At 44.6% G+C, this 286,967-nt stretch overlaps 7 protein-coding genes and 1 long non-coding RNA gene across 13 annotated transcripts in view; 1 reads left to right on the plus strand and 7 right to left on the minus strand.

Annotated features, from left to right (window-relative positions):
• Window positions 1-12,686: 12,686 nt before the first annotated feature.
• NUP93 (nucleoporin 93) lies at window positions 12,687-122,712 on the minus strand. Of its 3 annotated transcripts, XM_045988647.1 has the most exons (22): window positions 122,590-122,712; window positions 103,124-103,316; window positions 89,349-89,466; window positions 50,920-50,982; window positions 45,844-45,972; window positions 34,914-34,988; window positions 32,802-32,891; window positions 31,115-31,254; window positions 27,092-27,224; window positions 25,500-25,657; window positions 24,112-24,277; window positions 23,749-23,842; window positions 22,821-23,012; window positions 22,122-22,248; window positions 21,936-22,008; window positions 21,606-21,650; window positions 19,893-20,009; window positions 18,998-19,116; window positions 18,042-18,159; window positions 17,515-17,598; window positions 15,937-16,065; window positions 12,687-12,952 (listed from the first exon to the last, which is right to left on the minus strand). In XM_045988647.1, exons 2-22 carry the CDS (start codon window positions 103,300-103,302, stop codon window positions 12,842-12,844), a joined length of 2,460 nt encoding a protein of 819 aa, XP_045844603.1. In that variant the 5' UTR covers window positions 103,303-103,316; window positions 122,590-122,712; the 3' UTR covers window positions 12,687-12,841. The 3 variants fall into 3 exon arrangements, with proteins under 3 accessions (XP_045844603.1, XP_045844604.1, XP_045844605.1); XM_045988648.1 differs by lacking the exons at window positions 89,349-89,466; window positions 103,124-103,316; window positions 122,590-122,712 and adding an exon at window positions 65,524-65,890; XM_045988649.1 differs by lacking the exons at window positions 89,349-89,466; window positions 103,124-103,316; window positions 122,590-122,712 and adding an exon at window positions 63,913-63,995.
• Window positions 122,713-150,050: 27,338 nt separating this feature from the next.
• LOC123931204 (metallothionein-1) lies at window positions 150,051-151,663 on the minus strand. Its single transcript, XM_045988082.1, has 3 exons — window positions 151,529-151,663; window positions 150,957-151,022; window positions 150,051-150,277 (listed from the first exon to the last, which is right to left on the minus strand). Exons 1-3 carry the CDS (start codon window positions 151,554-151,556, stop codon window positions 150,186-150,188), a joined length of 186 nt encoding a protein of 61 aa, XP_045844038.1. The 5' UTR covers window positions 151,557-151,663; the 3' UTR covers window positions 150,051-150,185.
• Window positions 151,664-155,975: 4,312 nt separating this feature from the next.
• LOC123931202 (metallothionein-1-like) lies at window positions 155,976-157,603 on the minus strand. The gene is made up of 3 exons (XM_045988080.1): window positions 157,473-157,603; window positions 156,871-156,936; window positions 155,976-156,206 (listed from the first exon to the last, which is right to left on the minus strand). The coding sequence occupies exons 1-3, from the start codon at window positions 157,498-157,500 to the stop codon at window positions 156,115-156,117; spliced, it is 186 nt and encodes a 61-aa protein (XP_045844036.1). The 5' UTR covers window positions 157,501-157,603; the 3' UTR covers window positions 155,976-156,114.
• Window positions 157,604-162,114: 4,511 nt separating this feature from the next.
• On the minus strand, window positions 162,115-162,902 carry LOC123931203 (metallothionein-1E-like). Its single transcript, XM_045988081.1, has 3 exons — window positions 162,761-162,902; window positions 162,546-162,611; window positions 162,115-162,368 (listed from the first exon to the last, which is right to left on the minus strand). Exons 1-3 carry the CDS (start codon window positions 162,786-162,788, stop codon window positions 162,277-162,279), a joined length of 186 nt encoding a protein of 61 aa, XP_045844037.1. The 5' UTR covers window positions 162,789-162,902; the 3' UTR covers window positions 162,115-162,276.
• Window positions 162,903-180,539: 17,637 nt separating this feature from the next.
• LOC123931205 lies at window positions 180,540-186,049 on the minus strand. Of its 2 annotated transcripts, none has more exons than XR_006816233.1 (3): window positions 185,836-186,049; window positions 184,769-184,947; window positions 180,540-181,424 (listed from the first exon to the last, which is right to left on the minus strand). It is a non-coding gene; the product is annotated as an uncharacterized LOC123931205 (long non-coding RNA). The 2 variants fall into 2 exon arrangements; XR_006816232.1 differs by lacking the exon at window positions 180,540-181,424 and adding an exon at window positions 182,211-182,722.
• Window positions 186,050-192,393: 6,344 nt separating this feature from the next.
• MT4 (metallothionein 4) lies at window positions 192,394-212,849 on the minus strand. The gene is made up of 9 exons (XM_045988004.1): window positions 212,810-212,849; window positions 209,889-210,060; window positions 209,228-209,316; window positions 208,483-208,585; window positions 200,653-200,776; window positions 198,654-198,852; window positions 194,630-194,687; window positions 193,143-193,208; window positions 192,394-192,575 (listed from the first exon to the last, which is right to left on the minus strand). The coding sequence occupies exons 7-9, from the start codon at window positions 194,658-194,660 to the stop codon at window positions 192,484-192,486; spliced, it is 189 nt and encodes a 62-aa protein (XP_045843960.1). The 5' UTR covers window positions 194,661-194,687; window positions 198,654-198,852; window positions 200,653-200,776; window positions 208,483-208,585; window positions 209,228-209,316; window positions 209,889-210,060; window positions 212,810-212,849; the 3' UTR covers window positions 192,394-192,483.
• A 1,563-nt stretch (window positions 212,850-214,412) lies between these two features.
• BBS2 (Bardet-Biedl syndrome 2) lies at window positions 214,413-257,006 on the plus strand. 3 transcript variants are annotated; one of them, XM_045988001.1, is made up of 17 exons: window positions 214,413-214,423; window positions 227,844-228,127; window positions 233,121-233,348; window positions 236,459-236,584; window positions 236,852-236,914; window positions 237,730-237,807; window positions 240,638-240,742; window positions 240,826-240,912; window positions 244,172-244,307; window positions 244,554-244,693; window positions 245,567-245,970; window positions 246,375-246,504; window positions 248,025-248,156; window positions 248,669-248,806; window positions 249,487-249,599; window positions 255,631-255,779; window positions 256,564-257,006. In XM_045988001.1, exons 2-17 carry the CDS (start codon window positions 228,011-228,013, stop codon window positions 256,668-256,670), a joined length of 2,253 nt encoding a protein of 750 aa, XP_045843957.1. In that variant the 5' UTR covers window positions 214,413-214,423; window positions 227,844-228,010; the 3' UTR covers window positions 256,671-257,006. The 3 variants fall into 3 exon arrangements, with proteins under 3 accessions (XP_045843957.1, XP_045843956.1, XP_045843958.1); XM_045988002.1 differs by lacking the exon at window positions 214,413-214,423 and having other exon boundaries at window positions 227,677-228,127; window positions 245,567-245,711; window positions 245,799-245,970; XM_045988000.1 differs by lacking the exon at window positions 214,413-214,423 and having other exon boundaries at window positions 227,673-228,127.
• Window positions 257,007-260,737: 3,731 nt separating this feature from the next.
• The window catches only part of OGFOD1 (2-oxoglutarate and iron dependent oxygenase domain containing 1), a 27,266-nt gene continuing 1,036 nt past the window's right edge, over window positions 260,738-286,967 (minus strand). The window contains exons 2-13 of the mRNA XM_045988003.1: window positions 285,712-285,857; window positions 281,418-281,464; window positions 277,560-277,660; window positions 273,459-273,575; window positions 272,839-272,930; window positions 272,504-272,632; window positions 272,110-272,223; window positions 269,958-270,037; window positions 269,354-269,667; window positions 264,429-264,551; window positions 263,897-263,955; window positions 260,738-263,389 (exon numbers count right to left, since the gene is read on the minus strand). Coding sequence (XP_045843959.1) covers window positions 263,228-263,389; window positions 263,897-263,955; window positions 264,429-264,551; window positions 269,354-269,667; window positions 269,958-270,037; window positions 272,110-272,223; window positions 272,504-272,632; window positions 272,839-272,930; window positions 273,459-273,575; window positions 277,560-277,660; window positions 281,418-281,464; window positions 285,712-285,857 — 1,484 coding nt within the window. The 3' untranslated portion in view covers window positions 260,738-263,227. The remainder of the gene's footprint in view (window positions 263,390-263,896; window positions 263,956-264,428; window positions 264,552-269,353; window positions 269,668-269,957; window positions 270,038-272,109; window positions 272,224-272,503; window positions 272,633-272,838; window positions 272,931-273,458; window positions 273,576-277,559; window positions 277,661-281,417; window positions 281,465-285,711; window positions 285,858-286,967) is intronic.

The raw sequence follows: 286,967 nt of genomic DNA on the forward strand, positions 1-286,967 counted from the left end.
GAAAAGGAACTAAGGGCTCAGTGGTCAGGAAACTCCCTAGAGTGAAAACCCCAGACACAGGGGCTGAAATGGTCAGGACCGGGGTTTCTACTATCACCTCTGGATCTCAGGGCCTCCTGTCTTCAAGGCCACAGAGCCACTTAAGCATTTATTGGGCTCCTCCTGTGTATCAGCACTGGAATTCATAGCCTTGCCTGGCACAGGCCAAATAGGTGATCATGGCATCTGCCCGGGAGGGGGAGGGGATTCTGGTGTCTGGGATCAGTGCAAGGGAAGGCGTGGCCAGGTCTGAAGCACACAATGCCATGGGGATCAGGGTTGGAGGGAAGAAAGGGGGGAAATATAAGGTGTTTCTTCATTCACACACATTTATTGAGTGCCTACTGCATACCATGCCCTGTGCTATGTGAGGGAGGCACCACGGAGAACAAGACAAAGACCCTGCCCTCCTGGAGCTCACATTCTAGTGGGGAGACAGACAGTAAATAAACAAACACTACTTATAATACATTTAGTGATAAGTGCTATTAAGAAAACTAAGCTTTAAAAAAAAAAAAGGAGGGACGTTTAGGCCTCTCTGAGAAATTTGAGCTGAGCTCCAACAATAAGAAGGAGTCACCCATACATGATAGGTATAAGTTTGGGGCTTCCAGGTGGAGGAGAGAGCATATGTAAAGGCCCTGGGATCAGAGTGCAGTTGGAGCTTCAAGACAGCAAAGAGGTCGTCGGTATGGTGGAGCAGAAGGACCCAGGAGATGGGGTGTGAGACGTGAAAGGGGGAACATAGGGCCTTGGAAATTAGGGTCAGAAGTTTTTTACTCTACCATGGGATGGTCAGATTTCTAATTGTCAAAGATCACTTTGGCTGTTGTATGGAGGATGGACTGAGGGCGGCAAGGCTGCTGGTCAGGGGCCACCGCAGGTGCCCCGCGGTGGTGGCCAGGCCAGGGGAGCAGCTGTGGGTGGTGGGGTGGTGCGCGGTGTTGGGAGATGAGGTACAGCACATGGATTCACGAAGGGCAGGCATCTGACAGAAGAAGGGGCCGTGTGGGGGAAATGGCAGCATCATTCCTGAGCAGGGAAAAGGCCAGGGGAAGGAGCCTGGCTTTTGTCCCAGAGTATTGGACGCCATCTATTTCTGGAAAGCTGCTGGGAGCAGCAACTGTGGTGTGAGCCGTGCAAGGTGGAAAGAGCAGGGCCGGGGAGGGCCAGGAGGGGCTATAGCAGCAGCCCAGCGAGGAGCCCCGGGCTCACCCCTGACTGCTCTCGGACATCCCACGGGAACCCCTAAAGAACACAGACTCTCTTGCCTCACCTTGGAGATCCTAGGGGTCTGGGGCAGAGGAGGGGGTGAGGGGCTGGTCTTCGGATTTTTGGAAGGCTCCCCAGATGATCCTGAGGGGCAGGCTGACGGAGACGCAGGGAACCAAAGGGACCAATCTTTCACACACAGACCACCCCCCCACCCCCGCCACCCAGCCCACCACACGTCCCCCCACACCCGCGTCTGTGGCTGCCTGGTCCCACGAGGCTCGCCCGGAGAGGATGGGTATGATGCAACCCTGGTGTCGTGAAATAGCCGGGTAAGAGGATGCGCTGCTCGTCGGCCTGATTCACAACACCAGCTGCAGCACCACACCAGCAGTCCGCCGGCTTCCTGCTCTGGATGCAGCTCCGTGGCTCAGGACGGCGGCCAGCGCTGCGCAGACAGCCTCCCCCGCAGGTGGCCAGTGCAGGACCCTGGCTGGAGCTGCGAACAAGGGAGGGAGGCCGGGTCCCTGCCCGCGGGGGGCTCACAGACTGGATGGGCGGGGAAGGGGAGAGCAAACACACACCCTGTCCGGTGCAGGGGTGGGGCGGGGGGCAGAACAACTATGGAGGTGCTGGGCCCTGGGAAGGCCCTGGGAAGCCAGAGGCCAGACTGCAACCCCTCCAGCAGCCAGACCCGAGAAACAAAGATTTCTCCCAAGCCTATGGACCAAGTAAGCGTGCCTGTGGCAGGCCTGGTTCTTGTACCAGACAATGTTCTAGCAGTTGGATGCTCGAGTACCATGAAACTGGTGGCAGCTAAAGCAACAAAGATATTTGATATGATATTTCCATTGTTAAAGGAGGGACTCCTTGTTCTTTTCCTTCGTGGTCAGACATGCTTTTTTTTTTTTTTAAACCGGTTGAGTCAACATTTGTTCTACAAGTAATTGTAGAAATTAATAATGTATGAGACACAGTCCGACTAGTTTGGAGGATGCACAGAAGGACAAGGCATGATCACCATCCTCAAGAGGCATATAGTTCATCAGAAGAGGCAAAGCCAACAGTAACAATAAACCAAGGCATGAGGGCATAAATCCTGGATTCAGAGGAGGGACGATTGCCTCTGGCTGGGGCAATGGAGTGGGATATACGTAATAGCATAGTTAGAACAAAGGTCAAAAGAAATAAGCAATCATTTAAGGAGGGAGGGTGTTATATGTCAGTTTGGAGCTTCCTGGCAGGCAAGGCAAAAAGCTCAATTATGATCAGTAGTCAAGTAAAGAGTGAGACTTCATTTTTCCTCCTCTTCCCTTTCTCATAAAGAAAAGGAATCTCCAGCAACAATTTACCCCTCCATCCAGGTTCAGCTGAGGAGATCACCAATGCAGGGCTGGCCCAATGTCAGTCCAGTCATACCAACACAAACGGAAGCCATTGTTCTAACAAAAATTCAGTCCTGTAGTAACAGATACAACCACATGTCCTTCTATCCCGATGGCTCTGCCAACATGCTCTCCAGGAGACCAAGAAGCCAAACCCATTGTCTCTCCTGCCCCCAGCCTCTCACTTTTATAAGACCAGTGCTCCAACCCCTGAGCTCTAGAGACTAACCTTTCATTTTTAAATACATCTTTGGCTTTCCTAGGTTTACTGTAACCCTTTTTGTTTTTCTTAAAAGCAATATGAGAATCACAGTTATTCTGCTGGATTCTGATTCCACGGTGTATTTCTAATCAGAATACTCTTCCATGGGTCTTTTCAAGGAGCCCAGGAGCTCCCACAGCCAGGATCAAGGGCCCTAGAATCACAGAGCTGCCTTTCAGTGCTCAGCTCCTCCATCCTGCCCCCCAAGCTGGGCCCAGCCCTAGACACATGGAGGTAGTAGGGAGGATGTGAGCCAAAGACACCCGGCCCTGGCTCTGCACCACCTACCTTGTGACCTCAGCCCTGTATGCCTTAGTTTCATCGTCAAATGGATAATTCCTCTCAGTCAGTGGGCTTTGTGATGATCAGGAGAGGGAGTAAAAGACATTTTAGAGGACATTAATGGAGCTCTGCAATGTAAATAATAATGTATATAATTTTATCCCAGCTCTTCAGCTACCAGGAAAGAAAAGCGGGAGAAAAGCAAGCCACTCCCCGCCTGTTTATGACAGCGCTTTCTGGTAAGGGCAGCTGCTAAAGCTTATTAAACAACAACAAAACTGGGGTGCAGGAGAAGTGATAGGAAGAGTTGCTCAGGATTAGGATGTAGAACCCCAAAGAGAGTTGGCTTTGGTCTCTTGCAGTCATCAGAGCTCAGGCTTTAACAAAAGTGGCACGTAAAGGCAGGACACATTGAGAATCCTAGAAGCTCAGAGTGGGACAGGCTCCTCCCTCCATCATTGCCTCTTCACCCAGTACTTCAAATAAGCTGCTGACCACCTTCATGTCTCAAGGCAGAATCCCGAAGGATCTCCTGACATGGTTACCCTGCCCCGCAGGGGTTGGGTGCAGGATGACAGTTGCCACTGAGGCTGCATTTGTGCCAATGAGGGGAGAGGGGTTCGATCCCAGGGCAATCTCCCCTCCAGATTGGGTCCTCTGGCTGGGTGGGGGTCCCGCAGGGTGTGGAGCCCCAGAGCAGGGAGTTTGAGGGACTAGGAACGGAAGTTGGGTCCTGACCCCTAGGGAGATGTTAGCAGAACCATGGAGCATGTGCACTAGAGAGGCCCGGGGCAAGCCCCGTCAAGGCATGTGCCTGCCAACAGCGGACGCAGGAAGGCTGGGGGCAGTTGGACGCTCAGAGGGATTCAGTCACAGTTGTCAGAAGGTCGTTCGCTTGTGCTTTCCTGTGAAATGTGTGCCCTCCCCCCGCCCCAAATCTGCTCTTCAACGGATGTTAATTTTCTCTGGTTAACTACCTAACATGAAAGACTGTGCTAGGCAGCTGCCCTTGACCTTGTCCATGATGGGCATGCTGGCCCAATGGGCTCGAGTGCAAAGCTTATTGTCCCTAACCAGTCAACAGAGTTTTTATCTTCCTATTTAGTACACCTCAGACATTCTAGGATTTACTGAAAACCTGTGTTGAGAAGTGGGGGAGGGGCTTCCATACTTAGAGAGGCCTAGAGTTTGACCTACTCTCTGCTTTCAGCCAGAACAAGGGTTCTTGACCCAGGAAAAATAATCTGGGGAGCTTTTAAAGAAAACTTTGATCACCGCGTAGGCCTCTCCCCAGGCCAACTAAGGCAGAAGCTCAGGGCGCAGGGCCTTGGAGCAGGGCCTCGGATATCAGTAGTTTTAAGAGCTCCCTGGGTGATTTTAACGCATAGCCAGGGCTGAGAATGGCAGAGCCAGAACTAGAAGCTCGAGGAAAGGTGCGTTGACCGAGGCCGTGTACAGCACAAAGTGTGGCTCTTCTTCATAAAGGTACTGCTGATTCAGAGTTTCTTAAAAACTATCTTCTGCATTGTAAAAGGTTTTTAAAGAGCTTTTTCTCCTGGGTAGACATGGGATTACAAAAGCAAGCCACCAGGCTTTTGTGCTGAATTCATTGCCCAAGGCCAGCAAGCAGTCTTTAAATGACTGATTTGTATATACAAGTGTGTGCTCCCAAATCAGACCACCCCCCCATCTCTCTGCCTTGGGACCACACCTCCCCCAGGGGCCCCCCATTCCCACATACTCACCTCTTGATCAAGGTGCTTGGCCAGGAAGGGCTGAAGAGGAGGCCTAGGGCCCCTGGCAGGTCTCCACTGGGCTCCAGGGCCCCTCAACTCACCTGAGTCCTGCTGTTGTGCCTGCTTCAAGAGGGTGGGAGAGATTAACAGCTGCATGACCCGGCTGGTGGGTGCTGGGCTAGGAAGGGAGCCAGCGGCATTCACTGTGTCCTGGGGTAGCATGACGGCCACACCCACACCCTCCCCCCATGTCTGCAGGTCTGAATCCTGGTCACTTGCAGATAGCTCCCGCATCCCCCAGCCACAGGATATCCTGCCTGGGATCTTCTTTAGCTGGCTTTGTCTTGCAGCATTTCTTAAAGCTGCCTATTTCATTATGGTGGGCCTGTGGGTGTGTGCACACGCACCTGCTTATTATCTCTTTCTCCAACCACACTGTGAGCTTAAGCAGGGACTGAGCCTGTCTCAAAAATCGCTCCACAGCTCTTAGCCCCAAGGCCTCTCTGGTGGGGGTTGAATGGCTGAGGGAAGCTACAGGAAAATGATCTTTGCTGTGGGTCTCACTCCAGTAAAATGCAGCCTCCTTGAGGGCAGGGACCTGGATTCATTTCACCACTGTGTGCCTGGGGCACAGGATAGACGCTCCGACATTCTCCACTTAGCAGTCACTGAATCAACAGGAATCATAAGCTGAACTTGACCTGTCAATGTCTGTCACCTAATAGCAAAGTTTTAGCCTACCAATTTTGACCTTTTTTGGGGGGGAGTGGGGAGGCCATCCCTGGAGTGGGGGTAATTGATCTACCCCACACCCATGTGAAGAACCTGTTGGGAAGGGCAGAAGCCATGGCAGAGGATATACCTAGAGCCCCAGAGACCTGTCTAAAGGAGGCTGGGAGCAGGGTGGCCAACATTAACTTTTCTGGAGGGTCCACGCTGTGACCGGCAGTAGGGAGGTGAGTTCTAAGAACTCTATCCCGGCCTTCTACCTGAGCAAACTGGTTTAGAGCTGTCAGACAACTTGCCCTTGGTCATTCTATCACCCAGAGGTGAAGAAGGGGCTTGGGGCTGCTTTCCCATCTTCCTTGCCCTGCTCTTTCCCTGCCTGCTCTGGTGCTGAGCTCCTTCCCTTTCCCGACGGAGCTGTCTTGGAGTTCTGGAAATCCTTCTTGGGCAGTTTGTGCTATTGATAGCTGCTGGCCACCAGAGGGCCACATCCCAAACATCTGTATTTGAGGAATGGAAATGCCCTCTATGGTTTGGTTTAATTTTCCTGAAAAGACAAGCCAGTTTATCTGTCAGGCGGATCAGCACGATGGCACACCCACAGACCCACAAAGGGTCCTCATTTGGGTGGCATTTTACAAGATTCCACAGTAGAGCCTCTAACTCTGAGACCCAGACAGACAACAGGGCCACTATCTGCCCCAGGGCCCTCTCTCCATCTGCCTCCACTACCCTCGACAGTTTCCCTTGCTCACTTCCTGCTCTGGGAGGTGCTGCAGGGAGAGGCCATTAAACCCAACAAGGGGGTGTGTGGCACTTGTATGAGGCCCAAATTCCCAGGTGACTCATCAGGAAATGGCTTGCCATAAGCTCCGAGGACCAGAACAAGCTGAGGGACCCCCATGCAAATGGAGTGGGCTGAAACTGTCCTGGGAAACCCCTTCAGGCCACCAAGCCACTGGAGCAGAATCACTCCAGAGCTTCTCACCAGGACAAGGTCACCCCCTCCTGTAGAGAGATGAACAACTCCTACCTCCTCGGTCATTTGCATAATCCCCAGAATCCCAAACCCGGACCTTGAAAACACACCTCCAGGTCAGAAACACAGGCAGATACTGTCCAAGAGAGCAAGAAACACCTGTCCTGGGTGGCTCAGTGGGTTAAAGCCTCTGCCTTTGGCTCGGGTCGTGATCCCAGTGTCCTGGGATCGAGTCCTACATCGGGATCTCGGCTCGGCAGGGAGCCTGCTTCTCCATCTCCCCTCTCTCTGCCTACTTGTGATCTCTGTCTGTCAAATAAATAGATACAGTCTAAAAAAGAAAGAAAGAAAAGAAAGAAGGAAGGAAAAGAAAGCAAAGAAAGAGAGAAAGAAAGAAACACCTGTCCTGTGACCAGGCCCAAGTCTCTCCCACCATCTGACCAAAACATAGCCTCCAATCCTGCCTCCCCTTCCCCCAAGGCCAATAACTGGCTCTCAACCCCCCTTTCAAATGCTTTCCACTGAGAGTCCCAAATAAACAGTCACAGACTTTAAGCAGTTCCCAGTCCCAGAACACATGCCACATGCTGGGATGATCACCAAAGGCTCTTATCATCACCCCACCACACCTCCAGCCAGACTCTGACCTTCCTCAGACCCCTGACCAGGGGACTGAACTCGGAGACCAGCAGGGGAGAGCCAGACTTCGGAGTTGGGATGGGAGTGCTGGACTTACACAGACCCTTGGGATCTTCGCAGACCCAGGGACCTGGGTAGGCCATAGCTTTCCTTGCAAGGAGTGGAGAAGGGGTCTGGCTCAGTCACCCCCAAAGGCTGGAAAGAGGCACTTCTGCTGCCTTGTGAGGAGCCCCAGGCTGTGCCTCAGCTAAGAACATTCCCAGGAAAGGAGGCCCAAGAAAGGCTTCTACTCTACTGAAGGACTCAACAAAGGGAGAACATGGCATTTTGGGAGAACATCCCAGAAATTTACTGGCTATAGACAGGGGTGGTGCTGAAAGAACCATCCTAAATAGAGCACTTACTTTATGCAGCACTTCCTTTACAGAGAGGAACATGCAGAACACACACTCTCTCCCACCTCTTCCTTCTCCCCACAAACACCACACAGCCAGCGACAATGTCAGAAAAGCAAAGACAAAAGGAAATAGCGGAGTAAAGAATTCTCCCCACTGCGTTTCTAATGAAAGTTACTGACCGAGAGAGAAAAGGCTGTACTCTGCCTCCTTCTTCTCCATTTATAAAATACACATTTGAAATTCCTGATGGAAAAATACCCAGTAGATGATAGCAGCGGGGGTCAATGGGGGCCCACAGTCATCCCACGCAGCCAGCCTGCCTGGCTCTTCAAAACTGAATTCCGGTTACTGCTCTCTCTCAAGTGACTCCATATCTCACTGTCATTTCCACGGCCCACAGAAGCATAAACAGTGCAACAAATCAGTGTAATCCAATTTAGCTGGAGATCTCCTGGAGCCTCCGCCAAACCTGGACGCCTCCAGGCAGCAAAAGCCAGCAGAGGCTAGCCTGGATAGGACAGCCAAGTAAAATTGGGACATCCTTGTAACTAAGAACCTATTGTTTATGGGAAATTTAAATTTAACTGGGTGTCCTGTATTTTTGCTAACTCTGGCCCAGATGAAGGAGACTTCCTTAGCTGTCGACCCTGCAGCTTTGGATGCCACCCAAGAGCCTGTCTAGCCCAGGTAGGCTGGGGCCTCTGCAGGGGCCATGTTATGTCTGTTTCGCTGCTAGAAGTCCTATCTGGGTTCACTGGCTCCCTGCTTCCTGCTCAAAGAGAAGCCACTGTCTGAGGCAGTCTTTTAACCTCCCATCCCCCCAAAACAGATTCTCAAATATCCCAAGGGTAAAGGCAGCAAGGAGGAGAGTATGCCAATGCAATGCTCGGTTTTGGCCAGCCCTTCCTACTCCCTTTTTCCTTTCAATCTGGCCTTTATTGGTAACAGTAAATCAGATTTCTACCCCCTTCCTCTCAACATCTCCCTGCATACTGTGCGGCTCTGCACCTTTCCTTCTTTGAAACATCGGCTCTGTGTCGTCTGACCACAAGACATTCCTTTCCACCTTCTTTCAGATTGCATGCCTATAAAGGCCCCTAACTGGAAAAAGGGAGTCTGAATCCAGGCACGTGGATGTGGGGAGGGAGCTGGCACAGGAGGCCAAAGCCAAGAATCTGCTGAGCAATCCATTGTGGGCTATATACCCAGAAGGCACACAGAAGTAATTTCAAAAATCAAGGCTAGGACAAAAAATTCTTCTCTAGGGCGCCTGGGTGGCTCAGTGGGTTAAAGCCTCTGCCTTGGGATCAAGAGTCTTGGGATCGAGGCCCACATGGGGCTCTCTGCTCAGCGGGGAACCTGCTTCCCTTCCTCTCTCTCTCTCTGCCTACTTGTGATCTCTGTCTGTCAAATAAATAAATAAAAAATCTTTAAAAGAAAAAATTCTTCTCTCTTCCTGGGTTAGCAACTTCAAATCACCTGCATTTCCACTTAGGTGATGGTGACAAAGAGAGGAATGGGGGGAAAAGCCCAAATTCTTAGACTGGTGAACAATTTTGGGAGGGGAACATGATTACCCTGGCTATCCCCAGTGATGGAGCCCAGCACATGGACACCTGGGCCTTGTTCAGCCAGGTCCTGGATCCTAGCCAGCCACACCAGCCATCTACAAGGCAAGAAGTGCAGATCATTTGAGTTTCATTTTCAGAACATTTTAGTTATTGGTTTTAACCAGTTAGAAACAATTGAACCAGTTACAAACAAGTAGCAGGAAGACAGAGGTCTTTCCCTTCTCTTCCTGCCCTGTGAGGGATACTAGTTTACTGAGAAAAGGTCAGAAGATGGGCTGGACACAGGTAACTTCTGAATTCAGCCTAGAATGAAGAAAAGGGGGACATTCAGGAACCCCCCCCCCCCAAAGCCTCATTTTTCTTGAGGGCTACACAATTGCTATTTAATGAGTTGCTGTCTTCTTCCTGACATTTCCAAAATGCAGGTGCAAGAGCCTTATTTTATGGATATACAGTGAGTGTTTGAATGATAGCATAACATGCACATTTTCTCCCAGTCTTCTGGACACGGGGCCCAAACTCTATGGTGGACTAATGCTGAATGAGAGTCTAGTCAGTGGGGCCTGCCAGCACTTTGGCAGGCCTGAGGCAACCCACCAGCCTGGGGTTTGATTCAGGCATCTGGCATGCTGGAGTCACTGCCTGAGCGGCGTGAGGAAATTTGGCAGCATTGCGAGCTACCTAATGAGCTAGACAAAAGTTCTGATGCCTAATGGAGAAACAAGGACTGTGGAGAGCCAGTCTATGGTAGAAGGATGTTGGCAGATCTGCCCATAATTGCTAGATTTAGTGTTAAGGATTTGGCTATAAGAGTTTGCTCAGAGCAGGCAGGGGGGATAATCCAGAGTGAACGGTCCTCAATTTGGGGGGGGGGGGTAAATCTGCAAACACTAGTACTGTGGGGGGAAAGTCTACAATACTGTACATAAAGTAACCCAAACCCTATTTAAATGCTGTATCAAGAGTCACCACAAATGGCTGTCCTGCCATGAAGTCTCTAAGGAGGCTTGTCAGTTCCAGGGGGCGAGGGCAGGGCCTGCACTTCCTGCTCAAGGATGAGGCCATCCAGCTCAGAAGTGCTAAAACCAAAGGACCCCCTCTGAGAGAGCTCGCCAGTTCTTGTTTTCCCTTTGAAGTTAGGCAGCCAGAGCTGTTTACTTAAAAATAAATAGATAAATAAATAAAAGGAGCAGAATCCTTGAAATCCAATCTCAAGGCCTCTGAAAAGGACCCTGATTGAGTCAGTCCTTGCCTTTGAGTGTCTCAGTGAGTTGATTATGAGCCACCGTGAGGTAGACACTAACCCTGTCAGTCTCCAAGTGCCCTTGATTTTGTTAGAAAGATTGGAATCTCATCCCTGGAAAAGACTGGAATCTCTGTGTCTTTCTGCATAAGCGATCCTAAGATCATGGACCACCGTCAAGGGAAAGGATTTAGTTCACCCTGAACGGGTGAGCGGAAAAGGACTTTTACCTAATGACCTGTCACAGGATCATGATTTCTGGGCACAAGCTGTAACCATGAATACGTGGGAACCTGTTATGTTGTGGCCTTGCAAACTCAGCCTTGGTCTCCTGCATCTCTACACCAAACACGCCACGCGGAACCACAGAACCAGCCTGTAGGACAAGCACTGAGATTTGCTTTGGGAGTCTGGCCCTTCTGGTATGAACCCAGTTATCTTATTTCTCCTACTGATGGCTCTCTCTGGGCAAGTACTCGGTGCCAACCAGGGACAGCTTTCCTCTCAATTCCACACAGCTCCCCCAGCAGGGCAGTTCAAGGTCTCATCCACAGGTGGAAGGGCGGAGGACCCAAACCCCTATGCAAGGGCTCACTGGTTGTTCCCGGGTCTGGAGCTAGCAGAAGGGCATGATTCAAGGAAGGGCAAATTCACAATGAATTCTCATGGTGGGCGTGACGAACAAGTGGTGAGCCGGGGAGCAAATACGTATTTGAAGGACTTGAGCCTCCTCACGTTGGTGGCACTGTTACAGGTCTGTCTGTGAGGAAGACCTAATACTTGAAAGCAGAACATGAGGTCACACTTTATGCAAAGTCCAGAGTACTCTTGTTGTAAAGCACTGTTGAAGCAAATTGTAGAGACTTGTTTAAAAGATAACTGAGCACCTATCAACAGGGTACAACTTGCTACATCAAGTCCCCTGCGGGGCTCATCTTCTGAGACTTTCTTAGTGAAGCTCAACTGGAGGCAAGTGCTCCAGGGGGAGCAGGTGGGACAGGAGGAAGGCAGACGAAGCCCCTGCCGACCCTCAGGCCACGTCCTTGATGGATCATGGATTTCAAATGATGAAGAGCAGATGGTCCCATTATTATTCTGGGAAAGATTAACGCTTTCCCAAAAGGCAAGCTAACAATTACTTTAACCACTACAGGATGGTGAGGGTATCCATGCCCTGTGAAGAAAGAAAAACTCTCCAGGAGGAAAAGCACCTTTGGAGACTGGGATCTTAATACCATCCTGGGAGTGCTGGCCTCAGGAACAGTCGGTAAAGCCAGCTTGGTTGACCGCTGCCTGATTTCCTGCAGCTCGCCTGGCCCATACAGGAACAGTCATCCTTCTCTTCTCTCTAGTTCAGTACGGGTTCAGGACTGGTGGCGGGAGAAATAGACCCCATGATGGGGGACAACCTCTGCTCAGGGACCAGGCACCCTCAGTGTTGACGCCCAACAGTGGCTGGATTCCGTATATCTGCACTCGGAAAGCGACCTATGAGCTCACCTGGCCGGTGGGCCTCCTGAGTGAGAAAGTGGGAAGGATGGGCTGTCCAAGTAGAGAAACGGACCACCAGAGAAAGGAAAAGCGAGCTCTATGAGAAGTCTTCTGGAAGAGGGGAGTGCACAGGCCCACGCAGGCACCTCAGCAGGGCAGCTGTGGAGGGAGAAGCTCCGAGGCCTGCCCTCCTCATGCTCCAGCTGAAATACCTGTTTAGGTATTTCATGCTCCTCTTTAAAAAAGTGGTTTTCCTATGTCTGTTTCCATCTCCAGTGGGATTTCTACAGAACAGCAAACTAATTAATCCTGGAATCAGAGCAGATGATTTGGAGGATGGTCTTAGCACCCCCTGGACCCCAAGGCACACCCGAGAGAAGATGGGGGCATGGAGCTTGTTCACACGGATCCTAACTCACCCAAGGCTGATGGTGGCTTTCACAAATGAAAACGTTAAAAAATGAACCGTGACCCTGCCATATGGAATACTGTGTCTAAACAAAAGCAACTCCCAAAGGCTTCATTTCCTTGCTCATTTTGGGTGAATTTTTAATCATTTAAGGTCAACTTTAACCAAATCACAGATGCCTATATAAGCCTACCATTCTCTGGTCCAAGCACTAGTGAAGACATTTCCACCCACACAAATAAAAAGTTTAAAAAAATGTCAAAGTCAAAACAAAACAAAACAAAACAATGAAAATAAAAGAATGTGAAAAGAAATACAAATCAAAGAAATTTATTGGTGCTGACAAAAATACATAATACAAAACAAAACAAAACACAACAGAAACAAAACCAGAAACTCCACCCCAGTGGGCCCATGCGCCTGAAGTACTGACAGCGTGCAGTCCCAGAAGCCCCTCAAAGCATGGCACTTAATTCATGAGGACCTCCATCTGCACCAGCCTTGCATTGGTGTCCCCAGACGTCCGGTAGGGTATCATCCCAGCAAAGGTGATCAGGGCTCGGGCTTGGCTTCGGAGTTGCTGAGAGAAAGGGAAAAGAAGAGAAGAGTACTGATGAACTTCCAAGTCGGGGCACTACCTGGGGAGCGACCACCATGGTCTTCCATGTTCTACCCCTCGGTGTCAGGGCCAGATTTCAGGTGGGTGGGTGACAGTCTTACCCTCAACTCTCCTACGGCCCGCATAGTGTAGAGGAAGCAAAGGTCGTCCGCTGGGGCCCCAGTTCCCAAGCCCTTCTACTAAGTAAAAAACAGACGTGGTTGCTAGGCAAGCTGCCTCACCTGCCACGTGTGACTGGCTTTGGACACAGCCCTGAGCTTCACACGGCCCGCTTTACTGCTCTGCGTCTCTCGCTCTCTCCTGGCTGGCTTCTGTCTACCTGCCTCCGATCTAAGGTTTTCAGGCCCCCACAAATGTGCCCAGTCCCATTCCAGCTCTCTTTCTCTCCTGCTTCTTCCCTTTTCCTTCCTTTCACTCCTCTCATTTCTTCCCTCCTGACATAAGTGCTGGGCCCTTATGCTGGGCGATAATATTCATGAAATTCTTAGATGTTCCAGGAGGGAAAAAGATTTTAATTCAGGTGATTCCAGTAACAAAAAAAAAAAAAGGGATAACTTTCACTCCGATTTGCAGGTGATAAAACACTATCTCTGGAATAAAGAAACTTAGAAGAACAGCTTCAGGCTGCCTCATGTTGAGACATGTTGGGTGCTTACAGCAGCAAGAAAGGAGACCATATCTGGAGTAGAAAGGGAGAATCTACAAACACCTTTTAGACCAGTAACATGACTTTTAAGGAAAATCCAAGGGTCACTTACTAGGCTTCCTAAGGATCATTCAAGAAGAAAACTGAAAGCCAAGGGATTTTTGCCAAGGGATACGTGAAACGACAACAAGTATATGTCTTAATTAATATCCAAACTAAAAGAAATGTTTACTTTATGATGAAGAGTACCCATCAGATTTTCTTTAAAAGTGTATAAAAGGGGGTGCCTGGGTGGCTCAGTGAGTTAAAGCCTCTGCCTTCGGCTCAGGTCATGATTTCAGGGTCCTAGAACTGAGCCGTGCATCGGGCTCTCTGCTCAGCAGGGAGCCTGTTTCCTCCTCTCTGCCTACTTGTGATCTCTGTTAAATAAATAAATGAAATCTTAAAAATAAATAAATAAGTAACAGTGTATAAAAGTGTATGGGCTTTCATGCCTGATTTGGAGCTACTTTACATAAACTTTACGGGTGTTCAGCAAAGGGGCTCATCCCCTTACCAGGCCGCGCTGCACTGTAGGCCAGGAAGCCACTCCTTGGGCAGCTTTTACACAAAAGTCTCTTGTTGACCCTACTCATCCCTATCCTTTATAAAAAAGGAGTAATGGGTGAGAGGAAGACAGAATGGCTTTATTCATGATACTTAAAAACTAAGTGCCTAAAAAAGAGAGATTAAGACACACAGAATGTGAGTTCAGCTGGTCTTGAAACAACTCCTTTCAAATGTGGGACAAGGGCCTGTCAGGCCATGGCTCTACTCTGCAGCAAAGCCCTCCTCTGGCCTGTGGGCAGCACACAGAGCACCAGAAACGTCCAACACTTCAACACTCGCCTGCCAAGGTCCAGGCACAGTGAGCCCACTTATTTCATGAGGACCTCCTGACATTGACTGTCAATGTGCTTCAGGCTCCTGCCTCCCCAAGGGTGGATGGCAGATAGCGGCTGCCTCGGGGCACACATGGATGGGCCTACCACCAGTGGACCACTCCAAGCACCGCTCTCCACACTGCTGAAGGTGCAAAGTTCCACCCTCACTCACTAGACGGCAGTACAGTGACGACAGTGCCTGTGAAGTCCAGCTGAGAGCCCAGACACCCTTGGAGGTAGAAGACTAGATGGGGAAGTCAAGGGAAAGGGACTCCTAATTGGGTCAAACAACTTCTTCTTTTCATCAAATCAACCGGACAACATATACCATGTGAGTCCCAGGCCTCTACCCGGACTTGGCTTGACCCACAGGCAGTGGAAAGGGACACTTCCAGACATGGCTCCTTTACCTCCCCCTGAGGGGACCACAAAAGCAAACTGCTTCCTGACTCTGGGCCTCAGTTCCCTCAACTGTAAAATGGGGATTAGCAATCACTGCCATTGAGACCTCTCTGGGGTCACTGTGAGGCTTAGATGAGAACAGAAACAAGGGTTTGCATCAAATTCCTGTGTTGGCCAAAATACTTACAGTTCTGGGGAAAGTGCTAAGACTCATAAAATAACCTTCCCATTTTTAAAATGCGTAGGACATTCCTATGGAATCACTACAAACTGGTATTATGTTTGACTTTTTAAAAGGTGTTATTTGCATGGAGCACTTGGGTGGCTCAGTTGGTTGATTTCAGCTCAGGTCATAATCTCAGGGTCATGAGATCGAGCCCTACATTGGGCTCTACACTGAGCATGGAATCTGCCTAAGAGTCTCTCTCTTGGGGTGCGTGGGTGGCTCAGTGGGTTAAAGCCTCTGCCTTTGGCTCGAGTCATGATCCCGGGATCCCAGGACCGAGCCCCGCGTCCAGCTCTCTGCTCAGCGGGGAGCTTGCTTGCTTCCCGCCCGGCTCTCTCTCTGCCTGCCTCTCTGCCTACTTGTGATTTCTGTCTGTCAAATAAACAAATAAAATCTAAAAAAAAAAAAAAAGAAAAAAAAAAGATTCTCTCTCTCCCTCTGCCCCAGGTCACCCCCCTCAACCATGGCTTACATGTGTGCTCTTAAAAAAAAAAAAAAAAGAATGATATTGGCAGACACCCCCACCCCCTCTCAAAAAAAAAAAAAAAAAAAAAAAGGCAGCTTAAGAGCAGCAATCCCATTAATGTTCAATTTCTTCTGAGAGACTCCTGACACAGGGTTTACCCAGCTGCTAAGCGTAAGGAAAAAGAGCATCTGGGGTCAGGAGCAAGGGTCTCATGAGCTGCCATGGACGGCAGACCAGAAAGGTGGTTCTCAGCGATGGTTCTGGTCCATGCTGGGATCTTACAGAATCACGGTCCTCGATGACTCGCTGGGGCCTGGATGCCGAGGATGGACTTGTCCCCTTGAGCCTCTTAAATTGTGTGAATAAGATGTTCATGGTGGCAAGAAGTACTTCTGAGAGGTTGTGCCTGATCTGCACAGAGAAAAACACATGAAGTAAAGGAAAAAGAAACAAGCCCTGGGGACAAGAACAAGTGCGTGTGTTGGGGGAGAGGGACACACTCCAGGCAGGCCTGGGCACACCACTTCCCATAGCTGCCAGGTAGAGAATTACCGAGTCACCAAAAAGTAGTCAATGGCACTGAAATGCCAAGTGTGAGAGCAAAACTCAGGCAAGGCTGCTCTGGTGAGGTGGGTCACTCTTCTGCTCCTTTATGCCATCGCTCCTAAGTGAGGGCAGGAGCCAAATGCATGCTGACATTATCTGACACCATGTACGCTTGGACTGGCCAGAAGAGTGATGAGCAAAAGCAGTCTGGATTTCAGTGTCAGTAGGTAGGGAGGCACACATTAGCTCTCCAGTCCCCACCATTCCCCACTGTCTTACACCTGCCAGACCGTTCCCAGCGCAGGTGCACTGCCCTAGCAGAGTCCTTGGGAGTGCCTACAAAGGCAGTGCCTAGGAGGTGCACCGCTTCAGTCCCCAGTGCAGTGAACGATCCATCCTGGGGGAAGGCAAGTTACAAAAGGGCAAGGGTCTGGGGCGGAATTGACAGCAGGTATGAAGGGCAGGTGGGCAAGGGGTAAGACCTTTTAAACTGGGAGCACCACAGCTGGTAACATGGGCAGAAGCTGGCCTCCCTTTTTCTTCTAAAACAGAAACATGTTTTCACAAAAGGTATTTGCTTAGGGAGTAACAGCTTTAAATGGAAACACTATTCATGACACCCCAGAACCAGGCAGTTGGCCCTGAGTGTCCATGGTTCTACAGAAGAGTTTTACCCCAGCTGCATGGAGAGGCCAGTCTGGATCAGAGAAACCACAATTTCTGGGGGTAGGGTCTGGGTATGAAGATTTTTTTTTAAGCTCTCCTGGTAATCCAGTGTGCAGCTCAACTGAGTATCCTTGAGCTAGATGGTGGCAACATGCTAGAAACCCTTCAGAGAGACAGTGGCTCTGGGTGTCATGGGCTCATGATAACTGAGTCCATGGTCACTGCTCTGCTTCTCAAAACAAAACAGTTCAGAGAAGGGAAGAAAGGAAGTACATCATGGAGCGTGTGTCAGACACTCAAGGGAACTATTTAAAGAAGGTCAGAGTTCAGCACCAAGACATCCTCTAGAAAAAGTCAGTAATACGGAATTAAAACAAACCTCACAGGATCAACCAGAAATCTGTTCCCCCGAGAATGTCTAATCACTAAAGCGACTGTGTTTTCTGAGTCAGGAATTTGAACAGTAATCTGATGGTGACAGGTGAACTCACAGAAAAACCAACCCAGGATATCTGAAATTGGACTCGCCTTTGAAAAGTCAGTCTAGGTGGTTACAAGGACTCTTACCATTATCAGCTACATTAAAACAAAAGCTTTCAGCAGAAATGGAGGAAAAAAATTCCATAATGCAGGAAGAAAAGGACTCACTTCATCACTGAAATTTCTGAAGGCAGCCACTCTCTCTTCCACACTTTCCTGATTCAGGGGCACCAGCTTCAAACGATCAATTATCTGTTTAAAACAAAACCCACCAGCCCCATATGATACAACCATCACAGTCATTTCATCTCCTTAAACACGTCAGCAGCTAACATGTTATAAAGGGCTTCTTAATAGAAAATGCTGCTTCTCCACCACACAAAGGCTTTGATTCTAATTTGCTAACTTAATTCCTAATCTCATTTTCTGAGGCAATTACAAAATTCAGAGATTTCAAGTTACTTTGAGAAGCCTCCGTTTTCAGACTAATGGGGAAAGGAATAAGGGAGAAAAGAGGAAGAAAAAAGAGCAACACAAAAATTCCCTTTCAATTCCTAGGATCATGCTTGTCTTCTTTGCTTAACAGGCAAAGAATGTGGTACCATTTCCTTTGTTTTAAATGAATCCCATGAAGTGTTTTGAATTTCCAAGGGCATACATTAACCTGTACTTCAAACATCCCTCTTGAAACTTACATCAAAGGCTCTGTCGATATGACCACTGTGATACTCATCAAAAAAGGTGATCAAGTCCAACAGAAGATAGAATGTGGAGTCCACAAATTTATTTGCACTGATTCCCTGAGCCCTATACCTGAAAGACAAAAAAGAAGGAAGGGGGGACGGGGTAATTATGAATTTCTGCGCAACTTTTAACTTTAGAACAGCATTTGAAAGATGTCAAAATCTCTTGAAATCTCTAGATGAGGTGAATTAAGGAGTGGAAAGCAGTATTTCTTTTCAAATGGTCAAGAAGTTGACGGTGGATTTGCAAAGAATCCATCTATAAATATTCTGCATGAAGCACACTTCTCTAGCCTCGGCCCCCACCTCAAGCATCCAAATCTCCAGGAAGGGTGAGAGGTTCTGATGGGCCAAAAGCCTAGCAGCTACCACTGGGGGCTGTTTACTAAATGCATTGTTTGATAAGGAGTGTTCTTCTGTGCTCTCCCAGAAAAGCATCTCCAACCCAATTTTCTCTGGGTCACTTTATCAGGAGTATCTGTAGAGGGCACAAAAAGTAATGACTGTTGCCTCAGCCTGGGAGTTCCATCAGTTAAAGTCCGATAACCCAGTTATCTCACCAAGGAAGGTACATTCTTAAACACTGGCCACCTCTAAGAATTCCCTAACGAGCCATCACTAGCTTTGTCCCAGAATGTCTTGGAGAGGGCTGCTAACAAGCTATAGAGGAGTACAATCCCTAGAATTAAACCCCATGTGCAGGATTAGAAAGTTGAGATGTGCTTTCATACCTGCTTTCCGGCAAAACTCTGAAAGTCTGATAGTGGGGAAACAGGAACTCTCAACAGTCCTGGAGGGGTGGGGAGTCACTGGGAGACGACTTGATGTGACTAGTAGAACTGAGGGTGCATTTGGTGGGCACTGGCGCTGGGCCCCCTCAGAGCCTCGGAGCCAGCTCTCAGCCTTACCGTTCCGCGATGGAGAGCGCCATGTTCTTCAGCCTCTCCTTGTTGGACTGTGGTGCGCTGATCTGGGGCACGACGGGGCTGAGTAGCTTGTTCATCAGCTCCAGCACCTTGTCAGCATTCTGTTCAATTGTTTTAAAATTAAAGAAGCAATCAGTTAAATAATCAGTAAAAGACAAAAGGAAAAACAAAATAACCCGAAGAAGGAACTTTCTGATATGATGGATAAAAACGGTTCTGTATCTTGTTCTGGATGATGGTTACAGATATATACCCACGGAAAATTCGCCAAGCTGTACACTTAATGTTTGTACATTTTTCTACATCTTAATTAGAACCCAATCAAAACATCTTTAAATTTAAGAAAATGAATTATAAACCTTCTTTTGGCCTACTTTTCTCAGTTTATAAAAAAAAAGAACATAATCTTTTTTAGGCCACACAATGATCGGCAGTCACCATATGTTCTTAATGTCGAAATACTTATTCTGGTTCTCTCAAAACGCCTCAGCTGTCATTTCCTTCCTTAACACACAGTGCTCACCAGCATGTCTGTGGCTACCAGAAGGGTAAGCAGGAAGGCATTTTCACCCAAAGTTTCACCATCGAAATGTGATGGACGTTTATTCTGCTGCCAAATGAGACTAGAGCTCATAGCCTGCAGGATATCCTTGCAATATGTTACTCCTGTTTGGCCAGAAATACCTTATGGGCAGAAATAATTCTGTAAAATGGGAATTTCACCCTGACGGGATCACTAGCTGCCTAAGCACTAGAAGACAATGCCTCAGCAGGACAGTGGTATGGTACAGCGGTGCGTCGTCAAAACGTTTGTGCATTTAATGCCAAAAGGCTGACAAATCTATTAAGTAAGGAGAAGGAAAAGGGCACATTTTACCTTGGCAAGGTCATAGAGCTTTGCTGCTTCTTCAAAAAGTCCTTTATTTTCTGCCACGGAAGCAACTTTGTTGATAATGGGCTTTGTGTCGCTAGTAAACTTATCTATGACTCCAGGCTGACAAGACAAATTATGGAGGGGGAGGAGGAGAGAGACAGGAGCACAGAGCTGTTATTTTAAACACAGAGAAGCAGTTGGGATCTGAAAACTACTTTTACTGAAAATGCTCGCCCTGGGTAACACATATATGTCATCAGCTAGACTCTGGCTTTCTTGAAGATGTAAGGTCCTATTAAACACATGAAAGGGACCAAGGAAAGGACACATGGAGCAGGAGACTCACAGGCAGCACAGAGGAGCCAGCAATAAGACATCTGTGCTTGTTAATTGTCCAAAATGATCCAGAGGGTAGGTGAAATAGCCAATGATCTTACATTTGCTGAGGAGTAGGCACTAAGTGGAAAAATCAGGAGGCTCACATAAAATATCGGAAAGATTTTGGATTTCCTTTCTAAGACAGATGGCAAAAGAAACTCAGCGCTGAAAAAATATATGGCAAGGGGTGTCAGGATATTTTTTAAAATGATCACCATCCACAATCACCAGCAGCCAATGGTCAAGAGCATGTAAGAGGCCTTAGGAAGCACAGAAGAGCTAGGGTGGCCTGCTCCTTCTACCCTGGAGGCAGCAAAGAAGAAGAGTGAAGAGCACGGGCTCTGGGGTCAAATTCCAGTTTCCCTTCCTACCCGCTGTGTGATCCCAAGAAAATGAGCCTCTTTTGCCTCCATTTCCTCACCTGAAAAACACCTCGTTGGATTATCATCATGGTGGCTAAATCAGAAAACACCTGTACAGCGTTCAGTACAGCGCCTGGCAAATGTCACTGCTCAAGAAGCATGGCCACTGTCACCGGCACGATCACTGGCCTTTCTTCTGAGCTGGAGAGTGTGAGCCCTGTGAGCTCATCCTGAGATTGCTGGGTCCAAGCCACCCATTTTTACCAGTGAGGAAAGTGAGTCTCTGAGAAAGGCCGGAGTCTCCCCAGGGCCACAGGGAGAATGCCCAAGGCAGATGAGGACTGGTTTCTGACACCGAGGCCTCTGCCCCTTCCGCTGGGCCTCCCCAAGCGTGTGACGGCACGCAGGGAATCACTAAGGCTCACAGGCACAGCTGTATCTCTGGGGTCCGTGTGAAGTTCTGAGCCCTCACAAATCACCTTCTGAGAGAGGTCAAGCACATTGCTAACTTTGCTATCTGGGGACAGGAGGTGCACTAAACAATTTCTTTCCTTGCATATTTTCGGAGCCAACAACGGCAGAAATGTGGTCTTCTCAGCTCAAAAAATGGCAGGTATGAACAGATGAGTCCTTGGGACTTAAAAAAGCCATCTAATCAGAGCACCTGGCTGGCTCAGTCAGAAGAGTGTGTGATTCTTGATCTCTGGGTTGTGAGTTCAAGCCCTTCAATGGGTGTAGAGATTACTAACGATCAAAAAGCTACCTCATCATCAATTTATGTATTTTACAGATAAATATAAATGTGTGTTAAAATCAAGGGCATTATTTGTGGCCTGTGATTTTCATCCTTTGTTTTTTAAACTAAGTAATTTCATTCAGATTTGCATCTTGAGTCCTGAAGTCTAACTACATTCTTTTGACAATTATACAACCCTAACTGCCAACTAACATATCACTACAGGTGCATTTAACCCACCTTTCTACTTCCATCATTCTCTAGTTTCCCAAGGATCATATCGAACTGTGGAGACAAAAATTTTACTCAATTTACTGGAAAAGAATATACGCATAAGCCCCAATTCTCTGGAGATGTAGGAGGGGGAAGAAAAGAGGGGAGGTAGGAAGAGTTTTACATAAACCAGGACGCAGTGAGATTGAATCAGCATTTTCATTATCAGAAACCAAGAAACCCAAGAGAATGGAAACCCCCCGGACCACATCCAGCACAGCCATGCTGTGGGACCACATAGTGGCATGCGCATGTGCACTGCAAATTGTGGGTGGGAGAGAAGAGGGACTTACGTACCTCTCGACTTTCTATCACAAGCTCACTCACGCAGCGCAAAAACATGTTTTCTCCTTGACTATCTTTCTCGTCCCTGGAAGGGAACAAAAGCAACATGGTTTCTGGCATGGCCTTGAGGCTTCTGATAGTCCTCAGGATGCCAGAAACCAAAACCAGCTCAAGTAAATGGTCAAAATGGAGTTTCACCTGAGGAAGTAGAAGTACTGGAGTGCCTCCCTCGGGTCTGTCGACTCAAACTTGCGGGTGTAGAGCATAAGTAGCCGCACAAAGTTCAGCCGCCGGACGCAGGGAGGGTCGCCAGGCTCGTGGCTGACTGCACCATGGGGGACAGACAAGGTCACACCCACACTGCCCCGCTGACCCAGCAGCCAGGGGCTATGGGAATCCAAACCCCCAGCAGCATCTAGTCCTGTAGCCTGGCCAACACTTGCCAATAAGCTTCAGTACCCTACCCTCCATTTCCTTCCACAGTGTGGGAAATGGCATCCTGTAGTAAATTGCTAGAACACTGGTCTCTGGTTATGGCGTGTGCTCTGGGGCAGTTGTGCTGCCCCACTAAGAAATCTGTAGGCATTCATCCACATTTTTCTCCTGCCTCTCTTCTGACTCTCCCCTCCCACCCAGGCAGTCATGCACAGAAGGGGGCTGCTGGGGTGTCCAGTTAGGGCCATAACGGGAACATGACTCCCGACTCTAGGGACTGCGTCTTCCACTCCATTGAATAGGGAGCTGAGTGGCCACAGGACTGGCACTCCGTACAGTGCTGTCTACAATGCTCTAGAAGGATTCGGACCGTTGGCCCAGATCCCTGCCGGCTGCAGTTACGTGTCTGCTGCCGCCCGATGGGGGGCATGTTAGGGTGACGCCAGGCCGACAAATACTCACGGAGCTGAGCACTCTGTCCCGAGGATTTTAAAAGCAGCTTCAGCTCGAAGAGCACCAGTGCCACATGGACAGCATGGCAGCGTAGCCGCTCCATGCGGAAGAGAAAAGCAATGGCAGCTTCGAACTGCGCCGTCAGGAAGAGGACTTGGAAGTAGAGGAAGGGCTGCTGGTTCACCGTGAAGTGGGACTCGCCTGCGGGCCAGGAGACAAAGCGGGCTCAGGAGTCAGACAATCAGCAACCCTGACCCCAGGCAGAAGCCCTTGCTGGTGGGATGAAGGGGCCCTGGCAGACACAGTGGACTGCCATGGGAACCACCTGGCTCCACAACCTTCTCCAGCCCTCACAACACAACTGTCAAGTAGGGTCATGCTGTAAAACCCGGACCACCTGCACTAGGCAGGAGAGCAAGAGAGTACAGGCCCTTAAGATGCTACATAAAAGAGGTTGTTGCTCCCCTTAACCCTGGTAAGAGTCACTCAACAAAGAGAGGAAGGAAGATTTCAAAGAGGCTTCAGTTCACTCAGATTCATGGGTGTATGAATTCAACAAATGCTGACCACAGGTCGGGAACTTTTCTTCCCAGAATTCTTACACACTGAGGAGGGGGAGCTACTTCCCCCTCATCTGTGCTCAGATACAGACATTACGAGACCACAAGGAAGTAACAGCCAAGTCCTCGCTGTGTCTGTCCCCGAGCAAAGGTCGACCGGGGCAGTTCAAAGAACTAGGGAGAAGAGCTTACGGTATATGACTGTATTAGTCACATCCACTGCTAAAGCTCACATGGCCTCTACCTGAATTTAAAAATCACTGTTTTGTTGTGTTAGGCTTTGAAGATCCAGAGTTCAGAGATGAAGGACCTTCCCAGAGGAAAGCTAAGTTGTGACCTTAGGGTGACCAGACAGAGAAGAAGACAGGATATCTTACCATAGTCTTCCAACAACTGTTTCTGGAACTGTGAAAGCGTGAGTCTGTCTTGTGGGGAGCTGGTGCCGTCGTCATCGAAACACACTTGGTTCAACTAAACCCCCAAGAGAAAAACACTCATTGGTACAAATTACTTCCTGAGCCAGGCGTGCAGAGCTGTGGCTGCTCGGCAGCTCAAGGCTGTGCTAATGGCCGTGGTGACTGACGGGGAATCAGACAACAGAAAATGGGGTCAGGAAACAGGAAATCTACTAGCCCCGGCAACCAGCTGGCATCACACATTAAGCAGGTACGAGCTGCGTGCAGAACGCGAGCAGAGGGAAGGGGTGAATGCCCTGCTCAGGCAAGGAAAACAGCGCCTGCCTTCAGCCACAGGTAGTCCTCGGTCTTGTCGGCTACTTCACTCTGGTTGTCGGTGATGTCACATCTGCCAATGATGCAGTACACAGCCCGCTTGTAGGGGTCCGTGTTGTTCCTGAGGGCCCTGCGGTAATGCAGTCGAAGCTTGTTCTCCGTGGCTGGGGACAACCTAAAGGAACAAAGGAACACACAGATCCACATATGCACTAAAGACCCTCAAGGGCATCTGAAAGCACCCCAGGTCCCAACCACGTAACAGAGCTAGGAAGGCTTCCTTCACAGACACTGTCCCCAACTGTAGCCCCTGGGTACCACACTACTTTGAGCCGCCGTGCCGCTTCCAGCACCTGCATCTCCTTGCCTACCTACCGTCTTCCTCCAGTCAAGACCTTCAGGGAAAGGTCAGAAATGCTGAGGAATTAATACTCCAGCCCACTCTGCAGCAGTCCTCAAGCCATGACCGACAAGAGTGAGCCCTTCCCTTACCTGTCTTAGCTCCCCTTTGGCCTCCTCACTCCCTTGTACATGTCAGATCACCTCCCAAATAAACTAGTTACACTCAAATCCTTGTCTCAGGGTCTTCTTCTAGGGAAACCCTAAGCCGTGAACCCTGTACTAGACTCTCTACTATAAGCAAGACAGGAGCTTATGGTTTAAGATGATCTCTGGACATGGCATTATTGACCCTACCTAAAAAACTACTTGAAAAGTATCTCTAGTACTCCACAGGAGAGTGGAGTGGTCATGGAGTGGAGTGGAGTGGGTGGTCATGGAGTGACCACCATTTTCTCCTTCAGATACATGTACGTATATTTAAAATTGGGATTTGAATGAGTAATAACTGAAGTCTAATTACATTAATAAAATCCAGAGAAAAATGAATCCCCAGCAGTTCCTTAATGGAAGAGAACTAAAGACAAACAGAAATAGCCCCCTCGCTGTGTCAGTGATTACATTTCAAAATTACTAACTTCTCATTCTAGCCTTCGAGCTACAAAGTATGTGGCAACATTTTCATAGTGGGCCAACTGGAAAAGCACCAAATGTTAAATGAAGTGGAATACAACAGTTTCATTTTATAAAGCATGCTTGAAATGCCTGGGATCTACAGAGTAAGTCAAATCACGCTCCCAACCACAGTCCCTCCCACTGGTACAGAGAAATCCCCAACACACACACGTAAGTCTAGACAGCAGTATCAGAACGGTGCTCTTTTAATGTTCTCAACTGCTATTCCCAAGACAGCTCCACCTGCTTTCTAAACTTCATTTTTTTTTTTTCTAAGCAGGAGCTTATTCTGAGCCATGCACGGGTCAAAGGGCAACGCCAGTGGAGGCCGCCCTGCTGACTCCACGTGGCTTCTTCTGGATGCACCATCTCATTCACCATACCTTCTGTCCTTGCTGTTCATGTACTCCTGGAACCAGGTTTTAAACTCTCCCAGCTGGTGCTGGGCTCGGTTAACCACCTGTGAAGCGGCAAACAGGTCCCCACAGCGCATGCAGTAATAAATTAATGCCCACACAGGATGGCCTTCCACCTCTCCATCCTAGAAGAGGAAAGATGCTCAAATAAACAGGCAAATGAAGCTAGCTGGTGGCTTTCTGATGCACTCACCTCTCCTCACATTAAAGTCATTTCAGTTTCAAAACAACCTTGCTAGGTGTGGACCATTAACAGCATCCTCCCTTCCTGTTTTACAAACAAGGAAACTGAGGCAAAGGGATATGAAGCAACCTGTCTAAGGTAAGCTGGTAAATGCAGTGTGGCTGTAGAGCTTTTCCTCAAGAGCATTACGTGCCCCAGGTGACTGACAGCCAGCCTGTGGGTTCAGCATAGAATTCTAGTAGCCAGTATCTGGGTGACATGTTCTGTGACAATTCACAGACACTCATCCTTGCAACCCCTGCAGAGCAAGGGCTAAAGATGTTTACTGAGCAATAAGAAACCATCAATATTGCACTTGAGTTTACAAAATGTTGACTACTGAGACCAGTCAGATGGGTACTGGCACTCTCATTCATTCCTCAGTTCATCCACTGATTGAGTATTTTGGTTTTGGACACGGTATTAGGGAGCTGAGAAGGCGGCCCCACTCCCAGTCTCCCTGAACTTGAGCTTATCTATCCTCAAACTGGTTTTGTCATCATCTTGGCAGCCTGTGATTACTTTTCTCTCTTCACTTCTCCCCAACTCCTCCAGACAGGTGCGTCTCAGATTTCCTTTCTCGGTCCTTCAACCGTCCCCCCCACTGGACTCTTTCTAAAACCGGATCCAACTGTGTCACTTCTAAACCCCTTTGAGCTCTTTACACTGGTACTCCAGGCCTACACCTGCTGGCCAGATGTTTGCCAAGCCCTGCCACACGACTGATATGCGAGATACTCTTTCCTGCCTCCACGTATGTATTCATGCTGTTCCTCTGCTTGAAATATCCTTTTCCAAGACCTCTGGCAGATAAACCCCTATTCTTTGAGGGTAGTGCAAACCCCACCTCCTTTACAAAGATAGCCTCCTCTGTATCCCACCACCCTTGGCATAAAGCTCCGGTTTAGTGCCTTGCACATGGTATAAAAAGCTGTAATTCCCCCAACTGGACTAAAGGGCTGAACAGTCATATTCTAGGAACTATATCTAACTCTAATCTTTCAGATGTCTGAGCCAGCAATCTCAACAGTCATCCCTGACTCTGCCGGTCACACCCACATCCAAGTCTTCAACAAGTCCTACGGGGCCGCCTTTCCAAATACGTCAAGAATCCAGTGATAGCCTCCCCACCGTGTCTTCCCCCATTCTGAGCTAAGCAGCCACCCCCAGCCCAATACTAGCCTCCCAAGGCTCCGGAGCCTTCCTCCAGCCCCATACTCTGGTCTCTTTGCCATACAGCAGTTTATAGATGTTAACTTCATTTTAACTGCAAATGCCTATCTGAGAGAGACTGCTGCAGGCGTATAACTCATCACACAGAGAAAGATGCCAGTACCTGAAGTCCGGGCAAGGGAGCCGGAAGTTTGATGTTCAAGAAACTTCGAACCAATTGGTAAGTCCCAGGCACCCCGCCTAGCTGGGCCTGATGCAAGTTTCCAAAGACAGTCACAAGGGTATAATTCTTATAACTGGAAAAATTAAAAGAAAAAAAAAAAACGAGAGAGGTTGAAAACACATATACATATCGGTGTACCCACTACATCCATGCCATTAGACTGTGCACTGCACAGGCAGGGCCTGGACTTCCAACCTCACACAGAAGAGGAAACCGTGCATGTGAAGCAAACTGTATCATCTGTTCAGTGGGGAACAAGCCATTGTAAAGATTTCTCATCACTGTGGATACTCAGAAGAATCCCTAGAGGAACATAACTGTGGGCTTCCAATGCATTAAGGCCCAATATGCAGATTCCTTCCGCTCACAGCTGAATGCTTTGGTGGATTCTTTTTAAATTTTTTATTTTGAAAAATTTCAAACCTACAAAAAATTAAAAGAACAGCCCAATGAATGCTCATATACCCTTTACCTAGATTCAGCACTGTGAACATCTGTGTACACATTTTTTCTCTAAGTAGATTATGTACAAATACTCACATACATACACACACACACACACACCCACTTTTTTTCTGAACCATTTGAAATCCATAAAAACAAAACAAAACAAACCCTTCTGCAAAAATACAGAAATAGGGGCTACCTCATCTGTAAACACTGCACCATGTATCTCCAAAGAATGAGAACATTTCCCTACCCAAGCTCAACACCATTATGACACCAAGAAGTCGAACAGTAATACAACATTATTATCTAAAATATAACCCACACTCAAATTTCCCAGTAACGTCCTTCATAGTGTGTGTCTCTCTCTCACATGCAGGATTCAAGCGAGGAAATGCATGGCACTTAGGTGTCCTGCTACTTCTAGTTCCTTTAATCTAGGGCACCCCTACAACCTCTTTTCACAACATTGACCTTTTAAAAAGAATCCAGGTCAGCTGTCTGGTGGCATGTCCTACAAGCTGGACGATTTCCTCATGATTTGATTCAGATTCAACTTTTTTGCCAAGAATCCCACACAGCAGATGCTGGTACTGCCCACGGAGCCCCACCACGGGGCAGGTAATATTTGGTTTGATCACTTGGTTAAAATTGTCATTCACCAGATTTCACTGTTGTAAAGGTACCTTTCTCTTTGAAAGTGGTAAGTACCCTGTGGGTAATACTTAGGAGTCATGTGGATAGTCTGTTTACCAACAATCTTCTACCCAATACTTTGTTTCCATTGCTGCCCTTGCTGAACCAATTATCACACTGATGGCTGCCAATGATTTTCTATCATTCCCTCTTCACTTATTTGCTAGCATACATTTTTAAACCCTGCAGATCCCTAAAATCTGTACCGTCTTTAAAGTGCTTCCACACTAAGATGAAATGGTTCTAGTTACAGATATCCAAATGTGGGGTTAATATAATAAAGAACTTTCTAAATATATTTCTTATCCAAAGCAAAACTGACTGACTCAAAGTCAGGTGCTCCATATGCACAAAGATATTCAATACCGGATTAAGTAAAATAACAGAATGAGAGTATGTGAGAGAGACGCAGAGAGAGAAACATCTAAATGTCAATTACTCCCCCAAAAAAAGACTCAATGGAATTTGACAGTTACCAAAAATTATACTGACAAAGAATTAAAAAAGCAAACTACATAAAACCACGTATTGTACACATTTGGCTCGTAAGTATAAAAAGAAAAAAAACCAAAATATTCATATATCAAAAATGGGGGAAAAGGAAATTGAAAAGGTATAAGAGCCTGTGGATGTGGCATAGGGGGCCTCTCCCCTTTCCGCAGGCCTTTTGGCATTTCCCTCAATTTCTATAATAAGCATGTAGCATTCTTATAATGAAAAATAGACAAAATTCAATTTAACAAATGTAGTGAGCGCCCCCATCACTGGAAGTATTTAAAAGCAGAGGCTGGAAAAGAGATTAGAGAACCAAATCCTGGGCAGCTGGGACAAACAGATACCCACTACAGTCTCTTCTGACTTAAATTAAGACAACCCATGTGCTGATAAAGGCCTGAGTTAAAGAAGCAGTCTGAATTCCTTTAGGGCTTGAGAAAAATATAGCCTCCTGTTTCAAATTTGGAATGCAGCAGGGAACAGATCAACCAACCCTGTTTTTTCTCAGTATTTTCAGCCTTATATGTAAAAATCATTTGGGACTGGGTCTACTTTGCCATGCTGTCAGTAGATCTGCAAAGGCGAAAAATTTTTTTAAAAAAGTGAGTATAACTGGGGCACCTGGGTGGCTCAGTCGATTAAGTGTCTGACTCTTGATTTTGGCTCAGGTCATGATCTCAGGATCAGGCCCCACATCAGGCTCCACACACAGTGTGGGCCTGCTTAGGACTCTCTCTCTTTCCCCCTCTGTACCACCCCCCAAAACTCACTCTCTTTCCAAAATAAAAAAAGAATATGATTATCTTGAAATAGTCCTTTTATCAAAAGAGAACAATGAATTCTTAAGAAACATGCCTCGAGGGAGTGATGCCACTAGAATGAAAGGACCATAAGGTTACAATAATTGTGGACAGGAAACTTGCAAGCAGCTCCAGTGCTGCCAAAGGAATTAAGGGGAAAAAACAATTTCAAAAAACAAAATTAAATAAGTGAAGTGAAAAGAGTAATAAATGAAATGGGATGACTCACCAGATACAAAACCAAGGAATGCTTGATAGCACTGGTAAAGTCAAGCACGAATGTTAAGGAGTAGATTTATAAAGAAAAAGTGGTCATGAGCAGTCATACCCATTAAAAAAAAAACAAAAACCAACCAACCAACCCTAAAGATTCTTATATATTCTAAGAAATTTCGACTCTTTTGCTACATGTAGCAATACTATAATACACATTAAGATCTTTAGGACTGCAGACAAACAACCAAAACTTACATTACAAAAATTTAGCAAAAGCCTAACAGAATACTTTATAAACTCTTTGTGCCAACGCAAAAAAGAATAAAAACGAAACAAAACAAAAACATCTGGAGGTCTGGACTTTTCTTAACAACGGAATGGAAGCTAGTGAGTTTATGTTTGATGGTGTTCATCTCAGGTAGCAATTGTATAATTACTACAGCATTCGGTATGAAAACGTATTCTCTGTGGTACCAATTCTGAATTAACTCAGCTCATTGACAAGGAAATCTAGGACTTCCTAACCAAGGATTGTTTTGTTGCTAAAGGGCACTGGCAGCTACACAGGCTCACTGGAAAGAGCTGCCATTTAGCAAGTGTATTCAACCCTGCTTTCTCTTTTCCAACGAGCAGAGAGGGGCCCAGAAGTCTGCCTCTGAAATAAAGAGGGTCTGTTGCACACCCATGACAACCCCTGCCAGCAAATTCAGAGCTGGAAGGACTGTCCGCAGGGAGGAAGGAGTGGCACAGGCCCTACCAGTGAAGGGGACAATAGTTAGAGTACAAGAGCACAGGCTCAACCCCCTTGGTGGCCAACTCCAGTTAGTGAAGAGGTGGCAAAGCGACCCAGGCACAAATCACAGCCATTAGCAGCTGGGAAGGATCCAGAAGCATAGGGATTAACAGAATAGAGCCAGAAGGAAAATAAAGGTTCAAGGACTGTTCCTAAGGCTTGAAGGTGGTTATATTTCCAGGTGTAAAACTTAAAATGCTCAGAGAAAACAAAAGAGCCTAAGGAGTAATGACTGAACAGCATTAGGGAATAGGATCCTGACCTAAGGCTGTGGTCTAATAAATCCTGATGTCTCCATACTGAGGGCCAGAGAGTGGAGAAAGAGAAAATGAAAAGTCTAACAGCGCTCCCACTGGCCATGATTTTATACTGCTGCAGACCCAGTGCGGGTAAAGGAGCGCTTCTGAAAGCAGGACTGGCTCTCGCTATGGATCCCTCAGCCCAAGACTGCGGAAGGCCTGAGAATGCGCTGACTTGTGGGGACTGTGAAGCCAGCTGCGCCCACGGCCGCCTTACCTCTGCTCGAGGTATGCCAAGGCCTGCCTCACGAACTCCATGCGCACCTCCACGCTGCTGCGGCTCTTCAGGGCATCGCTTGCCGGCACCAACAACACATCTGTCATTTGTTTCACCATGGTCCACAGGTCAGAGATGTTCTGCACGTAAAGGAGACTGCATGTGACAATGCTGCAGGGCCGGAGAAGCAGTCTGGCTCTTCACGGCTCTGAGCTCAGAGGCAGAGAAGGCAAGGCAGGGGAGAGATTACCAGCTTCTGTCTGAGGCCCGCAGGCTTTAGCTCGCATGCAAGACACACCTCAGCCCTGCCGCTGCCAGCCACTGACGCACGCCCCCCTGTCCCCAGCCGGCTTTCAGAGCACTGACTGTGCCAGGTCTGCCATAACCACCCACAGGATGAAGACTGCACAACAGGAAAAGCAACACTGAATCCCAGGGGGTCATCCCTCTAGAGGGTGAATACATGTATGATTGTCCAAAGCCCTAGAAGGTTCAACTCAAGCAGCTGCATTTCAGTCCTTACAAGGTCATTTGAGTTTCTTAAGGCTTAAAATACAGAGTTTAACCTAAATAATACAGGTTTTTGTCTCCCAGAGACTCTCCAGGGGCCACTGGTCTGACCCCACTTCGTGTCTCAGCCTCCCATCCTCCATCCCACCCACTCCCTTCAAGAGACGCCTCCGTGCCAGCCTCCCAGGACAGGAACGCCATTCTCTCCGTGTTATCACCACACAGATGGGACTCCCTCTCCCCAGAATCCTCCTGGCTGTGAATCTCTCCTTAAAAATGGATTCCCTAAACGCTCTGCAATATTCTGAAGTTAAGAATCCTGGAAGACAGCACTGACTGGAGAAAAGCAGGTGTACACTTTTTCCAAAGGAGGAGAGAGAATCCTGTTCTGTCTTCCACAGAAACTAAAACTGTAGAAAATCCACCCAAATGTGACTCTTTCTGGGTGGTAAGATGGTAGATGGATTCTTAACTTTTTTCTTTGGATTTACTTGCACTGCTTTATATTTTACTATCTAAAAAAAAAACAAAACAGAGGCATCTTAAGGACCATAATCCTCCTCCTCCTCCTCCCCATCTGTGTATGAGTATTTGCTTCTATTATATCCTTCCCTCCTTTTCCCATTCCTCCTGGCCACCTATCCATCCACCCATCCATCCACTTTCTTCCCCTCGGGGGAGAAAACTGGCTACAGATAAGAACTGGGGGACAGGAATAAGCAATAAAGATGGGGAGTCAGGGCGGAAGGGAACCAGCGGCCTACAACCACATACTTAAAGACCACGTCTGAGTAACGTTGAAGGGGCTCCCTGATGTGAAAACCACATCAACTTTACAGTTTGGCTCATGCAGAGTGGGCTGGTAGTTTGAGGAGGAAAACCGGTGAGGGAAGAGTTGAGTCCTGACAGGACTTCAAAGCAATACAGCTCAGGGAGACCTCCTGTGACCATTAATTGATCCCAGCTGGGCCTTCTAAAGATGGATTAAAAATACATGTACGTGGCATCGTCATCAAAATCCACCCAAAGTTATTTAAAATAAAACTCTGAAGGACAGTTAACATTTTATTCCACGGAGCAGGATGTTTCTTGAGCACAGCTCTGCACAGTCAGCGAGCTGCTAATCCCATCTGAACAGCAGACTCGCATTTCTCCCTGGGTTAGCTCCCGGCACTACCTTATCATCCAGCTCTGCCACCGAAGCACAGAGTTCCACCAGGTTAGGCTGCAGGTGTCCATTTACAATCTTCTCGTTATAGATATAAATCTGAAATGAAAAGCAAAATAAGTGGCACAATTTCTATTTTCTCCTCTCCTTCTTAAAACCCCTTGAGGCCATTCTCAAGCTGGCTTCTGCCCAACGGTCAGGAGCAGCTTTGGCCAACCTTTCCTTCCTCAGTATGGCTGAGCCACCCATTCTGCCTGAAGGGTGAGGCCTCTGGCCAGCTTCCCAGATATGCCTTTGGAATTCATGCGGCAGCACCAACACATCAAAGAGAGCTGCTACCCTGGCCTTCCTAAGAGCTGAAGAGTGGAAGGAGGGTGGTCTTGGTAGAAGAGGACCCCAGGCAATGCCGGGCCTCTCTGCCCCAGCAAGTACTGGCCAAAGGGGAAGATGAGATCATGGGAAGATTTCCACTGCTGCTGCCTAAGAACCCGAGGCAGAGTCTGGTAATCCTTCTGGCAAAAGGGCTGAAAGGCCACAAGCCAGGGCTGGTGGACTGAGAGAGTAGTGTCAGGCTACAGTCCTCCACATGGGTTAGAAGAGCGGCTGCTGCATGTCCGGGGTACCAATTTCTCCAGGAAAGAATCCCTGCTCCTTAGGAACATTTTCTTTAAGAAAAAGTAACTACGTGATGTTTAAGATATGGGAAAACCATTATTTGATTTTTATTTTTAAAAAAACTACAATAGTGATGGTAAAAACTTGTGGGTTCTATACTCTTTGCATCTGAAGTCCTTTTCCTACCAAGGACTGAACAAGGTAGTGAGATTAGACGAATCAGGACCTCACTGAACCTTATTTCCCTCTACTTTATCTGGGGGATGGTATCACGTAGCCTCCAGGGGCATTACAATGATGAAATAAAATGGTTTTAAAATTACAAAGTGGTGGTTATTCACTCAATGTGCATTTATCAGGAGCCTTCCCTTTGCAAAGTACTTTGTTCAACACAGAGATTCTCTCTCCACTGAAGGGGACAACCCTATAAAGAGATATATGACATGGTGTCCTAAATCTAGAAAATGTTCGTTTCATGGAGTCTTAATTTCAAAGATACAGAAGAGACACAGTTTCTCTACTCATAAGCTTATTATTTCATTAGACCTTAGACATTAGAACTCTGGTGGTAGCTGTGGCAATGGGAGGAGTCATCCATATAACAAAGGTGAAATTTAAAGGATGGATGGGGCGCCTGGGTGGCTCAGTTGGTTAAGTGTCTGCCTTTAGCTCAGGTCATGATCACAGGCTCCTGGGATCAAGTCCCTCATCGGGCTCCCTCAACCTGCTTCTCCCTCTACCTCTCTCTCTCTCATGAATAAATAAATAAAATCTTAAAAAAAAAAAAAAAAGGATGGAGATGCAGCAGAGAGAAATCTAAATCTGTTTTCCCTTCAATCTTGATACTATTTTGTGCAGAAGAACAGCAAATGATAATGAAACACACTGGCAGCCAGCACTGTTTTACTCAAAAGGTCAAATCCAGATTTGTCCTGTCTCCTCAGGGCAGTTTCAGTCCAACAGCCCCTGTGCTCACCACTGAGCATCTCAGTCCATCTCCATGCTACTGCATAACCATGATATGCAGCCAGAACCACAACCCCCAAAATACATGAGTTTCTCCAGGACCATATCTGAGAGTGGTAAGTGCACCATGCTTACCAAAGCAGAAAAGCATTTAGAAAATTTCTATCAACAAGGGGTGAAGAAAGATTTCTCATAATACCATCAGCTTACCGGGTAACTTAGTTAATAGAGAACTCCATTCGCTAAGCAGTGCAATTACTTGAGGCTTTACTGTACATGGGCTACTGCCAAATGCAAAATGCGATGGGTTGGTCAGCGTAGAGGGCAGATTTCCATTTCCCTAAGTCAAATGTGAGGCATTTTGTTACCCAATTTGATGGAATTCTCCAGTGACCCAGGTAGTAAAATATTAACCAGTCCTCTGAATGAAAACCCAGTTTATTTTCAAGGTCTGACTTTCACATAAGTCTTGGTTCTCTTTTACTCCCCAGAGTGCTCACATAAAATTTTCCTGGGTCTGATCTCTGAGCGCATGCTCACCTGCCGGGCGTAGGCCATCTCAATGCTATCCAGAGAGCTTCGACCAGGGGGTCCCACATCACTGATGTAACTTGGCTGTAGGTAAATAAACATGCAGCGTTGTGATTAAGAACAGCATTTAATCATGTAAAGAAAAAAAAATCTTAAACTTGTCTTTAACAAAGCTATGAGAAGTCTCTTTCATACTAAGACTTCTTCAAAATGAGGAATTGAGGGGGTTTCAATAGGACAAAACTCTCACCCCATGAATACACAAGAAGAGAGCAGGCATGAGACCCAACTCAAAAAAAATGGGAGGCTAGATAGATAGGCTGTAAGGGTATCTCAATGAATGTTCCTGGAAATGCACCTCTTTCCAACTATCGGATCAGTCTCAAGCCCCATTTCCACCCCATCCTCTCCCTCCATGTCTTCACACCACTGAAGCCGTTATTATCTGTGGACCTCCTGTTTCCATCAGTCATTATCAGATAGCTGAGGGACTAAAGTGTAAAGGGTTACAATTCAGATATTTCCGATCCAAAGCCCACCCTAAGAGAACAGCTGCTGATTAACTTTATATATCTGAAGACACAAAGCTGGTCTAAGTTGGGCAGTCATTGAATCATTCAGCAAACGTTTGCTAAGCGCCCGCCACATGCAGAGCTGTGTGCAAGTCCATCCCCACAGGGATGACAATAGGGCTGCCCATGGAGCCTGGCCCCAAAGAGCTTCCCATCTATGGGGAGAGTTAGACACAAACATATGGAAAAGTTTATTAGACTTTTTTAAAAGAAAGACTAAAGTTAATCTTTAGTTAAGCTTGGTTTCCTACTGTAAACAAGTATGGGTCAAAATTAGGTATATCCTATTAGGTATATTCTTAAATTTCTACATTAGTTTATACTGTACTATAGCAAATTCTTTTAAGTTTCTTTCATTGAAAGAAAATTCAATGCTGTATTCTCTAAAACAAAACGAAACAAAAAAAAAGGAGTTTAAAGCAAGCAGGTTTTCTGGGAAACCAACAGAAGACAGCAGCAAAACTTCCTGGCAGTAGGGTGCAGAGGAAAGGGGGAAGAGGCAGAAGGGTGAAGTTCTGAAGAGTGGGTGCTGAGCTGTCAGGACCCCTGGGTTCCGGGAGGGTCACTTTACTCCCTGATTTTGGGGTCTGGAGCAGAGCGCATTCTCTTGGAGCCTCAGCTTCCCCTCAGTCGAATGAAGCAGGTGTCCCAGACAACCTCAGAAGGTCCTCCTTGGCCCTGATTTTCGGCAGTCACTGCTATTAAAAGCCTGAAACAGTTTACTGACCTTGGCAGATGCTGCTATTGACTGACCCAATGATCATTTCAAAATCCCACCTTTCACCTCCACTCCCTGCCACCTTTCCATCCAGCATATGGAGTTTAAGACACCTAATGGTGTGTTGGTCAATGTTTTACAACCGGCTTGGGGAAGGGGCCTGATGTGTAGTGTCTGCTGGTTTCGGTGATGTAGATTCCCACCATGGCAGATGTCAAGCTATCCCAAGGAGTATCAGCTAGACTGCCAACTTTCTGGAAGTCTACCTCTACACACTATTGAATATACCCTTCCCCAGCTTCTGCTGCAGGTGGGACCGGCAGTGAGCCCTGGTTGTGGCCTATGAGATAAAGCACAAGTCTGGAGTACATTTTGAGGACATCTTCTGCTCTTCCTGATGAAGGGAAAATGAAGAGCCTGGCATGGCCTTTCAGTCCCCCTCGGCACTCCCCAGTGTGACGGGACGCACAGAGCTGCGGCAGCCATCCTGTGAGCTAAAGCACGTGAGGTGCCGCGGAGGGTGGTGTGCACAGACAGCCAGGCGCTGGGCCCGACAGCCGCACACGACTGAATGAAGGCCCACACTCTCTCCACACCCACAGACTTCTTGTTAGGCAAGAAAAAAGAAACCCTTATTCAAGCCGCCAAAACTGGTCTTCTGTTACTCACAGCGGAAAGCATTCCTGTCCGAAATACGGAATTAGTAAGCACCAGGTGACAATAACGGCCACACTTACCGAGTACTACTGTGCACCAAGCACTGTCTGAATTCCCACAACCCTTATAATGCACTTTTATTATGTCAACTTTACAGATGAAGACACCAAAGCAGAAAGCAGCTTGCCCACGGTCACTCCAACAGGAGGCAAGGGAGCCATGGTCAGAGCACAGTCTGGTTCCTCCGGGTCAGTCAGAGCGCCCCAGGGCAACTTTCCAAGGACAGTCATCAAAGACCGAGAGGGCCGTGGATAGCAATCCTGGCTCCACTACTCACTACCATGTGATCTTGGTTGCACACAGTGCTTCTTTGGAGCCTTGGTTTCTTTAGCTGTAAGACAGGAGCGGTATGGTAACCACCTCGGGTTTGTGACCAAGATGAGGCAAGGAGAAAAACAGTACTCACCTCACAGCACGGTTGTGAGGAATAAGTAGAAAGAACTCAGCACAGGGCCAAAAGTTGGCCCCAAAACACTATTGCCTCCTTTTAAACAAAAACATAAACAACTATAATGAACATAGGAATAAACCCTACTGGACAGATGTGGACACTACAGAAACTAACCTAAAATATTTTACTTTGTGCTGGCTGAAAATTCTCATCTCATTTTTCTAAAATAAACACATATTCCTTGTATGAACAGAACCCTCCAGCAGCTCATCCTCTCCTTCTGGACTAATTCTGAGTGTTCCCAGTAACACAGAGTCAAGGACTGTTCCATTAGCCAGAGAGCCACCCTTCTGGAACAGAACCAACCATATGAAAGTTGATAATCCCAAAGTCTTTTTAAAAAACAGAGCACTAAATCTATTAACTCCAGTAGCCTAATTGACTAGGAGGAAAAAAAGGGGAACACAACACTAAAACACTTCTGCAAGGACATAGTTGTTTCGCTACATATACGTAAACAGCCTTGAGAAATATGTTCCAGTACTAAAACCTAACTTTTAAAATTATCCATTTAAAAAGTAGTTGGTTTTCAGCCTTCAAATTTCCATTTAAATTAATTTTGCCTAATGCTCTTGTTTTCAAAATACCTTTCCTTCATCTGCCCTTGGCCATGTCTCCATCACACGGCACATAAAGTCAATTATCCCAGCCACAGGATGCATACACACACATTCCTGAGCCCAGGAACCAGCAAACATTCACTGGAATTTCAAGCCCAGGAGCTTTCTGAAAGCTGGGAAAGCAGCTGCCAGTATGTCATGTGGGAGTAACATTCCAAACCCCTTGGACACTTGGGTCTCTCGGCACTGGGGCCTGATGGCACCACAATAGGAACAACCGGAGCAGGGAATCAGAGACCAGAAAGGCAGGGAAGATGGGAGGGAAAGGCCACAGAGGGCAGCAAGGGGCTCACCCAGGAGCCTGGAGATGCGGTAAGTGAAGAAAACAGCAGGGAGCACAGACATGAGAAGAGTCTTCTCAGAGTAGACGGTAACCCCAAAACAGTAAGAGAGCATCCCAGATCAAGTAGGAAGTGGCTGGAGGATGGCAGCAGGGAATCATAAGCTTTGTTAACCACTTTTGTATAAAGAATATCCAGGTGTAAATAAAACTCTTTTCCGAAGAAGGGCAAAAAAAAATATATGCAAATACTATAAAAGTACCAAAGTTTTTAATTCCCAAGTATAATGTTTGGTTTTATATAAGCAAAATGGAACCAAAGTGATGAATTCACTATAGCTGGCTATAGAATCTGTACACAGAAGTCCAGTACTACTAGAAAAAAAACACCAACTGGGGACCCGAAGACCCAGGTTCTAAATGCATCCCAACTGTGTGAGCTTTGGTAACTGATGTAGGAAAGATGATGTTAGGGTTCGAAGCCAATGGCCAAGAAAGAATTCTTGAGGTGTCTTTTGTGCAAAATGGGGGTTTATTAAAGCATCGGACGTGGGCAGAAAGAGCTGCTGTGGGGGTCCTGAGGGGTGGTAATAATATACCTAAAAGTTGGGGGGGGGGCGGTTAAGGAAAAAGGGAGGTTTCAAAAGAACTTTCATATCCTGAAGAGGACCTACAAGATATGGAGGCCTTCCCATTGCCAAGTTAAGGCTGTTTCTCTGCTCTAGCAAGGCATTAACATTAAGATAGCTGGGAGATTCCTGAAAGAATGTCACACATGTCCCACTCAGGAGTGGGGGGTGGGGGAGGTTGCAGGGCGTCCTCTGTTCCCTCATCAGTAATGACCTCTATCATTCTTCATGGACAAAGTGGGAAGGATTCTTGGGCCATTTATACAATGAAATCTATAGAGCCACTAAAAAATGGCAGACACCCACATGTACTAACTTAGAAAAGCCTTCAAAATAAGTTCCAAAAATTCAAAACATAATGCTAAGTTGTAGGATCTAAAAGATAAAATTGTGTCATTTATGAAATGAACTGACATGGATCGGCTAGAGCTGTATGTGTAACAGTGCACACGAATGCGGGAGAGGGAGCGGGCAGGACAGCCGGGACGCACCACTGTGTGAGGTCATGCTTGGGTGCCCGGAGGAGGAGAGCGGCAGTTTCCGAAACTGCATCTATATCCTTCTGCCATCGGAATACTGTGCAGGAAGGTGCTCATGTCTGATACATCATAACGGGAAAACGAAGGGCCTGTATGGGCTTTTTAAACTTTTTTTTGAAAGAATAGCAGAGCACTTTCTATACTTGAAATCCTACTCACATTCCAATATGTGAAACGTATTGTACCCCCAGGAAATGATCAGGGAACCATAAAATACAGTTTGGAATCATCTAGTCTAGAGTTTCCCAACTCAAACTCTATTGGTCTCTATTTGACCGCATTCCGCTGAATCTAACACATCATCTATTACAAGACATGTTATTTATGTACCACCAGGAAAGGGAAAATGTTGTCAACTAAATTATGACACTGGGTTTAAGACACACCCTGATTTCAAAGACCTTAAAATGCAGAAAAGTTCTGTGATTGGGAATTGATGAGATTTTGTATTATGTCAGTTATCAAAATGAGAAATTATATTCACTCACTGTTGGTATATCACAGTATGAAATGTTACCTTCACTATCTGCAATTAAGCTACAACTTAGCTTTTCAATGGAGCCTGTTGCTTGCTAGGCTGTCATTCTCCAGACAATATGTTAAGAAACCATTTACTGGGGTGCCTGGGTGGCTTGGTCGTTTAAGTGTTTAATTTTTGGTTTCAGTGCAGGTCATGATTTCCCGAACAGAGCCCAGCATTGGGCTCTCTGCTCAGCAGGGAGTCTGCTTCCCCTCATGCTCTCTCTCTAATAAATATATAAATCTTTGGGGGAAAAAAACCCATCTACTGACTACGTCTAATACCAATGCAGGCACTAGACTGTACTGAAGTCACATAAAAACTGACTTTTAAATACTGTTTTAAAAGTTGGCTAAGATATATATCAAGGATTCCCAATTCTGCTAAAACCCCATGTGCTATCATGCGAGCGGCACAGCACTGGGGGTGTTCCTCCCACTAACCACATGCAAGGACGGCACAGGGGTTCCAGAAGTCTCTTTCTTGCTTCAAAGCACATGGTTTTTATTCAGACCACAACTTGAAAAGTTATTAACAATCTTTCAACTCCTCTCCTCCTGTAGAAATTACACCTCTTTCTTCAATCATATCCTAAGGAAAGCAATTTCCCAAACTGAATTTGTGCTATAGAAGCATCATTTCCCTTCTGAAAACTTGTTAGAAACAGGTATCATTGACGTTTTGTTGCTCTTCTCAGAAGGCCTGGAGGTAAAAGGTTTCAGGAACTCACCATATCCTAGTTCACTCTTGCTTTTAAAAAAAGTCTCAAATGGTGCCTGGGTGGTACAGTTTGTTAAGCCTCTGACTCATGATTTTGGCTCAGGTCGTGATCTCAGGGTCATGAGATCAAGCCCCACATGGGGTTCTGGGCTCAGCATGGAGTCTGCTTAAGACTCCCTCTGCCCCCCGCCCCCCACTGCCACGCTCTTGCTCTCTCTAAAATAAATCAATCTTAAAAAAAAAAAAAAAAGTGTCAGCTTCTCTTTATATTAAATTATCCAAATGTGAATATTTTCCTTCAAATGTAAGGTCAGTTCAAAATGATCAAAAGTCTCCTTCCTAAGTAATGACGCTGGGTGCCAACAACCTTACTTCTGACAATAGAGTGAGTGCCCAGAGAAGAATGGTTTAGATGGCAAGTATACTTCTTCAGTTATTTCTTCTACTTGTACACAAAAATTCCTTTCATTCCTAGAGATTCTTTGTAAATCAAGGGAAAGCCCTAAAAAGGGACAGGTCCCTATTGAAAAGATTAAAATAAATTTCACATGTAGCTTACCAAATACTAGCAGTCACCATAAATACTGCTCGCATGTGCAGCGTGCGCACTCTCTGCCGTCACCCGGCGAGCCCCTTCACCCACGTTCTGCATTCCTTATGACACTTCTTCCGGAGTGGCCATTTATAGGAAAGACACCAGACCCAGGAATTCCCAAGCCTATCTCTGGCCTTCACACTTTGTGATCTCCTATAAATAGGGTAGAGGAAAATGCCTGCCTAAGTAGAAATAATGTCACCTTTCCATTATTCTGAAGATTATAAGGAAAAAGCCTGTATAAATGGCTAAATTGTAAAAGGGCAAAAAAATACCAGGTGTGGCAAGGATATGGAACAAATGAATTCTCACCTACTGCTGGTGGGAGGGTACATGGATATAACCATTTTGGAAAATTGTTTGGCAGATTCTACCACTTGATGAGCACACACATATCCTCTGACCCAGCAATTCCCCTCTGAGCTATACCCAACAGAGATGCAAACATATGTTCACCAAAAGACACATACAAGAACGTTCACAATAGCACTATTCATAAAAGCAAAGAACTGGAAACTATCCAAATGTCCATCAATCCAAGGACGGATACGCAGATTGTAGTGATACTGCTCAGCCATGAGAATGAATGGCCCGCAGCTACATGCAATGATATGCAGAATGTTCAGCAAAAGCAGCCAGAAACTAGAGTACATACTGCAGGATTTCATTTACATGAAGTTCAAAAACAGCCCACATTAATCTACGATGTTAGAAGTCAGGACCAGGGTTCCCTTGGTGGTGATGGTTGAGAGGTAGTAAAAGGAAGGGCACACAAGGAGGGTTGTCCGGGTGCTGGTAATAATCTGTTTCTTCATCTGGGTGTGTTCCATTCGTGATACTTCACTGAGCTGCATACTTGTAGTGTATACACTTCTCTTTATATACGTTATGCTTCAGGAAAAAAGTTCAAAGCAACAGCAACAAACAGCATAGGTCCAGAAAATGGTACTTCCCTAGAGGACCTGAAAGGAGAACAATCTGCATCCCTGCCAGCTTTTACAGCAAAGCTATCCATTCTGCTAGGTGTCACAAAAGAGAAGAGCAAAATATCGATAACTCTCTTCCAAGGGGACTCGAGGTCAAGGAAGGAAAAGTCTACTAAATAGACTAATCTATTTTTAAGAGAAGAGCAATCAAAAAAGAACATCTCATTAGCAGCTTATAATTACTTCCAAATCCCAATACAGACCACAACCTATTAACACCATTTTAAAAAATTAAGTTTATAAAACCATGAGCTGTTCTACTTATCTTTCCAGACACACAAGAAATTGGGAAAGAAACATTAGGCTGGCCAAGGGTTTTACACAGTTCTTCTTTCCCAAAGATCTGATCTTAGTCTTGGAGTCTAAGAAATGTGCCACCGTGTCCTTAATGAGTAATTTCCTAAGACAAATGTCTTTAGTGTTTATCTGGGGGCTAATTTAATAGGAAAAAACTGGTATTAAAATCAGGAGCACATGTGTGGATACGGGATGTATGAAGTTACCCTGCTGGCATGACAATGCCAAACTTTCCACATTTGATCCAGACTTCAGTGGAACAATGGTACAGAAGCCAACAGTCCTGGGTTTCACCCGTTTATTATGTGTCTCTCTGAGCCTCAGTTGTCCTAGCTCTTGTGAGAAAAGAATGGTAGCTAAAAATTCCAGGAAAAACGCTTACCAGGAAACATTGGTAATATCACTTGAAATGTCTTAAACTATAATTTTTATAACATTGTAATTTTTGATCTGTACCTCTAAATCATCTGAAATGACTTGTTTTTATAACAATAGTAAGGGATGACCATTATGGGTCAGGTGTTTACATTATCACTAATCTTCCCAATAATCCCGTTTCACCAGTAAAGATACTGAAGGTCTGCATGGTTAAGTCCCTTGAACAAGGTCTCAGAACTAGTGAGTGGTGAAGCAAGGATCTGACCCCAGGTATGTTTACTCCTCAACACCAGAGTCATAACTGTGTGGCAAGTCATAGCTTCCCCTGGTATAAAGGCAGACATGACAGATCAAGCAAGATGCTCTTTCCTGCCAATCCCACGATGCAGCCTCAAAGTCCCTCTCAGTCAGGGTCTCCAGGATACATGAAGTGAAAAAAGCAAGATACAGAACATAGAGAAAGCTAACTTTTGTATAAGAAGGAGGGGGGAAGATAAGAATGCACAGTCTGTGTTCATATGAAGAAACACTGGAAATACACATAAGTAAATAGTAATAGTGATTACATCTGGGGGAAGCAAACCGGGGAGGGAAACAGCTTTTGGGGGACGGGGTATTTTAATTCTTGAATCACATAAATATAATGCCTTTTTAAAAATCATATTTTAGGGGCACCTGGGTGGCTCAGTGGGTTAAGCCTCTGTCTTCAGCTCAGGTCATGATCTCAGGGTCCTGGGATCGAGCCCTGCATCAGGCTCTCTGCTTGGTGGGGAGTCTGCTTCCCCCTCTCTCTCTGCCTGCTGCTTTGCCTACTTGTGATCTCTCTGTCTCTGTCAAATAAATAAATAAAATCTTAAAAAAAAAAAATCAGATTTTAGAGAGGAGAAAACCCTCAACACTACCACCAATCAATAAACACTGGCAATTAAAACAAACCCTATTTAACATACCCACTCTAAAATCAGTTTCAACATATCTCTAATACTTCAGAGCCCAATGATTTGTTCAGCAAATATTGCTTTAGCATCTGTTCCAGGCATTCATCTAGGCACTGCAGGGATGAGTAAAAATAAGACAAACAAAATCCTTACCTTCATAGAGCTTACCTTCCACTATGAGAAACAGGCATTAAGCAGTATAAAGACATGAAACATACACAATGGTACGTGGAAGGAAATGCTGAAAAGAAAAATACAGCAAAGAAAAAGGGATACAGGATTCGTGGAAGAGAGAGGCTAGGTTAGATTTCAGATCTCAAGGCCTTGAAGGCCTCACTGAGATGGCACTGGGTAAATATTTGAAGGAAGTGAGGGAGGTAGCCACACAGCTATTTGGGGGAAGAACATTCTCGGCAGAATCCAATAGGAAGCACAGAGGACCTGAGAGAGGAGCAAGCCTGACGGCTCTGTTCAAGGAATCTGTTAAGGAGCGAGCATGGCTGGAGCAGAGAGAGCAATGGGAAGAGTGGGATGAGGTGAGTTCGGAGAGAAAACACCACCAGGTCACATGGGGACAGAGAGGTCATGGTGAAGACTTTGGCTTTCACTCCAAGGGAGGTAGGTGTCACTGGAGGATCCTAAGCAGAGGAGCGACCTGATCTAACCTGTGTTTTAACACGGTCATTCTGGCTGTGCTGAGAAAAGACTGCACAGGGCAAAAGCAGGGAGACTAGTGCAGCTGAGCATCTCTAAGATGCCCCCATCCTCCGCCAATCCCCACCTGCTCGGATTCAAGCTCTTGTATAATCTTCTCCCCAAGAGTACAGGCTGCATTTAGTGACTTATTTTGAACAAACAGGAGGGGTTAAGATACTACTTTCATGATTAAGTCATAGAAAGACTGGTTTCTATCTAGGGAGCACTTTGCTCTCCCTCAGATACCCCATTCTTGCTCCGGGGGAAGCAAGTTATTATGTTGTAAGCAGCACAACAGAGAGACCCATGTGACAAGAACCTGATATCCCAGCCAAGGGCCAGAGAAAACCTGAGGCTTGCCGAGAGCCACACTGAGGAAGCTTAGGAGTGGATCCTCCCGGAGTTGAATCTTGAAATGAGTATAGCTTCAGCTAACACTCTTAAGAAACCCTGCGCCAGAAATACCCAGCTAAGCTAAGTGCTTGTTTGCAGCCACTAAGGTTTGGAGTAATTTGTTAGACAGCCATCAAGTAAGTAAAACCAGCAGTTAGAGGCTAGCCAATAAGCTGAGAGAGGTGATGGTAGTTTGGACCACAGTGTTAATGCTGGAGATATAAGAAGTGGGTGGAGTCTGGGTATGTTTTTGAGAGTCAGATTAATTGGACTTGCCAACATGTGAGATAGCCTAGGTGGGGAAAGGAGAGGACTAAAATGAGTCTGAGGTTTTTGATCCAAGTAAGTAAAAAACCGGAACTGCCCTTTATAAAGATCATAAACTCTGTGAAAAGAGAAGGCTGACATGGGAAGGAGGTGGCATGAAGTTGGAATCATGACCCAATTACAGACATGGAGAGCTTGAGATGGCTAGGATGCATCCAAGGAGAGCCAAGGACACTAGACAAATGAGTTTGGGGTGTAGGCCGGCAAGATAGATCTGAATCTTCAGCACAGAAATGGCATTTAAAGCTACAAACCCAGATGAGATCAACTGGGCAGTGACAGAATGAGAAAGCCCAGGTCAAGGATTGCGCCCCAGGATACTCGAACATCTCGAGGTTAAGGAACCTGAGGAAAACTCAGCAAAGGAAGCTGAGCAGAAACAGCCAGACAGGCTGGAGGAAATCCTGGCAAATGTGGGCATCCTGGGGGCCAGGGGAAGAAAGTGTCTCCAGGGGGAGATGGTGATCATCTGTGCCAAGACTGCCAGTAGTCAAGTTTATAGCTAAGCATTCCCTGACCTCACATTTTTACTAGTAGTGGCTTATCTTTTGGACTCAACTTACCTCACTTTCTTGAGTAAAGTCCAGAGCATCTTCTCCTGATGCCAGCAGAGTGTGGAGAATTCGCTGTTTTACTTGCTCCCACTCGACCAGCATGGACTCTCGATGGTACTCCTCAGCCATGCCAAAGGTCTGTCAGAGAGGAACAGAGGCAGATGACCCAAACGGGAAAACAACATAACCTCAGTTACTATTTCCTTCAAAGTTCAAGAGAAACTCAAAGCCCCTCCGATGATCATCTTTCTGTAAGCAGAGCAAAAGCAACCAACTTTTAAAATTATTCTTAGAGTATAATGCATTAAAAAAAATTGTTTTAGTAGTGGTAAACGCTTATAAGATTTACTTCTTAAACCACTTTTGAGTGTACCGTTCAGTGCTATTAGTACGTTCAGACTATGGGGCAGCTATCACGACCATACAATTCCATAGCTCTTTTCATCTTGTAAAATTGGAATCCTGTCCCTAGAAAACAACAGACTCTCCACCCTCTCCTTCCCCCAGGCCCCAGGAACCACCACTCTACTTTCTGTCTCTCTGTTTTCAACTATTTCCAGGAAATTCATAGAAGTACAATCAAATGGTGTTTATCTTTTGGGATTGGCTTGTTCCATGTAGTATAAGTCCTCAAGGTTCTTCCGTGTTGTAGCACATGCAGAATTTCCTTCCTTTTCAAGGCTGAAAAACATTCCATTTTGTGTGTGTACCACATCTGGCTGATCCATCCACCTATCATGGACATTGGAGTTGGTTCCACTTGTTGGCTGTTTGAGTAATGTTGCTATAAACATGGATGTACAAATTTCTCTCCAAACTCCTGCTTTCAGTTCTTCAGGGTATATACTCAGAAGTGGAACTGCTGGATCACATGGTAATTCTGTGTCTAATTTTTTGATGGGTTGAATAGTGTTGCCGTAAAGGATGTACCGTTCTACATTTCCACCAACAGTGCACAAAGGCTCCAGCTTCTTCACAGTTCTTCTCGGTTTTTCTTGGGGGGGGGGGGGGTTGCCATCCTAATAGATGTGAGTTGATTTCTCATGGTTTTGATTTATTTACATTCCCCTAATGATTAGTGCTTTTTATGCACTCATTAAGATAAATACCTCTTTAAACCTCTGAAATTAGGCTACATTTTACAAGTGATAGCACATCAGTTTAAAGTGAAGTATTTTTTCTTAGATTATAACAATCAGTGGTTTTTAGTAAACATCTAAGAAGAGACAAAAACAAAAGATTCTCTCAATGTCTTTATTTCTTAAGAGACAGTAATATCTTCATAGACGGAAGTAAACCAGTAAAAGAGAAGTGGCACCTTCTACGATTAGGTCTCCTACCACTCTACCCAAAGTGATCACGGAAAATCTGGCAAACCTCGAGCCTGTCTAATGCCAATACTGCAGATTGCTGCCAAAACAAAGGTGCTCAGAAAGAAAAGGAAAAAGAGGAAGAAAAGAAAGGAGGAGGAAGGGAGGGAAGGAGAAGATAAGACAAAACAAAGCAAAACCTTCTTGAAGGAATGAAAGCAACTTATAGATACACTAACTCATGACTGTTCTTACCCTGTTATTCTTTAACTGGCAGACCAGGTTTCCCAACAGCTTCAGCCCACTTTCCAAAAAGCCATTTCATTTACAATCAGACTGGCATCTAATTAGGCAGCATCAGGGGAATGAGTATTAGTAATGCCTACTTTATTTTTGGCAACGCAGATAATTTATAATGATAATATCCATATACATGAGCCCCGGGAAACTGTCAGAAAAATCACATACACTCTTCCTATAAATGGAATGTTTGAGTATGGACAGTTACTTATTAAAATCTGAAAAAGACAGATAGCAAACACACAAAAACGGTTAGGAAGAAGGCTAGGGTCCCCTGCAAGTCTGACTGTGGTCCATCTATCAACGGATCCCTTCTCTAGTATGTATTTTGAAGAGACAAGGAGAAATGACAATCACAAACTTTAAAAACAGTCAGTCTTCTACCTGGTTTGCATCTCGCTGGAGTCAGGCTGAATGGAGTGTTCCAGTCAGTTAGACAGGGGTGAAAAAAATACCCCGGGGGAAAAAATCATTTTCTTTTGTTACACTAGTGAACTTCAATATGAGAGCTATGCATTTTGCATAGTGAGAAGTACACCAGAACAGAAAGGCAGTGTCATGCATAGGAGAAGGGGTGGTTTCCCTTAAAGATATCCAGAAATGGTGCACAAGTGAACCACAATTTCTTCTCAACTCTTCCTATGTAGTGGTCAAACCAAAAACCTCTTCAGCTGGGAAAATGAAGGGCGATGTGGCACGAGGACAAGGGTGGGCAGAACTAGGGAGGTGGGGGGAAGGCTGGCAGACCACTTTCTGAGTGTGCAACAGGAGGGGAGGCACGGCCCAAGCTGTGGTACTAACCCAGGACAGCAGAGTGTCACATGAGTTTTTCTTAAGGTAAATCCTCTGGCTGGTAAAGAATGGCATAACAGCAAAAGTGACTGAAGGCCATGTACGATCCAGACACGCTGTTGATGAGGACAGTGGGCACAGACTTCCAGTGTCATTTAAGGGTTAGACTGACAAGAGTGGGAATTAACCAACACCTGTTAATCAGGCTGCCCACCTATGTGCCAAGAACTGTTGTTTCAAGAACACAGTAAGTACTCTGAAAACTGGCAGCTTTCTGGGCTCAAATCCTCAGATATATCTGAGCAGTGTGCCAGGCTACTCATTTAGAAACAGCCCACAACCTGAATGAACAGCACTGTGGTTCTATTCGTCATTAGTGTGATAAGGAGCTTCAAATAAAAATAAATGGCCCAACATTAAAATTCTCTTCCTTTGACCACACAACCCCTAGCTTATCTTAATTACATTCGAGCTAATGAACATCTAATTTGTGGGCTAATCAGAGATGATCAGCCACCCATCTGCCCTATTCCAGCCTATTCCCTTCAGACCCACAAGCGAACCACCAGATTAGGTGCAAAGAAGAATGCCAACTAGGAGAGCTAATGAATGAGATTGAACAGAGCTACTCACTGACAACTAAGAGGAGCAAAGTTCTGAGGCAAGGTGAAAGGTAGGGAACAGCAGGGACAAGAAGGAGATGAATCCAAGGGAAGAGAAAGGGACAACCTGGAAGGGTGCATGGATGTGTAAAAATTAAAAGGAAGGAAAGACAAACCACAGAAAATGACAAAGCAGTAGAGAAATTATAAATTACATGGGACTCTTTCAAGTTATGTGTGGACATCTACCTCTCTGCACACAGTAAAGAAAGGAAGGCAGGAAGAGAACTGGGCAACTGAATTAAAAACAGGTAGGGAACACTCAAACCCCATTTTCATAAAGGGAATAGGGAAATATGCTTTGACTTCACACCCACTTATTGAGCTGTTGCTGGCTTTTAGAAACTCTACATATGTTCTGATAATGTTGTTCTGTTTTTGCTGGGATGCACCAAATGGAAAAAGATAGGACACATTTGTGGTTTTGTAGCTTGTTTTCTTGGCATTTCAGCAGGACATTGGCAAGTTATTCAAACATGAAATTACCATCAAAATGCAAGGAAGCTGCTCACCTTTTGTTTGAAAATAATTCTTGCTCAGTGGTAGTCTCCTAGTGTCCAGACAGGTGAAGGGTCTCCCCCCCAGGCCAGCTCCCAACACCGGAAAATCTCCCTCACAAACACATATGCACACATTTTGCACTGTGGTGTGTCACTTAGATGTTTTGGCTGGCTGCACATTTAGTCTCAGTATGGTACAGTGTTCAGAGACTGCCAATTCCAGAAACACATTCCGCAGGGTAAATGGATTAATAAGGCTCAGTGGCATTCGACAATCCTAATTTAATTTCACTGGTCCTTTACAGCAGGAGAATCGATGTTGGTGAGTAACTCATTCAAAGTGTGAACAAAAAAGCCTTAAAAAAATTTTTTTTTCAAATCTGAATCAAGTGAGTTTCTCTATTTCTAGGAATAAATACTATTGTCAAAAATGTACTTAATAAAATTTTAGGGATTTTTTTTTTTTACTCTGATAATTAAATGTACCAATCATTTAAATTAATGCCTTTGGAACCTCTTCTTATAAATTAGAGCTGGCAAGCCCCCAGCTGCCTTATCTCTCTCACATCAGCCTTCCTGAGACAGTTCCCCACCGGCACAGAACATTTTAATAAAGCACACTGACAAACAGTTTATTATTTTATTATTTTAAACTACATATGTAATATATAAATATATTTCACTTGATATAAGAATTATAAAGTAAACAACGGGACAGAGGTTTCCCCTTCACCCCTATTCACTTCTGCAAAGACAGCCACTGCAGACAGACTAGAGTGAACCCTCCCCAGCCTCCTTCCTGGGGAGAGCTGCATTTTTCAGAACCAACTTCACAAGACTGCTAACCTTCCTCCCCCACTCCCCAAAGGACTCCAGTGGCCTGAAAAAAAAAAAAGAAAATCTTACTCCATAATGGGATCTTTTGGAAAAGTTTTATCTTCTAATTCTTGTCAGAAATAAATGGAGATAACGCATGTTAACAAACAATCTTTGAGTATCTTGAGGAATGCCTGATGCAAAAATATTGCTGCATATATAATGGCTGCTCTGGCTGACTTCTTTATCATCCTTTGGAGAGCCAAGCTGGTTTCCTTCTTCTTTTTTTTTTTTTAAGAGCTTGGGAAAATTTTTAACATAAAAGGTAACAGAGAAAGTCTAATTGTATGAAAAAAGGAAAAATTAAGGATAATTATCAATGATCATAATTGCTTTTCTGAACCTCTGATTCAACAGAAATCAAAATATCGTTTTATATACCGAAACGATGAAAGGAAAGAATTGTCTGGCCTTCCATTTTAAGATTAATTTGATAATTAATTGGCGATTCTGTTTCAGATGCTTTTCAGTCACTAAATATAAGCAGAGTTATAAGCATGATTATCTTCCTCAAAAACAGTTCCCATAGACCTCCCCCTGGTGAATTTAACTAAGTAGCAGATCTGGGCCTAGACATAGGCTCCTGCTTCCAGAACACTGCTGCCCTCGCAATGGTGTCCATCCTCATTTGGGTTCCTTTCTTACCCTCTTCCGGGACTCCTCAATGGCAGACAGCAGGGCATTATCCTTCTCATTCTTCAGGAAGCCCTAGGAAAGGGGGAGATATGACATAACTTAGGTTAAAAATCAACCTTCAAATAATCAAAAGTACACTGGAGGGGAAAAAAAGTCATCAGGATATCTGCTATCCTGCCCACCTTCACCCTGACAGAAATTTCTTAACCCAGAAACATCAAAATAGATGGTTTTTCCAGGTGTCTCCTAATTTTTCTTTCATTTTTAGAGCACATGATGATTATTAGAGGCTAAAGTCCCCATGAAGCAGTAGCTCAAGTCTCACATCCTATAAACATATAAAATGTGAACTAACAAAGACTGCCCTTCAGTATTTCTGAATGGCCCAGATTATAGACAGAGCTTTGACTATACAACAGTCATAGTTCTTCTAACTACCTTTAGTTTATATTTCTCTGTTGCTTTTTCAATTCATTCTTCAGTTTCTTCCTAACATTACAGAAGCAGCACCATCCACTTGTCTGGGTATTTTCCACTTACTGGTCAATGGCTGGGATACTCCCCAAAACTAACCAACCAACCAACCAACCAACCACACATTTCTGAGGGAGTTTTGCCATGTGCACTCCCTATTTCAGGCCTGAGGACACTCACTGCTTGTTTAATACAGATGGGATGAACAGAAGACTAAGACTGGTTTGATATGCACAGAATAAATGCCCACAAAATGCGACTGCAGAGTAATACAATGACAGATTTAGTTCCAAATCATGGTGCCTCCGTTTACTGATGGCATGAATTTTAGCCAAGTCACTCAAACTCACTCAACTTTAGTTCACCTGTATATAAAATGAATATTAAATGAGATATGCAATCAAGCACTTGACTCAAGGTTCAATAAACTTATTAGAACCAATCAGATTTAGGGGCGTCTGGGTGGCTCAGTCTGTTAAGCATCCGACTCTTGATCTCAGCTCAGGTGTTGATCTCAGGATCATAAGTTCAAGCCCCATGCCCAGCATGAAGCCTATTTTAAAAAAATAATAATAATCAATTAGGTTTAGATCTGTTGGTGACATCAAAGAGGGAAATGCCCAGGAACATGAACTCTCTAGGGGAATATAATACAAAGTAGAATTCAGATAAAGTTTTAAAGACACGCTAAATTTTAAAATCATCATCTGACAGTTTTAAAAACTTCCTGTCATGGTTAGTTAATTTCTAATCACCTAATACATATTAACAACTACAACATTTTAATATTATGTTATTCAAGCAGTCCCAGATATGAAGTTGCCAATTTTCTAAAACAACACAAAACAAACATGGGGGGCACTACAACTGGGAATATAAATTTAAATAAACTATTACTCTTCATAGAGTCCCCTGATTTCTTATGTACTGACCCACGATTCTCCCACACCTGCTGTCACACCCCAACCTGGTGAGCACTGGGCTGAACAAAGACAATGGCCAGCAGCCAAGGAAACAGTTCCCTCATAGGCTCCTTCAGGGCCGTCCCTGAGGCAGCTCTCGGACAGCTCTGAGGGCACAACATTAGGACTGCTCCAAATACCCACAGTGCTATTTGGTGGTGGGGGGGGGTGGAGAGAGGCATTAGTCACTCACCTACTAATGCAATAGCCTCAATAAACCAGAGCACATAAAGTTAGGACCCCATGTGGTCCACACAGGAGGAGGCAGCTTGTCACCACATCCTTGCTTCTGGCCATCTCTTGGGAACCAGACAAAAGATGGGGAGGATTTTAAAAGACCCCATTTATACTCTTTCACAGCAAATCAATCAAGTCAACAAACCTTCATTATAATTTTATTTTCACAAGGCATCTTTAATGGCTAAAGCTAAAGGTTTTAGTATCACAGTTCGCAAACAAAACTATGGAATTATCACTGAATGCTGCTCCCAAACAAATGGTAGGCACAGATTATGTTTTGTGGCACCTTTTCCTGGCTGCTTCTATGGGAGGTGGATTGTCTCTGCAAGCCACCTTTGGGGTAATGGTGGGGGGTGATAACCACTGCCCAACAAGGCCTAGTCTTATTTTTTTCTTTCTAGTTGGGGGGCGCTGTGCCAAGTGGCCCATGCCCTTTCTGGGCTTCCCCTGCTCTTCCCAATGATCAGCTTGTCCCATTCCTTTGAGGTACCCATAGCTACATGTAACCAAGAGTGTGCGCACGCACACAAGCATGCGTGCGCACACACACATACAATTAAAACACAAATGCAAAGCAATAACCAGACACATCTGTTTAAAAGCAACATAAGAAACACAATTCCAAATTTTCTAAGAAGTGAAATGTCAATTAGTGGTGAAAGAGAGAAAAAAAAGATACTGCTTTAGGGGCAGATGATTCTTCTTGAAAATATTCATTATAAACCCACATTTCAAAAATCTCATTAATAAGTAAATCAAACACCTGTGCATGAGAATCAGTCTTTAGACAGCATCTACCTATGAACAAAGACCATGAGCCATTATGTACCTCAGCAACTGGGCTCTCTTGGTAGCACAAGCTGGGCCCACAAGACATACAGAGTTTGGATTTCAATTTTTTTAATTGTATTTATTTATTTGACAGACAGAGATCACAAGTAGGCAGGGAGGTAGGCAGAGAGAGGGGGAAGCAGGCTCCCCACTCAGCAGAGAGCCCAATGAGGGGCTCGATCCCAGGACCCTGGGATCACGACCCGAGCAGAAGGCAGAGGCTTTAACCCACTGAGCCACCCAGGCGCCCCTGGATTTCAATTTTTCACCCTTTATTCCTCTCTAAAATAGGCCACATATCACATTTTATTTAAAAACAACAACAACAACAACAACACATTAGTGGCCTACCTTTTGAAAAGAATCTTTAATAGAACATATACAGCTGGAATAGTGCCGGAGTCTGGGTGCCATCTAGTGGCAGTTACTCTCTTTTAAAGAATACACACCTCGAGGGAAAGTAACAAATTAAAGAACTAAATAGGCAGAAAAATACCTGCCGACACCCAAGTTTCCCATGACTTCCATCTTCCATGTGTGTTTCCTTTCCTTCCCACTGCTTCTGGGAGGTGCCTCTCACACCCCACATCCCAGAGATACATTTTTAATAGCTCATCAGAAAATGGGTTTTCCGTAGGACTGAGGGAGTGAAGGGGAACCTGGGAGGTGCCTTTCTCAATGAAGATCCTGGTCACAGACAAGACCCAACACCCCACCTCTCACTAGGAGATGCCAGCTGTCTAACTGTGACCCTCAGAGCACCGCATCACTAACATCTCCTCTTCTTGCCAACAAGCACTTTTTAATTGTTCATAGTCTCCCACCCAACCCGTCTACTGCTGGCCCACTCAATAAAGAACATTCCATAAACATCTGCAGGCCTGCTAAGTAAGATAACTACTCCTGACTTCCCCATCTGTATACTTCTCCTCACTGCCAGAGTCCTGGAAACAGATCCTCTTCTAACTAGCTCCTTGAATGGGTTTTGGTTTCAAGCTTTCTGGAACATATAATAGCTCTCATTCAGGAAGCAATTAAGGGCCAGATACTGCTCTAAGCAATTCAAAGACGTTACTGCTAATCTTTTAAGAATATGAAAGAACAGACATGATCACTCCACTCTCCCCTCACCTACCCTCTCTTCATTTTACAGGTGAGAAACAGAATCTCAGCATTTAACTCACTGGACCACAGTTTCCCAACCAGGAAAAGGAAGATGCAGAATTCAAACAGTTCTGACCCTCAAGAGACCCAATGTTTCTAAGATAATAAGGGAACACTACACTTCCCAATGAAGAAAATAAGGAAAAACTTCCTTTTCTCTCTAAAAAGAGAGAGTCTGGAAGGAAGCAAAATACTTTAAATTTGTTTTCTTCATTATCAGTTCCCCTTTACAAATGATGAATCTGAAGGCTCATAGAACACTAAACTCTTAGACCAGTACTAGTAAGGGCTAACCCTTTCACTGTTACAGGGATCACTCTGCGCTAGATGTGCAATACACATATCTGCTTCGAGTCCTTGCTTTTAGCTCAGTACTAAACTGTTTCTCAGTGCTACTTAACTGGATCATACATTAAAGTATGCCCTTAGTTAATATAGGTTTCAACATTGAAAGGGCCATTCGAGATGGTTTCTAGAGCTTTTACCAACTCTACAATGCTGTAGGGCCACACTAACATCATCTAGTTTGTAGAATCCAAATTTTCTGAGCTCTTTTCTACCTTTCTGCATTCTACTATACTGTCTCTATCACAGCAAATCAAGGCAGAATAAACAGATATTTTATGACTGCATATTTATTCCTTTCTTCCTCCTGCTTCATATAGTTAGGGAAGGAATGAAACAATAAATATCGAGTTCTTGCCATTCCTTTAGAATGGTGTTTTTCAAAATGTGGGTCAGAACTCGTAATTGGGTCATGAAATCGATCAGCATTTTTTTTTAATGAAATGACATGCAACAGAGATATGTGGTATAGGTAAACACTGTTTTGTGAAACTTTTCTTCCAATTATGTACACGTATTTGCATGTATGAAGTGGGTCATGGTATAAAATATACCTCTTACTATAGGTCACAGACAAAAAGCAGAAATCACTGTTCTAGATGTCAATTCTTTGGTGTCCCAAAATAATATTACTATTTATTGCTGTGGAACAAATAAACACCATACATCTGCCCAAGCAGTATCTCCAGCCATGTGTTCCATCTTTTTTTTTTTTAAAGTAGGCTCCTCGCCCAGCATGGAGCCCAATGCAGGGCTCGAACACAGGACACTGAGACCAAGACCAGAGCTGAGATCAAAAGTCAGATGCTTAACCAACAGAGCCACCCAGGCATACCCCATGTGTCCCACCTTTAACAGAAGAAGTGGGCTGCCCTATAATGTACAAAGGTTTCTCTCACTATCTGAAAGTAGAACATTCCTTTGAAACCTTTCATAAGCCAGAAAGACATAAAGCAAAGAAGCAATCGCCATGAATACATAAGAAAAAATTTTTGAGTGTTCCCAGACCCCCCAAATAACCTCTCTTTAGCTTTTCTGACACCTTAGAGTACATCTTATTAACAGGTGCACAAAATAAAACAAGATAAAGCACAGATGCTCACAGGTAGAGTTCAGAGCTATGGCGGCTACGGCTGAGATGCTGAGTGTGGCCATCAGCAGAGGAGCTTGGGTGGTGCCACTCTCCCTGCTGCTGCTCTCCCTGCTACTCCTCTCCCTGCTGCTGCTCTCCCTGCTACTTCTCTGGGCATGTGCTGTCTCTATGCTACAAAACAAAAGCAGAAGGCTTTTTTGCTTTTCATCTTTTTCGTAAAAACAGAAGTCCGCTTTGGATTTCTTTTGGTTAGCAAAAACAGGTACTAATGTAGGTCTTCTGTAAAAGCAAAGTGGCATAACACAAGCTTTTGTAAAGTACAGGGGAGGGGATACGTGTACTAACCAAGAACAACCCAGAACATAACCACAGGTAACCCAATTCTCCTATCAAACGTGGTTATATCTCAGGGACCTGACAGCCACATTGGCTTTTAAATGGCTCACGCTGGGAAACAAAGGCATGAAACGGCCTTTTTTTAGTCCCCAGGCAGGCTGGGTTTCAGAATACAAGCGGCAGCTAACTCCTACTGCAGAAGAAGGAAGTAGGCACAAGGATGTTTGTTTTTGTCAAATGGCCAAATTCTCTTGGCTTATTTGCTTTCCAAAAGTGAAAACTGTAAGAAATAAGGGTCTCTGTGCGAAAAATTTCTGTATCCACTTCAGCTAGGAAAGTAAGATGGCAAAACAAGAGCTTACAGTGACTCTCTCACAGTTCTTTGCTTCCCACCCACAACAAATAAGTGATCTGCTGGACAGTTAGTTACATAAACAGTTTGAAGATTTTGAACAGATTTCCTGACCATTAAAAAATGAAACAAAAAAGATAAAATAATTAGTCTAGCTTGGCCCCACAAAGCAAAAGCCATATTTTATATGGTCCTCAAAACACAAAGACCATTCCGCATCTCCTCTCCTTCAACAGATCAACTGGGAATCTACTCTGACAGAATTTAAAGTGAAGCACCCACAGCGGGCCAGACTTTCTGTGAGAAGGTATCTGACATAAGACAAAAACACACAGTGAGTGCTTTAAAAGTTTTGTATCTTCTCTCATTTAATACATAATGATATACAAACTAATAGGAAATCTGTAACCAACATTCTAAATCAAACTAACAAAAGTTAGCAGTGACAATAGAAAATGGTCATTGTAGATGCAAAAAACATTGCCAAGACACAAGCAACAGCTAGGAACGCAAGGAAAAAGTAAAAGAAAACCAAGCAGACCAAAAAATAAACTTAAAAACCAGAATAATCAAGAGGGTCTGCTCCAACGTGAAAAGAAGACTTCCAATAGGCACTGCAAGTGGCCGTTAGAACTTGAGATATTTTAGGGTCTGATTTCTAGAAACACGGGAGTGTGAGATATATCCACTACGTGCTTCAGCTCATTTTAAGGAAAAATACCTCCTACTCTCTTAACCTTGCCTGAATGTTCCTTCTTCCCAATTTCTGAACAAACGACCTCTTCTGAAACCTTCTCTTGGGTGAAATGTTTAGAAAGATAAAGCTGCTACTTCAGGAGAAAGTGAGGAAGGACAAAGCGAGATGCTGTGTTCAGACGGGCACAACAGAAGCCCTGCCAGTACTCAGAGGAGCCGCGGGGCTTATCAGATGGTGCACACACGCTTTTCATTAGCTCCCCTTTGTGGCGCCTACAGAGAACGCCTCAAGGAATTTTCAGGTGCAGAGAGATGTTCATTACTGATAAAGCCTAAAAGATGAACAGAGAAATTTTAAAATTTAAACATTTTCAAGATTTGGGGGACTTTCATATGGTTTTATAGCATGTTTGGTTATTTTATCAGAGCAGTATTTAATGTAATACAGTAAGAATGCACAGAATGTCAGCCTAAAACACCCAAGAGATAGTGAATCTCCTTTTGCAAGGAATACAGACGGAACAACAAATCCAGGCTTTATTCTGCAACTCAGGTATTTAGAGTAAATCCCAAGGCATGTTTTCTACAAAAAAAAGTTTACTACTTTAAACTGTTTCTTCACAGACTGCATTAAATTTTAAAAAGTAGATACATAGGTATCTTAAAAAAAAACAAAACAAAAAACCCTGGAGAAAGTGGTGCTAAGCCAGCAGCTCACACTACCAACTGTAACATATTTTTAATGCTGTTATATGATTTCTCATTGTGCATTTATGCAAAAGCCTAGCCGCTCTCCTGCAGCAGGTGGCAGCAGACCCTGCAAGAGTGGCTGTGGAGTGCCACCATTTGCCAGCTCAGCAGATCCAGAGGCCTGCAGGCAGCTCTGGAGCCACAGGTGGCAAATCTTGTCACTATAACATGGCGCTGCATGGGCAGCAGGCCATCTGTCACTGTCAGGCTGCAGGGTCCCATTTTGTACATGGTTTCTACTACTGGGCTAAACAAAGGGTCACACAATTAGGTGATGGATTGGGGTCCAATAAGGCAAAATAAATCACTTGCTCCCATAATTCACATTGGTTTAAAGGATGGTCTACAAATTTGCACAGGTTAAAGCTAACCCCGTGTTGGTCCAAGGAGATTCTAAACCTAAGAACACACAGCTCTGAGAAAGTGCCTCCCTCTGGACCCACCCAGCGCTTTCCGGGCAGCACTGACTTAAGCATGCTGGCACATCTCATCTCTTCAAGGGCATGTCAATCCAGGAGTGATGAAATTCTATCTAACCTGTATCTTCTGCAAAAGCCACAGGTCTCTGAGAGAGCCATGCATACAACCCCACCTAACTTCCTTTTGTGGACCCCTTCCTATTATCCTCCCCAACCCACAAAAAGAGGAGGAGGAGGAGGAAGGGAGAAATAACTATCACGTAACAAAACCCTAAGTTCCAAGACTTTCAGTATTGGGTAAAGAAAGAATGTAAGAGGCAGGATGCATCATGACCCAGAAGGGGAAGTCTTTGGGGACGTGGACGTGCCATTCCTGTGTGCGGCAGTGAGGGGTGCAGAGGGCACAGCACACCTCCCTTGTCAACAAAGATGACTCTTCCTAGTTCTCCGTCAAGCCATAAAGCTGGTGTCCTGCCCCAGCGAAGTAAGGCTGAGGTTAAGAGCTGCACCCTTGTGAGATCAGTTACATATTTTGTGCTACTGCTACAAAAACAGTTGTGCCCTGTTAGGGAGTCCAGGGTATTCCCGTTATGTGTTCCCTATCTCTGGCCTTCTAGGAAAGGAAAGCAATCTGTTCGGCTCAGTCACTGGGAGACTAAGTGCCGAGGGTAAGAGCATAATATAAATGACTAAAAGAACAAATGACGGCCATTTAGGCACTAGTGAGGGAAAAAAACATCTTCAGCAGAACTCTCCCTTCTTCCCAAATCCAGCAAAGCCCTGCAGTGACCTTTTGGAGTTGCATAAATAACTTTCCCCTGCTGGTCCCAAGAGGTCTGGGGAGAGGATGTGGCTTGCTCCGTGCTGAGTCTCACCACTTCATGAAAAACAAGCCCCAGCCTGTGTGCTTGGGAGAGGGCCCGTGATGCAGCAGGACGCGCCATGCTGCGGTGGCTGGGCCTCTGGCGGCCATCCTTTCTCTCCGCTCCTAGAAGTGGGGCAGGGAGGAACAGGAACACTAGAAGCCAAGGCAGAGAGGGACAGAGGGCAGCCAGCCAACTGTTCTCAGACTGCTGAGGTGGCCCCATGGGAGAAAGCAAGGACAGCAACTCTGAACACTTTATCTCCCTGCCCTACCCCCTGCCCCGGTAAAAAACTGGTACACTTGCTATGGCTAGCCTTTGGGGACACAAGAACAGGAGGAATCTAAAGAGAAAACTTCAATTTAGTTTTGCAATTGGGATATAATAGTGCGGCAAAGTATGTCTGGCTTTAAAAACCAGCACAAGAACCCTCTCCTCACCCAATGGTACGAACAGGTCTAAAAAATATTAATGCTATAGTCGTTTAAAATGACGGTAAGAGAAGGAGGACATACATTAAGGGACAATAAAAATGTTTTAATATGTCTGATTTCCATCTTGGAGATGGATCAGTCCATAGTCAAAGAACTTTGGGTACTAAAACCGCACTGCAGTATAAAACGGGAATGCATCAATAATGGCCTCTTATCATGGCCCACATCCCCTGCTACTGTCCCCTAAACCCACCCTAAAAGAACTCATTAAAACAACCCTGTATTTTATCAGAAAACACAGATCCCCTGCTTTCCCATCTAGTGTCTTTTCCCTTTGGAAATAAGATTTGGGGGCTATGAGAACAGACAGCAGGGGGTGTGTCTCCGAGCTGGTCAGGTGGGAAGCAGGAGGTTTTTGCCAGGCTGGTTTCTACAGAGCTCGGAATTAAGTTCTACTTAGCAAGCACAAGGAGCGCTGTTAGTCAAGACAGTGTGTGGGAACCACGTGTCCTATGAATTCCCTGCCGGCACACGGTGTCAGTCACTCACACTGCAGTTGAAAATCACAGCTCCTCCTGCTCTGCAGCACTGCTTACGCTGACGGGACTGGAGCACTGATCATCATGGCTGTCAGAGAAAAGGGAGCTTTGGTTGTGCTGCAGCTTCTTCTTATTCAGAAATTCTTTTCCAAACATTTGTCTAGAGTCCACTAAAACAAGCAAGAGACTCATTTATAACTTCTGGTTGTCTTACACAGAATTTGTCATGGTACGCCTCTGCTCTGCTAACAGTACTTGGGATTCCACTCTCTCTCTCAAACCTTAAGTTTGGAAACATTTTGACTTTACCCTGTCAGAGCTGAGGGAATACCACAGGATACACCACTCACCGTTAATCATCATGGCTACAGAAAGTAGAAAACAGCGCCTAGCTGGAGTGGCAAAAGCAAACTACAGGGGGAGAGAGCAAGACCATTTTATGAATACAAAGAGCCTGAAACTGACAGGGAGTTAAAACCTTTCAGCCAGTCCTTCCATACTAGGAAAAGGGCAACCCTGCACTTGGGACTCCTCATACCTACAGCTGAAGGAGTGATCAGCTAGGAGGGCGTGTCAAAATGCCCAGCTCCATTCCAGCTCAGGGCAGATGGATGTGATGTCCGTGCCCACCTCAGGAGATGAGTACTTCCTTCTTGGAACTGAGCCAACATGATGGACGACTGAAAAGCTCAATTTGCAGAATGTGTTTTATTTTTAAATGTTTGTTTATAAATGATAAATCTGTAAATGCATTATCGACTACAACATAGGCCCAGGAAGACTCCAGGCACAGCTCAATTAAGTCATTTCTGGCAAGACTGAGAAGGAAGATCTCTGTGAGTTAGGCTGCTCAAGTAAAGACAGGCTTTGCTGAAAGATCAATCCATTAGGCCCATCAGTCACCAGCGAGACCACAAAGAGGAAGACATGGAGTCAGATGCAGACAGAGGCACAGCACAGCACAGATAAGGGAGTCAGGAGGCCTGAATTTGGGCCAAAATCAACTGCTTTGCAGATGTATGACCTTGAGAAAGTTGTTTAACTACAGAAAAGCCTTGCTTTATCTAACTGTAAGATGAGCTAATTACCCTTCATCAACTTTGAGGCCAGCTCTGAAAATTCCAACTCCAGGAGAGAAGGAACAGCTAAGAAATTAGCACTGTCACTACCACTATGACTACAGGTCACTTCCAAATTAATCCATACCTGAACCACAAAAGAAATACAATAAACTTTGTTTCTGAAGGCGACAACATTTATTTTACATATCAAATAACCTAAGCCCACGTAGAGCTAGAATGAAAACCAGAATCAAAGACAAGTAACATCTTTTCATTAAGTTAGACTAGTTTCATCTTGCCATAAAGGAGACTCATACTGTCCTCTATTTTCTAAAAATCCACCTTATATTGGAAGGAGTTACGTTTCTAAATTAAGAAAAAAGAAGAAGAAAACACAGAGCAAGGGATTTCAGAAATAAGGATATAAAATAGCTATTTAAAATTTATTTTGTCCATATCTCACCAATTTCCTGTAAGTTACAACTGAAAGCTATTTAGATATAAATGCTAATTAAGTCTTTACTTCAGGAAAATCTCAAAATTTCTCTTCTAACAGAATAAAAAGCAACTGCAAACTGCCAAAGCAGTGCTACTAGAGGGGTCTCCAAACTTGACTGAAGAAAGATGACCGGTGCGGTGCACCTCTTATCACAGCGTTCCTGGGGACGCCATTTTACTCCCTGCTCACTGCCATCTTAGTGCCACAGAATGCTTCTAGCGGGCTGGCCGACATGCTTGCTTATCTACATTATGGCACTGCCAGAGCATTCAAGGGTTTGATATGAATACATTTTTTTTTTTTTTTTTGTAGCAAAAAGAGCCACCCCCTTACTCTTTACTACCAGCCAGGCTAAAATTCCATGAGAAAACTGAAGAATTTGCAGATTGTAGAGATTTGGGAATCTCCTACAAGTACCAAAAAGGAGTGCCTCTTCCCAGCAGCCAAACTTGAGTAGACCATGGTAGAGGCAAAGAAACTGGAAAGCAACTGGGTCTCTGCTATCTCTCCAGAGTACCGCATACACGGCTTCCATAAAGCCAGAGAAAGAAAACGAGACCAGAATCTTCAAGTTTTGCTTTAAAATTTTCAAAGGGAGGCTTTGTGACACCCTTCATGCCATCCAACCAAACATTTTATGCAAGCAAAGCTGCAGTTAAAATGGAGTTCTAATCTGTTGCCCTGAAACTCTTCCATTTCAAAGAGCAAGCCTTGTAAAAACCAAGAGGAAAAGAATCCCTTTGCATTCTACCATATACCCAAACAATGAATATAGTGAATGTCCTTCCCGGGGTTAAAATAATTATATTGAGATCTAGGTTTTTATGCTACAACCCTAAGATTTAAGATTTATGGAATCTTTGTAGGATTCTGGACAGGGCTTAGGATAATCGATCCTTCCTATTTCAGTGAAAAGACTGATATGAAAATCTTCCTCTCCCTTAGTTTCAAAAACATCTATTAATTAAAGAAAACCAGCATTCAGTAAGTAGAATGAATAACAGCTAGTGCAACAAGACCTGAAAGAACAGCTGGCTTTATAAATTTGATATCAAGTAAAAAGGATTCTCAGACACTCAGTTTTGTGAGATTCAACTCCTGAAACGGCTAGTAAAGGATTTTGAGCAAATTCTTCATGGTACAGTTTACTGTAAAATACACTTACTACAAATTCTTCAGGGATACGTGCCGTTAAAAAAATAAACACAAAAATCAAAGTTAAAATCCACTTATTTCCTCTCAGTAACAGCATAAAGGAACAAAGGAATAAGCCAAGTCAAATCCAATTAATTCTAAGAATCAAGATTTATAAGCTTACAATCACAAACAAGAGTTTTCCACAAGTCGCTTTGAAGTCACAACTATTAATTAACAGAAGGCACTAAGAATTATCCCCATTAATGAGAGTGAAAGTCTCAATCTATTGATCGTTTAGGAAAAAATCTTGTTTTGTTACAACATTTTTTCTTATATATTTCAGTCAGCCACTAAAAATCATTAACACGGAAGGGTTTTCTTCTAAAAACAAAAAAACAACACAAAATCTAAACTAAAATCTAGCAATTTTCTTCAGGACTGGAAAATAAACTGTTTGTAAAAGACAGTGGAAAAAAGCCTGAACTCTTAAATATATCATATTTGGATTTTTTCTTCTCCCAAGTATCATTTTCACCTTCTGACTGGTGATAAACTCATACCTCTCATTAACTTAAATTACCAGAGAAGAATTAATCAAAAGCATGTGTTAAAAATCACTCATAGACCCTCTATTTTAAACATGCACATATCACACTTGGTTTCTGACACACACATAAAAACATACATCCAAGAACCTATCTTACACCTTTAATATCTGCAGCATTCATTCTAAAGTCTATTCTGCCCATTCAACCAAAGACAAATTTTTAACCTCTCCCCGCTATAGGAGTATATGAGAATACTTACTGTAGACAAAAGGATTCCATTTTCTTTCTGGGAATATTCTCCACCCTCCTAGAGAACTCTTCTATGCAATGTGCAAATTCATTTTCTGAGTTTTACAGTCACAAAGCTCTTGTGCCACAGAACCGAATGTAAATGAAATGGCCCTGCAGCTGCCTTCAGAGCGCAGCTCACCTCAACCATGATACAGCTAATTGTTAAAAATGGTGGCTGAGACATTTTCCATACATTAAATTAAGGAGCTCTGATGAAGATGCTGGCATCCACCCACTTCAGACAAAGGAAAATAATTTGCAACTGTACCAAGGCACAGATAATTGAGTCATCTCCCATACAGGGTCAGTGTTAGAGGTTTCCTCCATCTTTACAAAATGCAAACCACAGCTCATTGTCTCATCTCAGAAATCAATTCCTTGCAATGCTGCACTAGGTCAGAGTTTTAAAGGAATCTTAGTCGTGGGTAAATCCAGACCTCCAATGCCAAGATGAGAAAAATTCTCAGTACCTCTCCCTTCCCTGAGCAGCTCTCCTCCATTCCCTATTTGACAGCTCCTCAAGTCTTCCTATTGTTAAGAGTACAGAAAGTCCCCCACCTCTGAAGGGAGCTTAATCTCTCAACTAGGTGAGCAATTTCCAAGTCCCTAATTCGGAAAAAAGTCCAGACCCTACAGGTCCCATGATACAAATACATTCCTTGGGATAAAAAACTATACATCACTGCCTTCTCCTGTTGTTTGTAAGGGAAGACAAAAAGCAAGCTGCTTTTTCACTGAATCAAAAACATTTTCATCTCTGATATTAATCAAGGTATTAAAAGTGTTATAGGCAACATTTATAATTTCATTACCCTCCAGATGCTTACACGACTTAGGAAGTTTCCATCTCATGTACAGAAATCACATTCTCTATACCAAAAATGTGAAATATACTTAAAGGACTTATACTCTTTTGAGGATAAATTTAAGAAAGAAAAAGTAACTATCTTAACTGAAATTGCCTACATTTGATAATACTTAAAAAGTCCACATCTTGGGTGTTACTATTTAATTCTTCTCATTTAAAGCCTTATGCTAAAGCATTTCCTGTGAGATAATCCTAAATACCTCCAGTAGTACTTTTCCCCTTCAATAAAATATAAATGACTGAAATAAGGCATCCTACACACACACACACACACACACACACACCTAAAAATTCCAAAGGATCTGATTTTAGAAAAGAAATTCTATTTTAATGCTTTATCTCATATGAGAATTCTGCACTTTACATGCATCTTTCAAAAAAAATCCTAAAGAAAGTCCATACTACTTACTAAAGATGAAGTCTGCAAAAATCCAAAATAACCAACTATTTAAATCTTGAAGCAAATACCTCTCTGCCCCACCCAACATATTTTTTTTTTAAAGAAAAATATTAGAATGACAAGGCACAAATCTGAACAATTCTCAGGAGAATCAAGTACTTTTTCTATCAAATAAGTTAAATCCTCTGAATTTACCTTGAAATTTTAAACAAGCCAAGCCCTTGTCTTTCAAAGGTACTGCAACAACATGCTGTCACTCTATTTACTAGGGTGCATTTATCTTAATTTCTTTACAAAACAGACAATCCTACCTGCAGCTCTCAAATTTTAGGAGTTACAGACCGGTCGATGCTGTTGGTCACGGTATCTCTTCCATACCTTCTCTGTGGGATGAGCTCTGATGGAACCAGTGCTCAAGTTTTTCCCATTCCAGATAGCCAGAATTGAGGGGGTAGGGGGGCGAGAAAGAGGAAGGGAGAGAGGAGAGGGAGAGGGGAGAGAGAGAAAGAAGAAAAAGGAAAAGAGAACACTCTGCAAATGTTGATATGACCGAAGCTTTAAAGAGTCCAATTAGACAATGAGATGGCAGGGTCCCCTTAAAAAGGGTACACTGCAGCCCCTGGGGCACAGCATAATCATTCGTGCTGCTCTACACAAATTCAGAGAAGTCAGCCTTCAGTTTGAAAGCACAAACTGATGGGAGTAACAGTTTATAGGTTACAGAAGGGTATTTTATTGTTAACGGACTGTACCAAGTTAAGATTTAAGAGGGGGAGAGACAACATGAGCCAAAGAATGCTATGATACTTTTTTTTTCCGACCCAAGCCACTGCAATTACTCTGATGTGAATTTTTGATGACTTCCGACATCTTGCATGGTTAATAATCGCTTCAGCTGTCATGTTTGGTTAATGTGGAAAATGCATTTGCTGCATTGTGATGCAGTGCTGTGGCCACAGATTGTAACACCAGTTGTGAAGCTGGTCCCTTAACTGAGCAGCAGGAATTTGCACATGCCATGATGCTAAAATAAATGGTAGTTAAAAGATTTTATACAGCAGCAGACAGATTCTGCCATTTTAGACTACAGAATGTGTAGATCCAACATACACAAGCATCTCAGATCGCTGTGCCCTCGTCAATTGTACCGTCCTTCAAACAGAACAGTAAATTCACCATCTTAAATGTTTGGCCTCTCAGTAGTTAAAAGATTTCAATACTGTTTAAATAACTATTCAGATTAATTATAGCTTTGAACAGAACTGAGGCTATTTGCATTTCAGGAATATACAGCCAATGAAACTGTCAGTGACACAGGAAAATGCAGACCTTTTATTAACATATGCTCGGCTCAACTGTCACTTCTTTGTATAACATTTAGGGAAAAATATATGATGTGTAAGTAATGAATATTCCCATTCTACCGTAATGGTTTTTAAAAGAGCTCCTCAAACAGGGATTTTTTTTCCCTCCATGTTTTAATGTACAACCTGAAAATTAAAGACTACATTAAAATATCAACATACGCTTTTCATTGTCACTAAAAGAAACTCAATGCAGCAAACAACTGTGCAATTGCAGGAAAGCTTATGAACAAGCAAAGATCAGACCACACGAAGAACCAGGCTTCCAACGATTAAACTCAGGCCAGTCAGGTAGTGACCGTCATTATGGTGCAGATTGAAAAAAAAATTGCAAGAAAGATGCTTCCATCTTCAAAATCAAAACCCACAAACCCTATAACTGCAATCTGTTGGTTGCAAAACCAACACCTATACTGTAGAACCAGAATGGCACATGATATTTGGCAATTTTGTAATATTTTTTATACAAATATTAACTTGGCTACTTAGTATCTAGAATTTTGGCTACTTAAACTTCTTATCCATCTATAATCATCATTTTGGTATTTAAAGAAGCAGAACCAAGTTTTGTTGCTTTAAAAGAAAATTAAAATAATTAACTTATATTTCTTACATCAGAACTTTAGCCAATTAAATGCTCAGAGTTGAAATGCTGCAGACATTTCTGCCTTTATTGAAAAAAACAAAACAAAACAAAAAAGAATGAACATAGGAAAACACGGGTCTCTGAACAGTGCATAACAATGAAAGAACTTCTGCTACTAACATAAAAATCAACTCATGATTTCCTTTGTTTTATTCATTGCGATAGCACCAAATGCATAATTTGGAGTTGCATGTGTTAACAAGCGCTGTAAAGCGGAAGAGCACTCTAGTTTTGTTTCTTCCCTAACTTAAAATTAATTAACCAACAGTGCTATTAGGTGCCATAGCAGATGTCACAGTAGTTGTAGCTAACATTCAATAATTCGAGCCTTTTTTTTTTGGTTCCAGACCCAACACAAGGTACCACTAGCAGCTCAGAAACTGCACAAGGAAGGAGGGAGGGAATGTGTGTTGGGGGTAGCTTTGAAATTAACCAGGCTCAGCTTATGCTCCAATTACTGAACAAAAGACAATCCTGGGGGACCGCTCTCTGAACCAGTGCAAGAAGCAAACTCTTTTGTTTCTGATCAAATAAATACTGCACTGGAGCAGAGTCGGTATGCAATAGGAGTCTCAGCCTGGGGATGGAAGGGGCAAGGGAAAAAAAAAGAACCCCCAAACACCTGTGTGGTTAAGTCAAACCATTTTAGTGATGGTTAAAACCTAATCCCGAGGGAGACATCTGAAGTTCACTACAGGCAAGTAAGAAAACCCCTTTCATTATTAAAATTAAAACAAAACAAAACAAAACAAAAAGAACCCCACCTCACTGAGTCCTGAGTCCCTATTAAGACAGTTTTCTCGGATAGTATGGCCAATGAATAAATTAAGACGATATTTCTTTACGCTAGGATCAATTGTAAATCAGCTCAGACTGTCTTCCTCCAATCTATGAGTATGCCAAGGAAACCCGATGAGTTGCAGGATATTTTGACTACAAAGGACCCTAGAGCACAGGGTATAAAGAAGTGTTAACTAGCCTGCGTCAGACTCCAGGTGCCTGAATATGTTATGTGGAGGTCATAAACAAAAATACCGAATAGAAGCCATCTTACAAAGAAGGTACTTCTCCACTAGTTTTATCGCTGGCTGAACATAAAATGATCAATTCCTAGATGTTTATTCAGTAGTCCATTATTTTTGTTTTGGCTTTATATAAACCTAAGCATCAAAAACTAGATGACAAAAGGGTAGGTTATTAAATGGAAATACTAAATAAAAATAATGTCCAGTCCTTTTTATCAAAGGAATTGACACCACATTTCAAAATCTGTGCACTGCACCATTCTTAACTACAACAGCTAGTTGTACATCAGATACACACTATATAAAAAAAAATTCAGACACCCAAAAGTGTAAAGACAGATGGAGCTTACTACCCGAAGTGGATTAAGGTCTGTGTGTATTTGAAAGATACCCGAATTTCAGGTGCGGGCCTGAATTCCCAAACAGTATTCCATGCAAAATCCAGCAAAGTATAGTTCCTTCGAATTCCCGGTAATGAGAATCTTCAATAGAAAAGCTTCAACTTTGTTTTTTCTATTTCCATTTCTCTACAGAATCAATTCTCTACTGATTACAATCAGTCCATTAAGGAACTTCTCAGCAAAGTACATGTACAGGAGAAAGATTTTTCCTAAAAAAGTAGGACACTTTATCCAACTTAAGGTATCCAGATTCCAAAGACTCTCTGACCTTCAAGCAAACTGGTTTAAAAGATTTCTAAATACGAAAAAAAGGGGGGGGGGGCTAGTTCCAATTTCCTTAGGCCCACACTTGAAACACACCAAGGATGAGACATTTTTGAAGGTGTGGCATCAGTACTCCTTTTTTCCTACCTGTTATCGTTACTAAATAAGATTCTAGAACAGAAAAGGGAAGCCACTGAAATTCTGTGGTTTAAGCAGAATTATAATTATAATCGCCAGGTGAAATTATCATGTTCAAGTGAACAACTATAAAGCTCTCATGTATCCTGACTATGCAGGGCTTTATCCAGAAAACAAAATCTGACAGATCCCTGGTGAGCTCTGTTCTACCTTCTGCCAGGTTTTGTGGGGCTGCTGGGAAGATAAAGTAGTATCACTGGTGGGTAAGTGCTTTTAAGAGTTAAGAATGAGAGGCCACGTGAGGTGGGGCAATTACTCTGTCCTACCCCTCAGCCTTCTGAGGCATAGATGGATCCTGATTCCCTTCCCCGCCATCACCAACCTTCTCCGGGCTCCTTTCTCCTCACTGAGACCTTATTCCCTTGCCCCACACCATACAATTCCCCTCCCATAAATTCAGTTTTACTGCCACAATTCTTACCTCTAGAGCATGGCTCTGGAAAATTCTGTCTGGAGCTATTTCCTGAACAGCACTTCTTATCCTATCTCTAAATGTTTCAGGGGCACTTCCACGGAGATGTCTTGCCAGAACATCAAAAACTGACATGAAATCTCAACTCTCAATCCAGTTAATCTTCCTAACTTCTGTGCCTCGACCAATAGCACCAACCCTTCTCCTCCTTACAAACTTCAAGTTATTTCTGAACATCCTTCTTAAGCCCATCAGGCACCAAGTGTGGCAGATGTTTTATTCCAAGCATCTCTCACACATCTTTTCCCCTGTGTTTTCTCACCAACCAACCTGGTTCTGATGTCATCACCATGGCTGGATTATTACAACTGTCCCTGAACAACACCTCAGCAGGTATCCCTTCTACTGGCCAAGCCAACTTCCCCGTGTTTCCACAGCTCCCTCCCTTTCTTCTTGACATTTACCTGCTCCAAAACTTTCGACAGCATGTACTGCCTACACTGCACTGCTTGGCAGTCACTCCTTCCACATCTGATACCCTCCCTGACAGATTTCATTTCTTAGCACATAACTTCTGTTCTCACCTCCCTGACTTCGGTCAGGCTATTATACTTGTATCTTCTTACACTTCATGCAAGCTAAGCCCATGTAATCTTTCAAAGGCCCATTCAAATCCTGTCTGTTCTAGGTGGTCTTCCCCAACTACCCCAGAATTCCCTCATCATTACCCATTCCTCTCTTTCCTCCTCTGAAGTCCCATGTTGAGAACCTCATATCATTCCCACTCAATTCTGCCCATGATTTTACACTCTCTTGGACAGTTTGATCCTATTATAACAATATTAGTTAATCTTGACTCTCCAGGTAGAAGACAATGAACTTAGAATAAACATAAATCCATAATTATCACCAGTGCCTACCACAGTGTTGTCCTTACTGGCCGCTCAACAAAGCCATTTCATTGATTTTTATCAGTGTTCACTAGACCGACCCAGGTAGACAAAGACGAGGACTTCAAGGGAGCTAAATATTACTTCTGCTTGTTGTTTGTTCTTTCAAATCTCTTTATCTCCCTGAGATCACTGCAGCCTTAGGTAGTAAGACAGATGCTGAGGTGGTTCTTGGCCAATGTGCAGAAGCACCAAACTCTTCTCTGTGACTAAGCATCATTACCAACAGTATTCAATTCCCAAAGTCGGCTTCCTTCTCAGTTGCATCCAGTGCCAAGGAAGTTCGGGGAAGATGAGATGGTCCTGGCCCAAAGTCAGTGGTGTGGCATTCACAGCTGATCTGTCCTGACAAATCAGCTGTGAATGAAAAAGCAATCTGCTAATTTTATCAATGACATTTCACCTTGAGTATTGTTTTAAGTGAGGACAGCTAGATTTAGGCAGTCAATTTAAAAAAATCAGCTGATTTCTGCATGTCATTATTTAGCAGTAAAACAAACTGAAGTTCCTTCTCTGTTGCTCATGTGCAAACTTGCCTCCCCCAGGGTCGAAAAAAGGAAACAAAACAGGGAAAAGAAAGCTCCCTCTGCACTGAGGAGCTGATGAGCTTCTGCTTCCCCAGGGCAGTGTTCTGCCTCTGGTATGCCTATAAACCGAAAAGGGTGGGAGCAGGGTTTAGAAATAGGCCAAAACTTAAAGCACCAGCGTGAAAGTAATTTCAGAAATAAGATTTTCATTTTAAACACTTTCTTGGGAAGCAGCTCCCCAGTATGCAGTTACTAATGGGAATAGGATAAAATAGGAGGAGAAAGCATCTCTCCTCAAATATGCCTCTAGGACAATTCACAGCAGTTCCAGATTTCAGAAAACTCAAAATGAAAGCTCTGTCCGTCTGTGTCTGTCTCTCTCATTCTCTCCCTCTCTCTCTCTCTCTCTCTCTCTCACACACACACACACAAACACACACACTCACAGTACCTACCAGGCCTCGTATTTAGATAGAGAACAGTGATTTGGCAAGAACTTATAGACCATATGAAGTTCTACCTCAATTAAAAAAAAAATATGAAATAATAAAGTACACGAAGACTCAGAGTCACAGCCATGAAATTTCAGGGGTAATTCATTTCTCCTGTAGCACAGATTAAGAAAATAAGGGACAGAGAAACTCAGATTCTGACCAAGGTTACACAGTGACTTGGTCTAGGTCCTGGGTTCAGGTTCTAGGTTTCATGCTACAAAACTCTTTGCACAGCACTATGGGACACTATACTAAGCAAAGCTGCTCAAGTATGTATTTGAGCCTCAGATTCCATGGAATCTTAAGTTATCACATGGGGATAATGGTGGAACAAAAGAAGGGCTTCTAGCTTACTAGTTCTTATTACCAATACACTTTACACAACAGATGTATTTCTTACCAGGTTGATTGTAAATAGAATTCTGTTAAACAAATTCTATTTTAAATTCAGTAGGGAAGCTGTTATTTGAAGGAATACTAAAGCTAAGTATCACCCCAAGACTTCTTGTACAAATGCAGGCATTCAGAGTTTGGATTTGCTTACTGAAACAAGGTTCATCATATTATTACTATAATTTTAGAAAATAAACACTAATTTCATGCAATTTTTTTCTGCACACGTTTTTTCTGTTATTAATTGGAAAACACTAATAAGATGGGAAAGTGGTTAAAAAAAAAAAGGATTCCTCAATAGAAAAAGGATTACTAAAATTATTCAATCCTCACCAACTTAAACAGGAAAAAACTGTATTTATTCTGTCACCTGGTCAGATTTTCAAATTCACTGCCATACAAAAGAGAGTTCTTGAAATTTTTCTATGAAGGAAAATTATAGGCAGGATTCTATTTTCTCATTAATCCTTATTATAAAGCTAAATTTGGCATTCCTCAGAGCAAGAAATAAATTTTGGCATTAAGACCTAATAAAATTATACTCAAAGATGCAAGCCTTAAGAAAATTATAAAAGAAAATACCAGAATACAAATTGTATGAGAATAGCAACAAAATGAATGTGAAACAGAAAACATGGCGATGCCCCACAGGATGCCGGCATCAATGCAAGAGGGGCCGGGAGAGGTGAGAGGAGGCCTTGCCTTCTACCCCCTACTGCTTCCGGTCAGGAGAGACAACCAAGGCAAGCCAGACAGGTGGCCCTGTCTACACCCCGGGAACTTATGTTGCCTTATAAGACATACGGTCAGCTTTTCATCTCTGTACTTCTCACCTCTACAATAGGAACGCAAGGATTTGCAATTCTAAAACAGTTTTATGAAAATTAGCCTGATTTTAAAATCTGCTTTTCCCACACCACTCTTCTCTCCACCAGCCTTCCAGCAGGGACACGTAGAAATCATTTTAAAAAACAATGGTCCAGTTTTAATTAATGTGCTTCTTACCATTAAGTCCTCCAGCAAACTACTCCAATAACTAAAACATTTCCAGTTCTACTGCTTTGCCATCTCACATCCTTAAGTTGATACTGGGACATTCCAAGTAGCCAAACCCCCTCAAGTAAACTTAAAACCACTGAAAATCTATTAAAGATGACAACCCTATTATACTCACTTAGAGGGCTTAACAAAGCATCATGCACAGGGTTAAGTACTCAACATATGTTTACTGAATAACCTATAAATTGTTGAGGGCTATTATTCAGGAGCTCTAGAAATGTCTACACACATGCAGACTGTGAGGAGCCTTCTGATTATGGTGCTTCTTGGCAAATTTACACCTAGAAGTAATCAGACGTGTTCCTGTGAAGCTGGCTACTTATATGTATTCGAACTTAATCTAATTAAGTTGATTTAAGCCTTACTAATGAAATGAGGATGACGAAATATGAGTAAAATGCCTCCTTAAGGCTACTTACCTACGATTTCTAAAAGGAAGAGGTGATGAACTCTACTGGAAAGCATGCTGATGTTGGAGTGAGAAGTGGGTTCTGGGTAGTCCTACACAAGTCACTCATTTCATATCTCAGTTTCCCCACCTGTAAAATGGGGAACTGCCACCAGACCTACCTGAAGTAAGAACACTATGTGTATCTTCTGCTGCCTGTACAACGGAATTACTCTTTAAAACAAAGAGAAGCCATTTCAAATGATTTCTAAGACACAGGCTTTGCACATTTTAATACATTTTTCAAATATGCAGACTGATTTAGACATTTCCAAGGAAATAGTTATTCTGCCTCTCTGCTTTCTCTCATGGCATCTGTTGTTACTAGCAGTGAAGGAAAAGTAAAATCTAATGTCATTAACAGTAGACCCAAGATCCCCAGCACTCACTCAATGAAGGAGGAGGACATACAGAGAAGCAAATGAAAAGGTAAACAAAATGAGGATGAGAGGAGCTGAAAAGAAAGGCAGAGAAAATCAGGTTAATGAATAAAAACAAGTCCATCTTTCATCTCTCCTGGCTCCTACTGAAGGCAGACGGTGTATTTAATCTGCTGAGAGACCAGATTTAAGGCCTCCCTTTGGCATAGTCCATCCATGAATTATTAACATTTGCAGAAGCAATAGCACATCCGCTCACAGAGATCAGAGAGGATAATGATGATTAACCAAGATGGGATTATTAATCCCTTCACTTCCCTTTCCTGTCTCCCTTTCTCCTTTATTCCCCTCTGGGCTCTGACTGCTTTTTAGGCAGTGTATTTTGAGCTACCGCCTCAGTATGGGAGTCGATACCTCCACAGTGGAAGAGTAATCGATGACCAATTATAAGTCATAAGTTTTTAATATATACAAGTTTTCCAGATATATGTTATTGACCACTATGTCCTGGATGAAGCAAAGATACCAACGAGGATGGTTATAAATTCTTGATGGACTCAAATGCTCAAAAGATAAACACACTGCTTTGCAGGCTCAAAGCTCAGGGTTGGTACACAGGTGGGTGAAGTTTACAAGTTGGCAGAGATGGTTAGAAAAGCACAATTTGGGGCGCCTGGGTGGCTCAGTGGGTTAAGCCGCTGCCTTCGGCTCAGGTCATGATCTCAGGGTCCTGGGATCGAGTCCCGCATCGGCCTCTCTGCTCAGCAGGGAGCCTGCTTCCCTCTCTCTCTCTCTCTGCCTGCCTCTCTATCTACTTGTGATCTCTCTCTGTCAAATAAATTTAAAAAATCTAAAAAAAAAAAAAAAAAAAAAGAAAAGCACAATTTACCTATACTAAACTTCTGTCATCAATTAATACAGATGATCTCAAACTGGAGGGCTTGTTAAACAGATTCTGGGCCTCACCTCCAGAGATTTGGATTAAGCAGATCTGGGGCGAGGCCTGAGAATCTGCATTTCTAGTAAGTTTTTTGGTGATGCTGATGCTGCTAGTCTGGGCTCCACACTTCAGAACAACCACCAAAGAGCTTCTTTCTGTTTGTCAAAGGTATTCGGGGCATGAGAGGAATGGAGAAGGAAATTAAAACCAACGTGAGGCAGAAAACTAATACAAAAACAGAGATGAGATTTGCAGCTCCTTTCTCTTCCTATCTCTCAGGGAAAAACCTAGATGCCTGAAGGGTTCTGCAATATGTCTGCTGCTCCAAAATAAACCCCGTTCCATAACACTCCTCCTCCCCCACCAAAAAATGAGCTAGTAGGATGAATAGTTAACAAATGGCGAAGAACACATATGAAACTGGGAGCTAGATTAATTTATAACTTAATTCCTAAAACATGAGAAACAAAATCAAATATTCCCCTTTCTTTGGTCATTTTCTTCCCCATCACTCCCTCTTCTTAGGATTTGGCTTTAATGTATAATCAATCTTCAAAAAGAATGAATAAGTCGTAACATCCTCACCCAAAACCTTAGTTTGGTATGTACAGAAAATTCCTACACACCTTCAATCTCAAGCTGAGTCAGGCACCAAAAAAATGAAAGCAGAATATTACAAGAAGCTATTAGGAAAGGGCCCAAAATAAGGAAAGGGCACCCGTAAGAAGAGCAAAACATAAGCAGGTTAAGTAGATGGATAAAACTAAATACCACTTCTTTGGGGTTTGCAAAAGCAACTGAAAACACAAGTAATGAGAGCACATAAGGAAGAGGCAGCCTCTAAGGCCAGGTTCGCCCAGAACCCATCTTTCCACCTGGCCCAGCTCAACCACACACCTAACCTGGGTTCACCCCACACTGCAAGACAGTTGCGGTGTTGCACGCTGTGAGGCTGCAGGAACCATTCTAAAAGCCATGATTTCACAGCTAAGAGATGCTCAGAAAAAAGAAGGTACATTCAACCAATAGCAATGGCTGCCCCTGATAGGACAACCAGTTTAAAGTGGTGGGAGGAAGGAGAGAGGGAGGGATGCAAAGGACAGAAGGAAAGCAAGAACGAGAATGAAAGGAAGACAGGAGAAAAGATAAAAAAGAACAGACAAAAGGAATGGAAGAGAAGACAGCCTAAAGGAAGGAAGGAAACTGGGAGGGAGAGAGAAGAACTGGCAAAAACAAAAATGAACAGAAAACCTCCGGCCCTAAATGCTCTAAACCCTGATAGTCTAGTCTACCTAAAGTTCCAAATATGACATAGGCTCTGGCTTGCCACTTTCCATTTGCTTGCCATCAATGACCTACTCAGACAGCACAGACCAGGCTGACTGGCTCTATCCAGAGCACCAAGTCTCTAGAGACCGAGCCCCTTTACATGAAAGGACATCTGGAAACTATACAGGGGCAGCAACCAACATCGCTAACAATTTTGTTCCGAAGTGTACCTCGGATGGGAAAAGTGAGGTCCGCCACCATTCGGTCTATGGTATTACTCTTCTAAGTAGCATTTTCTTCCATACAACTGATTCCTTAACCAGCAAAGCTTTCACATGGGAGGGAATAAATGGAAAATGTCACTTCAAAGGAACAGGTAAGAGGTCTAAGAGGAAAGACAGGATCAAACATCACGAGATGACCAGTGGGAAAAGAACTAATTTGGTGTCTTTGCAAAAAAATTAAATAAATAAATAAATAAATAAATAAATAAAAATCTGGAATTTACCCAACCAGTCACCCCCTGATGCTTTCCTCACCAAGGCATGATAATAAGGATACAGGGCAAGGAATTAACAGTATCCGAGTTCAAGTTCCACTTTTTAATAGTAAGTAATCTCTCCATCTTGGTTTCAGTATGGCCCCCTTCTAAATAAAGATGATGCCAACGCCCATTTAACCCAATCCACCTCGAGGAGTAAGACAGCGATGGGCAAAACCTGCTGCATGTATCACACAAACGGAAGAAGTATTATGGTGTGCCACTCAACATTCACATATTTCTGGCCTGTTACTTTCCCCTATATCTTCCAAATTAGGACAAAGTCCTAGATAACCATTCTTTCAAATGGCTGGAGGGGAGCAGTGAAAGGACATAATAATTATTCATAAAACCAGCATGTCTCAGATCCCTTTTCACACATTAGGAAACTTTTCCATTACAGAATAAAGGAAAAGACTATACATTGTTTTATAATAATTAACCAACTCTGAACTACAAGGGTCATTTTAATAGCTGATCTCTAACACATGCTTCATGGACTAGTTCCTCACCTCCCTGTTAAATCAATTTTCCTTGTCATTTCAAACAGATGTTCCATAGCCTCAAGTACCTAGTCCAAACAATTTAACACTTCCACAAGGGTGGCTGTTCTGACAACTTCGAGAGGCAATATGGCAGTCAAGACAGCGTACTCGGGGCCACTTCCCAAGTTCTCTGAATTGAGCATGTCTTACTTTGTCATTAGGGGGGGAAAGTGATTTTCTCTCCCAAAGCCCTTCAGTTCCCACTCACATTCTCAAAATTCCAAATTTAATGTTTCCTTGCCATCTAACTCCCTCAGCCCTCACCCTCTCTTCCAGTCAAGAGCGTCCAAGTTGTAAAAGAAGAGGGGAAAAGTCATTTGCAGACAGTGATTACTTCTCCTCCAACCACTCTGAGCCCAGCTCTCTCTGTAAGCAGAATACTTTGCTGGCCCCCAATTCTAACTCCATGCTAGGAGAGCGGCAGCAGGCACATGCTGAGGGCCACTGACATGGAAGTGCCTAACTGCGAGCTACTCTGGAACACCACCACGCCTTTTCAGTTCCCTGCTTGGTCTTCTCTCCAAGACTCTGTTACGTTAGTCTGCTTTTCTTTACAAGCACCAGTCAGTCCAAACAACACCAATCTGCATGACTCCCGGTCACCTCACTTTCATATTGTCTCCTAGAAGTGAATGAGTAATTTTGCTGCAGAGAAATTCCTTCCTCTATTCTGGAGAACACACAAAGTCGAGGGCCTTGTCTGTGTCTATAAAAACCAAACACACATAATACCCTTAGACAGCCAAATCATATTATAAGATGCAAGATTTCAACATCCCGGCACACTGCCAGAGCTTAATGGCCAGTCAGACGCTAAGTAAGGAAATGGGTCTGCATTAAACCTACAAATAAGTCAACAATCAATAGTTCAGTATTACAGTAAAAAACCTGATGTGCCCTTTAAATTGCTTCTAGCATCATTCTTCTAACTCAGGCTCAGCTTCAGAAGCAAAACAAAACAAAGATGATCAAACAAGAAGCTGAACACAACCTATTTTCACAAGCACAAAGACTTGGCATTTCGAAACTAAAAGCTGCTCGGAGATTTCACAGAAACCCTTTACAGTTTACCTGTAGGGCAGCAAACCTGCGAAATAATAGGCTGAGCTTTAGACTGTAAGTTAAACTGACAGCTCAGCAAGCACAAAACTATGGCAAAGAAGCAAGCACCTGGAGATAAACGGATAAAGGACGTTTAGCCTTCCAGTAAAACTCATCTCCCCCACCCTTCCCCAAACCAGTAGGGCTTCTCATAAAGGTTTAGAAAGAGTGTTCCAGCTCCTCCCCACAGTCAACATTATTTTGCTACTAAGTGTACGTAAATAAGAGCACTGCCCACCGCATCCATTCACTGTGGGCCTTCTACTCTGATTTCCTCTAAATGAGCAATCAGTGAACAATATTTCTATTAAAACGCTTCCACTACTTTCCTCTTCCAATGCTATCTTGAAAATTCACTTCTTTACTAAACAGTCTTGATGCACAATGAAATTTAAAACCCAGGGGACTAAGGGCAGACTACTGAACTCAAATCAAACCAACAGAAGGGAGTTCAAATCTGGCATATCGAGCCTCTGTAGGCCTTAGGTTTCCCATCAGTAAAATACGGTTAACAACAGTATTTACTTCAGTTGGTTACTGGAAATCCAGAAGTGTTTTAGTTCAATGTCTTCGCACAGTAAATGTTCAGTAAACCTTAGCTCTGCCTCCTCTTTTGATTTCGCTGGGAGAAAACAGAAGACAGGAATTCAAACTGTAGTGTCTCGACTCACTGCACCAGCAGGGACACTTTAAACAAGAAAGGAAGGGAGGTAGGGAAGGAAAGGGGAAAGAGGAAAGGGGAGAGGGAGGAGGAGAAGGAAGAAAACACAACTATTTAAACTAGTGTATTCAAAGTGTGGTTGAAGGAGTACCAGACCCGAAATAGTTCGTGACCAGTCTGCAGCAGGTAAGTACAAAAAGGGAGAATAAGCATTTACAAACTTTTAGAGTAAGCTGATGGAGTAATTCTGTCTATTGAATTTAATTTGAAAAACTAAGGCTTGTATTTTGCATGACTTTTATTTTTTTTCCTAGTTAATCCATTTTTACTGCATTTTCCTGGAAGTATATCTCTCAGCCTGAGATGAACTAGGGGAAAAAAACCCAAAACTTGTTTGGAAGGCACTGATTCAGTAAGGACCTTCTCAGTGAAAAACATCCATCCCCGTACTCATTCAACATGAAGACCTCTGGGGCAGTCTGGGACCACATCACAGAACCAAGTGCTACTGTGAATGCCCATAAATCTTCAATCTTTAAGGATCCACAAGGCAGGGCACGTGGGTGGCTCAGTCAGTTAAGCTTCCTACTTTTTTTTTTTTTTTTAGATTATTTTTTGAGAGGGAGAGAGAGAACACGATCAAAGGGAGTGGCAGGCAGAGGGAGAGGGAGAAGCAGGCTCCCCGCTGAGCAGGGAGCCCTGCGTAGGGGCTGATCCCAGGACTCTGGGATCATGATCTGAGCTGAATGCAACTGAGTCACCCAGGCACCCCAAGCTTCCAATTCTTGATCTCAGCTCAAGTCTGGATCCTAGGGTCCTGAGTTCAAGCCCCATGTTGGGTTCCACATTGGGCATGGAGCCTACTTTAAAAAAAAAAAAATCCACCAGGCCCTGTGCTACCCTTATGAGACAGATATGCACCGTGGATAAGAAGGAACCTAGTAAGAGAGAACGTACTCCCAGATAGTATCACACTCTGAACAAATCAAGCATATTGTAACATTCCATGGCCATTTCTACCTGTCCTGAAGATAGTGACAGCATCTTAAAATAGACAATTTTGGTGCACCTGGGTGGCTCAGTGGGTTAAGCCTCTGCCTTCGGCTCAGGTCAAGATCTCAGAGTCCTGGGATCAAGCCCTGCATCGGGCTCTCTGCTCAGCGGGGAACCTGCTTCCCCCTCTCTCTCTGCCTGCCTCTTTGCCTGCTTGTGATCTCTTTCTCTGTGTCAAATAAATAAATAAAATCTTTTAAATAAATAAATAAATAGACAACTTTTTCTTTTTGAAAGAAAACAGAATAGAGAAAACTCTTCGTCATATCCTACTGCTCATGCCATTCAAAGAAATAAAGCAAATCAGGTAGTGATAACAAAAATCAGCCAGTAAATCCATACTCCCACTTATATTCTGCTGACCTAATACTCCCTTTTGTTTTATAAATGAAAAGAATGGCCCTGTCAGTCCTGGTTGTAAATATGTTCTAAAAGACAAGGCTTCTTTCCATACAAGTTTTCAGAAGCTGTGTCCGCCCAGTCCTGCTCAGCAGACCCACTGCAGTGCTTCAAGAGCAGTGGCTCTCTGAAAGGCAGGGGCAGGATTCAGCTGTGGCATCTCGGCCTCTCAGCTACTCCGCGGTGAGAAACGAGGCCTCATCCTTCTGTCCTCCGAGATAATTAAAGTGGTGCACGCACCGCTGCTGATCGCTAGTGTTGAGAACTCCTCAGGGCTGTCAGAATTGAGGGCCTGAGCCCCAGCTCGGCTGCCAGCAACCTGAGCTGGAGGGACTCACTCAACCTCTCCATATCTGAAGTGTACAACAGAAGCCAGGCATCTGGGAAGCCAGGCATCTGGGGAAAAGCCTAAAAAGAAAGCAATATATATACACTGAGCTCTGCAGCAAAAGAAATTCTAACACAGGTCTTGTCAGTAGAGGATACTGCCCATCCTTTCTCCCAGCTTCTGTTTCTGGTCCCCAGCAAACAAATAAAAAGCAAAACCAGGAGTTTCCCCTGTCTGAGCCTCTTCTCACTTCCTTCACAGAATGTGGTTTCTTAGTGGAGACAGCGGGATCCTGGTTCCCCAAAGTTTTGCATCCAAGGGGCCACACTGTGCCACCCCAACAATGCAAGGAGCCACATCAGGCTACAAGCCTGGAAAGCTTTAAGATCAAACATTCCGAAACAGAAATAAGAGATCACAGGGTGCTGCAGCAAGCAGATCTAAGTGGTGCACAGGGTCAAGAGCTGCCATCTGAGAACGACAGCCTGGTCTACAGTAATGCATTCGATATTCGACAAGGTTTTAACCCCCATTTAAATCACATCCGCTCCCGTATCAAACAGTTCAACAGATAAAAAGACATGCCCATTTCTGGTTCCTGAAGCAAGCAACTTAAAGACACCAGACTGCAGATGACACTATGTGCCCCCCACCTCCAGAGTGCTGGGGCTTCAACAGATATCGGCAGGTTAAGAGACAGCTCATGAAGGAGAGAGGGCACGACTCAACCTGGTTCAAAGGCACCGGGGCCAGGCCCGTATGTGAAGTGCTTTAGTAAATTGTCAGATAAATATTTTAGCCAATGGTTTCTTCCAAAACACTCTTACGGAACCGTTCCAACTTCTTTCTTCTTTAGCTGGTAATTGATATTCCTTTGCTCACTACAGGATATAAGAAACCTCTGAGAAGACAAAAAAGCCTGTCATTTCCTGCTTGCTCAGAATGCATTCAGCATCCATTTACTTGCTTGTTCTGAAAGCCCCGCATTCAGGAGTAAGTGTGAATGGGTAAGTAAAAAGGCTGAAATCTTATATCCTTGGCTCACATAAATGCAGTTTTTCACATTTTCCACAGACGATGCCTTTAACACCCATTTTTATTCCAAAGTCACCATTTTTAATTCCATTCACAGGATACTTTAATGTAATTGCATACTTTCCACCAGACCACAAAGCCTACCTTTTCCCTTATCACAGACAGGCAGAAAAATTAAATCATTTCAGTACTTACCCCAGCAATCAGTATCAGACTACCTAATTATAAACACAAAACAGGATGGTACATTAACCTGCCTCTGGGAAGACACTATTTTTTCTTTTTTACATGTTTACTGGTTTTCACCAGCTCTGAGATTTACACCGGGTCAGGGTTTAATGAGAGCAAATATATTCGCTAAAGAAGCAGGGGTGGTATGGACACTGCAGTACTCACACAAGAGACAAAGCCTGGTACCGTGAAGGCCCTGAACAAGAAGACAGGGCACAGTGAGATGTACGTCATTTTCATCTGCCATTTGGCCACTACAACTGAATGCTGGCCTAAAATGTATGTCACATTTGTTCCAGGGAAGTGTTTCTAACTAGCAGGCTCAGGATCCAGTGAGAATTGGGTTCATTATCTAGTGAACCCATGAGCATTAACTATAGGTTGTTTAATTTAAGTCCAGGATAAGCTACAAAAGGACAAGATTCAATTATCCATTAAAGTCTTCTAAAAACTCCAAAGAAAGGTTACCATGAACTTCCTGCTGACTCTCTTAGGAGCAAGAGGAATATAAGCAAAGAAGTCAATAAACACAAATGCTGAACTAAAAACTGTTAGATGCTCTTATATTTTTATACAGGAAAACATTAAAAGAGCAACATTTTATTCCTTCAGAGTCCCATCAATTCAAAATTTCTAATCATCCCATTTGGGCTAGATCACCACTGCAGAAAAGCCTGCTCAGGCATATTAAGAACAGAAACAACATGGGAGCTAGGTATGTTAAAACATAAACTACTTAAAACACTTCTGAGGACTGTTATACAAATGCAAACAGATGTTAACTCTAACTGAATGAACCTCATCTCTTCCTCAGATTTAGGAAAGCAGCTCTGGTAAGACCCCTCCCTGGTATCCATGCTTAGAAGTTTCTAGAAACAAATGAAAATGACTACTTAAATATAATCCCGGAGTTCAGGTACTGTTCATCCATTCAGACTGCACTTTCCTGCAGCAAATCTGAGCAAAGGAAAGCTTACTGCACTTCTCCCTCAATATTAATATATTGCCAGTAAAATTCCTGACGAGCTGCTATTAGCACACTAATCATTCTAGGCAAGGCTGACCCTCTTTCCAACAAACCGCCACAGGATTTCTGGAACCAATTCCCCACTAACAACTTGCCAGTACTACAAACACACAATTAACAATCAACACAACCACTTTTCTGCTTAGCTGTTACATATAGCTGCATTTAAGCAGCAGTCTCTTAATTCTGAAGATATAAAATTAAAAGATAATCCATGAACATAACAATTTAGGTGATAAGGGATTTCACAAGCGGTGATTCATTTTCATACTCACACCAAAGCTATTCAGTTCTTTCTGATTACTTAAAAAATAAGCTAAGAGTGGTCTGAGCATACTCTACATTTCCAAGGCCAAGGACAGAAAAAGGAAGGAAATAATGAATATTTTATTATGGATATAGTGTGGTAAGCAAAACAAATTTCTAACAGAGTGAATTATTACTGCATCATTATCTTGTATGTGATAAATCAGTTTCCCTGACTCCAATTCTTTTTATAGTTATTTTATTTACTATTTAAGATATCTTTTGCTCTCTACTGCAGAACAGGACAGGTTTCCATCTGGAAATTTACAGATAATGGAGACCTTCAGTATAGGATCTTTCTTTCTTCCTTTTTTTTGGTGGAAGGGGCTGAAGAAATAAGAATCACTTATCTAAGATTTGAATGGGCTGCCAAGTTAATTCTAACAACATAAGCTAAACTTGTTTACTTTGTGAGGAAACAATTGGAAAGTTTTGTTTTTTTCCTAAGCAGTAAAACTGACACACTGTATTTGGAGGCTGGGGGAGAGAGATCTCAGAAGACCATGAAAGAGGCTGTGTGTAAGGGAAGCCTCACAGGGTTAGACTGAAATGACGGGTCAGACATTTCAGAGGCGCTACTCCAGGCTAAGGAAGGTGATAACCAAAGTCCTAACGTATAAAAGAAAAAGAGTTAGGCAAACCTGCTGGCTGAAGTGTACATATGCGTGCGCGCGCGCGCGCGCGCGCCACACACACACACACGGATAGCTTCTCCTTCTGCAGGAAAGTATCCCAATTTAGTCCCACCAAACATACTCCAAACATGAGGTATTTAATACTTCAGAAAAGTGGTTTCTATTTTTAAAATATCCCTACAGAAATCTCTTAAACACATTACAGACTGTTAGCTGTTTAGAAACAGTAACTGCTATTTAGCTGAATCAGATATGGGTCTTCCCACAGCCGGGAAAGAGAATGTTAAGGGTGAGATCAGATACTTGGTTGAGGTCTGCAAGTCACTAGAACAACTAGCAGTAGATGCCTTAGCCCGATACTCTATACAGCTGTGAAAGAGCGAGATTTGATGATGTTTCATTAATTACAGTTAATTTAGTCTTAAGATTTCTGGCACTGTAACTGTAGCGGGTTGACATGTGTCCCCCACCCAAAAACATACGTTGAAGTCCTAATTCCTAGTACCTGTACATATGACCTTATTTAAGAAATACGATCTTTGCAAATGTGACTAAGGTAAGGATCTCAAGATGAGATCATTCTGGATTTAGGGTGGGTCCTACACCCAACACTACAGTCTTTCTAAGAGCAAGGAGAGGGAGACTAAATACACAGGAGAAAAACCTTGTAGAGATGGAGGCAGAGATTGGACACCTTGATTTTGAAGTTCTATACTCCAGAACTGTGAGAGGATTAATTTCTAATGGTTAGGCCACTGAGTTTGTGGAAACTTGCTGTGGCATCCCTAGGAATCTAATACAGGAAGTTTAGCAATATTATTATTATAATTTGGTTCACTGTCATTCAGAAGTAATATAGCCTAATGCAGAGAAAACTGCAGCTCCTATTTTTATGGCCAACTCAGGCAATTTCTGCACAGCCTTCTTGAAATATACATGTAATCTAGTGAAAAAGCCCACAATATAGTTGAACTGTGTAAATCTGCCATTTATTACTACGTGATACACATCATCTCTGGTTCATTAGGTCTGTTTAGATCATAGTAAAGATGTGCAATTTGCCCTTGGTACTTTTTTCCCAAAGACATAAGTGAACAAGTGGACCTCTGTGAGAAGACTTGTGCTTGCAAGCACCACAAAGACACTTAGAGCAGTACAGTCATTTCCGTGCCATGCCCTCTTAAGTCACTCTTCACCTCTATTACACAAATATAAAGGCCTTCTTCACGACCATTTCCAAAAAATAAAATCAATAAACATTTAAAAAATTTCTCCTAGCATCAGCCAATCATATATTTAAATAAATCTTTTTTAATAAGTTACCTTTGCTGGCTGCAGCAATCTTTCAAAAATGCATTCTCAATGCATGCCAACATCATCGATTATGACAAACAACAAAACAGTTAACAGTAGAAAGCCTGTATTAATTTCAAGCTTTCCATCAGAAACAGAAGGGAATGTAATCAACTTCAGTGTCTGCCAGACAGAAAAGGATTACACATGTATCTATATATGTATCTATACATGGGGAAATGCCTTTTCAAGCTTCTAAGTAACGTAAACAATGGATGGTACAAAGTCTTGGACAGTATCTGCCAAAGAATGCTTCAGCATTTCCTTCTATGAATTTATAAATTGACATCATAAACTCACTCTGATACTTGGCACATGGGATTAGGATGCATTCTCATCTCGAAAACACTGGTTGGGGGGGTGCCTAGGTGGCTCAGTGGGTTAAAGCCTCTGCCTTCGGCTCAGGTCATGATCTCAGGGTCCTGGGATTGAGCCCCACATCAGGCTCTCTGCTCAGCAGGGAGCTTGCTTTCCTTCCTCTCTCTCTGCCTGCCTCTCTGTCTACTTGTAATCTGTGTCTGTCAAATAAATAAATAAAATCTTTAAAAAAAAAAAAACAACAAAACACTGGTTGGAAAAATTTATACACAAAAATCCATTAGATTTATGGTATATGAATCCTGTATCTCAATAAAGCTGTTAAAATAAATGAGGGAAAAAAAGTCCATGAAAAAATATATATGGCTGTTCTAAAAACAAACAACTGAAAATGACTAAGTTAACTCTTCTTGGATAATCAACACATGATGAGAACTAAAAGGAAGACTGTTCCATGCTCAGGCCGAAAGCTGACTTGGCTCTTACATCTGACTACTAAACAAGAAATCAGGCAAGGATATGCTGATGTGTATGGGGGGCCTAAACACAGGTTAGATGAGCTCCACAATACAAGCTAAAACTTCCAATTCCTGGGGCGCCTGGGTGGCTCAGTCATGAAGCATCTGCCTTCAGCTCAGGTCATGATCCCAGAGTCCTGGGACTGAGCCCCACATCAGGCTCCTGCTCTGCAGGAAGCCTGCTTCTCTTTCTCCCACTCCCCCTGCTTGTGTCCCCTCTTTTGTGCTCTCTCACTCTCAAATAAATAAAATCATTTAAAAAAAAAACCAAAACAAAAGAACTTCCAATTCCTATCAATAACTAGAACCATCTCAGATTAAGCCAAAGCCTCAGCCCTTTCAAACTTAAATTTTCTCCTTTAAGCCTTTGTAGCCAAGAAGATGAAATCAAGAGAACAATTATTTTGAAAGTAGTAAGTTCTTTTTTTTTTTCTTTGAGAGAGCACATGCACAACCTGGGGGGAAAGGGCAGAGGGAGAGAATCTTCTTTTTTTGTTTGTTTCCTTAAAGATAGCTAGCTACTAGCTATCAATCTATTTTAGAGACCATGAGAGAGAGGGAGCGTGAGCTGGGGGAAGAGCAGAGGCAGAGGGACAAGCAGACTTTGCACTGAGCCTGGGGACAACATGGGGCTTGATCGCAGGACCCTGAGATCATCACCTGAGCTGAAAACAAAAGTCGGACTCGAAACCAAAACTGACTAAGCCACCCAAACACCCCGACAGAGAGAATCTTAAGTAGGCTCCAAGCCCAGCACAGAGTCCAACCAGGGGCTTGATCTCACAACTGAGATCATGACCTGAGCCAAAATCAAGAGTCAGACGCTTAACCGACCAAGCCACCCAGGTACCCCAAAACTAGTAAGTCTTAAATCTTTACTTAAGGACTAGACGACCAATTCCCAATTAATCAAAAGTTACCGTGGACTGACTATTTCGCATTTTTGAAGCTACTCTGGAAAAGCTCAAGAGGTAAAATTTTGCAATGAATGCATCCTTCCTCTCAATGTTCAAAGATTTTCCAGTGGCACAGGATCAAAACTCATAGCCATGTTCATTCCAAATTAAGAAACTTTCTTTGATGTGACCCAGCATCCACTGCTGGGAAACTATCTAATCAGGGTGCTGAAGGAGAGTGTTTATGTACTAAACAGAAGGTCAGAAGAGAAGATTGTCATGATTTGACACATTTGTAATCCTGTCATTAATATCTCAAAGTAGAAAATTGGAGTACTGCCTCAGAGGGACTTCAAAAGTATATCACTAAATGTGCTGAGTATTCCAAATACGTATGACAAATATGCCAAAGAACATTTAAAAGCAGTTGGTTTTAAAAATAAACAACTTTTTGGGGGGTGCTGGGATGGCTCAGTCAGTTCTACCTCCGACTCTTGGTTTCAGCTCAGATCATGATCTCAAGGGTTGTGGGATGGAGCCTGACTGGGGGCTCTGGGGCTTGGCGGGGATTCCACTTGAGATTCTCCCCCCATCCCTCCCCTCACACACACATGTTCAGGCATGCTCTCTCCCTCAAACAAATAAATGAAATCTTTTTTAAAAAATAAAAATAACTTCTTTGGTATTTTAAACATTAAAAACACAAGCCTTTCAGCTAGTGCCAATTCTTTCACACTGTTAGGGATATTCCCTAAAATGTATGATTATTCAAATTTATTTTCTAGCTCTATTCCTTTTGCCCACCTCATCCTTATTAAAAGTATTAGTTTAGGGGCGCCTGGGTGGCTCAGTGGGTTAAAGCCTCTGCCTTCGGCTCAGGTCATGATCCCAGGGTCCTGGGATCAAGCCCCGTATCGGGCTCTCTGCTCTGCAGGGAGCCTGCTTCTTCCTCTCTCTCTGCCTGCCTCTCTGCCTAGTTGTGATTTCTCTCTGTCAAATAAATAAAATATTTTTTTAAAAAAAGTATTAGTTTATAGCAGTAAATAGAAGGTACAAAAAGGGACAGCTCAAAATAAGCAAAACAAAAACAAAAAAATTTTAAGATTATATGGAACTGAACAGGCATTCACAAGATGACAAGCTAATATGATTTAGTACACACAATTTTAAAAAACTAGAGACTATGGGAACATATTGATAACAGGAAAATTAATATATACAGTTAACTCTCAACAGAAACACAGGGTTTTCGGTTACTGAATTGGAATAAATAGAGTAGAACTGTGGCCACTAGGGGCATCTGGGTGGCTCAGTGGGTTAAGCCTCTGCCTTCCACTCAGATCATGATCTCAGGATCCTGGGATCCAGCCCCTGCAAGGGCTCTCTGCTCAGCAGGGAGCCTGCTTCCCCCCCGACCCCCACCCCACACTCTCTGCCTGCCTCTCTGCCTACCTGTGATCTCTCTCTCTCTGTCACATAAATAAATAAATAGAAATCTTAAAAAAAAAAAAAAAAAGAAAAGAAAAGAAAAGAAAAAAGAACTGTGGATACTAGGTAGATAAAAATAGTTCTTGGAAAGGATAGTGGGGTAGAGAGTTAATTCAAACTGAGCCTGTATAATAACATAATTAGTACCCATAACTAATAACACAATTAGTACAATGATTTGCCTTTGTAGAACCTACTTCCTTTCATCTCAAAGGTAAATCAATGATTAAAATGGTAGCTCACAGTCCCTTCACTCTAACATGAATGCAGCATCCCAATTCCTCAAAACTAAATGAATCTCGAGTTTTTTTCCTTAACAATGTATGTGTGTGGGCCCACACGCATACACAAAGCAGTTTCTGATTAGATTAAAATAGCAATCAATTATGCCAGTGGCATGTTAGGTTAAATGAGACTGGAGTGCTCTATTAGACCATTTCCTGGTGCTACTAATGCAGCCAAACACTTCCTAGAAATCGATGAGTAGTTTTCAGTAAATAGTACTCTAAGTTTTCCCCAGCTCTTTGCCAACCAATACAAGCAAGATGTAGAAAAGAAATGTGGAAGACGAAGAGTAAAATTATTTGAGATCCAGCAAAGAAAGCAAGAGAAACTTATAACTAATGTCTCTGTTCCTGGATTAAGCCCAAGGAAGGAAGAAAAATCTGTTCTCATAATTACAATAATCTAAAAAGTGCAGGTTGGAATTGCTTTCCTAAATTCAGCCTCTCAGAGCACTCTTAAAGTAACCTATGTTCCCCATTATACCTCCAAAGCAGAGTTTCCCATTCTGTTAATATCCCAGGAAGAGAATTAACAAAGAAATCTAGAATTCCTAAATGAGCTGGTCAACAAATGAGCTGGTCAACCACGCCTTCAGCCTGGTTTGCATACCCAGAGTTCCACCTACACCAGTCCTGCAAGCCCTTACCTGAATGTCTGTGTCCTTCACAGGCTCAAGAGGCTCAAAGGTGGTGGCCGCACTCAGACTCTCCAGCCGCTGAGAGATGTGGGATATGTCAAGTCCCCGAGACCCAAGGAGAACTGACCTATGTAAGGATATGGGACAAGGAGGAAAAAGCAGGATTAGGATATTGAATATGCTTCATAAAATACTAGAGACTATTTTTTATTCAAAACTTCCTACGTACTGCTCACTTTTATATTTTTTTTAATACCTGTTCATAAAGATCTATCACATAGCCAAAGACACACAATATTGCATCTGGTAATAATAGTTCTGGTCCTGCCTGATTTAGAATAAAATTTGCCTAGAATAAAATGATAGTATACTAACAAAATGATAGGCTAGACAACTCCACATATTTCACAGTAAAGAAAATCATGAGGTAGATGCTATTCTCAATCCCCATTTTACAGAAGGGGGAACTAAGGTGCAGAGAGGTTAAGTGACTTCTCCAAAGTCATGGAGGCAGAAAATGGCAGAGCCAGGTCATCAGGCTCCAGAGCACAAACTCTTAACCACTGTCCTATATTCATAGCCCCTGTAAAGACAGATAAGTGAACCACAATATCTGAGAAGCTTCAAGAGTAACCCAGTCCTAATTTTATTCACTAGTTGAAGAAACTAAAAGTCTGGGACCATCAATGATTTGCAAAGGGCAGCTGAACCAGAATCCAAGGTTGGTTCTCCATGGCTTCTCTTTAAAAGCCAAACATCATATCTAGTACACCTTCAAGTTCCCGATCTGCTGCCCAGTCCAATAGTACAGGAGCCAGTCACCGAATAAATGCTTTGAAGAGAGATGGGAAAAAAACAACTAGCTTTATTTCTACTCACTTAGGGGAATGTAACAATAGAAGAGTTTTTTAAAAAGTCAGTCTCACGAATATCTCGAACACTCTCTGGAAGAAAGAAATTTAGGGGAATTAGATGCTTAGACTATTGTTTTTAGATGACAATTTAGTATCCCAAAACCCCACTGACAAAGTTTACGTTCCTTCTGAGAAACTCAGAAGCTACACCACTGGGCAGCACAAGTAACCCAAAACCTAAGGCTATGACACCTCAGACTTCTACTTCTGCACTAACAGACTTTTTAGAGAAGAAGAAAGGACTTTGTGTTTAGTTCTATTCTATAAGGTACTACAGAAATAGATGATGTGCACCCAGAGGGCTCCCCACTGTAGATTTTTGTCTGTTCCATGTAGACAAGTCAACTAGAATGCCATCCCTGAGGCTTCTCCTCCAGGCTACCCTGTCAGATAAATAATCTTGCCTCTCTCTTCTAACAATCCTTAAAGCTAACCTTCTAATTCAGGAGTTCCCAGCCCTGGTTGCACATTAGAATCACCTAGTCAACTTTGCTCCCAGTGATTCTGAGTAGTGCTGAGTGAAGCCTGGAGCATGGGTATCAGTGTAATGCCCTCCCTCCTTTTTTAATAATAGCTTTACTGAGAAATAATTCACATACCATACAATTCACCCATTTAAAGTGTACAACTCAGTAGGTTTTAGTATATTCACAGAGTTGTACAACTTTCACCTTTTAGAACATTTTTTACACCATTTAGAACATTTTACAACTTTTAGAACATTTTCATCAACCCCCAAACCAATCCCCTACCCACCAGTAGTCATTTCCCATGTCCATTCCCAAACTACCCCAACCTCTGACAACTATTAATCCATTTTGTTTCTATAGATTTGCCTACTCTGGACTTTTCATATAAACAGAATCATACAACATGTGCTGTTTTGTGACTATCCTCTTTCACTTAGCATAATGCTTGTCAAGATTCATCCATGCTTTAGTATGTATTAGTACTTCATTTCTTTTTATAATTGAACAGCATTCCATTATATGGATATGTCACATTTTATATTTATGAATGTATCCATTCATCAGCTGATAGGACATTTGGGTTGTTTCCACTTTGGGGCTATTATGAAAAATGCTGCCATGATAATTCATGTAGCATTTTTGTGTGAATACTGCTTTCATTTTTCTTGGATATATACCTAAAAGTAGAATTGCTAGATCATATAGTAACTCTGTTTAACCTTCTGAAGAACTGCCAGATGGTTTTCCAAAGCAGCTACACCATTTTATATTTTCATGAGCAATGTACAGGGACTCCAAATGTTTTCTACACCCTTGCCAATACTTGTTATTACCTTTTTGATCATAGTCACTTTAGCGGGCCCTCCTTATTAAACCCTTATAGAAAAACAATTCTAAATACAAAATTAAATAGTAAACCTCCTTGTACCCATTACCCAGCTTCAACAATTAACATGTCATAGTCAACCCTGTTTCACCTATATCCCTACCTCTTTTCCTCTTTCCACCACCCAGATTTTGAAGTAGATTCCAGAGAATCCCCCAATTATTTAATAATTTAAATTTTGTGTTTTTTTTTTCTGAATGGGATACAAATAAGATCTCTACTTGTGAATGACATGCCTCCTAAATCTTTTTTAATCTATAGGGTGCTCCTTCATCTCGTTTTTTTTTTTTTTTCCCCTTACAATTTATCAGGGACTCTGGATATTTGTCCTGTAGAGCAGTACTACTTAAACTTGAACTGTACATGTGAATCACCTGAGAAGCATATTAAAATGCAGATTCTGATTCAGTAAGTCTGGGATGGGGCCTGAGATTCTCCATTTCTAAAAAGCTCACAGTTGATGCTTCTCCTATTGATCCATGACCTACACTAAAAGTAGGAAGGATACAGTTTCCCACATAACAGGTTTTATTGACTGCAACCTCGAGATGTCATCTGACATGTTCCTCCAGCCTCTGTATTTCCTATCAATTGAAAGTAAGCTCTAAAGGTTTGATCTGATTCAGGTGTCATTATATTTGGTTAGATTACTTGAAACTAAAGATTACTTGAGACAGAAGTCTGCAATGTCTGGGGGCGCCTGGGTGGCTCAGGGGGTTAAGCCTCTGCCTTCGGCTCGGGTCATGATCTCAGGGTCCTGGGATTGAGCCCCGCATCGGGCTCTCTGCTCTGCAGGGAGCCTGCTTCCTCCTCTCTCTCTGCCTACTTGTGATCTCTATCTGTCGAATAAATAAATAAAATCTTAAAAAAAAAAAAAGAAGTCTGTAATGTCTGGTTATTTCTTTGGAATGTTAGCAGATACTGATGATCACTGCTTAGAGTCACTAATTCCTTAGAGGTTGCAAAATGGTGGTGCTCTTTTTTTTTCTTCTTAAGATTTATTTATTTGAGAGAGAGTGAGAGCGCGTGTGCACGCACACACTGGGGGAGGGGTGAGAATTTCCAGCAGACTCCCTACTGAGTGCAAAGCCTGACCTCACAACTCAGAGATCATGAACTGAGCTGAAACCAAGTGTTAGATGCTTAACCAACTGAGCCACCCAGGTATCCCAGGTATTCGATTTTTATTAGCTAGAATATTTCCTTTCAGAAAAACTCTTCGTCCATTATGTGGTTATTCTGAATAATGAGATGGTTCTCCAGCATCCTCAAAGTGACTAAGTTTCCTTTTGGTATCCTTATGAACTCATGAATTTAAAGTCATAAACATATGAACTGAAACATATTGAACACTTACTGATGTGTTTCAATCCACTGCAGTTACTATGCTTATCATCCTCAAATTATCTCCTCCATCAGTAGGAACCTTTTGAGGATGGCTTTGAATTCTTTTGACGTAACTCAAGTAGACCTTAGTAATTCCCTATCTGGTATGACAAGATGTTTCATGTTCATCTCATACAGACCTGGAGTCAACCAACACTTCAAAGAGCCCCTGCTGTTTTATTAAAAGATGGATTTTAGAGCAGAAGACATGAACAGACACTTCTCCAAGAAGACATACAAATGACTATCAGACACATGAAAAAATGTTCATCATCATTAGCCATCAGGGAGATTCAAATCAAAACCACATTGAGATACCACCTTACACCAGTTAGAATGGCCAAAATTAGCAAGACAGGAAACAACGTGTGTTGGAGAGGATGTGGGGAAAGGGGAACCCTCTTACACTGTTGGTGGAAATGCAAGTTGGTGCAGCCACTGGGGAAAACAATGTGGAGATTCCTTAAGAAATTAAAAATAGAGCTACCCTATGACCCTGCAATTGCACTACTGGGTATTTACCCCAAAGATACAGATGTAGTGAAAAGAAGAGCCATCTGTACCCCAATGTACATAGCAGCAATGGCTATGGTCACCAAACTGTGGAAAGAACCAAGATACCCTTCAACAGACGAATGGATAAGGATGATGTGGTCCATATACACTATGGAGTATTATGCCTCTATCAGAAAGGATGAATACCCAACTTTTGTAGCAACATGGATGGGACCGGAAGAGATTATGCTGAGTGAAATAAGTCAAGCAGAGAGTCAATTATCATATGGTTTCACTTATTTGTGGAGCATAAGAAATAACATGGAGGACATGGGGAGATGGAGAAGAGAAGGGAGTTGGGGGAAATTGGAGGGGAAGACAAACCATGAGAGACTATGGACTCCGAAAAACAATCTGAGGGTTTTGAAGGGGTCGGGGGTGGGAGGTTGGGTGAGCCTGATGGTGGCTATTATGAGGGCACGTACTGCATGGAGCACTGGGTGTGGTGCATAAACAATGAATTCTGGTACACTGAAAAGAAATTATAAAAATAAAAAATTTTTTAAAAAGATGGATTTTAGAGGCAACTATGTGGGTACTAGGACTGCTCAGTGCTACACTGTTTCTAGGCTTTCTCCTAAGTAGAGCTAGAAATGAAGTATTTACTTTTGCTTCAATTTTCTTAAGATAAATTACCTGGTGAGTTTATACTAATAATTCCAATTCAAAATGTAAAACGTAAGTTTTGGGTTAACCTCACAGATTTTCTTTCTGCATCTCCTTTCTCCCACACCACAAAGTCCTAGTTTCAGTATCTATAACTACTTATTTGCTTTATCCTACACTATACACACAACAGTCTCAAAACAGCAGTAACAACACCTCCAACATGATCACTTATGACAGATTAAGATACCACTTGGAACTGTTCCTCTCTGTGTGGTTATGTCACCAACTGGATTAAACACTTACTTTCATTTTTTTAGGAATTCCTTTTTTGAAATTAGAGTTTGTTTTATAATAATGTAAAATATTTACACAATTCCAAAGTTAAAAAAAAGTCCCTGTCTTCTCCACCTTATTTAAGGTTACTTAACCTTTTGTTTACCTTCTGTATAAATCATGTCTTCTTAAGAAAGGAGGGAAGAAAAGCAAGGAGGAAGACCAGTCTGAATGACTTCTCAGGAAAGGTACTAGGATGGGGAAAAGTCCACAGTACCAGCACAGGGGAGGGGCAGATTGGCAGAGTTTATGTGAAAGAAGAAAAAAGAACCAAACAAACAAACAAAAAAACTGGAAAAAAAATTTCTTTTTCTGAAAGCAGGAAGAATATAGAATGGAAACTAATGGACAAAAGGTAGAACCTCTTTGTATATACAGTACCTTGTTTTATATATTTGGCCATAGACTCATGTGAATATTTTGCATCAGTTAAAAGATTAACTTTAAAACTCAAAATTCTTTTCTTTAAAAAATATTTCATTTATTTATTTGACAGAGAGATCACAAGCAGGCAGAAACAGGCAGAGAAGGGGGAGGAAGCAGGCTCTCTGCTGAGCAGAGAGCCCTACATAGGGCTCGATCCCAGAACCCTAGGATTATGACCTGAGCCGAAGGCAGAGACTTAACCCACTAAGCCACCCAGGTGCCCCAAAACGCAAAATTCTTAACACCCAACAAAGATTTACATTTCATGAACCTCTGAATCTGAATTCAAATGAACAATCTTGAAAATAATTATTAAAGCAATTGCATTGTGAGCAGTGACTAAATTATTTTATATTAACAAATTTAAAATTTTTAGTTGTAATTACAGTGCTGTGATTTTATTATTCGAGTCATAACTTAGATATATTTGAAGGGCGCCTGGGGGGCTCAGTCATTAAGCATCTGCCTTCAGCTCAGGTCATGATCCCAGGGTCCTGGGATCGAACCTCGCATCAGGCTCCCTGCTCAGCGGTAAGCCTGCTTCTCCCTCTCCCACTCCCCCTGCTTGTGTTCCCTCTCTCGCTGTGTCTCTCTCTGTCCAAAAAAAAAAAAAAAAAAAAGAAAAAGAAAAAAAAAGAGAGAGAGAGATTTGAGTCTAAAATCTGTTTCTAAATCTGAGTGGGATTACAGATGGAACAAACAGGGTCATGATTTAGTAATTATTAAAAGTGGGTGATGGGTATGTAGAGTTTCAGTAAACTTTTGTCTCTCTTTGTCTGTTTGTTAAACACTTTAAGTAATGGAATTATTTAAGAAAAGAAAAAGTCCTATAAATCCACTTACTAGAAATAACTGTGAAATTAACAGGACTTGTAGGGAAAACAAAGCTACTAGGTTAGAGTATGCAAACCCAGACTGTGGGAAACCATGTAAGGACGAATGAGTTCAGTCCTTCATTACGAAACAGCTCCAAGGGAAAAGATAAGTGAGTACTTACTGAACAAAAGAAATTTAAGAGATTTATCAAAGGATCACAATAAATACATAGGGCATATTTGGATTCTGAGTCCAACAAATTGGTAAACATTTAACATATGAGATATTTGAACGGACTAAAAATTTGATATTAAAGTATTATATTTACTTATATTTTAGATACAGAATTATAGTTATGTTTAAAAATAAAGGAATACATTTTTAAAGATTCACTTGAAGTATCTGTGGATGAAATAGTGTATTGGCTGGGATTTGCTTAAAAAATCATTAGATGGGGGATAGAAAGAAAAACTGTCCCTGATTGGTAATTGTTGAAACTGAGTGTTAATATTCAAAATCTAGCCATCCCATGGAACATGAGATACAGGCACTAAAAACTCATGAATTCAAGAGAAGTAAAACAATATTCTGAAGAAAAACTAAGCCACAAATTGGCTTGTTTTTGGAAAGATACCTCTATAGAATTGAGGTACCCTGACTGCTTCATAAGCATTTATTTCACTTTTTAAAAACCTCTTCAAAAAAAAAAAAAATACATATATATATATGTTTATATATATATATATGTTTATATATATATATATATATTTTTTTTTTCTTTTAAGATTTTACTTATTTGTCAGAGAGAGAGAGAGAGCACAAGCAGGGGGAATGGCAGGCAGAGGAAGAAGTAGACACCCCGCTGAGCACAGAGCCTGACGTGGAAACTTACCCCAGGACCCTGAGATCATGTCTGAGCCAAAGGCAGATGCTTAACCGACTAAGCCACCCAGGCGCCCCTCAAAATATATTCTTGGTAATTTAAAAAAAAAAAAAAAAGCCTTTTTATTTTCTGTATCTGATGCTTTGACAACTGGGGCCTTGCTGACATTGGAAGGGCTGCCCCTCCCAAGGTTAGCTAATTCTGAGAGGCCAGTGAGTACAAATTTCAAATGCAAACTAATGAGTCCAGAGACCATACCCCAACTACCTCCTTTCCTGGGCCAATTTTCACCCCATGGCTAGGTACCAGACAATCAGAGACAACTATACCCCAGAGCCCACTGAAGTTACTCAAACTAGCCAATCCTAAGTTTACTGACCCTGCCTTGCCTTACTTTCCCACAGAAACCGTAATACAGGCTTTGGCACACATTTTCTCCTTGCTCTCACCGCATCCTGACTGTCCCCAGTGCTGACCCATGATGTGCCCTGCCTCATTTCTACACAACTGTGGGTAGAAACTCTCTCTTCATGACAGTCTTTTTCTTGTCTGCACGTCTTACTGTACCTGGTTAAAGCAAGTCCCAGGTACTTTTAAAACACCTTCCTTTTTTCTCAGTAGATCTGTATATACATTTTTATCACCTACTTTTTTGAAACAGCTTTATTGAGATACAATTCACATACTATACAATTGCCCATTTAACTGACTTATTTAGTGGTTTTCAGTAGATTCAGAGTTGTGCAACCATTGTTAAAACTGACTTTTATAACACTTTCCTCACCCCACAAAGAAACCCCCAACTCAGCAGCAGCTGCTCCCCACGACCCTCAATCCACCCACCCCCTAGGAAACCACTAATCTACTTTCCATCTCAATCAATTTGTCTATTTAAGATATTGCACATAAATGGAGCTCGACAATAAGTTATCTTTTGTGACCAGCTTCTTTCATTTCTCATGTTTTCAAAGTTCATCCATGTTGCATGTATTAACAACTCATTCTTTTTACTGCCAAGTAGTACTCCATTTTACGGATATGCCACATTTTACTTATCAATTGATCAACTGACAGACATTTGGGTTGTTTTCACTTTTTGACTTACCAATAATGCTGCTATGAACAAATTTTTATATGGACAATGGTATTCATCTCTCTTGGGTATTCCCTAGGAGGGGAACTGCTGAGTCATATGGTCACACTGTTTAGCCTTTTGAGGAACAGCTGGGCTGTTTCCCAAAGTGGCTGCAAGACTTTACATCCCACCGAAAGTATATAACAACCTCAATTTTTTCCACATCCTCAACACTACTAGGGTCTGGTCTGTCTTTGAACTACAGCCACCCTAGTGTGTACGTGAAGTGGTATGTCAAGGTGGTTTTGCTTCACGTTTCCCTGATGGCCGGTGATGTTGAGCTTCTTATAATTTGCTTGCTGATTGTGCGTACATCATCTTCAGAGAAATAGTCCCTTATCAGATAAGTAATTTGCAAATATTTTCTCCCATTGTATGGGCTACTTTCTCACTTCCCTTTTTTTTTCCCACTTTCCTTTTTTAAAAGATTTTATTTATTTATTTGAGAGAGAGGCAGTGAAAGAGAGCATGGGCAAGGAGAAGGTCAGAGGGAGAAGCAGATTCCCCGTGAAGCTGGGAGCCCGATGCGGGACTCGATCCCAGGACTCTGGGATCATGACCTGAGCCGGAGGCAGTTGTCCAACCAACTGAGCCACCCAGGCGACCCACCACTTTCCTTTTTTTAAAAAAATATTTTATTTATTTGTTAGAGAGCGGAAACGCGCATGCATGCACACAAGCCAAGGGAGTGGCAGGCAGTGGGAGAAGCAGGCCCCCGTGCCGAGCAAGGAGCCCAACACAGGACTCGATCTCAAGACAGTGGAAACATGACCTGAACCGAAGGCAGCTGCTTAACTGACTGAGCTACCCAGGCGTCCCTATTTTCTCACTTTCTTAATAGTGTCCTTTGAAGTACAAAAGTTTTTAATTTTGATGAAGTTCAGTTTATCTATTTTTTATTCTGTCACTTGTACTTTCAGTTCATATCTAATAAGGTTCTGCCTAACTTCAGGTCAGAAAGATTTATACCCATGTTTTCCTCCAAGAAGTTTCAAAGTTTGGGCTCTTACATTTAGGTCTGTGTTACATTTACAGTTAAGGTGTCCAACTTCTTTCTTTTGCATATAGATATCCAGTTGCCCAGCATTATTTGTTGAAAAAACACTGAATGCTCTTGGCACTTGCTGAAAATCGGCCGATCTCAAATGCATGGATTTATTTCTGAACTCCCGATTCTATTCAATTGTCTATCCATATGCCAGTGCCACACAGTCTCGGCTATGGTAGCTTTGTTTGAAGTTAGGAAATTGGAAGTGTGAGCCTCCCAACTTTCTTCTGCTTTTTAAGACTGTTTTGGCAACTCTGGGTGTCTTTTTATTTACATGTAGATTTTAGGTTCTCCTTGTTAACTTCTGCAAAAAAGCCAGCTGGAATTTTGATAAGGATTCCACTGAATCTGCAGATCAATCTGGGCATATGAATATCTTAATAATATTAAGTCTTCTGATTCATGAACATTGGATGTCTTTCACCTGCTTTCTTAAATAAGAGAACGGCACATTTTTTTCTCCACCTTTTATTTTTTATTTTACTTCACAATATGTCCTGGAGTCAATCTATGGTACTGTATATTCTCATTCTTTTGTGTTACTGAAAAATATTCCACTACCAAGATGTACCACATCTATTCAACTAGTCCCCTACTCATGGATGTCTGAGTTTTCAATTTTTGCTATTTACAAATAATGCCACAATGACTACCGTTGCACGCACATCTTCCATACTTTTGCCAGTGCATCTCTGGGATAAATCCCTGGAAAAGGGATTGCTGGGTCAAGGGCAAATCCACCTGATACTGCCTAATTGTGTCCAACAGGTGCCATATCCCCACCAGTGATATGTGAGAATGCACCCAGTGCCCAGGCAATTTTAAAGTGCACCAGCGTTGAGAGCCTTGACACTTAAAAAACTAGCTATTAGAGTATTCAGAAGAGAAAAGTCATCTGAGTAGGTGGTGCCTGCAGTGAATAGGCAGAAGCTTTGATGGGGAGAGGTAGATGGAGAACTGAGGAAAAAGGGCAGGGAATTTAGGGTAAGAGTAAGGCTTTATAAATAAAGGCTAAACCAGAAACTTCCAGCTTCTAAGGGTGGAAAAATCTAAAGGCTCCTTGTCTTCTACCTGCCTCAATTTCCATAAACCATGCAGACTCTCCTGAGCAAAAAGAAGGAATCAAGGCTGGAGTCAAACATTCTAGTCCCAGGAAAGTAGAAGGACAAAAGGTATCATCAGTGCACACAGGGAGCAGAAATAAAGTCAGGAGGCCTGGGTTCAAGTCTCACCTGCCTCTTACTACCTGAAAATCTTAGATGCATCAGTTTTCCAAGATTCATTGTCTTCCTTTGTTAAATCTGGAGAAAAATCCCGCCTCACTCACCTCTCAAGCTTGTGAAGACCAGTCAAGGGAACATCTGTGACAATTTTGGGGGAACTGAAAAGTGCCATACAAATGGGAGAGATTCTTACTGAGCAAGCTGGATTTGAATTCTGGCTCGGCCACTTGCTATGTGACGTTTCTCAATTATAAAACAGAGATAATAACACTTATTTCACAGGGTTATTTTAAGAAGAAATTATATAATGCATGTAAAGTGTTTGGCACAGTGCCTGCCAAAGAGCAAGTGCTCAAAAAGGTTGCTTAGTAGTATTACCACATGTCAAGTAGTAATTGACTGTAAAACTTTGGGCAAATAAATGTTCATATATGCTTTGCATGAACATGGAGAAAGTGTGAAAGCAGCAGCAAATCAGTAACACTGGTTACCTTGGGGGATAAAGTTAAGGAAAGAGAGTGATTGCTGGCTTTCTCTTTGTACGACTCTAAGATGTCTGGCTTCTGAGTCTGATTGGAAAAATCCAATGAGGCATCTCTGATGGGAAAAAAGGGGGATGCAATTGAAAATGGGTACCCAGGGAGGGCTTCACAGCTGTTGATGATATTCCATGTCTTCACTGGGCAACATGCAATTCATTTTATTATTATTTACGCCAGGAGTCAGCAAACTTATCCTGTAAAAGGCAGACAGTAAATATTTCAGGCTCTGCAGGCCATACGGTCTCTGTCATAACTACTCAACTCCGCTATTGTAGCACAAAAGCAGCACAGACAATACATAAATAAGTGTGGCCATGTTCCAATAAGACTTTAACAGGCAGCGGGCTGGATCTGGCTCACGGATCATAGGCTGACAACCCCTGATTTACACCTTTATATATGTTATGCATAGTCTTCTTTATGTGTGAAGAAATTTAACAATTTAAAAATATCAAACACACATGCAAAAAAGCTTTCAAATCTGTTCCTCAAAATGAAAAATCCAAAAAGTATATTTAAACAAATGAATTCAGCACAGAACAATTCAATCTTAAATCTACAATCTAATCTTAACTAAAATCTTAAAGACACATTTTCTTCCAAAATTTATTTCATGTAAATTTTTTTTTCCTACTCAGTTCGCTGCTCTGCGTTCCCCCTGTACTAAAATATTCACATCACACTTTATGTCTGCCTATCAAGGTGGAAAAATACAGTCATCAGCCCTTTGGTTTCTTTTTAAGCACCTGCCCCACCCTATACCCATTCTTTCAATGTTCCAACTTCTTCCTCTGTAAAATAATGAATTTAAGGTAGAAAGAAATGAGGAAGAATGGAAATTTACAAGAAAGAGAGCATGACTGATAATTGTTACCAAGAAAACATTTTCCCTTTTTGCTCTTAATAGGCTGTAGAGCTGATGCAATTAAATTATAACTATAGCAACTCAGCTGGCATCACGGTCCTCTTGCTCCCGCAGCATCCTTGCACACAAGCACAGAGCCAGCATGCTCAAGACTGAGGGTAACTGCAGGCAGTTAGGAGCAAAAGAAAGGAGCCTGCAGGAGGACAAGTAAGCAGAGATGTCTAAAGGCTGGTAGGGGTGTTGGTGAACAGCAGCAACTGGCTGGATTTAAAAAAAAAAAAAAAATCCCTGTCAGGGTTCCTCTGATTTGTCTTTGCCAACACCGATGGAACCAAAACTAACTATTATCTTAAAAAATAAAATCCTGGGGAGACCTACAGAAGAATTCCCACAACATCCTGACTAACTCAGCAAAGCAGCCAAGGCATTCAGCTTTCAAGATTAGTTGGGGAAAGAATGTAGCCTTTATGCTCACTCTTGTGACATTTATTACATACCCAAAATAACGTCCCCGTGGAAACATCAGCACTTAGGTCTTTCTCAAGTTCAAGCAATGAAGACGAAGCAGACAACTGACAATTTCCCACATCTCCCACATAGGATCTCAGTGATTTTCCAGACCCACTGAGGTCACAAGTACCAGCACCCTTCCACCCTCCCCCGGCCCTTCCGTCTGGGCTAAAAGAGCATGTGCTCTGGAGCCAGCCTCCCTAGGTTTGAGTCCTGGCTCAACACTCAGCTGTGCCATCTGACAGTTACCTGCCCTCTCTGAGACTTAGCTGTTCAACTGTAACCAGGGGACAACAGTCCTACTATTTGTTATGAGGATCAAGCAAACTCTGAAGTCTAGCCAAGTTTCTGACACACAGTAGTCATCAGTAAATCACATTTCTCATGGAAAGCAGCAAGGTTTTTTTGTTTCAGTCTCCCCAAATTACAAGCTCCTTGAGGCAAAAACCATGTCTAATTCATGAATGTAGCCCCAGAGATGGCCCAGGACTGGCTAGTGGGGCCCCCAACACATAACTGTGGAATCAAGAGCCCACTATTGATACCGTATGACAGCAGATGCCACTGGCTGGCCAGCCAGCCAGCCAGCACTTTTCTCCAGCTGCACTCTTGGGGCTGCCCACTCTCCCGTTCCATGGTCACCTGGGAGGTACTATGTGCCCAAGGTCTTGTAGACGCAGCTTTGGGGGTCGCTAATGATGACCAGACAGAATCACCCCTCACTTAGATGGCTCTTCATCACTCACTGCTTGTCAATTTCTTCCGAGTGCACTTAAAAAGTATGCTAATCTCTGAGTGCTCCCTGGCTTTGAAGGTAACACTTATCTGTGTAAACCACACTTACTAACAATAAAAGGAGCCGTTTATGACCCAATGGTCAGCAAACTCAATCAGGAACTACTGTAATGTTTCTGTGTGACAAAGCTCTTCACCCTTTCCCATCCTGATCATCTCTGACTGTGATGTGGGCTCAGAGCTTGGTGAAGCAGACAAGCTGGAAAACCTGGTGGCAGGGAGACAGAGCAAGGCTGCTGACCTTCGTACAAAAACCTTCCCGAATTCCCAAGAATCAGGCTTGTGTCTGTCATTTACAGACTGCATCTTAATTCAAGGGAGGAAAAGAAGAACTGGATCCTGCCCCTGAGCCACTCAGCAGCAGCACTGCCTCCCCACCAGTACTCACGCCTTGACATCTGCTGTCTCCTGGGACGTGCGTGTGAGGGTACGGGAACGCAGGCGCTCACCCGCCTGCTGGATCTCCTGTAGGTTCCGTTCCACATGGGGAAGCTCTGAGATGCCCTCAGTCTCAGCAGCAAGCTGTTCGGCTTGCTGAAGGAGCTCACCAAACCCCTCAGTATCCATTGGAGTTGCAGATCCTAGATGGGGGAGGAAAAGAAGAGACCTAAATCAAGGGGTGAACAGGCTTCGGATGCTGCCCGAGTCTGTTATAAGCTAAATGGAACACGAGGAATTTTTGTAAACAGACTAGAGACAGCTCATCAACAAGCAGGATTTGTTCCTGAACAGAGCCCAAGAACAAGCCTGACAGAAAATGAGTCAGACTGTGAAGAAATAGATCATTTCTGTGCATATTGACAACCCCACGATTGATTCCTGCCACCAGAACAAATACAAAGATACTAAGCTACAGACCAGAATTCCTACCTCCTTCCACAGACTCAAAGCTGACTAGGAAATGGAAACCACGGTGGTGACCTCTGGGAGCCTAAAGAACCACCACCCTGCACCTCCTCTTCTTCCACCTTTCTTAGAAAGACCCCACCACGGGCGCCTGGGTAGCTCAGTGGGGTGGCCTCTGCCTTTGGCTCAGGTCATGGTCTCAGGGTCCTAGGATCAAGCCCCACATTGGGCTCTCTGCTCAGCGGGGAGTCTGCTTCCCCCTCTCTCTCTGCTCACAAATAAATAAAATCTTAAAAAAAAGAAAGAAAGAAAGATCCCACCATGCAGAGGGTGGGGCAATTTACAAGGTCCTAATCTCATATGATTCTCAACAACTCTATGAGGCTCCTGAGTGGACAGAAGCAACTCCCATCCACAGAGCTGTCAGGTACCCAGGGTAATCTCGGTGGCAATGTGGCTGGACAGACACAGGAACACAGGTCTCCTGACTAATCCTGTTATTCTTACCCACCTGCTCCCACACTATATAAAAGTCTTTTAAAATTCATGTTCGAGTCCCATTCACACATTCTTTAGCTTACAAGGTTACTGAGAGCAGAGATCTATGTCTGCTAGTTATGATGACATTCAGGACATTATAGACATTAATTGTTACTATATCTACTACTTTTAGAAATGCCATTGCTGGGGTGCCTGGGTGGTTCGGTCCATTAAGCATCTGACTCTTGATTTTGGCTCATGCCATGATCTCAGGGTCATGAGATCAAGCCCCTTGTCTGGCTCCATGGTGGGCGTGGAGCCTGCGTAAGATTCTCTCTCTCCCTCTCCTGCTGCCCCTCCCTTACCCCTCTCTAAAAAACAGAAAAAAATGCCGTTGCTACTAATAATTATACTAATATAAACAGCAGCTGGCTTCTAGACCATAAATATTAACAAGACCACCTGTTTCTCCAACAGAGTAAAGTCCTATGAACAGTGCTGCTATTTAAAGGTTATTACACATTTATGAATCTTATACTGTACCATCCCTGTGTAAAATTCTTGACCAAGAGTATGTTTTTAACTCTACCACTACTTAAATCAACAGAACATAAACAGGATCAGCATCATTAAAAAAAAAAATTTACATTGTTAAAAGGTCAACAAAATTACTATTTATGAAAAACAATTCAATTCCTTAAATAGCGGCTCTCCTTGATCATACCTTTCTTCATTTTAAACCCATGCCTTCCACTGCACCTCTGAAATACCACTGCTCTACAATAGTAGTTACAATCATGATATAATACATAATTATATCCCAGCTATAAAGCAAAGGTTAATGTTAAAAGGGCATGGCTATCACCATAAATCCATAGCAGGAGAATGAGAACTTTTTAAAATGGACATTGAAAGACATTAACTTTAAAGGTAAAGGCACAAGGTTAAAACAAAAATAGCTAAGCGGGGGTAAACATAAAAACACTTCAGTATTCTCTAACCTTTATAGACAAAAAGTCATATACACACTAACTCTTTTCCTGAAGTTTCTAGATAATCATTGTTTTGTTTTGACCCAGTAGAATGAGGCTGTAAATGGCCATCTTTACCTACAGGAATGTGAGGCTGGCAGAACAAGGAACACATTCTCCTAAACAGAAGAAAGAAACAAGTATTTTAAAACAATAGCTCCTATCTGATAGAGAAATGGTTTTCCTCAGAAACCAACAGAAGCCAATAACATTCTACTAATAGAAACAACGGTTACTCACCAGAAAGGAGAAAGAAAAGTAATATGCTCCCCCTTCCCCCCCACCCCTTTTCACTGTAGGATAAAAATAATTTGTCTAACAGAGCCAAGGAGCAGGAAATACTTATTTCATAAGGAAAATTTTAGAACCCCCCCCAAATAAAGAGCTGAATGAAACAAACCTTTCTAAGTTTAAAAAAGAAAGAAAAAAACAGGAAAAATACATCTAACATTTTGCATCCATGCCAGATAAATTCAAAGGAAATGTTCAAATGACCTCCTCAAATGATCTGCCCATACAAAGACTTATAGAGTGATGAAGCTAAATACAAATAAGTGCAAAATAAAAGTCATGATTTACTTTAACATGTGTTTTAAAGATTTATTTATTAAAAATAATAATAATAATAAATAAACGTTATTTATTTGACACAGAGAGAGCACAAGAAGGGGAAGCCAGGGCAGAGGGAGAAGCAGGGAGCCGTGGAGCCGGGAGCCCAATGTGGGGCCTCAATCCCGGGACCCTGAGATCATGACCTGGGCAGAAGGCAGACGCTTAGCTGACTGAGCCACCATCCCCTGAGCTCTAATCTTTGTCAACAAACCCTGTTCCTTGGCCTTCTCAGCATGGAGCCACCACTCTTCAGCTGCTTGAGCCAAAATCCTTGAAAGCCTCATCCAGGCCACCAAAGCCTTTCAAATCTACCCGCAAAATGTACCCAGAATCCACCTCTTCCCACCACCTCCATCCACTCAAGTCACTATCACCTCTTCCCTGGCCTCCCAGCTTTAGCCCTTGCCTCCTATAATCTATATGAACCTTTCAAAGAATCCTTCCTCTGCTTAAACCTCTTGTACAGAGTGAAGCCCTACACAACAGCCTTACCTCCTCTTACCTTCCAGACTCCTCTCCATACCTGTCTCCTTTTCCTTTCCTGGGCTCCAGTCACCTGGGGCCTCCAAGCCAGTCCACCAGTGGGTAAGGCACATTCCTGCCCTAGAGCATTTGTACTCTTTGTCTCCTCTATCTGGAATGCTCCTCTCCCAGATACACTCCTAACTGATTCACTGTCTCTCTGTTTCAGCTAAACTGTCACCTTGCCTTTGATGCCAGCTTAGAACAAAATACTTAAGAGTACAATCTGCAACCACCCTTTGCACTCCCTCATCTCCCTTACTGTCTGTCATTCCTGCTAGAATGTAAGCTGCACAAGGACAGGGATTTTGTGTGTGTGTTTTGTTCACTGATGTATCCCAAGCTTCTAGCACAGTGCCTGGCACACAGTAGGTGCTCATTTGTTGAATGAATAGGAGGAGCTTTATTCTTCCATTTGTGGATAGTCTGTTCTTCTTGAAGGCTTCCTGCACTCTCCTGCCAAATCAGCACCCACTGGCAAGCAAAGACCAGAGCAAAAACATTCCCTTCCGACTACCAACTGATACTTAACATTTCTGAGGCTGCACAGCATAAGGCAGTGACAGTATGAATGGCATGAATTCAGATCGCACTTGGTCCAGACTAGTACTTTCCCTCTAAATACCCAGACAAAAACCAATGGTATTTTAGAGGGGAAAAAAAAAAAAACAGACAACACCCACCCCCCCACCCCTGCCTGGCAGTTTTCAGGTGAACAGAATTCCAAACCAAAAGAATAAATACATGTACATAAAGAATTTCATTATACAACTTCAGAGAAAAAAACAAGCTTGTTCCATGTCTGTCTGAGAGAAAAGAGCTATATATTTAATACAATACTTGGGGGAAAAACTGGATCTGTCCTGCATTATATATAACTATATAGTTAATATATAACTTATATATTATATATAACTATAAAATTAATTTATAAGTTATTAAAGTTTCCAAACTGTACTTTGATGTAGTCATTATCCCATTTCATTAAAATTTTTAAATTTAAATTTAAATTTAAATTAAATAAATTTAATTTCATAAATTTAAGGACAATTCTCACCCCCTCCACAGAAATAATATCAATTTAGTCATAAAATATATGGGTTAAACCAACCAAATATCAGTTTTGACTCAAGAAACTAAAAGCTGATCATGAAAACAACCTCACTAGCTTTGTCCAAGAGAGAACTTGGGGGTGGGAGGAATGAGCTTTGTGTTGGAAAATCTGGCCAGGACACATGCAGAGATGATAGCAGCTGCACCCTTGACGAGCTATGGAGGTGGAAGCCAGGAAGAAGCCACACGGAGGACCCAAGGAAGTGGAATGTAGAACAGTCAATGCGGCAAGATTGGGGCTAGATGGGAAGAGACTGGCACCAGGGCTCCTCTGCCATCAATGACTGAGCGTGACTGAAGAGGCCTTTGGAAATACTGAGAGGTGCTTCAGAGAGCACCACAGGGTACTAAGGCCCTGGGCACCAAACCTCTCCCATGCCACTTAGCAGAAGTCCTACTGAACCTCCACAGGCCTCCTCAACACCACAGCAAACAAAAGCTTTAAATAGGAAAGCAAAGGTATCACTGCTGTTAGAAAGCAAGACTGGTTACTCTTGGGGGGAGGGGGCCAGTGTGACAGAAGGGAGAGTTCTGAGAGGCTGGTAATTTTCTGGGTTTTTTTTAGCTGAGTGCTGCTTAACAGTGTGTTCACTGTGAAAAAATTCACTGAGCTGGACTCATGATTTGTGCACTTTTCTGAATGTATATCACACTTCAATAAAAAAACTTACTCCCAAAATGAAAAATAATAACCCTTGGCTTTTCAGAGGCTACAGCAGGACACCCCATGATGTTAGAAATAAGGAATGTTCTTAGTGCAAAGTTTCCATAATCCAGATCTCTTCACCACATGTAGAGGATGCTAAGAAAATTAACCAGAGAAAAAAATTAAAGCCCACAAGTTTAGAGAGACCGCTTTTACCTACGGCTAAAATCAAGAGCTGAGCAGACTTCCCTTTCTTCAAATTAGCCAGCACTCACCTGTCATTCAGTGTCCAAAAACTGCCCCTTCTAGGCACATAAACATTCTTTTTTTTTTTAAAGATTTTATTTATTTGGCAGATAAAGATCATAAGTAGGCAGAGAGGCAGGCAGAGAGGAAGAAGCAGGCTCCCTGCTGAGCAGAGAGCCTGATGCGGGGCTGGATCCCAGGTCCTGGGATCATGACCTGAGCCGAAGGCAGAGACTTTAACCCACTGAACCACCCAGGCGCCCCGGCACATAAACATTCTTAAATGAGAGGGGGAAAAAAAATCTCTAAATTGCATATAGGATGAAATGAACTAGACAAAAAGGCAGAGCAAAAAATGCATCAAATAATTTCAGTTCACTTGCTATTAATATGTCTTAATTATGAAAAATATGGTGATTTTCACATTCTCAATATAACTATGTTAAATATTTAATCAAGCCAGAAAAGAGTAGTGTAGTATAATAAAAAATTTATTTGGTCTTTGTCCTAGTTCCTGGCACAAAGTTCCTAAAACCCTTAGATTATCCTGAGGTTAGGAGTCTTTTGTAACTTACAAGGAGGCCCCCTTGAGCACACTTGAGCTTATGTTAATGAGGTGACTTCAAGTGGGATGAGTGGGCTAGGAGCCTGGATAGCCTCAGGATGGGACCAGTCACCAGAAAGACCAAGTGATTAGAGGGTTGGAGCTCTCAGCCCCAGTCACCAACCTCTGAGAACGGAAAAGGGACTACAGATGAAGCTCTACAAAAACTTTTTTAACGATGAGATTTGATGAACTTCCGGGTTGGGGACCACATGCTGGGTCACACACTCCAGTTCCATAGGGACCTTCCACACCCCGCCCTCTGTATCTATCAGACTACTCACCTGTATTCTTTATAATAAACTGGTAAACATAAGTATAAATATTTCTCTGAGCTCTGTGAGGCTCTTCAGCAAATTAATTGAACCTAAAGAGAGGCTACAGTCAGTAGCTCAGAAGCACAGGCAACAACCTGGCCTCCTGACTGGCTTCTGAAAGGGGCGGGGGTAGGGGGCTACACGGTCTTGTGGGACTGAACCCTTAGCCAGTGGGATCTGATGCTGTCTCCAGGTACACAGTGTCAGAAGTGAGTTAAACTGTAACAGCCAGCTGGTGTGCAGAAAATCTCAGAATTGCCTGACATGTGGAAAACCCACCCACTGGGTGTCAAAAGCGAAGCTCTATAGTGGTAAAGCAGAATAGTGTTGAAAGTGAAGGAAACACACCAAGAGTTTTTTTCCCTTGCAAATGGATAATTAAATATTCAAACTGCTCAACACTTCTAGACCATTTTACATCAGTATTCTCAGAGTGGCCCCTTCAGGATTTTGCAGATGGTCTGATTCTTAGTTTTTTACAGTATTCATGCTTATTGTATTAAAATGTCTACACATCTGTTTTCTGGTATTAATTATTAGTTCATTAGTGTCTTTTCTTCTAAAGCATCAGCCACAAGTAGAACACGTCTTCCACTTTTCCAGGGCTTTGTGGGCTCCCAAGCTGGGGAACCACTGAGCGCTTTAAAGACCACTGGGTCATCACAGAAATGGCTGTAATGCACTAGCTCTCTCGAAATAAGCCCATGTGACTTTCAGGATATACTTCCAAAAATCAGCACATTCAGTGCCTCAGAGCTGACAGAAAACAAAGTATGAAAGAGCCTCATAGTCATCTATCCTAGACCTGTCTACCAAGCTTTTCCCAGTTTCTAGCCTTTGAGACTGGCATCCTCGGGCAAGGGTCAGCAAGCCTTTTCTGTAAAGGGCTGGACAGCAAATTGTTTTAGGCTTTCGGGGCCATTCTCTGTTGCAACTGCATAATTGTGCTTGAAACTGGAGAACATGTAAACAAATGAGCATGGCTGTGCTCCAATAAAATTTTAATCATGGCCAGTCACATATGAACTTCATATCATTTTCACCTGCCACAAAATATTCTTCTTTGAATTTTTTCCCCAATGATTTAAAGATGTAAAAACCCTTGTTAGCTTCTCAGGCCTACAGGTTATAGAACGCCAACTCCCGCTTTGCCTACAGTATATGAGCTAGACCTGGTACAGTGCTTATCCTAGTTCAGTAAATCCTGGTTCAGTGCTTACTGGCTATGTGCCCTTGGCAGAGCTACCCTCACTAGACCTGAGCAGTGAAAACACTGTGTAAAGACTAACACAACAGGCCCATTGTCATTCCCCTCCCCTCTTTAAGCTGTTGATTTAAAGACTATATTTGGGGAAAGAAATCTGTCTCGTAAATGAAATCTATCCAGAAAACGTTCTTTTGACCTAATGCATAGAATGCCAGAGGGAACTTTCTGCCCTTTTCAAGTGCAGAGCAACATATCAAACCCATGTGCATTTTTCCTTATCCTTATCCATAACCCACAATGCAAACAGGACAGTTACCCAAGGAATACGAAGGGGTAACAAAGAGATGAAAAAAAATAGCAAGGACCTCTGTCTTTCCTTCAGTGTTAAAAGAATCTCTCTCAGTTCACTGAACGGGCAAAGGACACCAACTATTTTCCCTGCAGAATTTCAACACACTCAAGCAATACTTGTAAGTACTCACTGTGAAATTCTAATCTTACCACACACCCAAATACACCTCTTTCAACTACAAAGATCCTGCAATCTAAGAAATGCACTTTTAACACTGCTATATTTTCATGGATGCTGTCAGAGAGGGGAGGGGATTTTTTATATTCGTCAGAGGAAATAACTAGGGCTAGTCATACCTCTTTCTTGAAAATATACAACAGTGTTACTCTTTTTACAATTATTTTTAAAAGGTTTACTGTGACAGTAAGATAAATAAAATACGCACACACAAACAGATATATATATATAGGGGTGGGAGGTTGGGGGAACAGGTGGTGGGTATATATACATATATTTTAAACAGAATGGGCAAACAGGAGAAGACTGGACTTTGAATCTCCTGGTTTGAATCTACCATGTTCACTTACCAGCTGATAGTAGGTCGATTTACCCCTGGGATAAAATCCAAATCTCTCAATTTCCTCATCTATAAAAAGGAAATGATAACCCCTATCTACTTCAAGGGGTTGATGATACACAGAAAGGATTTTATAAACTCTACTGATTTATATCATTGTAAAACATTCTTTTAGCTTTTATTCCAAAGTTGCCAATTTGGCAACATTTTGTCATTTAATTATAAACATCTCTGCTTCAAAAATCTTCTAGGAAATATTTGATACCAAATTATAATTTATTTAAGCACAACTTCGTATCATTCAGTAAGAACTTCTGGAAGACAGTACAATTTTTAAATGTTTATTACCCATTATCAAATCTGATTTTTATTAGAACTCCAAATTTCCACAGCAAAGGTATGATTCAAAAGAAATTTAGCACTGAATTTTGAGTAGAAATCTTGCCCCCAAACCTTATTAATTGGACTTGAAAGGATTAAAACACAAGAAAAGTGTTTGATATTCAACCCCAAAGATTAATAAGTGAAGCCTCACTCGAGGTATCAAAAGCTTAAGACTGATTCTGCTTTCCTCTCTTCTTTTGAAAACGTAAACTATCGTTAGATGACTGTATCACTCCACTTTTTGTTGTATCTGTCAGCTGTCATTTATAACAACAACCAAAGAGAAAATTACATCTTAATAGATAACTATTGTTTCAGCCGCCTTTAGGAAAAGGAGGGAAAGGAGCGAGAAAAAAAAATCTGTTGTGGATAATTCTTTCTAGTCCTGTGAGACTAAGTAAGAGAATTGGATGTAATCATTATTCAGAAGGTAGACTTCTGGAGAAAACAAAGAACTAAAATATCCTAGACAGAAGAGAAATTAAAGACCTGGGTGATTCAGTACTAGTACCGGCCTGCGTGACTCAGTGTTTGCAGTTCAGGAAGGCAAAGTATCAGCTTTCCGGATACATAAAATGCCTCTTGTATTTCATCTCCAATGAGCAGAGGTGCAACCTGGCATTACAAAGAAACATGAAGTATCCACGTAGGGAACTTTCTGATAAACTCTCAGCTGTCCAGTGGGCTGTCCAATCCAATAGCAGAGAAGCTGGGCCTGGAATGGAAGGACTGTGTGCTGCAGCCTGGCTTTGCTCCACACCAGCCTCTGACCCTGGGGCTAGCCCTTCCCAGGCCCTTTCCCCTTTCTGGATTCCAGTTCCATCACCACTGAGATGAGGGGGTTGGCTCGGGTAACTTCTAAGACCTGCTCCTCATGAACAATCTACAAATACAGAATATTTTAAGTTTAGTCTTTAAATTCACTTCATGTGTCCTTGGAAGGAGCAGCCTCATTTTAGTGCTGATGGAAACTGCTTGTGTATAGAACCTTATGAATGACACCAGACTCATCTTACAACTGGCATAAGCAGGGGAAGACCACCAAGTTAGCCTCTAAAAGGTCTTTGGCTCTGGCTCTTCTCTCTAAACCAATGTTTCTCAACTGGGGGCAATTCTGCCTCCCCAGAGGTCACCAGCAAAATCTAGAGCATTTTTGGTTGTCACAATTCAGGGTGACAGGCCATAGGCTACTGACATCTAGAAGGTAGAGGCCAAGGGTGCTGCCAAACATTCCAAAATGCACAGCATGGCCTCTACAGCCCCTACAACAAAGAATTATCTAGCCCCAAATAACAGTGCTAAGGCTGAAAGGCCCTGCTGTAAACTGAGGAAGGCTTCTTGTCCTGAGGGTATGACACCACATTAAAGGTACCAGGAATACCTGGAATATATGCATACTGTTTTTCTTTTTTTTTTTTTTTAAGATTTTATTAATTTTTTGACACAAAGAGAGAGATTCCAAGTAGGCAGAGAGGCGGGGGGAAGCAGGCTCCCTGCTAAGCAGAGAGCCCGATACGGGCCTCGATCCCAGGACCCTGAGATCATGACCTGAGCTGAAGGCAGAGGCTTAACCCACTGAGCCACCCAGGCGCCCTACTGTTTTTCTTAATGTAAGGAAAGCACTACAGGGGCACCTGCGTGGCTCAGTGGGTTAAAGCCTCTGCCTTCGGCTCAGGTCATGATCCCAGGGTACTGGGATCTAGCCCCGCATCAGGCTCTCTGCTCAAGTGGGGAGCCTGCTTCCTCCTCTCTCTCTCTGCCTGCCTCTCTGCCTACTTGTGATCTCTGTCTGCCAAATAAATAAATAAAATCTTTAAAAAAAAAAAAAAAAGGAAAGCACTACAGCTTTTATCAGATCTAATAAGTCTGAGTCCTCCACCACCATGAAATAATCTTAAAACCATCATACTATACAATATTCTCTCATTTGGGATTTTTATGGTGGTATATTCACATCCTGGTATATCACACAGCAACAGAAAAGACTGAACTACAGCTACATGGAATATGCATAAATTTTGCAGACACAGAGGTTAACTAACTCAAGCAGCTGGACTTATTAAAAAAAAAACATACTGCATGATTCCATTTATAGGGATTTTAAGAACAGAAAAACTAAATCTATGTGCTAGAAATCAGAGCGCTAGTTATTACAGTGTTGGAGTGACCAACTGGAAAGGAACACAAGAGAACTTTCTGGGTGCTATGGACCGTAATGGGTCCCTCCAAAATTCCTATATCGAAACCCTAAGACCCAATTATGATAGTATCTGGAGAAGGGGCCTTTGGAAGGTAATTAGGTTTAGATGAATTCATGAAGATGGGGCCCTTCTGAAGGGACCAGTGTCCCACTAGAGACACCAGAGGCCTTGCTTCCCGCCCAGGCCCCTACACTGCATTCACCAGGAAAGAACATGTGAGCACATAGTAGAGAGCAGCTATCTAAAAACCAAGACCCAACCACCATGGGACTCTGATCTCAAGCCTTCCAGCATCCAGAACTGTGGCAAAATAAACTTTGGCTACTGAAGCCACCCAGACCATGGTATTCTGTTCTGGCGGCTTACTCTAAGTGCTGGGGTACTGGAATGTTCCATATCTCAGTATAACTGGTGGTCACATGAGTGAATATGTAAAATTTCACTGAGCTATATACTTAAGGTCTGTTCACAGATAATTCAGAGAAAAGCAAGAAACATAAGCACAGCAAGAAACTTAACTTAGCATCACCTCCAGAAAGCAAAGGGAAGAGCTGGGACTTCTCATTTTATACCCCTCTGTCAGTCTGAATTCTTTTCCATAGCTCTATGTGACCCTGTCTAGTTTTAAATAACTTGTTAATTTCTAAATTGCTCTAAACCCTTTGCTTCAGTGTGTTTGACTGACCAATGGCCCCAAATCTTCAATGGCAATGACTATCAAATCCACAATCCAACCCAGAGCTTCCAGGCACCGTCTACGCGTTTCCACTCCAGCACATAATCGTCACACCTGGCACATCTCAAAATGATGCAGTCATCCACCATCACCACCACCCTCACTGCCTTCCTTATCTCCTCCTCTCTGTCCCCTGGCTTCTTTCTCTCCCTCGCTCTCCGTCTCTCGGGTTCTTACCCTTCTCCTTTACATCCGCACATGACCTCAGAATGTTTATTTACAGGTTTTCTCCACTCTCCAGGCTCAAGAACCAACAAGATGCAGATCCATTTTTTGAGAGAAAGGGTAGGTATTCCTCATTATCCAAACTCAGGAAACCAAATACTTTATATTCAGCTGATGGGACATCAGTTGCTCTCCAAAAACTTGCTATTCAAACTCTCATTACCTAACAGATTTAAACAGCAAGGGATAGTTGTATTTTTGCAGCATCTTCTAACTATTGCTTTCTTCCCCCAGCTTTATTCAGATATAATTGATACATAACATGGTGTCCATTTAATATATACAGGGTAACATATATATTTCTGCATGTACTGGGAAATGATTACCATAATAAAGTTAGTTTAACCTTGATTCCATCTTCCTCGCCATCAAAGGAGGCCAGACTTCCACCCTTTTAAGTTCTTGAGAGACACTAGGAAAGGTCTTCAAGCTCCTCCCGCTCCACATCACTCTGCTTGCTGTGGCCGATACTTCCAGCACTTTTCCTATGTTGCTCCTGCTCAAAAACCCTCCAAGCCTTCCACTCATAGGGATCCAGATGAAGCAATGCTTTTGATGACACCCTATGTAACAGTTACCCAATCTGCTCTGCCCCTAACCATCCTTATGTACGCCGTGCTGTATGCCCTTGCTCATGGCATTTTTCCCAACTAGGGACAATGTACCCCTGAGCTCCAGCCAGCTCCTCCACTTTCTAGTGGGGTGACTGTGGACAAGTTAATTACTCTTGCTGGGCCCATGTGTGAAATGTAAAAAGAGCTGCATCTCCACATAGCAACCGCTCAGCAGACCTTGGCTATTATTATTTTTTTTACCACTAGTTCAACTACTGCCTACCAGATGGTTTTTTCCTCAACACCCACCCCACAAAAGCTCCCCTCACCAAAACTCTTTTCTACTCCATTCATTTACCTGTGTTACAGTTTTCCATGTGGCCAAGCTTCAGTTTTGGTGCTCCCTGGGGATTCTGCAACCTCCTTATTTCACTTGGGAGTTTTAGTTTTTTCTGGGGGAGAGGCTTTTTTTTAGGTCATTATGTAGTTGTCTGCTGGTTATTCTGCTATTTTTATGTGGGGACAAGAATCAGGACCTCTTAGCTTACCATTTTGCTGATATCTCTCTTCTTTATTTGTTTTACATTACTGTCTGTTAATATCTAGACCCCCAAACAGCCTGAAACTTAAAGCATTCTGCAGCTTTTTTTTTTTTTAACTCCAGCGGTGTTCTCAAACAGTAGTTAGATCCCCACAGTCACTGATTGACAGAATAAACTTCTGCAAACTTTGCCAAGAATGGCTAATTGAGATAGGGAAACTGAAGGGACTCTATGAAAACTGTTCTGCTGCCTTTACTCTTGCTAGGACTGGTACCTTAACCTTACACATGCCTTATATATATATATGTATATATATATATGTTTTTAAAGATTTTATTTATTTATTTGACAGAGAGAGATCACAAGTAGACAGAGAGGCAGGCAGAGAGAGAGAGAGAGGGAAGCAGGCTCCCCGCTTAGCAGAGAGCCCGATGCGGGACTCGATCCCAGAACCCTGAGATCATGACCTGAGCTGAAGGCAGCGGCTTAACCCACTGAGCCACCCAGGCGCCCCCACATGCCTTATAATACAGATAACATACATCCCCCTTGTACAGGTCAAGGAGTTAATGATTTCTCTGGAGTCTTCCAGCACAGCAGATAACATCTAAAGAGTGACTAGATGGGGTGTCAAGTATGTTTTCCAGACCACTGGACCACCAAGACCCTTGGCTCCAGGGCACAAGTGACTTACGGAAGACACCTAAACACTCGTTCATTTTAACCAGTTCCCAGATGCCTAAAAAGACACTTACAACAGATCTCAATCTTTAATAAAAACCCCAGCCCCCAAAGACGAGACTCACTCTTCTTTCCTCTCTGCGTCTCTTAGACAGTGTGTACCTACACTCTCTCTGTCTTCAGTAAACCCTACTCTTACTTCCTCTAGACTCACATTTGATTTATATCCCACACAAAGACAAAAACACTCTTGGCTGATCCTGCAGGACCTCCTCTGGGTCCTTAGACCCAGACCTCCTGCACCATAATGACTCCTTATTTTTCAAATTCCTTTGCTGACATTGTAATGGCCACCAAAGTTAGAATCCCTTCTTCCTAACTTCCTGTCAAAAATATTTATTAAGCCTCTCCCATGTACTGTTCAAGGTACTAGGGATGAACTGTGGAAAAAACAGGTAAGACTCCCAGACTCAAAGACCTTATATGTCGGGAGAGAAACAATTAAAAAAAAAAAAATAGACACATGATGCCAAGTATTGATAAGCTACAAAGGAAGACAGGGAGATGTGGTAGAGTGCACAGTGGGACTCCTTTAGCTGGAATGTTCTATGAAGTTTCTTTTTAAAGGAAACCATTAGGGCGCCAAGGTGACTCAATCAGTAAAGCATCTGCCTGCAGCTCAGGTGATGATCCCAGGGTCTTGGGACTGAACCCCATGTCAGGCTCTCTGTTCAGTGGGGTGCCTGCCTCTCCCTCTCCCTCTGCCTACAGCTCCCCCTGTTTGTGCATGCTCTCTCTCTGTCAAATAAAGAATAAAATCTTTTTAAAAAATTTTTTTAAATAAAAATAAAAAGGAAACCACTGAACAAAGACCCAAATCACGTAAGGGAGTCAGCTATGCTGATATCTGAGGAGAAGAATGTTCCTGCAGAGGAAAACCGTGAGTGCAAAAGCTTCAAGGCAGAAGCGTCTTTAGCATATGTGAAGAGCCTGCAGCCACATGGCCGAGGTATAGAGTGCTGGGAGAAGGAGTTAGGGCAGGGGCTAGATGGTACTGACTTCACAGCACAAGGTAATAACGTTGGATTGTAGTCTATGTGTGATGGGAACTATAGAAGGGTTAAGCCTTTTTAAAGGCTTGTGCCCACTTCTGCATGGAGAAGAAACAAGGGGAGGAAGGGCACAAAGTAAAAACAGGGAGAGCAGTCCAGAGACTGCTCTAGCACCCAGATGTGATACCTGAGAGTAGTGTGGACCTGGATGACAGCAGGGAAGAGACAAATAGTGGGTCTGACTCATGTATACATTTTAAGAATAGACTCTGTGTAGATATGAATCACTTATGTAGTGAGAGCAAAGAAGTCAAACACAAGGCCAAGGTTTTAAGTCTGAGTAACCTGGCAACACGAAGGTGCCACTTACTGAAATGAGGAAGACAGGGAAGGGAGCAGATTTAGACATCAGAGGGATATTATGATGATGATGATGACATCAGATTATACAAGCAAAGCCCATGGCAGGGACTCACACACAGCCAGAGCTCAGGAAATGAGGGTTACTTTCACTGTCTTTGGCTCCTTCTCCTAGAGTTCAGGTCTCTTCTTTCCTAAAATAATCCCTCATCAATAGGGGAAACTGGGTGAGGGGCAATGGAGTACTCTGTACTAATCCTGCATATTTTCTGTAAATCTAAAACTATTCTAAAATTAAAAGCTTATTAAAAAAAAATCAGGGGCATCTGGGTGGCTGGGTCAGTTAAATGTCTGCCTTCAGCTCTCAAGTCATGGTCCCAGGGTCCTGGGATCCAGCCCCATGTTGGGCTCCCTGCTCAGCAGGGAGTCTTCTTCCTCTCCCTGCCTCCCAACTCGTGCTCTCTCTCACTCTCTCTAATAAAAAGAAAATCTTTAAAAATAAATAAATAATGGGGCCCCTGGGTGACTCAGTGGGTTAAAGCCTCTGCCTTCGGCTCAGGTCATGATCCCAGGGTCCTGGGATTGAGCCCTGCATTGGGCTCTCTGCACAGCAGGGAGCCTGCTTTCTCCTCTCTCTGCCTGCCTCTCTGCCTACTTGTGATCTTTGTCAAATAAATAAATAATATCTTTAAAAATAAATAATAAATAAATAGAATTTTTAAAAAATCCTCAACCCCACATGCTCTTCTAGCTCCCACTCTCTTTATAAAGTGACAGCCATCCTTTGTCACGCCTCATCCATTCATCACCCACTACAACCTAATTTCTGCTCTCCCAACCCCTGACTTCCTGAATTCCTCTGCAACCACCAATGACCTAATTGCTAAGTCCAATGAACTTTCAACCCTTCCTCTCTCACAGCCTCTGAGCCCCTGACCATTCCTTTCTTCCTGAAACACTTCTCCTCTGAACTGAAGACACCACCTTTTCTTGGTTCTCCTCCTGCTTTTCCAGCTCTTCCCTCCTCTCAAGCCTCCTCTGCTGTGGCTCCTACATCTACCCATCCCTTAAATGCCAAGCTTCTATCCTTGGACCTCCTTTTCTCACACTGCATATTTCTTTGGATAAAATCCACCATTGGCCATGGCTTCAACTAGAACCACTACCAGTGGTTACTAAACCTTCGGGTGGCCATCAACTCTGCAATGCAGAGTTCTAATGTTCTTGTACACATGTGCACACAAAAGGACCACACACACATTCTTAAAGATACACTGTCAGGAGGCTCATAGGACGCCCTCCCCAGAAAGGCCACCCGAACACCTCTGAGGACTATCCGGGCCCAGATGAGAACGCTGATTTATCAAAACTAAGGTATGGTAGAAGCTATTCTATGTCTGGCCAGCTCTCTCACCTGAGCTGGTATCTCCAATTGTCCCCGCACCTGGGATGACCCATGGGCACCTCAACTATACATGTCCCAAACCAAACTAATCACTTCTCTCTCCTCTGGGCCACCAATACCACCACATCCTCCTCATGGGTTTCTAGTCTCCCAGTAAAACTACTGGCATCCAGCAAGTCAGCCAGAGACCACCTAGGAATCACTTCAGGGTCCCCTTCCTCCACTCCTGAACATCCAGCCAATCTCCATATCTATATCTCAAACCTTTTGCAAAAGGGAATCCTCATCTCTTTGGCCCCTGCTCTGACCCTCGTGCTTTTCTCCTAACTACCTCAATAGTCTCAGCCTTCCAGGTTCCTCTAACTCACCCTCCCCTTGGCAAGAATTCTTTCTGAAATTCTCCCCTGCCTTAATCCCACTAGGGACACCTTCTGTCCCCTCCAGGAGAAGTGCTTGTGATCTGACACTGTCACCCTTACCATCCACATCTCTCACTACCCTCCCCCAAAGAGACCCCAGGAAGTCTCTCCTCCTGGGGGCGCCTCACGCCGTCTCCTCTCTTCATACCCCTGCACATGTAGCTGCACACTCTGCTATCACACTCCAAATCTATACTGGCACAGGGGGAATGCCCATATATCCTGCAGAGTCAGCTAGCGCAGTCCTCCCCACTCCAAGCCCCTCCCATACTATTCTGAACCTTCTATTACTGTTCTTCTCTGGTGGAATAGTTGTAATTATTTCTTCCCATGTCTGTCTACTTCTCTACATGGCAAATTCCTGTAGGGCAGACTGCTCAGCTCTGAAGCCTTAGCAGCAATGTTTGGCATTAAATAGGTACCAAATAAATGTCTGCTTAGTTAAAGTGGCTTGGTCCCTGAATACACCTTGGGCTCTCACATCTGGGTCTTTGCTGACCTCTCTCTCTCCTTGAAACATCTGTATTTCCCTCTATCTTATTTTCTACTTCGGTCCATCAAGAAGCAGATTCAGACACTCAAGCTTACCACTTCTCCAACTGTTCCCACCTTAGGGTCTTTGCACATGCTCTTCCTGTTCGAGGAATGCTCTCCCACCAGACATTCCCATAACCTGCTCTCTCATCTCAATCAGGTCTCTGCTCAGCTATCCTTGCCCTGACACTACAACACTCTGTATCTGTGCCTTTATTGTCGAGGGAATTCTCCATAGGAACATCACTTCAATGAGGGCAGGCCTGTTTCATTCACCACTGTATTCCGAAGCCTATAACAGTGCCGGAGCATTCCCTTATTTCATATTTATTGAGCACTTACTGTGTGCCAGATCTAGGTGCTGAATGTCTATCAAGGAACAAAATAGAGAAAAATCCTCCCCACTTCACATTCTGGAAGGGAACCACAAACATCACACAAGGTAAATAAAATATAATTGCTAAGAAGAACAACTAAAGCAGCAAAGGAAAATAGGAACTGGGGAAAGCCTCACTAGGTGACCGCTGAGTAAAAACCTGAAAAAAGGTGAGGAAGCAAACCTCAGTATTGAACTGCAAGCACAAAAGCCCTGAGGCCAAGCATGTCTGACCCGAGAAAGGGGAGGGTAGAAGAAAATGAGAGTGGGAAAATAACAGTGGGTCAGATTATGTAAAGCCTTGTGGATGGCTCACTATAAGGCATTTATCTTTAAATGAGATGGAAACCCATTGTAGGGTTTTTACATGAAGGAGTGATATGATCTGACCTGTGTTTCAAAAGAACCCTTCTAGTTGCCGTGCCGAAAACAGGGCATAACTGCAAAGGCAGAATTAGAGAGACCAGATGAGAGACTATTTCAATAATCCAGGTGAGAGGTGGTGGTGACCTGGCCCAGGGTGGCAAGCACTGGATGTGGAGTAAGAACGAAAGACAGCAGTCAAAGGTGACTCAAAGGTTATTAATTAGAGCCTTTTACGTTACTCAGAAAAAAAGAGCAAGAGCAGTTTGGGAGGAGAGATGATGGGAGGGTTGCTAGGCCTATCCTGACATGTTCAGTCTGAGTCCCCTATCAACCATCTCGGATGAGAAGGAAAAGAGGCAGCTGGGCATTGGTCAAAGGAGAGGCCCCCTGATGGAAATACAAATACAGGATCTGTTAGCCTAATATATACGTATTTAAAACTATGAGCTTTGTGGGGCGCCTGGGTGGCTCAGTGGATTAAAGCCTCTGCCTTCAGCTCAGGTCATGATCCCGGGGTCCTGGGATCGAGCCCCACATCGGGCTCTCTGCCTGGCCTGCTTCCTCCTCTCTCTCTGCCTACTTGTGATCTCTGTCAAATAAATAAATAAAATCTTTTAAAAAAAAAACAAAAAACAACAACAACAAAAAACTATGAGCTTTGAATAACAATTCACCATGAATGAAAAATCAAAAATTTCCCAAACAGAAATGCACAAAGAACAGATGAAAGAAAAGCTATGATGTCTAAGGACACGCTCTCACGTTCTGAAGACAGAATACAAAAGGTGACCCTTGCTCATACTGAAAGGCATTTCAGCCAAAACAAAAAACAAGTGACAGGGGCAAACAGGTACCAGCGGCTCCGTGAAGGGGTAAGACAAACTTTGACCGAAAATCCCTGCGGTCCGCCCCGTGACTCTTTTAGAGAGACCCAGTAAACTCGGATATTGCCCTTGCAGAGGATGAGATGTTATGAGACCCAAGAAAGTGCAGTCTACCTCCAGGTTCTCATCTCAAGCATGTCCCTAGATGGGGAGAAGCATTCCCCTGATGCCGGTACAGGAGACGGGCCAAAGCTGGGAGAGGCAAAGAGGGTTGTCACCCTCGCCCGAAAGACCCCCGCCCTCGGAGGGCAGGGTTCTACCGCAGGAGACGAGTGAGCAGGCGGAGAGCTGTGGCGGGGAGGGGCAGGCTGGGCTCACAGGGCACGGTGTGGGGGGTGGGGGCGTGGCGCGCCGCGGCAGAGCGCCGTAGTGGGGGAAGTGGGGAATCAAGGGGCCAAACCTCCATGCTCAGAAAGAGGGCAGATAGAAGGTACTCCCAGGGCGCTGCCCGACGCTATAATGGGGGACAGTTCGATAAGGCGCTGAGTCCTCGGCGTCAGGCGTGCTCGGCTGCCATGAGGCGAACGGGAAGTGAGAGCAGCGTGACTCCGAGCGTGGGGACCGGGCTCCACCCAGCCTCGGAGCCCCGAGTTCAAGGACAAGCCCCCAAGTGGCAAGGACATGGGCAGAGGACACCCTTACCTGACACTGCAACCTTCCCAGTCGCTCCGTCCCGGCTGGAGAACGCGGCCGCCGCTTCTCGCGCCGCTCGCCCGCGCTTCCCGATTGGCCAAGGCCGGCCCTCCCAGAAGCCCTCGCGCGGCGCGCCGACAAATAAACTTTATGGAGACCCGCGGAGGAGAACAAGGACAAGGGCGGGGTTAGAGGCGGGCCCTCTGCTTGAGCTGCCACGCCCCCACGCCCGGGGCCACGCCCTCACCCTTCCCTGGTGGTTAGAGGGAGAAAGCGAGGGCAATTCCTTGGGTGGATTGCTTATCCTTTACTGATCACCATCGTAGTGACAGGTACTCTTCAAGGCGCTGGGGGCACAGAGGCGACCGCGACAGACAAGATCCCTGCCCTAACGGAGTTGTCAAGCTGGTGGGAGAAACAAACTGTAATAAATAACTGGCAGTTTGTAAGGAGGGCTATGACGGAATGAGCAGGATAATGGGAGAGAGAATGCCTTTGTGGTCCCAAGGCCTCTCTGAAAAGGTGCTGAGCTGAAATACAGTGATGAGAAAGGGTCAGCTTTGTTTGCAGAGCATTCAAAGCAGAGGAACAAGAGTGAAGGCTCCATAGGTAAACAAGCTTGGTGTGTGAAGAATAGGAATGCAAAACGGTACAACCTCTTTGGAAGAGAGTATGGAGGTTCCTAAAAAATTAAAAATAGAATTTCCATAGGATCCAGCAAGTCCGCCTCTGGGTATATACCCAAAAGAACTGAAGGTCTTGTGTACTCCCCTGTTCATAGCAGCATGAGTCGCAAGAGCCAAAACATGGAAGTAACCCAAGTGTCCATTGACCAATGAATGGATAATCAAATGTGGTATATACATATGATGGAGTACTATTCAGCCTTAAGAAGAAAGAAAATTCTGACATATCCTATAGCATGGATAAAACTGAAATAAGCCAGTCACAAAAACACTAATACTATGATTCTATTTATAGAGTACTTAGAGTAGCCAAAATTATAGAGACAGAAAATAGGGGTGGTGGTTGCCAGGGGTTGGGGCAGGGTGAACAGGAATAGTGGGGTTTTGTTTAACAAGTTTAGTTTTAGTTTTACAAAATGAAGAGTTATGGAGATGGATAGTAGTGATGGATGCACATTATGAAAATCTTGAATATCCCTGAACTGTGCACTTGACAATGGTTAAGGTAGTGTATGTTATGTGTATTTCAACAGAACAGTAAAATTTTTTGAAAGGATGTGGAGCAACCTGGACCATCGTATACTACTGGGGGGGTGGAAATAGGAACAATCACTTTGGAAAACTGGCAAAATATATGAAAGCTAAATATATGTGTACTCTCTGACCCAAGAATTCTACATATGCATGTAGGTATGTATGTGTGATCTGTCTTTCTATTCCCAGCATAAATGTGTACATATTTTCACCAAAAACCACATAAGACAACGTCCATAGCTTCCCAACCCCAAAGTGGAAATAACTCAAATGTCTCTTAACGGACATTTATACATTTATACATTAAAGGACTGCATTTATACAAAGCTCAAATCAGGCAAAACTAACTTATAGCGACAGATGTCACAATAGTAGTGATTTTGAAGGGCGGAAGGGCTGTTGACTAGGAAGGGAAATGAGAGAATCTTCTGAGGTCTGTCAATGTTCTGTTTCTTAATCTGAGTGCTGAGTGCATGGACGTATTCACTTTTTAAAAATTCATTGAACTGCACATTTAAGATTTGTGCACTTTACAACACATATATTATTCATTACACTACAATAAAAAGTATAAAATAAAGCAAAATATTCTCTACACTGTGGAATGTTAAATGTTTTGCTCTCCAGAAGTCATAACGCTTTCCCTCCCCCAACTGTTTCCAGTCTGGAACCTTGTTTTATTTCTCTGATCTTCCCCACAATCCCCAGCATGTGGTGCTGGGAAGGAAAGCAAGAAATATTTCTTAAATGACAGACAAAACCCAGCGCCTTGATTGCCCCCTATCCTGAACCGCGCTGCCAGAGATGGGTTCTTAGTGGGTGGCGGCAAATTACATAAAGCTTCTGGAACTGTGGCTGAGTGATCAGCAATATTCTAGACAAGTCATTAAAAGCTTGAAAGGGAAGCTTCTCACTATGCACTTCAGATGAGTTTTTAAGATCTGTGCCCTTTACTAGATGAAATTACTTCTCAATAAAAAGATCAATACAGTTCAAATTAAAGAAAAAGTGATTCACCTCTAATATTGCACTTGAACCTTGCAACAACCCAGTGTTGAGCAGATCAAGACTGGTCATCATCACGTGTTCGCAGGGAACCTAAACTCCAGGAAGATTAAATGACTTACCCAAGGTTATACAGGTTGGTAGTGGCAGACCAGGGTCTACACTCTCTAGTCTTGGGATGTCACGGCCAGTGTTTCCTAATCCAAGAAAGCCTCGGAGGTGAGCTTAGAAGCCTTCATGAACTATAATAAGAGCTATCTAGTGAATTGGGATTGGAACAAACACCATGTTCTCATTAACCAGCAGTAGTTAACTATCAGATGACATCGTGAAGGTGGTAGGATTTATTAAACATCTGGTTGTTTATTTGTTATTAAACACACTGACTGTTGAGTGAAAAAACCCCATCCTACACATCTCTGCATTGCTGCTGTTTTAAAACAGCTTTGCCGACATCTATCAACTTTGTTGATGTCAAATTGTGCAATTTGTCACTGATGCTGCATTTGCCAAAAGAAAAGTGAATTTGATTGACAAGGCCCTAGGGCTTCTCTCTCTTCCTTTTCAACATTCCAGATGTTTAAAAAAAAAAAAAAAAGTTGGATCCACCCCCAGGAAGGCTCATCTGTGGGTGAAAAATATACCAAAGGAGCTTGAGGGATATGGTTTCAGTTTCTGTAGAAACTTTGCCTCCGAGAGACCCCATCTTCTTGATTGGTTCAAATTACCCTCCGTTTTCGATTGCTGCCTTTCAATGGAACCATCTGTTTTACAGCCCATCTGTCAGGGGCTCTGTTGTGGTTGATTATTAGATGTGTTTGCAGCTGGAGGGGTGGGGGGGCGGACTTAAATGACAAAAGATAAATGTCTCCAAGAATGAAAGTGGGAAACAGAAGGAAACTTCTAGTTATTACCACTTTTAGAAAGCAGACTCCAGGGGCGCCTGGGTTGCTCAGTGGGTTAAGCCTCTGCCTTCGGCTCAGGTCATGATCTCAGGGTCCTGGGATCGAGCCCCGCATCGGGGCTTCCCCTTCTCTCTCTCTCCCTGCCTCTATGCCTACTTGGGATCTCTTTCTCTCTTTCAAGTTAATAAATAAAATCTTAAAAAAAAAAAAAAAAGAGGGGCGCCTGGGTGGCTCAGTGGGTTAAGCCTCTGCCTTCGGCTCGGGTCATGATCTCACGGTCCTGGGATCGAGCCCCGCATCGGGTTCTCCGCTCAGCGGGGAGCCTGCTTCCCTGCCTCTCTCTCTGCTTGCCTCTCTGCCTGCTTGTGATTTCTCTCTGTCAAATAAATAAATAAAATCTTTAAAAAAAAAAAAAAGAAAGAAAGCAGACTTCAGCCTTCCCTGCAAACTCGGGAGAAGGTTAAGATGGGCAAACAAACACGGTGAACAACAGTGGACGTGGATGACTCTGGGGCTTTCCACCACTTGTTCTCCCTTCTTTAGTAACCGACTACCTGTTTCGCATCGTGGGTATTCTTGGAGAAAAATAACCTACCAGGAAGGATTGTTCTAAGCCTTAGTTAATACATGTTAAAGGCTTAGAGCAGAATCTTACCCATAGTAGGTGCTCCGTAAGCGTTAACTATTCTTATTTCTGGCGAGGCCCATTGCCACATTACTCTAGAATGGAGCAGAGGCTGCCCTGATGCACCGGGACACAATGCTGTATACCTAGGTACATGGAGGGCATACACCAGGACATGGCAATTGTCTCAAACTCTGCCCAGCTTTGAAGCCCTGTGGGGCAGTGGAAGGACTCTGGGAGCTCTGTGTCCACCAGGGAGCTCTTGGTGAATAAGGATCATTGAGAAGGATCCCACGTTGACTTACCTGCCAGGGGACTCTCAAAATGAAGGCTCCAGCCGCACCCCCCCCCCAATATTATCAACTACACTTGAAGGCAGAGCCTGAATCTCTCAAACAGAATCGGCACCCACGGCATCTGACCCCGATGGGGGCTGACAGTGGTGTGTGTGGCACAGTATGGTAGGGTCAGCCCCTGTACATGGTCTTGGTGGTCAACCGTTTCAGTGGTGCTGTAACATTCTTGGAAGGAAACATTTCCTGAAACTGTGATGTGGCCAAACCTTGTCTTGTCCTGAGAGATACGACTGCTAAATGCTGGCCACCCAGCAGAGCTCAAGACTTCAGTGAACCAACGCCAGAGCTTACCTCTGTGAAAACCATGGCGTCCATACCCAGCTGGCTGCAGCCCGTGGCCGATGGCTACCTTAGATGTCTCATTTTAGAGTAGAAGATTAAAAATCATCCCTAAAATAGTCAAGAAAGAGGGCACTTGGGTGAGAACAAAGCTTTATTTACCCATCTGACTAATTTTTTTTTTTTTTACTGGAAAAATACATTTGCTTTTTTGGATCATTAAGCATCTTCACAGAACTTTTTGTTTTTATGATGCATTTGATTTTGTATTAGGAGAAATCTGATCTTTATTTTCAGTCTTGTTAAACTGGAAGATCTGAAAGGGAGAGTTGTTATCCAATATGGTCCAGATTTTTATTTTTAGTTGTTTTTGTAAAGACTTTATTTATTTATTTTAGAGATAGGGAGAGATGAGCGAGCAGGAGCAGGGGGAGGAGCAGAGGGAAAGGGAGAGAGAATCTCAGGCAGACTCCAAGCTGAGTGTGGAGCCCGACAGGGGGCTTGATCCCACGATCCTGAGATCATGACCTGAGCTGAAATCAAGAGTCAGACGCTTAACCAACTGAGCCACCCAAGAGCTTCTAGTCCTGATTTTTTAAATTGTCAATTTCTTTGGTGTTTTTGTAAAATTTATCCTGGCAAGAAGCAACTTTTCTGGGTTTTTCCCCCCCTGAAATGTATTACTACAAAGAAAATAAAAATATGTTCATTTCAATGCCAGGCCTTATGCAGAATGAGCACTTAATAAATGTGTCGAATGAATGAAAGAAAGAAAAGAACCTGAGAACAGGAATAACTGCTGTGTTGTGAGTGTGAATGGGCTTGACTCAGCCCATTGGTGCATTTCACCAGCTGGCAACATTTAGGGAGGATCTATCGCCATTTATTTTGGCAAAGAGGGCTCTTTGCTCCCTGCCTTCCACTCAGCAAGCGGGAGCATGGCTGTTTGAGCAACCGGAGCTGCTCCTTCCTGGATTGCTGGATCGGGGCTGCTTTATCTCTAGCTAGCGAATAATCTTAGCACCATACTTTACACCCAGAAGGGTGCATAATTAGAATATATTGAATTAACAGTTTCTCACTTCTCAGGGACAAGGAACACTAGAGAACCCTATTATAATAAAGGGAAAGTTAAGGGAAAGGAACTCCATATGCCAAAAACTTTATTTATGCTGTTTAATTTAATCCTGCCAAGAACCCTTTCAAAGCATCCCATGTTTCAGAGGAGGAAAGGAGGCTGAGAGGAAGAAGTTGCCCGAGGTCACATAGCTAAGGAACAAAAAAAGGACTGGAACCCAGGTTGGTCTAAGGCTGCAGCCCTGGGTCTTGCCATGATACCATTTTCTTTTCACAACTGATTTTGGGTAATGAAGCTCTGATTTGGGGGAATGAGTCTGTTTAGAGAGGAGTTGAGCAACACACCCCAGAGCAGGGTCTCAGGCGAGGCTAGAGGGCCGATGGGGGGGGGGGGGTCATGCCAACTTGGGGATAGCATCTAACAGCAGGCACGTCCTCATCTCTTCCCAATCCTGGCCCTGGCACACCCTACTGTGAATGGGGGAGCAGGATTTCACCTTTACCCGCGAGGTACTTCATTTCCAGGCCTTATTGTACAATTGTGGTTCGCAGGTATTCCCAGGATGCCCCAAGGAAAAAGTCAGGGGACCTGAATTCTACCTGTGGCCTGTTTGGGACAGGGGGCAAGACGTTTTGCCTTCTGAATCTCAGCCCCCATCATGTGTCAGGGGGAATCAGTAATGCTTATCCAGGTCCAACCCACCTGGCATGGTGCACTGAGACCACAAGAGGAAACATGTGAAGGTTGTAGAAATGCTCCAGAGAAATTGCTTGGTGTCTTTTTTTTTTTTTTTTTTTTTGGTCATATCCATTAACCAAAGAATGAAAGTTGACTTTCCCCCTTTCCCCAACCAGGAAAACAGGCAAGTGTTAGTATTTGATTCAATTGCATAAAATAAACCAAAAATAATAATGATAACAACACCAGCACCTATGGGCTTGAGCAAGATAAGACATCATTTCTCTTTCACATTAAGAGAAGTCTGAAGAGTGGCCATGCAGATGAGATGGTAGCTCTTGAATCATCAAGCACCCAGGGTCCTTCTACATTCTTGCTCTAGCATCCTTAGCATCCTGCCTCACTACCTAAAATGGTTGCTTAAGCTCCAGCTCTTATGCCCAGGTTCCAGCCAGCAGGAAGGAGGACAGAAACCTGAAGGAGCACTTCATCCTCTTGAAGAATATATTTCTAAGTTTTTTTTTTAAGGCTTATTTATTTATTTTAGTTGGGGGAACGAGTGACGGGGGGGGGGGGGAGAGAGAATTCTCCAGCAGACTCCCCGCTGAGCAAGGAAACATTGTGGGGTTTAATCCCATGACCCTGAGATCATGACCTGAGCAGAAATCAAGAGTTGGACACTTAACCAGTTGTGCCACCCAAGTGCCCCTCTGAAGTTTTACATCCACTTCCATTTACCAGTCATTGGACAAAATTTACTTACATCTGGTTGCAAGACAGGCTTGGAAATGTCTTAACTGGAGGCACATGTCCCAGATAATTGAATCCTTATTACTAAAAAGAAGAGGGCATGGATATTGGGGGAAAACCCATTGCCTCTGACCCATCATGTCATAGTTACTTAAGTTCTGAGTTCCTCGTGCCATGTGGCAGGTGTGTGTGTGTGTGTGTGTGTGTGCGTGCGCGCACCCGCACATTAGGAGGAATGATGCCTGTGAGGAAAAATACCCAACAACGCACCATGATTTGGTAAAAATATGGTCAAGAAGCAATGATTCTTAGAAAACGGGCCCTAATCAAAAGGAACGAAACAACCCATTGGTTTTCATCAACCACTAAAATTCCGATGATCCAAAGATACCAAGAAAATGAAAAGGCTGGGGGGCGCCTGGGTGGCTCAGTGGATTAGGCCTCTGCCTTCGGCTCAGGTCATGATCTCAGGGTCCTGGGATCGAGCCCCACATCGGGTTCTCTGCTCGGCAGGGAGCCTGCTTCCTCCTCCCTCTCTCTCTGCCTGCCTCTCTGCCTACTTGTGATCTCTCTCTGTCAAATAAATAAAATAAAATCTTAAAAAAAAAAGAAAATGAAAAGGCAAGCCCCAGACTTAAGGACATTTTTCCAATACAGATATATGGCAGAGGACACATATCTAGAATACATAAAGAACTTCTGCAAGCTAACAATAAAAAAAATAGCCTTGTTTTTACCAATGGTCAAAAGACTTACATAGGCACTTTATGACATACCAATAAATACATTAAAAAAAAAAGACAATCTCCTTAGTCATCAGAGACATCTAAATTAGAACCACAATGAGATACTACTTCACACCCACCAGAATGGCTACAATTTCAAAGCCTGACAACACCCAGTGCTGGCAAGAATGGGAAGCAACCGGAACGCTCACATTTGGCAGGCGAGAGTAAAGAATGCTACAACCGCTTTGGAAAACAGTTTGGCAGAGTCAATTAAAAGCCCAGCAATCCCACTGCTAGGTTTCTACCCAGGAGAGATGCAAGCGTATGTCCACAGGACGCCTTTTACCAGAATGCTTTCTCCATAACAGCCCCAAACTGGAAACAAGAGTCGATCAAGGAACAGACAAGGAAATGGCGGCGCGTGCACACAGTTGAATGGCACTCAGAAAGAAAAAGGAACCAACCAGGGATACATGCAACAATATAGATGAATTTCAAACACTGGGCTGAGAAAAGAAGCCAGAAGAAGCACATAGCATACGATGCCATCCACTTGAAGCTCATAAGCAGACAAAACCAATATGGAATAGAAATCAGAACAGTGGGGCACCTGGGTGGCTCAGTGGGTTAAGCCTCTGCCTTTGGCTCAGGTCATGATCTCAGGGTCCTGGGATTGAGCCCTGCATCGGGCTCTCTGCTCAGTGGGGAGCCTGCTTCCCACCCCCTCTCTCTCTCTGCCTGCCTCTCTGCCTACTTGTGATCTCTCTCTCTGTCAAATAAATAAAATCTTTAAAAAAAAGGGAAATCAGAACAGTGGGTGGGAGAGGGCAGTGTCTTACAAGGGGGAAGACGGGAACTGCCGGGGGATGGCTATATTCCATCTTTCCTGACTGAGGTATGGGATACATGGGGGTGTCCATCTGGCCAAACTTAGGTGGCACAGATTTGTGCCTTTTGCTGAATGTGAATGTAATTTTATCTCAAAAACTGTGCATGTGTGCGTGTGTGTGTGAATTACCGTCCCTGACCTCAGAGATTCTGATTCCTGGGATTCAGGGAATTGACATTTCCTAGCCTACGAACTGGCCTTGGTATCACTTCCCACTTGAGGGTATCCTAGCCCAGGTAGACAGGACAGATGGGATCGTTGGAACTGGGGAGGGATGTGTGGCTCTGAAGGGAGTGGCTTCCTGAACGACAACAGGGCGGCAGCAGGACACACTGGGGAAGGGGCCTGGGTCCACTGCACCCAGTGCCTTGGAAGGGGTCCCTCCTGTGGCGGTGGCACAAGCATGCTTGGGACTCTGGTACCTCCTGGTGGGGCTTTGGGGGAGCCGACAGGGCCCCATCGTGGCAGCCCATGCTGAGCATGGCTGGGAGAGCATCTTTGTGGCCCAGAGCAGCTGTAACAGACGGCTAGTGGGAGCACAACCCTGCGAGTGGCCCTGAGTAGCTGGCGGCATGGTGACATCAGTGTCCAGGGCTAGCAATCACAGTATTACCTAACATTGATTGAGCACTTTATCACTGCTAGGAGCTTTATATGCATTTATTAATTTCATTATTCCCATTTTATAGATAAGAAAACTGAGACCCCAGAGTGGAGGAGGGAGTCTTAGCAACTTTTCAACTTTCTAAGCTCACACAGTATCTGAACCCAGATGGTCTGGTTCCAGGGCTCCTAGCCTTACCCTCTGTGCTGGTCTTATTCCTGAGTGCGTCCACCCAACACTGGTTTCCTGGACATCGCACAAATTGCCATAGCCAGAGGTAGGGAATGGAGCTTCAAAAAGACGACTGAGAAGAAAAGAAGATGATTTGAGGTGAGACTTCTCAAAGCCATCATGAGTGGGAAGTCACGACCCCCGCAGAGCTGCCCACATCTTGTCAATGAGTGAAGCAGGCAGGTGTGAGGCACTAGGGAGTAGTGGGGACTATGGCAAACACACTTTAAAGGGGGCAGCCATGACTGAGATAGTCCCGGGGAAGCCATGCAGGAACACTGGTCCTACGTTCCCAGAGATTTTTAAGGACTTTTAAAGATTTTAATTCTTACAGTCCACTTCTCAATCAAACGAAACGAACGAGTAAGATGCAATTCAGGGGTATAGGTCGCAATGTCTGCTGCCCTGTCCATCCTGGCTCCCTTGCAGCAGGATGGACAGCAGCCCAGTGTCCTTCAGAAGGTCAGGCCTCAGCCTTCTAAGGATGAAGATATTTAATCCCTTAAGAGCCAACCCTAAGCTGCATATCGAACCTGAACTTGGTGAGGCAGCCAGGAGAGTCCCATGCTGCCCTCCTGTGTGTACCTATCTTCCTGACAAATAGCAGCTTCATCCCAGAACCTCACCATCCATCCCTCTCGGAGGCTCCTTTGCCCCCTGCAGCCTTTTCCAAAGGCCCATAAATTTGCCAAAGCTTAGGATAATCTTCCCTCTGCCTCCCTCTTGGCCCCCCATCCCCCGCAGCCTCCTGCAGCTCTTTGACTGATTTTTTGGTTTATGTCTTAAATTCCATTTGAGCCATCATGTGGCCCAATCTCTCATCTCGTTCCATATCTAGCTGCAGCCCGAGCTTGGGCGTTTGTGGGTTTTGCAGCCAGAAATGAAAAGACGAGAGATTCATTTCCTGCCTCCCGCCTCTCCAACCCCAAATCTTCCAGTTTAATCCAAGAGTTCTGAAGATTTGCTTTAACCTCACAGATGCTTCTTATGAAACCTCACTCATCAAAAGGTGTCAGCAAGGGTCTTGGGAGGCAGGCGGTGGGTGTTAGGGCGTTCCACACCCCCTCATAGGCTGTCACTTTCCCCTGCCTGACCCTGTGACCTCTGCCTCCCCCTAAGATGCCTGGCAGGTTACATCCCACTCCCCGGGCAGCCAGGGTCTGATGGATGTGGGGGAACAAAAGCTTACCTCCCTGCCCACAGCAGGACAAATCAGTGGTACCCAAGTTTTACTCCAGAGCGGGTGGGAAAGGTCAGGCTAGGCTCGAGGATGCCTGACTCACAGACTTGCTGAGCCCTTTCCTTCCCTGTTCTGCTTCCCTCTGTCCTTCAAGAAGTCATGTGCACAGAATCCTTGCCTCTAGCTCTGCCTCTGAGAAACCTGTGGGAAGAAGAAGATTAGTGCTAGGCTAAGCAGGGAGAGGGGAAATACCCAAAAACAGAATGGCAAAACATTCTGTATTCTATACCTAAATGTGAGACTTAAAAAAAAAAAGATTTTATTTATTTATTTGTTGGAGAGAGAGAACACAAGCAGGGGGTAGGGACAGAGGGAGAGGGAGAAGCAGGCTCCCTACTGAGCAGGGAGCCTGACATGGGGCTCGATCCCAGGACCCCAGGATCATGACATAAACCCAAGTCAGACACTTAACCGACAGAGCCACCCAGGTGCCCCTAAATGTGAGACATTAAATCTTATTATCGGGGCGCCTGAGTGGCTCAGTGGGTTAAAGCCTCTGCCTTCGGCTCAGGTCATGATCCCAGGGTCCTGGGATCGAGCCCCACATCGGGCTCTCTGCTCAGCAGGGAGCCTGCTTCCTCCTCTCTCTCTCTCTCTCTGCCTGCCTCTCTGCCTACTTGTGATCTCTATCTCTCAAATAAATAAATAAAATCTTTTTAAAAAAATAAATAAATCTTATTATCATGGTGAAAAAATAAAGTCTTAATTTTCCAACAATAAGGAAAAGGTTTAATAAATGACAGCACATGCTTACAATGCATATTAAGCCATTATTAACAGTTCCGTACAGAGAACGGCAAAATGTTGACATTTATTGAAGCTAGGGGTGGGGGGGGGTGGGTACTTGGAGGTTAATTTTACCATCCTCTCTACTTTTGTATATGTTTGCGATTTTCCATAATGGCTAAAAAAAGACAGATGAAGAAAGAGCTTCAAATATTCAATGATATTTGGAAATTATTCACACTATATAGTTAGATGAAACATTTTAAATATGGGCATTTAAAATTTTTTTTCAATTAAGAAATTGAAATGCACATACCCAATGACACAACAAGTTTTTTTTTTTTTTTTAAGATTTTACTTATTTATTTGACAGAGACAGAGAGAACACAAGCAGGGGGAGTTGCAGAGGGAAAAGCAGGCTCCCCACTGAGCAAGGATCCCATCCCAGGATCCTGGGATCATGACCAGCTGAAGACAGAGACTTAAACAACTGAGCCACCCAAGCATCCTTTCAGCAATTCCTCTTCTGGGCAGAGAAACAAGCTTGAGACAGGACATGGGTAAATGGCCTAAGTGTCCACTAACAGAAAATTAGTTTTTTAAACTACTGTCGTAATTATTTGAAATAATAGGTAGCAGAAAAAAGAAACTTACTAGCTGACACATAAAGGCATATACCCTAAATACTTAGGCACACTGATTTCACTCTATAATGTTTGGACTATAACTAAGCCATTTTATAGATAAAGAATAAAAAAATTAAGAAACTCGCCCAAAGCTTTTTGGCCCAGGGTTGGTCCTGGGGTTTAAGCCCAGGTGGCAGTCAGCCTGGCTTCAGAGCCCATGCTCTTGGCCATTATGCCTATTTTACCACTTAAGAATGAGATGGTCCCAGGGGTGCCTAGGTGGCTCAGTCGATAAGCATCTGCCTTTGGCTCAGGTCATGATCGTGAGGGTCCTGGGATCAAGCCCCGTATCAGGCTCCCTGCTCAGTGGGAAGTCTGCTTCTCCCTCTCCCACTCCCACTGCTTGGGTTCCCTCTCTTGCTGTGTCTCTCTCTGTCAAATCAATAAATAAAATCTTTTTAAAAATGAGATGGTCCCAGAGGTATTAACAAATTTATCAGATCTAACATTTATTTGTAGCATCCCACATGGCAGGGACTGTTTTTAATAGTTGGTATCATCTCATTCACCCTCAAAACAACTCTTTGAGGAAGCAAGATACTAACTGCAAGATACTAACTACTAAAAGCTTTCTTCCACAAAGGAGGCAGTTGAAGTATAGAGAGGTTAAGGAGCCCACCCAAGCTCACACAGCTAGTAAGTGGTAGAAACAGGATTCAAATGTCTGTCATCAACTTCCAGAGCCTCCACTCTCAACATTTTGCCCTAAATCATTAAATCATTTAAGCTGCACATTGGTATGAGTGATTCAGTTCAAACAAGTTTAAGAACCTACAAAATATATTCTCTTTAAGGACATATAGAAGTATACAGAAAAAGTACTCACATGTGAAGTAAAAAAAAAAAAAAATGCAGCCACAAAGCTGAATTTGTAATATCAAATATATTTCCACCTAAAAATAGATCTCTACATCTCCACACACATAGAGATCAGTCTGGAATGACATTTATTACTCTGATGGAGTGGTCATCTGAGAACAGGAGCTGGAGGGAAGGGACCAGGAGTGGGGCTGGCTGTCTAAAGGGACCCGAGGCCTATCTGTAATGCCTTAATTTTGTACAAGAAGAATGTATCTGTATATTATGCATAATCAAAAATTAATATTGTCAGAAATAGACTACATGGATAGACACTAAAATGTTCGCAAGGACCATCTCTGGGTGTGAAATTTCCTTAGTTCTTTTCTATAATTTACAAATTTTCTACCACTAGGAAATACATGACTTCAGCAATCAAGGTGAGGGGAGAGAGAAGCGGAGGAAAAGGAAATTAAAACATCATTCTCACCCATGATACGCTCCCCCTCACCCAGCCCTCTCCTCTTGGGTGCATCCAGTTCATTCTCTCAGGCCCAATCAGGATTTGCTGGTTTCCAGCCTCTCTTTCCCAGAACAGGTTCATGTTCATTGTTCCCGCCTCACCTGGGACTCCCTGTGAGCCCCCAGGATCTTCTCACTACCCTCTCACCCCCAGTGCCTCCAAGAATGCACCGCCAGCCCTGGCTTCCTTCTCACTGAGCACATACTATGTGCTGGGCACTGTTCCAGGCACTAGGTTGGCTCACAGTGACATGCCTAAGAGTGACAGACAGCTTGGCAGCAGGACTTCGGAGACACAGCCAACACTGACTCTAGAATCTCAGGCCCTAGAAGCATCCAGGATTAAACTCCTCTTAGTTAGAATGAGCCCAGCAGTCGCAGTTCATTTCTCTAATGTGGGTGATCTCAAGTCCAGGGCAACTACGCCCCAACTGCCCTGCACTGTCCCCATTCCTTCCTGGATGGAATAAACCCTCAAGGTACCAAGCAGGGGAAGTATAGGTCAGATCTCACCAAAGCCTATGAAAGATGTGAGATTATCATATCGCTTCATAGACTATGTAAAAAAGATTGAACATTGTTACCATTATAAGACATCTTTTACAATAACTATATAATGACTTATAAATGGTTTCATTCAAATAATGTCCCTATTAAAGAGAGAGATCTTTCATTGGCAAGTCTGCCTTGTCTGCCTTGTCTGCCTGATTGCTGCAGCACGCACCCTGTCAATAAAGATCTGTGGTCAGCAATACTTCTTCCATTAAAAGAAGCCCCCTGCCCTCTGTTAAGGGGAGATAGACATAGTGTCAAAAAAAATATGGGAGATGAGACTATAGGTGCTCGATCATAAAGCTGGGCCAGGGGATGGAGTGGGTTTCTGAGGAGGAGGCGCCGAGAGAAGACTTGAAGAAGATGGGGTGGGGAGCCAGTCTGACAGAGCATCCCAGGCACAGGGGGACAGGAGGTGCAAAGGCCCTGAGACAGAATATTCATGATGCTCACGAAGAACAGGGCTAGGTGAACGGAGCTGATGGGCTGATGGGAGAGAGTTTCCTACTGCTTTGTGGGCCCATGTGAGGACATTGACTTTTACTCTAACAGAAATGTCAGGTCATTAGGGGGCTCGGCACAGGGCAGTGAGGTATCTATCAGATTGAGTCTGGCTGCTGTGTTAAAAACAGACCAAAGTCTCACTCTCTTGAATTCCCTTCGTCTCTGGAAACTTTGCTCTCATTTCTGTTAAATATCCTCCATAGTAACAGTGGTGGGACTTGGCTTTTCCCCAAGCCTAAGCCTTGAATAGCCATTTTGTCTGGGCCCAGATGGACAGCAGGCAGCACAGACCTGAAGACTGAGTCTCAGGGATATTCCCCATCCTTGAGGTCAGACAGCACGGTGAATCGCCAGAGAGATAGCTCTGGCACCATGACCCTGAGGCTTCCAGACCTCCTTGCTGCTAACAGTCACTGGAGGGCCCTACCTGAGACCTACTTAGTTTCTAATTCCAGAGGAATTTGGAAAACGCCGTTTTAATACAAGACACCCCCTTTTTATGATATCCTCAATACATCTAACTATCTACAAGTGTACTATGAAATTCTCAAAAAGGTCTTCACAAAATGGATTTGAACGCACGTGATCATAAATTATAAACACATTCCAAACAGGTCCTTCAGAAGTAGGAAAAGCAGGGGCAAATTCTGTACACGGCAAGTTCAAACCAAGGCCCTAGAAAATTGGCAGGTCGCTGCTTATACCATCTCCTGATAACTCCAGACTACTTTCCCAAAGGCCTGTCTCAGCTTAGAACTGCTTTCTAGCATCCGAGAGAAGCGTGTCAAAGTGTCTTAACCTTTGGATACGCTGGTGTTTGACCAGTGAAACTGGACGGGCACTCCCTCCAGCATGCAGTGAACAAACTAACCACCAGGTGGCAGCAAACACTCAGTAAGGGAAGTCAATCGCCTTTCAACTATAGGGCACTCAGACTTGAGCAGAACAGCTGGGATCTATGACACTGGGAGGAAGAACACTTAGAATTCTGGGTAACCATAGCTACATTATGTTGTTATTTTTAAAAAAATGTATCCAACTTTCAACCTGCCTGTGATCCAGATCTTCATTAGAAGAAAGTGCTTCCTAGGTAAATGAATGGATGAATGAACCATTCTCAGCTGGGGGGTATTTTGGCCTCCAGGGGACGTTTGGAAATATCTGGAAATACTCTGGGTTGTCACAACTACTAGTGTGTCTCGTAGGTCAAGGCCACAGATGCCGCTAAACACCCTCCAATACACAGGACAGCCCCCACCTCGAGAGTCAAAATGTCAGTGGAGCCCAGGATGACATGCCCCAGATTAAACCCCAAACAACAGAGTTCTGCCCCTAAGGAGGTGAGATGGGGGCTCCTAGGTCTCTCCTCTCTGTAGCCAGGCCCCTAAGTCTGGCAGGGAGCAGTCACTCCATAATTGTACAGCACTGAATTGTGCGAGAACTCGGGAAAACAGATCTTATCATGATCCTCAAGGAATTGACAGTCGTGGAGGGTGAAATTTCAGATGCCTACATAGCCAGGGCGGTAATAAAAGTGAACCAGAAGACAAGAAAATGGGGTTGGGCTGTGGCGGCTTGGGAATGTGTCTCTCAAAGGGCTCGCCGCAGCCATGCAGCAGAGTGGCCTCAATGTCACTGGACCTTCCGCCTCGGGGAATGAAAAGGGGTGACATTTGGGCCAGTCCTTGAAGGATGAGCAGAACTGAGGTAGGTGAAAGGGGAAGAGGCCGGAGTTAGCATTCCAAATAGGGATACACCAACCAGGAGCTGCAAATTGGCTACATCTGGTCCTCTGACTTCTGTTTGGTCCACACTATTTTTCTCCTCTCTCTCTCTCTCTTTTTTTCCTTAAAGATTTAATTAATTTATTTTTTAAAAAAGATTTTATTTATTTGACAGACAGAGATCACGAGTAGGCAGAGAGGAAGACAGAGAGAGAAGGGAAGCAGGCCCCCGGCTGAGCAGAGAGCCCGGTGTGGGGCTTGATCCCAGGACCATGGAATCATGACCTAAGCTGAAGGCAGAGGTTTTAACCCACTGAGCCAGACAGAGATCACAATTAGGCAGAGAGTCAGGCAGAGAGAGAGGAAGGGAGGCAGGCTCCCCGCCAACCAGAGAGCACGATGCGTGGCTCGATCCCAGGCACCTGGGATCATGACCTGAGCAGAAGGCAGAGGCTTTAACCCACTGAGCCACCCAGGTGCCCCTCCTCTCTCTCTTTTATCCCAATTTGTCTTTACTGTAGGAAAATTTACATGATACAGAATTAACCATTTTAAAAAAGATTTTATTTATTTATTTATTTGAGAGTGAAAGCATGCACAAGTGGGGGGAGGGGGAGAGAGGGAGAAAGAGACTCCCCACTGAGCAGGGAGCCTGACACAGAGCTCTATCCTAGGACCCTGGGGATTTGGGGCTGTATCCCAAGATCCTGGTATCAGGACCTGAGCCTAAGGCAGACGCTTAACTGACTTTGCCACCCAGGCGCCCCCATTTTAGCCATTTTTAAATGTGCAATGCAGTGGCATCGAGAATATTCACAATGCTGGGCATCCATCTTCTCAAACAGAAATGTGCTTCCCACCAAACAGTAACTGCTCATCCCCCTCTTCCTCTAACCACCCTCTATTCTGTTTTATGTCTCTATGAGGTTGCCTATTCAAGGTGCTTCATGTAAGTAGAATCCTATAGTATTAGTCTATTTGTGTCTGGCTAGTTTAGTTAGCATAATGTTCTTGAGTTTCCATACAATTTTTTTAAAACCTGGATATTTTACATAAAAAGCTCAATTTCTGATTTGTCCTGAAAATTTGCAAGGTCTGACCACACTGAACCCACATTCCACCAGACAAGGGGCTGGAGGCAAGCTGTGACTTCCCTTTAGAGAGATGGTCTGAAGACAGCATCAGGCCAAGAGTTGGGAGCCTCTTAAGTTTTTATCCACCTTGTGACCTCGTGTATGTCTCAGTTTTATTTCACAAATAATCATTTTTAATTGCAAAAGAAATGCATAAACTCATAAGCTTCTCAGAAAAAAAAATCAGAACCCTGGAGATACATCTAAAGGCTCTTTGGTCTTTCAAAGCAGCGGGCGAGCATTCTCATTTGTTATTGTCAGACTTTAAAACCCATGCTAATCTGGTGGAAAGCCACACATCTGTAGCATTATACTATCTGCCACTTACTGAGCACCTCCTACATGCTGGGCATCGTTATTTACCCTTCAAAGTCCCATTTGTTGGATGAATAAACTGAGGCTCGGAGAAGCTAAATATCTTGTCAAATATCACCTAGATGGTAAGTGGCATAAACCAGAAATAAAACCCAGGGTTGACTTAGTCCATGCCCTGTAGCCTTCCCACGTCATGGGTGAGTGGTCAGAGCAAAACCAGGACGTTGTGGGAGAGTAAGCATCTGCTGATGTGAGCCATCACAGGATGACTTATTCCGTGGCCAGCGGGAGCTCTCTCTGTCGAATGCAGATGTCCTAGCAGAAGGAAAATCACCGTGAACACTTTGGCCAGGAAGTTTCCATTTAACTCTGTCTCTGCACACCTTTGAGAACAGACACCAGGGGGGGAAGCAGAGGTCGCAAGAGCAGAACCTAGTGACTTAAAGTCAGGCCCTCGAGAGGGGGTAAATCCAAAAATAGGACACTGATCCCCCAATGCCTGGTCCCTTATGCATCCCTCTTGGTCTAGCTTATCTGCACCTTCCAGACTGGAACTGCGGCTCAGGGTCTGGAATGGGCCATTCAAAGACTCTGTGACAAGCATCAAAGAGCCCAGCTCAGACTGGACTCCGCAAGAGCGCAAGCACGTACTGGCTCACCAAACAGAAAATCCAGGAAACTCTTCCGTATCCCAAGGGCTGTGGGTGTTCCGACAAAGACATCAGGACTCCCTCCAGGTCTTGGCCCTGCTATCCTGTCTGCTTCACACTCAGATGGCTTTTCTTCCTGCGGTGGACCCCGCAGCTTAGCAACCCCAGCAGAAACAGAGCATCCTTGGCCCCAGAGTTGGAGCAAACGTCTCAGAATCCACTCTGATTGACCTGAATTGGGTCGCGTGACCAACCCTGGACTCATAACTCTGATCGGCCAGGAGCATGTCATGTGCCCATCCCCGACGCCAGGCAAGGCCACTCTGCACTGGGAGATGAGGGTCCCGGTATCAGAAGGTGCATGTTGCAACTTTCTTTGTTCATTAAAACAACACAAGTAATTTCTTTGGTGAAGATTCTTTTCCCTCAATTCTTTATGCTCCTCATAATGGAATGCTTATGCATTTTAGGTTTGATCTGCATTGTCAACATGAACTGTATCACTTTTTAATCTAGACAATCGACAAATAATCAATCAAGCCTTGGTTTTCAGTGTTTGCTAATTTAGGCGCTATAAACACTGCCCAAATTTCTAGCCACCCACATGATGTCACTGAACCCAGAGTTGGGAAGAGAGGCACAGTAATATACCATTGCACAGTGTTTTCACCAATCAGATACAACAGACATAATCGATTCCAATACTATAGACCAAAGGTCAGTCAGTTATGACCAGTAAGTCAAATTGAGCCAAAGCTTGTCTTTTAGTGGCCTGAGAATGATTCTGCATTTTTAAAAAAGATTTTATTTATTTATTTGACGAGAGAGATCACAAGTAGGCAGAGGGGCAGGCAGAGAGAGAAGGTGAAGCAGGCTTCCTGCCAAGCAGAGAGCCCGACTCAGGGCTCTATCCCAGGACCCTGAGATCATGACCCGAACCCAAGGCAGAGGTTCAACCCACTGAGCCACTTAGGCGCCCCTGATTCTGCATTTTTAAAAATTTTTATTTATTTATTTGACAGAGACCACAAGTAGGCACAGAGGCAGGCAGAGAGAGAGGGAGGGAAGCAGGCTCCCTGCTGAGCAAAGAACCCGATGTGGGACTCCATCCCAGGACCCTGGGGTCATGACCTGAGCCGAAAGCAGAGGCTTTAACCCACTGAGCCACCCATGCGCCCCTGATTCTGCATTTTTTAAAAGATTTTTTATTTACTTATTTGAGAGAGAGAGAGTGAGAGAGAGCCTGAGCGAGGAGAAGGTCAAAGGGAGAAGCAGATTCCCCGTGGAGCTGGGAGCCGGATGCGGGACTCAATCCCAGGACTCCGGGATCATGACCTGAGCCGAAGGCAGTCGTCCAGCCAACTGAGCCACCCAGGCATCCCCGATTCTGCATTTTAAAGGTTGGTTAAAAAAAAAAAAAAAAAAAGAAGAAAGAAAAGGTACACAAGAGAAACCATGGTTGGCTTTCATTTTACTCATTAATGAAAACAAAACAGAACAATGAACCTGCCTTCATATTGGAACTATATTTACTCATCAATTGCAAACCGTCCTACGACGGCAGATATAAGTGTTCAGCAAAAATCAGTGATAAAGTGTTCTGTGAAAATCAACAGACTATATGGACAATACAGAGTATAGAGTATTGAATATTGTTATTTTTTTCTAAATTGTGTGCTACATAATCTTTATATCATTACAATTTATAACAAATGTATGTATTCATATGTACGAATGCAAACCAGCCCCCCACCCCTCCCACGCCCCCCCCACCCCCACCCCCGGCCGGAGAACTGGAATGCTTCCCCCGCCCCGGGTGAACTGGCCATTAACCAGTCCTTTCCTGAAGTTACAGCATTTCGTGATGGAAAGGTTTGATATACTCAAGATGTCTGCTCTCGCTCTTTCTCGGCCACGTGAGGACACAGCAAGAAGGCAGCTGTGTGCAAGCCAGGACATGAGCCCTCCCCAGAACCCAATCAGCCTGCCACCCTGAACTCAAACTTCTGGCCTCCAGAACTGTGAGAAAATACATTTCTGCTATTCGAAGGTGGAAAAAAAAAAAAAATCTGGTTTCCTCAAATTGATCTGTAGATTCAAAGCAGTTCTGATCAGAATCTACAGGAATTTTTCCTTAGAACTATAATAAGGTGATTCTAAAATGAAGAGCAAAGAGCCAGGGATAGCCAGGATATTTCTGAAAAACAGCAGGGGCTTGGAAATAGAGGCATGGGGAGACGTCAGGGCTTATTATAAGGTTTTAGAAAAGAGAGGTGCCTGGCTGTCTCAGTCAGAAGAGCATGTAACTCTTGATCTCGGGGTTGTGAGTTTGAGCCCCATGTTGGGTGTAGAGATTACTTAATAACATTTTTTTTTAAACATTTTTTTAAAAAGAGAGAGCTTAGGGGCGCCTGGGAAGATCAGTAGGTTAAGCATCTGCCTTCGACTCAGGTCATGATCCCAGGGTCCTGGCTCTCTGCTCAGCAGGAAGCCTGATTCTGCCTCTCCCTCTGCCAGCCACTCCCCCTGCTTGTGCTTGGGCCCACGCTTGCTCTCTCTCTCTCTCATCCCCCGTCAAATAAATAAATAAATAAAATATTTTTAAAAAAAAGAGAGAGAGCCAGCAAGCTCAGAAAGAGATCCACACATCTATGGAACTTCGGTACTTAACAAAAGTGGCAAGTCAGGTCAGTGGAGAAAAGAAGGAAAAGAAGGAACACGCAATAAAGGACCTGATTACTCACCAGGAAAAAGATGAAATTGGATGCTTGTCTCAACACTATATACAGAAACCCTATTCCAGATGGATGAAGGACTTCAATTTAAAAACAAAACTTCAGAAGATATATTTTAGATATTTTTAGGTATTCAAATATCTTTTAGACTTCACAGTAGCAAAAGATTTCCTAAACGAGCCACAAAAGAACTGATTATATAATAAAATTTGATAAGTTTAACTAAAAGTAAGAATGTTTGCCCATCAAAAGACTCAGACGAAGGATGAATTTCAAGAGTGTACAATGAACACCTGTAACATAAGAAGAAGGATACAAGTAACCCATGGAAAAATGGGCACAAACGGAAAGTAATGAAGTGATAAAAAATAAAAACAACAAAAAAAAAAAAAAAGAAAAAGAAAAGAAAACCCGCAATGATAGGGGTATGTCAAAAGGGTCCAGGAGCCAACAGAAAGAAGGGTCAGTAGCCAGACTGGAAAAATTTTTTAAAGATTTTATTTATTTATTTGACAGACAGAGATCAGAAGTAGGCAGCGAGGCAGGCATCTCCGCTGAGCAGAGAGCCTGATGCGGGACTCGATCATCCCAGGACACTGAGATCATGACCTGAGCCGAAGACAGAGGTTTAGCCCACTGAGCTGTCCCGGCACCCCCAGACTGGAATAATTTGAGCAACAAAATAAGTAAAGTGGTACCGGATTATAACCCAAAGTATAAAGTAAATACCCATGAAACCAGGCTGATAGAAATGAATCACTGAACAAGAAAATAAATTGAAAAGACATAAATCTCCTGTGTGGAATTCCAAATATGTCTATAGATACTTGACCTTGAGGAGTGTAACTTCCCATCCCATGAGTGTGGAAGGGCAAAGCGACTTCTGTTCAAAGAGTGAAGCACAGAGATGGGGGCCAAAAAGAATAACCTTACTGTGGAGACACCTGACAACTGCGTCTTTGGTCTGGGGTCAAGGTCAACATCGAGAGTGGTATGTGTAAAGCCACTCGCTGGTTAGATGCAATGCAGTGTCTTCCCTGGAACAGAAAAAGGAACTTAGGGACAAATTAAGGAAATCTGAATAAAGGATGGACTTCACTATTTCCTTTTTAAATGAGCCCAAGATACAGACAGGCATTTTTCAGAAAAAACACATATGGCAACAAACATATGAAGAGATGTTTCACATCAGCAGTGATCAAGAAAATGCAAATTAAAGTCACAGTGAGGTATCATTTTGCACCCATTTCATTGGCAGAAATTTAAAAATCTAGGAGACAATGTGCATCCATAGATAGATTCTCCTACGGCCCTGTGGGTCCTGGTGAGCACTTGGCACACAGATGGAGACCAATGTTGGGTTTTGAGCAGAACACCCCTGCTTGCTGGGCTGACAGACTGCGGGGGCCCAAGGCAGACATAGGGAGACCAGGTAGGAGACCAGGGCAAGAACAGATGGCAGCCTGGACCAGCGACCGCCTTTATTGAATTTATTTGTGTACTTGACTCTGCCCACACACCCCTAGAGGGCAAAGGCTGTCTAACTCTTTACTAATCAGTCCTTGCACTGGGCCAGCACAGCAGAAGGACCCAGGAGTGAATAAATGAACAGCTGCACTCATACTGTTTCTTTGCCCCTTAACCTTCTATAGCTCCCTATTATCTGGGAAATGATCGAACAAGGCTCTTCTACCCAAACCTTTTCTTATACTGTGCCCTCCTCCAGGAGAGGAAAGGGCCCACATTCAGTTCACACCGCAAGGGGAGTCAGGCGTGCCAAGCACCCGGCACATAAGGGAGCTTTCCTTGGGGATGTCTTGTTTTTCCATCTGTACCGGGGACCCAGCACCATGTGACCCATAGAGACATGAGGATCCTCATCGGACCGGTACAAGCTTTGATTCCCTGCCAGGAAAGTAATTTTCCCATGCCTGAGAGTGGCAGGCCCCAAGGGCAGGAAATGCCTACTGCCCAAAGAAAACCTCACCCATGGGTGTGTCTCACAGGCCCAGGCAAGAAGGCAGTGGGCCAGGATGCTGTGAGGTGGTATCAGGCCCCCAGACTTGTTCTGCCCTCGGAGTCGCAGGACCTGGGGGTCTGGTGGGGCCAGTCTTGGGAACTGTGCTCCTATGATGCCTCAGAGGAAGCCTCCTTGCCCCACCAACACCTTCCCCACCTTTTTTTTTTTTTCTTTTTTAATTCTAAATCCAGACTCCTTAGTAGAATTAAGCTAAGTGTTATTCACGGTTGGGGTAGGGGTCACATAGGGACCAGGCTTGGAAAGAGGCAGGAATGAAGGAAATGCCATGCAGAGGGTTGGGCCACAAAATCCACAGACCTGGTCTCTGGGACCAAAGAATCTGGTCAGGGCACATGCCTGTGAGAAATGCCCTCCGAACCCATTCTAACCCATGTGTGAGTTCCAAAGGGGGAACATCTGATTGCTTGGGGATCCTGGAGGACAAGGGTCTGAATTTCAGGGTTTTTGGACTGGACTCCTGAATCTCCAACCCCCCTTCTCCAGGGCTGGGCAGAGGAGGTTCACCAGAAGTCAGATCTGTACCAGACAGCCCAACTTGACCAGTGTCCACTGCAAGCCTGAATGCACGCCCAGAGTCACTTTTGTGGATGGAGCGCGGCCTTCTCTGAAGAACAAGCCTCCAGCTGGGGTGACTCTGAATCACTAAATGCCTTCCTGGTGGAGGGTATGGCTTGGGAGTTGGGGGTAGGACACATGAAGTATCTTGGAGAGAGTGAGCAGGGTCCCCCAGTTTGTGGCCGAACCCCCACCCTCCGCAATGGCAATGATGTGTCAGGTAGGCCAGAGTGGCCTGTGATGGGGCCCAGTCCACTGAGTCTGTTGAGGACAACACCTCAGCCTCCTTCCTTGAAGGTTCAAGAGTCCCTGAGCCCGTGCAGGCAAGGGCAGAGGCCTGGGAGGGTTTCCGACTCCGGAGAGGTTCCCACTGCTGGCTGAGAGGCAAGAGCGAGCCAGCTTTTACAGCATAGCTCGACCTCCCTGTCCCGCTCCATAGCAGAGTCTGCAGAGGGCGAGAGGCGGGCTGGCGTGGAGGGGAGGAAGGGGCCCAGGCAGGATTTGGGTGTGGTGATGGAACTGGGGGGGGGGGGGGGGGCGGAGGGGTGTGTGTGAAATCAACTTCATGGCTTTGCCTCCAGGGCAGGAGGTGGTGTAGGCCTTTAGCCAGCCAGGAGTGGCCTCTGGGATGCTCTGCAAGGGTGGTTCAGTGACTATTGTGATGCCAAAGGTGGGGCCAAGTGAAAGTTCCTTGGGGACACCCGTGCATGATTCAGTTTCTCCTCCATCCTCCCCCCCCCCCCCCCGGGGGCCGGGCAGACTCGCTCGGCCACAGCTGCAAACCCGCATTCTAAGGGACCTTCAGTGCCCCACCACCCGGCCTCTACCACCCTCCTTGACACCTCCCTTCTTCCCTCCAGCCCCCCGGGTTGTATTCAGCCTCGGATTAGCGAGATTCTCCCAGGGTGCGGCTTGGGCAGATGGCTTCCGCGGAGGGCGGCACACCCTATTGCAGGGTGTGCTGGGTTATCTTCCCCAATGCACTGTCCACCCTCCCCTCCAGGAGCCAGGCCAAGGGTGCGTAGCCAACAGCAGGTGGTGGGGGAGAGCAAGACGTCACCAAAAGTGTCCGCCCAGCTCCCCTGCAAGGCTGGATGCCACCTGAAGCTCACAGCTGCTGCTGGGTCATCCTCCCCTCCAGCGGCAGCTGCTCTGTCCAGGGACAGCTCCTTCCCCTCCCCAGGTGTAGGCCTGCTGATGCCTTCTCTGCTTCACACCTCTGGAGCAGCGTTCTCGGAATTCTTCCAACTCCTCGCTTCCCAACACCCTCCCCCGCCCCCCAACAAATCCCCTTATTAAACTCTGGAATGGCTCACTGGTTTCCGGCCTGGAACTTACTGGCTTCTTACCCACAGAGTCATTCGGAGGTGTCTGCAGGATCCTGCCTCCCATTGGGGAATCCACAAGTGGCCCGATATGCCTCCTCCCCACCCCCAGCCAGCTAAGGTCTTCAGGTCTGGGACAAGAGGCAAAGAGCGTAGTGGACAGGGTTGCAGAAGCAGTGATGACATTTGTGCCCACTGTGGTGGCCCAGCCAGGCCGCTCCTGGGACTGGCCCTGCTTTCCTCCCCCCCAGGACCATGGCTCTTGTTTTCTGGGCCCAGTTCTCCTTCTGATCAGTCCCACAGCTCCCTTTGCCCTTTCAATGGATTTTTTTTTTTTTTTACCTAATTTCAGCTGGAGTCCATTTCTGGTAGTGCCCTTGAAGGGTGCACTTTCAGAATTTAAAGGGAAGGGAGGTGTCCCCGAGACTCTTCCCAGCAGGTGTTCCGCTCTCCCGTCCCTGGATGACTGAGATGAACAGCAGTCCTCATAGAAAACCAGTCTCTACTGGCTCGTGGGTGGCTCAGTCAGTTAAGCCTCCCACTCTTGATTTTGGCTCAGGTCATGATCTCAGGGTGGTGAGATCGAGCCCTGCATCAAGCTCCACCCTACGTGGGGAGTCTGCTTGGGCTTCTCTCCCTCTAAATAAAATCACACAAAAAAAGAAAACATCTGTAGCTTGGTCAAATCATCCTCAAGGCCACCATTTGGTTGGATTCTTTGCTTCCTTGACATTGAACCAGTTACAGCATGAGCTCCAGCTTCCTTTGTTCCTGCCACCTACACCTCAAATTTCTATTTCTCTGTGAAGAGTGTCTAATCAGTTCATCTAATACTAAGTATCTGCACTGGTCAGGCATGTGATACGAGCTTCCTCCCTCTCCCCTAAGAGAGTTAACCCCCTACTTGTCCAGTTCTCCAATTAGTTCTGGCCAAAAAAGTGGCCATGTGAATGAAAGGATGAGTGAAAAGGGTTCTCTCTCCACGTCCTAATCAGACTGAGTCACACCCTCCACAGCTCAGCACCGGCATCCCAAAATGCTAAACACTCCCGGATTTCAACAGGGATTTGAGTTAAGTTCTCCTCCAGCAAAGACAGAGATCTTACATATTCTCTTCCTTCTGTGCGCAGCATAATGGTTTACCTACAGCAGGGGTCCTGTAAGTGCTCTCTGAACTCAGCATTTATGATCACCTACTGGATGCCAGATCCCATGCCTGGCCCCCGAGGGAAGGGCACTTCCAGAGCCCTTATTTTGAGCAGGGACTATGATAGCCACACTGAACCTCACAACCCTCCGGGTCGAGGCTGACTGTCCCCCACTTTACAGACGAGAAATAGGAGGCACCAAGAGGCCACACAAGTCACCCAGGTAGCAGAGCTACCGTCCTACCCAGGCAGGCTGGCCCCAGAGCGGCCATGCACAACTGCTTTCCCAGCTCAAGATACTAACTTCTGGAATTCAGTGAGGCCATCTGATGCAGCCATACTGTGAACTCATCTCTCCAACTGATGCCGTAATGGTTGACACCCCACCACCCCTTGAGGAGACGGTGCTCGAGCCTGAAACAAGATGCCACTTGACACATGACTTAAAAATGGATCACAGCGTTTGTTAGGCCAAACGGAAACACGCTGTACCCTTCCACAGAGAAGACTGGCAGCTCCAAGTCTCCAAGGCAGAGCTGTAATCTCCGGACACATTTGTGACTGTGGCACCAGGACTTCCAAACCAGCAGGGCCAAGAGCATCCCACACCCCCGCCAAGGGCCCTCAAAGGTTTGGGCCAGGCTCCCCAGGAAACGGGGGCGGGGACATCAGCCCAGCCACACTGGATCTTTCTGTGGCATGAGCCAGGCTGCCCTTTCAGCCTATTTGGTGTTGAAGTGAGGCCGCCTGTTACCACCCCCTGCAGTCTTCCCAAGGACAAGTTTCCTCCAGGTTCCCTAGGCCCCCAGGTCAGGCAGTTTTATGTGGGGAAGTTGGCTTCAAATTCCAACCGGGGTGGAAACATTCCCTAGCAGAGACTCACTTCATGTCACTGAAAGGCTCCATGTGGTCAGTGGGATCACAGCCCTAAAAGCCGGGTTCCCCAGCCCATCTTACCCCTGAGAAATTGAAATAGGAGCTGCAAAGGGGAAAATGGGACCGTGGTGTGGCACTCCAGACCTCTCCAAAGGATTCAGAGAGCGAACAGGTTGCAAGTCACACAGAGGAGACACATGGGACGCTGCTCTCCTCTCGCAGGTCAACTTAGCACATCCCTTCACATGCTTGCCCAGATCAACTAGCCCACCCCTCTCCCCATGAGTCTCTCCAGTTGTCCCTTCTGACAGGAATGCAGCTGTGTGAGGTCTCCTTACTTGGACTCACCCAAAAGCATTCTGTCGCCAACACTGTCATTTTTCCATTCAGTACTGACCTCTCCCCAACAGTCTGGTAGCACTGTGTTACCCCAACACTGAGAGCCCAATACCTATGTATACAGAGACAATGCTACGTATACAGTAGATGCACCATAGGTGATCTATGGTAAATATAGGCAGTGACACAGGGCAGGGACTCTCTGGGTGACAGAGAAGTCCCATCTTCCCATCAAATCACCAGACACTTGGAGTCAGAAGAATCTAGATGAATTTACTCTCAAAGAATTCACAGAAATGGGAACGTAGCAACTGGGTCAGGTGGTATGAAACACAAACTACAGGTCTGTACATGTGGTTCTATTTACATCGGGAATGGGCTCCCCAGATCAGGCACAGCAGCTGCACTTGTCCGACGCCCCCTTGCAGATGCAGCCTTGGGCACACTTGGCACAGCCCGCAGGGCAGCAGGAGCAACAGCCTAGGTAGGGGACAAAGGCCAGAAGATCAGAGGCCCCCCACCTTCCTAAGAGCAAGACCGGCAACCAGTCCTACCCCCAGCCCCAGAGGACCCTGACTTGACATGACCTGCTCTCCCTAGACTAGATCCTAGGCACTAAGAAGCCATCTCCCTGCCCCCATCTGATTCCGAGACAGGGCAGAATGCCTAGAAACACAGTGACAGGTGTCCAAAAAACAACGCAAGCTGGTCCCTTCCTTTCCAGAACCATGCATCTTAGTGAGGTTCTCAAGATCAGAGAGGGGGAGCCCCCTGCCTACCAACTATAGACTGTCCTCTCAAGAAAGGGCTGCATCAGGTCAGACAACCACACATGGTCACCAAGTTCACGGACACCAACTATTCAGGACGCTGCAGAGTTTGGAAGGTTGCAGGAGACCAAACACCTGGACTGTCGTTCCAGCTCCTTCCGTGACACTGTTCGCTTACCCTTCTGAGCCTCGGTGTTTCTGTTCTAGACTGAAATTAGGACTCAACCAGCTACATACCCTTTCAGCTCCAATTCTAAATCAAAGGCTCAGGGGAGGGGCTGCTCAGAGGCTGGGTCACTGGACTGCTCCTACCGGCGGAGTGCCAGGTTTCCCCCGTCCCCACCACCAACGCAGCCCCGGACCTCCAAATTTGACCCCACTCCACTCACTCTTCTTGCAGGAAGTGCATTTGCACTCCTTGCATTTGCAGGAGCCGGCGCACGTACAGGAACCACCTGCCAGGAACAGGAGAGAGAGAGAGAGAGAGCAGTGAACAAGGGTGATATGGGAGCTCCACAAGCAAGCCAATAAAGGGCCCCGAGGGGTCCTGCCAACGGCCAGCCCTGAAAGTTTTCTCGCCCACGACGGATTCAGAGAAACTCCGTTTATTCTGCTGCTGGGTAACGTAGGTCCGTTCCAGATCTGACTCCACAAGGAGGATCCTAAGCTCCAGATTCAGCCCAAGAAAGGGAAAATCCCCCACTTACCATCACGTCCTGGAACCCCGATGGCCAGCACCCCGCACCAACAAAAAACCTCGATGTAACCACAAATACCCTCAACCGCAAACACAAAAGAACGACCATACTTTAGAGGTTGACGAGAAACAACGCACAGCAAACGGTGAGTCGAGGAATCTACTTCAGTTGCTGCCCCCAACACCAGCTCTTATCACACCAAAGACAGGATACGGCCAAATGTGGAAAACATGCCCCAAGACTCAGTATACAGGATCCCTTACCGGTGGAGCAAGAGCAGTTGGGGTCCATTGCACACAGCACGGAACACAGAACTTCAAAACAACCACCACAAAGTACACTTTATTGCGGATTGAAAACGCGACAACAGCCCCGTGGCCGCGGGCAGACTTTATAGGCAGAGCGGGTGGCCGGGGCGCAAAGGCCCCGCCCCTGCCCTTGCACCCGCCCCGCCGGGAGCGAGCTGCGGGCCGCGGCCTTGGCCGAGCTGTGCGCACCTGGCGGGGCCGGGCGCACGAGTCCCGGGAGGGCGGTAGGGCTCGCTACGCACCGTGCCGGGGTGCACGAGGTGTCTCAGCCTCCCTGGTCGCCCCGGGTCTCCCGGAGGTCAGTAGCCGCCTCTGTTCCCGCGTATTCCGGGAACCCGGCGCCTGGGTCCCAACCGCCTTCCCCACCCCCGTACCCCGTGCAGGCGTCCCCGAGGTCGCCTTTTTCTGGAGCCCGTGTGCAACCCTGGCCTCTCCCGGTGGGGGGAGGGGTTGTGCAGAGCGACCCGAGAGAGTTGTGTGCAGAGGACAGGCGATGGATGTGACCTTTGTGGCCCTTGGCCTTTCTTCCCGGTGTCCCCAGGTGGGGCTGGGCTTTCAGGCCATTTTCTGCTGTACACCGTGTGGCCGACGCCGACCGCTGCCTCTCTCCATTTTGCACGCCTGGATATAGGGGCGCGATTGTGCAGGGTCTTCTTGGCATTGCAACTAGTGCTCCCCACAGCCTGCTGGGGCACCCCAGTTCCGGCGGTTTCCAGAGGGTGAGGAACCCACAAAGGAGGGATCCTTTTAGGTGATAGGAGACCTGGCTTTAAATAAAGAAAAAAAAGGGGGGGGGGGTATTTCCCTTTCAACATTCCAAGAATTACATAGCATTTAGTGACCTCCACTGCCCCCCCACCCCCTGCATCTTGGGCCATGGCTCTTATAGACAGCAAGGGGGTGAGCTCAGGCTTCTGGCTCCCTTCCTTTCCTTCTCCCCCTCCCCTACCACCCCCCCAAGGCAGAAGGGATGCGTGGGCACGTTTGTCCTGGCTCTCCTTTGCCAAAACTTTCTAGGGGCTCTCCTCAGTCCTGCCCTTTCACCCCACTCAGGGTGGAGGTTCCCAAAGTATGGGATGCTACCCACCCCCTTCACTGCACCCCTAGAAGGGATCCTTTTAGATGACAGGTGGACCTGGCTTCAAATAACAAAGCAAAGTGGTCTGTCCCTTTCATAGTGTGTAGTCTGTTCTGGGTGTTGCTTATCACTCAGCATTTTGAACCCCAACATCAGTCTTAAAGGGGACATTAGTTATGAGCCAGTTTCCCAAAGGCAGAAATGCACACAGTGCAAGGATTTTAAGGTAGCTAACCCAGGGTCACAGTGCTGGGAGGTGGAGTCCTGGATCTGCTTCCAGCCACTCCTGGAGGGAAAGAAAGTAGATGATAGGGGCACCTGGGTGGCTCAGTGGGTTAAGCCTCTGCCTTCCTCTGCCTTCGGCTCAGGTCATGATCCCAAGGTCCTGGGATTAAGCCCCGAATGGGACTCTTTGCTAGGCAGGGAGCCCACTTCCTCCTCTCTCTCTGCCTGCCTCTCTGCCTACTTGTGATCTCTGTCAAATAAATAAATAAAATCTTTTAAAAAAAAAAGGGCGCCTGGGTGGCTCAGTGGGTTAAGCCGCTGCCTTCGGCTCAGGTCATGATCTCAGGGTCCTGGGATCGAGTCCCGCATCGGGCTCTCTGCTCGGCAGCGAGCCTGCTTCCCTCTCTCTCTCTCTGCCTGCCTCTCTGTCTGCTTGTGATCTCTCTGTCAAATAAATAAATAAAATCTTTAAAAAAAAAAAAAAGTAGATGACAAAGCTTCCCTTCAGCCCAGAGATATGTCTTCAGCACCTCTCTGCTGTCCGATGCTCAATCCTGGGAGTGACAAAGTGATAACAGAAGGAATTTACACACACACACACACACACACACCCCTTTATGTCTAGAAGTAAACTCATTCTCATTTTCAGGAGTGGCAAAGAGTTTGCTTTACATATAAATATATTTCAGGAAATATGAATTGTTCAAAAGAAAATGTTAAGTAAAATACTGGTGCAAAGGACCGCAGAAATGGCAGGTGTCCTTCTGTGTCTATTACGAGGACATAGACCATCTGGCTTTTGGCTTTATATCCCTAGTGCAGTTCCTTCTTTTGTGGGAAGAGAGGGTAACTCTCTCTGGGCAGCTGGTCGCATGATCTTTGGGTGGATAAGGACAGTACAGGACATGCAGCTAAGCCCACAAGTCTGGCCATTTTATCTGGAAATAGAAAACGTCTCCAAAGCTATGAACGCTATTAATAAAATAATAGCTAATGTGGATTACTCACTGTGTATGTGTATGGCATCATTCTAATTTCTTTGCATTACTTCTAAGATTAAATCAACTGAATTTAATCTTTGCACCATTTCCTTCTAAGAGCCACACCCTATTTTTTTTTTCCCTTTATAGAGAGCGGGAGACTGAGCCACAAAGAGGTTCATGTCACCAGCTGTGACATGGGTGGGACTGGCACTCCCGTGGGCTGACTGCAGCATCATGGCCTCACCCATCACCCCGTACGTGTGAAAGGTGAGGACTCTGGACACCTGGCACAGAGGCAGCATGGGAAAAACTTCTGCATAGCTCTGTGACCTCTCTGGGCTTTGGTTTCCCACGTCTCAAGATAGGGCACAACTAGCCTATCAAAGGACCCTCCAGCTCTGGAAAATGACAGGCAGAATTTAGCACCCACTAGCATTCTGACCAACCAGTTGGGTCACGACTCTGACTAGGAGCTGTATGACTTTGGGCTGGTGGCTTAACCTCTCTGGAAATTGGCACAATCACTTCAGCCCCTGCACATTCACTCTCTCACTGCTTCCTGTACAGGGGAAATGACATAAAGGATGGGAAAGACCCTTGGCCTGAGGGCCTTTTTGCCAGCCATCCACATTCCCCCTGTCCCCAGGTAAGCAATTTTCCAATTCCATCTCTAGCCTCCAACCCAGAGAAACGCTTCCAAACCAATGGGCCTTTCCCTGAGGCTTGCTGGGAGCTAGCAGTCTCTCTCCACAAATGTCAGTGTGAATATGAGTGACCATAGTGGCCCACTGTTTATTAAAAGCCCTAGTTAGAAGCCAGACCACTATCTCATTTAATTTCCCACATTGCAAAATAATCTTTTTTATACATGAAGACATGGAGGCTCAGCAAGTACCAATGACTTGCCTAGGTCAGTTGGCCGGGAGGTGGAAAAGTAGGCTGCGAACCCACCAATGCCCATGCGCTGGACACACACTGCCTTCCGAAATCCCCCTTTCACACCAAGCACCTGCAGGCAAGCAGTGGCCTGACTCAGGGCCACATGACTCCCTTTTCCCTTTGATCCAAGGTCAAGTAGCAATTCCCTCCACCAACAGCCAGGGGAACCAACCGTTGGCGTTAATTACAAGTCACTGTGGGTCTCACTCCTAGTAACACAACCTCCAGCCAGCACCGTTCCCAAGCAGCAGTGAACTCCATCTGGAACCAGTTCTCAAGTACCCTGCCCCTCTTCCTGGGAAATGGTTTGGACACCAGCCCAACCCAATGGAGCCCGTGTTGTGGAGGGGACTACTCGACTCACGAACCCTGTGAATTGTTTCTAGTGTTCCATGCACTTTCAATGAATAAATGTGTACTTTGCCATTTTTCACTGTTATTGTTCATTTGCTTATTGAAATCAAAAAATGGGGTTTGCGTTGTGCCTATTACAATTCTTTTCCAAAGCTTGTATCTTGTATTAGAAAATAAAAATTGGGGGGGCACTTGGGTGGCTCAGTGGGTTACAGCCTCTGCCGTCAGCTCGGTTCATGATCCCAGGATCAAGCCCCACATTGGGCTCTCTGCTCAGCAGGGAGCCTGCTTCCTCCTCTGTGCCTGCCTCTCTGCCTACCTACGACCTCTGTCAAATAAAATCTTTAAAAAAATAAATACTGGTTCCTGAAGTCTTTTCAGAAACCCCATGAGGAAAAGCCTTTTCAAGTGGATAATTGGGCTGCATCCCGAGTAGTTTTTGCAGTTACCTCTACACACAACGTGGGGCTCGAACAAAGATCAACTGAGATCAGGAGTTGCAAACTGAGCCAGCGACATGCTCACGTGTTTTTGAAAGCCAGCATTTCTAAGTCTGACCAAATTCCAAGAATGAAATAGAAATTAAGTTCTTAATTAACACTTTCAAGGAAAATGAACCCACCCCATACCCTTAAGGTCATCCAGATACTTTCATCTTCGGTCAAAAAATTGACAGGAAATTAACATGATTTGCTAAGGGAGGTTGTTAGGGGACAATTCTTGGGTCCAGAGCCCAGATCTCTGTTCCAGGTCTAACTCCCCACCCAGCCACGATGGGATTGCAGTCCCCGATCTCAGAAGGGCACAAAAGAAACAGCCACAATAAATTTTAACTTTTTATTGTAACTCATGTATTTCGTAGAAACAGGAATATAGTGGACAGGTCAGGTAGTAAGAAAAGTTTTGAAAACTGTAGACTTGTACATGTGGATCTATTTACATCGGGAATGGGCTCCTCGGGATCAGGCACAGCAGCTGCACTTGTCTGACGCCCCTTTGCAAACACAGCCCTGGGCACACTTGGCACAGCCCGCGGGGCAGCAGGAACAGCAGCCTATGGGACAAAAGCTGAAGAATCAGAGACCCCCCCACCTTAAGAGCAGACTTGGCACCGGCCCTGCCCCCAACCCGAGGACCCGGACTTGAAAACGACATGCTGTCCCTAAACAAGTGTGTCCTACGCATTAGAAAGGGGCTGTCCTGCCCCCACCTGATTTCAAGACAAGGCGCCCAGAGACAACCGCAAGCTCCCTTGCCTTCCAGATAGAAATCCTTGAAATCAGCGAGGAGTCGTCTCCTGCCTAGCAGCTCCGGGCTGTCCCCACAGGAATGAGCTGCACCAGATCAGACCAACTACATGTGGGTCACCAAGTTCATGTACACTAAGTGTTCAGGACACTGGAGAGTTTGGAAGACTGCGGGAAGCAAAACACAGACTGTAGATCCGCCTCCTTCCTTGACACTGTCTACTGACCTCTCTGAGCCTCAGTCTTCCTTTTCTAGACAGGTTGAACTCACCCCACTACGTGCCCTTTCAACTCCAATTTCGAGTCAGGGGCTCAAGGCAGGGACTACAGAGACTGAGTCACTGGCCTGCTCCTGCCTGCTCGGCTCTGGGCCTCCTGCCCACCGCCCCCCCACCACCACTCCGCCCTGCAACACACACACCCAACCCAAACCCAGACCCTGATCCCCACGGAAGACCCCACGCCACTCACTCTTCTTGCAGGAAGTGCATTTGCACTCCTTGCATTTACAGGAGCCGGCGCACGTGCAAGAGCCACCTGCCAAAGGAAAAAGTAATAGTGAGCAAGGGTGATGCCGGAGAGTCCCAGCACTCAGCAACGAAACCTCCCTGCGCCACCTGCCAGTGCCCAGGCCTGGAAGCTACTTTCTTGCCCCACAAAGTACCATTAAGAAAAACCCCACTTTCTGCTACTGTTGAAAAACCGGGTTCCTTCCAAATCCAACTCCACAAGGAGGATCCCAAGCTCCAGGACCAACGTTAGCCAAGCAGATAAGAGTTCCCACCTGCCATCACATCCTATCACCCGCAAAGACTGAGCAGCGCTCCCAAACCAACAGGCCCCACCCACAGCAAACCTCGACATAACCACAACTACCCTCCACTCTAAACCCAAGACACGGGGAAAATGAACATACTCTCGAAAACCTAGCAAAGAACCCCCCACAACACATGCTGACTGGAGAAATCTACTTCAGCTACAACCCCAAACACCCGACCCTCTAACTCCAAAAACACAGCGCTTAATAACCTAAAAAGCGTACTCTCTATGACTCAGAGTACATTACCACTTACCGCTAGAGCAAGAGCAGTTGGGATCCATTTCCCCCTCGAACTCAAAACGCGCAACAGAAAACAACAAAACTACAACCTGTTAAGAACTTCAACTACCCGCCGCCGCTGGCTGACTTTATAGGCGGAGCGGGTGGCCCGGGCGCAAAGGCCCCGCCCCTGCCCTTGCACCCGCCCCGCCGGTAGCACACCTCCCGCCACGGCCTTGGCAGCGCTGTGTGCACTTGGAGGCGCCGGGCGCACGAGTCCCGGGGGAGGGGTGGGTGGGTCCGTTGGGCTCGCTGCGCACGGTGCGGAGGGGATGCGCGCCGGTTGGCATGCCGCGTCTCAGTCATTCTGCCCGCCCCTGTGGGTCTCCCCGAGGTCCGTAGCCGGCCCTGTGCCCGCGTGTTCCGGGAACCCAGCGCCTGGGTCCGGACCGCCTTCCCCATCCCCGTACCCCGTGCAGGTGTCCCCGGGGTCGCCCTTCCCGGAGCCCGTGTGCAACCCCGGCCTCTCCGGTGGGCGGAGGAGGTTGTGCAGAGCGATCCGAGAGAGTTGTGTGCAGAGGACAGGCGATGGATGTGACCTTTGCCTTCCTTGGCCTGTCGTCCCGGTGTCCCCAGGTCGGGCTGGGCTTTCAGGCCTTTTTTTGCTGTACACCGTGTGGCGGACCCAGACGGCTGCCTCTCTCCATTCTACTCGCCCAAACGGATATAGGGGCGCGATCGTGCAGGGCCGTCTTGGCATTACAACTATGCGGGGGCACCCCAGTCCCGGCGGTTTCCAGAGAGTGAGATGGTGACAGGGAGACCTGTCTCTGAATGAAAAAGTAAGGAAAGTAATTATTTCCGTTTCAACATTCTGAGAATTTAAATATCATTTTGTATGTGCCAGGCCATGTTATATTCACTTTTATATTTGTGTACCCTCACAAAGACCCCAAAAGGGAATTACTATTACTCCTAAGCACTTTTTCTTAATGGATAACTACAATACAGAAGTCTAAGTTACTTGGCCCGGGTCCCACCACTAGGAAATTGTACTCCAATGAATCCAGTCAGCTTTCTAAGGGAAAGATAAGGTCTATGATGAACCCGACTGTAGCGTGGGAATGGCTACACTTGCCTACTGCTTGGAGCCTTTTCATTAAGAGTTAGGCTGCCACATTGGGACGCCTGGGTGGCTCAGTTGGTTGAGGGTCTGCCTTCAGCTCAGGTCATAATCCCAAGGTCCTGGGATGGAGTCTCACCTCCAGCTCCCTGCTGAGCAGGGAGCCTGCTTCGCCCTTGGCCTGCTTAGCCCTCTGCTTGTGCTCTCCGTCTGACAAATAAATAAACAAAATCTTAAAAAAAAAAAAAAAGTTAGGCTGCCACATCAACCATGGGTAGCAATAAAAGTGACCCATTAGTGAAAAATATATAGTTACATATTATATCTTTATATACTAGCTATGATTTTCTCGCTCTTTTCTATGTCTAGAATAAGACTGATTCTCATTTTCAGTTAAGGATAAGCAGTTTCCTTTTCATGTAAATTAAAGAAAACAGGAATCATTTCAAAGTACAATGTTAAATAAAATATGGTGTAGTTGGTAACAGAATGAGCAGGTGTCTTTTGGTATCTGATATAAGGCACAGAACATCTTTCTCGTGGCTTTATACCCACCATACGGATCACAGTTGTGCCAGGGAGATTGAATGATGCTCTCCGGCCCATAGGTCATATTCTTTTTTTTTTTTTTTTTAACTATTTTATTTATTTATTTGACAGAGAGAGAGGTCACAAGTAGGCAGGAGGCAGGCAGAGAGAGAGGGAGAAACAGGCTCCCCACTGAGCAGAGAGCCCGATGCGGGGCTCGATCCCAGGACCCCGAGACCATGACCCGAGCCGAAGGCAGAGGCCTAAACCACTGAGCCACCCAGGCGCCCCCCATAGGTCATATTCTTATGTGGCTGATAAAGACCACACAGGAAACATAACCACGCACCCCAGCCCGAGGTTATTTGTTTGAAGAGAAATAAATACCCCTATGCTACGCATCATAATAATAAAGTCATACCTAGCACCCCAGGCCTGGCGTATTTGTCTGGAAGTAAAAACAAATAGGCCTTTTGCTACTTATAATAATAATAAAGTAATAGCAAATATTAATAGACCACTCATCACATGTCAGACACTGTTCTAAGTTCTTTATGTGTATTAACTCAATCATTTGAGTCAGATGCCTTTTTTTTTTTTTTTTTTTTTTTTTTGCCCTTTTTAGAGTAGAGGAAGCTATGCCAGGGAGAATTATGTCAAGCAGCTGTGACACAGGGTGGGGGGAGTGGCGCTCCCTTGGGCTTACTGCAGCATCATGGGCTCACACTAGCACCCGGCACCATGACTTCACAAGAAAGGTGAGACGCTGGACGCCTGGCACAGAGGCAGCGTGGGGAGAGCCCTGAGCTGGCAGTCAGACCCTCTGCATAGCTCTGTGACCTCTCTGGGCTTCGGTTTCCCATGTTTCAAGCTGGGGAGCAACTGGTCCATCCCCAAAGGCTCTTCCAGCTTTGACTAGTGAGAAGCGATATAAGCATCTAGTGAATCATCATCAGGCAGCGATGGACCGGAGACCCCTGATTAGGAGCTGTGTGACCCTGGGCCGTTTGCTTAACCTCTCAGAGGACAGCACAATTACTCCAGCCCTGCATGTTCACTCACTGATTCCTACAGACCAGAGGACGTGAAGGATGGTAAAGACTCTCGTGTCTGTCCAAACGCTGTGGCTGCATCTTATCCCTGGGGACGTCGTGTAGGAGGTACCTCCCCTCCCCCAGCACTGGGTCAGAGATTTCCAATCCCATCCTTAACCTCCAACCCAGAGTAATGCTTCCTAACTAATGACCCTTTCCCCAAGAGCTTTTTGGGATCCAACAGGATACCCTCTCCACAAATGTTGGTGTGGACATACTGACCACTGTTTATTAAACCCTAGCCAGGAGCCAGGAAACTATCATGTAATGCCCACACAGAGATAGAATCTCCTTTCTACAAAGGAAGAAATGGAGGCTCAGTGAGGTTGAGCAGCTGGTCCAGGCCCCCTGTGGCAAAGTAGGCTGTGAACCCAGACTGCCTAACACCGAAGCCCACGCCCTGGACACAGGATGCCTTCTGAAATCCCCCTTTCACACCAGCCACCTGCCGGCAAGCAGGGGCCTGACTCCGGGCATGACTCTCTTTTCCCTGTGATCCAACATCAAGTAGCAATTCCCTCCACAAATAGCCAGGGGACTAACCGTTGGCATTAATTACAAGTCATTGTGGGCCTCACTCCTGCCTAATAAACACCACCACGCCCTCCAAAGCGCAAAAATTAGCCACCACCGTTCACAGGCAACCGTGAACTCCTCCATCTGGAACCAGTTCCCAGGTACCCTCCCTCCTGCTGGGAAATGGCTGGTCACTTCCCTCCAGTTCTCTAGTCACCCTGTTGGTTTCAAGTTGCCAAGGACAACTGGATTCTGGAGGGACAGATTCCAGCCTGACCTACGGAGGAACTTCCAAAGATTCAGAGCCAAGTCACAGCAGGGAGCTCTCAGGGGTACAGGGTGTTCCCTCAGTGGCAGAATGGCAGAGAGGAGGCAAGTTCCCCCTGGGGAGGGATAGCCAGGACAGTGCTCCTCAAGGTGTGTGGTCCATGGCACTGGGGCATTTGTGAATTCTCTCTAGTGCTCAGTGGACATCTTCCATGTACATACATATATGTGTGGCATTATAAAAACTAATTTTGTTCTTCCCATATTCATTGAAATCATGTGTGCTCAACCTAAAAACGTGGGCTTTATATTGTTCTTTTACAGCATTTTCATAAAACTTGTATTTTTCTGTAAATATTTTATTTTACAGAGAGCTCGCACAAGCAGAGAGAGAGGGAGTACTCGGAGCCTGATGCAAGGCTCAATCCCCAGGACCCTGGAATCACCAACCGAGTCTAAGGCAGCTACTTAACTGAGCCACCCAGGCACCCTTATGTGTATTAAACCAAGGTTTAATTCGGGTCGTGGTCCCGGCGTCCTGGGATCGAGTCCCACGTCGGGCTCCGTGCTCGGGAGGGAACACTGCTTCTGTCTCTGTCTGCCACTCTGTCTGCCTGTGCTCGCTCTTGCTCTCCCTCTGACAAATAATAAAAAATAATCTTTTTAAAAAAGAAAGGAAAAAACGTGACTTTCCCACAGGTGTTTTTTTTAAAGCCCCAGATAGGATTCAGTACAGGAGAGTTTTTTCCTCCCACCTCCTGTAGTCAATTTCAAGCCTTGACTCGAAGAGAAACCTGAAGTTAGGCAGAGAAACCGTGGAGCGTTAAGTTTGTATTGATAGGGAACCTGCCTGGTTGTTCGTAGAGCTGTGACTTGATCTCGGAGCAGTGAATTCAAACCCCACACTGGGATAGATTATTACTTAAAAAGCAAAATTGGCGTGAGAACACAGGGCTCCCAGGCCTTTATATCCTCTGGAATGATGCCTTTTCATTTTACCAAAGATGAAAGTCCCTGAACTCACTGGCCTTGCCTTAAAGCATTCAGTCTTAGGAAATTAACATCTGTGCCCAGACACAGGTTTCTGCAATTCTGGTGGAATTCCCTACCCCAACCCTCGTGGACACGCAAAGGAAAACAGACGAGAATAAAGGTCAACAACTTTTATTATGTAATTCACGTATTTTATAAAGAAAAACAACAAGGAATGTAGCAAACTGGTCAGGGTTGTATCCAAAACGAAAAGCACCGAGAAAACACTGTAGGTTTACACATGTCGCTCTATTTACATCGGAACAGGCTCCCTGAGATCAGGCACAGCAACTGCACTTGTCCGACGCCCCTTTGCAAATGCAGCCCTGGGCGCACTTGGCACAGCCCACCGGGCAGCAGGAACAACAGCCTGCAAAATGAAAGACAGCAGAGGTTAAATACTGGGCACAGAAGTTTTAGAACAGGTCGTACTAGGAAAACAGCACCTTCCCTCCTAAGAAAAACGTATCAGCCATCCAGTTTAAACTCCCCTCGGGGCATAAAGACTAAGGATGCGTGGACGCGCAGCCTCAAAAATACAACTCACTCTTTTTGCAGGAAGTACATTTGCATTCTTTGCATTTGCAGGAGTCAGCGCACGTGCAGGAACCACCTGCAAGAAGAAACACAAGCAGTGAAAACCGTCCGTGGAATCTACAAGCAGGAATGCACGCTGCGGTCCCCCCTAAGTATCCGTGCCCACAAACACCCCACCCCACCCTCCCGCGAAAAACCAGGACCAACGACTCCGAACCTCCTTACCGGTACCGCAGGAGCAGTTAGGATCCATGGCGCAAAAAGACGGCAGCCGAACTCCGCTGACAACTCAAGAAACAGCAAGCACTTCGGAGAGGCGTTGTGGAACGCACCGCCGAGGGCCGGCTTTATAGCCGCAAGTAGCCGGGGCGAGTGCAAAAGCCCGCCCCCTGAGCGCTGCCTGCACACGCCCCGCGCTGAATCACCCGCGGCCGCGCAGCGCACGGGGCTCTGCACACGGCCGCCCGCCGGGTTCCCCGAAGTCGCCTCCGTGAGCCCCGGGCCACCTCGCCTGACTGAGGGCCGGGTGCAGAGCGGGAACGCCACGTGCCTGGTGGCTGGGCCGTGTGCCCAGCACCCTGCCCCCGTCCTCTGGCGTGCGCACCTCCCGGCCTGTGCTTGAACTCGTCTGCGGAGGGGACAGGAAGGCGGGGTAACCTGGGAAGCAGTGGGGAACTCTGCTTGGATAGAAAAATCGTTTGGAAGTGCAGACGGATTACAAAAACCACTGGGTACCTGTCAAGGTTTAATAATTCCAATAGAGTAAGCCCATGGGAGATGGATGGTTATGGATACCGTATCTATCCACTGTACATTAGGGGGCTTTATTGTGTGATTGTATGTGATTATGTGTTTTTATCTGCCCGCTCTCATTTAATCCTGTAGTAACTGTTAAAAGGAAAATGACGGGCCCAGAATGGTATCACTTAGGTCAAGTCACCAAAGTGAGCTTAATACCTAATCTTACTGCTGTTTCAATGTCCCCCAGAAATAGAAGTCTTAAGGGTCAATCAGGAATTTTTTGATCAACACCCAGGAGGCCATCTGTCCCTGGGTTCCTCTCTGTTTCCCAAAGGATGATGAAGTAGTCCACCCAGTAAGACCTTGCCCTTCCACCTAAACAAAGGTGACCTTGCCTAAAACAGTCCTTTCTTTTTCCTTGTTCATAACTTCCTGCCTCACTCTCTTTCCTATAAAAACCTTCCACTTGGTACAACGCCTCAGAGCTCCCCTCCACTTGCTAGATGGGATGCCGCCTGATTCATGAATCATGAAATAAAGGAAATTATATCTTAAAATGTGCTCAGTTCAATTTTGTTTTTATTTTTATTTTTAAAAATATTTTACTTATTTGACAGCAGGAGAGCGAGCAAGAGAAAGCACAAGCAGGGGGAGAAGCAGAGGGAGAGGGAGAAGCAGGCTCCCCGCTGAGCAGGGAGCCTGGTTTGCAGAGCTGGATCCAAGGACCCCGGGATTAGGACCAGAGCCAAAGGCAGACACTTAACTGACTGAACCACCCAGGCGCCCCTGAATTTTGTTTTTAACCACAACGTCGTGAGGGAAGGACTATCCCTTAATCTTATTTTAAAGAGGAGGAAATGGAGGCCCAGAGAGGTTAAGTAGCTTGCCTAGGTCACAGAGCTAATGCATGGCAGAGCCCAGTGATTCAAAGCGTCCAGCAGATGCTGAGGGTAGGTCATCTAAGGGTAGACATCATGGGCAAGGGAGAGCAAGAATCATGACTGTAAGCTTGGAGCTCAGGAAACTCAGAGTCAAGGGGGCAGCCCCATGGGCCCATAGGAAAAAGTGACACCAGAGTCCTAGCTAGGATGGAGATTGCCTTCAGGGGCAGGGGGAGCAGAAAGCCAGTCCAGCCTGGAAGGAGGTGGGCCAATGAGGTAAGGAGGGTGAGAAGGTGTCTGGTAGGCAGCGGAAGGGGAAGGAGTTGTATTACAGCCTGCAGAAGCAGCAGCCCATTGGAAAGTTGGCATCACCCCAGAGCATTTGGAAGGGAAAAGCCCACAAGAACGTTCTTCCGCCATGCAGCTGAGGGGAAAGCGTGGAGGGAGCGTCCAAATTTCTCTCCGAGGGAGAACCCCCTGCTTCCCTGCTCATGCGTGCCTGGCTGCTGGCTAACAGATCTTAGATCATCATCCTTGGAATGCCCTGAGTGTGTCATCAGAGGAGTCAGCAGCCTTTGGTTGCTGGAAGTTTCCTGGAAGCTTAGGGAACGCCGGTGCTTGCGGCAGGGAGTTCAGTGAGGAGGCGGGCAAGGACAGGCTGTTCTCGCAGCATTTACTGTAAGGTCCTGTGGAAACGTCTTCATAGCTCAGCTCAACCGTCACTTGCTCGGCAACCCGTCCTGAACCCCGTGCTGGGTCACAATGCCCATGGAACCTGCTGGTAAACATCCTGTCCTTTTACTTCCTGGCACTTTCCATGTTTAATATGTAGGAACATGTGCGATTCTTGGATGGATGTCTGCGTCCCTCCCCATTCCAGCACGCTGCTGAAAACAAGAACGGTCGTTGCCCCCAAAATGTGGCTCCGGCCCGGGCACAGGGCCAAGTCTGCAGTATTCATATATAGGTGCTAATGCATATTTGTCAGATGAATTAATGGGGGTTATCCCCTTAATGTCCCCTCTGTCTCCAGCCCCACCTTACATTAAGGGCCCATTACAAAATGAAAGTAAAAAACTTTTTTCCCACTGCCCTGGGACCTGTGTGCTCACGCCAATAAAAACAACAAGCAGGGTGGGAGAGTTGTGCCATCAGAGGGACTAAATTCTAACGGTCACTGCCACTCACTAGCAGAGTGACCTGGGTGCAGTAGCGTGCCAGGGCCCCTCAGAGCCTCTGTTTACTCGTCCTGTCAAATGATGCGATTGTACTAGAACTTGAGGGCCACGTGCAAACTGATTTTAGAGCCAAGGTCTCGGAAGTCTCGCTGTGTCCAGCAGCGCTGGGGACTAGAGCACTCATGGGTCTCCTCCTCCTCGGGTAGTGAGCTGATTTTGTCATTGTTGTTATTTATATAGACATGCATGTTATATTCAAAAGTCCTGGTTTCTAATTAGGTGGTCCCTGGTCCGCTCAGGGGAAACAGTGCAACTCTATGAAGAGACAGTAGGGCTTGTTTTTTGCCCTGAAAGTCTTGAATTTAGCCTTGGGTCTGAGCCATCCATGTTGGTTTTTGTTTTTGTTTTCTCTAAAGATTTTTGTTTATTTATTTGACACAGAGAGAGATCACAAGTAGTCAGAGAGGCAGGCAGAGAGAGAGAGAGGGAAGCAGGCTCCCTGATGAGCAGAGAGCCCGATGTGGGACTCGATTCCAGGACCCTGAGATCATGACCCGAGCCAAAGGCAGAGGCTTAACCCACTGAGCTACCCCGGCATCCCGGAGCCATCCAAGTTGGGAGTAAAATTTGCCTCCAGGCCTTAGCTGTCTGCTTTGAATCACTATGACTCAGTGAGGGGAGGGTTGGCCGATCACCTAGACCTGGCCCTGTCTTGCTCATTGACTTGCCCCTGAAAGCCTCACTGTGCTTGGGATGGAGCTGGAGCGGAAGGATCTTCCAATGTCTGCATCCCTAGCATGGTAGAGAGTGAGGGAGATGAAGCCAAGCAGCATTAGATGAGGAAAAATACCCCCCTGCTAAGCTGATGTGAGTCATCAGTGTGAGGCAATGATGGCCCTGGCTTGCATTAATAGAAGTATGTTATCTAGAATGAAGGAGGTGAATTTTCACTCTTAACTGCCAAGGTAGATGTTTATAGTTCTGTCCAGCCATCCACTCATCCTTCCCGTGGCAGTACCCTTAGTTCTCCTTTGTAGAATCTCACCTCCCTAGTCTTGGTTCATATGGTTTGGATGGTGGAGACCCTGTCTCTGGGATCCCAGGCCATTCCACCTCCCTAGCCACAGGGATTGGCTCTGATTGGTTCACCCAGCCATAAACCAAAGAGAATCACTGAAACTTTTGCTGGGAATGCTGGGAAAATGAAGTTACTCTTTCCATCTACACTTGAACCTGAGAGGAGGTGAGGCTGACTTTTTAAAGCCTTTTGTCTCTGGGAGAAGAGCCTGAAAATAAAGCCATGGCAAAGGAAATGGAGACTGACCTCACTGGAACACCTGGACCAGCCATCCCTGAAGCCGTTGTGAGTCAGTCATTTCCTTTTTAGTGAAATCATTCTGGATGAAGTCCTAACTGGCACTGTGGGCCAGACCATCCTGAGGGTTGTCTTCATGTCAGCCTTCAACTGTCCCAGAGACGGTTGATCACAATGGTCCTAAAACTCAAAACCCCATCTCGTGAACAACTGTTGAGAGGGGTGGACAGGTTCATTCTGGACGAAAAGTTATGTTTGCATATTTGCACAATGGATGCTCTGATTGTCTACAGCTGTGCAACAAATGACCCAAAGCTCAGCAGCTTAAACCACCATTTTACTGGCTCTGGTTTTGGGGGGCAGGAATTCTAACAGGGCTCGTTTGCCTGATTCTTCTGTTCTGTGCATCATCGACTGAGTTTACTTGGAGGCATTCAGCCAGTGAATGGGCTCACTGGAAGATCTAAGTCAGCTTCACTCACACGTCTGGCTCCCTGGCAGGGACGGCTGGAGGCCTGAGCTCAGCTGGAGCTCTAGACCAGAGCTCCCACCTGGGGCCTCTCCAGCACCGCAGCCTCTGGGCAGTGAGGCTCCTTCCATTCAGCTCAGGACTCCAAAGGCATGAGGACCGAGAGACAACCATGGTAGCCACATGTCTCTCAAACACTGGGCCCTGAAGCTTGCACAGCTCGGTTTCACCACGTTGTGTTGGTCAAGCGGTGCCACATCCTGCCGCTCAGATTCAAGGGGAAATGATGAAGGCCCTATTGTTGATAGCAGGAGTCAGTGACTTCGCAGTCATCTCTAATCTGCCAGAGTAGTTGTGGGGGATAACATATATAATATATATGTAAATATATATATAATCTACAAATAATATATAAATATATATCATCTATAAATATAAATATATTTATGTTTATATTATTATATTACATATAAATATATAACATATATATTATACATAATATATAAGTATATATTATATATAAGTATATATATCATCTATAAATAATATATAAATATATTGATATATAGTCATACAATATATATTCATTCAATATATTCATACAATATTAATATATAACTATATATTATATATGAAGATATAATTACATATTAATATGTTAATATATTATGTTATATAATACATATAACATATATGCTATATATTATATAGTATATGTTATATATGTTATTAATGTATGTTTTATAAGTACACACACATGCACACTTGCTATATATACATATATTTTTTAAGATTTTATTTATTTATTTGGCAGACAGATCACAAGCAGGCAGAGAGGCAGGCAGAGAGAGAGAGGGGGAAGCAGGCTCTCCGCTGAGTTGAGAGCCCCATGCGGGGCTCAATCCCAGGACCCCGGGATCATGACCTGAGCTGAAGGCAGAGGCTTTAACCCACTGAGCCACCCAGGCGCCCCCCTCTCTTTTTTTTTTTGAGAGAGAGCACATGAGCAGGGAGTAGAGTGCAAGTGGAGTGAGAGGCAGAAGGAGAAGGAGACAATCTTAAACACGCTCTACACTTAGTGTGGAACCCAACTTGGGGCTATCTCATGACCCTGAGATCACGACCTGAGACAAAATCAAGAGTCAGAGGCTTAACCAACTGGGCCACCCAGGCGGCCCATAGGCAGCAATACTGAGCACCTGCTATGCATCAGGCCTGGCGCAGGACATCCTGAAATTATCTCACTTAGACCTCTGCACAGCTCAACAAGGCAGACCCTGGTTTTTATAAGAGGAGACCCTCAAGGTTCATGGCCGCTCGGGGGCACAGCTGTAAACAGCAGCACTGGGATTTGAACCCAGGACTTTCTGACTCCCCGCTTGCATGTTTATGCCATGCTGAGAAGAAGAAATTAGGCTTGTTCTCTGTGGTCCCGAGAGCAGAACCTGGCCAAGGATGGGGCTGCAGGCATAGAGGTTCTGCTCCAGAAGGGAAAGGCCTTTCCTGCAATTAGAGCTGGCCATGACCAAAAGGAACCCACCTGGAAGATAGTTTCTTGTCCCACAGCAATAGAAACAGAGGCTGGTGATTCCAGCATCAGAGAGGGGGATAGAAAGAGGTTAGGTCCCTTCTTGTCGGGGATCCTGGGATTCCAGGGCCAACTATCCGCTCTTAGATCTTCCTTCTCTTTCTACTGACCCTGCCTTCATTTTGGAGGTGTCTAAGTTATCTCATGCTGCCTAACAGAGCGAGCAGCTGAGACAACACAGGTTTTATGTTGTAGTTTCTGTGAGTCAGGAATGCAGGCAAGGCTTAGCGAGGCCCTCAGGGCTCAGGTTCCCTCCCCAACAGCAAGCAGGGTGTCAGCCAAGGCCATAGTCGTCTCCAGGGTGAGCTGGGACAGGATCAGCTTCCATGATCATGGGGTCGTCAGCAGGGTTTGGGTCCTTGGGGACTACCCTGCTGAGGCCTTCGTTCTTCATAAGCTATTGGCCAGAGGTCTCTCTTGGCTCTGGGCCACACGGGCCTCTCCCTAGAGCATTCCACAATGGGACAGTGAGCAAGCAAGAGAGAGTGTCAACAGCAAAATGTGATCAGATGAAAGTCATGGTCACTTTAACACAGAGTGACATCCCGTGCTTTTGCAGTGTTGTATTTGGGAGAAGAAGTCATTGGGCCAGGCCACAGTCAAGGGGAGGGGACACTCAAGGGCCTGAGCAGTGGAGTATGGCATCATGGCATCCTGGGGGCCATCTTGAAAGTCTGGCTACCCCGGGGCGAAGGTGGGGGGAAGTGCTTTCTGCCTGCAGGCCCTTTGCACAGGCTGCTTTCTTTGCCTAAAATGCTCCCTAAAATCCCTCCCTCCCTCCCTTCTGTCCCTTTCATATGTTGGGTCCCAGTGTAAGGTCACTTCCTCAGAAAGGCCTTCCTGGGACCCCAAATATTGGAGTCTGTCATCTGCAAACATGTGCCTTCTCTGTGGCACTTATTACAATGACGGGCACGAGTGGGAGAGCAGCTAGTATTTACGTCCTCCCGATCCTGTGCCAGGTGCTCAGGGCTGTGCACATGCAAGCTCACTTGATTCTTCTGACAGCTCCCTAAGGCAGGGCCGGTTGTCACCTACATTTTACAGAGGGAGAGACTGAGGCTCAGAGAGGCTGAGTAACACTGCTGAAAGCCACTCGCCGGTCAAGGGCCCAGCCAGGCCGTCTTTTCCCAGAGCCTGTGCGCTTAGGCCTCTGCCACACAGCCTCCCCCCGCAGCTAGTGCACTGTGATTTTTTTGTGTGTTTAATCTCTGACGCCCCACCCTAGGCAGTGGGCTGTGTCTGCTGTGTGCTCCCTGTCCTAGCTCTGGCACCTGGCACGGTGCCCGGCTCGTGGTGGGTCCTTAATAATGCAAAGCAATGGAGAAGATGGAGTCTTGCCAGAAGCCAGTAAGAAGGCTCCTTGAAGGGCGAGACCTGCCTGGTGCAGAGTCCGCTTTGAAAGCCTGCATTCGGGGGGCAGCTAAACACCCTCTGGCATCCCTCCCTTCTTAGTAACCTGGCCTCAACCTCCCTTTTCTGTCCCCAAGCACTTCCACCCTAGGATCCTAGGGTGTCCTACACCCTCTTCCAAACACATGTGACACTCCCACTCCACGTTTTTGCTCCCTCCATCCGTCCCTAAAAACTGACTGCAGGTGCCTCCTCCTCTGAGGAGTCTTCCCTGATTTCCCAACCTGGTGGAGTCTCTTTCTTCTTAAAGCCACCAGAGCCTCTGCTTGTACTTCCTCACCCACCCTGGGCCTCAGCCTCCTGAACTCTCAAATGAGGAGAGCCTGGGTATCATGGTCTTTAAGTTTCTTCCAGCTTCTAAAGCATCCGGGATTAAGGAGGGCAGGTGATGTAATGAGCACTGCGACTTATAGAAGACGGATGCATCACTGACCTCTACCTCGGAAGCTAATAATACATTATATATTAACTAATTGAATGTAAATTAAAAATTATATAAAGCATCCAGGATTCCACTCCGGATTTTTGTGATGGCTTTACCCTCCCCACCAGTCTCTGAATTCTTTGAAGGGCTGAGACAATTTCCTTTCCTCTCTCCTCAGTGTCTACCACAGAGCTTGGTGATATTTAGGCATTCATAAATATAAACGATTTGAGGGGGCGGGTTGAGATGGCAGCTCGGTGGAGACATATGTCTCCCGTGTCTGCTCAAAATCCCATGGAAAGAGGGAAAAGATCATTCATTAAAAGGCTGAGTAATGGAAAACTAGAGAAGGCCACCAGAAGGTATCATACTCCCTGATTTTGAACTATATTATAAAACTGTAATAATCAAAACAGTATGGTATTGGCATAAAAATAGTCAAATAGATGAAGGGAACCGAATAGGAAGCCCAGAAATAAACCCACATATACATGGTCAATTAATTTACAACAAAGAAGCCAAGAATATAGAAGGGAGAAAGGACTGTCCCTCCAATAAATGGTGTTGGGAAAAACGGACAGCTACATGCAAAAGAATGAAACCAACCACTATCTCACACCGTATAAAAAAAATAACTCAAACTGGATTAAAGATTTGAATGTAAGACCTGAAACCTAGAAGAAACATGGGCAGAAAGCTCCTTGACATCTGTCTTAGTGATGACTTTCTTTCTTTTTTGATTTGGCAACAAAAGCAAAAATAAACAGGACTCCATTAAACTAAAAAGCTTCTGCACAGCAAAGGAAACCATCGACAAAATGAAAAAGCAACCTACTAACTGGGGGAAAAATGTTTGCAAACCATTTATCTGATAAGCAGTTAATATTCAGTATATAAAGAACGCACATAACCGAATAGCTAAGAACCAGACAATCTGATTGAAGAACTGGGCAGAGGACACTTTCTCCAAAGAAGACATAAAGATGGCCAGCAGCTACATGAAAAAATGCTCAGCCTCCCTAATCATCAGGGAAATGCAAATCCAAACCACAATGAGGTATCACTTCATACCTGTTAGAATGGCTATTATCAAAAAGGAAAAGAACAAGAGTCAGTGACGATATGCGATATGCGGGAAGGGGAACCCTCTAGCCCTGTTGGTGGAGGGGCAATCTGGGGCAGCCACTCTGGAAAAAATAGAGGTTCCTCAAAAAAATAAAAAAAAATAAACTACTATATAATCCAGCGATCCCACTCCTGGGTCTTTATCAGAGGAAAATGAAAACACTAAATCGAAAAGATACATGCACCCTTGTGTTCACTGCATTATTTACAATAGCCAAACAGTGGAAACAGCCCAAATGTCCACTGACAGATGAACAAAGTGTGTTAACTACATATGACGGAGAAGCAATTCAGCTGTCAAAAGGAATGAAATGCTGACCAGTGTTACAATATGAATGAACTTTAAAGACATTACGCTCAATGAAATGAGACACGAAAGGACAAATAAACATTGTATGAAGCCACTTACGTGAGTCACCTAGAGTAGTCTCATGTAAGTAAATTCATGGAGAAAGTAGAATGGTCGTTTCCAGGAGCCAGAGAGAAACAAGAGTGGGGAGTTACTGTTTCCTGGGGACAGAGTTTAGTTTGGGAAAACGGAAAAGTTCTGGAGATGGATAGTGGTGATGATTGCACAACCAAGTGAATATATCCAAGGCTACCAAGCTATACACTTAAAAAATTTTTAGGGGTGCCTGGGTGGCTCAGTGGGTTAAAGCCTCTGCCTTTGACTCAGGTCATGATCCCAGGCCAGCATCGGGCTCTCTGCTCAGTGGGGAACCTGCTTCCCTTCCTCTTTCACTTTGTCTACTTGTGATCTCTGTCTGTCAAATAAATTAAAAAAATTTTTAATGGCCAATGTTATGTTATCTATATTTTACCACAGTGAAGCATTTTATGATGGGCAAAATATTTGAATAGACTTGCCAGCAAAGAAGATACACTAATGGCTATTAAGCCTATGAAAGGGTGCTCAACATCATTGGCATTAGAGAATCCCAAAACTGAAACCACAATGCAATACCACTTTATACTTACTAGGAACGGCTAGGGTACAAAATGCAGGCATCTAAGAGGGCATGGAAAATGTGCAACTCCTATGCACCGCTACTGGAGATGTAAAATGGTACAGCCACTTCGGAAAGCAATTTGGCAATTTCTCCAGAAAGTTCCAGAAAGATCCAGCAATTCCGGGCACCTGGGTGGCTCAGTTGGTTAAGTGACTGCCTTTGGCTCAGGTCATGATCCTGGTGTCCCGGGATCGAATCCCACATCGGGTTCCCTGCTTGGCAGGGAGTCTGCTTCTCCCTCTGACCCCCACCCCCTTCTCATGCGCGTGCTCTCTCTCTCTCTCAAATAAATAAATAATAATAAAAATCCAGCACTTCTACTCCTAAATATCTAACCAAGAGAAATAAAAATATATGTCCACACAAAGACTCGTGCTCCAATTATCACAGCCATTTATGAACATTATTGAAATAGCCAGAAAGTGCAAACAACTCAAACGTCCACCAGCTAGTGAATGGGTAGCTATAATGCGGTATATCCATACACTGAAACTCCTATCCAGCAATAAAAAACAAACGAATGAATGAATGAATGAATGAATGAATGACTAAGATGTGCAACTACGTGGCATGAATCTCAAAGACACGACGCTAAGTGAAGGATGCAAAAGGCTACGAGGACTCCATTTATATGAAATGTCTAGAAAAGGCAAACTCCTGGAGACAGACAGAAGGTCATTGGTTGCCTCGGGTTTGTGGTGGGAGCAGGAATAAACTGCAAATGGGCACAGTAGAACTTCTGAATGACGATAATATTTTAATATTTTATTTATTTGACAGAGAGAAATCACAACTAGGCAGAGAAGCAGGCAGAGAGAGAGGAGGAAGCAGGCTCCCTGTGGAGCAGAGAGCCCGATGCGGGGCTCGATCCCAGGACCCTGGGATCATGACCTGAGCCGAAGGCAGAGGCCTTAACCCACTGAGCCACCCAGGCACCCCGACGATAATATTTTAAAACTGTATTGTGGTCTGGACATTGGGGAGGGTTCGTGCTATGGTGAGTGCTGTGAAGTGTATAAGCCTGACAATTCACAGACCTGTACCCCTGAGGCAAATAATACATTATATGTTAATAAAAGTAATTAATAAATTAAATTAAATTAAATTAATATAATTAATATTAATATTAATAAATTAAATTAAATTAAAATTAATAAATTTTAAAAAATGTATTGTGATGGTGGCACAACTCTAAAAACTTGTTAATATAATTGAATCGTATACTTACAATCAGTGAATTTTGCAGCATGTAAAGTTTATCTTGAAAAAGGGGTTAAAAAACAAGAAAACAGAATTCCAGCAGAAGCCCAAAACCTTTGAGAACTTCCTGAAAAAAAAAAAAAAAAAAAAAAAAGGCAGATCGAAAACAAAGGATCTGTGTCCAAAATATATATAAATAGCTTCTACAAATCAATAAGAACACTACAAACAAATAAGCAGGAAAAAAGAACAAAGGACATAAATCTGTAGTCCACAGAAACCAAGGGCCAATAAATCACTGGAAAGGTGCTCAGCTTTACTGTTAAAAGGAAAGGTGTAATTTAAAATCTGCCATTTTCCCCTTCAGCTTGATAAAAAAATTGAAGGTTAATGCACAGGTTAATGAGGAAATGGAGCATTGAACACTCTCAGACATTGCTGGTGAAATGCAAGTTGGAACAGTCCCAGTGAAGGACTTTTGGCCAGATCCATTAAAAAGTCTGTTCCTGGGGCACCTGGGTGGCTCAGTTGGTTGGGCGTCTGCCTTCGGCTCAGGTCATGATCCCAGAGTCCTGGGATCGAGCCCCACATCGGGCTCTCTGCTCCGTGGGGAGCCTGCTTCTCCCTCTCCCTCTGCCTGTCTTTCTACCTACTTGTGTTCCTTCTGTGTAGAATAAATAATAAAAATCTTTAAAAAATTTAAAAAAAAAGTCTGTTCCTTGTATTCCAGCAATTTGATGTGTCAGCTTACAACTGAGAGAAACTCACTGACACGTGTATGAGGAGAAGCCCCAGTCTGCCTGTTGGAAAAAGTGAAATCCACCTAAATATCCATCTATTAGTCTGTAACAAAATTTTGAAATGAGCTATGATGTAATCATTCTATGATATACTCTATCACCATTATTAGCTATCTGTGTCCTAACAGAAATATCTCCAAGGCAGATTGTTGAGTGAAAAAAAAAAAAAAAAGGAAGTTGTGGTATTCACTTGCATATGTAAAAATTAGCCAAACAGAAGCGAATGCATTCTCATCGTAAAATGTTAGTATGAATGAAGCTAAAGATCCCCTTGATTGTCTGGGGAAATCCCAATATCCATATATATATATATATATGAAGTTTCTTAAAAAAGATTTTATTTATTTATTTATTTGAGAGAGAGTGCATGCATGAGAGAGAGAAAGAGCGAGCGAGAGACAGCACGAGCTGGGAATGGGGAGCAGAGGAAGAGAAGCAAAGCCCTTGCCAGCAGGGAGCCCAATGCGGGTCTCCATCCCAGGACCCTGGGATCATGACCTGAGCCCAGGGTCCTAGGATGTGGACCACCCAGGTGCCCCTATATCCTTGGAAAATTTTTAAATCCTGCTGTCCATTTCTTACTAATTTGTATTAACTATCATGTATTGTCGGTGTTGGTCTTCTCTTTCTCTCACACACAGTATTTGACAGCTCAGGCTGCCACGACAAAATACCATACACTGGGTGGTTTAAACAACAGAAATCTATTTTCTCGCCGTTCTGGAAGCTAGAAGCCCAAGATTGGGAGGCAGCAAGGGTTTGTTTCCCATGAGAGCCAGCCCTCTTCCTGGTTTGCAGGCAGCCACCATCTTGAACGAGAGCTCTCGGCTGTCTCACCTGAGGACACTAATCCTAATCCTATTATATCAAGGTTCCCACCCTGTGATCTCCTTCAACCTCCCTGCTGGCCTGTCTCCAAATACATTCACGTAGGGGGTTTGGGCTTCCACGTATGAATTTGAGGTGGATACAATTCAGTTCATAGCACACATATGTAGCAACTATTTTCTATTGCCATGTAGCTTTGTTTATTTTATTTTTAATTGTGGTAAAATGTACGGAGCATAAAATTTGCCATCTTAACCATTTTTTAAAAATGATTTTATTTATCCATTTGATGACAGACAGCGATTACAAGCAGGCAGAGAGAGAGTATGGAAGCAGGCTCCCTGCCGAGCAGAGAGCCCAATGCGGGGCTTGATCCCAGGACTCTGGGATCATGACCTGAGCCGAAGGCAGAGGCTTTAACCCACTGAGCCACCCAGGCGCCCCATATTTTTAAAAGTTTGTTTGTTTGTTTTTAGTAATCTCTACACCTAACGGGGGGCTTGGACTCACTGCACTGAGATCAAGAGTCTCATGCTTTTCCAACTGAGCCAGCCAGGCGCCCCTCTTAACCATTTTTTTTATAAAGATTTTATTTGAGCCTCTGCCTTCGGTGGGGAGCCTGCTTCCTCCTCTCTCTCTCTCTCTCTGCCTGCCTCTCTGCCTACTTGTGATCTCTCTCTGTTGAATAAATAGATAAAATCTTTAAAAAAAAATAAAGATTTTATTTGAGAGAGAGAGAGCACACACAAGCAGGGGGAGCACCAGGCAGAGGGAGAAGGAGGAGCAGGGAACCCAGTGCAGGACTCATCCCAGGACCCTGAGAACATGACCTGAGGTGAAGGCAGACACTTAACCGACTGAGCCACCCAGTTGTTCCTGCTCTAATATTTTTTAAAAAGGTTTTATTTTTATTTTTTTATTTGAGAGAGAGGGCACCTGACTGAGGGTGTTGGGGATAGGTAACACAGAGAGAGAGAGTGAGAGAGACAGGAATAAGCAGACTGCACGTGCTGAGCTAGGCTTGTAGAAGGGCTCAATCCCATGACCCTGAGGTCATGACCTGAGCCAAATCAAGAGTTGGGGCTTAACTGACTGCGCCCCCCAGTGAATAGATAACAGTCCGATGTATATACCACATTTTGTTTATCCATTCACCTATCAGTGGATACCTACTTTGCTTCCTCCTTTTGGCTACTGTGAATAACGGGCTATGAACATGGGGTCTACAAATCTCTTTGAAACCCTGCTTTCAATTCTTTTGACATTACCCGAAGGTGGAATTGCTGGGTTCTACGGCCATTCTATCTTTAATTTTTCTGAAGAACCGCCATACTGTTTCCATAGTGGCTGCACCAATTTACGTTTCTGCCACAGGTGCCCAAGGATTCCAGTTTCTCCACATCCTTGCCGACACTTGTCATTTTTTTTTAAAGATTTGTATTTATTTATTTATTTGACAGAGATCACAAGTAGGCAGAGAGAGAGGAAGGGAAGCAGGCTCCCTGCCAAGCAGAGAGCCCGATGTAGGGCTTGATCCCAGGACCCTGGGATCATGACCTGAGCCAAAGGCAGAGGCTTTAACCCACTGAGCCACCCAGGCGCCCCTTGTTTTTTTGATAGTAGTCATCTGCTATGGACTGAATGTTTGTGTCTCCTGGGGACTTTGGGAGGGGATTAGGTCAGGAGGTGGAGCTCTTGTGAATGAGGTTAGTGCTCTTATGAAAGAGACCCCACAGAGCTCCCCAGTCCCTTCTGCCCTGGGAGGATGCAATGGGAAGTCTTTGACCCAGAAGAGGCCTTCACTCGGACATGCTGGCACTCTGATCTCGGGCTTCTCGGCTCCAGAACCATGAAAAATGAATTTCTGTTGTTTATATGCCACTCGGTCTGTAATATTTTGTTATAGCAGCTCCAACAGACAGAAACATCATCCTAATGAATGTGATGTGATTTGGGTTTGTTTTGATGCTTTTTGTAATACAAGGCAAGCCAGAAGCAAGAAAATAAGCATGGTTCGGTTTAAGGGTCTGATTCGAGTCCATTAGCCTGGCTTCAAATCCTGACTCTACCATGTTCTAGCTGCGTGGAAGGTAGATAGCAATGATCTTGAGATCACGACCTGAGCCTGTTCTTTTTCTTTTTCTCCTTTTTCTTTCTTTTTTTTTTTTTTTTTTTTTTTTTTTTTTTTTGGAGTGGGGGTTGTTATAACTTCATTGGTCCTGCTCCTTTCTGACTATGAATGTCTTTCTTTTTATACTCCTTGGAGCTCCTTTCTATCTGCCAGACTGGAGACTTTCTGATTTGGATCAATGTTTGCTCAAATGAACACATATGCCTCCGTTTATCTTTTAATAGACCTCATGCAGATTACCCTAAGTTCTATTTCCCCATCTGTAAAATGGGTATAATCATCATACCATTCTTTTAGAGTTTAAGGATCAAGTAAGATAATATAGTTAAAAGGACTTAGCACAAGGTATCTCAAATGTATCAATCTTTTCTTTTATGTCTCATTTAAAAGAATCATCTGTATCCCAGAGTAATAAATATTCAATTTCCCCCTTCTGATTCTTTTATAGCTTTGATTTTCCTAGGCATTTACGCCAATTGAAAAATACTTTTTACATGATACAAAAGGATAGCCAATTGTTCCAACACTTCTCACTGACTAGTGTATCCTTCTGTCACTAACTTGGACACCTCTTACTCCCAGCTACACAGGGTCTGTTTTTGGACTCTCCTTTCTGTCCAACGGATCTACCCCCGAGCTGACATCACTTCCTAGAGCTTTAGAACAAGTAATGCTAGCAGGTTAGAGCAAACCCCTTTTGCTGTTCCTTTTTCAAAACTGGTTTGGCTTTTCTCAAACTCTGTTTTTCTACTCAGGCTCTTACATCTTAAAAATAAATCCTGGCGGGCTTTTGAATGAGCTGTCCTAAAAAACTAACTTAGAGGAAAACTGATGTGTTTACAGCATTGTGACCTCTTGCTGGAAAACTTTTGTCTCCCAGAATTCTTTTTCTCCCTTCTCAGCCAACCCAGGTAGATCTGAATGTTCTCTTTCACCAAGGACTGGATCACAAACACAGTGGATAAAAGCTCTTATTACCCTAGTTGCCCTTGGAGAAAAAGGGGCTGGAGAGAAACTGCCAAATGAGATAATTTGAAGGGAGCTGAACAGCCTGTTTCTGGGAGGCAGGCTATTCAGGGTGGTGACCTTGGAAACACAGCTGACAGCTTGCCAAGACAGACCCCTGGGCCTCCTGGACTCTCTCCTCTGATGGCTCTGACAACAAGCAGCTTTGCAGGAGCAACTAGAACATTCCAGGAATCACAGGGCTTTGGGACTGGGACCTGGTTTTAATTTCCCCCAACCCTGTCGTACACATGAAGAACGTGAGGTTGACCTGTGGGAGCAAGAGACCAACATGGGGTCTGGTCTCTCTGTCCCCAGACTTGAGCTTGACTTAGCAGGAAGCTCAAGTGTTATCCGAAGGTGGGGAGGACTATACTCTGCCCCCCAGAGCTCCATCCTAGCCCCAAACAGAACAGTGGCCATGTCTTAGGATTCCAGTTTTCAAAGGGGCAGTTCCCTTAGATTAGGCTCTCCCTACCCCCATCTCCTTCCCCATTAAGAAGAGACCAGTCCTTGGCTTATGCCGTTCATGGGATTTATTGTCAATTGCCAGGGGCTAGCAGCCAAGCCTCACCACAGGAGAGGTAGCACTGGGCCACCCAGGCACTCTTCACACCCGCTTCACACCCGGTTCACACGGAGGGGCCGTCCTCACTGGCAGCAGCTGCACTTCTCAGCCTCTGCCTCCGTTCCCTCTCCACCTTTGCACACGCAATCCTTGGCGCATTTCTCACATTCTGCAGGGCAGCACGAGCAACAGCCTGCGGATAAAATCGGATAAAATCGGGAGCCTCTGATGGCCTCTCCCTGCATCTGTCTTCATCATAAGGGAGGGGGAGAAGGAAGGGTGCTAAGGGCCTAGTCACTGCCCCCTTCCTAGTCTCATGCCGGGTCTGACTCAGCATCTGCGGTGTGTCCGTTGCATCCTGGGGAGAGGGCTGTCCAGTAAGTAGCCCACAGCCCCTTCGGTGGGTGCAGGGATGCACCGCTGGGGTTGGCGGGGTAAGTGCTGGACTGTAAGGAGACAGCATCACAGGGTGAACGGCCTTGAAAAGGGACTTGAAGGATAAACTCGGAGGAGTTGAGATGGCCAGGTATGAGGGTTCCAGGAGATCCGTGGGAGGATCTGGGGTTCGTCTTATTCCTCCTGCCTCTGACTCGCCAAGCATATTACACTGCTCCCGGGGAGACTGGGGGAGGTCAAGGTGAGGAGATCCTCAAAGGCCTCGGAGGACCAAGGGACCAGAACTCCAGAGCCACCCCCCAGACTCGCCACTGGCTTCCTCAGCCACTGAGGTTTGGAGGTGAGGGTTTCAACCAGGGTTGCAGTTCTCTACCCCAGCTCCCCAGGAGAAGCCCACGATTTACAAAAACATCTTGCCCCAGGCCTTGGGTACCAGTCACGGGGGGTGGGGGCGGGTCGACTGTATCTTATGGTCTCCCCAGGTGGTTTTGTCCCAGTAAGAGTCAAAAGCAATATAGTAGGGAGCACAGGGGGCGGGGGAGGGGGGCGCGGCGCCCACACTCACTCTTCTTGCAGGAGGTGCATTTGCATCCCTCGCACTTGCAGGAGCCTTCGTCGCAGGTGCAGGAACCGCCTAGAGGGGGGACGGGGACGCCACAGAAAGAGTTAAATATGCTAAAACTGGGATGCAGCCAGGCCTAAAGGAGGAGACAGGGTGTTGAACCTCAGTGCCCTCTGGGATACAGCTCCGTCCACCCTTTGACGAGGTAAAAAATGGCAAACAGGGAGGGTCCCTTCCCCCAAATGTCCTTGAGCGGTCGGTAGGGCGTGGGGTTCTCTCCAAAGTCAGGGGGGCGCTGTGCCGCGGGTTGGGGGCGGGGGCTCACCAGTAGGGCAAGGGCAGGTCTCAGGGTCCATGTCCAGAGGAGCTGCCGCTGGAGGAGGTGAACTGACTTCTCCCGGCAACTGGACGCACTAGTGGCAGCAGGTGGCGAGGCTTTTATAGCCCCAGGCGGGGGCGCGCAAGCACAGCCCGCGCGCGCACGGCGCCCTCTCTCTCCATCTGGGCACACGGGCTTCGGCGGAGGCGCGCATTGCGGCAGCGGTCCCCTCTCCCCCGCCCCACCCCACCCCACCCTACTCTGCTCCCGTGCGCACTGCAGGGTGCGCGCGCGTGCTCCCCAACTCCTCTCCGGGGGCCACTTCCCACTGCGTGCACAGGGGCGACACTCCCCGCTCGTCCGTGCGCGCGCGGCTGTGAGCACCGACGGGGACGCGTCCGCCGCTGCAGCGGTCCCCGGCAGAAAGCGCGCACCTCCCCTCTCAGAAAGCCGCATTGCATGTTCCCCAGCCCTTCCCTGCCTCTCATCTCCTCTTATTCTAAGATTCTGGGGCGCGCGATTCATCCAAATGGGGTGCTGAGCACCCTGCTGCTCCAGGACTCCATTCCCTCATCCCTCCTGAATTGGGAAAAGAATCGTAACAACAATGGAAGGGCCTTGCAAACATTTGGGAGGGGCGGGGCTCTGCGAAGCATGAAGGACAGGCCTGGGTTGACTTGGGGGGGATCTGGGGCGGTGGTACTTGGTGGCTGCGTCCTAGCTTCCAAGGGAAGCAGCTCTCCTTTTATCGTTTCCTTCTGTTGAGTCCCTTGTACCTGTGGTAGGCTGAAGAAATGGCCCCCAAAAGAGATCCGTGTCAAATCCCAGAACCTCCATTACCTTATTTGGACAAAGGGTCCTTGTAAATGTTATTCAATTAAGGATCTTGAGAGGAGATCATCCTGGAATGGGGCTTAAATCCAATGACAAGTGTCCCTGGAAGACACACAGAGAATAGACAGAAGAGGAGGAGGCCGTGTGACCACAGGAGACAGAGATTGGAGTGACGTAACCCACAGCCACCAGAAGCTGGACCCAGAGCAGATCACTTCCTTCCTTTGGGCCTCACTTGCCTTGCTCAGCAAATGAACACACTGAATCCCCAGGAAACAGAGGAGCAAAGGAAACCATTAGATAACCGGTCAAAGCGTACTGAAGTAGAAAAATTGCCAATGGTGGCATTTCAGACAGTCACCTGGTGACCACCCCATGGGGATACCTCAGTTTACCTGCTGGTGGTGCAAACACCTTTCACGTAGCAGTGGGCTTCCTAGGGACAAGGCTTATCTAGAGACAGAGTTTTATTATTTTTTAAGCTTTTATTTATTTATTTGAAATACAAAGAGAAAGTGTGCACAAGGAGGGGCACAGGGAGAGGGACAGACTCCCCAGTGATCAAGGACCCCATGAGGGCTCAATCCTGAGATCAGGACCTGAGCTAAGGCAGATGTTTAACTCACTGAGCCACCCAGGCATTCCTAGGGACAGTTTTAATTTTTTTTTAATTTTATTTTTTTAAAGATTTATTTATTTTTTTGACAGAGATCACAAGTAGACAGAGGGGCAGGCAGAGAGAGAGAGGAGGGAGCAGGCTCCCTGCAGAGCAGAGAGCCTGATGTGGGGCTCTGTCTGAGGACCCTGGGATCATGACCTGGGCCAAAGGCAGAGGCTTTAACCCACTGAGCCACCCAGGTGCCCTGAGACAGAGTTTTTAAAAAACAGAACAGTGGAAGGAAAGAAGGAAGGAAAGAGGGAAGAAGGGAGAGATGGAGGAAGAAAAGGAGAAATTAATTCCAGGATCTTTGCAGTAAAATGTTGGAAAGGTGGAGGTGGGAGGGGACCACGCAAGTGCCTCCCCAAGAATGGACATTCCCCCATAAGCCCTCCCAAAGGGTCCTTACCACCTCTCCCGCCCTAGCTTTCACTTCCTTCCAGGAGACGCCTCCCTAGGACCTGCATCCCTCCCTCTTTAGATGTGATCCCAAGGCTGCCTCCCAAAGAAGGCAGGTCTGGTGAGCTTTCAGACTTTGGTTTTGCTGAGAGTCTCCAAATATCTCCCATGCAGAGTGAGCCTCTGTTCTCAGAGCTGGACCCTCACTTCCAAAGGTTGGCTGGAAACTCTTCGTCCCCCAAAAGGTGAGCTACCCCAAGGGCCTCCAAGTGGCCTCACGTAAGGGGTGGAGCTGGCTGGTTCCTCCAGGCTTTGCCGGTCCCACACGTGTTGGTCTGTGAATCTAAGCATCAGTAGTGGTAAAAGAAGAGAAAAGCAGAAGACAAGAACCAAGAGTCTCAGGAGACCCTATGGTGCGATTTAGCAAGGTATTTAATAGGAAGTCCAGGTTGGTTCTCAACACTGACTTCCTGCTTCCTGTTTCGGATGACAGAGTTCACCAGCTCTAGCATCACAGCTCATTTCCTGTTTGTTTTCATGTTGCCTAAGGCTCCTCTGGCCCCACATCCTGTTGCCTGTAGCTCTCCGGGCTTCAGCATCTAGAAATTTCCCTGCCGGTGAAATGTGCCTGCCAACACACTCAGCCAGAGTTACCCCCTCCTTCCCACTCAGGCATCTCAGACTTCCTTGGGATTGAGCCTCAGAGGAGGCCTTTCAGAGGGTCCTGGGGTAGCTCATCTTCTCGGAGATGATCTCAGAAAAGAAGCCAGGAGTCCAGCAAGCCCCTCCCCTGGGTTGAACTTGATCCAGGGCCACACTGGGCTGTTGCACTGCCCTCAGAGGGTCTCCTAATTTACTGTCCTGGGACCGAACAGTTGACCGGGAGTTCAGGAGCCTGGACAAATAGTGGTGTCCCGAAAGAATTTGCAAATGTGCTTCTCTGCAAGTAAAGCCATTTCTGGGGGAGATCCGGCTTTATTAGTAGAATGAATGTTGAGTGAGCAACTGTATCCATGGGTGCAGCTGAAGTAGCAGAAGGGGCCGGGCTCACAGAAAGGGTAAGGAGGCAGGGTAAGGATGGGGAGGGAGCCTCACCCTGGCATAGAACAACTTAGCTAGAAACTTAATAGCCCTCTATCTCCATGGTTACCTGCTGTTTATGGCAAATGATTCAGTTTCTCCTCTGCAGTAGTGATACAAGACCTCCTTTTAAAGTAATTTAAGTATAATAATAGACCAGGTGATATGTGATTATGCCTAAAATCGAGTAGGTGGTTCTTGAAGGACAGCAATCGGGGAAACATTGCCCTACAGCAGGCTGATCCCTTGAGTGCTCGCGTCCAACGCGGCTGCTGCTTCCGTCTCCCTGCCTTCCTGCATCCTTCCTAGCCAGGCATTAGCACCTTTTGCGTGGGCTCCAAAGGCCACGGGAAGATTCTGTTCTCTATGATCACTCATGGGATGGGAAGTGTTGGAGGAGATGGTGGGGAAAGGCAGCCTCCATGCTTCCAGGTTTCAGAAAGTGGCCAGGTTGACTCCAGCTGCCATGCCAATACCTTGGTTCCTGGGATTTACTCCAAAATCTAAGGATGATAATGCAAAGTTTTCACCAAGGGGCTCCTCAGTAGAATAGGAACAGTGGTGGTCTGCCATCTCCTCTCAATGAGGGGCCTGGGGGGAATCATGAAGTCCAGAGTGAGGCAGGGCTCCAGCTGAGCTGATTTGAGCATCAGTGGCTTGGAGTTCAAGGGCCACCCTCGGGGAAGGTCTCGTGCATGGTGGGGGCAGGAGCTCCATCCGTGACTCCACAGAGAGGGGGTCATGATGAGGGAAGGGTCCGTTTTAGCGGGGGCACTAGGAGTAAGCCCTCAGGGCCCCCAAACTGCAAGAGACGCTCTGGGTGTCTGCTGAGCTCACACATCAGGATAATGGAAGTCCTGTCCTGCTCATATTATTCAGACCACCCTGACGCTCCTGCCAGAATCTTCTTCCTGAATGCAGCGAGTGAAGACTGAAGTTCTTCAGAGTGACCAGCTTTGGTGTCAGGCCTGATTTTGAATCTCACCCGTTTCCCTCTGCTATTCACTGGGGATAATCATACTCCTTTTAAAAAAATTAACATATAATGTATTATTTGCCCCAGGGGTACAGGTCTGGGATCCATCAGGCTTACACACTTCACAGCACTCACCATTAGCACATACCCTCCCCAATGTCCATCACCCAGCCACCCTCTCCCTACCCCTCCAACCCCCGTAGCAACCCTCTGTTTCTTTCTTGAGATTAAGAGTCTCTTATGGTTTGTCTCCCTACCGATCCCATCTTGTTTCATTTTTTTCCCTCCCTAGACCCACGACCCCACGCCCTGCCAAATAATCATACTCCTTACCCCTTTGGTTATGGTGAACATTCTGAAGTTTCTTCACGCAGATTGCAGAACACGTCCCAGGTGTTCAACAAACAGTGCTTCGATGACCCCTCCTCCAGGAAGTCTTCATTCCTGCCTGCAGCCAGACGTAACTGTCCTTCTTACAACTTCTACGGGGTTTTGTCTAGATATTTTCTTCCCTGTAAGAGAGGAGAGAGGGTTAGTCTGAGGTCTGTAAAGGCAGAGCCTAAGCAAGGAGTTTCTTTCCTCTCCTCGCTTCTATGCTTAGCAAAACTCCCTGTGGATCAGGAATGTCTTTGAATGAATGAATGAATGAATGAATGAATGAGTGAATGAATCAAAGTGAGAACTAGGGAGTCTGAGTTCAGGCCCACCCTTTTTTATGGGATCCCTTGAAGGCTGGGTCAGGAAGAGTCAGGTTAAATTATATATATCTTAATGAAGTTACCCCGTGGTCCCCATCATCCTGCTTAGTGTAATGAGCACCACGGTCTTGAATTCTCTCCTTCACTACCACAAATGTTTATAGAACACTGCCTTAAGCCACACATTGTGTTAAGAATGTCAGGTGCAAAGGCAGCAGGACAATGACAACGTCTGTCTTTTCTGAGAACCCACTATCTTGGTAAGGAGGCATTTAATAAGAAATCCATATGCATGGGGTGCCTGGGTGGCTCAGTCGGTTAAGCGTCGGCCTTCCATTCGGGTCATGATCCCAGGCTCCTGGGATAGAGCCCCACATCAGGCTCCTTGCTCAGCAGAGAACTGCTTCTCCCTCTCCCTCTGCCCCTTCTCCCCATCCCCCTTGAGCTCTGTTGCTCTCTCCCCCAAAATCGGTAAATAAAATCTTAGAAAGAAAGAAAGAACTCCACACGTAGTAAGCTAAGTGTTGCCAGGAGGTACATAACATGGTGGCGCCCATGCCTTCTGCATAAACCCGTCTCCCCTCTCTCCCTTCCTCATTAGATCCCCACTCCCCTCCACCCAGGGCTGGGGGCCAGCAGCATCGCCTTCTCCCAAAAACCACCCAGCTTGACCCAGGGCTAAAGATCTGTCTCACATCTCACCTTCCTTCGGTGGTTCTCCACGGTCGGCGATTTTGCCTGCAGAGGATACTTGGCAATGTCTGAGAACATTCTGGTTGTCACAACATAGTGGTGGTGGTGGCGGTTGTCCTGGTGCTGACCTCTAAGGGGTAGAGGCTACGGGTGCTAGCATCCTACAAGGCCCAGACTAACCTCCCCCCAAAAGAAAGACCTGGCCTAACATGTCAATAGTGCCGAGGTTGAGAAACCCTGCTTGACTTTATGCTATAACAAATCCAGGACGGTTTTTTTCACAACATGTTTTGAGCTGAGCATCAGAATCCCTGCCTTATCACCAACTTCCTGTCACCAGACCTCTGACTCATCCTCTGTCAGATGTGGGAAGTCATGCCCAGGGACTGAACTATGAGAAAGTAAGTGAGAGCACTTGCCAGGGAAGGCGGAAGGCGAGGCTGGGCATGGAGAGGGAGGGAAGCCTCCATTGAGCTGATGTGTATTATGGTCACGTGGCCCAAATTTTCCAAGACTGCTTCAGTTTCAAGTACTCTGCCCTATCCTTGCCTCTAAAAATAAATTGTACAATCCAGACCATCTGTACCTCAAATTCAAAAACATCTGGGCCTTGCTCCCCTATCCTTCTTCTTCCTTCTTTGTTTATTGCAGAAATTTTGAAAAATTAAAAAAATAAATATAAATCTTTCAAATACGAAAACAGAAGCCTACCGTATACACTGATTTATAAATGACCATTTTCCTTGCTTATCAAATTATGAACATCTGTCCGTGAAATCAATTCTACTTCTACAATTTTATTTTAGTTCATTACACACTTTAACCAGTCCCCTACTTAGACACACTTTTGTCATTTCCAGATCTTCACTGATATAACCCGTGATGTGGCCAACATCTTGGTAGCTTTTGCGTGTGTATATTCATGATTTTTTTTCCCTGAGGATACAACATTCCTTACACTGGAATTTCTGGCTCAAAGGATACATTTTTTTCTCCCTTGTCAAACAGTATTTTTTTTTTTAAAGAAATGTGCTACCTCAGTAAATTTCGGAAAATCCAGAAAAATAGAAAGAAGGAAAATGAAAAATTATCTTTTATCTGTGATTTGAACACAACCACTGTTCACATTGTGGCGTATTTTCATTTCCATGGTTTGTAGTCTGTGTGGCTTCTTTTTTAAAATAAATGACTGCATACCTAATTTGTAACCTAATATTTACTTCAGATTTTACCATAATTATTTCCTGCGTTTTTGCATTTTTAGTGGCTGTATCATATCCTGTTGTATGTGCTGCTGTAGCTTACTTGAAGTGACCTCATAGACTTGAGGCTGTTTCCAGTTTTTCACGATTGCGGATGGTACTGCAATGAATCTTTTCATGGGAGTGAGGCTTCTTTATTTTCCCCTGAATTTGTGGCGAATTCTTTAGACAGCTTTCCAGAAATGAAGCTATTGGGACACATAAAAAGGATTTCATGGTTCTTGGACCCATACTGCCAAATCATTTTAAAAGCCTCATGTCTTGTGAATCTGGGTGGTTCATACATTGGTAAGGGCTTTTTACACCTAACTGGCTCTTGGAGATTTTGGCCTGATTTATCTCCCCTGCAGCCTCGTCAGGGTTCTAAGCCCTTTCTGGGATCTCTTGGGCCCCATACGTCGCCTGACTGAGGTGGAAAGTACCACCTCAACGCTGGCACTAGGCTTGGAGCTACCGCCTCCGCACCTGCCTCTGGACCTCGAGCGCCCCCTGCAGTCCCCATGAGGAACGTCCGTCCTCGTCCTGTGACCTACCTGCCTTTCCTTGTTTCCCCACTAAGGCTTCCTCTTCTAAGGTTTCCATCCAAGTGGGAGAATGTCCTAAGCCCGTGCAGACTTGGTCACAGCCTCTCATGGGTTTCCATTGTCCCTTAGGCAGCACAAGAAAGCAATCCGTGATGTGTGAGTCTCCTGATACAACACCTTCCTGCTCTGGGCAGCTCTTCCTTGAGAAAGCTTTTTTCTTGGTGTAAAAATCTGTTTCCTTGGTGTTCCCTTCCCCTGCTCAGGTTGGACACCTCATGGTCTCCGGTAACTAGTGTGCTCACTCTTCGCTTTGACCTTTTCCCCAATTTATCTTTCCCCGCGGTGTTCAAGCGTCTCTCTCAACTAGTCCTACCTGCGTTTGGGGAGAGAGACTTAACTTCTCCGAGTCTCCATTTTCTCGCCTGTAGAATGGACATCATAATCCCATGAAGAAGCCTAGCCTGGAATTTTGGGCTCGAGATGGGAGACAGAATACATGCATTTACCTCTCCTTCCTCCTGAGAATCCACGGAAAGAAACTAAAGAAAGACAAGGAAGGACAAGATAAACTAATAGGAGAGCTGAGAATTGGTGTGGGGGAGGATGACTTGGACAGCACATCAGTCGATCAGAGGTTACAAGACTTTTCTGGAATACTGGAATCGGTCAAATCCCATTGATGAGTAAATGGGTGGAGAGAAAACCACAGCTCAGATCAAAAAGTAGAGAAGTCTGTGGGGGTTCTATGTTATTTTGTTTTGGGGTGGTTGAGGGGGTCAGGCTGGGAGAGTGGAAGAGGAAGTGGTCACAGAAACCAGGATGGGGACTGAGGGAAGACGTGGAGATAGCCTGCCACGTGATCATCAGGTTGGCCTCTTCTCCCCTCCTTGTACAACTCCACCAATTCCCCATAGGCTGAGCCTACGAGATGTCTCTGAAAAATGGAGTAACCAGTCTAGGAGGAGCCGTGGCCCGCGGAAAAGGGTCAGAGGAGGGCCCTTTAGGTTTTGGCACTGAGCGGTGGGCCACACCTGCCTGCCAGCTCCCCACCTGGGCGTGCTAAAACCAAGCCTGCCAGTCAGCAAACCTCACTGATACCCACACATCCTGCTTGCAGCTCAGAGAAGCAGAAATTGTCCGAGAAAGAGGAAACTTAACAAACATTTTAAAAAAACTTTTCATGCATTGGAGATATTCAGGAAAGGACTTAAACAAATAAATAAGGTATTATGATAAATGTTTACAGAAGAAGTTCTTAATCTATTAAAATATGATTGACCAAAATTTTTTTAAAGATTTTTAAAATTTATTTATTTGACAGGCAGAGATCACAAGCAGGCAGAGAGGCAGGCAGAGAGAGAGGGAGAAGCAGGCTCCCCGTGAGCAGAGAGCCCGCTGAGCAGAGAACCCGATGCAGGGCTTGATTCCAGGACTCTGGGATCATGACCTGAGCCGAAGGCAGAGGCTTAACCCACTGAGCCACGCAGGCGCCGCTGATTGACCAAAATTTAAAAGATTAATAAGAGGATTGCAAAAAGCCTGAGAAATTTCTCGAAAGTGCCCAGTGAAAAATAAAGGGCACATCATATTGGTATTTGTAGCAGCAGTGGCAAACATTGGAAGACAGCAGAGAGATGCCTTCAAAAGGCCTAAGAAAAATTATATTGAACTTAAAAAATTTGATATCCAGCCAGACTATCAAACAGGCATGAGAGAAAAATAAAAGTGTTTTCTGATATTTAGGGAATCCCAAACTCCTCTTAATTCATTCTTTTGGTAAAAATAAATGAATAAATAAATTGATTGAGGTTATACTCCAGCAAAATAGAAAGAATCCCAAGATAGAGGATGATGGGGGAGCCAAGAAACAATGGGTCTAGCCTAGGAGAATAATGAAAAGAGATCCTGGGATGACAGTTGTACAAAAGATCAGGAAAGCAGCCAATACATATTAGATTGCTCCACAAATAGCAAGGAGGGGAAGGCAATTCGAAATGCAAGAAAACAAAAGCCTGATGGTCTCTGATGGCCAACTTGACATTGGCTGGTGAAGTTGACAGCTGCTCCCAGCCTCCAAAGGGCCCGGCTTTTGGGCCCTTGACAGCATGAATGAACACTACCCCAGAGCTGGAGTGATCCACACTATGTTGGGGGTGGTGGTGTGGGTGAGAGTGGACCCAGTCTCCCCCTCCTCAATGCCAGCCTCCAGGGACAGCAGCCTTCGCCTCACTCCTTCTACAAAGTTGTTTCTGCATCTCCACTTGCTCTCAGTTGCGCGCCTTTGGAGTCTGTAAATCCGGATTCGAATCTCAATTCCATAAACCGGCTGTGCAGCCTTGGGCAAGTCACTTAACTTCTGTGAGCCTTGGTTTCCTCCTCTGGGGAAAATGGAATTGATAACAGTACTGATCTCGTGAGGTTGTGTTGTGATGATTAAAATGAAAATAATGCAGGGGAGATGTTGGGCCCAGTGCCTGGCAGGTGGTAGGTGCTTAATATTTTCATCTATTATTAGACCACTTTATTCTTTTAAATAACAGATAGCATGCGTGGACCATAGATTCCTAACTCAGATCTCCTGGGGGATCCAGAGATGGCTCAGTGAGTTCAGGGGTTTCCTGAGACCACATGTAAAATTGAGTGAGGGTTGTTAATATGTGCATTTTTAGGGAGAGGAAGGCTCATTGCTGTGCTTCTTATAGATGCTTATGGCCTGTGCTCTGCATGGTCCCTGGCAGGGCTAGGTAGGCTTAGCGGCGGCTCTGCCATGAGAGAGATGCGTGAAGTTTCCTCTTTGTTTCCCACGGTGTTTCATCCACTAATTCTTGTTTTGTTACTCTATTTCTTTGTGGTTCAATCTTCTTATTTTTTCCCTCTATTTACTCTTCTCTCTTAAGTGGAAAAAAGGACTTGGTAGAGAGTTAACTCTATAAGGGAAAACACCAAGTTTCCCCAGGTATATAATACACTGCCGCGCATGCACGCGCGTGCGTGCGTGCGTGTGTGCGTGTGTGTGGCAGCATGTCATATGTGATTATACAGGTGGGGAATACCCCTGGAGTGTTACACAAGTAAATGCTTGTGTCATTGTCATTGTCTTCAGAAGGAGCGACTGAGGTACAAAGGTGGGGGAGGAGACTTATACCCTTTGGATCTTTTATGTTTTGTACATTGTGCATGTAGACCTATTTAAAAATAAATGATATAAAAAAAAATCCAGATTCCTCCATACAACCCAGCCTGTTTCAAGGCTACCCTGGGGGGTAAATGAGAGCGTGTGTGTGGAAGGCTCAGCACAGTGGCTGGTGCACTGTAAGGGCTGTGTTAGGCATGATGGCCCCACCGACAGTCGTCACGCTTAGCTGGACTTGTACCTGACTTGGTGGAAGCTGATGTGTGTGTCAGCAATCTGGGGTGGGGGAGGGGCAGGAGGGGCACAGCAGAGACCTCAGACTTTATTTACATTGACTTCTGGGAACAGCAAGGACCTCAGTGAACAGCATCACTTTCTCCTGAACAGCAAGGACCTCAGTGAACAGCATCACTTTCTCCTGGCCCCTGTCTGTTCCATCAACCCCGTCCAAAGTGGGCCCAAATTAGCAGACTAGGGAGCGAATGCCCTTGACCTTGGGGATTTTCTTTAGATCCACTCAGATATCCTGCACTAGGAGCTCATGGCTGATTCGGCGTGAAAGTCCCTTAAATAGCGCTCTTAATTTTATTTTATTTATTTTAAAGATTTTATTTATTTATTTGACAGATAGAGATCACAAGTAGGGAGAGAGGCAGGCAGAGAGAGAGAGAGAGGAGGAAGCAGGCTCCCTGCCAAGCAGAGAGCCTGATGCGGGGCTTGATCCCAGGACACTGGGATCATGACCTGAGCTGAAGGCAGAGGCTTTAACCCACTGAGCCACCCAGGCACCCCTAAGTAGCGCTCTTAACACAACAAGGCATTCTGGGCCAACATTATGCCAGGAGAGCCTGGCTTAGATTCAGTTAGGCTTAGATTCAGGGTCCAAGGGGCACCTGGGTGGCTCAGTGGTTTAAGCCTCTGCCTTCAGCTCAGGTCATGATCTCAGGGTCCTGGGATCGAGCCCCGCATCAGGCTCTCTGCTCAGCAGGGAGCCTGCTTCCTCCTCTCTGTCTGCCTCTCTGCCTACTTGTGATCTCTCTCTCTCTGTCCAATAAATAAATAAAATCTTAAAAAAAAAAAAAAAAGATTCAGGGTCCAAAGCAGACCCTGTACAAGGAGGTTCGTTGGGTGGGGAATCCCAGGAAACACTGGCAGAAAAACGGACCAGTGAGGCAGGGAGGGAAGGGAGCCAGTATGGGGTATGTTAGTGACACACACATCAGCTACCGGAGTGCTACTGCCCCTGCGGGCGACTTCTTGGGGCATGGTGTGGAAACTGTCTCAGATTTGTCCCACCGTGAGGGTAGAGATGCTGGCGGGTATGTAACCATCAACTCCTGTTTGTCATCAGCTAAGAGCTGTTCCCAGGGGCGCTGACTCCCCAGTACTCCTGCGCTGCTCTGTGCACGCACCAAGCATGATCACATGGCAGGAGGAAGCCCCCTGAGGCAGAACTGCGGGATCCTGGGCTTAGCAGCCGCCTGCCAAAGGGTGCTTACCGTTTGCAATGGTGTCAGCCCTCCTTGGTCCTGCTGAATTAGGGTAAAACAGTGTTCTGAGCCACCAGACAACCATGAGTGAGACATTTATTTTTCCAGCACTTTACAAGAAGCTCACCAACACCGCATCTGAGCAAATATATAAAAAGCATAACCTATAGTACAATAATTCCAACTTCTCGACTAAGGCACTATACAGATGCCTCCCGGGCCTCGGCCCCCCGCACAACCGATGCGTTTCAGGGGCAGCAGCTGCACTTATCCGAGCCCTCTTTGCAGATGCAGCCCCGGGCACACTTGGCACAGCCCGGGGGGCAGCAAGGACAGCAGCCTGGAAGGGTCAGGAGATGGGACAGGTCAGTTTGGGGTCAACGCTCTCCTTTTTCCACATCCTCTCCCACTGCTTAAGAGAAAGTAGGAAGGGCAGAGCAGGCCACAGGCTTCAATCCACATTAGCAGAAAACCCCAGGGCAGCAAGCTGCGGGATGTCAGAGCCAGGAGGGATCTCCGGGGTCATCAGGAGTTTACCAGCTGCCCAGAGAGGGGAAGGGGCTTGCTCAAGCTCATAGGTCAATGGCAGATCTGAAATTAAAACCCGGAGCTCATGACTCCCGGCCAGTGCTCGATCCCTTTCCGCACTGGGCACAGCAGGATCTCCTGAAGCCCTCTTCCTCCTCAAACACCCGCAACTCCGCAGATGCCCTCACCCCTAGGTGAGACTGTCCTCCCCTTAGGAGCTTAGCCCCAGGCCTCAGCTCAGCTGTCATTTCAGATCCCTCCCAAATGGGTCCAAGGCCTCCAGAACCTGCTTAATGCCACCATGGCTGCAGGGTCAGGAAGGGAGGGAACAGACTTTCCTAGCTTCCGGCCAGCGGTGCCCCAGGTCAGCATAACTCACTTTTCCGGCATGTTTTACAGTTGCAAGTTGTACATTTGCAATTGTCTCCGCAGATGCAGATTCCTCCTAGAAGAGAGAACAGAGCCCTAAGCGTGAGGACTGAGGTCAAATAGGGATGCAAGGTGTGCAGCAGACTGTCATGGTGCCAGGGTTTCTGGCCTGTCTTTGGGGAGTGGCTGGACAAGAGGATGGAGATGTCCCCTGAACATCACCCCCGGGGCACAGGCCCTTGGATGGTTCCCAGCCACAGTCCCTGGATGGAAACTGGGGTGGCTGCATTGGGCCCCTCAGCCGGAATACTTGCTAAGATGCAGATTCATGGGATTGACCTTTGATATTCTGACTCACAAGTCTGGGTGGAGAAAGGGAATCCTATTTTAAAAAGCAAGCCAGATGATTCTGATGTATGATCAGGTTTAAGAACCACTAAACCAGGCCAAGTCACCAAGCACGAGGTCCCCCAGAGACTGTGGAAGCCTTGTATACCCTCTTCGATTTTTCAAGGCATCAGGCAAGACAGAAACCCTAAATGGACAGGAGGAAGACCAGGGACAAAAATAACCTTAAAGTGAGAGCTGCAACTGTTTTTCACATAAAAACCATCTGCACGTAAAAAAAAAAAAAATCATTCTGGGGCGCCTGGGTGGCTCAGTGGGTTAATGCCTCTGCTTTTGGCTCGGATGATCCCAGGGTCCTGGAATCCAGCCCCACATCGGGCTCTCTGCTCAGAGGGGAGCCTGCTCCCTCCTCTCTCTGCCTGCCTCTCCGCCTACTTGAAGATCTCTCTCTCTGTCAAATAAATAAATAAAATCTTAAAAAAAAAAATCATTCCACCTTTCATTTGGAACATCAAATTTTAAGCATCAAATGCTGGAAGTTTCTGTGTCTTTGGTAAGTTTGGGGTACAGACATGTCCTAAGGACTGGAAAGGCTTAATGAGAATTCTTGATACCATTTCCAAAGACCATAAAAGCCCAAGATGCCTCCAAACTTTGACCTCTCTCCTCCTGTGCTATGTGCTTCCACAGAATTAAGGGGATTCAGAACTCGGGAGTCCACATAAAACTTCTAATGACTCCCCTGACCTCTGCAAGTGCCTTGTGATTCTAGCACTTTCTTAGCAGCCCTGGGAGGTGGGCAGCTGGGGAGGAGTGACCCTAGTTTTCAGATGAGGATACGGGAACTCAGGAGTATGAAATGTCAGGAGTGAATGGCATCAAGAGACCCAAACCAGATTGCCAGGCCCTTGACTCTGGTGGCTGCCCCTCGGGGCCTGACACTAAGCGCCCCCTGAGCCAAGGTCTCAATTCTAGCAAATCAGCCTGGTAGGCAACAGAGTGGGCACCACCCTAGAGGTCGCCGGTCCAAGACAAACCCCATTGGCAGCTCCTAATTGGAGGAACAGAAATCTTCATCAGAGTCTTGTGAGCTCCATATCAGAAGCTGGTGCAAGGTTCCAGGACCCCAGACTGGGCATCCTTACTCACCAGACATGCAGGTGCATTCCCCGGGGTCCATGGTCCAGGAGTCCAAGAGGCTTCAGTGCTGTGACAGGTGAGGAAGAGAAGCTGAGTGAGCAGCTGCCAGAGGCTCCCTATTTATAGCTGTGTAGGTGTGCACTTGGGCGCACCCCACCTGTCCCTGGGGCCAGACGCCCTGCACACGGCCCAGCCAGACGCTGCAGGCTGGGGGTTGGAGAGAGCGGGCAGAAGGAGGGCAGAGGAGAGGACGAGCAGTACAGTCATACAGATGCTTCTCATAAGGGGTGCAGGTGGCTGCACCCGCCATCTACCCACGTGCCAAGGTGTCAGGGAGCCAGGTTCAGGCTCCAGTGGCACTCACAGGGCTCGGATTGGCAGCTACACCCGTTTGGTCTCCAAGTCCTCTGCAATCTGCCATTTCTGCTCCCTCCTTCCTTCACAGGGCCTGGCTCACAGGGTCTCATTCTGTCTCCCCTGGTCATGAAAGCCCTTACCGTGGGCAAAAGGGGGCCCCTATCTGGAGTTGTGGGCTTTAGAATGTCCCACTCGGGCCTTATCTTGGCATGTCCCCCAGACCCCCTGAGTAAGAAGGCCAAAAGTCAGGGGCACGTGCCCAGTGGGAGTGTGCAACCTCTCCTCCTAGACCACACACGTAACATGCTGGATTCTGGAATTTTCTCTCATCCCAAGCTAGCCTGCTTCCAAGGGTTTGCTCGGACCTCTGCCCCAGGCTCTGAAGAACAGATGGGCAGCCAGTGTGTGTCCCTCTAGGCCTGAAGCCTGGCTGGAGGTAGCCGTGTCCTGGGGTATGAACAGAGTTTGGATGTGTGGGCTGGGAGCCTATGGGCATATGTGAGGTCTCTTGCAGTGAGGGGAGGAGGTAGGGATGGAAAAAGACTGGACATGGGCCCCAGATCGGGGATTGGGGCCATGGGGAAGCTCTCCGGGCACCATCCTGTGTGAAGATTTGAGAATTAAACATTCAACCTGGCTCTTCAGGTGCTATGAAGCTCTCTTTGGAAGGGTAGGGGGATAGAAAGTATTTTACTTGTTCATTTGATTTATAACTTTTAGGTATTTTAGCCATTGACATGGGAACCTCCATTTACACTATTGCTCTGACGCCACCCTTCCCCCCGGCCACAAACATTAGGAGGGGTCTGGAATCAGCCTCCTGTGGCCTGCCTTCTCCTCTTCATTCTCCACTCTGCCCCAGAGATCCAGCCCCCAAATAACACTGGCCATGTTATTCTCTTGCTCAAAAACTTCAGTGGCTCTCACCCTCTGCTGACTGAAGCCCAGACACCATCGTCTTGCATTCCAGGTTCAACCTACCAAGGTCACTGTCCACTCCTCCCTTCTACCCGCTCCACCAAAACCTAAGGAATCCAGTTTCTCTGTACGTGGCCTTGAACTTTTCCGCCTCCAGGCCTTTGCTCCTGTCAGGTGTTCATCCTTTCCCTCCCACCTCGAGTCCAAATAAATCCTCCTCTTTACTGAGGCATGAATCAGATGCCATTACTTGAGTGTGAGAAGCAAGGGGGTGTTTTGGGGGTGAATGAAGCCCCCGATCTCATCATGATCAGGCAGCTGACTGCTCTTCAGTCTTATGGAACGGGCCGTCCTGATGATGCAGCTTCAAGCTGCCCCCAGAATCTGCCACTCTCACCCCGTCTCCATGCAGAGATTCTGGAGCTATGGCTGCTGACCCTTGCTCCAGGAAGCTGTCTCTGGTCTCCCCCTTTCTCACCTAGAAGAAACCTTTCCTTGTGGGACCCCTCTGTGACTGGTCTGTATATTTCTCATGCCATTTACTACTTTTTACTCCACTGTGTGAGTGTGTTCATGGGTCTCGTGCCCCGTGTCCCAGTCTCGGAGCTCTGAGAGGCAAGACCTGTGTCTGAAGCCTCTCAATTCTGAAGTGGTCTGCACAACGTTTAGGAAATGAACGAATGAGATGAAGAGTCAGATGACTGAAGACGGGAGTGAGCATGGGAGTGAACACATGAGCAAGGGAGTAAGTGATAAGTGGACAAACAAATGCACGAGGCTCCTGCCTGTGGGTACTGAGGACCTCTCCTGAAAAATACTGTCACCCTTCAGAAAGGCTAAAAAGATGGGGCATGGCCAAACCAATGGCGACAGTTCCTCCTGCTTGTAAATTGCTGGGATCTCCATCATGTAAGGGGTCTCTGTCATCCATTATGTAGAAGGATTACTGAAACCATAGGTTTGAGCTAAGAAGTTCCAGGGAGGACAAAGGCATTCAGCCCCATGGACATCAGCAAGGCACAGGGAGGGTAGGGAGGGGTAGTCTTGTACTGATGTAGAAATGGGCCCTGCCTGCAAGGAGTTTACAGCCTTCTAGGGGATCCAGGCAGATTCCATTCATTCACCCTCTTCTGAGGGCCAGCACTGTGCTGGGCACTGGGGAGCCAAGGGTGAGTAACACCAGAGCTTACAGTTCTTTGAGAAGGTCAGGAGGACATCTCAGGCCAGGAAACCCCTGCCTGGGTAGGACTGCTATCAGAGTTCAGAGGCTGGTTTCGTCTTCCTGGGCCCGCATTCCCAGCCCATGTCTTGGCAGGACCCGCCTCCCCCCACCTCCTGCACGTGTCCCCTGCAGCAGATATCAATGCCTTACAGGGTCCAGCCTAACCTGTGAGCCCAGAGCAAGGACGGGATGTTCCTTCACCTTCATCCAAACCAACTCTCCTCCCTCTTTCCCCTCTGAGCCAGGAATGGCTTCTTCCTCACGTGATTGATTGACTCCGTGATGTTGCTTAGGCCCCAACTGAATGATAATCTCAAAATTCAATCCCGTAGGTAGCATGAAGCTATTTCCCAGGTTCTGCGCTGTGTAGATTGAAACGACTCTGTGTAGCTTCAGGCAGTCAAGTTCATGTTGAACTCGGCCGAAGGCTGTCCTGTCCTGGTTATACAGTCCTTCCAGTGCCTGGGGAAGCACACCCACAGGTCCCTGTCTTCTGGGTCTCAGCTCTAGATTTTTGCGTGGAGCATAAAAACAAAAATACATGCATCACCCTGAAAACGTGCAATGGCTGCAGGCAGAGCTTAAATCCGCGCTTAGAAAATTAGTATTTCAGGGACGCCTGGGGGGTTCAGTCTGTTAGGCCTCTGCCTTCTGCTCAGGTCATGGGGTACTGGGATGGAGTCCTGCATCGGGCTCCCCGCTTAGCGGGAAGACCGCTTCTCGCTTCCTCTGCTACTCTCTGTGTGTCAAACAAATAAATAAAATCTTTAAAAAAGAAGACGAAGAAGAAGAAAATCAATATTTCAAAAAAGTATTATTTAATCTTGAAAGAAGTTATGCTTCGCTTTCTTGGGGTTTTCAAGGAGTCCTATGAAAATCTGATGGACGCTCTTGATCCTTTACCCAGAAAAAAAGGTCCCAAACCACAACATCTTCCCCCACAGGTTCAGAGGTTTTGTGCATCTCTTAAATCTCATTGGTGAACCCAGACTCCCACCCTCCCACCGCACCCAAGGGGTCCTGAGGTAAGAACTTCTGCAGGAAAGCTGTGCAGGCTGCAGCCCTTCTCCCCTCATCACACGGGAGCGGGAGCTCCTCTGAGCCACAGCCCTAAGTATCTCCTCCAGGTACGGCCTACGTCGTACCTACGTCGTAGGTTTTGTTTTTTGTTTTTTTTTTCTTCAGAACAATGAAACAGGTTGTTCCCAAGAAGCAGCTAATACCCCTGACTTACAACACACGAAATGACAGGGTTTCCATAGTCTCCCCTTCCCATCAAGGTAAAAGCTAAACACATGTTCCTGAGCCCAGCATTTTTTTGCCAGAAAGTTTCTGGCACTCATGGCTCAGGAATGGAGGTTGGGCCAGGCGCTGATGTTGGAGAAAAGCCCCGTGCGGGGACTCCACACCCTGGTCCGTGTTTTGCTCCTGGGATCACCATCTTTTCCCACACAGGGAGCCTCTGGACATACGTGCCCCCAGTCAGCCCAGAGCAACCTGGAGCCATCAGTTTTATTATGCTGTTTAAATACTGACCTCTCTTTCCGGACGACACACTTCACAAGGACAAAGCTGCGGTTCCTCATCTCAGCATCCCTGTGGCCAGACTCACGGAGTGCTGCCGTCCAGTTATGGGCCGATGAGGAATAAATGGCTCAGTTCCCAGAGTTACATCTCGGCTGTCTTCCCTGGCTCTTGTGGAGGAGATGGAGAGGAGCCTGCGGCTCAGCGAGAGCTGTGAAGAGCTTGAGATTCAGAGTTCTGCAGCCAGACTTGGCTCCTTCTTTGCTGTGTGACGTGGGCCAAGTGGCTTGACCTCTCTGAGCCTGCAGCACTTGGTCTAGCTAATGAAAATGATAACCCTATGGCACTGTGGTTGCGAGGGTTAGGCGGGAGAATGCACAGTAGTAATACGCACTTATTAGCAGTAGTAGTACTGTTAACACCCGGCAGACGGGTTTAGTCACCCACCCGTTTGTATGTTTCAGGCTCATGGACTATTCTGCCATCTGTCTTGGGGTCCTGAGGGGGACGCTTGCAGACTTCCCAAATACGGTGGGCCACCTGGGTGGCTCAGTCAGTTAAGCATCTGACTCCTAGTTGTAGCTCAGGTCATGGTCTCTGGGCCATGAGATTGAGCCCCGCACTGGGCCTCACACTCAGTGGGGAGTCTGCTTGAAGGTTCTCTCCTTCTCTCTCTTTGTCCTTCCCCACCCCTGCGCTCTCTCCCAGATAAATAAATAAATAAATAAATCCTAAAAAAAAAAAAACCAAAAAACCAAACAAACACTTTTCAAATATCGTCACTAAAAGTCTCTACTCTGTCACTGAAGGTCCCTGCCTTTAAGCTCAGCCTAATTCTTTTTGGGTTCTCGAGGGCTGCGGACTATGGGGTCCTGTCCTTTCTGACTCCCTTTGGTACAGTTTTCACCTGTTTGGAGGCAGAGCCCCCTATGGGGTATTTCTATTTCTATGGGCTGTACCTACAGAGCCCCCTTATGGGGTAATTCTGACCTTAGCTGCAGGACTAGGAATGAGAGGTGGGTGGATACCATCTGGGCCAACAGGGACCCTATGGGGCACAAGCTTGAATCCTGGATGGTTATCCCCAAAAGAACCCTGAGAAACTGTGGGCCAGCTTTTGTTGTTCAAATGGGGAAAAAGGACCCACCTCTGGTCATTGCACTTAGGTTCCTGGCAGTGGAGAACCTGAACTTGATTCCTCAGTTCCTTACTAGTACCCACGCTATAGGTCCAAGGCACTTCTCACAGAACTGGTCAGCTGTTTGGAGCCTTGTGGCCTTATAAACTATTTATTAATTAACTTTATTATTAAAGAGTTCAAACCCACTAAAAAGTACAAAGAAGGGTATTATAACCACCATCGTATCTACCACCCAGAATTAACAGATGTCAACATGGTCGTATTTGCTTCAGCTCTTTTATTTATAAGAAATAAAAAATTAACAGGCTTACGGCTTTAAACACTGTCTGTGTGCTGGTGACTCCCAGTTTATATCTCTAACCCTGGCCTCTCTTTTGAACTCCAGCCTCATATTTCCAGCTGTTACCCAACATCTGCATGTGGATGTCGAACAGCATCTCAAACCCCAACTGAGCTGCTGCTCCCCGCCTCACCTCCATCCAGCTCCCCCCTCGGTCTTGTCTACCTCCACTCCAGCCGCCAGGTTTGGGCCATCATCATCCCCTGGGAAGATTCAGCTCGTTTCCTAACTGGCCCCCTTACATCTTCTCTTCCCTAGACCCTTGTAGCATGTTTTCTTTATTACAGAAATACTGCAGGAAGGTCCCCATTCACGTCAAGTACACCAGTATGCAAAACTCACTCATCCCTGGAGGGATGGCTAGGTGGTGGTGGGGCAACCAATGTCCCAAGATCTTATACTAATTTATACTAATTTCCCTCAAGCAATTTCTGAGAGTTCCCATTTCTCCATTTCCTCCATCAGTGCTTCCTGTATTCAGACTTCTAAATGTTCACCCATCTGGTAAGTGTGAAGAAGTGTAATGGTACCTCACAGAGGTGTAGTTTGCACGTCCCTGCCTCCCAGTTTCATCGGCCATTATCCTCCAGATGGTGAGCCGTGATCTGGTTGTCCTCATACTTGATCGTGGGCTTCTCAGCAGCCTTTCACACTCTAGCAAGAGAGAGCACAGCAAATATTATAGGCAGCGGTCCTTTGCACATGGTTAGCATTCTGACTCTTCTGTCTCCCTTATCTCTGTGAACCCCAATTATAAAATGGGGGGTCACTGGGTCTACTCATGGAGCAGACATTTAACATACAAGTGCTCGAGGAATGGTAGATATTATTAAGATTTTGTGTTTGCGGTGGCGTGCTATGTTCATAGACGGCTTGATATGGCATCAGATATACCTGGAATTTGGCCTCAGTGCTTCGGCAAGGCATGTGACCTTTCCAAACATCAGTTTGTCATCTTTAGAAGGGAGATGATAATAAGTGGAAGGAGCAGGACAGGAGATGCGAGCATAGAAAAGTCAAAGGAGCAGTTGGAAGCCGTGAAGAACGTTAAGGGCAAATATCTTTGTCACAAATCTGTTCCATGGCCTAGCCTGGAAAAAAGCATGGCACAGAGGGTTGACAGAGCCCCAAACCCTGGTGGGCTGGGCTTTGGGGTAGGAGGCTGGTTGAGAGGAGCAGGTGCAGCGCCCTCCTTCCCCATGCATTATTACTCCTCCCCTGCTGGGCTACCAAGATGCCTCCTTCTCTGTGATCCAAATTCTGAAGATCTTATCATTAGGAAGAGGTTCTGTAGATTTTGATAAACTCTAAGGTTCTTCACATTTCCTTTAAATATATTTTTCTAGACATTTGTTCCAACAGCTAAGGTGACAGTGGGTATCTGTGTGGGTAAGAGAGACAGACAGAGACAGACAGACAGAGAAAGCTGCACATGCCAGGGATTCTGGGGCAGTTCTGGCTCAGGATAGCTCCAAGAAAGCCTCTTCCCTCCAATCAAAATACACACACACACACACACACACACACACACACACACACACACACACACAGAATTCTGTTTTCCAGGCCCCCACTTCCATTTATGGAGCCAAGGTAAAGAACCCCTTAACCAGTGCATGACCAGCCTCTGAGGATCTGGGTCTCAGTTCTGTGGATCATAAAAATCAGGCCAAGGCTAATTAAGAGCCACCTTGCTCAATGCCCAATCACCTATGTGCTCAGCAGACTTCACAGACTCTCTGGAGTTTGTGGCTGCCGATTAATTACATAGGACTCCAGCTACAGGGCTGTAATTCAGTACCCACTGGGCAAGTGAAACCCTCCCCTTTGCACACGGCCCTAAAGGAAGGATGAGTAAGGCCAAAGCCAACAATTACCCATACTCATTGCCCCCAGCAGCAAAGTGGCTGACCCGGGTTGGCTGGCAACCCAGATTAGGGCTTTGGAGATGGGGCAAGAGGCTCACATCTGTCCATCCATCCTTCCTTTGTCCTTCCCTCCCTCCCTCCCTTCCATCATTCATTCAGCAAACATTCAGGGCCCACTGCTCACTAGGCCTCAGGTTAGCCCTCTGGATGGGGTAAGTGAGTCAGACACAGGGCCTGGTCATCAGAAGCCTGCTTGCCAGCAGGGGCGATAAGTACATCAATAGCTATTGGAAAAAGAGAAGGCGAGCGGGATGTAGGGCACGCACATGTGGGATGGTGCTTGAATGACCCTGAGAGTGAGGAGCTCCTTAGATTTGTGCCCTGGGTGCCTCACTTGTCTTACTCTGGTCTCGAGCCCTTCATTTCTCCCAGTTCAGGTAAGCTCTGAGCTCCTCATGGAATATGGGAGTTTTTACCTGGTGCATGTTCACAGCCCTGGGGGTTCATGGAGGCGTACTACAGGGGCTGCTGCAGATGGGATGTTCTCATCCCTCCTCTCCTGTATTTAAATAGGGCAGGGGCGCCTGGGTGGCTCAGTCAGTTAAGCATCTGCCTTCGGCTCAGTTCACGATCCCAGGGTTCTGGGATCGAGCCCCATGTCAGGCTCTCACTCAGCAGGGAGTCTGCTTGTCTCTCTCCTTCTGCTTATGCTCTTTTTCTCTCAAATAAATAAAATCTTTTTAAAAAATGGGGCAGCTGCTCTTTTTAAACTCCATTTTGCCTTGTTCATCTCATCCACCTCCTCTCACATAATAATTGGATCTGGGGTGGGGACAGTGCTGCCACTAGAACCAGTGGGAACACCACACACAGGCCTTGCCTTCAAGGCTACCGGACTTGCTGGAGGGAACGATGGGTGCTTGCAGATCTGCAATCTGAATGAGAACTCTGGCCCAATGCCCTTCCTTGTTTTCTCTCCTTTTATACAATTATTATTTATATTCTGGATGATCTGAAAAACAGGTAAGAATTGAAAATCGGATACGGAAACTTCCAGTTAGCAAATATTAACATTAAGTCCTATTCACTTCAAAGACTTAAAGAACAAAACAAAAAGAGTGGAAACCTCCCACGTAAACTTCCCATATCTTATTCTGAGCCCACCACCAAAGCCAGGAACTAATTTCTTGAAGTGTTTACCATGCCCACGCATGTTTTTCTACTTTTACTACACATATATGTACCTATAAAAATTACATGGTCTTGTTTTACAAGTTTGTAAACCTCACATAAAATGGCATCATTCTCCATGGAGCCTTTTACAACCTTTTTTTTGGGTTGCTTTTTTTGGTCCAGTATTTTGAAATTTATGATTTTAACTGCTTCATAGCATTCTATTTATTTTTTTTTTTAAAGATTTTATTTATTTGACAGATAGAGATCACAAGTAAGCAAAGGCAGGCAGAGAGGAAGGCGGAAGCAGATTTCCTACTGAGCAGAGAGCCCGATGCAAGGCTCGATCCCTGGACCCTGAGATCATGACCCGAGCCGAAGGCAGAGGCTTAACCCACTGAGCCACCCAGGTGCCCCCATAGTATTCTATTTATAAGACTACTTTACAGTTCGATCCTTTTCCCTGCTGATGACCATTTCAATGTTTCCCTTTTTCCATGATTATGAACGTTGCTGCCATGGATTGCCACACACATGCGGTTTCTTGTGTGACATGTGCTACAGTTTCTCTGGGGGTAAAGCTGGAAGCAGACTTGCTGGATGGAAGGTCAGGTGCTTATGTTACCTTCCAAGATATTCCCAAATTGCTCACCAAAAGTTTACACTCCTGTGACCAATGTCCTCCCTGAGTGTCCTTGTCCATGTGCTTGTTAACACTTGGTATTTTCAGACTTAATTTTCATCAGTCTGACAGATGTGGCATTTCCTTGGTTACTGATTTACACTTTCCTAATTGCTACTGAGGCTGAGCATACCATCATAAGATTTTCGCCTATTTGGGGCCCCTCTCTGTGGTCCAGGATTCTTGCGGACACACTGCATTCCATGAGAGCTCAGTGGGGCAGCACACTAACCGATCCGACTTTGGGACCAGTTTATATCACTTTCTTGGCCACATGGCCTGCCTCTGTCTTCCCATGTTACTGGCTTGTTTTAAGATTTTGAATTTTTTTATTTGTCAGGGAGAGAGAGAGAACACAAGCAGGGGAAGTGACAGGCAGAGGGAGAAGCAGACTCCCTGCTGAGCAAGGGGCCTGATACGGGACTCCATCCCAGAATCCTGGGATCATGTCCTGAGCTAAAGGCAGATGCTTAATGACTGAGCCACCCAGGCATCCCCACATTACTGGTTTTTAACGATTTCCCCGTTCAGAAGGCTCAAAGTGACCTTGGGGATGAAGAAGATGAACACCTAGGTATGTCCCTAGGAAGGCCACTCAGGGTTGGGTGGGGAGTGGAGGGGCCACCGAAAGCATATCCTCAGCCTTCAAGTTCTCTGCAAGCAGTCACTCAGCCCCTGGGAGAATGGTGAAGTAGGCAAAATTCATTTTAGGCTTCTGCGTTTTACCCCTTTTGTTTAGAAACCCTTCCTTCCAGTTGAAATGTATTTATAGTAAGGGGTTCTGGATTTGCCCTGTAATGCCTCTCAGGAATGCCTGAAGAAAGAGAGAAGCAGAAGACAGAAGAATTGGAATGAACATAATTCTAGAACACCAGGGCTGTTAAGGGCAATAATGTGGTCTAAGCACCCTCTCAATCCCAAACCCATCTACAGATAGGGAGCCTGAGGCTCTGAATGGGGGCGTGACTCGCCTATCATTCACCCCCACCCTCACCTCCAGCTGCAGGTCAGCCGGGTGAGGTGATGCATCGAGGAAACAAACCTCCCCAGGCTTCTGAAACCTCCTATACGGACTATCAAGTGTGCCCATTCCCAGAACCACCTGCTCAGATGAAGCAACACTTAGGGCCCCACATGGTGCCCCATGCCTCACCCAGGGGTACAAAGAAGGTTTTATGGTATAATTGGGGAGCCAAGATGCCCGGGGAAAGACCAGCAGCAGGCATCACAGAACCATGTGCCCGGGTGGTGCAATAAAGCAGAGTGTCTGTCCTGAAGTCACCTCTCCCTTCCCGGTCTTCTCTCGCTCTGCATTCCTTCCCCTTCATGTCCTCTCTCATTCCCCTCTACCTTCACACATCTCACTTTTTCTCTTGTATCTTCTTCTCTCTTCTAAGGCAAGACCACCGGCCTGGGACTCAGGGCAACTGAGTCCTCTTAATTCACTCCCTGGTGTCACTCACTCACAAGTTTACTTCTCTGCCGGGGGCCTCAGTTTCCCCAAAACACCGAGGAGGTGGCCACAGCTAGGTCTCTGCTCAGGCCCCTCCCCGCTCTGTTCTGGGGGCTGCTAAAGAGACACTTGTTGGGAAGATGCCTGATTCTAGAATTATGATTTCTGGAGGGGCGATCCCCTCAGCTGAAGTCCCAGAAGAGCAGTTTGTATTTAAAGCACTGGGATCAAAGCCACTTTTTTGAGAAACTTCACTAATTGTTCATTGTCTGCAGGCCCTTTTTGGCTGTGCTTTTACTCCAAATATGCGGGTGGGCATACAGCAGCTCAGGACCTACAGCCCCTGCAGTGAGCTCTGCCAACAGTGGCCGACCTCTTGCTAGACCTCCAGCGCTTCCTCTGGTTCTACGATCTTGGCGGAGGCTGTAGTGTCTGTGGACTTCTGTCTGAACAGGTGTCTCAGGTTGGTAGGGACCAAACGTGCAACCACCCAGCCCCTTCCCACCTGTCGGGGTTCCGCTGATAAGTCGGGACCATAGTGTACTAGTTATTCAATTTGTGAATCATTCACTCCAGGATAAATACGTGGTTCTCTGAAGATAATCAGATCATCCCCAATTAATGTTACGGAGGGGGGGAAGAAAAAAAAAAAACAAAAGACAAGAGTTTGGGGGTTGTATAGGAGAATAATGAGCCACCACAGTCATTTTCTGTGTGGTAGAGGGCTTGATGACAGAGAGCTGCTTGCCCCCTGTGGAGTTACTGACCTTCTGTCTTCCTGCAGCTCAGGTCTGGGAAGCCCAGCATGAGAACCGGAGGGATGGGCATGACAACCCGGTTGGGCATGAAAGCCTGGGTGTGCTACAATTCCTGGACTAGATACAGGTCTGTGTGAGCCTCAGATGGACATCGAGGCTGCCATTGCTTTGATTCTACCCATCTCACTCTCTCTCTCTCGCTCGCTCTTGGTCTCTCTCTGGCCCGGGGCAGGCCATTTGACCGCCATGTCCCCACTAGTAAAATAGGGATAATAACACACCCTTCTAAGGCTGCCTCTTATAAGTAATTGGCCAGTTTTTGCAGGGCACTTTGAAGAAAATTGCTGTGAAGATGTTCTGCCGGCCCTGGAATTTTCCTTGGTGCAAGTATCAAACAGACAAGGATGGCCAATGTTCTGGTTCTGGCACTCCCAGCCGAACCATTTTTCCCAATTCAGTTGGAAGAGAGGAAGACGGGGGAGGGGCTGTGATCACAGCCTGGGCCTGCCTGGAATATTAAAGACACAACCCTGCCTTTGATGCCTGCCTGCAACGCTTGTTAATTTTAATAGGAAGCGAGCAGAGGCGGGAAGTTTCTGCCTGGCACGGGAAAACAGGCTGAGGCCAAAGAGGATTAGTGTCAACTCAATTTGGATCTTGTGTGGCTTTGAAGTCCTTGGCCCAGTATTGGACAGAGTTAAAGGACAACTACTAGATGTCAGCAGGGTGGGAGGCAGGGGGCTGGGGAAAGTGCAGACCTAATGGCCTCTTGGTTCCCAACTCGGCCAGGAACAGACAGCCTCTGTCTCATTTTTGGGAAACACCTTGGAGTCAACAATCCCTCAAGCTGGTAAATTTCTGGGGAAGTTTCAAAAAGGGGTCTCCAATTAAAGTGCCTGCAGGGACTAGGCAGTTAACTCTTGCGAGCAAAGTAAGTTGATTGTATGTAGCAGGGAGTGGTGGGGACTGTGGCAAATACGGTAAGCTTCAGTCTAATATTGAGATTTGGAAATTAGGGTTTAATTTTGTCAGCTCTTTTCTAGGGGATTTATAGGAGAAATGTATTGCATTATGTAGGAGATGTTGGAAATCTGAATTGTGTGTGCGTGTGTGTATGAACGATCCCAATTTTTAACCAGTGACCAAAGTTGTTTATTGTTTTTAAATACTCACTCTCCTCTTGAAAAAACAAACTCATGAGCCAAAGCAGCCCATGGGGCCCTGTTCTGTGACCTCTGTCTTGGAATTCTAAAGCTTTGGGGGTGCAAAGTTGCTTAAAATTCACTGAGGCCTTTGGTTACCATTTTTTAGAGACTTCAGACCACTGCTGGGTTGAGGTCATCAGAATCACCCAATGAGAGTCTTCAAAAACACAGTTTTGGGGGGATTCTGATGCAGAGTACTTGGAGTGGGAGTCTCATATTTTAACTCTTCAGATGATTTTAATGTGCAGCCAGTTTGGGAAAATGGTGCCCTCATCAGTTTCCCTCAATGACTTTTAATCTTTTTTGAATCATAAACCCTTCTGAAAGCTAAAGAAACTTACCAACATTTTGCATAATGAAAAAAAAGATGCTCATCCAGAAAAAATTTTGCATACAATGTCAGAGGGTCTGCGTACGCTCCTACTCACAACCACCAAGTGAAAAACCTCAGCAGTACCTGACGTTGGAATCCCATGTACAAAAGTCATAAAAATGGCTTCTAGGGTCTCACTTGTATTCCTCCAGTGAGAGGGAGCTCATTACCTTTGGTAATAGCCTATTCTTTTTATGAGAGGATTATTAGAGTTTTGTGGATTCTTTTGTTTGTTTAGTTTGTGTGTGTGTGTGTGTGTGTGTGTGTGTGTGTGTGTGTGTGTGCTTAAGATTTTATGTATTTATTTGGGAGAGAGAGAGCAAACACAAGTTGGGGGAGGGGCAGAGGGAGAAACAAACTCTCTGCTGAGTGCAGAGCCCAATGCGGGGCTTGATCCCAGGACCCTGAGATCATGACCTGAGCTGAAGTCAGACGCTTAAATGACTGAGCCCCCCAGGTGCCCATGAAGCTTTCTTAAACCTGTTTTTATTCTTGGCCCATCCTATGTCTTGGGGTAGAAGACATCAGAAAGTCCTTTGCATAAAGTAGGTCGAGGGAGGTAGATTTTCTTTGCCTTAAACTCTTTTAAACTTCAAGGGAGACTCCCCTTTTCCTCACTGTTGAGGTTGGGTATCCATCATCCCTCCCTCTCTGCATCCATTCTGTATTTAATTTTATAGATTTACTTTATAGATTTAATTCAAGCCAAGCCTCTTTTTCTGCATGTGGAAGAAACCTCGTTTTGTACTCTGTTGTCTTGCTGTCTCTTTGATGGCTTTAGTCATCTGTCCTTGCCTGACACACGTATCCGGGTTTGAATGCACACATCCTGAAATGTTCTCACTCACCTTTTATCCCAGGGTTTCTGGAAAAAGGAGCACATGTGCCTGCAAACATGGGCCTGAGTAAATGCCACAAGAAAGCTGGGAAAATGGCATCCTCTTATAAACCCTGTAGGAAGACAGTGATGATGGGCCACTTGTCACTGAATAGACATCCCATATGCCTGGCAGGGTCCCACTCATGCATTCATTCACACATTCATGCCACAAATATTTACCAAGTTCCCAAGGGGCACCAGGTTCTAGGCTGCATGTTGCAGACAGAGCAACCAATAACACCATGCAACGTCTTGCCCTCCAAGAGTTTGTATTTTAATAGGGGAGACAGAAGACTAGCAAGTAAGCACACCTATGAATAATTATAAGGTGGGTTGTGGCACGTGAGATTACTCTAGATATATTAAGGGAAACCCAATTCAGACAGAGCAGGTGATCCTTCCAATGAGAGTTGTGGGGGAAGGGAGTCCCAGGTAGACAGAACAGCATATGCAAGGGTCCTGTGGCTGAGAAGAGTTTGACTTTCACCAGCAACCCAGAAAAGGCCAATGTAGCTAGAGATAGTAACTAAGAGGGAAGAGATAGTTCAAGAGCTTTGATTCAAATGCCGAGAGGGTTCAGCAGGTTTCGTGAATGAGTGAAGGAAGCCAGGTCAGAGACAAGAGGGAGCAATGGGGTCTGCGGCAAGCTGGCACACACGTGTCCCGTGTAAATAAAGGAAGGAGCCACCATTTAGCTCCAGCTAGCCTCATACCTGTGGCGCTGGCATCTGTGGGTCCAGTGTTGCCACGCCTTTAGATCTTTTGAGAGAATCCTCAAATTTCCATTTCTCTACAACTTCTTCTATTAAAAAAAAAAAAGAACACTGAGATCATCACACGTTTGAAGGCCAAATGTGGCCTGGGTGCTGCCTTGTTGTAACCCCTGGGCTGAGTAAATCCACAGTAGAGAATTTAAGAATTGTAGAGCAGGGAGTGTCCCCTCATTCATATAGGTAAACTGAGGCCCCAAATACTCTCAGCTTCCAGCTCTTGCTCTATTCGGTAGTTTCCTGAGAACATGAGCCGCCTTTTGGGGTCATTTCCTCTCTGGGTCCCTGGCAAGAACTTAACTGTGGGGCTCAGTTTCCTAAACTTGAAAACAGACACACTGAGGCCAAGTTTGGTGGCTGCCTGGGGCCACAGCATGTGGGGGTAATTAGGGTTTGTAAACACTTTGAAGCTTCTAAGAGTAAGTACCCAGCCAAGTTCAGAAGGGGATTTCAAAGGGCTTGTTTCTTCAAGAGCCACCATTGTATCTGTCCCAACTTCTCCCCATCTCCAGGGGGCTTTACCCAGAAGGGAAATGAAGGGGAGGCTGCCCTCTGCAGCGGGATTCCAGAAAGCTCCTCTGTACATTCATGTCTCCCCACCAACCTGTTGTCCTTTCCTTCCCTCCTTTCTGTTCCTCTTTTCTTCCTTGCGCGCTCACGCGGTCGGCCCTTCCCATTGCAGGTTGCAGTGAGTCACAGTGCTGGCTCTAGGCATGCAGCCTCATGGCTACAGGGACTCAGAAACCACACGTGCAGCGTGTGTGACAAGACAGAACCTTCAGAGAAAGGGTCATAGGAGTAAATAACCCATCTGGGGGTTCAGCCCCTCCCTGCCCCCCTTCCATCCTCAGAAGTGAATGCCTCAGCTGAAATCTGCCATTGAGCAGGAGAATGGGAGGAGATAGTCTAGGTAGAAGGAACTTCCACGATCAGGGGCAGCAGGAGGAATGTAAGGGAGCTCTAAGTGTTCACACACCTGAGAGAGGCCCACTGGCCGGGGCCTTGGAGCTGTGGGAGGGGCGGGGGGAGCAAGAATTCCTGCACCCTCAAATGTCCTTCTGGCTAGACTAAGAATCAAATTGAGTTGAGACAGATGAATAGAAAAATCAAATTTCTATTCCACACACATGGAAATTCTGAAGACGGTCAGACAAGATAAGGCATGTGTGTCATCGTGAACACAGGGAGAAGTGGGTAGGGGCCTGGGACTTCAGAGCAAAGAAATGCACTTCACGGGGCCAGAAGAAGAAAAGCAGATGTTCAGTAATTAGATGGCTGCCCTGCCATATAGATGGGTCACTCAGATAAAATTTAGCTCTGGTAATAACCCTTATGCTATAAAAGACCCCCAATTCAGATTCTTCTAGGTAACTGCAGGAGGGCAAAGTTTCTCTTGAGACCACAGGGTCTCGATGGCTTTCAGCTCAAAATAATCTTCATGCCAAAGTGGCCCATCTCAGGATGACCTTTCCTCACCCCAACAGAGCCCCAGGCTGGGTGGTAGATTCAAGGCAAGGAAGCTGATAGGAGCCTGCTCCTGGGGGAGGGGGGCCAGGGGCTTTGTGGAAGGGAGCCTCAGAGCGAGGGCAAGGCCTAATTGATTGATTTTATTTTTTTAACTGTTTACCCTGAAGGTAGTAAGAAGTTTCTGAATTTCAACCCAAAACGAAATGTTAGGATTTGATTGCCTTTTTTTTTTTTTTTTTTAGAGGTCAGTGGTTATTTTCTTGGGTTGATCTTGTCAAAGGAAAAGCCTGGCAAATGAATCCCTTCTAATTCCATTCTTCTGTGAGATCTCCAAATCCTCTTTCTGCACATTTTCTGCGTCCTAAGACACCAGTACATTACCCGCACAGTGGGTACTATTATGAATCCATATTTGCAAGGAGAACACTAGCCCCAAGAGGTCATCTGCTAAGGTCATCCAGCCAGGAAGGGGCAGAGTGTGGATCTGAACACGTCTATCTTTTTCCAAACCCGGGGCTCTGCCTACAAGAAGGGCATGATCAAGATAATGACGGACAGTTTGGCCATGACCCACCTCAGCCAGGTCCCGAGGTAGAAATAGCCCCTATATGTGGAGATCTCCCTGCAAGTGTTGGACAGAGAAAAACAAAAAAATCCCATCTCAACATCAACCTCTGCATGGAGGTGATTCTAGGGGCCGCTTGAAGGAGCGGCAGCTCTGGTGTCGGCATACTAAAGAGGCCGGGACGCCAGTGGCTCATTAAGGAGGGCCCGACCTCCCGGGTTCTCAGGATGCCAGCTTTTGTCCAAGTCTTTTCTCCTTCAGAGAACACTGAGCTGGTTCCTGGACCGGATGCAGCACAAAGGGGCCTTTTAGGGCTTCCTCTGAATGAAGCATTCTGTTCCCACCACAGCTTTTTAAAGACTTGGGGAGAAAACAGAAATCCAGAGGAACTAAGAAGTTCTGTTCTTCAAGGATGGGCAGACGGTGTGCTGCAAAGTCCCAGGACAGGCCTGCCCTGGGCTGAGCACTGGCAGCTGGCAGCTGAAAGGGGGCGGGGGCGCTGGCCTGGGCCTGGGCTTAGTCACGTTCCCAGCTCCCATGGTAAATTATCGCCCTTGGTTTACAGCTAGTAAACCAAAAAGGAGACCGGAGTCACTAGGATGGCTCTGGTCCAGATGCACCAGGAGATACAGATCCTATTCTTTTCAGTCCCCAGAGAGGTCCAAAGAGGGCCTGGGATTAATGCCGTCCATGGGTTTCTCTGTAGGAAGGCTAGGTCTGCGGTAGAAGATTAAGACCATTCATATACATGCAGGGAGAGATGACAGAATAATACAAATGGCTTTTAGAGCAAGTGATAAGATATTCATCTATGCTTATAATAATAGCAATGCAAATTAAAACTACAATCAGATATCATTTTTAAAAAATCTGATTGGCAGAGGTCTGAAAATGCAAAGTGCGTGTGTGCAGAGGCAGTGAGGAGCTAGGCGTGCGCAGCCTACGGGCCCCCCGCAGCAGCATCCACGATGGGGAAGGCATGTGGACTTCCACGGAGCACCTCCACTTGTGGGAAATTAGCCTAGATAATCTATTTACACCTTGTGGCCGAAGAAGTGGGTGCAATTCATCGTACTTTTGCTTATAAAAGATTGGAAAAGGACTACTGTGTCACAATGGAGATTGGTTCAAGGAACTGTGACACATCAGTGCAATGGAATTCTAGGCAGCCCTTAAAATTATGAGGTCGCCCCCTATGTCCCCATACAGAAGGATCATGAAGATATACAGTGTTAACTGAGGAAAAGCAAGGTGCAGAATGGTGAGCACGGCAAGGTACAGGATGCCACCATCTATGGTGGGAAAGTGGGAAGAGGCCATTGAGACATGCGCGTTTGTATATGGACAGGATACATCTGCAAAGAGACGCAGGAAACACCTAATGGTGGTGGTTACCTCTGAGGGGGTGCTGGGCAGCTAAGGTCTGCTCAGCCGGGAGGCAGACTTACACTGGAGGCATTTGAATTAGTCTATAGCATTTGAATTAGTTTTACCTTAGGGGTGCCTGGCTGGCTCAGTGGGTAGAACACGCCTGTCTTGATCTCAGGGTTGTGAGTTCGAGTCCCATATCAGGTGTAGAGATTACTATTAAAAAAACCAAAAAACAAAGAACGACAGTGAATTACTTTTACCATATTACTTTTTCAGAAGGAAAGAAAGAAGAAAGGGAGGGAGGACGAGGGAGGGACAAAGGGATGGATGGAGGAAGGGAGGAAAGAGAAAGAAAAAGGGAGGGAGGAAAGGAAGAAACAAAGAAAGCACAGATAGGCAAAGAGAAAAAAGGGTTCAGTGGCAATCCTACAACGCAAATAAGATTTTAGCTTACATCTTTCTATTGTTTTTGAATTAATTTCAAAGTTAAAGAAAATTGACAAGAATAATACAAAGAACTCACACACACCTTTTACTCAGATGTGCATGCGGTCACATTTCTCTCTCTCTATATATAATATTAATAACTTGAGGGTAGGTTGCCCCTTTAGTGCTTAAAAACTTCATTACGTATTTCCGGAACACAAGGATATTAATTTACACAGCCATAATATAATCAACACAGTCAGGAAGTTTCACATTGATATAGTCCTATTATCTAGTCTGCATCAATTGTCTCACTCATGTCCTTGATTACAATTTTTCCTTCTGCTCCAGGATCCGCTCCAGATCCACACAATCACATTTAGCCACCAGGGATTTTTTTATCTTCCTCTCATCTAAAACAGGTCCTCTGCCTCTCTTTTTCTTTTATGACCTTGACATGTTGGTGGAGTACCATCTGGTCATTTTGCAGAACGCCCCTGAGTTTGCCTGATGCCTGATGATGTAGATTCAGGCTTGGCGGTTGGGGCAGTAACCCCGTGGATGTGATCCTGGGTCCTGAGTGCATTGATCAGCATGTTAGTGATGTCACTGTGTCCCCTTGTTGGTGTCACACACGCATTTTTTTAAAACACAGAAATTACATTCAACTAGCTACTTTGTAACCTTTGTCCCTCCCTAGTGATATGCTGTGAAGGTCTTTGTTTTAAAATTTGTTTTATTTGTTTTTGAAGAGATAAGATAGTCAAATGGTTCCAAATTCAAAGCGAACAAAAGGGGAAGCAGTGAAAAGTCTGTCTCCCTCCCCCAAGCCAGCCCTGCAGTTCTTCTTTACTGAGACAACAGCTCTTCCCTGGTTTTGTGTCTCCTTTTTGCTGATATTTTATATACACATCTGATGAGAGCCAGTGAGGCCAGTCTGTGGTGACCATCTCAATGTGCAGCATGCGGAGGGGTCCTCACTCACATCATTGTTTTAGGAGGATGGCCAGAGGCCTGCAGCCTCCCAGGATCTTTTAAGAGACTCAGTGGGTCTCTCTCTTTTTTTTTTTTTTTTTTTAAGATTTTATTTATTTATTTGAAAGAGAGCAAGTGCACAGCACACATGAGAGAGGAGAAGAAAACTCCCCACTGAGCAGGGAGCCTGATGCGGGGCTCTATTCCAGGACCCTGGGATCATGACCTGAGCCGAAGACAGATGCTTAACTGACTGAGCCACCCAGGCGCCCTTAGAAGGCTTCTTTTGATCCTTCTGGAAACAGCCAGGTTTCTCCTGGAGCCCAGCCTGATGGGTGAGCTCAACCTCCTCCCGCTCAGGGCTCCTCTGCCCGAGGAATTCCTGCCCTGCTGAGACCACATTGTCACCACCACAATCCTCACCCTAAACCGTCCTGTCCTGCCTCACTGCCTGCAACTGTGGGAACAGGCCCTTTATATGCACAATGTCATCTTCAAAGTGCTTTTGGCTTGTTAATTGGCCACAATTCACATTAAGATGACTAAAGATCCCACACGAGCCCAACAGGGGCGGGCTGATGTCACCGGCCTTGGGAACACCTTGCTGGCACCTCACTGTGAAGAGGCTCCTCTCCTCTGAGTGATAGCTGATCCTGGGAGAAGATTTCGGCTTCCCCACTTTAAAGCCATCTCTGGGAGCCTCAGTTTTTTGGCTGGAGAAATGGCGGTGATAATAAGGTTGTCAGGAGGACTCATCACATGAAGCGGCAGTTGCGCGGCAACTGTTCCATAAATGTTGGTCCCCTTCGTGCTCAGAAGTCACTTCCCCTACAGGGCATTCCTTGTCAACTTTCTTCTAACCTCCAGAACATTCTGTATCATCCTCTTTTAACCCGACCTGTCCATTCTCTTTCATGGTTTTAGGGTGAATTGTGCCCCTGTTGCAGCTGTTAAGTCGTTGAGCATGGGGCTTGTGTGTAAGACATCCCTACACCTCTCCTGGTAGGAAACCTGGGGCCCGGTGTGAAAATCAGTAAATGTGTGCATGCCTGAGAGGTCATACCACCACTGTGCAAGGGCGAAGGGCCCCAGAGCCCCACTCTGTGGGTGCAGCCCCAGTCCCGTCATTCATTGGCTATGGGATCCTTAGGCGAGCTACTTACCTCTTCATGCCTGGGAGTCCTGACCTGTAAAAGGGGAATATAATTAATAACAGTGCCAACATCAAAAGCTTATTGCAAAGATTAAATAAGTTAATGTGCATAGAACAGTAGCAGCCACACAGTAAGAGCTTTATAGCTGTTGGCTATTGTTAGACCCGCATCCAGCAAAGGCCCTTTCTCCTAGCGTGGCCTCCATTCATGTTTGTTAGGTTGAACTGAAAAGACTGTATCCCCCACCCTGTCCTCACGAATACACACATTTGGCAGGTTTTCTGAAATGCTACTATTCCCAGTTCATTCTTCGGAGTTCAGGTATTCTACCTTATTAAAATGCAAATGTTGATTTCAAATGTTAGACTGACAATTTCTGTGTGAAAGGCTTTGTACAGGAGTACTGCTCTGGGGCCTTGAAGGAAAAATGAGGCTGCTCTGCAAAGCATATTGTTAAGGGTAAGAAGCAAAATATAAAACTGTGCGTCGGGGGCGCCTGGGTGGCTCAGTGGGTTAAGCCTCTGCCTTCATTCAGCTCAGGTCATGATCTCAGGATCCTGGGATCGAGCCCCGCATGGGGCTCTCTGCTCAGCAGGGAGCCTACTTCCTCCTGTCTCTCTGGCTGCCTCTCTGCCTACTTGTGATCTCTGTCAAATAAGTAAATAAAATCTTAAAAAAAAAAACAAACAACAAAAACTGTGTGTCTAGTGGGCTACCATCTATGGAGGGAAAAAAAGCTAGGGAGGAGGGACACAATTCAGTCCTTACCGGGTGGTCACAGCTTCCCCTGTTGCCTCCTGACCCTGTGTGGGTTTCCCTAGTCCTGCCCACACCTCTGTAAATGGTCCCTTGGTTCAGTTTCTCACAATCCTGGAGGAGAATGTGCCTCTGTGTCTTGTAGGGACCCGTCAAGCCTTAGCATCTTAGCCAGTTTGCTTCTATTCTTAAAAAAAAAAAAAAAAAAAAGGTTGCCTGGGTGGCTCAGTGGGTTAAAGCCTCTGCCTCCAGCTCAGGTCATGATCCCAGGGTCCTGGGATCAAGCCCTGCATCTGGCTCTCTGCTCAGCAGGGAGCCTGCTTCCTCCTCTCTCTCCCTGCCTGCCTCTCTGACTAGTTGCAATCTCTATCAAATAAGTTAATTAATTAAAAAAAATTGCCCTGATCTTTGTTTCCTGGTGTTGCTTCTGGAGAATTTGGCAGGTGAGGAGAAGGATTTGTGTGTGTGGGCTGGGCGGGAGAGGGCATTTAAAAGATATCCCATCTGCTGTCTTCTCAAGGAAGAAGACATGGTAAAGTGTGCCCACACTCCAAGGAAGACTTGAAGGGTCCATCTGGGTGTGTTCAGCACAAGGAAGCCATGGAGGGATGAGGATACATCTTCAAATACCCAAAGAGCCAACACAGGACGAGTCATGAAGTCAATCTGCCTATTTCTAAAGAGAGACTGATGTGGCTCAGCACAGTATCATGAGTAAGAGATTATTTATGTAAGTCTCTGTATATGATATACATATGCATATCATATATATATTCAATAAACAGATTTATGTAAATAATATAAAATAAGAGATTTCTGAGAATTGTGTGAATTGTAGGCATCCCAGTCATGGGAATTGTTCAAACAGGGGCTTCATGGTCAGAAGCTGAAGCTGGTGATCTCTCCCCTTTCCTACTGGGAAACGCCATGGTCACAGACACGGGACTTGGAATTTCTTTAGCCTGCTCTGCCCCCTGAAGATACAGGGCTTAGATCTGCAAAGCTGAGGAGTGCTTTCAGCTACAAGAATTTATACCAAGATAGAAAAACTCAACCTTCCAGAACAGGTGCCCCAGCCGTTGGCTTCCTACCCAAATGGGTAATTACTAAAGCTGAGTCAAGCCTCAGCCAGCGTCTGATGCTGCCCACACCCAGGTATGGCTCCAGGGGGCTATAAAAAGCACACTCCTTGGAAACTGGAACAGATTCCAGCTATCAGCTTTGATCTGCACCCTGGGGGCAGGCTGGGCCAAGAGCTGGTTCCTCCTCTCCTTGGGTGCTGGGCTTACTTCTTGGGTGCCTTGGCTTTCTCTAATTTCAAAATCATTTGAAGGTTCCCAGTCCTCATTGCCCTGGCAGGGCTGGCTTGTCACTTTCAACACACCTCTGCTCATGCCTCTGATGGGTACCATTTACCACCTTGGGCTTGGCAGATGTTGATGAAAGCAGGAGGAGTTATTCATCAGTCATGAGTAGATTTGTAGATAAAAAAACAACAACATAATTTATGTCAGTTACATAGGTATTTTAGAATCTGAAGCTTATCCTTCAAGCCAGAGAATGTTGGAAAGAACAAAAAATTAACTGAAATGTGTTTCTTTGAGTGAATTGTTTGCCAAGGCTATTATATTTGAATCCTGCTAGACCAAATCTTTTCTTTATTTTCCTAAAGAGTCTTGAAATGTAACTTACTGAATAGGTCTTTATATAACTGAAGGTGTGATGCACAGCATTGCTTTATTGTTGTTTATTTAAAACAAAACAACAACAAAAAATACCCGAAGCCCTGGTTGGTCCTCATTTGTGTGCAAATGGTGATACATTCCCCATAGCTTCCCTTCTCTTTGGGAATCTCCGGCTCATCCAGAATCATATTCAGAATCAAGTCCAGAATCTCAGGCACGGTCTTGTGTGTGTCATGGTGCAAAACAAGAAAAAAAGAGGCACCCCTTCTCATGCTTATTAGTACAAAACCATACAATCTCTTTAGATTTTGTCAGTGGGGAGAGACAAAGCAGGGTAATGAGAGAGAGACAGCCTGGGGCCTCAGGGTGTCCCTCTCTGAGGAGGGGGCCACTGAGCTGACATCTGACCGACACAGGGGAACCAGGCTGGACAAGATGCGGGGGTGGTGCGGAGCATTCCAGGTGGAAAAGACTCTAAGGAGGTGTAGTAGGTATATACAAAGTGATACTGATTTATTTGAATTAGACTATCATTCAATCACCAGATATTTGAAGAGCTCCCACTATGTGCCAGAAACTGATGAAGGTGCTTGGATGATGTTAGGCTGGGATGTTTCTTGTGGAGAGAGCGAGAATGTTGCAAAACAGTCCCCGTTATCCCAGGAATAAGCCCCTCTTATTCCTGGGATAGCATCTCAGCCTCCTCTATAGAGCCGGCCTGCTTTACTCCTTGATGTGTGATGAAAGGGGCCTGACCCAGGACTTGGCCTGTGGTTCTCCAGGGATGGACAAATCTCTCTGATTTAGGCATTCAGGGTGAGGAAGTTCCTTTTTTTGGCAAAGAGAAGTCACATTCCCCATGATCAGTTCTTAGAGGGATAAAGTCATACTTTTGCATTCCCCTGCCTGACTTCTATCCCCTCTCTCTCTCTTTAGGTGGGGCTGGGGGTGGAGTTGCTAGTTAGTGGGTTTCCCTATCGGAAGTGGCCAAGACCCTCGCAAAGCTTGCATTTGCCTGTGGAGAGCCAGACAAAAAACAAGTAAAGAAATAAGTAAATAAGATAGTCTCAGAAAGAGATAAACACTTTGAAGAAAATCAAGCAGCTAGGGGGAGAGAGAGCCGGGCTGTAGGGCAGCTCTCTCGGAGGAGAGAGGTATTGATTTGAGACCTAACTGATTTGTGGGAGCCAGACTTGACAAGATCTGGGGGGCAGAGGATTCCAGGTGGAGGGAGCTCCAGGTGCAAAGGTCAGGCGAGGTCACATTTGGTGTACTGTGCTGGTTCACAAACTTGGCTCTATAGGCCAAGTTAAGATTTTGGATTTTATTTACTGTGTAATGGGAAGCCATTGAAGGATTTTATGTATGGGAGTGACTTAAAAATTGATGTAAAATTTTTTAAAATTTCAAATTAAATTTAGATTTAAACAATTAAAAAAACCTACTTCTGGTCTCAGGTGAGCCCAGGAAGTCCCAATGAAACTTGTGGGTTAAAGTAGAGCTTCCAGGCATCTTTTCCTTGGGCAATGCCTCCACTCTTGGAAGGCTAAGCTAGGCCAGTCTGGGGTTCAGAGAGAAGAGCACATTGAGAAGAAGCTTTGGTATTTTCCATTCTAGACCTTTGGAATAAGCTATGGTGCTGTTTTGTACACCTGCTTTCTTATAATGTTACAGGAAAGAATACAAAGGGATAAAGATAGTGTCTTCAACAAATGGTGTTGGGAAAACTGGACAGCAACATGCAAAAGAATGAAACTGGACCACCTTCTTACACCATACACAAAAACAAATTCAAAATTGATTAAAGACCTAAATGTGAGAACTGAACTCTAAAAATCCTAAAGGAGAACACAGGCAGTTACCTTTTTGATATTGGCCATAGCAACTTCCTTCTAGATCTGTCTCCTGAGGCAAGGGAAACAAAAGCAAAAATAAACTATTGGGACTAGAAAGCTTCTACACAGCAAAGGGAATAATCAACAAAACTAAAAGGTGACCTATTGAATGGGAGAAGATATTTGCAAATGACATATCTGATAAAGAGTTAGTATGGAAAATACATAAAGAACTTTTCAAACTCAACACCGAAAAACCAAATAATCCAATTAAAAATGGGCACCCCATCCCCCCCAAAAAAGCAAAAAGGGCAGAAGACATGACCAGACATTTCTGCAAAGAAGATGTGCAGATGGCCAACAGACACATGAAAAGATGGTGGGAATTTAAACTGATGCAGCCGCTCTGGAAAAGAGTATGGAAGTTCATCAAAAAGTTAAAAATAGAACTACCCTACAATCCAGCAACTGCACTACTAGGTGTTTACCTAAAGAATACAAAAATACTAATTCAACAGGATACATGTGCCCTGATCTTTACAGTAGCATTATCTACAATAACCAAATTATGGAAATAGACCAAGCGTCCATCAATTGATGAATGGATAAAGAAGAGGTGGTGTTTACACAATGGAATATTACTCATCCATAAAAAGAATGAAATCTTGCCCTTTGCAATAACATGGATGAAGTTAGAGAGTATTATGCTGAGTGAAATAAGTCAGAGAAACACAAATACCATGTGATGTCATTCATATGGAATTTAAGAAACAAAACACACGAACAAAGGGAAAAAAGAGAGGCAAACCGAGAAACAGATTCTTAACTATAGCAAACAAACTGATGGTTACCAGAGGCGAGGTGGGTGGGAGGTTGGGTTGAATAGGTGACGAGGATTAAGGAAGGCACTTGTGATGAGCTCTGGGTGTTGTATGGAAGTGTTCATTCACTGCATTATGTACCTGAAACTAATATGACACTGGACGTTAACTAACTGGAATTTAAATTAAAACTTAAACAAAACAAAACAAAACCCAGAAAAAACGTTTTTCTTGGAGGCATAATTTACATACAATAAAATTATTTAAAATGTACAGTTTGAAGAGTTCTTGAGTTTTGAGAGATATATACATCTATGTAACTACCACCACAATCAAAATATGTAACATTCTTCTCACTCCAAAAAGTTCCCTTATGTCCCTTATCCTACCTCCCAGGACCATCCTGATCCCCAGCACTATGCGAGACTTCCTGCAGTGCCCGCACCCCCCCCTCCCCCCGCCACGGTACCAACTTACATAATCATAGGACATCTGTCAAAAGCCCGACATTGACATTGGTACAGCATTACCATCCAAATTATAAACTCTAGTCAGACTCCCCCAGTTTTCTCATTGATGTTCTTTTTCTCCTCCAAGGTTGAATCCAGGATTGTTTCCTGATCGCCTGTCCTTAATCTTGTCCATTCTGTGACAGTTTCTTAGTTTTTCTTTGCTTTACATCATCTGGGCAGTTTTGAGACGTAGGGCCAGGTATTTTGTAGATTATCTTTCATTTTGAGTTTATCTCTTGTTTTCTCGTGATCAGACAGGTCTATCAGGTTTTAGGGGAAAGTACAACAGAGGTGAAATGCTTTGCATGATAATGTGACTTTACCTCGTTATCCATCTTGATTACCTTGTTAAGATGGTGTTTACCAGATTTCCTACCAGTTTGGTGACAAGTGTGGGTGGTGGGGGGCAGTGCAGAAGAAAATTGGAGTTGAAATTAGTTTCTGCATCTGTAAAATGGGGATAATATTACCAATCTCATAGCATTACTGTGAGGATTAAGAGACATAATAATACAAGTAAGGAATTTAGCAGTCTGGTACCTAGTAGGCACTCAACAGGTGTTAGCTTCTACTATAAATTATGAGTAGTAGTAGTGGTACATTTTCTCCTGTCTACCTTCCAGAAGGAGCAGTTTCTGCTTTTCTTTTTTTTAAATATGGGACATGCTGCTAAGTAAGTGGTCTGGACTATGATTCTTCACTTTCTCACCACTCACATGTGTGAAATGGGCTAACAGGACACCCAGACAGACAGCCTCACCCCTATGGCCCATGGCAGACCCATCCTGGGGTCAGCTGATGGGGCTTAGGTGATGAAGGGTTGAAGGAGGGGACCCCTGGAAAGACTGCTCATGGGGTATTCTCACAGAGCTGGACCCGGTGCTGCCTGCTCTGCTCCAGTGGTCTCTAACCCCTGCCCCTCTGGGAGCTGGGGAGAGATCCTCATTGCCACTCCCCTTAATTGGAGGGAAAGTCAAGACTGGGGTCCTTTATAGGCATGTTCTGGGCAATGGTGTGGGGAGGGGTTGTGGGTCTGGATCTCTGAAATTCACAGACATCCCCCACTTGCACACTACTTTATTTTATATTTTTAGAAGATTTTATTTATTTATTTATTTATTTATTTGAGAGAATGTGAGCACAAGTCGGGGAAGGCAGAGGGGAAGAAGGAGAGGAAGAAACAGACTCCCTGCTGAGCAGGAAGCCTGACCTGGGGCTTGATCCCACGACCTGGAGATCATGACCTGAGCAGAAGGCAGACGCCCAAATGACTGAGCCACCCAGGAGCCCCTCACACTACTGTAATTTATTATTATTTTTTTTAAAGATTTATTTATTTACTTGACAGAGATCACAGGTAGGCAGAGAGGCAGTCAGAGAGAGAGGAGGAAGCAGGCTCCCCGCTGAGCAGAGAGCCCGATGCGGGGCTCGATCCCAGGACCCTGAGATCATGACCTGAGCCGAAGGCAGAGGCTTTAACCCACTAAGCCACCCAGGCGCCCCACACTACTGTAATTTAAAGTGTGTGTGTGTGTGTGTGTGTGTGTGATTTAATGTAATCCTTATCAAAATACCACCAATAACAAATAATCCAAAAATTTATATGGAACCAGAAGAGACCCAGAATACCCAGAGGAATGTTGAAAAAGAAAACCAAAGTTGGCGGCATCACAATTCCAGACTTCAAGCTCCCTTACACAGCTGTAATCATCAAGACAGTATGGTACTGGCACAAAAACAGACACATAGATCAATGGAACAGAACAGAGAGTCCAGAAATGGACCCTCAACTCTATGGTCAACTCATCTTCGACAAAGCAGGAAAGAATGTCCAACGGGAAAAAAGTCTCTTTAACTAATGGTGTTGGGAAAATTGGACAGCCACATGCAGAAGAATGAAACTGGACCATTTCCTTATACCACACACAAAAATAGACTCAGAGTGGATGAAAGACCTCAATGTGAGACAGGAATCCATCCAAATCCTTGAGGAGAACACAGGCAACAACCTCTTCCACCTCAGCCAGAGAAACTTCTTCCTAGAAATATTGCCAAAGGCAAGGGAAGCAAAGGGCAAAAATGAACTATTGGGACTTCATCAAGATCAAAAGCTTCATCAAGATCAAAAGAAACAATCAACAAAACCAAAAGACAACTGACAGAATGGGAGAAGATATTTGCAAATGACATATCAGATAAAGGGCTAGTATCCAAAATCTATAAAGACCTTATCAAGCTCAACATCCAAAGAACAAATAATCCAATCAAGAAATGGGCAGAAGACATGAACAGACATTTCTGCAAAGAAGAGATCCAAATAGCCAACAAACACATGAAAAAGTGCTCAACATCACTCGGTATCCGGGAAATACAAATCAAAAGGACAGTAAGATACCATCTCATACCAGTCAGAATGGCTAGAATTAACAAGTCAGGAAACAGATGTTGGAGAGGATGTGGAGAAAGGAGAACCCTCCTACACTGCTGGTGGGAATGCAATCTGGTGCAGCCACTCTGGAAAACAGTATGGAGGTTCCTCAAAAAGTTGAAAATGGAGCTACCCTACGACCCAGCAATCGCATTACTGGGTATTTACCCTAAAGATACAAATGTAGTGATCCAAAGGGGCACGTGCACCCAAATATTTATAGCAGCAATGTCTACAATAGCCAAACTATGGAAAGAACCTAGATGTCCATCAACAGATGAAAGGATAAAGAAGATGTAGTATATACATACAATGGAATACTATGCAGCCATCGAAGAAAATGAAATCTTGCCATTTGCAACGATGTGGATAGAACTACAGGGTATTATGCTTAGAGAAGTCAATCAGAGAAAGAAAATTATTATATGATCTCTCTGATATGAGGAATTTGAGAGGCAGGGTGGTGGTTGTGGGGGCTAGGGAGGGAAAAAATGAAACAAGATGGGATCCAGAGGGAGACAAACCATAAGAGATTCTTAATCTCAGGAAATAAGCCAAGGGTTGTGGGGGTGTAGTGGGGGAGGGATAGGGTGGTTGGGTGATGGACATTGGGAAGGGTATGTGTTATGGTGAGTGCTATGAATTGTGTAAGACTGATGATTCACAGACCTGTACCCCTGAAGCAAATGATACATTATATGTTAATAAAACAAAAGTGTGTGTGTGTTTATTACAAAAGTAAAACCTTGCTGTGAGAACAGCAAACACCACAGTGCACAAAAGAAAAGTCAAAATTCCTCCTCTAGCTGGCCACCTGTCCCAGTCCTCTCTCCAGAGTCAACCCTGTGACTGACAATTGGAGACCTTCTGTCCAGAGGGGCCCTCTCACGAGGCCTGCCTCCAGACCTGTAATCCAGAGTCCTGAGGTGTGTGAACCTCCGTTCTTTACACCTGCACACCCTCTAGTGGGGCTGCCTCACATAGCAAGGTGAGCATGTGGAGCGTGGGGGCGGGGCAGGTACGACCCAGGGAAGTCAGCTTTCCAATCTCGGTCTCACCTAGTTCCCGAACCAGACCTTGTCTAGCTAAGTGAGTTTTCCCCTGGGGGGCGGGGGGCTGAGACAGAACTGGAAACAATGCTACTTGCTAAAAAAAAAAAAAAGAGAGAGAGAGAGAGCGGGGAAAAAAAAAAGAAAAAAAAAGACACCAAATTTATTACAATAACGACCCTAACAAGTCAAAGGCAGCCTTCTCACCAAGGGGAAAATCATAAAAAACTCATAATAATCATAATAACCATTTATGGGAGCTCTTATTAAGGCAGGGCATTGTTTTACTCATATTAATTTGTATAATTATCAAACACTCCCCAGAAGTAGTACTCCAGATACTTCTCTTTGCTAGAAGAGGACGTTGGAGCTCAGGAAGTTCACTGCGGGAGACACTACGATACATGCTGTGGTTCATAGCTCAAGGCCTGGAGCCAGACCACCTGCCACTTACCAGCTGTGTGACCTTGGGCTGGGGTGATCCAACTTCCCGTGACTCAGTTTCCATTCTTGTAAAATGGGGATGATGAGAGAATCTGCCTCAGAGGGTGGCTGTGAGGATTAAGTGAGTAAGTGTGTGTATGTCAAGTGCCTGGCACAGAGAAGGCACTCAGAACATATGAGTGTTAGCATTAAATGATACGCCTGAGTCTCAGAGAATGACTGATGGAGGAGAAATCTGAACTCAGGTCTCCATACTTCGAAACTTGTGCGCTTACCCACTAGGTGGTGCTGTCAACCTAGAGTCCACCAGCAACTCCTCACAAGTCCTGGGTCCTCAGGAGCTCCAGGTCTCACTAATGTGAAGATGACAATTGTCCCCTCTGAAGAGCCAATGATTCTTGGCGGTGGTGGGGGGGGTTTGCGGTCATCAGAGGTAGAGAAGACTGGGACTGTTGGTAGAGGGAGAGTCATTTCTGGGCCAATCTCTCCTGGCTGTTTTTCCTTTTTCCTTGGAGGACAGCCTCCCCAAGTCCCCTGCTCTGATCAGTGTGTGTCAAGGAAGATGGGGATTATCTACCCTTTTGGGGATCCTTGCTGATCCTAACTAGGATTGTGATCCAAAGACTCGAATAGCTCCAATATGGCAAATGATGAGATTGCCATGGGACCCATGAAAGGGAAGGACATTCTAGGGAGAGGGCCAATGTGGGCAAAGGTGGGGAAGCTAGAGACAGCATCTAAGAAGGGATCGAGTTTGAGGCAAGAGGTGGCAGAAAAGGAGGCTTGCAGAGGCCAGTAGTGGTCAAAATTTGATCTCTATAAGCTGTCAAAGTGCTTGAACTTTCTTTGGTTGAAATTGGGGCACCAATGAAGAGTCATGAAGGGAGGAGCTGACAGAGGAAAAGTTTTGTCATCTGTAGAATGGGCTAACAATAGCACCTGCCTCACAGGGTTATTTTATAGGATTAAGTGAGCGGGTCCCCATGAAGTACTTAGAAATGGTGGCACATAGAAAATGAAATGTTAGTGATATAAATGTTAGTGATGTTGCTGCTGATTATAATGTCCTGTGAGGAAGAGAAACTATAAAGGTGAAGGCCACCAAGGCGGTCCATAAAGTGAGTAAGGCTTTACTGGGTGGATGGAGGCCAAGGCCAGCCTTACATGGAAATCCAGTAAGCCATGGACTTGTCTGCCTGCTAAAGAGTAAAACGCAAGCTCCTTGGGGTGGCTCACAGCCTGAGGTGATGTGACCTCTTTCTCCCTCACTAGATTCCAGTCATGTTGTCTTCTTTCTGATCGTGGAACTTATCCAACCAGGGCCTTTCCCTTTATTGTTGCCTTTGTCTGGAAAGCCCTTCCCCCACAACTTCTAATGGCTGCTGCTTTCTTGTCATCAAGATCTTAGTTAATTTTTCTTCCAAGAGCCTTTCCCCCACCCAGCACATCAGTCTTATGACCAGACAAAACGATCTTATTGGCTTTCATGTGTAATGTTTGTTGCTCCTTACCTCCTCCAGGTTGTAAACTCCACAGGGACACCGATTACATCTTTCTCGTCCACCACTGTTTTCATAGGTCCTTGAACACAGCCTGGCATATGGAGACTGTCTGAAAACTTACTGCCTGAAGTGATCTCTGTTAGAGATCCATTCCCTTCAAGCTGTTCGTGGGAAAGATTAGATATTAGCAAAGTGGATTCAGTTTGCTGACAACTTTGTGGAGGTAGATTATGGGGGCGGAGGGGAAGGATACTTCACAGAACAAATTAAGTTCTGATGGACGAGGACAGGGGGACAAGCCTAAGGCAATTTCTACTCTGAGGCTGGTTGGGGAACTGCTATGAACTGTGGGTCTCGATGGAGACCTATGAACATCTCGATGGGTGACAGAGGAGGTGGTGGGGCAGAAAGGGCCTGGGGGAACTCAGAGTCAAGGCCCATCAGAGGGGCTGCAGAGGGCCATTGTCTCAGGTCTTACATTTCATCAAGGCCCTCAAATTCAGTCTTTTGACATGATCTCCCAAGGAGGATACACCTACTCACAGATGCAACAGTAGGCTTTAAGAAAGATGCTCATTTGTACAGCTGTGATTGCAGAATCCAAGTAACAAGAATATTCTAGAACTCATCTTTGAGCATCTGATACAGTTGTTTTTCTTCTCCCTGTCTTCCCTCAGCTTCCAGAACACTATATTGTCTTGGTCCTACTTCCTCAGTGGCTGCTCCTTCTCAGTCACCTCTGTTGGTTCTCTTCTCATCTCATCCCTCACTTCTAAATGTCTGTTTCTAGAAGGCAGCCAAAGGGAGTGCCCAGGGCCTTTGCACCTGCTGAAACACTTTCTCGAGGCTGGCTCCCTCACTTTCCTTACCTAAGTATCACTTGAGATCTCTATCCCTCTTCCCCCCTTTCACTTTATGGTTCTCATCATCAAATGATCTACTACATGTATTTCTTGTTTTGTGCTTGTCTCTGCTGACTAGTCAGTGCCAGGAGAGCTCCAGTAAAGCAGTGAACTAGTGTGTTTATGGCTAAACCTCTATCCTCTAGAACAGTATCTAACACACAGTATATTGAATGAATGTCGGGAAGTTTTGTGACTTTTCTATTTTGTATATTTTCATTAAAAAACATATAGGGAATTTTACAAGGGGGGGCTGGAATACTTAAATATGAGAGTCTAAAGCACGATTTTTATTTATTTGGAAAGGATGGGTATACCTAGCGCAGGTAACTACTGTGATTTGCCCCCACTAACAGCTAAATCAAGAGGGAGAGAAGGCATTCAAGACACCTTTCCTGAACTAAGGCCCTTTGGGAGTGTGTGGTACTTGTGTGCGGAATCTGCAGGCGTGCAGCTTGGTTGTGGTGCCGGGAGAAGTCCAGCGGGTGCAACAGCTCAGACACGTTCGTACAGTAAACTGGAATGAGGTAAACTTACAGCAGCGAAGAGAGAAACTACCTCTTCCTCAGCTCCGCGAGAGGCCCGACCACACAGCCGCAGACGGACCCGGGCGGAGCCTGCGCAGCCGCAGAAGAAGCGAGGTGGGCCTGCGCAGCCGCAGAAAGAGCGGGCGGTCTTCGGGGGGCCACCCCGATTCCGCGTTGTTTCGCGCCAGGCTTAAAGCAGCCGGAGACGAGCTACTCCGGTCGCGGAGCCCCGCACCGCGGCGGGTGAGGCCGGCTCCGCAGCGCAAGCCTGGGGCCTCGGGCCCTCTTCCCCTGAGCCGCCGCCATCATGCTGCTGCCCGTGTTCACCCTGAAACTGCGCCACAAAATCAGCCCCCGCATGGTGGCCATAGGGCGCTACGACGGGACTCACCCGTGCCTGGCAGCCGCCACCCAAGCGGGCAAGGTAACCGCTCCCACCGCACGGAATCTGGGTCCCTCGAGTCCCCAGGATCTCCGCCCGCCGCGCCCCTGCGATCCCGCCCTTCATCCTACGACCCCGCCCCCAGCCACGGTTGCCCGGCAACCGGCCTGCAGTCTCTTGCTCCCCTCCAGCGCAGAATAACGAAGGATAATGGGGTCTCGCATGAAGGGCTTTTCCGAGCGGTTAACTTTACTTGTCCACAGGCACTTAGACTCGGAGGATGTTGGAGCCCCTGTGCAGATAGGGAGCTTAGGGAAGAAAAGTCCCCAGGAGGGGAGGGGTTTGGTCACGATTAAGAGCGGTAGCGGAGCCCAGGGCCTCCGCCTGTCACTCCGGAGCTCCTTCCACTATTTTATATTGCCTCTCGAACCAAACAACTTTACGGAAAAATATACAAAGACCCGAAAATTCAATGATTCAAATTTCACTTGATCTTTATCCATGTACATTTACGTCTTTTCCTATAAGCTATTCACTAAGTACTTGTTGGGTGCTTACTGTGTGCTGGGTGCTGTCCAAGGTGTGGAAGTCACAGAGATGAAATGGTCATTTAACATTCAGGAGACTTACTGAACACCTCCTTTGTGTTAGATGTTGGGGGTTCAGAGATAAAGCTGAAATCCCTGCTTCGCAAAGCTTAAAACCCAGCAGAGGAGGCATATCAAGGCACTCTGTGCTGATGGATGCATGACCAAAATACGTGGAATACAGTGACACCAAGCGTAATAGCGTTTAACAGGCACAGAGCTTCATTACACGAATTATCTCGGCATCCTTGCTACAATGCCAAGGGCAGCAGCATAGCACAGGTGTGATCCTAGCTCCAATACCTACTAATTTCATGACCTTGGGCAAAGTACTTAATAATAGTATCTACGACATAGGGTTGTTAAGAGGACTAAGTAAGTTAATACATGTAAAGCGCTTGGGGTGTGGGAAATGTAGGCATGTAAGTCATTCATTGTTAGTTGTTATTTTGTGTTTTTTTTTTAATATTTTATTTATTTATTTGACAGAGAGAGATCACAAGCAGGCAGAGAGGCAGGCAGAGAGAGAGGAGGAAGCAGGCTCCCCGCCGAGCAGAGGAGCCCGATGTGGGACTCGATCCCAGGACCCTGAGATCATGACCTGAGCCGAAGGCAGCGGCTCAACCCACTGAGCCACCCAGGCGCCCAATTAGTTGTTATTTTGTTGTTGTGACTCCCACTTCATTGACTAGAATAGGGATTCAGAAAGGTTCAAAGTAATGCGTGACGTCATGCAACTAGAAAGTTGATGAAAGGAGATGAAAGGTAAGGCACCTGTTCTTGACCCAGTGTAGATTTAATAAGCTAACATTTATATAATATTTTATAGTTTTCAAGACATTTCCACCTGTGCTGTATGTTAGATATGCCTTGGGATACAGAAGTAGGAAGTAAAGATTCCTTTTCATTAGGTACTGTAATGAAGAAGAACGCCCTGGCATAGGGCCTGGCATGTGATAATGTTAGTTATTGTTAGGAGGTACTGCAAGTGCAAAAAAAAAAAAAATCATATTGGTTCCGTGGGCACATAGCAGCTAAATAAATGGGCTGAAAATGTGCTGTGGATATTGGCTCTGCCCCTTATTTGATAAGGGCTTACTACTACTGAGCACAGTTCTTAGGTTTGTAGTTGCAAGGTTGAAATTGGCAAGTCTCGCCCATTTGGAGTTTACATTTGAAAGGGGGAGCTAGACACCAGGGGGAGAAAAAAATTAAATATTTTATATTTATATATTTTATTTCTGTGTTAAAATGTATTTATATTTACATATAAATAACACACAGATAATGTCTCCTTAGGGGAAAAATAGTAAGGGGATGGGAATGACGGAGATCGTGGTTTTAGATGGGGTGATCAATAGGCCTCTGATAAGATAACTATAGATCAGAGATTTGTTTTTTTTTTTTTTTTTTTTTTTAAAGATTTTTTATTTATTTATTTGACAGAGAGAGAGCACAAGTAGACAGAGAGGCAGGCAGAGAGAGAGAGGAAAGCAGGCTTGCCGCTGAGCAGAGAGCCCGATGCGGGACTCGACCCCAGGACCCTGAGATCACGACCCGAGCAGGTCTATGGGGTAGGTGCGTTCCCAGCAGAGGGATCAGCAAGTGCAAAGGCCTTGAGGTGGAAATATGCTTGGTGTGTTCCAGGAACATGAAGCTGTGGGGATGGGATGGATGAAGGAAGCAGTGAGGTAGCCAGGGGCCAGGTCATATAGGGCAAGTAGGCTGTGTAAAGACCATTGTTTTCGGGAGGGGTTTGATTAATATTTTAAGATAACTCTGGCTGGTACTGCAGCAGAGATGCAGGGACGTGAGTGTAAACAGAGAAGCAGGAAGGTCAGGCTCAGGTGTCTAGGGAAGCCCTTTCATTAGAATGTGACTGAGAGTGGAAGGCAGGGACCCTGGAGTCTAGGTCTGTTTCTGGAGTTAAAAAAAATAAAGAGAGAGAGAGAGAAGGAAAGATAAAGTCCTGTGTGACCTATGTAATTGGATATTTTGTTTAGAACTTTAAACAAGTCTCAGAAGTTATGACCTGATATTTTATATTGAGACTTTGAAAAAATGGTGACATTTTATGATCCAAATAATACAGGAATATACTCTCTTTTAAAAATAATTAAGCAACAACAACACAATAATAACGAACATTCCAGGTAAGGCTAATGCCTTCCTTGACCATTGGAACAGGATTTTGTTATTATAAATGGGATTTTGTTGAGAACATGACTCTGCCTTACTGGGATCTGGTCTCTGAGCCTGAGCAAGGATTTTATTTTTGTTTTGTTTGAGCAATATTTTAAAAAGGAGTTTTTGCAAGGTGAACATTTTTGTTTTCCTCTGGGACATTTTTTCCTCTCACCATGGGGCTGAGGGGAGCCGTTGAATTTATACTGTCAGCAGCATCCCCTCAGCTAGAGCAGATGTTCCGTGAACTTCAGCCAGTTCTTTGGCTGAAGACATGGGGAGTGATCCATTTGTTGTGTGATTGAGCTTGGCTTTTTCCATGCCCGAGAGACAGGTAGGTCTCCTGGAGACTCAGAGAACAGCAGGAGGGGAATTAGGGAGAAGTCTGCTCCTGGGAGTCTTGCTGCTCTTGGCCACAAACTCCAAACTCTTTCTGTTCCAAACCCAGTGAACATGAAGTCCATAAGTGAATTCCGCTCCTGTTCTCCCTGCCTCTCTAATTACTGGAAGACTCTGAAAGAATTCTTTAGTTCCAAACTGTTCTAAAAGGAAGTAAGACATGGTGGCTGGACTGTAGGTTCTGGAACCAGATGCCCGGCATCAGGTCTTAGCCCTATCACTCAGCAGTCATCAGACCTTGGGAAACGGCCTTGACCCTTCTGACCTCATCTGTAAACCAGGGCTTGTTGTGAGGATCAATAATGCAGTTACGTTTATAAAAGCCGGTTGTAAGGTATTACACAAATGAGGACATCAACACGATATTCCATAGCTATGTACCTTTTCTGTATATTTCTGATCAATTCCTTTGAAAATTATTTGTTGTTGAGCAGGCTGTCTTGTTTAATAATAATAAAATTAATCTTTGGATTTCTATCGAAGGGATGAAATACTTATTTAAAGATCAGTGAAAAATTTTTTTAAAGATTTTATTTATTTATTTAACAGACAGAGATCACAGGTAGGCAGAGAGGCAGGCAGAGAGGCGGGGCGAAGCAGGCTCCCTGCCAAGCAGAGAGTCTGATGTGGGGCTCAATCCCAGGACCCTAGGTCATGACCTGAGCTGAAGGCAGAGGCTTAACCCACTGAACCACCCAGGCGCCCCTAAAAATGAGTGAATTTTAAAACTGAAAGAGGTTTAAGAGATCTCTAGTACAGTGTTTCCTACCCTTTTTTACTTTGCATTTTTTAGGCAGGGAAGATTTCCCTAATGAAGTTTTAATACTAAGATATGCCACATGGCTGTTTCGTACTGTGCCCTTTTGGATGGCCACAAGCCATTTTAATATCTAACATCCTCTTACCCAACTAACAGTGACCCTTCTTGGGGTGATTATATCTATGAGGTTGAAACTGCTAAGTTAATTAACTTTGGACTAATTACTTAATTCTGTCTTACTAGTACAGACCATGAAACCTTAAAAAAGCTTGACCGCATGACTCAGTTTAAGTTTGTAAAACAGATCTATGAACAACCAGACTTTAAAACGATCAGTTTTGTTTTTTTTTTAAGATTTTATTTATTTATTTGACAGACAGAGATCACAAGTAGGCAGAGAGGCAGGCAGAGAGAGAGAGGAGGAAGCGGACTCCCGGCGGAGCAGAGAGCCCAATGTGGGGCTCGATCCCAGGACCCTGGGATCACGACCTGAGCCAAAGGCAGAGCCTTTAACCCACTGAGCCACCCAGGTGCCCCAGTTTGTTTGTTTTTTTAAATATTTTATTTATTTATTTGACAGACAGAGATCACAAGTAGGCAGAGAGGCAGGCAGAGAGAGAGGAAGGGAAGCAGGCTCCCCGCTGAGGGGCTCAATCCCAGAACCCTGGGATCAGGACCTGAGCCGATGGCAGAGGCTTTAACCCACTGAACCACCCAGGTGCCCCTGAAACTATCAGTTTTAAGCCTTAAAACAACCAGATTTTTTTTTTAAGTTTTATTTATTTAAGTAATCTCTATACCCAACATGGGGCTTGAATTTAAAACCCAAGAACAAGAGTCACATGCTCTTTCAAATGAGCCAGCCAGGCACCCCAAAACCAATTTTAAGGGTTAGGAAGTGAATGTATTAGGTGCTTGGATGACAGATACTACAGGAAGTATGTTATGTGATCATCTTAGTGTGAAGCAATCACATTGTATCTGGTAGCACTTCCCCAAGGTTGACCAGGAAGAGGCTATTAATACCCTGGGTCTCTTAGAACATGTATGTTAATTTTACTTTTTTGGTATCTTAAAGGGATGTAATTAATTGTTTCTGTTTTAGGTTTTTATTCACAATCCTCATACCCGGAGCCAGCATTTCAGTGCCTCCAGGGTCTTCCAGAGCCCCCTGGAATCTGATGTTTCACTTCTCAACATTAACCAGGCAGTCAGCTGCCTGACTGCAGGAGCACTGAACCCAGAACTTGGGTATGATGCTCTTTTAGTGGGGACACAGACTAATCTTCTGGCTTATGATGTCTACAATAATTCAGACTTGTTCTACAGAGAGGTAAGTATACCCCTTCACAACTGTAACATTCCCATTACTCATGAATGGCCATTGATATTTTACGCTTGAAAGAGATGAGATGGAGAGAGATGGTATTTTGGTTTGCGTATTGTATGGCTCTCATAATGTAAAGAACTCAGAGATTTTTCCATTTCTGTCTGCAGAAGAAGTGTCATCTGCCTGACACTTCCTTGTTTCCTCATGGTTGGTAACCACGGGTGCCACTCCAGCTTGTCCCCCATGAGGCACATCTGTGCTACCGCCACCTGTCAAGATGTAGTGAGAGCTCAGCCAGGAGTCAGGAAGTCAGTGATCAGACCTCCCGGTAGCTTTGCATTTAAGTTTAGTATAGTAGTTTATAGGAAAAGCACGTACTGTCCTCTGCCATCTACAGGCTACTGCAGCTTTTTACCCAAGTTACTCATTTTTATTGTGGAAAAGATAGGGAAGCAAAAAAAAAAAAGAACTCATGGTTTCTCCATCTAGAAATAACACAACTCTTAAACTGATTTTACTAAGTGAAATTTTTTATAAAATGGGATCATACTATATACTTGTAACCTTTTTCTCTACAACTTATGTTAACATATATTAAGATATAATTCATGTGCCCCACAGTTCACCCACTTAAAAGATACAATCCAGTTGTTTTGTCAAGAAAAAGCACACCTTTTCTTGTGCTTAGTTCCCACTTATTTGACTTCTTTTATAAAGTGTCTAATAAATAGGTCTTTTGCCTATTTTTTTATTGATAATTTTGAGTGTATTATTAATTTGTAGATTTTCTTTGGGTATATTGGATACAAATTCATATATATATGTGTGTGTGTATATATCAACATTTACAATATATACAGCAAATAACAATATATAACAAATATCTTCTCCCAGCATGTGGCTCATTCCAATAAGTAGATGTCTTTTGATGAGCAAAAGTTTCTGATTTTGTTGGAAGTCTAGCTGTTTGGTTTTTTTCTTTAGTAGTGCTCTTTTCGTCCTGAGAAGTCTTTGTCTATTTCAGGATCACAAAGATATTCCTCGTGTATTTTTGTGGAAGACTGAAATTGAGTGTAGGATGTGTATATGTACATATAGGAAGAGAGAGAGATTGCATGGTTTATTTTAAGGAATTGGCTCACCCAGTTGTGGAGGCTGGCAAGTCCAAAATTTGCAGATTAGGCATCATCCAGGGAAGAGATGATGTTGAAACTGGAGTCCAAGGAGAGTCTGGTGGCAGAATCCTTTCCTCCAGGGAGGTCAGTCTTTTTTTCTATTAAAGCCATCAACTGATTGGGTGTAGCCCACCCATATTGTTGAGGGCAATCTGCTTTGCTCAGAGTCTGCTGATTTAAATGTTAATCTCATTAAAAAGATACCTTCACAGAAACTCCTAGAATAATACTTGATTCAATATCTGGATACCATGGTCTAGCCAAGTTGACACATAATTAATGACCTTGAGAATGCACCTCTGCAACTGCTGAGGTAAAGGCCTTTTTTTTTTTTTTTTAAAAGCGAAGGTCAAAAGCTTGCTTGCAAAGCTTTATTCCCGGTAAAGGCCTTTTTTACTCTGGTTTCTCTTCAGATTGCATAAAGGCCTTTTTAATTTTTAATTTTTATTTTTAAAGATTTTACTTATTTATTTGAGAGCAACAACGAGAGAAAGCTTGAGAGGGGAGAGGGTCAGAGGCAGAAGCAGACTCCTCGTGGAGCTGGAAGCCTGATATGGGACTTGATCCTGGGACTGTGGGATCATGACCTGAGCTGAAGGCAGTTGCTTAACCAACTGAGCCACCCAGGCATCCCATAAACACTTTTTAAATGAGATTTTTGATAAGTATTGCTAAATTGCTCTCTACAAAGACTATTACCCACCTTCTCCACAGAATATGAGAGTGCCTGTTTTATCAAACCCCGGCCAACAGTGGATAATATTATTTTTCATCTTTCAAATCTGAAAATTAAAAATGATACATTGTGAGAATGAAGATTTTCATGTTCATTGGTGATATGTATTCTTGTGAATTTCCTGTTCTTTTTTTTGGCTTGGGTATTTATCCTTTTCTTATTTATTTGCTTTCTATTACCTCTTTTATTTTATTAACAAAAAAAATAGTTGTTTTAGATATTATAGGCGTTTTTCTAGTTTATTGTTTACCTTTTTATCTTTTGATTGATTGGCCATTTAGAAGTTTTAATTTCTTTTTTTTTTTTAAAGATTTTATTTATTTATTTGACAGAGAGAAATCACAAGAGAGGCAGGCAGAGAGAGAGGAAGGGAAGCAGGCTCTCTGCTAAGCAGAGAGCCCGATGTGGGACTCGATCCCAGGACCCTGAGATCATGACCTGAGCTGAAGGCAGCGGCTTAACCCACTGAGCCACCCAGCCACCCTAGCAGTTTTAATTTCTAATAAATTTTTCTCTCCTTTATGGCCAATCTTTTTTTTTTATGGTTTTCCTATATGCAGATTATATAAATAAGGACTATTTTCCTGTATAATAATTCATATCGTTTATACAATACAATATAATACAATACAATACAATTTGTATTTCAAAGATATCCTTGAATTTTTAAAAAATAAATTAAATTATGCTTATATGCTTTATTCAAGAAGTCTAGAACATACATTAATTCTAGATGGTGGGGATGTAGATATTTTATTATTCTTTGTACTTCTCAGGAACTTTACAATTAAAAAGAGTATACGTAATAAGTATTAAAAAGGTTTCCATCTGATATGGTTAATATGGGTTGTAAAAGCTTGGGTGTTTTAAAGGCATAAGTTTGATTCTGTCAAGCATTTGGCCTCTAGAACAGTTCTAGAGAGCCTCAGATTCTGCAGCAGTTTATTGGTGGCAAATTAGTGTGAGAGACCAGCAGCCCGAGTTGATCCTGGATCTGTGCTCATCCTCGTAGAAGCACACATAAGCCACAGTGACTGTCCTCAGTGCATGGCCCTGTCCTGCTTCTCAGGAGACCGTGTGGCTTCTGACAAATGATGACAGAGAGATTTGGGTATCCAAATAAAAATAAGGATATATGTTACTTCCTCTGTGCCTGTGCATCGCTGAATCTGGGATTTTAATGTCTTTTTTGTCCTCCTCAGGTTGCAGATGGGGCCAATGCAATTGTGCTGGGAACACTGGGAGACATTTCCCCCCCCCTTGCCATTATTGGTGGAAATTGTGCTCTGCAGGGTTTTGATCACGAAGGAAATGATCTCTTTTGGACGGTATGAAGAACAAAACATTCTCTTAATCCTCTTAAACATTTTTACTTTTAATGCTCTTTATGCTTTGTTTGTTTTTTTACCACTGACTATAATGAATAGGAAAAAACAAAATAGAATCTTATTTATAATTCTGTACATCAGAAAAGGAAGATTTGTAATTTGAATAATACCCATTGGTGGTTTGTATAATCCTCTTTCATGTAGCTAATGTATTTGGCTTAAGTGAAAAAAAGATGGTATATTAATGAGCTTTGGTTTTATTTTCAGGTTACTGGAGATAATGTTCATTCCTTGGCCTTATGTGACTTTGACGGTGATGGTAAGAAAGAGGTGTGTGGAGGAGGAGATACTTACCTTGTGTGTTCAGCTGAATAATTTTCCCATGACAATGACATTAGTGTTAAGAGAGGCTTTAGCTTCTCTTGGTTGATTGTGGTGCTCTCTCGCCTAAATGACAAGCTAACTGGCCTCATTTGTCTTTCTCCTCTTCTGAACAATACATCACTTGTGTTCATCTAATACAAAGATCAAGGCCATGATGTTTCAAAGACACAGGACAGGGAGAGGGGGCAGAACAGTTGATGTGACCACAGCCATATTCACAATCTTACAACTCACTTCTGATGCTTTGAGACCATATTAGTAAGTAGTTTTCAATTGTGGCTAACATTTTCATGAATCTAAAAGTTTGAGAGATATGGGCTCTTAGCCTTTGAAATTATTCTGATGGTTCCTCTAGGAGTCAGTTTCTTGAGCGGCCCGCCAAGTGCTGCGCCAGGCATTGACTTACCTATCTCTTGTCCGTGGCTCCTGGTCTCTGGCATTTGAAACAGGGCTTGTGTCTGCAGGCAGAGAAGGGCACTGAGCCAGGGCGTGTTTTCAGCTTCTTGATGGAAGGACATGTTCTGGCACGATGTGCAGCTTGATGTGCAGAAAAAATCTGTAGTGGCCACTTTTTCTTCACTAACTGAACCCAGGGACTTTCCCAATGGAAGAACCTTCCCGAGTACCAGATTCTCGGAGATTGAAACTCTCAGGTAGCAGTAGCAGTGTATCAAGTGTCGTGCAGGTTTTTTGTTTTATTTATGGAAATTCTGCTGTGTTCACTTGTTGCACTTACTATGCATGATTCTTCTCCGTTTCAGCTTCTCGTCGGGTCAGAGGATTTTGATATCCGAGTTTTTAAAGAAGATGAGATTGTGGCAGAGATGACAGAAACAGAGGTAAGGAGTGCCACATCAGAGTCATGGTAACCTTGGGCAAGACTGATCAGCACCATAAAATGTCACATCAGATGAGAGTTCTGGGACCTCTTCCTACAATCCAGACCGTTTTGGGGTAAAAACTGTGGGAGTTAAACAGAACTGCACATTACAGAGAAGGATGCACTTAAAAATCCTGTATCAAGATAACATTCTGAGAGTCGGGAGGAGGTGTTGGGAACAGGGGAAAAAGATATATTTTGAACAGACTGATTAAATACAGAAAATTTGTGACGGGGAGAAGCAGACTCCCTGGTGAGCTGGGAGCCTGTAGTGGGCCTCAATCCCAGGACCATAACCTGGGATCATGACGGGAGCTGAAGGCAGACGCTTAACTGACTGAGCCACCCAGATGCCTCTGGTGTTGTTTCTTTGTTAAATTACTTACACACAAAAAAATAAATAAATAAATAAATAAATAAATAAATAAATAAATAAATAAAATAATAAATTACTCACACACCATCATGGCTATGAAGTTGTGTGGTCAGGATTTGAACTTTGCCTTGTCTGCCTCCTCATCATATGTATTAAATAGATTAAATGAAGTAGCCAAACAAGATTTTTATAACTTTTCTTCTTCATTCAAATTAAGTACTTCTTGGGCACATTTCTGACGGTAAACTTAAAATCAGATGTTAGAGAACTTGGCTGGTTTCTCCGTGATTGGAATTACTCATATAGTAGAACCTAAATGAAGTTTGAGCTTCATTTTGCTGCAGATTGCCCTTATCCATTGTCGTTCTGGCATTCTTAGGATATGTATTTGCTGCTGGTTCTCCAGGATTGGGCAAAATGGAAACAGAAAACTGAATTAGGATATTCTGAAGGAAGAAAGGAGAAAAGGATAAAGGACCAGTGGCTTGTGAACATTCTAAAAGGGCGGCAAACACAACAGAAGGGAGTCTGACCCCTCAGAATGCTGGGATCCTGCAAAGTGTAGTCAGGTGGCATCTGAGAGTCTGGATCAGAAATCTTGAGGGTACTGGCCTCAGAACCCGTCCTAGCCACTTGTCGTTGCTTCTTGCCACTTACAGAAGCTGTCTAGGAGTCAGGCTTCTGTTCCATTAACTACAAAAAAAGACCAAAAAGCAAAACTTGCATATTGATATACAAAGCATTACCCTTGATTTAGCTAATTTACCTTTATCCTATAGCGAGGATCATAGATTTTTACTTAGTTCTACTATGCTTTTTATACATTCACATTTATATATTTTTATATATTTTATACATTTTTACTTAGTTCTACTATGCTTTTTATACATTTTATACAGTTACAAAATAGACATTTTATAATTGTAAACTGATAGTTGTAGGTAGAGAATATTAATGGCCCTAATGAAGGCTGAGGGGTTCTGTTTAAGTGTCTGTGCTTAACATGATTTTTTTTTGGAGACTATCCTTAGCTTTCATTAGGTTCTTAAAGGGGTTTGCTACTTCCTCCTTCCCCTTCAAAAAAACGCCAGCTTGCTTATCACTGGTATGTAGGTGCTGTGTCCTGCATTATGGTTTTTCTTTCATTCAAATTGGTAGTAAATCTTTTCCAGTTTGGTGGGAATTATTCAGGTTTTGTTGGATTTCTGTTTATTGTCAATACTAGATGTGAGGAGGCTGCATTCTTTGAAACATCTTTTTCCTAAATCCTAGAAAAGGACAGGAGACCATGAAATAGAGGTAGGGACTTGAGCTGACTGTTGGTCCTCTGGTCCCTGGTCCAACAAAAGAGAGAAACTAGTTAATTAGAGAACTAATTAAGGAAGGACTAAGGGACCTACAGAATTTGAGGCTAAGTTTATGAAAATCTGAACTTTACAAAATTGTTCATTTCAGGGCCATTTTCCTCTCATTTTGGTTTGATTTTGCTCCTAGCTCAAATGTCATTTTGCAGATCAGCAAAATTTTAATTCATTTGGCAGTTGAACAGTACTGACTATTGCCAAAAGAATGCCTTGAGCTAAATAATTCTGGAATCCTACACAGCACTTTGCATTCAGAGTTAAGTGAAGTGGGTGGTTTTGTAGAAAAGCTGTAGGTGTAGAGGAAATTATATAACTATTCTCTGCTTTATACAATTTATTTCTTAATATCTCTTGTATTCATGTCAGAATTAGAAAGTAGATCTGCAGGAACATAGATATCATTAAGCTCTGGTCTTAACTTTAAATAAAGGATAATTTTGTTCAGTATCTAAAATTTCATCCTCTTAAAGGTGTTAAATCCTCAGACAGTCCTATAAATATTTCTGTATGGTATATACATTTTGTATATTGTTACATATATAAGTCCATGTGCTTAGGTTTGTACTTTTCAAAGAATTATGTTTCCTTCTAAAAAACATCTTTCATCTCTAGCAAGCAATAAATTATGTCATTGAAAGGAAGCATGTAGGTAAAGGATTCAGTTCTGGGTTTTACAGGTCTTTAAAATTTAGACTGTAGGATATTAAAACATTTTTTGAGTTAGTATTTATAAGTGTCTGTTGTACATTTTCTGTTTCTTATATTCTCACTTTATTTCATCCTTAATCACTCAATTTTGTTTTTTAAAAAATAATTTGCCTCAATTTGCCGCATAAGTTTGATCTCAAACAGCAAACTTTGTGAGTTTATTTAATTCTGATTACCCAACTCTTGAAATAGATGACATGGATCATAGAGAAGAGGAGTACATTCCCCTCGAACAGATTTAAATCTAATTTTAACACACACTTGGTAGCAAGGCTATTTTATAAAGCCATACTTTGCATCAAATTGAGCTTAATGGGAAGATGTTGTGTTATTTCTTGCAGATAATCACCTCCCTTTGCCCTATGTATGGCAGTCGATTTGGTTATGCCCTTTCCAATGGCACAGTTGGAGTTTATGACAAAACAGCTCGATACTGGAGAATTAAAGTTAGTATAATTCAGCCTTCATTATTCAGGGATTTTATACTTATTGAAAGACTTCTGGACTAATTATTGAAATTCTTTTTTAGTCTAAAAATCATGCCATGAGCATTCATGCTTTCGACCTTAATTCTGATGGAGTGTGTGAACTGATAACTGGTTGGTCCAATGGGAAGGTAAGTTCAAATACAGAGTTCAAGTGTGATTCAGAGGACTAGTTGTTTGAGATACACTGGATGCGTGACTCAGAACTAGTAACATGAGAATATAAACTTGTCTTCCTTGGCTGTGCTTTCAAAGTTAACTTCATAATCTTTGCACCTTGTTTTCTTCCAGCTGTAATGTCAGCACTACAAGTGAGTGAGTGTCCTTTTGATTTTAAGAGCACAATTTGAGAGAAAATCTTTGGGAAGATCTTTCTAAATCTCTTCCTTGAAGAAATGAGAATCAGTTTAATCAGGTTGATCATAGGCGTAGGACTGTAAAAAAAGGAATTTTAATAAGCAAATAAAGAACTGTTTGTGTAGCTCTTCTCTAATAAGTCTTTAAGGCTGACTGAAAACTTAGAGTTAATGGGAAGAATCATGTTATCATATTGTTTTCCCAGTTATAAAATTCAAAATAAAATCTTTTTGCTTTCTTTCCTTTTTTAAGTTCAAATCAGAATTTTCTGCAGACTTCTGGCAAGTGAAGATCATCTTGTTAGAAGCTGCCTAAGTAGCTGCCAGGTCTCCATGGGTACCATTTGCCCTGGCTTTCTTGTGTGACAGTGCTGAATTGCCTGAAGGAGATCAGCTAATTCCTGCCTTTTCTTCTTTGGTTTTTTCTTTGCTTTTGACCAGTACCTTGTAACCTTCCTTTGGTGTCGTGTGAAGAACAGGTTCTATACAACTGTTGTGTTGGTTCCTGTTTCTTTACCTGGTTTTGGCATGGGCATTAAAAATGAGAAGAGAAGACCGGGGTGCCAGCATGGCTCAGTTGATTAAGCATCTGACTCTTGATTTTAGCTCAGGTCTTCATCTCAGGGTCATGGGATTGAGCCCCCTGTCCAGGTTCTGTGCTCAGTGAGGAGTCTGCTTGAGATTCTCTCTCTCCATCTCCTCTGTCCCTCCCACTGTGTGCATAGTCTCTTTCTCTCTCAAATAAATAAATCTTTAAAAAAAAAGATTAAAAAATTATAAAGGAAGACTGTGTTCCTTAGTAAGAAATGTGAGAATTATAAAATGGACCATATTCTGGAGGAATATAAATTATAAATACAAATTATTGTGATTGAGTCAAGAATTAGAAACCACTAGACTTGAGAAGTTATCAAAAGTTACCTTAAAAAAAAAGTTACCTTCAAATATGACTCTGGACCTAGATGTTTTTAGGGTTAAATGCTTTCAAAATTTTAAGGAATTTCTATTATATAATCTGTTCCAGAACATAAAAAAAGATAAGAAAATTCACACAGTTCATTATGTAAGTAGAAAAACTGATATCTGCACTTAACAGAAATAGCATACAAAAGGGAAATACACAGATCCAGCATGTGAATACAGGTGCAGAAACACTAAATGAGTGCAAGCAAGTGATGAACTTTGCCTTTAGTAGGTCATTTGTTGAGTTGGAGGGCCATTCTCTGCTCCAGGGCAAAAGCGCCATGTTGGATAAGGCAAAGAGCAGAATATCGAGAGAAATATTAATTTTTAGGCTTGTTTCTTAGTAAATGAACTCTCTTATTTGTAAAATATTATGTAAATTCAGAAGTAAGTTCAGTCTGAGTTAAAGGGTTATTATTTTTAAGTAATCTCTACACTCAACCTGGGGCTCGAACTCGGGACCATGAGGTCAAGAGTTGCATGCTTTAATGAGGAGCCAGCCACGTGACCTGAGAGTTATGTTAATGTGCTAAGGGCTTTCATAAATACAAGCCCTGCATTACTTCACAAACTTTAACATGGATAATTATCAGGCTTACATGTTGTTGTTATTAAGAGCATGGATACTTAGAATGTGACATTCTCTAGACAGGAGACAGGAACTGGAAGTAGGCTATGACCTAAGTGACTTTATTTTTATTGTTGTTGTGAAGTTTTGCCCAGAAGGATGTTCATGAAGAGACAAAAAGGGTGAATGGCACTGGCTATTGAAATGATTGCACTACCCTTTTCTGTAGCTACCCTTTTATTGATAATGCTTGCTCTTGCTTGAAACAAAAGTCATCCTTTTTTTAAAAGTTTTTTTTAATTAATTAATTTATTTTCAACGTAACAGTACTCATTGTTTTTGCACCACACCCAGTGCTCCATGCAATACGTGCCCTCTCTATGACCCTCCACCTGGTTCCCCAACCTCCCTCCCCATATACACAATGGAGTATTATGCCTCCATCAGAAAGGATGAATACCCAACTTTTGTAGCAACATGGACGGGACTGGAAGAGATTATGCTAAGTGAAATAAGTCAAGCAGAGAGAGTCCAGTATCATATGGTTTCACTTATTTGTGGAGCATAACAAAGAACATGGAGGACACGGGGAGATGGAGAGGAGAAGGGAGTTGTGGGAAATTGGAAGGGGAGATGAACCATGAGAGACTGTGGACTCTGAAAAGTCATCATTTTAAGTGGTTATCCTTCATTGTTGCTTTCAGGTGCATTTGTTTCTGATCATTTATTTGTCTTTCTTGGGAAGAGGAGACTCAGTGAGGCTGGGAGGGCTCTTTGGGGTATCTTAATAGTTTTTACATGGAAGAGACTCTTAAACAGGGTTATCATAAAAGGTTGTATGATGGAAGGGTGAACTAGTTTGGTGTTTGGTGTTGAATTTTCAAACTTTAGGTGTAAATATAATTTGTGTGCATATATGATAAAGATAACGTTTTTGTATAGAACTCACATTTCCTGTTTACATCTGTGTGGCAGGCTCTGTTCTAAGTGCTTATGTGTTAACTTCTTTAGGCCTCATTCCAACCCTGTGGTGTGTTGGTATAGTTATTTTCCTCAGGTTCTTGTTCTTGACCCCCAGATGATGAGACCAAGCATGGAGTGGATAAGAGACTTTCCCAAGATCCCATAGATAGTAAGTGGCAGAGCTGGAATCTGAACCCAGCCTACGGCCATACCACCCTGAACATGCCTCATATCGTCTGGAATCTGGACCCAGACAGCTTAGACTTGCCCTGTTCTCTGATTATGAACCGACAACCCATTTCTCCAGATGACATTATGTAAAGGCCAGTATGTAAAACAGCTTTTATTTAAAAAGAAGGAAGTACAGCCAGTTTTGGCCCCTCATGGTCCCTTTAGCCCCAGGGGTCATAGGTATCTCCTGAGAAGCCACAAGGATCCATGGTCAGACTAGCTGACCTTTAAAGCTGATTTTGACTTTAAATTTTTGTGTGTGTTTTTTAAAAAAACAAGCTACTTTTCAAGTTCTTTTTTTATTTTTAGGTTGATGCTCGAAGTGACCGAACTGGGGAGGTCATCTTTAAAGACAACTTTTCTTCTGCAATTGCTGGTGTGCTGGAGGGGGATTACCGGATGGATGGTCACACACAGCTCATCTGCTGTGCCGTGGACGGGGAAAGTAAATTGGGGTGGGAAAAATCCTTGAAAAGTCAGATTTTCAATTTGATTGGGTCAGAAAACCAGGCAGTTCCACTATAAAGTGTTTGTATGGATATCCTCTCATCCTAATACAGTCACCTTGTTGTAGGGGGATGAGAACTTAGGGATTTGGCTTTTAAGAACTGAGAGTTGATGGATTTAAAAGTAGAGCTGGCTAGGCTGGGTTTTTTTTTCAACGTGGTGAGGATTTTTTCCTGTTGTTCAGTCCGGGGCTACCTGCCAGGCACAGCGGAGATGAGAGGGAACCTCATGGACACCAGCGTAGAGCAGGACCTGATCCGAGAGCTGAGCCAGAAAAAACAGAATCTGTTGCTGGAACTCCGCAACTATGAGGAAAACGCCAAGGTAGGTCCTCATGGAAATGGACATTTTCCTCGGGAAATGGGAGACTGGAGAGGTGGGACTGGCAAATGTGAAGGAAGACTGAGTGTCAGTGTCTGCATGGCAGGACCCCTCCACTTGCTGCAGAAGCACGGATGGTTTCAGCCTTTTTTGCCAGGGTCAGCGGGGAGAGGGCACGTATCCTTTAATCTGGAGATCCCACTTCCATGCAGCTGAACTACAGAAGTATTTGCACACAGGTGCAAAGACATTTACGATAGCACTGTTTGTAGCAGTAAACAGTTTTCCAACCAACTGGAATGTTGATTAGTAGTAAGGAGTGTCCTGGGGGATATTAAGCAGCTCCGGAGAATGACATGTTGTAGCTGGACTGATATGGAAGAATATCTGTGGCCTTACTGAGTGAAAAAACACAAGGACAGTGTGTATAGAGTGTTTCTTACATTTTTCAAGAACAAATAACAAAAGTTGACAACCACAAAACCTGAGTGTGTGTGTGTATGTGTGTATGTAGGTACCAAGCTGGCTGGAGGATAAGCTGCGAGATGGGACTTTAACTGTCTTGTCATGGGTATTTGTATTTGAATGTATTATTAAGTGAATTAATTTTGCTATTTTAAAAGAACCACCCCAAAACTATAAAAGGCATGGTGACAATGGACTGTAACCACAGAAAGGGACAGGGCATTTTCCCTTGGGAAGAGGCTGGGTGGAGAAAGGGAATGATTGCGAGGTGAGTCCTCTGAATTCTAAAGAATCAGATTAATATCAGATAATCGGGAGTCAGCCTTTTGAAGCCGAATAACCATATTATTTAAAATTGACATTAGTTTACTGCTTTGGTGGCTGAGTTGGAACTGGGGGCATGTTTTGCAGGCTGAATTGAGCAGTCCGCAGAGCGAGGCTGATGGGCCTCGGGGCATCATCCCAGCCAATACGAAGCTGCACACCGCCCTCTCAGTCAGTCTGGGGCACGAGACCCAGGCTGCTCACGCAGAATTGTGTATCTCCACCTCTAATGGTAAGAAGGTATGTGTGGTTGGTGTCTGTGGACACCTGTGCCGTCTTGGATTGGTTCTTGAATTGCCATTGTCTTTCTTCTCGGCAGACACCATTATCCGAGCAGTACTGATTTTTGCTGAGGGAATTTTTCTAGGTGAAAGCCACGTGGTACACCCCAGCATTCACAACCTTTCCAGCTCCATCCGCATCCCCATTACGCCTCCCAAGGATGTCCCCGTGGATCTGCACTTGAAAACCTTCGTGGGTTACAGAAGCAGGTGACCTTTTGCAAGTCACCGTTCATTTCTAGCCAGTGCTTCGAGGAGGGCAGATGGGTGGATATTCTATTGTGGCATGGATTTGGGGGAGCCAGAGGAGCCATTTGATGGTTCTATGCACCCAGGCAAGATTTCCCATGACCTTTACTTCCCTAATTCGAAATCTTTCAAAAACAAAAAAGGGGGATTTTAAACCCTCGGTGCACATCTTTGTGTATGTATAAGACTCATGTTCTCACTAATCCCAAACCTCATTACTGTAGTAGTGCTTAACTGTCAAGTTTTTTGGGTTTTTCCCTTCTGTAAAACCAACTTAATGACCCAGTAGTGGCTTTATAGTTGCATTTTGAAAGAATATTCCACACAGCCCATTTCTCTTCTTGTATTCCCTCGGTTGACCATAGCACCCAGTTTCATGTGTTTGAACTGACAAGACAGCTCCCCCGCTTCTCCATGTATGCGCTGACCAGCCCCGACCCTGCCAGAGAGCCACTCAGTTACGTCAACTTTGTCATTGCAGAACGGGCACAGAGGGTGAGTGTCAGGCTTTTCTTTTCTTTTTTTTAATTTTTCTTTATTTTTTAAAGGATTTTATTTATTTATTTGACAGACAGAGATCACAAGTAGGCAGAGAGGCAAGGCAGAGAGAGAGAGAGGGAAGCAGGCTCCCCGCTGAGCAGAGAGCCTGATGCGGGGCTCAATCCCAGTACCCTGAGATGACGACTCGAGCCGAAGGCAGAGGCTCAACCCTCCGAGCCACCCAGGCACCCCTAGGCTTTTCTCTTTCAATATCTTTGCACCTTAGCATTTTTTGGATGCTCTTTCATAGAAGGGGGAAATGACATGAATGAGTTATTTGGTAGCAGTAATTATGACATAAAAGAGGTAGGTAGTTTCGTGTTGGCTTATAACCCATGATGAAAATACTGCTGAAATATCTTCTCTCACTTTGAAAAAACAATACCTTATTTACTTGAGCAATCCTTAGTGACACGTAAATTCTTACCAGCTTCGAATTCCTCTCTTTCTTTTTTCATGGTCTTGGCGTACTTGTCCTGACCCAGCGTTCCAGGAGGAACCTGCTTCAGAATGGAAAGAGAGTGGGAGTCGGAGCTGGGAACATTTTGCGTTCAGATGCTACCTTAACTAATTAAATTCTTTGTGATTTCTGAGTGCTGTCAGCCCTCACCAGTCCCGGCTTCAGTGCCCTCATCTGTAAGGGAGGAGGATCCCGCCTCCCAGGCGGCCCCTGCAGATTACAAACTTGGTGTCACAGTACCTTAAACAGGGTCAAAGACTAGTACTAATGGCCTTTAACCGTGGCTCGACTCAGAAATCTCAGGGAGACTTTGTAGTCATGTAGATTCTCGCGTAGATTCTTACGTGGACCCTGTGCAGCTGCCTGTGTAAGTACCGTTATTGTTATGAATATTAAAACTTACTTTATACTTATTGTGCGGGTGTATCTCTGTGTCCGTCTCTCCTGTGTTTGCACGCATACTTCATTTTAACTTTCATTGAAAGGAATGGAATGGAATACTTTCAAGCAGACTACATTGTCCAGGATATAGCCACAGAAGAGTTACTGTATAAACAGACTTATCGTCTACCCAAAGTGTTCCTACATTCCATATAAGATTATGTCTACACTGAAAATGGTCTAAAGCCATGCATGCTGTGGGGCCAGACATTATGAATGTTACTTAAGATCATGTACAGGGTGGGTAGGAGGGGGTGTGAAGTATGATGCTTTTTTTTTCTTAAGCAATAAATCTAGAAAGAAGGATAATTCTTAAGAATGACTGTCCTTTAAAAGTGGAAGTTCAGGGGGGCCTGGGTGACTCAGTGGGTTGCCTTTGCCTTCGGCTCAGGTCATGATCTCAGGGTCCTGGGATTGAGCCCCGTATCGGGCTCTCTGCTCAGCAGGGAGCCTGCTTCCCCTCCCCGCCGCCTGCCTCTCTGCCTACTTGTGATCTTTGTCTGTCAAATAAATAAATAAAATCTTTTAAAAAATAATAAAAATGGAAGTTCATTTCATCCTATTCATTTTTAAGGTTGTTATATGGCTCAGCCAGAACTTCCTGTTACCAGAAGACACTAACATTCAGAATGCTCCATTTCAAGTGTGTTTCACATCCTTACGGAATGGTGGCCAGCTGTATATAAAGATAAAACTTAATGGAGAGGTAAGGTTTACTGTCACGGGCATAGATTTCTTATGGACTCTTCACTATTCAGTGCAAGGTGAGGTGTGTGGCACCAATCTCAAGGTCGTACAACCATGTGTTTCAGCATAGTCTGTTATTGTTAATTATTTAACAATTACACTGAGGTATAATCTAGAACAGGGGTATTCTGTTTTCCTCCATCCTTCCTTTCTGCCCTTCCTTATGTAAGTTGGGAAGAAGGGATGGGGATACAGAGGTGAACAAAAACATTTTCAATGTTTGAGTGATTTTGTTGTTTAGTTTACAAGGCTGGACGATTGATTGATCTTTTAGCCTGCTGCTGGAAGTGTGATGCATGTGGTCTGTAATTTCCTCCAGGGCTAACCTCTGTCTTACTTACCACCACATGTAAATTTAGGTTTAGTAAATTTAGTAAGTTGAACATGGGGGAAGTTCTGGTACTGTTTCAGCTGGGTTTGTCTTTAGCATCTGAGGATACTAAGCTTGTCTCTTTTTTTCTCCCTGGATAGATCACTATAAATACTGATGATATTGACTTGGCTGGTGATATCATCCAGTCAATGGCATCATTTTTTGCTATTGAAGACCTTCAAGTAGAAGCAGATTTCCCTGTCTACTTTGAGGAATTACGAAAGGTGCTAGTTAAGGTGAGGGCACCCAATGGATGCATTTGTGAGAACGTGGTAGTGTCATCATATTTGAAATGTTTCTCTTAGGGAGAGGAACGATACCCCAACTGTGTGTATGTTGTAATGACAGTCATGTTTTAAAGAACTCTTGAAAATTGTTGAACTTCAGCTAGTTTTAGAGGGTTCACTAGTTAGAGGATTTCTTTCATAAAAGTGAATGGGTGAGCTCTAGACCACCCTTTCTTTGTTTGGTTTAGGGGGATACTTTTTTAAAAATATGCCATAATCACCTTTTCCTTTGCTAGCCCTTCACTCTTCTCTTGTAATTACATTGCTCTGTTGGTTCAGTGCTTTCCAACAACCCTAATTCAAAAGGAAAAAGAAAAATAAGGATCATGACTGGCCCCAAATTATCACCATATTCTTACCCCAGATCTCTAAGATATTATGTGTGTGGCTAGGGCTCCCTGTGTTAAGACATGGAAAGATCCAGATGGAATGCCATCTTGCATGTTGGAGGAAGCATAGACAACTTAATTTCATTGATGAGGAGGTGAGACAATGGGGGACAATCGAGATGGTACAGGTGCATAGGGGAAAGAGAAGGGCCTCTATATGGCAGAGAGTGTCTTCTCAATCTGACTAGTTTCAACAAATCTGTGCAGTCTTTTAAATTCCTGCGTGTTCATGGTTTTTAGGTGGATGAGTATCACTCGGTGCATCAGAAGCTCAGTGCTGAGATGGCTGATAATTCCAACCTGATCCGAAGTTTGCTGGTCCGAGCTGAAGATGCTCGTCTGATGAGGGACATGTGAGTATTTACCAGGCCAGGCCTGGTGCGAGGTTAAAAATGTCCGTAATAGGGAATAGCAACTCTCAAATGCTACCGGGAGGGGTGTAAATTGGTACAGTGACTTTGGAGAATAACTTGGCATTGTCAGTGAAGTTGGAAACGGGCATTCCCTATGACCCAGCAATTCTACTCCTGCTTTACAATCTAGAGAAACTTGTGTCAACATATAAACCAGGGAATTTATACAAGAATGTTCCTAAGAATCCCAAAGTGGAAACAGACTAAACTAGCATCAACAATATAATGGCTACACTGTGGTATAATTGCACAATGGGTTTTGACATGCAATGAGAATGTGTCTGTCTCAGTGACATGTGACAGCACGGACAAGTCTTACAGGTATAAGGGGGACAGAAAGAAGTAAGACTCGAAAGAATGTGTACAAAATGCTTCCTTTTATATAGTTGGGAAGCACAGCACTAAAGTGTATCATTTGGGAGGCATACCTAGATGAAGAGTGTATAAGGAAGTGCAGGGTAGAGATTGTCATCTAAGACACTATTCTCTCTTAGGGCAGGAGGGCTGTGTTCCCGGGGAGCCCACTGGGAGCTGCGGCGGTGTCCCGTTTCTGGGCCTGGTTTACAAACATCCGTTCTGTCAACATCTCCGAATGTGTATTACATTTTACAGTAAAAACAGTTAGAGATGTGTAGATGTAGCTTCTTGCAGAATTTATCTTGGCTCTCAGAGTGACTGAGGTGGAGACAGTAAAATCAGTAACCAGTAATCAGTGATGGAGTTTCTGTTTCAGGCAAGAGTTTGCCCCGGCTGCTGCCTTTTTCCTGAAAGGCCTAAATTATTGGCATATGTTAAAATGGTGTTGCTCAGAAGTAAGTGATTTTTGAAATAGTCACATTGTTGAAAATTTCAAACACCTACAAAAGCAGATTAAGTAATACAGTGATTTCCTATATACCCACCACCTGGCTTCAGTATCGTTACCTACCGGCCCGTCTGGTCTCTTCATGCTCCTCATGCTTTCTTTCCCAGGTACTGGGCGATTTGGAAGCAAATTCCATAGTATCCTTTCAGCCACAAATATTCCAGATAGTGAGCCTTTAAAAAACAACTGCATTATCACACTTGGGAAAAGAAATTTTTTTTCTGGATTTTTATTTATTTTATTTTATTTCATTTTATGTCATGTCATATCATGTCATTTCTTTGATAGAGCACAAGTAGGCAGAGTGGCAGGCAGAGGGAGAGGGAGAAGCAGACTCCCTGCTGAGCAGGGAGCCTGATGTGGGGCTCGATCCCAGGACTCTGAGATCATGACCTGAGCCAAAGGCAGACGCTTAACTGACTGACCACCCAGGAACCCCGAAAAGAATTTCTTAATATCACAAAATAACCTAGTCAGTGTTTAATTTCCTCAGTTGTCTCACATGTGTGTGTTTTAAGTTGTTTTTTTCAAGCAAAGGCCAAAGATTAAGTTTCTTGGAATCCACATGTTTGCTTACTGTTTTTCCCAACCCTCTCCTTCTTCTGTGGTTTCCTATTTTGGATTTTGCTGATTGTATCCTTGTGGTAATGTTTAGTAGTATTCTTTTGTCCCCTGTATTTCTCTTAGAGTGGTAGGTTGCTGTAGAGGCCTGATCAGGTTCAAGTGCAATTTTTTGGCAAGAATACTTCTTAAGCAGTGCTGTGTACTTCCATGAGGGAGCATGTAATGCCTGGTTGTGTCTTTCTGTTATCAGTCACTGATGACCATTGCCTAGATCCATTATTTCTTTTGGAGTCTTCATTTTTTAGCTGAAATACTTCTATAAAGCATAACATTCCCTTATGAATTAATGATTATTTGGTTCCCTGCGGTATTGTTTTTAAGGAAAGACAGATTATCAGTTTGAAAATAATGAGTTGGGGGGTGCCTGGGTGGCCCAGTCAGTTGAACATCCAGCTCTTAATCTGAGCTCAGTGTTTTGTTTTTATTGTTTTAATTTTATTTTGTTTTAATTTTGTTTTATTTATTTATTTGAGAGAGAGAGGGAGAGAGAGAAAGAGCATGAGCCGGGGAGAGGGGCAGAGGGAGATGGAGAAGCAGACTCCCACTGAGCAAGGAAGCCCAATGTGGGGCTTGATCCCAGAATCCTGGGATGGTGACCTGAACTGAAAGCAGACACTTAACAGAGCCACCCAGGGGTCCCTGAGCTCAGGTTTTGGTCTCAGGGTTCAAGCCCCACATTAAATAAAAGAAATATATATTAATAATAACAAAATAATGAGTCGGTTCTCTAGCATCTTCCATGTTCACCAGTGAGATTTTTAAATCCTTATAAACTCATGTATTTTAACATATTTAATGTGCTTCATTCCATTTTAGTTTTTCTGTATGATGGCTAAATTGTGCTGTCTTTGGCCAGTAGGAGCCTTTTCAGGTTGGCTACAGCTACCTTTGGACATAGCGAATATATCTGTTAGGTCCTTGTTTTCTTGTACAAGATGTTTTAGGCTTATCTGGCACATCGTTCTGAATCAGGAATCAGCCATTTCTCTAAGGAGCCTTGGTTCTTTTTAGTGGGAAATAGTATTTGGAGATCACAGTCTGCACATTAGAGGTGCTCATTGCCACTAGCTTGGTTACTATTTCTAGGACTTTTCAATGGATATAGTCAGGAAATGTATGTATATTTTTAATGAGAGCCTGTATTGTGAGTTCATACTATTTCCATTTCAAATTTATGAATTCAGGTTCGTAGCTTTGATTTTGAAGCTGTATCTCTTCTTTCTGACATTGGAAATCATGGCTCTAACCAGTATCCACATGAGTATTTGCTAGAATAATACCAATATTACCATAAACAGTATGACTGCTGACAACAGTAAAAGCTTTTTTTCTCATCTTTTTTGGTGTCTTTAGAGTATATTCCAGTGGGAATTTTTAGTCAAATTATTATATTTGAAATAATTCCCCTCTTTTTGGTTTTACCACAAATCTGATATGTATTTAGCTTCATTTGGTTCATTTTGCTTTTGGTCTTGTGGGGACTGACATTTTTTTCCTCTTTGGTTTAATTTTATTACACATTTATTAATACCCTTATGTGGTTCCAAAATCAGCACCAAAAAACAATGTACAGAAAAGTCTAACTTAAAATTCCTGTCGCTTTCATCCTGTTTCCTCTCTTTGACTATACGTAACCAATCAAGATTTGAATATGCACATACAAACACTTATACACATATTCACGTCTCCTCCCTCACTAGATAAATCATAGCATGTTACTCTTCTCTGCCTGGCTTTTTTACACTTAAAAATATTGCAGTCACGTCACAGAGATACTTTTCGTTGTTTTTACAGCCGTACAGTACTCATTCTCTGCATGCTTTTCCAGCCAGTTCCCTACACTTGGGTTGCTCTTTTGCTGTTATAGGTAGTGCCGCAGCCCATAGCTTTCTTACCTAATTTTTTCACATTTTTGCCGAGATATCTTTGGGGACAAATCCTGAGATGGAATTGCCAGAGTAAACGATAGCTTGCATACAGAACTTTGCAAGATATTGCCAAATTCTCCTCCATAGGTGTGATACCATTTTGCATTCTCATCAGTCAGAGTGACTGTTTCTCTTCAGCCTTGCCAGTGGAGTGTGTTGGCATACTCTTAGATATTTGTCAACTCAGTGGGTAAGAAATGGTCTCATTGTGGTTTTCATTTGTTTTATTGTGAGCAGTGTTGAGGATTTTTTAAAAATTTTTTTTTATCCCCAGGGGTACAGGTCTGTGAATCGCCAGGTTTACACACTTCACAGCACTCACGATAGCACATACCCTCCCCAATGTCCATAACCCCCTCCCCCTCTCCCAACACCACCTCCCCCCAGCAACCCCCAGTTTGTTTTGTGAGATTAAGAGTCACTTATGGTTTGTCTCCCTTCCAATCCCATCTCGTTTCATTTATTCTTCTCCTATCCCCTAACCCCCCATGTTGCATCTCTACGGAGGATTTTTTTCATTTTTTTAAGGGCCATTTGTATTTCTTTTTGTGTATGAATGACTTAATTATTTTGTGTGTTTATATTGGTATATTAATTATGATATGAGATGCAGATTTTTTGCAGTTTGTCATTTGTATCTATCCTTTGCTTAGATTTTTTTAAATTAATTTTTGCTTTTGCCATGTAACAGCTTTTTGGAGTTTTTACATAGTCATATTGGTCATTAATTAAACTTACACTCTGAGGTAATAGAATAACCCAAGCATTTTATTTTTGCAGTTGTAAATAGGATTTTTCTTCCATGTTACATCTTCTGGATTTTTTTTTTTTTGAATGTATGAACACTGCTGAATTTTGCATATTAATTTTATAATTCACCTCTTTACTAAATTATGTTATAGTTAAGTTTTTCCAGATGTGAATTTGTATCCTTGAGACTGTTTTTTCTCTCACTTTGCAATTCATTTTCTTCCTATTATTGTCTTTGAGGTATATGAAGGTTTTGCTTTTTCTGGCCAACTTTATCTCCAGGGCCCCTTTCCTATGCTCTTTCTGGCTTTTTTCCTTTTTTTTTTTTTTCCCTTTTTTCAGTCAGAGAGCTGGTGTTTGGCATTTGATTGCTAAATTGGAGGGAAGTGACCACCAACCTCTAAACCCCTTTTCCCCCCTGAATTATTTATATTTCATTTAGAGAGTCAGATGTATGTATGCTTTTATTTTTTATTTTTTAAAAGATTTTATTTATTTGACAGACAGAGATCACAAGTAGGCAGAGAGGCAGGCAGAGAGATTGGGGAAGCAGGCTCCCCGCTGAGCAGAGAGCCCGATGCGGGGCTCGATCCCAGGACCCTGGGATCATGACCTGGGTTGAAGACAGAGGCTTTAACCCGCTGAGCCACCCAGGCGCCCCTGTTTTTATTTTCTAAAGCCAACTTAGTTGATATATAATCTATTATATACATGCAGAAAATGCAGGGTTTATAGTTCAACAAATTTTAGAAACATATAAACTGTGTTACTGCTGCCACAGTTAAGATGTAGACTATTTCCATCACCCTTGTGCCTCTCGGCATCAGTACTCCAAGCCCCCTCACCTCCTGTCCTTGGCACCCACTGATCTGATTTCTCTCCCAGTAGTTTTGCCTTTTCCAAAATGTCATATAAATGGAATCGTATAGTATATGCCTTTTGAGCTGGCTTCTTCTGTTTACTCTCCTGCCTTTGAGATTCATCTATGTTGTTGCCTGTGTCAGTAATTGGTTCCTTTTTATTGCTGGCTACAGTACTGTTCCACTGAACGGATATACCATACTTTGTTTATCTACTCACCGATTGACATTGGGTTGTTTCCAAACTCCAGTGATTGTGAATAAAGCTGCGATAAACATTTGCGTAGTTTTTTTGCAGACATGTTTTCACTTATTTTGGGTAAACACTTGTAATGGGATTTCTGGGTTGCATAGTAAGTGTATATTTAACTTTGAAAGAAACCGCGCAGTCATTTTACAAAGTAGCTGTACCATTTTGCATGCCCATCAGCAGGGCGGGAGAGTTCCAGTTGCTCTGTCTACATCCTTGCCAGCATTTGTCTTTATCAGTTTATTTTATTTTAGTCATTTTCATTGTTGTGTAGTAATGTCTCAGTGTGGTTTTAATTTTATGCCTTTGTTTTTTAAAACCCTAATAAAATTAGAAACTGAATTTTTTAGTTAAGAATAAGGTCACTTTTGCCCAGTGAATATTAACCAGAAACTTTGAAGCTATCTTCTTGCCTTGCCTGCTTTTCCTTACACCCTCCCCCCCCCCCCCCAGCACAGTGGGCACTTAATACTTCTCAGTTCCATGGATCAATAACCAAGAAAGGCCACTTGTCTTCCATTTATCTGAAAGAAATGGAATATTTTGATAGAAACTTCTTAATGTTTCAAAGCAAACCTTTCAAAGTTAAAAATTTGGTGTTGTCTTCTGTGTGTAAGAAGTTTGCAAGTGTTTTCGTCTTAGCCTGCCATTTCCAGGTACAGTGATGGTAATACACTTCTGTTGATTTACACAGGAAAACCATGAAGAACCGCTACATGGAACTATATGACCTCAATAAAGACTTGCTAAATGGATACAAAATTCGCTGTAACAACCACACGGAGCTCCTGGGGAACCTCAAAGCAGTAAATCAGGCCATTCAAAGAGCAGGTCGTCTGCGCGGTAAGTCCCTTTTTGTAGCACTGTAAGTAGTTTGTAGTTTGGAGGTGAGAACCCTTAGAGCTAGCGGTAGCTTCTAGAATTCATACTGAGGCCGGCAGCAGCGTACCTTTCACACCCAGCTTGGCTGCACTTTAGCTTTCGCCAGTCTGCAGACTTCAGAGGGAAAGAAAACTTTCAGCCCCTTTTCTTAGATCTTGCTGCACCTTCCAAGAAAGACCTAGTGACATATACCAGAAGGGAAAGCCTTAAATATACTTACTTTTTAAAAGGGAAACTGGAAATTAATGAGCTAAGTGTCCAACTTAAATTATAGGAAAAGAACAATAGAATAAATCAGAGGAAGCAGTTATACCTGAAATCTGCTGTTTGGGTCAATTCTTTGACCTCCTTTTAGAAAAATAATCTTTGCTTGGGCGCCTGGCTGGCTCAGTCTGAAGATCATGCAACTCTAGATCTTGGGGTCACAAGTTTGAGCCCCATGTTGGGTGAAGAGATTACTTAAAATCTTTAGAAAAAAAGAAAAATATCTTTGCTAGGTGGATATATGCTTTGATCCTCTTCTATAAAACTGACTTTGTTTCTAGGTTTGAGATGGTCCCTAGGTTTGGTTTGTGATAAATTTCCTTGCAGTGTTATCTTTTTTAGGGAGTGGTAAGATAAATTTGCCCACCATAGATCTCTTTTCCACCCTAGTTTTCGGCTGTTTTAAAACTGGCCTCTGATTTGTAATCTCACTTTTAATCATTTTTTGTATTGTACTGACTCGATGTTTCATCCCACACAGTTGGAAAACCAAAGAACCAGGTGATCACTGCTTGTCGGGATGCGATTCGAAGCAACAACGTCAACATGCTGTTCAGAATCATGCGGGTGGGAACAGCTTCTTCTTAGGAAAGAACAGGTAGTGAAGTTCCTGAAAAAGATTTTTCCCTAAAAATTGAGGCTAGTTTGCTTGGATCAATTCCTGCTGAACCCAGGTGCTAAGCATGGCAACAGTCTTGGTGCGTGGTACAAATGCAGACTTCATCTGAAAAGCACATCCCTTTCTCTTTTTAGAATCAGTTTCTGTTACTGAATAATCACAGGTTTGTATAGAGGAGGGGAATACTTTTAAAATGTTAGGGCTTCAAAGTCCAATTTTTTGGATATGTATGTAAAATTGATGTAGATACATATTTTTCCTTGGAATTGTAGTTGAATTTGTAATAAAATTTTTTTTCATTAAAACTTAGGAGTTGTGGGGCACCTGGGTGGCTCAGTGGGTTAAAGCCTCTGCCTTCGGCTCAGGTCATGACCTCAGGGTCCTGGGATCGAGCCCTGCATCGGGCTCTCTGCTCAGCGGGGAGCCTGCTTCCATTCCTCTCTCTCTCTGCCTGCCTTTCTGCCTAGTTGTGATTTCTCTCTATCAAATAAAATATTTAAAAAAAACAAAAAACAAAAAAACTTAGGAGTTGCAAAAACAAAATTTAGGAGTTGCACTCTATGTTAATTGTAAAGACACCACCATCCTAGAATTGCAGAAACCATTTGTATGATGTAGAGGAAAACACAAGAATGGATATTGGAGTTGTGTGCCTTTTTATCACGGACGGGTGGCTGTAAACAACTCATCTTCATTTAAGCGAGAATCGGTTGAAGGTGGTCCGTTGGAGGTAATTTTAGCTACTGAAACTAATAGATCTCAAAGTTCTTAATTACCCATTTATTTCTCATTTACATCAGGATGTCTCTGTAGTTATTCAGGGACCCGGCTTCCTGTGATCATGCAGCCATGTCGTCCTCTAGGGCAGCCTTTCTCAGAGTTCTCTATGGAAAGAAATTTCAGAAGATGGATTTGGGTGACTATTTTCACGTTCATTGTATACGATGACGACCTGATGGCTCCAGGAACCCGATGTGAGAAGGCCTTGCTGCGATTTAAGTCCAAGCCAGTAGAACAGGGAAGGTTTTTCTCAAAGCTGTGGTCTGGACATAGCACATTATCATTTCCTGTGTTCCGTCAGCTAACACAGCCATACCTCACTGCAGGGATGCCAGGAAGTATCACTAGCCATGTGCCGGTGAGGAAAAGAAAGCTGCTATCTGTGCCAACAGCCAGCCGCTCCTTCCCTAAGAGTGAAAATTTTGCCTTCAGGTAGATTCTAGGACGGTTTAATGACTAAAACATTCACTTCACTACTGCCTAAAACAAGTGCCAGTTTTCACTTCTTAACAGCATTCCTCAGTAGTGGGGAAGACAGGCTGTCCCCCTGTGGTAAATTAATCTTATAGGTTTCTTCCACTTAGGCATTTAGGATGACCTCTTCTGTTTCTGAAATGTGAGCTTTGTGGAATCCTAATTTTTGAGACTATGCCCTAGAATACCTGTGTTTAGCATTGTCAACCTATAAGCTCAAAAGACACCCACATATACTGTATTATTTTCCATAATCCCTGAAGTAGTAAAGCATCTTCTCTATGTGCCTTGAAGGTGAGGAAACTGAGGCACAGGGATTAATTATTTGCCAGAGTCAGAGCTACTGGCAAAATTCGAGTCCCGCTCTTGAGTCTTCTTCTGTCTTTTTAAAATTAATTAATTAATTTAAGAGATTTATTTGATGGATAGAGAGCATGAGAGCATAGGCAGGGGGAGTGGGGAGAAGCAGCACCCCCCCCCCCCCAGAACTGAGCAGGGAGCCCAATTTGGGACTGGATTCTAGGACCCTGGGATCATGATCTGAGCCTAAGGCAGCTGCTTAACTGACTGAGCCATCCAGGTGCCCAAGAGACTTTATCTGTTTTAACCATAGTCTAACCTATATGTGTTGAGATTAAAATCGCTAATTGGTGCTAGTTTTAAATTGTATGACACTTTTCAGTTTCACGGACCCTAATAGAATTATCTCATCAAAGGTCATTCTATTGTTCTTAAGCCAAAATCTTCCTTCTTAGACCTAATACATTAAGTCTTGAAGAGGCTGGCCTGCAACAGAATATGTCTTTAAATAGTCCTGATTTATAGGTTATAAATAGGTGATTTTCACATTAATTTGAGCCTCTTGATATTTGTCACTGAGCTCAGAGAGGCACAGTGTTTTCTACAGGGTCTCACAGCTTGGTGAGTCACCGTGTGTGGGTTTGAAACCAATTAGCCGTGGCCCTTTCTGCTGTTTGGTCGGAAAGACTGGATGAGATGAAAATGTTCATAAAACCTTCTACCACCTCTTTTCCTCTTAGTTTAGCTGAAGGAGGAGAAAACTCTGGTTATCCGTTGCTTCTGTTTGGTTGCCCTGTTTTTCTATCCTGATAGAATCTGAGGCCTTCTCAGAAGTCACAGCTTCAGCTCTATTCTGTTGCTGCATTTCGTTGAGGCTTTAAGTGAACACAGCCCTCCTTGGAAAGCTGATCTTGAGGATCCTGGTATCTGGTAGAAAGCTTTAGAGTCATTTTTCAAGCATCCCTTTAAAAAAGCCTCCCCGTCCCCTGCCAGATTCAGGTACTCAGTGTCTTGGAAGGAGTATGGTTTCTATTACTTCCCCCATGTCTGCCTACCACACACATCTAGGCCTGGCTAAACTGTTCTCTCCTCCGGAGATCTTCCCCTTCCGTGGCTATTCCTTAATTGTTATTACGTTCTGTGTTGAGATAGCGTTCATCCTGAGAACAGAGGCTGCATCTCAATCGCTTTCTCCTCTCAGTGGTGCGGAGCCGGTGCCCTGGGCACAGAAAAGCACCTGCTGCTCCCCACGGAATTGCCTGTCCTCAGCCAGCCCATCGGGAGCTTCAGAAATCAAAGAACTAGGGACTGTACAACAATTATGCAACCCTAGAAGTGCTTTACAAGAACGACTTCCAACATTATTTATGTTTCAAAGTTTATAATTAGCAGTTACAAATCTGCCAGTGTGAGGCCTGTGATCACAGAACCAAATTATCTCCGCTTTCACTTTGAAACTGAAGTACAGTAAGACACCCGTTTGCAGTTTGGTGTTTTGCATTTTGCCTCTTTCCCATCTGGCCCCTGCCCACACTAGATGCTGTAGCTCCTGACTCATCTTTTTATTTGTATGGTACAGAAATCTGCTTTTCCTCAAATGATGCCACATGGACGATTCCCAAGTAGTTTTCAGAACTGTCTGTGTGGACTGATTTTGTATCAATCAGAGAAGGAAATCATGTGTTTTTGCAGGAACGTTCAGTTCATTAGGGCTGGAGAGCTGGGGTCCCAAGGACCCTTCTAACGGGGCTTGCATTTTCTCACTCAGTGTCAGTGGCATGTAAGGAAGTACTCCACTGGTACTGAAGAGAGACCGCAGCTCAAGCTTCTGGCCGAAGAAATACTGGTCTAGGAGAGGTAGCCCAAGCAGGGATTTTGTTCCCTTCGGTATTCTGCGGGAAAGAAACCACCACATTCAGTGGGGTTTTGGAGCCAGCTGCTGAGCAGTAGAAAAGCCAGGTTCAAAACCAGATTCAAAGCCAGCCTCTTTCCTAGGCTTCATGTTCCACATCTTTAAAATGGGGGACAGAAGTTAAATTATTTAATAGAGTTCTTCCTTAAACATTTTATTTTTCCTCCTCTTAATAAAAATGCTAATATGCTCTCAAAATAGCTTTATGAAAATGTTCCTAATTTCCATCATTATGAACACTTATAAAAGGGATTTGTTCTGGGGGGTCGGCCTTATGCAGCTGTAGGAAGTGGCGAAGCAGCCGCTGGAAGGCACATTCTCTGTCTCAGGTCATTACCGAGCACCACAGTGGCTGTCACGGGATGCTGGGATTCCAGATGACCTTGCCTTTGTATTTTTCCACGTTTTTTTTTTTTTTTAAGATTTTTATTTATTTGACAGAGAGAGATCACAAGTAGGCAGAGAGGCAGACAGAGAGAGAGAGAGAAAGGAGGAAGCAGGCTCCCTGCCGAGCAGAGAGCCCAACACGGGACTCAATCCCAGGACCCCGAGATCATGACCCGAGCCGAAGGCAGAGGCTTAACCCACTGAGCCACCCAGGCGCCTGATGTGTTTTTCCATGTTTTAATTCTTCACAATGAACCTGTATTATTTATATAATCCGAAAAAAACACAAAGCTGTTCTCTTTGGGGGGGGGAAATCTTCCTTTACTAAACGGAATTATAAGAATTGGAGGTTCACTGTTAAGAATTAAGAGAGAAGATGCCACATATCACACAGGTGAACATCATAGCTCCTATCTGAAACAAGTATGTAAAAGACGCCCATGTTTTAATTCATCTTTTTGCCACTAAACAGTTGGTGACAGTGGCTTAAGCCCTAAAAATCCAGGTGAAGAATGAAGTACTAGGAAAAACAGCTTCTCAGTCACTGAGTGTCTTCAGTGCAGGAAAGTGACCTGCGAGCTACCCCATCCTCTAGCAAGTGCTGCTGTAGATGATGTAATGGACAGAAACATCAGTCTGGCTCTCAGGGACTCGCTCTCCCTTTAGGCACTGCCATCCTTTTCCATAGTGTATAGAAGGTTCTGCCGTGTTGACAGATCATAAACACATTGAGATTAGGAGAAACTAATAAGTACATTTTAATGCTTGTGTAGTATGCTAAGATTTAGACTAAGTGCTCCAGAACAGGAAAAGTGAGCTTGCCTTGTGCTTATCACCTAGAGCCGCGAGTCTCTATTTTCCCAGCTTGGTACATGTGACAGTTTCACCTGCCTGGCACTTTCTCCTCTGCCTTCTGCTTCCAGTTACACCACTGATGGGTTCACTAGAACCTCACCCCTCTGTCCCGTTCATGAAAACACATCGGAAAGCAAGTGGATGAAAGTCATATTGTAGGGATGACCCTCTTTCAGTCTGTAGCAACTGAAAAGAAAAGGCAAGCTTTGAAACGTTAAGTGACTGATTACAAAGTAGTTGTAATCCGTGAGTGTTATTACATCATGGTGAAAATTTTGTGGTCTTCAAATACTATTCATGTACACGGGGCCAGTACTGTGTGGGCGTGGGGAGACACCATTACAACCAGTTCTAGGTGCTTCTTTCTCATCTCACCCAGAAAAAAGTAGTGTTTTGTAACAATACTGAATATTAGTACATGTGAAAAATTTCTAGATAGATATCCATATGATGGGTATAAATGCTAAAACATTTTTTACTGATTGGGGTGTGAAATTAAACAGATTTTGAAATCATCAACCTAAAAGAAAGTCAAACACATTCTTTCATTTAAGGTCAACTTTAGAATAGAGTCAGTACTCAGTGTTATGAGATTAACAAAGATAAAAGCCCAATGCTTTTTCTCTTGATTAATAAAAGCTACGGTAATTGCTAGTAATACATGTAAAAAGAAGAGAGGAAATGAGAAGACAAGAATGGAATGAGGATAGCATCTTTCAGCTAAAGATGCAGTGACCCCGATGCCCATTTGGCACCCCCACGTGTACAGGTGGTACTTCTCACATCATGCCCACGACAGTCCAGGGGAAAAGAGTGTAACAAAGTGCACATCCTCTTGGCATTTTGGTGGGGCCTTTAGCATTTGTTCTTTTAAAGAAAAAAAGGCAGCAAATTTTATAGCTGATCCTAGAGTTTTTAGGAAAAGGAAAGACACACGGGAGGCCAGAATCACTTAGTTCTACAGGAGCTCCGATTCCAGGAACCACTACACAGGGCACAAGCAGCCCTCTCCTCTATCAACCAGAGGTCTTCTGGGGAGGTGCGGGGCGTTCGCTCTGAGCCAGGCCCGCGTTTCCCAAGGCAGGAACACCGTCCTCTAAGTCTACACTGTCCTAGGAGAGTCAGTGAAACAAAGCCATAGGTAGTGGGAGAAGTATCATGAGCCTAGCAAGAAGAGGCTAGAAGTTTCCGTAATGTTCTAAACCAGTGTGATTAGGAAGGGCAGAATCAGCTTTGAGTATTAAAAAAAAAAAATCACTGGAAACATGGATGAATCTTGAAGACTTTATGCTTGGTGAAATAAGCCAGTCACAAGAGGACGAATGTTGTATTGTTCCACTTCAATAGACAGACGGAAAGTGGAATGGGGGCTGTCGGGCCGGGGGGAGCGGGGTGGGGGTGCTACTCTTCATGGGGACAGAGCTTCAGTATGGGAAGATGGAAAGGTTCTGGAGGTGGATGGTGGTGACGGGCACACAACCATGTGAACGTACTGAATGTCACTGAAGTGTACATTTAAAAATGGTTAAAATGGTACACTTTATGTCATGTATATTTTACCACACACAAAAAAGAAAAAATCACTAAGGAAGGTCATATGGAAAAGGAAAATGAATGTTAAAAAAAAAAAAAGAAGACAAAGCCTTTTTTTTAATCAAGAGTACCTGGCTCCAAGCTCAAGGTCTAGATTGAGGACAGTGATGATGAGTCCGACCACCCACAGATTTTAAGGACACCATCACACAGGTCACCTTGTGGCTCCTGTGCGCCTCCCAGTCCTGAAGAAGGGTCTCTTTCCTCTAGCTCTGCCCAGCCCTGTCATTCATAATAAACAAATGAAAAGTCCCAGAAACCGGTTCTATCGGGGAAGTCTTTCTTTTGTTCGAGGCTTCGGTGGTTAATATGCTTGACAAATTTCAGAGTCTCTCTGTCTCTGTAGACCAGTGCCAACGCGTTGTTTTCTGGATTCACTGTTAGCAGCTGAAATAAGCAAAAACAATGACACATCAGAACACAGAACTTCTTCTCAATTCTTTTCCTCAATGATTCACCACTGAACAGATGGTTTTTACATCACATACTTAGACTGGCGATAGGGGATCTTTTCAAAGGTCCTTTGCTATGCGGAGCTATTCCTCTGGCTGTGAAGGCATTTTCCAACGAGCCCCATTCCAAATCATACCCAGAAAGATTTTTACCCAGTGCATTTATTTCTTACTATATTGAAAGATTACATGGGAATGCACCATGTAACTCTAAGCTTACACGGAATTTCTCAGTAGGGTAGGAGAAATGCTTCCTGATTATCCTTTGGCATCTTTATTCCTTGCTGAGTACTTCCTACTAGAAAGTAGAACCACTGCCAGGCAGACCGTCATGGATTTACCAGCTAAAGACATTGGCTAAAGGTCATAAAAATTGGGTCTCTGAAGAATGAAAGCTTCCTCAAGAACTAAAAAAGGCAGTTTGCTATCAGAAGCAACTTACCTCTTCATCTTCACCTTTGGCAATGTAGGAGGTAAATCCACCATATTCTGGCTCCCAGCCTTACAAAGGGAAAACAAACAGCATTCAGAATGCTCTGACTGCAAGAGTGCATCCTCTGCCTCTATTGCTCACCCCGTGCTGCTTACAGCTGAGGGGTCTGGGAGCTCAGTAGTAACCAACTCTAAAACTTAGGAGCCCGAATTTCCATTCAATCCGCACTAAGAACTGAAAACTAAGAACTGAATATAAAATGCGCCTGGAAGGACAATTACATAGAAGAGGTAGATCTGGGGAGTTACTTGGAGGGAAATTATGGTTTGGTCTACATCCCCCCATACCTTAGTCACAGATATAAATCCTTTGGCTTGGGAGACTGAAGTTCATGACCCCCAAGATCCCCTCCAACAGGGAGCTTCTGTCATCTGTGATCCTGGCCAAGGCACCTCACTCCTGAATTGGTCGGCTGGAGGGGGTCACCATGCAACTGCCCCTCTCAAGGGAACAGTTCACTGCTGTCCTTCCCTCCTCTTACCTTCACAGCCACAGTAGAGAAGTAAGTCCAGGGCAAATTCCGTCTTGCTGTTGTCATGGATCAAAGTGTAGTGACCGGTCTTCCAACGCCTCAGTTCCCCCTGGCATGTAGGAACACTTGAGTCTAAGAAGAAACAACAGAAGGCCAGAAAATACTTAAAATAACTTGGATACAGGGGCACCTGGGTGGCTCAGTCAGTTCAGTGTCTGACTCTTGATCTCAGTTCAGGTGTTAATCTCAGGGTCATGAGTTCAAGCCCTGTGTTGGGTTCCGTGCTGGGTGTGGAGCCTGCTTAAGAAAATAAACAACTTTGATACAACTGCTATTTTGCGAGGGAACAATAAGTAGGAATGATCCAGCACTAAAGGGAAACCATTCCCATAATCCCTCTGACCTACTGCTCCACCAAACCAGCCTTACTGACAGTGACTGTCAGAAATGTATTGTGTACCGTTTGGGGGGAGGGAGGGCAGGGGGACTTGACATTCTATTTCTTTCTTTACAAGAAATTTTAGATGGAATATACACTTAGCTGCCAATATAAAAATTATAACATGAATAAATTTATAATTTTAAATAGATTCCCCCTCGCCACCTGCTGGCATCCCCTATTATTCATGTTTTATCTTGGTGTGATTCACTTGTTACAACTGACAAACCAATACTGATACATTATTATTGACTAAAGTCTGTAGTTGACTAATATTAGAGTCCACTCCTTGAGCTGTACCTTCTATGGGTCTTGATCACTGCATAATGCTGAGTGTCCGTCATCACCGTATCATACAGAATTGATTTTAATGCCCTAAAAAACCCCCGTGCTCCACCTAATTCATCCCTCCCTCCCTCCCTTCTAATCTCTTCCAACCACTGATTTTACTCTCTCCTTAGTTCTGCCCTTTCCAGAATGTCATAGAGTTGGAATCATACAGGAAGTAGCCTTTTCAGACCGGCTGCTTTCACTTAGCAACATGTACCTAAGGTTCCTCCATGTCTTTCCATGGAGATCAAGCTTGATCGCTTCTTTTTCATGTCATCCTGTTGTGGTTAGAGAAGCTACTTTGTATGATCTATCTACCTATCTATCTATCTAATTTTTATTTATTTATTTTTTTAGTTTCCTAAAGATTTTTTTTTTTAATTTTATTTATTTGTCAGAGAGAGAGAGAGAGAGAGAGAGAGAGAGAGCAAGTGCACTAGCAGGCAGAGTGCCAGGCAGAGGCAGAGAGAGAAGCGGGCTTCCCGCTGAGCAAGAAGCTGGATACGGGACTCGATCCCAGGACTCTGGGATCATGACCTGAGATGAAGGCAGCCAGTGAACTGACTGAGCCACCCAGGTGTCCCTAAAGATTTTATTTTTAAGTGATTGCTACACCCAACATGCGGCTTGAACTTAAAATCAGAGATCAAGAGTCACACACTCTACTGATACCTATCTTTTCATTTATTTTTATTTTTATTATTTTTTAAATATTTTATTTATTTGACAGACAGAGATCACAAGCAGGCAGAGAGGCAGGCAGAGAGAGAGGAAAGCAGGCTCCCTGCTGAGCAGAGAGCCCGATGCGGAGCTCGATCCCAGGACCCTGGGACCATGACCTGAGCTGAAAGCAGAGGCTTTAACCCACTGAGCCACCCAGGCGCCCGATAGCTATCTTTTTAAAATCTACTGAGACTGGGGTGCCTGGTTGGCTCAGGGGGTTACAGTCTCTACCTTCGGCTCAGGTCATGATCTCAGGGTCCTGGGATCCAGCCCCGCATCGGGCTCTCTGCTCAGCAGGGAGCCTGCTTCCTCCTCTCTCTCTCTCTGCCTGCCTCTCTGCCTACTTGTGATCTCTGTCAAATAAATAAATAAAATCTTAAAAAAAAATATCTACTGAGACTAAATTTGTGGCCTAACTTATGGTCTCTTCTGGAAAATGTCCCATGTTTACTTGAGAATATATATGTCGCTGTTGGGGGGTACAATTCTCTGTATTATGTCTGTTATGTGTAGCTGGTTTATTGGGGTAAGTCCTCTTAGGAGCTGACCTCTCCCACCTGCGACTGGAGAACTATCCCATTTCTCCCTCCAATTTTGTCAGTTTTTGCTTCATATATTTTCAGTCTGTCATCAGGTACATGAAGATTTGTAAATTGTTGTATCTTCCTGCTGTACTGAGCTTTTAAAAATATAGAATGTTCTTCTTTGTCTTTTCTTTCCTGAGTTAAGGTCTATTTTGTTTGGATGCCTGGCTGGCTCAGGTGGGACAGCATGCAACTCTTGATCTCAGGGCCATGATGAGTTTGAGCCCCATGTCGGGAGTGGAGCTTTACTTTAAAATAAACAAACAAACAAACAAATAAATAAATACAAAGTCTATTTTGTTTGACATTGGTAGAGTCACTCCTGCTCTATTCTGGTTACCATTTGCATGGAACATCTTCCTCCATCCTTTTATTTTCAATCTATTCGCATCTCTGGATCTCAAGTGAGTCTCTTGTAGACAGCAGATAGTTGAATCCTATGTTCCTGTCTATTCTGCCAATCTCTGTCTTTTGATTGTCATTTATGTTTAATGTAATTACTAGGAAAGAGGGGTTTAATTCTGTCATTTTGCTGTTTGTTTTCTAAATGCCTTGTAGCTTTTTTTGTCCCTCATTTCCTGCATTACAGTCTTTTGTGTTTAGTTGATTTTTGGTATTGAAATGTTTAAATGCCTTTCTTAGTTTCCTCTATGTATACCCTAAAGCTATGTTCTTTGTCAGTATCATGTGGGTTACATTTAACACCCTAAAGTTATAAAACCTCTCATTTGAGTTTATGCCAGCTTAACTTTAATAAAATAGGAAAAGTCTGCTCATTTATGGCTTTGTCCCCACCATTTTCTTTAAGATGATGAACTTTACAGTTACTTTTTACATTTACCTCTGTATTCCCACCTGCTTTGGCCCAGGACCTTGCATACAGTGGAGGCCCAGTAATAGAATAAAGCATCCTTAGGCTGCCTAAACAGATTTTTTTCCAAGTTCCAAGTTCCCATGAAAATGAAACCAAAAAGGAATAGAGGTTAATGGATACTTTTTCTGGGGTGCCTGGGTGGCTCAGTGGGTTAAGCCTCTGCCTTTGGCTTAGGTCATGATCTCAGGGTCCTGGGATCGAGTCCCGCATCGGGCTCTCTGATCGGCAGGGAGCCTGCTTCCCCCTCTCTCTCTCTGCCTGCCTCTCTGCCTACTTGTGATCTCTCTCTGTCAAATAAACAAATAAAATCTTAAAAAAAAATAGATACTTTTTCTTTATTTTTTTAAAAGGCTTTATTTATTTATTTGAGAGAGAGTCAGAGAGCACAGCAGGGGGATAGGGAAAAGCAGGCTCCCTACTGAGCAGGGAGCCTGATGCAGGGATCGATCCCAAGACCCTGGGATCATGACTTGAGCCAAAGGCAGGAGCTTAGCCAAATGAGCCACCCAGGCACCCCAAGAGATCCTTTTTTATTTTTATTTTTATTTTTTTTTTAATTTTTTTTTTCTTTTTTACAGATTGAGAGAGAGAGAGAGAGAGAGATTACAAGTAGGCAGAGCAGCAGCCAGAGAGGGGAGGAAGCAGGCTCCCTGCCAAGCAGAGAGCCCGATACGGGGCTCGATCCCAGGACCCTGAGATCATGACCTGAGCTGAAGGCAGAGGCTTAACCCACTGAGCCACCCAGGCGAGATCCTTTTTTAAAAAGCCCGTGAGGCCCCACTGATCTTCACCTGATTCCTTTTAGGGCCCAGGTATAGATGCCAGTATCAATTATCAAGGAAAGCTAACCTTATCTTAAAGAAAGGCTATCCTGTGTAGTGACTAGCACAGAAAAAGCCACCTGGCTCTGGTTGTTCTAAATCCGTGGTGACCAATGCGACAGGTCAGTCAGCCAGTCTGGGAGGCCACAGAATCTGTGTTATGTGGTTCTCGTGTCACACTGCTGGCTCTGTGTCCGTGGGCATCCACCTCTCTTGTCTTTGCTCTTCTAACTGCAACAGGGGTCTTTTCCAGAAGTCAGAGTGGAAGCAGGGAGAGTACAACTGAGGAGAGGAATCAGGCAGCAGATTTTCTTGCCAAACCGTATATGCTCAGTTGGTAGCTGCTCACCTACAGGTGCCAAAATTCCCACAGAAGCCTTACCTCTTAAATTTCCCATTTTTCTCTGTTTGATCTTGTCTGTAGATAAAGACTTCCTCTACTTTTTTTTTTAAGCCTTTTTTTTCTTTTTTTTTTTGGACTAATCGCCACACCCAATGTTGGGCTCCAATTCATGACCCTGAGATCAAGAATCGCACGCTCTTCCGTCTGAGCCAGCCAGGCGCCCTTAGACTTCCTCTACTTTTAATAATTTCCTTCTACCTATCTGCCCAAATTCAAGCAAGTTTTTCTTAAGCTATTATTGGTCTTTGGCAGAAATAAGCTGTGTTCACCTTCCTCTCTTTGATGTTTTTATGTCTTAGAGTAGTTTGGGGCAAAGCCAGTCCTATTTCTGTCTAGTGCTCGTATTCTGTTAGCCTAATAAAATGTCTGAGCTGCTTCTCCTACCTAGAATGTTGTTTCCACAGATCCTTTTTGTTATTCAGGTCTGAGCTTGGATGGCAGCTCCCGAGACTGGTTTCTCCGGTTGCCCGGTCACCTAAGAGGCCACTTGGTCATTCCTCAGCACACATCCTTATTCAAATTTTCGGCAAACACCTTTCATTATCTTACGTTTTCTTGTGGTTGGCGTACACATTGAATCTCCCTCCTCTCCCACTAGAACATAAACTCTGGGAGAGCAGAGAACTTGTTTGTTCCATCCTCCAGCTCCCCAAACAGGCCTCGCAGATCATAGATGCTTGAGTAATAGTTGCTGGAGGAATTGATGATGGAAAAGTGAATGCTTCACGGTAAATAAGGACGACTCAGATCGATGGCTTACCTTGCTTTGCTTCGCTTTCCTCCGAGTCTGAGTCTGTCTGTTCCTTGCTCTGCCGGCTGTTGTTGCGGAAGGCCGTCTGATGGTTCTCTGGCTCAGGGGAGCTATGGCTTGTCCCTTCCTCAGTGTTATCAGTGGCAGAGGCTCCTTCTCCCTCTTTTTGGTTCTCCACCTCATCTTCATCTGAAGGGGCCAGGAAATGAAGTTTCAGGCCTGTGAAGTTGGAGAGCAGCAAGAACAGAGCCTCGGAGCGGAATAATTCCATGCAGTCCTTCAGAATGTCAGGAAGCTTGCTCTCCTCGGCTTTCTCATAAAACCTGGAAAGCAGGGAGGCCGAGCTGGTCATCAAAGCCACACCCGTACAATTACTCATGGAATAAAAGCTGCTCATTAGTTTTGTACCCTGCTCCCTAAGTCCTGGCACAGCCTGCTAAAGCACTGGTTGTTAGAACAGTGAGGTTCTACCAGGGCCTGCTACTGGATGTCCCTGGGAATGAAACATCACCAGGGCCAATGTCCTATTGCTGGCAAATGTCCTATTATTGGAAGTGAACCTTGCAGACAAATAGGCAGATGCTGAACACAAAGGTAAATGTCTCAGTTCTACCTTTTGTTAGGGGGACCTCGGCTGCTCCATTTCACGTCTCCTTTCTCCAAAGCCTCGCAGACCTCTGCAAATTTCTCAGGCTGGAAAATGACCAAAGAAAGAAGCAGTTAGTGAGTCTCTATGATCCCACACTGGCTTTGTGGGTGCGGCTGCTCTGTAGAATCATGTTGGCTAATTCCTAAAAGGTCCAAAGGATGTTCACTCCTTTCGCCCATGGTCCCCTAGGCCTGCTACAGTGCAGCCAGAACAAAGCCACTGGATAAATCCCAAGTATGCTTTAGCCAAGAGACCCGAGTGTCAATCTGGGCTATTTCCTTTAGTGGTTATGTATCTCATGTCAAATCACTAAACCTCTCAGACTCCTGCATTTATAAAATGAAGGTCAGAATACAGTCTCTTCAATTCATAAGAAGTGAGGAAAAACAATGAAACTGCTTAACAGTCAATGTCATCACACTAGAACCCTCTGTAGGCCTCACCTTTATGTAATCAGCTTTCTAAATAGAGAAAGCCACGTGTAGAGCAAAAAGCTGATTAATCTCTTGAAATCTGCTCCACAAGAGGCATTCTATGTGTTTGTTCAATGTGGATTCCCAAGGAGTGTTCTTAAAACAGCAGTCTTTGGGGCACCTGGGTAGCTCAGTGAGTTAAGCCTCTGCCTTCCGCTTGGGTCATGATCTCAGGGTTCTGGGATTGAGCCCCACATCGGGCTCTCTGCTCGGTGGGGAGCCTGCTTCCCCCTCTCTCTGCCTACTTGTGATCTCTCTCTGTGTCAAATAAATAAATAAAATCTTAAAAACAAAACAAAACCAAAAACAGCAGTCCTATCAGCTATAAAACAGGAAAGAGGATCCCAAAGCCTGGTTTAGGTAAGCTGAATAAAATAGGTTCAAACAAGTTTATTTACTATAATAAATACTTCCCAAGCTCCTTAATATGCCAATGTCAGCTTTAAAATTCTGAGAGGGAGGGACACCTGGGTGGGTCAGTTGTTAAGCATCTGCCTTCTGCTCAGGTCATGATCCCAGGGTCCTGGGATTGAGCCCTGCATTGGGCTCCCTGTTCGGGGAGCCTGCTTCTCCCTCTTCTTGCTGCTCCCCCTGCTGTGCTTGCTCTCTCTGTCCAAAAAAAAAAAAAAAAAAAATTCTGAGAGGGAGGGAGATGGGGAGGGGGAGAGAGAGAGAGAGAGAGAGAGGTAGGTAGTGTGTGGGGGTGTCTCAACCTTTTTTCTCGTGGAGGAACAGCTCTTGGGGCTGTGCTTCCATGGGACCCAGAGTCAACTGTGAGGCACCGCAGCAGTGTCTATGATCTCCTTTGGCCCTCACAACAACTCTTCAAGATGAACAAGGCATGTCTTACCCCAGTTTAACTGATGAAGAGCTATAAGCTCTGGGGGATTCAGTGATTTGCTCAGGTTAGTAAAACCACAGAGCCAGGACATGAACATCAAGTCTTCTGATTCCTGATGGAGTTCCCTCTCCACTGAAATGTTCTGGGTATCACTGTCAAACATTCATTAGTAAGTGTTGCTCAGTTAATAATCTATCTTTCACTAAAAGCAATAGTAAACTGACAGGAAACCATATTCACCAAATGAATAGGAAGGAAGCTACATACAACTCCCTCTCAGTGTCAAAGCATGCATGCATGCGTGTGTGTGTGTGTGTGTGTACTATTAAGATTCCAGAAAACTGGGGAACACCCAAGAGACTTTTTTTTTTTTTAATATTTTATTTATTTGACAGAGAGAAATCACAGCCAGGCAGAGAGGCAGGCAGAGAGAGAGGAGGAAGCAGGCTCCCTGCGGAGCAGAGAGCCCGATGTGGGGCTCGATCCCAGGACCCTGAGATCATGACCTGAGCCGAAGGCAGAGGCTTTAACCCACTGAGCCACCCAGGCGCCCCCACCCAAGAGACTCTTAACCCACTAAGCACACAACTGATATCAATGTTAGCTACTAGCATCGCTTGTATATTTTATCAACAAGATGATATAAACATTCTAACCAGGAACTAAACAAAAACTCCTTTAGTGAGGCCTGTTTACCCACCCAAGAAGCAAGAAAAACAAAAGCACAAGTTATAACAGTAAGATTTTGCTGGGGCCTGCTACTGATATCCCCAAGATACACTGGTCAGAACGGCTGGCTTACCTTAAGGAACTCCTTTAGGAGAATTTCAGACCTTTCTTCAAACTCTTCTTGAATTTGAACTTGGTAATCCATGTCCAGATAAGTAGGGTTGATCCAATCATACAAAATTTCATGCTTACAAAGAAGCAGCAGATGCAAAACATGAATTAACAATTCCTATTGCTTTTGTTCTTACATCATTTTGTGCTAGTAAAATATACGCAAAGCCTCACTTTATAGTCTTCTCCTTGTTACACATAAAAGTGATGGAAAACTCTGCCTGAGAAAAAGACACTATCAAAAGTTTACCCAAGAAAAGCGAAAGAAACTCAAAGTCCAATTTCATTACCAGGAAAACAAACCATATGGTAAAGCTTCTAAGATAAGAATCCCGACAACAGGCATTTATCCTTACATCTTGTGGGATGTGAGGGCTCCGAGGTATGAGAGGTTCAAAGTAGTTGGGAGGCCGGGTGAGTGAAGGACCATGGAACCAGCCACTTATAGACAAACGCGACTTTTCTTCAGATAGGACTTCAGACACCTGAAAGGACAAGGCCAGCAGCACATGAACATACCCACTGAGGGGGACGATTGCCAGCCAGGATGTGCTCACTTCCGGATCCGTCAGGCCAGATGTGCACACAACCTAGCCACGGAAGTCCAACAGGAAGCGGTCACATTTTGATAACAGGGAACTAAAGAGCATGAGCCTTAGTACTCGGTGTATTTGTGGTTTATAATCGTTACCTGGTGAAAGGATACTGGAGACACTTCAAAGAAAACCAGTGTGTTCCATGAAGGGATAAGAGACTTGACGATCTGCTTTGGCTGAAAGTGTTCTGCACCAGGAGAGAAAACACGAATGTGGTTTCCTTATCAACAACCACTTTCAGGCCACCTTGTTTTACTTTGACAATTCTCAGATTTCTAACAGTAACTAGATGTACCCTGCAGATCGCAGAACGCCACCCCCTTCCGTCTGTTTCACTCAGTTCTGCTAGCTGACCACCGTTTGTGCTATGCCATCTGTTATCGCTGAGGGCTAGGATAAGTTTGGAAAGTTTTCGAGAGTCAACATCTGGTGTCAGTCATTAGGAAACACTGACTTCCTATCAGACAGACTGGCCCTGGCAGACTGATGGCCCCACGCAGCTTTCCATGTGTTCCCCCTTTCCAGGTTAGTACTCAGGAGTAGGGTCTGACTAGTCCTCATGCTAATAATGGACTCCACCTCTGGAGTAATGACTCCAATGTAGAGAGGCGGCTGTCAGGGCTGGTGTCCACTCCCCTCCCTCAGAGGAAGACACATAGTGTATCTTAAGAGCTCAGAAGTAGCTACTGGTGTTGACGCGCATGCCTTGTCTTACCATCAACATCGTACAGGTCCAGGGTGCCCCCCAAGCTCCTGTCCCAGGGAGGAACCAGGTAAAGAATGAAGGCGATCCGGCGCCCTTCCAGCTCGTCGTCATGGCAGAGTAGGGCATCTGCAATAGTGCAACACATGCTTTAATGTCCCTGAGCCAACAAGGAGCAGCCGATACTCTGATCCTGCATTTTAATATCATCCATCTGATATCCACCTGCAATGTGAGCTCCTCCAGCTGTAAAATGACACTTATTTCTCCTATTTTATAATCGGAGACATAAAACTGGGAAGGTAGAGAACTCCAAAAGTACTAAAGAGCCCACATAAGCACAGACTCTGGAGATAATCACTAACAGTATTTTTGCTTATGTTCTTCCAGTATTTTTCCTACATATGTTTGCTTTTTAAAAAAATGGGTGTCCTATAGTGGTTGTTTTGTGGTCTTTTTATTGCCTGCCCAGTGTCTGTTCTTATCACTACACACACCTGTCATGGTTTTAATGGCCTATAGTTATGCTACTATATGGACTATGAATTACTTTCTTTCTCCTTTAATTAATTTTCTTTTTTTTAATATTAATTAATTAATTATTTTTTTCCAGCATAACAGTATTCATTGTTTTTGCACCACACCCAGTGCTCCATGCAATACGTGCCCTCCCTATTACCCACCACCTGGTTCCCCCTACCTCCCACCCCCGCCCCTTCAAAACCCTCAGGTTGCTTTTCAGAGTCCATAGTCTCTTATGGTTCGCCTCCCCTTCCAATTTCCCTCAACTTCCTTCTCCTCTCCATTTCCCAATGTCCTCCATGTCATTTGTTATGCTCCACAAATAAGTGAAACCATATGATACTTGACTGTTTCTGCTTGACTTATTTCACTCAGCATAATCACTTCCAGTCCCATCCATGTTGCAACAAAAGTTGGGTATTCATCCTTTCTTTTCTTTCTTTCTTTCTTTCTTTTTTTTATAAACATATAATGTATTTTTATCCCCAGGGGTACAGGTCTGTGAATCACCAGGTTTACACACTTCAAAGCACTCACCATAGCGCATACCCTCCCCAATGTCCACGTGTACCCGAATGTTTATAGCAGCAATGTCTACAATAGCCCAACTATGGAAAGAACCTAGATGTCCATCAACAGATGAATGGATAAAGAAGATGTGGTATATATACACAATGGAATACTATGCAGCCATCAAAAGAAATGAAATCTTGCCATTTGCGACGACATGGATCGAACTAGAGAGTATCATTCTTAGTGAAATAAGTCAATTGGAGAAAGACAACTATCATATGATCTCCCTGATATGAGGACGTGGAGATGCAACATGGGGGGTTAGGGGGATAGGAGAAGAATAAATGAAATAACATGGGGATGGGAAGGAGACAAACCATAAAGGACTCTTAATCTCCTTTAATTAATTTTCTACTTGTTGTTTCCATTTCTCATCTACTGAGCAAAATGTTTCAGTGAACAAATGAACATCATTGTATGTAGATCTCTTGGTAGCAGTTCCTGTTAATTTCTTGAGCTAAAGCTTTTAAAATCTGTTAGGTGGGGCTGAGCAAGGGAGGCATCCCTGAGGGCAGGAGAAGGAGGGTTTGCTATGGTGAACGCTGATCGTTCACACATGGAGGGATTGTTTCGATAAAGAAATATCCTGAAGGTGACAGAAGCCATGGTTTTCACTGCTGAGGAAGGAAATTACAAATACAGAAATGGAGAAATCTGGGATAATCCTATGGTGTTGAATTGCAACTGTACGAGTCAATGTGAATTGAGTTTCCTATGTATGTAGATATTTACTTAGACACCGACATATTTCTAGACACTGACACACACACACACGTAAACGCACGTGTGCATATGCACATCTGTGTATTTGCTACCTCTTCTCTACTGAAAGGCCTGGGAGCGGCGACACGCCTAACAGCAGAAACACTTAAGAGTCCAAATCTTGATTTCTAAGCATCATTCGTCTCTAAAAGGAATCAGGGTTCTTTGGAAGAATGGCTAACTCTGGGTCAACTCTGGGTCTGGAGCAAGGGACACATAAGACGAGCCCGGAAAATCTTGTTCTGCTAGGAAGTAAGATATATTATGAATGATGGGGACACATCAAAAGGACACAGAAATCAGTTTAAAGGGGCTCCCCTTGATCAAATCAGGGACAAGATGAGCCTCACTTTGATAGAGCAACTGATTATAGCCCATTACATAGTGACTCATAAATCCACATTGATGTAAATAAATATATGAAGAAATAAATGGGAAGAGAGGAAGGTTTCCTTTATAGAATGACAACCAATAAAAGTAAAGGGAATGATTTTATTATTAAAAAAAAATCACCGTTTGGCAACCTGCACAGTAATAATTTTGCAAGAAATGCCAGAGGGTGCTAAAATAAGCAAATCAAAGTTGGAGGAGAAATGGGATATTTATATAATCCTTAAGTATCTCCCCACAAAATTCTTATTCACTTACAGAAAGAAAAAGAACAAGTTTATAGTAGGAAAACCTGACATCAGTTACCACCTTAATTAAATAATCAAAGTTAGTATCACTAGTCTATGACATGTAGAAACCATATACCACTTGATAAGATGCAGCAAAAAAATCCCACATAATTGATTCTGTAACATTTCTACCCAAAACGCAAGGCTTGAATCTAATCACGAGGAGGCATCAGACAAATCCAAATTGAGGGCAGATTTACAAAATGAGTCATCTACAAACCTTTGGAACCATTTAGATCATGAAAATCAAGGCAAGACTGAAGAACTGTTCTAGACTGAGGGAGACCAAATCAGGCACGACAGTTATGCAATCCTGGAGAGGATCCTTTTGCAATCAAGGACCAAATAGTGGAACTTGAATGGAGCCTGTGGATTAGATGGGAATAATCTATCGATCTTAATTTCCTGATTTTGATGGTTTATTGCCATCATCTAGGAGAATGTCCTTGTTGTAGGAATCACTGAAGAACATGGGCCTGGAGCAGGCTGGCAACGTACTCTCAAGTAAAATGGGAAAAAACTATTTGTACAATCCTTGCCACGTTCCTGTAAGTTGGAAATGATTTTCAATTAGAAAGAAAAAAGTTTTTAAAAAAGGATGTAGGACAGGACTTGTCCTGTATATCACTCAGCGTCAAAAAGTGGTTACCAATGTATACTTCTCCCATTAGACTCTATACTGTATGAGAGTAAATTCACATCAAAATTCCACTTGTAAAACAGAGGGTGCCTGGGTGAGTTAAAGCCTCTGCCTTCAGCTTGGGTCATGATCTCAGGGTCCTGGGATTGAGCCCTGCATCGGGCTCTCTGCTTAGCAGGGAGTCTGTTTCCCCCCTTCTCTCTCTCTGCCTGCCTCTCTGCCTATTTGTGATCTCTGCCTGTCAAATAAATAAATAAAATTTTTAAAAAATTTTTTACTTAGTAAAACAAATCAAAACACTTTCCCTTTCAGGTGAAAAAGCAAAACATGCTTTCAAAAAGACATTTCTATGCTCACAAAGGGAACGGGTGACAATGGAAACCTCTGAAGGGAAAGGGGGACAAGGAGAAGGTGCAGGGGCCTGTCAAGGTTTATACTGTACCGCCTCTGAGTTTCCTGATGCTCTATACCAAGTTGGCTGGTGTGCGCCTTGCCAGTATTTTTCTGAAAATTTGGTCAACGGCTTTCATCATATTTTCACCAAAGGGAACTATTGCCTTATAAGATAGGCATTTTGGTATTCGAGCCAGGTCAAATCTATTAAGAAGGTCCTAATGTGGGGTGTCTGGGTGGCTCAGTTGTTAAGTGTATGCCTTTGGCTTGGGTCATGATCCTAGGATCCTGGGATAGAGCCCCACATCAGGCTCCCTGCTCAGCGGGAGGACTGCTTCTCCCTCTCCCACTCTCCCTGCTTGTGTTCTCTCTCTCGCTGTCAAATAAATAAATAAAATCTTCAAAAAAAAAAAAGAAGGTCCTGATGCTATGGAGGGGTGGCGTGTCCAAGTCTAGGATTCTGGCACACTGATGCTGTCTCACCAACATTATGTAGCTAAAGCCTGTAAGTCCTCCAGACATCAAGGCCTTTATCTTTCTTACCAGAGAATTCATATTTAGCACAGGACATGTCAATAGTTGATTCCAGGTCAATCTTGGAAATGTCAGCAAGCCAAGCCCGGAAATCTTCAAACAGAACTTTCCTAGAAATGTCAACAAAGGTAACTTGTTAGCTACAGTGTTTGGATCTCGGCCACAGCTACTTTTTCCTGGATGCTGTCGTAGCTTCTTTACTTTCAACTTGCACAGTTTAGGACTTGGACCTGAAATAAAGAGAAAGAAATACAAAGCCATCTACTGTAATATAGTTTTGCTCTGCCATTCCATTTTACTTTCTTCCTCTTAAGTTGATAGCATGGCCCATCACGGTAGTACTCTGCCCTCCATCATAATTCAGCACACTGGTGTTCCTTTCTGAGAGTTTTAGACACATTTTGTGGCACTCGATACTACCCCACTGTTTAATGACCACTTGGGCGACACTGTTGCAGATTACAAACTTCAAGTTGCAATGATGGTACCTTGCTAACTGTGGAGGATCAGAAAACCTTTCATAGAAGTTCTGATGCTAGCACGGTACCAGTAAGAGATGCCGAACATTTCCATTCACCAGCTAACAGGGCTCTCTGTAGAGAAATCTCTTTCACCCCATTTATAACTCACTCAGCCAATCAACTTTGAAATTATGTGAATCTTGATGAGTTGAGAACATTTTGAAAGGACTCAAGTCAGTTCATATGTTGCACACACAGACAATATTTTTTGGACCATCTTAGTCCAGATGTACACAACTAAAAATGCAACTGTGCTGTTCATAATTAAATGTCAAGTCTCCAGGCTGATCTCCTAAGATTTTAATACCAAGTCTCTTTTCTACTCTATACATTACCAAACCAAAAAGTTCTATAAAATACTGTGCAAGGTTGGGCCAATGGGAAATGCCATGTAACTTCAAAAACAGAGTCACAGACTATATCGATTGCGCCAGCAGAGCAAAATGCTGAACCAGGCTTGAGACGTGGGCAGCGAACATTTCTGCAAAGTCTTGATGCTTTAAGCAACTATTATCGAAGCCTTAAATCCCTCTTTTACTGGTAACATTGGCTTCCTCAAATGTACTCCATAAAAAGCTCCTCCTTTAGTCACTCTATGAAAGTGTCACAAGGACAGGATTATTTTCTGTCATTATTCTCATTTGTTAATTGAATTTGGGAGAAATCACAGAGCCCAACTGGGAAGTATAAACATCACTTTTCTCTTCCAAGGAATCCCGTCTCTCACTCCAGCCGGCTGTGATCCTGTGGGTCACAGGATCCATTCCTGTGGGAAAGGAACCTCAGTCCTACAGGAAATGCTTACCAGAGGCATGCTGTGAACTAAGGAGATGATGCCTTCTAGTGCAATCATCTCTCTTTGGAACAACAACAAAAGGTCAAAATAAATATAAATATTAGAGATGCAGTTCACACACGAGCAACACTTCAGAATTGGGAAGAAATAACAGTTCGTGCTGGCTGCCATCATGTATCAAAATGTCCCAGAGGATGAAAGAGAATGAGAAAAAAAAAAAATGACTTCTGTATAAATGAAAAACAGTTATTACAAAGTAACATTGTGCTTCTTCTGGTAAAACCAGGGTGTGGGGGAAACCCTCTATAAGTAAAAAGAAACTGTTAAAAAAAAACCCTGAAATCCTACAAGCCAGATTTAAACATTCCATTCTTCTGTCTTTTCTTTTGTACACAGATAGCCAAATATATCTCTTTTTAAAAAATCATTCCCATTGGGGCGTCTGGGTGGCTCAGTCATTAAGTGTTCGCCTTTGGCTCAAGTCATGATCCCAGGGTCCTGGAATCGAGCCTGGGATCGAGCCCTGCAACGGGCTCCTTGCTCAGTGGGAAGCCTGCTTCTCTCTTTCCCACTACCCCTACTTGTGTTCCCTCTCTCGTTGTGTCTCTGCCTGTCAAATAAATAAAAAAAATCTTAAAAAAAAATCATTCACATTGTGCGTGCAGTTTTAGTGTCTTTTTTTTTTTTTTTTTTAGGGTTTTATTTACTTGACACAGAGAGAGAGAGAGAGAGAGGGCACAAGCAGGAGAAGTGGCAGGCAGAGGGAGAGGGAGAAGCAGGCTGTCTGCTGAGCAGAGACCCTGACGTGGGGCTCAGTCCCAGCTCCTTGGGATCACAACCTGAGCCAAAGGCAGACACTTAACCAACTAAGCTACCAAAGTCGTCCCATCTTTCCTCTTGACAAGTGTACTGCAAAAACTCTAATATGCCTTCTCGGTAAGAAGAATCATTATTTTGCTATCACTTAAAAAAATGTTGCCAATTAAAATAGGACACAACAGTAATTTGTGAGACACTGGATCTCAGCAGTGCTAAAATGTGAAAAAAGAAAATGTATCTTAGAATTGGTGAAATCGGGTTTAACTTAACCATTCTCATGTATTAAAATTCACACATGTCATATTCAATGGTTGTAGAGTTTTCTGCTCATGCTTATATCATTACCTATATAAATCTCAGTGAGTGGCCATTTAATTTGTATATAATTTTTCATTATTTTGGGGCACCTGGGTGGCTCACTGGGTTGTGTCCGCCTCTTGATTTCCGCTCAGGTCATGATCTCAGGGTCATGGGATAGATCAAGCCCTGCATCAGGCTCCACACTCAGTAGGGAGTCTACTTGGAAGATTCTTTTTCCCTCTCACCTCTCTCTCCCTCTCCCAACTAGCATTAGAGCGTGCACTCTCTTTCTTTAAAACGAATAAATCTTTAAAATTTTTTTTTTTTGGGGCGCCTGGGTGGCTCAGTGGGTTAAGCCGCTGCCTTCGGCCCAGGTCATGATCTCAGGGTCTTGGGATCAAGTCCCATATCGGGCTCTCTGCTCAGCAAGGAGCCTGCTTCCCCCTCTCTCTCTCTGCCTGCCTTTCTGCCTACTTGTGATCTCTCTCTGACAAAAAAAAAAAAAAAAAAAAAAATTAAAAAAAAAAATTTTTTTTTTTTACTATTCTAAACATTACGACATGCAATCTTGCGTGGAATTTTTTGAGCACATCTTTAATTATTTTCTCAGGGTAAATTCTTTTTTCTTTTTTTTTTAAAGATTTTATTTATTTGACAGAGAGAGATCACAGGTGAACAGAGAGGCAGGCAGAGAGAGAGAGGGAAGCAAGCTCCCTGCTGAGCAGAGAGCCCAATGTGGGGCTCGATCCCAGGACCCAGAGATCATGACCTGAGCCGAAGGCAGCAGCTTAACTCACTGAGCCACCCAGGCGCCCTCAGGGTAAATTCTTATAAGTGGAATGACACTATAAAAAGGTAAGCATAGGGCGCCTGGGTGGCTCAGTGGGTTAAGCCGCTGCCTTCGGCTCAGGTCATGATCTCAGGGTCCTGGGATCGAGTCCCATATCGGGCTCTCTGCTCAGCAGCGAGCCTGCTTCCCTCTCTCTCTCTGCCTGCCTCTCTGTCTACTTGTGATCTCTCTCTGTCAAATAAATAAATAAAATCTTTAAAAAAAAAATAAAAATAAAAAGGTAAGCATAATTTGAAGAGTTTTGATACATATTTTCAAAACCATCACCTAAGAAAGGGATCTATACTTCTGTCAGCACTGGGGGGTTTTGTTTTGAATATATGCCAACCTAACATGTAAAAAACGGATTCAGCAGTGTTTCCTTGATTGCTGACAAAGCTGAGCATTTCATCACTGAGAAGGTGGGCGCTGGAATCAGATTGACTTGAGTTTGTAGCTTAGGTCCCTTGGTTTTCATCTAGGAAGCCTTGAAAAAGTTATGTAATTTCTCAGTCTGTTTTCTCCTCTACAAAATGGCATAATGACCTAACGTTACGTGATGTAACATTTTCCACAACCAAGAAATATGATTAGTTGTTTACCTTAAAGCACAGATGTGAGGCTCCCTTCTCTTCTTCAAATCATCAGACTTGATCATAGAAAAAGTAAAAAAAAAAGGTATTTCCTTTATATATTAGAAACACACAGGAAAGCAGTTCAGTGCGTATCCTAGTAGTAGAGGATTGTGGTAAAGAGCCTGGACACCCACAAGCTGCCTGGGTTTGACCTATGGCCCCTCCGTGTGGCATCTCCGTGACCCGGGCAAGTTACTTAATCCCTCTGGACCTTATTCATGCAAATACTTAAATAGTCATCGACAGAAGTGTTTATGTTCTTTTTGAGGGAGACAATAAACATAAAAAGCTGAAGGTTGGTAAGAAAGAAGGTGACAAAGGCACAGGAAAAAACAGCAGGATATGAGGGACTAGGTGTGCTGAAGTTTGGGAAAGGGTCTGCAAGCACAAACATGGTGACCAGGCTAGATTTCGCTGAGTGAAGCCAAGCCCTGAAGAAGGTTAGGAAACATGCCAAGGGAATATCTAGGCAAAAAGGATTCAAGGTCCTGGAGCGCCCAGGTGGCTCAGTCAGTTAAGTGTCCGACTCTTGATTTCAGTCGGGTTGTGATCTCAGGGTTGTGAGATCAAGCCCCACATCAGGTTCCCTGCTCAGCACGGAAGCTACTTGAGATTCTCTCTTCCTCTCCCTCTGCTCCTCCCACCCCCCAGCACTCTCTCTCTAAAAATAAATTAATTAATTAAAAAGAAAAAGAGGATTCAAGGTCCTGAGCATGAAGTAATCCAAGGAGATTGTGGCTGGGGCATAGAGAGTGGGGGGGTGGACAGCAGTAGGAGGTGAGGCCCAAGAGGCAATGGGACGCCTTAGAGCTCTTCTAAGTATTTTGGCTTTCTGTCAGAGAAATGAAGAACATTTGGAGGCTTTAAGCAAGGGAGTAATAAATTTCCATTTCCATTTTTAAAAATTGAGATAAAATTTACCATTTTAGCCATCTGAGTGTTTAATTCAGTGGATTTAATATACTCATGATGTTGTGTGGACCACAACCATCTGATTCCAGAACACTTATCATCCCCACCCCAAAAGGAAACCCTATAGTCATTAGGGAGTCGCTGCACATAGTCTTCTCCCCCAAGGTCCTAGCAACCGCTAATCTACTTTCTGCCTCTCTATATGGATTTGCCTAGTCGGGACATTACATATAAGTGGAATCCTACAACACGTGGCCTTGCGTGTCTAGTTTCTCTTAATACATTCCCAAGGCTCCTCCATGTCACAGAAGCATTGCTCTGCCATTCTTATTCCTGGCTGAGTAATATTCCATTGTGTGGCTAGACCACACTCATCTGTCCATTCATCAGGTGATAGACATTTGGGTTCTTTCCACTTTTTTAGAAATTATGAATAATCTGCTATGGCCATTGGTTTACTTGTTTTTATGTGTACATATTTTCAATTCTCTTGGGTCCACTGTCATTTGAAAAGAACACAATGACTGTATTGTATAAGTGGGCAAGAGTGGAAGCAGTGAGACTGGCTAATAAACTAATAGAATAATTCTGATGAGAGGATAAGATGCTTTGGACTGGTTGTTGGTAGTGCAAGTGCAAAGAAGTAGTTTTTTCCAGACATGTTTTGTGGAGCGAACCTGCAGAATTTCCTGACAAACTAGGTATGAGGTGAGAGAGGAACAGAAAGTTTTTAGCCTGGGCCACTTAGAAAGATAGAGTTGCCATTCACTGGATGGGTAACTTTGCAGGTGGAGAAGATTTAGGGGGAGAAGAACAGGAGTTTATTTTTGGGCTTAAGTGTGAGACTTAACAGATATCCAAGAATAGAGGCAAAGCTCCGGGAGTCCCTGAAAATCTGCCTGTAAGTGGCCCAAGGGCAAAGCCCGAAAGTACTCCATCATTAAGAAGCCAGGTACGGGGCGCCTGGGTGGCTCAGTGGGTTAAAGCCTCTGCCTTCGGCTCAGGTCATGGTCTCAGGGTCCTGGGATCGAGCCCCACATCGGGCTCTCTGCTCGGCGGAGAGCCTGCTTCCTCCTCTCTCTCTGCCTGCCTCTCTGCCTACTTGTGATCTGTTAAATAAATAAAATCTTAAAAAAAAAAAAAGAAGTCAGGCACAAAAGGAAGACTTATAAGAGGAAACCAAATGCTTACCAGATAGAAAGAAGACCAAGAGAACACGGTATACTGAAAGTAAAGAAAATGTCTCGGGGAGAAAGGAGTAACATAGTAGCTCAAATGCAGCTGGAAGGTCAAGTGAAAAGAATCCTGTATTTACTAATGTGGAAGTTGTGAGTGACCTGGACAAGTGTAGTTTCAGTAGAGTAGTAGGTAAAAGCCTGATGCAAAGTGGGCTTAACAGAGAATGGGAGTAGTATTTGAGAAAGCACAGACAACTTATATGGAATTCTACTGTCAAGAAGAGCAGAGGAATGAGGTGAAGGGCAAAGTCAGGTCAAAAGCATTTTTTTCTTAGGAAGAGCTTTCTTTTAATGTCACAAGGAGTGATCCAGAAGACAAGGAAAAAACCAATGTATTTCCCTCATCTGTACAACAGCAGTAGTAAGGTACTTCCTTCATAGGACTGTTATCAGTACTTAGCATGGCATAAAGCATGCACTCAATAACACTTGCTTTTGCTTTAAAATATCCAGATATCAGGAAACTCTTACTGATACACTTGCTTGGGAAGGCTGTAAGATGTCATAGACCCCATTATTATTATTATTATTTTTAAAGATTTTATTTATTTATTTGACACAGAGAGAGAGATTACAAGTAGGCAGAGAGGCAGACAGAGATAGAGGGGGAAGCAAGCTCCCCACTGAGCAGAGAGCCCGATGTGGGGCTCGACCCCAGGACCCTGAGATCATGACCTGAGCCGAAGGCAGAGGCTTAACCCACTGAGCCACCCAGGTGCCCTGAGGTTGTAAGATGTCATAGACCCCATTATTAAGGCAATTCATAACACAAGCAAAGAACAGCAGATATAAGCAAAGTTTGAAGGGATAGGAGACTAAAAATGGGTTTTATATCTACTGTTTTAGGATGAAGAAGTTCAGTCCCAACAGCAAAGTAGAATTTTACCAAATATCCATATGATCTAAAGTAATCTTTTTCCCCCCTCATTATCCAGGTCCCTTTTTATTATTTTGCCACTCACTGATATCAGTTAGAAGTATTTTCATCTACCAGACTTCATCAAGTAAAAACCAGGTTGGTTTCTCTGTTTTAGTAATCAGAGACATATACAGCCCTAAATCAACAAAGATAACCTCATCTTATTGAAGTTGATATAATTACAAAGGCAGATAGTTGTGGCTTTTAATGTATATAACTTTACCAGGATAAAAGTTTAACTTTCATCAGATTTCCTGACCTAGTAAGAGTCATATCATGTGTGTATTTAAATTGGTTAATTCAATTATATGTGTTAAAGCCCAAAGATCAATGGATGGGAGGACATAATCAGCTCTAGTGCAAAAGAATAAAGGCACGAAAGGGAAATCATCCCTTATCCCAGATAAAGAGAAACCAAACGGTTTCTCTTTAGAAAGAAATGCAAAGAAAACAAAATAATCCTCATCTTTTTCATTTTTATTTTATTCTGTGGTTTTTTAAGGGCTGATATCCTTGAGATTTTATGAAGGATTTCCAAGCGTGATGTATACCATGTACTAAAAATATATTACCCTCAAACTGGGGAAGCCAATGACCTATATTTCTACAACTAGACTGAGCCCTGTCTTCTGAGAGTAGAAAAACTGGCCTTGATTTTGATATGGTCTTTCCTGCCAAATTAAACTGTCCACCAAAAAAAGAACAGATCTCAATTCCCATAGTCAGATTGCGATGCACAGTGTACTACAGTATATAAAGCTACCTAAAGGCATGAACTCAAAAATGTAAATGGGTATTATTTTCTAACATACAACTCTCTTCAGCATACCAATCCCCAAAATGTACTTAATCCCCTTTGTTTATAATGTGCTTAAGTTATTGGCTTACTGTATTTCCTGACTATCTGTCCCCATCACTAGCACATCTCTTAGTTTAAATTTAGAAGCCTTACAGGGCAGGAACTGGCAGGAACTGACAGCCTTCTGTCAGTCTCCCATGCAATAATTATAGCCCCTAACACACTGTAAATATCCAGTAAGCTTATATGAAAGAATGAATGCTTTTAGCAATGTCAAGGCAAGAACCTTCCAAAGCAAACCCAATCTAAAGCCTTTAGTCTCAAGGTAATGAATGATTCTGTAGATAATGCATTTCTGAGGTGGAAGAGTGAATGTGAAAGGGACATAAATACCTGCTGGAACTTATATAAATCGTTATACTTTTCATGGAAGTCCAAGTTCAAAAGTTCCTTCTGAAGCCCTTCCAAGAAGTTTTGGCTTTGGATGAAGTTTGGGATCACGCAGTGAAGAAAGGGATCCATGTCCATGACAATGGCCTCTGTTGGAAGGAAAACATTACTTATGGCTTTTTCCCCTTTTGTATTTCTTTTTTTTTTTTTTTAAAGATTTTATTTATTTATTTGACAGAGAGAGAGAGATTACAAGTAGGCAGAGGGGCAGGCAGAGAAAGGGGGAAGCAGGCTTCCCGCTGAGCAGAGAGCCCGATGCGGGGCTCGATCCCAGGATCCTGAAACCATGACCTGAGCTGAAGGCAGAAGCTTAACCCACTGAGCTACCCAGGTGCCCCCCGCTTTGTATTTTTGACCCAAATAGCATGGCACAGGGAATACAAAAGGGAATGGTGACAAATTTTCAGAAATCTAGTACCTAAAGATGGGGGAAAGAATTATAAGCTCTACCCCCCCCTTTTTTACCCATTCAACATTACTTTTAAATATATTCTGCTTAAAATACTAGTCCTTAGGAGTACAGGTGGTGTCACTAAGTTAAGGTTCCTGCTTTTTTTGGTTTGTTTGTCTGTTTTTTAGTTCAGGGATTAGCTACTGAACTGAATATATTTTAGATTCTTTATTCATTTCCCCCCAACTTAAAGTGAGAGGAGCAAATTAAAAATGAGAATAGAGGGGCACCTTGGTGGCTCAGTTGGTTAGGCATCCAACTCTTGATTTTGGCTCAGGTCATGATCTCAGGGTTGTGAGATAGAGCCCTGTAGTGGGCTCCATACTAGGCTAGAAGCCTGCTTAAAAATCTGTCTCTCCTCTCCCTCGGAGACCCAACCCCTAAAAAAATGAGAATAGCAATACTGGCTGACAAGTTTTTTTTCAATCCTGCCTTTTCTTTCCCCAAGTTACTGTTGGAGGAAGTTACAACTCACACTTTCTTTCTTTCTTTCTTTCTTTTTTTTTTTAATAAATCTTCCCCCCCCCCAAGATTATTTATTTATTTGACAGACAGAGATCACAAGTAGGCAGAGAGGCAGGCAGAGAGAGGAGGAAGCAGGCTTCCCGCTGAGCAGAGAGCCGGATGTGGGGCTCAATCCCAGGACCCTGGGATCATGACCGGAGCCGAAGCGAGAGGCTTTAACCCACTGAGCCGCCCTGGCGCCCCCAACGTACACTTTCTTTTTAAATCAGTTCAAGCATAACTC

This window comes from Meles meles, chromosome 19, assembly GCF_922984935.1.
Source record: "Meles meles chromosome 19, mMelMel3.1 paternal haplotype, whole genome shotgun sequence".
Lineage (NCBI taxonomy): Eukaryota > Metazoa > Chordata > Mammalia > Carnivora > Mustelidae > Meles > Meles meles.

Excerpts from the sequence above, each read along its gene's own strand:
- NUP93 (XM_045988647.1), bottom strand. The coding sequence starts at position 103,302 with ATGGATACTGAGGGGTTTGGTGAGCTCCTTCAGCAAGCCGAACAGCTT. Across the intron at positions 31,255-32,801 it reads TGGCAGAGCTGGATGATAAG|AACATCTCTGACCTGTGGAC; the intron begins GTAGTGCCGGGA and ends CTTTACGTGCAG. Across the intron at positions 22,249-22,820 it reads GGGACAGAGTGCTCAGCTCC|TCAGCCACGAGCCTGGCGAC; the intron begins GTGAGTATTTGT and ends CCCATGGTGCAG.
- LOC123931204 (XM_045988082.1), bottom strand. The coding sequence starts at position 151,556 with ATGGACCCCAACTGCTCTTGCTCCACCG. Across the intron at positions 151,023-151,528 it reads CAACTGCTCTTGCTCCACCG|GTGGTTCCTGTACGTGCGCC; the intron begins GTAAGGGATCCT and ends TGTTCCTGGCAG. Across the intron at positions 150,278-150,956 it reads ATGCACTTCCTGCAAGAAGA|GCTGTTGCTCCTGCTGCCCT; the intron begins GTGAGTGGAGTG and ends TCCCCTACCTAG.
- LOC123931202 (XM_045988080.1), bottom strand. The coding sequence starts at position 157,500 with ATGGATCCCAACTGCTCTTGCTCTAGCG. Across the intron at positions 156,937-157,472 it reads CAACTGCTCTTGCTCTAGCG|GTGGCTCTTGCACGTGCGCC; the intron begins GTAAGTGGTAAT and ends TTCCTTTGGCAG. Across the intron at positions 156,207-156,870 it reads ATGCACTTCCTGCAAGAAGA|GCTGCTGTTCCTGCTGCCCC; the intron begins GTGAGTGGCGTG and ends TTTGTCCCATAG.
- LOC123931203 (XM_045988081.1), bottom strand. The coding sequence starts at position 162,788 with ATGGATCCTAACTGCTCCTGCGGTACCG. Across the intron at positions 162,612-162,760 it reads TAACTGCTCCTGCGGTACCG|GTGGTTCCTGCACGTGCGCT; the intron begins GTAAGGAGGTTC and ends TTCTTCTTGCAG. Across the intron at positions 162,369-162,545 it reads ATGTACTTCCTGCAAAAAGA|GCTGTTGTTCCTGCTGCCCG; the intron begins GTGAGTTGTATT and ends TTCATTTTGCAG.
- MT4 (XM_045988004.1), bottom strand. The coding sequence starts at position 194,660 with ATGGACCCCGGGGAATGCACCTGCATGTCTG. Across the intron at positions 193,209-194,629 it reads GGAATGCACCTGCATGTCTG|GAGGAATCTGCATCTGCGGA; the intron begins GTGAGTAAGGAT and ends TCTCTCTTCTAG. Across the intron at positions 192,576-193,142 it reads CTGTAAAACATGCCGGAAAA|GCTGCTGTCCTTGCTGCCCC; the intron begins GTGAGTTATGCT and ends TGACCCTTCCAG.
- BBS2 (XM_045988001.1), top strand. The coding sequence starts at position 228,011 with ATGCTGCTGCCCGTGTTCACCCTGAAACTGCGCCACAAAATCAGCCCC. Across the intron at positions 244,694-245,566 it reads ACTATGAGGAAAACGCCAAG|GCTGAATTGAGCAGTCCGCA; the intron begins GTAGGTCCTCAT and ends CATGTTTTGCAG. Across the intron at positions 255,780-256,563 it reads AAGAGCAGGTCGTCTGCGCG|TTGGAAAACCAAAGAACCAG; the intron begins GTAAGTCCCTTT and ends CATCCCACACAG.